The sequence below is a fragment of the Parambassis ranga genome, chromosome 1, assembly GCF_900634625.1.
Source record: "Parambassis ranga chromosome 1, fParRan2.1, whole genome shotgun sequence".
Lineage (NCBI taxonomy): Eukaryota > Metazoa > Chordata > Actinopteri > Ambassidae > Parambassis > Parambassis ranga.
Window position 1 is genome coordinate 11,596,346 of NC_041022.1, and position 288,358 is coordinate 11,884,703.

Consider the following 288,358-nt stretch of genomic DNA (forward strand, 5'->3'; position numbering starts at 1 on the left):
CATTAAATGGTCACTTTCAAGCTGGGCTGTCACTGACGCAACAACACATCAAGTAAAAGATGGCCAAGGGACATTTATTGTCGGGCTTTTTTACTTTTATTAATATTTAGCCTACTATGCGTGTATTTTTTGATATTGTTGTTATTCTTCGTTACTGCTCTCTGTGAGGATGCAGGCAAAGGGGCGGGACTGAGCGCACAGCCGGGGGTAGGTGCGGTAGTGCGGCGTCTGATGCGTGCAGAAAGACAACAGCCTTGGACGGATACGTACCGGAGACACAGAAATGTACACAAAATGCTGCGTCCGCGTGCTGTGACAAGCCGCTGGATGTGAAGTAAATCAAGGAACTGCAAAGGAAAACGCCGGAAGCTCTCGCGTCCTGATCGAGCCACTCGCGCAGGCTGTGTGTGTGTGTGTGTGTTTTTTTTTTGCCGCAGAAATCATTCCACCAGAGCTCTCGCCGATGCGCTTTAGCTGTGCATGAATCCCTTCGTTTGGTTTGCAGGTTCAGGACAAACCCGGGCGGCGTTGACGACCGTGTGTGGGGGATTGTGAGTGCACCTTTTCCACGTCTCCGCGCACCCCATTGGCACCTCCTTCAGGATGGCGTTGACGATCTGCACGAGATTTACCGACGAATATCAGCTGTTCGAGGAGCTGGGGAAGTAAGGAAGCATGTTTTAATAATCTGGCACCATCCCTCAGTGATATGTCAGCCTGTTATGTAATAGGCTGCTTTAGGTTTTAGGGACGAACGTATGGCTGTGTGTGTGTCGCGCGCGCATTTGGTAGGTGTGCGCGCTGCTGATAGTGTAACCATGAAGCCTGAGATGCAGAGGGCTACATTTGCATGCTTTGGCATTGTGTTTGTCTTAATCCCATATGACTGAAGCCCTGCTTACGTTTTGTGCTTACGAAAGAAGATGTCGTGGCGAGCGTGTCGTCATGTGTGCCTCCATCCTGTGCAGCCAGGGATGCTGGATTTCAACCCTTTTTGGAGATACCACAGCAGGGCGAGAAGCTCCTGTGTTGAAAGGCTTATGCATCGTTGTGTGTGTGTGTGACATTTGGTAACCCACATCTCCTCTGCCTCCTCCCTCCCTCTACCACCCACCTCTCCAAAATGACCCTCCCGCGTGACAGAAATACACACTCACAGTAATGCGACAGCAGACCATGTAGTTGGAGATGACACATAGCCAAACCAAGTACCGAGCTGCGGTCAATTATCGGACCCAGGCAGGGAATTCCTCACTGCTCAGAGGGGGGCGGAGAGAGATGATCCACTAATACCTGCATGTATGCACCCATGCATCTGTTTTAAAAGTGAAGAAATAGGCAAATGTGTGTGTGTGACCTGCAGTCTGTCCAGCACCCTGTGGTCAGTGTGCACAGCCCCTTATGTCTGCAGGCTGTGTTGACATTCAGTCAAAGCAGAGGGATATATAGGAGCTCAATCCCAGCTACTCACAGTGTTTCCATTGTAGCATGTGATCTGGATGAACTGATCTCCTTTCACCCGTCTGATGGGAGCCCTCGTTTCTGTTGAGGAAGAGGAAATCTTCTGTGAAGCCTCAGCTCCTTGCCTTTATGATCCTATGCAGCGTTACATCGTACACCACTTGTCATTAATAATTCATCCATGTTGCTTTTATGGTACCTTTTAACTCACCTGATCCCTTTAGAAATGCATGCAGCACCATTTCTCCCACACAGACCACCATAGACCAGCACATCAGAACATAAGGAGATATTTCTCACATTAAGCCCCGAAGGCATCCAGCTTTTGGCCTTTCTTTATTTTGGCTTGTTTAAGCCATCCTGCTTTCATTTCTGTCATTTTTTTAGAGTGATTGGGATCAAATTGATTTGAAAAGGCTGCACTCTGTTATGCAATAGCTTTACTGGGCGTGCCAAAAGGTTAAGTACACATAAGTGGACAAGATATTCTACAGAAAATGAAATTGATTTTAGGTGATATTCAGTTAAATAAAAGAATAAGAAGATGGCGACATAGTTTGCACAAATGACATCTTATGAAATATGAATATGGTCAATGGCCAGTGAATTTTCGACTGTTTAGCAACATTAAACAAGTTGTCACAACATTTTCTGCCTTTTTTACCATGGCAATAATTTTTTGATTGGTGAATATCACATATAATCATAATTCTATTAAATTGCCTTAAAATTCGACCCTTCCTTTTAAAAAAAATTATTTTGCGAAGCATATTTACGTAATCATTCAATCAGATGCACGCTAGGCTTAAATTATTATATAATATATAGTATACATATAGTATTCTTCTTACTTTTGGAACCATAAATAGTACATTAGAGCTTTCTCAATACAGTTGGATTGCTTTTACCTTTGTTTTCCTGCAGTTTAAGAGCACTGGAAATTTATGTTCCATATGGTACGACTGCAGACACAGCTAATATATGCATTTGAGTGTTATGCTACCCAACTAAATTTCTTACATAACATGTTATGCTATGATCATTTCCTTTACACAAATCCCCTTTAAATTAGAGGTAAGCTTTAGTGGCAAGCTGCTCACTCAGAAGGACGTTAGATAACATGTTCACGTCCACCATACACTAAGCAGCTATCATTATATAGACAGAAAGTGTGTTTTTCATACGAATGTGGAGTATAGTAACCACTGATATCAATGAACAGCAAGGAGAGACCAGGGTTCATTTGAGGTAATAAGCTCTCTCAGCTTTGTCTTCTTTGAGCCTCTAACTCATCCTGATTCCTCATATGAAGCCAGACAGCTGTGAAGGAGAACAGATTTTATTAGAAAAAAAATTGTGCACAGACGAAGAAAGAATTAAGGCTGCAGAGCAGTGCATAGTGGAGCAGAGGCAGGTGGACCATCCATGGCTGCATTTAGAGATGAGAGATGCAGCACTCTGTTCTTCTCCCCCCTCAGATATAGCTGACCTAGTTTTTTTGATCTTCATACGTGTGCCTGAAACACCAGAGCAGCACATGGCTAGAACAATAGGGCTTCTTGGCACGTTTGCAGGTGTTAATAGTTGGTTGTAGTGATTTGGACACAGTGTACTGTACATTTGGTGGTGTGTGAGTGGCGTTTGTGTGAGTAACTGCACAGTTCACTGTAAGTAATGAATGTAACTACAACAGCGGAGAGGTGTTTGTTTAACACCAGCCAGGTTTATTTCTGTAAATCAGAAAATCCTGTTTCAGAAGGAGGCATAATTAAGTTACCATGGAAACATGTCCCTCTAGACTAGCTTGGCCCGTATATTGAAGGTTAGCTCCACAATGTAAATAAAGCTGGATGACATAAAATAAAGATGAATGTGATTGCAGCCATAGAGCGGTTTTTAAGCCCAATGTGCTGTTGGCAGCATCTGGCTAATCCTTATATAGGTAAAGTGGTGCGGCACCAGTGGAGCTGATGTAGGCAGCTAGCAGCCTGAGATGTCACACACCTGTCACTCAAAGTGGTTACACCCTGAATTATGTATAACTGAATGAATTTCACATGTAAGTGGAGTGATTTATAGATATCCGAACCAGTTGGACTGATTGTTGACTGCACCAGGCGGTAAACATGGCTGTCTCTGTTGTGAAGTTAGACATTTATGTCTCAAATGCCAGTCTCAAATGGCCATTTGAGGATGTGCAGTGCAGTATTTGGAACATCCTGGGTTGGCATGCATTCTCAGTCCCTTCATTCTAAAGTTCACACCTGAGTGATGAAGCACATCTCTGACGTGCATGTCTCTGTGTGTATGTTCATTTCAGGGGCGCATTTTCTGTGGTCAGGAGGTGTGTGAAGATCTCCTCTGGACAGGAATATGCTGCCAAAATCATCAACACCAAGAAGCTTTCTGCCAGAGGTAGGAACACACACACACACAGAAAAACGTTTCCTGAGTGTCACTATGAGCTGTGAACACTGCTGCCCCCTGAAACAGGCTTTGGGGCAGAACAAGTGTGTGTGGTTAACATCAGTGAGTGAAAGGCACACAGGCTCACATGGGGGAAGAGACTCATCTGGATTTTGCATGATTACATTTGTGTGTGTGTGTGTGCAGAATACAACATCAGGTAATATGTCATGCTACATTTGCTCACTTGCACTTTTTGCTCTGTGCGGTCCTCCTCTCTTTTTGCGTTATTCATAATTTGTCCTTTGGTTTCTATGTAAATGTTGGCCACATGCAACCATCCATGGGTGTGTTTGTTTGTGCAATGCGTGCACTTGTTCCGTATTGATTCAGGGCTCTGGCTGGTCTTGTTGTCCCAGGGACAGATCTCTTGCGAAGCCGACCCAGTTCTTTCATATCCGTCACTGTAATTGTAGCCGCTGGCCTGGTTGCCTCAGGGTTGACACACACACACACACACACACACACACACTTCCTCATAAACACACACTCACAAACATGTACGCGCCCAAGCACACACATGACCCAGGAAACTGCCAACAGGCTGTTTGTGATTACGAGCCAATAGCACGCTATGCCTTTATGGTTACTCCTTTTTTTCAGCTAATGGTGCATTTTGTTGCCTCACGCATGGTTGTGATAACCAGGAGCAGCACATGTTATGTCATTACCCATAGTTTCATTGTGATGATGCAAATTTGTAGGATGCTGTGTGTCGTAGTGTGTAACCAACCCATCCCCCATGCATTCTAGCAGCCTTCTCCTCAGCCTCCTCCACCTGCACCCCATTTTATGCCATTTTTGGTGATTTACTAGTAATTTTTTTACCATGTTTATTTTCCCTGCACAATTTGTCTCTACGAATACCTCACCATCTATCCCTGCATCCTGTGTTTCTTATCTGTTTTCCCTTCATGCTTTCCCTTTTTCCTCCCTTTCTCTCTCTCTCTGTCTATCTGTCTCTCTCTCTCTCCTGCCCGTATTGACCCTCCCACTTGCTGAGTGCAGTGTTGGTAATAGACACCTCGGCAGACGGATCAGTGTCTCACCACTTGCATGGACAGATTTTCCAAAAATACTGCAAACATTATCTCACCACTTAGGCATGCAGGGCTGGATGTACAATCACACACACATGCCCTCTCTCTCTTTTTTCGTCTTTGTGTGTGTGTGTATAGAGGTTTACATACCGTGCATGCTTGCGTGTCAGATATGGTCTTACCCTCTTTCCGCGATAAGCCCTAGAATTGCAACTCTGATTCCCTTCTCTCTGGCAGGATCATGACCTCCCCCCAACCCCACTCCACCAGTGCGTGTGTGTGCATGTTTGTGCTTTCGTTTGCAAGTGCATGTGTGGGTATATATAATTGAAAGGATTTTAGGGGCAGGCTTGGAAGCTGGAATGCAGGCCGATCAAGGCACTGTATGTGTGTGTGTGTGTGTGTGTGTATGCTTGTGCTTGAGGATTCTGGTTATGCGGGCATACATGTGTGATGGGCCTATAGGACCAGTCATAGTCCTGCAATCTGCAATCCTGATTATGCAGCATTTCATTAAGAGCAGCAGATGAGTCAGTGAATAAGAGGAAGCAGTGGAGAGACAGAGGGGAAGAAAAGGATAGGAAGCAGAGGGAGAGAGGCAGATAATCAGAGAGAGAAAGAGAGAAGTGTGCGCCTTTGTGCATGCCGTGTTTCTCACAGCAGTTGTGTATTCGTCTGCTTCGTTCATGCATGCCTCAGTGTCCTGTCACCATGACTCTGTCTGCTACCTTTTGTCACTTCGTATTTGTTTGTGATGTGCTGTGTGTGCAGCTGTGCAGGTGTTTGTGTATGTGTCTGTAATAATCTCTCATCTGTTTGAGTGTGTGTGTGTGTGTGTTTTTAACATAATTCCTCTCTGGTAGCCTGTTTTCAGTTGGTTTACTCAGGTTGAAACCTTAACATTCCTCCAATGTTTTTATAAAAAGATGATCTGACTAACCACTGAAACGCCATCTTTGTGGTTGCCAAGGTAACAGCCAGAAAAATAGCTCAAAACGAATGTTGGGATCTCATGTTTTCTAAACCACTACATTGTTATAATATTATTAATATGGGTTTCATCAGTTGTGATTTCATGCTAGAAAAGTACAGAGCATAATGGTTAATGATTAAAGACAAACAAGTATTTAGACCCAGAGGATAGGTTTGAATCACAGTCATTGTTGATTAAGCTTAGGGACAGAAATCATTGCTTGGATCAAAGTATGGGGAAAAATGTGAATGAACTAGGAAGACACTGTGTTTTACAGTCTGAAATGTTATATTGTGAAAAAGGACAGATTTGGAATATCTTGTTCACATGACCAATTATTCCTAACATGGTGGGCTATAATCTTAGAAATAATTGTGGATTATTAGTAGTGAGTGAGATGCAAATTATGTAAAGAAGCTGACCCTGTTACAGTGTGAACACTTTAATTATTTGGGGTATGCCATTGTTATTTTTGTGATGTGGAGATACCATGGTAACACAAATGATAGCAGTTGCTGCATTAAAGCCAGCCTCCTGCTGAGGTTTATAAATATATATTTGAGGGTAAGCTGTCTTTTTGCATATGTTTTTTTTGCTCATTAGGTAAGACAAAGATTTGTCCTCCCTCCTGCTTCCCTCTCTTTTCTTTACCATCTCTATTCCTGAGTCTCTCAGTCACTGTGATTCTGTTTCACCTCACACTGAAGTGATGGGAATGAGGAAGAGGAGAGACAGAGAGAGAGAGACAGAATGGGGGTATGATTGTGGGAGGGAGAGAGAAAGATGTAGAGATAGACAGAGAAACAGGAGGGGAGGAAAGGAAGGAGGGATCAGTGAGAAGGGGGATCACATGACTCACTGGGTACTTGAAGGCTAAAAATAAATGTTGGTCGTGCTCTCTCTCTCTCCGTGTGTCTCACACATAGGCGTGCACACACACAGTACTGAAAGTATTCCATCTTCTGTGAGAAGCCAGATTTTTTTTCATTTTATTTTATTTTATTTTATTGGTTTCAGTCGACGCTCACCTGGAGTGTCTACTGCAAACATGTATCAAAAATTCCACTGCTAGTTTTCTCACCTAACTCATTTATAGTTAACTGTAATTTATTTCTTTGCAATTAATCTCCAGGCTTTAAGTAATGAATCTACCCCAATATGAATTGCAATTACTTTACTGAAGGAATTTTCTTTTACTTTACTGGTTTCTTTACAAAAAATGAAATTCTAGAGCTGCTTTTTTTGGCTGTTTACCCAACCAGTGAATTAGAGAGATATATATAAAGGGGTTTTTTTTTTTTTACAGCAAAACAACATAAAATAGCTGAAATTTTACATTCTTGTGTAAATGAACATTTCACATTTTGTGTAAATTCTCCTCTTTATGTATTTCTCATGCACCATCCACTGATTAAATGACTTTAGTCATTAAATGACTAATTACTAGTCATTTAAGCTACTCTCATATCTGAGTGTTACATTTGCAAGTGTCGACGAGGGTCTGTGCAACGTAAATATCTTCATGAGAGGGTTAATGCAAAGGTCTGCATGTCTAACAATTTGTTTTACTGTCTCCTGGCTGCAAGGGTCCACCTAATGTGGCGGAAAATGAAAATTAAAGAGGTCTGTCCCTTCACGCAGCTGTAGAATTATGCGCAGTGACAGTGAATACTTAAAAAATAAAGTGTCTTTTCATGCAGTGTAGAAGAACCATAGTGTCTTCCAGCTGTGCCCCTCCACAAGTTAGCATCAGAGCTACAGTACTGACCAATAGGCAAAGCTTAACAGCTGCCTTCATTGCACACATTGCAAAATGCTTTTTCAAAGAATACTTTTTTTAACACTAAAATAGTGTGTGATGTACTTTTTTCACTAATAAAGGCAGTATATACTAATCCATTCTGCAGACATGCAAAGAGCACCAGTTCCATTTGTAGTTCCAGCTGTAAACATCTCTGCTGCCAGTCTCAGCTAGCAAAACCAGCAGTCATCAGATAAAAATGTCATCTCCTAATAATGAGCTGTAATCAAAATTGCAGGTCTTGTGTTTTTAAAATGTCAGGATTTCAATAAAAACGATTGATCGCTCAGCCTGGAAAAGAACCTACAGTATGACTAACAAGCCTAATGGACTGTGCAACAAGCAAGGGCATTCTTAATTACAGAGCAGTCCATCTGCCTCCCCCTGTCTCTATTTTCTCTCTTTCTATTGTATGTCAGCCTCTGGTTTTCCTTCCCCCTTCTGGCTCCCTGGCATTGTATTGTTGTCACTGAAAAACGACAGTGTTAAAAATCCAAGTCTGGTCTCCTCCTTGTGTTTACAGTCATTTCTGCAGGACTGAAACATGTTGATAGGTACCCAGTCAGAGGCAACACATTGTATCCAATGGCAGGTTATTTATACTCTCAGTGGTATTTTTGTAGTTTGCATTTCTCTGGAAGAATAGAAAACTGTTGATGACTCATCCTGCACTGAGGCACTTCTTTTGGTAATGTTCTGTTGCACTCAAATGACTGAATAAATTGTTATTGTTACACAGGACTAGATAATATTTGTCACTACTGGCTGCTCTATATTATAAAAACAGACAGCAGAGATGATGCACAGTGGTGCATGATGTCTTTTAATGACAGTTTTTGACCAATCAGAGCAGAATATACTAAAAAACGTGTTGTTTTACCACATATAAAAAAAAGCAGGTGCAATGCAAATGGAGCTGATGTGAGACGACTACTTAAGCAAGCCGACCACAATCAGAGAAGGCCCCTCAAAAGAATCATGCTCTTAGTTATGCAAGTTATGAGTAAAGATACTTATCATAATCAATATTGGAGCCAGTCTCTGGTGACCACTTGAAGATCTGTGGTTTCTAACACCTAGCTAGCTGTTTCATAAAATATTATTTTTTTTAATTCTTGTGCTGTGTGTTTGTTTTTCAGCAAAATCACACCATTACTCGAGTGTAAGCATCTTGAAGTCATTACAGTGAGATCCACATGAGAACACTTTAATAACAGTGCACCGTGCATTTTAAAAAGATGGAGGCTAATGGTGGATCAGCTCTGCTGTCACAAAGGACACATTTTCACTTTTTTTTTTAAAACATAAACATCAGATCCTGCTTTTTGTTCCGATAAAGAAGCTGCGATAAGTTTAGAAAGCTCCATAAATTAGCCCCTAATTAAACCAGTGCTCCCTTCACTTGTATGTAAAAGAAATAGCAGTGTGTAAAGTTCAGACATGGGTCTTATTATTGGGAAGGATTGCAAATAAATCCAACAAAAAATGACTATTCTGGGTGATGTAGATTTTTGTGAGTGTTCATGTGTTCCATTCCTTAATGGTTTGCACACTCTTTCACTTCGTGAATGCTCTGCACCACATCTTGTGGTTACTGGAAACCTACTCTTGCTTGTTAAAATGTTTTTTATTAAAGCTATTAATATGGCAGAAAACACATTTCCAAGATGAAATGTGTTGAAACCCACCTGGTGTATTGCGTTACCATGGTGCTATACAGCGAATGATAATAAATGTGAATTTGTCTGCTTGATGTGGACCCACCCTCCTCTTTGGATTTTACATATTAGTCTAATGTGTGTGTGTCTGCATTACAGCGGATGAGATAAAGGTAGACATTAGCGTAGGTTATGAGTCTCCCAGCTGTACTCTTGGGGCTGCTTTATCTCTGACACCAGCCACCCTTTGTTTCTCCTCAGAAGAGAAAGCAAAGGGGGTGTTATCAGTTACATAATTCTTCCTCTATTGGGAACCAGCGGAGGGTGACGGTGTCTCAGCGTCCTGGATGGTTTCATTAGATGGTTGGGGTTGTGTGCAGGATGTAGAATGGAACTGTATGGAGGAGGCCGCTGGTCACAGAGGATGTTACATTCACTTCACTACATCTTTTTAATTAAAACTCTTAATTAAATTGGAGCTGAGCAATTCCAGCAGTGTGTGTGTGTGTGTGTGTGTGTGTATGAAGGTTGAGACTTGAGATTAGGGTTATATTCATAATTGATTGAAATATTGATTGTTTAAAGGGGTATTATGCCTATCAGGAGGTCCCAGAGGATGTCCAAAACATCCAAACACAACTGGCTGATATGTATTCATATAATATCTGAAATATAAGTGTGAACAGCAGTGAAACATAACCTTCATACCGTGTGTGTATATAGAAACCGTGTCACCCATCATGCCGGCTGACCTTACACATATTAATGCTGTTATACAAAATAAGACAGTAATGTAACATAAACATCCAGCACATAGATAGTGACAGCTCTCATTCGAGGAATGTAGCTTAGGAGCCACTTTCTAGTCAACCCACTTCCTAACATATTCTGGTATTAGCTCCCCTGATGACTGGCAAAATATATGCACTGGAAAAGAGCAGGTCAGCCAATGTTCTGCTTTTTATACAGTGGGAGGGTCAGAAATTAAGCTCCTAGTTCTAATTCCTAATTTCTCTTTCTTTAGTACACTTCCTTGTTATATTAATACAGCAAAGTAAGATATGTGCCTGCTCTAAGTAATGTCATACTGTATCATATACTCTAAGCTATGGCAGGACATATATGTGTCACTGTCCTAGATAATATGAAGCTCATGGTAAGGGATTACTGCAGGCCTTGTCCTGAATATCAGTACAATAAGTGATTGTGATATTTTTTTTAATAAAATAGAGAAAGTAGACATCAGCTGGAACCCTCAAACCCATGTTATTCTTTTCAGATCTGTGTCTGAGTGAATTTTAGCTTACACTGAGTCCTGGATATCATGTGTATCCGATTGATGAAAGAGGACAGACATCAGATGGCCAGGGTAACTTAATCAGAAGGACGATTCAAACCAGTGAAAAGATGTTTTGAGATCATGCAGGGACAGACTGGGACATAAAGCATCCCTGGAGGTCAGCTTACAGGGCTGCTAACCAACAAGCATAAAAAAAAACAATGCAGTTCCTGGCAGGGTCGTCTCAACACACTCATTTCACAAGCAGTACACCACAAGCCTGTGTGGTAGAACAACATAAACGAATGATGTGAATTTGATTTCGTGTTCTGTGTGGGCTTTAATACTCCCTGGTCCACTCTGCTGGTGACTCTTGCTTCTGTATTTAATTTCTGTTTTCTTACTTTTTTGGACTCTAGATAATGATCTTTGAAATTGGAGCTAATAAAGGTTTAACTGTGTTTCTTGTTTGAACTCAGATAAGATGGTATGACTATTAAACTGAGAGCCAGATGGAGGCTGAGTGTTGTGTTTGTCTGTCCACAGACAAAGACAAAGAAATATATTGCAAATATTTAGATAATGATTATAATTAATACATTATACATTCTTATTGGTTCAGCAGTCAGGAGGAAATACCTTTCGATCGTAGTTCGGCATCACAGTGTTGTGTAGTTGACAGCCTGTCAGTGTATGAACTGAAACTCTTCTTGTGGTTCAGTGAGTTGCATGCAGTGGTCAGTTGGTCATCTACATTTAGATACCATACTCAAGTGTAACAGTGACTCCTTTTTAAAGTTAAAACAAACCTGATAGCATTCAGTGAGAAGGGAGTCAGACCACAGATAAGACAGCTGCAGCAACAAAAGCTGGGATCTTAAGTTTCAGTTTCCTCTTTGGGATGTAGTATTATGATTTTACTCTAACACAATATACCATTAAATACTTTTTTTAAATGGTTGCTTTGTATTCATTTTGCATAGGAAGACCTCTTAGCAACCTAGTTCATGGGAAACCTGCTGCAACAGCAGTCTTGCATTACTCAACCCCATACAAAATGAAGTGCTGTCAGTGGGATGTAAATAACTACAAACTACTCAACTGTTGGCAGCAAGTGAATCGTGTTCTTTGGAAACCTAATATTTTATGAGCTAATAAACATTACCATGAAAGACACGGTGCCTGGCAAACATGTGAGCAACTTCTACAGAAATTCGTACACATGTATGTTGAGTGTTTAATCTTTGGAGAAACAGGACCACATTTAGGACACACTGATTACAACTAGCATAGAAGTAAATGACATCTGAGCTGTCCTAAATACGAGACAAAGTGTAAACTCTAAGGCTACATACCTGGAATGCTGATGCCAAGAAATAAATAGTTTAAGATGGTTTATGATGTAACAAATGCAAGAGGTCAGTGTCCTGCAGCAGAGCAGCTGATGGCTTACTACAGTCTGTCTGTTCTACTTGTGGGGAGGCTCAAAAAATTGAAAGGGAACTATTACGTACATATTCTGTTTAAAACACACAGAATATGAGCGATCCCTCCATCAACAGGGTATTTGCCATTACAGTTGAACTTTTTGTTTTCAATGTCAGCCATTTTCTTGCCTTGTTTTTGTCAGAGTTTCCATCAAACTGTGCAGATCAACACAGAAACTTCTGACTAAAGAGCTTTACTGCTGTATTGTGGTATGGTGTTATAGTACATCTGGCATTACAGTGGAAGGGATGGATTGTGTTTCTCCACAACAGCAGATTAGATAGATACTTTATTAATCCCCGAGGGGAAATTAAGGCAGATTAGATGACCAACCAACAGAGTTGGTACTCCTACTAGACAGAGAAACATGGCTACTTACAGGCAGTTAGATCAGGACAAAAAGGTCTCTGTAGTCCTGAATGATAACAGCTGACTGGAGTAGCTTCACACTTGTCTGCACAGCTACATTTTGCTTCACATTATGTGGAAATGCTGCTGTCAGTTTAAACCAGATAAGCAAAAACTGCATGCCCTGAGCCTCATTTAGGTTTTGTAAAGCATTTCTGTCACATCTCATTGTTGTCAGTCTGAGACTATTTGAGAGTCAGGCAGTTTTTATAGAGTGTGTTGCAGCAGGAGGGAAGGTGTAAAATGTGATTTACTTATCTAATAAAAAACAAAAATGCTAATGTTAGGCTAATGCTAACACTCACATGTTTTTGCACTTTTGAGCTCCAGTCCAGTTTGAAGTTTGTAAAACATACAAACACCAAACAGGAAGTACAGACAGTCCCAGTTCCTACATTACTTATTAGGAGTTATTATGAGATGCACAAAAAGCCAAAATACTGCAGCTGGATGTTCAGCATGGTCAAATTTTTGTGTGTGTTGTCCATCCTTCACTATCAAGTGTGTGTCAGGCGTGTGTTAAAAGTGAAGTCAGAGGAACGTATCCTCCTGCAGAATCTGTTACTTGTGCTTCTTGTCTTTAGTTGTGTTGAGTTTAAGAGTTATGTGTGAACTCTCGATGTCTCCCATTTGCATGCAAGGCTGGTTCCACTGCAGAGAGGAGAGGAGAGGAGAGGAGAGGAGAGGAGAGGAGAGGAGAGGAGAGGCCTGACGCTCTGATTGGTGCAGGAGTTGCTAGACAACAGATGTCCAGCCGGCTAGGAGGTGGACTACCTGTGGAGGAGGGAGAGAGAGAGAGAGAGAGAGAGAGTGAAAGAAAAGTGGAGGTGGAAAATGATGGAGTGAGGCTGTCATATAACAGACATATACAGTGGGCAGCAAGTGACTACAGCAAACCAACAAACATCAGCACATTTACAGAATGTGTTCAGTTGAATAGTGATGCAAATGATTTACCTGCTTTCTATTGAAGCATCATATTCGCTTGGGAAATTATTGCCTGAGTTTGTATTTTCTACAACACTAAGTGCTGTGTGTTACTCTTCTCTCAGTATTTAAGCCTCAGGCTGGGGTTGATGCACCATACAGGGAACAAATGTTTCCATTTGAATATTACTACAAACGACAAATGTGTCCTAAGGTTTGAGAATTTTCACCTAATGCAAATGCAACTAATTCCTTGTGATAATGACATTTAAAGGAATGGTCTGCAAAAATCAAGAAACAGACAGTAGCAACTTGTTGCAGATTGGAGATGTTTGCCTTGTGTAACCCAAATGTTGAGCTTTTCAAAAACCTAACTATGTAGTTTGATGCATAGACCTAACCAAACAGTGACTGGAAACAAAACTAACAACAAAATCTGCAGAAGGGTTCATCTTTCCAAACTTTATAGAGGACAGACAAATGCTTTGTCCAGTCACCCGCGTGTGTTTTTGAAAGATTTCCTAGACAAACCATCAGGTCAACAAACTCCGTCCCCCCTCAGGTAAAGCTCTTGAGGGCCTTGGATCTGCCTGATTTCTATTGTGGTTTTAATACTACTTCAAACAGTGAAGCGTTGGCAGTCAACCCCACAAAAACATTGGCTGCTATAAAATAGTGTCACAATAATTTGTCCATTGTTTATCTGCCAGGGAGAACATTCTAAAAGGACATTGTATCCTTTTGGTTTTAGGCTAGATACCCACATACAGAGATGTTTGTTATAAAAGACAATACATATAATACGTGGACTGTAATTCGAATAAAACTCTGTTGAACACAGAGATACATACTTTTTGGATGAAGACAGGGACAATGCAATGATTTTTTTTTTTAAATTAAGTAAAAATAGTAGTTGTGTGTTTGACTGAGGGAGGCGCTGAAGGTTATGCCATTTAGAGACATGGTAGGGCTGAGACAGAGATGGAGAGATTGGTGACCTTGCTCAGAGGGTCCTGCTAATCATGCAGCAGTGGCTGAGCTGCCCTTGTTTCTGGCTCTGCCTGTCAGGATGCCTGTGTGCCTCCGTGCTGCTGTGCCTGTCTCTAAAGCTGGCAGTGTATTTGAACAAAATTGAGATTGGCAGTTCTCACAGGCAACATGGCAGAGATGCAACCACATTGCATTGTGTTTAGGTGTGCTGCGTGTGTGCCGTCCTTATATTATTTGACATTTGAACAGAAGGATGAGAATCATCTCTTTCACTTAAACTGATTTTACTGTTGAATAAACATATTGCGCTGTCCTTTTTTGCAGTGTGATAGCATGCCAGGTTTTTATTTCATCTGCCGCACGCTGAGCTCTAAGTTTTTGTGAGCCTGTTGCTTCCTATAGATGCACTACACTACACTGGCTCAGAAATAAGCAGGTAGTTGGAGCTATAATGAGAACAAGCTGCCTGGCATTCGTACTTCTTTGCTGCACTGAGCCTGCAGTTTCCATAGCATCAAGATGAGCAGAGGAAGGAGACACAGATGAGAGTGAAAAATAGGCGTCCTATTTTATTTGGAAAAAAAATAACGGAACCCACTGCTCCTCTCTCTCTCTCTCTCTCTCTCTCTCCATGCCTAGAGGCAATGTTGAAATGGGTCGCCTGAACAGCGTACTGCGTTACTCATTGTAACGACGGCTGTTCTGACTCAGTTGTCGCTGGACGTTGGTTTCTTCTGACAGGGAGATTTGAGCATCACTTCATGTTCCAGAGTCAGATAAAATCAGGAGAGATATGAGATGCTGTCTGGGCTGTCTGGGTGTACTGTTGCAGTGCTGTATAGGGACACAGTAGCTCTGATACCTGCTGTTGGTTCTGTCTCTCCCTGGAGACAGAGTTGTCTTCAGATCAGAAAAAGTTGGTGTATTAGTGCAGGCAGATCATCCTACCGCTCTGGAGCCACCTCCTCGAGAGCTCAAACACCACAGTATATTTAGCATAAATGACCTGTGAGTGTACTGGCTGAGTGCAGGTGGAGGAGGGCGGCACTGTATACAGCAGCCCTGCCATGCAATGCTCTGTATGTAATCTGGATCCTGACACTACAGGAAGCCAGTGAATTAACATTAGCAGAGGCAGAGATTAGCATCATATAAGACCATTTAAGTAGTGTAGCGGCAGCATTCTGAAGTGCCCACAAGGAAATGAGATCTGAATAATAGGTGATGAAAAAGTATGTAACAATAAAATGAATCAAATGCACATAGAAGCTGCTCTAGCTCCTGAATTTGATGTTGGGTACCAAGCTACTAAAAATGTTTTTTGAACAACAAGGGCAATGCAAGTAAAGTGACCCAATGCAACATCTGATCTGGAGCAGCAAGGGCCAGTCACAACTCACATCCTGTTGGCATTGTGCTATAAGAAATTGCCAGTAAGTCCCTTAAATGCCAAAGACAGTTTTCAGTTATAAAACTAAGTAGAATTTCATCATCCAAAAAGGAGATACGAGTGGTCTTTTATGATATTTTACAAGGGCAGGAAATAGAGTGAAAATAGTAGGGTCCCAGAAATGGAACCTTGCGGGACGCCACAAAAAGAGCCTCAGATAATCAGCAATGGAGACAGAAAAGATAAACAGTAATGTATTGCAAGGCTGATTGATTCATTTGGGGGATGTTATATTTAATTCCTTCTTTATATAAGTGAAGAAATAAATGTTTACACCAGAAAATGCATCCTTATATTTATTTTAGTTTGAAGTTTTGTTGAATATGTTAGAAGTTACTTAGTCTCTGGGGCGTGTGCAGCAGCCAAACACCAGAGGTCATGTGCATGTTCATTCTGTTGTTCACTGTTTGTGGCACAAAGCCAGGCACGTATCAGGTCACATTATTTTTGTCAAGCATTTCATTTCCGATAAGGTAAAGAGCAGGCTGATGCAAAGCCAACACACACACAGACAGGCACAACGCAAACACACACTGACAATTTTGCTTAACAAAAGTGTGTCCTCCACTGAGTCAAAGCTGACTTGCATTCTGTTTTATGTGAGATGATTTAGAAAGTCAATCACAACGGGGAATAATAATGAGTATTAAAATAACCTGTCTCTCTATTTGTGTCTTTTTCCTTTAAGATCATCAAAAGCTGGAGAGAGAGGCGAGGATTTGTCGTTTACTGAAGCACCCCAACATCGGTGAGCTGTGTGTCCTCGATTTCAACACACATTCTGTTCTGGTCTCCTATGATTTCTGCTATGGCTATTCATCATCTAGACACAGTTATAAGAGAAAGCGGGATGAGAAACTGTGTGTGTGTGTACGTACAAGTATCTAATGATGATGTACCTGTGTGTTCTCCCTGCTGAGTCATCAAAAAGACACAGGAGCCCTGTGCTCTAAACCACTGACCCTTTACACTCTTTTCCTTCTCATTATGCCTCTGATAGAAGCCGTCTCCTGTCTTTTGTTTCACACTCATTCACACACACTCGTCGTTTGTTTCGATGTCATTGTTTCAGACTTCTCACTTATAATAATTTGGGTGTATGGCTGAATGTTAGACTATTTGTTCTAAAGATCTATGAGGGGAAAAAAGGGGTCAGTGCTCAATGCACATATGATATAATTTGATGCAAACATTTGAACTTGAGATTCTATCCAGTTAGTGAGAGCTTATATTAGGACACATTTTTAAAATCAGCATTTACTGACAAATAATAATAACAACAGTTAAATATATTACATTACAAACTCCTTTAATGCTTCACATTACAGCAGCAGACCTAAGGCATAACATAACAAAATCAGATGTAGAAAATGTGGAATATCAGCTGATATGGCTTTTATCGTTTCTTTTTTCCTCTTTTCTCTCTTTCTCTCTGTCCGTTTTGTTTTTATAACTCTCTCTCCTCTACAGTAAGACTCCATGACAGCATATCAGAAGAGGGTTTCCACTATCTGGTGTTTGATCTGTGAGTAAAAGACTCTCTGTCAACACAAAAAATAATCAACAGTATATGGACCACACAAATTTCACATATGTTTAAATAACACAAACATGATTGTTCCTTATTCACTGTACTGTATAAGGTGTCTGTGGAAACATTAGTATATGTGTATGTTTAAGTATATTTGAATAATATTAATGAATAAATTGGTGCCAAATGAAAAGTGTCTCTGTCTCCTTGCAGGGTGACAGGAGGAGAGCTGTTTGAAGACATAGTAGCCAGGGAGTACTACAGTGAGGCTGATGCTAGGTAACACATATGCATGTACACACACACACACACACACTGCTGATCAAAGCAGGTACTATGCATCTCTGTCTGTTACTGGATAGAACAAATGTATGTTCCCACTGTATATATAGAGTATGTGTGTGTGCTGCACATATGGTCGTCTCAGGGGTGTGATACAGCTGCCTCGTCCATGAGGCTTCTCATAGAGTTATTTATAAAAGTGATTAATGACATGTAGTCTGTAGTATTAATCATACGCAGCCTACCTTATACTGCCATCTTTATGCTGTAATACTGCCTCCCCAGAGAGAGAGCGGGAGGAAGAAACAGAGTGTACCTCTGTGTGCTTGTCTTGGCATACGGTGTGCCTGTATAGTTTAGTCAGTGTGTTAAACCTTGTGAAAAATGGATTGTTGTCACATGACTCGGTGTCATCTGACAAAAAAGCTAAAAAGCCTAATGAGGAGAATGTATTATGCATTGTTATGATAGTTGTTTCTTCTTCTTCTCTCCTTCTGATTTCTTTCTCTCCCATCACCATCCACCATCCATCGTCCATCGTCCATCGTCCATCGTCCACTGTCATTCCCTCAGCCACTGCATACAGCAGATCCTGGAGAGTGTCCATCACTGCCATGTTAATGGGATCGTTCATAGGGACCTCAAGGTTTGTATGATCATTAAAAAAAAATCCAAGTTAGTAAATCTGACCTTGACCTTAGCTTCTCGTCTTCATATATTTACAGTACATTTAACCCCTGTCAAAGTAGTCCTGGTTCAGTACCCTTCTTTTCAGTGTCAATAATAAGGATCCTCTTGCAGTGCTGATGTGAACATGCTGTGTGTGTGTGTTGCTGTGAATGTGTAGTGCAGTGGTGATAGAAGTGGGAGCAATCACAAATCAGAAGCTCAGGAATGATCAGCATTTGCATAATTATGTAAAAATGATGTTGCGATTTTAAAGATTTTCTAAGGTCATGAATATTCTAATGGTGGTCTGTATCCTCACAGCTTCTCCATGAGCATTTTTGAGGTGGAGGAAAGAGGCAAAGACAATGCAGGGAAAGCTCTGTTAAATGTGGTCAAGCCATGATGGTTCTTGAGACTTCCAGTCTGCCGGTTTTATAAAAGGGGGAGGGGGGGGGGCTTTGCTGAAGTGTTCAAGTTATGATATGCTTTAAATGTGGAGGATTTATTCAGTATTATGTAAATCATCATGTGGATGTGTCCAGCTGTCAGTTAGTGTCTGTGCCCTGTTGAGTCATACGTCTGCCATAAACTGACTGCTTACAGGCTGTCTGTGTTTAGAACTCTCTAAATGTTAGGAAATGTATTATTCATTAGATAAAACATTGTCTAACTGGCCTTAGGTTAGCAAAGGCATTTCTGCACCTGTGTCCACGAGTGTATTTCAGGCTGTGTATGTGTGTGCATGATGGGACCTTGCATACACAGCATTTATGTAAACTGTGTCAGTGCGTGTATGTTTGTCGTTACACATATGTGGCTGAATCACTTGTTTCTACGTCTCCTGTTACAACCACACCTTCCCCCTGTATCCTTCTCCCTGCAGTGTGCACTTTGTTCCCACTCATGGATTTTTAACAGTGGATTGGTGTTATTGTGGACGAGCACGTCTGCTGCCAAGTCACTCTCTCTGAATCCATGAGACTTGAGGGAGCAAGTCCACAGCTCCAGCGTCACATGGAGATTTGGTCCCGTGCACATCTTTGTTTCTCTGTCATTTGTGTGGCAGAAAGGGAGTTGCCTCAGACACTGATTTAAGAGCAGTTTAGTGTCATTGACCCCTAATGTTTTGAATTAGGATTCAGTTTGGCTAATCTGATCTTAGATCTGTGTCTGTGGGCAGCTTGTTCCCAGAGCGTGTGACCTCTCACCTCTAACCTGTTTGACTCCGCCCCCCCCAGCCTGAGAACCTTCTATTGGCCAGTAAGCTGAAGGGGGCGGCGGTCAAGTTGGCTGACTTTGGGCTGGCTATCGAGGTACAGGGGGACCAGCAGGCATGGTTTGGTGAGTATTCATCCATCCATTTATTTTCAATCTGAAACAGTCGGTCAATCAATCAACCATTCAGTCAATCAGTCACTTTTCGGATTAGCCACTGAATTACCCATTCCCGCCTACCATTCCACACTTCCTCCCTTCCTCCCTTTCATATCACTCCTCCAGGTTTTGCCGGCACCCCGGGCTATTTGTCTCCGGAAGTTCTGAGGAAAGACCCATATGGCAAACCAGTGGACATGTGGGCCTGTGGTAAATAGCATTATAATTCCATCAGCTGTTTTCTCACGAATGTTTCATACTCGGTGTAAAGGCTGGCTGTGTATATACAAATTACAATGTTAAAGTAAGCTTATTCTTACTTGTGTTTCTGAATGTATCTCGACGCAGTTCTTCAGCACACCTCTGGTTAAAACTGCCATTGTAAGAAATACATTAGCTGAATAAGCCTCACTGGTGAAATTCCCACTCTGAAATTATTGACTCAATTTCTGTTGGTATCAGAGAGAAATTCAAGCAAAGGCACTACTGCTCTTAGCAGCTCATGTTTTAGATGGTCTCAATGGAGTCTTTGCCTCCACCTCTCTCTTCGAGACTCCTTCACGAGTATCTTCTGTGCTCATATGAAAAGTCACCATTTTGCCTGTAGATGTGTATTTAGTTGCAACAACGTGCAGTCCTCTGGAGAACCAGTAACTTTACTGGTACCCAAGAGAAGATTTAAAAAAAAACATAATGTTCATACTGCTTAAATATAAAGCAATACTATGCGATATCATTTGCTTTGTGCGTAGTTTGACTTCACGTGTCACTTCCAGGTGTGATCTTGTACATCCTGCTGGTGGGCTACCCTCCCTTCTGGGATGAAGATCAACATCGCCTCTATCAACAAATCAAGGCTGGGGCCTATGATGTAAGCCAGTCCACACACACACACAAACAGTACACCTGAAGTTAAAAGAGACAGAAATTATAATGGGATTTCGTTGAATGTATTCACTCAAACTTAACATTATGTCTTCATTCAGTGACTGCATAGAATACTTGAAGAGTTTAGGTCACAGTCATTTGTACACATACACTGAATATTACAGATTTTTCCACCCACTGACATGAAATTGGACAATCGTGTACACTTTAAGTTAAGCCCACTTAGATAAATTAGAAAAACATTTGGGGAAATAGATTTACAATGTGGAAAAATAAAAAATATGTTAGTAAACTATAAATTACTTGGCTTGTTGCACTGGGTTTATCGGTTTGGTGTTCTGATACATGATAGTGATGATATTTTTTTTTGGCAGTTCCCATCCCCAGAGTGGGACACTGTAACTCCTGAGGCCAAAGATCTGATCAACAAGATGCTAACAATCAACCCCAGCAAACGCATCACTGCCGCAGAGGCCCTCAAACACCCCTGGATCTGCGTATGTGGCACACACACACCTTCACACACTAGATGCACAACCACAGACATAAAATGACTCACACTTTGATAGTAAAACACCATTACCTGATTCCTATAGACACATATAAAACCCCATACATCCCTCCCACCCATTGTTTTCATCTCTTGCTAATCCTCAAATCCTCTCATCTTCTTCCTGCAGCAACGGTCCACTGTAGCTTCCATGATGCACAGGCAGGAGACTGTGGAGTGCCTGAAGAAATTCAACGCCAGGAGGAAACTCAAGGTGAGACTGGCAATCCTTCATGTGTCTATTTATATAGAACAATCCATCCAACCACCTTTGTTCCTCCCCCCTCCCCTCTCTCTCTCTCTCTCTGTCTGCTTCACTCAAGACTTCTTTGTGTAACTTAATGATGACTTGTTCTCTGAAACCTTCAAGTTGCCCTTTGCTGCTCTTCTCTTATAATCAGTCTTCCTTTTCTGTTTCTTCCCTCCTTGTCATCCTTCTTTTCATTCCTCTTCTGTCACCGCAGGGAGCCATATTGACCACTTTACTGGTCACAAGAAACTTCTCAGGTATGTCTCCCTCGGTCTGGTGTTCAGAGTTTTCCTGGTGTCCCAAACGTATCTTAAAAAAAAAAAAACCCATGAAACATTCATCTCCAGCTGGTGGCTGGAAATGTTTCTTACCCTTTAATACTTGATGCGACATCGTGTACTTTTTAGTTTTGAGCATTGCAAAGTAGGTAAGACAGAAGTAACTACTGATTTGCTATAACCAACCAGCACACAAAGATACCAGTGGTAAACAATCACCTTCCTTTATCTCTCTTACTGTTGTTCTGCCACTCTATCCTTCTCTCTCTCCTTTTTATTGTTTTTGCATTTGCATGTATTTCCTTTGACCTAATTTTTCTTACTAGCCCACTTACTCTCCTCATTCTACAATGAAATGCATCAGTGCATTTGTATCTCTTTATTCATCATTTTCTTCAATTTTCTTTCCTGTTTTTGTTTGGATTGTGGTATCCATTTGAGGTGAGTTTTCTGGTGTGACAGGGTAAAATGTGGGACTGGGCCCATTAATAAGTTGTGATGTTTAGGCTTTCCTACTTTTTTAATAGCTAATCACATATGCATGAATATGAGGCAACATTAAAAAAAACTTGTGCTTGCAAAACGTGCCAACATAAGATGAGAGTGAAATTTAGACAGCATGCATATGAAGCTTTTGAATTCTTGGAGAGGAGGAGGAAGAGTTGAATTGTACGTGCGGATGCTAGTGGTGAAGTGCATGTGTATAATTTACGAAAGTTGTGTGTGTGTGTGTGTGTGTGAAATGGTAGATCAACCTTTTTACATATACACTCACCCTCCCTTCAGCCAGTGACATGTGGATGAATTTGTAGTATGATGACAACCTCACATAAATGATGATGATGCATCTGTTGCATTGCATTATGGATCTTGAAGTTGGATTTTGCACCTGGAGTTTTGAAGATAAGCACAGCTGATTGATATGCTTGCTGCATGTTAGATGTAGCCTCAGGCTCAGGACCAGTCTTGGTGAACTGTGATGCTGAGGTGCTGTCTGTCTCTTTGCCTCTACAGCAGCCAAGACTTTGCTCAACAAGAAGCCAGACGGCGTTAAGGTGAGTCCCTTCTGCACAATGACGAAGTATTTCTTGCATTATTTTCTTGGAATGTTCAGTCTGAAGAGCCTCATTGATTGATTATTATATGCATTGTGCACTTAACATCATCATTCAGGGACAGTCACTCCAAGTGGTGGGAAATAGTTGTTATTTTCTTAGCTTGTCGTTTTGTGGTACAGTAAGCCACATTGATTATCTGTGAGTTATATATTTACAGTTTCATCATCCTTTATTCTTTAGTTTCTCTTCCTGTTTGTATTCCTTTAATTTACCATGACTCATATTTCCCATGACCATTTGATCTGTACTGCAGAGCCTTTGTTGTGCACTATCCTAGTTTCTCTGTGTGTTTGAGGCCCGATCTGAAATCCAACACCTGTTTCAGAGGTGCATGAAGTCACATAATTTAAATTAGTGATTCATTCTGTGTGGCTGGTTTTTAAGTGCAGATGAGTGTTGACTTGAGATCGGACCTCTGCAGACAGTGTTTGAATCAGTGTCACTGTGTTTGGAGCTCTACAGAATATCACACTATCAGTTTCATTTCAGGGAATTTATTCCTCACCATGTGACCCCACATGATGGAAATTAAAATGTTTCCTTATAATGGTGATAATGTGACAAGTCATGAATGTTTTGGGAAGGAAAACATCAAATATTCCCACTAATATCCTTTCTTGAGAATATGTTGATGAATGAAGTTACGATAAATGAACTTGGAGCAGGAGAAGGACATGTTTTGCACTTGATTGGCTATTAAACAAAAGTTTTTAATCACCGCAGGATGAGAAATGATCTTTTTACAATTTCAATTTAAACACACAAAATCTGAAGAAATGTGGTAACAGATGGATCAAAACATCACCAAAAATATCTAAACATGCTTAAACAGTAGGAGTTTAATACCGTCAGGCGTGGGGATACATGGTTGGGATGGTCACTTTGAAATGGGTGCTAGCAGAAGAGAAAGAAAGTGTGTGTGTGTTTGTGTGTCTGGGTGTCTGAAAAGTGTGTGTCATGTCCCCTTTACACTGCCCCCCCTGCAGGTCAACAACAAAGCCAACACAGTGACCAGTCCTAAAGACACTGGCCCTGCCCCTGCACTGGTATACACACACAGTCTCATCTACACCCGCACCTTTCATTCACAAAACATCTGTACCTCCCTACCTCACATCACTCCGTGGAGGAGGTACAGGTTCACCCTTTCCACAGGCTCAGATCATTTTCTGTTTGATCTCAAGCCTACTTGATAAGATTTAAATTCTTCTAACGGATGTGTAAGGATGTTTGAAAAAAAAGGAAATAGAGGGCAGCAACATGGGGTGAAACAGACGTCAAGCTCGTTATTAGGCTATCCCTGAATGAAATAGTGTGTAAAAGCTTTTTGTGCCTGTGCAGCATGTCCCAGCTCCTGAATTTTAGACACAATTTAAGATAATTCAGATGCACTTGTCTGAATTAGCACAGCATGCAGAGCTTGGACAGTTTGGATTTGCTCGACACACACATACACACGCACACACATGTTTGGATTAGGATTTGACTAGTGTGGTCGTAAATCTGTGGCCAGGGAAACCTCTACCTTATCCCCCCACCACCCCCCAACCTACGTTCCCTATCATCTTCTTCCTCTCTCCTTCCTCTTTACACACTGTGCATGAATTCCTTCCATGATAATAAAATGTACTTTAGTTCAACATGTGAAAGCATCCATGCGTGAGATGTGCAGCATTTGTTGCTGATGTAGTTTGTCTGTGCATGGCTGCGAGAAGCGTGAGGAGTGTGCTGGCTCATTCGTCATCACTCATTGGCTTGAGCATGGTGTCTGCTGACTGGCTGTCTACGTCAGGCCACATGACTGCTGCTCTGCATGATGTCAAGGAATTTCTGTGCTCCCATTTGCTCTCAAGTTGATTACGCATGAACACAGACACATAGCATCTGTCTCTTTCTTTCTCTATCCTCCTTTCTCTCTTCATCATGTGGCACACACACACATGCGCACACATACACAAATACACACAAGGCTGCTGATGTTATAATCTAGTATAATCTGGGTGAGTGATTAGTAGGACTGAGATGGTCATCAGGATCGATTCCACAACAGCTCAGACATCTGATTACAAAGACAGGACACTGACGAATAGATAGACAGACAGACAAACAGACAGACAGATGGATAGATAGAACAATAGATGGATAGTTAGATGGATGAATGGATGGACAGATGAATAGATAGATTGATTAGACAGACACACCAACAGAGCCATCATACCTTTTCTGCCGTTTGATCTGTACCAACAGGTTCTATCATATGTTCTCTTTAGGAACCACAGACAACTGTGATCCACAACCCCGTAGATGGAAACAAGGTATAACAACAAAACACTCATCCTGTCAGTAATACTACCAGCTGTGGTTGTCCCTTTAGCGTACTGTATCACATTCATCGGGGTGTAAGACTCTGACCTTATAGTGGTTACAAAATCCCTGGTTAAGCCCAGGCAAGGACCTCATTGCAAGCATTACATTGAGGGCAAAGATCAGGGTTAGACACTGTTCACATCTGAATGGATGCTTGAAACAGTAGAGATAACACAGTGGTGCTGTTTTTGTAACTTTATTCCCTCTGTGTTTCTTCAATCTGCTGTTGTTTGTTATCAGGGTTGTCACTACATTTGATACTACAATATTTCATGTACTATTAGTTTTACAAACTAAAGAGCCCAGTAGCATTTTGGCAGTGATTCCTGGACATGACTTAATATGTTTGCAGCAGTGTTTGTAATGTCAGCACTTGCTTTAGGGATTCACATTTTGATTTTTAAAGTATAAACAAAGTAGGAACCACTTACATGTGATATTAATCACATTAACATTATTTGTATGCTTACCTGTTTTTTTATACATATGCCCTTACAAAACACTCCTTTTTACAAATGCTAATGACTGTTGAACAAGATATTTCAGCAGCCATTGGTGAAAATGATAGAGTGCACTCTTTGGTTGAATCTGTGTTTGTCATGTTTCTTCAGGAGTCTATTGAGAGTGCCAACACCACCATTGAGGACGAGGATGTTAAAGGTAGGGTATACAAATGTTATCCTGCCTGGTTTTACCATATAGCTCCTCACTTACACACTATGGTTAAAACACCGGACCATTTCCAACCACACTGACCACTCCTTTTCACTCCTTTTTTATGATTTTCTTTATTGCTAAAATCAAACTGTTCTTCGGCTGTTGAGAGAAATGCTTTTTTTCTGTCTTACTGCATCATTTTTTTCCCTTTTACACTGTTACAATGAACAATATTTTATTTGCATATTTTTATGTTCTCAGCCTTATTAAATATTTTTTTCTTCTTTTTTTTCTCCTCCTCCTTGTGTTTTGCTGAGAAAATTTCCCCCATAATTGCTGTCTTTCCATAAATGCTTACCCTTGTTGCATCCCTCATTCAAAAAACACAACAACACATTTGACATCTAATCACACACCAAACCATACAACCCTTGTCAGCCCTACGTCTGGGCAGCTTAGTGAGCGGTTTATTGAGTTCTAAGAGCCGTTCCTCACAGATGTCTGACTCAAGACAGACTCCCACCTCCTCAGTTCAGAGTAAGTCTGTCCACAAAGGTGCCATGTTTGGTTTACCTGACGTCACGCAATCATCACAGAGGGTTCAGTTACATGTAGAGTGACTCAAATCCATTACCTTGGCTTTACCAAGTGTTGTTTTTTTAGAGTGTTATTTTTATTCTACCTCTTTTTCGTGATATTTCCTCCCCCTGTATTAAAACACTATGCTGTGTGTCTTACAAACATTCTTCACACTCTTGCTTTTGACTTTCATTGTGAATACACACATTAAATAGCTGATTCACATAGACACTCTGGTTTATTAGTTAATGTCTGTGTAAGAGCTGTAGGTTAAGCTTTATACACAGTATTTTTTTTCATTATTCGACATGTATTTTGTGGAACGAATTAAGTTTTTTTTTTTTTTTTAATATTCCCCAGCCTGCACCAATAACAATAAAGGTAACTGTCAGTATTAATTAGTTAAAACTGCTTTCGTATTAAATACTTGCATTTGAGCATTGGTTTGTCTTTGTTGGGCAAAAGAAAATCATGTCATCCTGCATTTTCCTGCCTGTTATCATTATTAGTCATGGGAGGCCTTCTTCTTTCTTCTTATATAAATATATAAAAACAAACAAACAAATGAATAAATAAACATATGTGCGACATTGTTTTAAGTGCCTTCCATTTCTAATAACTTTGAAATCCTGCCAGTCTGTAGACTAGAATTCATTTGGAGCTGATTGGATGTCAGATTTTCTTTGACTGCACTCGTGCCTGAAATAAAACAAAATAAAAACTCACTCGTGCGTCAGTGTAGATGATAATGTTCTGTGATCTTATGTTGTAGCTCGCAAACAGGAAATTATTAAAGTGACTGAGCAGTTGATCGAGTCTATCAACAATGGAGACTTTGAGGCCTATGCGTAAGTTTGCTTCTATCTACTCGTGTATGACAACATGTAACTGGATATATGCACATTTGCTGATCCTGTATTTGTTGTTTTTTGTTGTTTTGTTTTTTTGGCATTACAGGAAAATTTGTGATCCTGGTCTGACTTCCTTTGAGCCCGAGGCTCTGGGCAATCTGGTAGAAGGACATGACTTCCATCGCTTTTATTTTGAAAACGGTGAGACTACTTTATGACTTCCAAGACTGGATAAGGTGAAGTTGGATGGTATTAGTAATGGCATTACTTAAGTGTGATATTCTGTCAAAATAAACATATACATTCTTAGATTAAGCTTCAGTGACCTTTGACCTCCATTCTAATCCCTACATATTTAATTCCCAGTGAACAAAAAAATCCATCATGGCATTCTTAAGATGTACAACAGAAAAACAATTTAAAATTTCCATTCAGAGCAGAGCATATATAGCAACATATTAAAGGTATCTTAATTTGAAAATCTTTGTCATGTCACTGCTATCCAGAGAAGGTATAATGAGCCAGCTGGTTCTGATTGTTGGTTCTGGGTTGTTGACATCAGTTTGTTAACATTTTTTCAGCTGCTCTAAACAGAAGGATTTATTATAAACATGCTTGCTTACATTGGAAGCGTGTGAGTTATTTGTTGCCAAATCAGATTCGTGGGAACCAAACATGATGGAGACAAAAAGTCATTAAAAAAGGCAAATGGATGTAGCAAGACTACAGCATGTCTGTGATAAATTTGTCCTGTGGTGTCAGGCAGTGTGTACACATAATGAGAGTAATAGACCACAAACACACACATATACATATCTATGTGATGATTAGCAGCAGCTGCAACAGGTGTGGAAGAACATGTGTGTGAGTCTTTAATAGTTCGCTTTAAAGCACATTTTATAGAAAACAAGGAAGAGAATGTTGTTGAGAATGAGTCTAAATGGGGATTTTGTGGACATGTTTGTTCTGTGTCAATATTTGGTCTTATCAGTTTACAGTTTGTGTTTGTGTGCTGCCACGCTGCAAGGACATGGGTTAACCTTGAAGCACAAAATCACTCATGAATAATGGCTGCTATAAATGGCAGAATGTTCTGAGTCTGGGCAAAAATAGTTCAGATAAACCAGATATGTCCCAGAAACCTCAATCACTTGGCAAGCCCATGCTTGTCCACTGTCCAGCATCAACATATAGAGACTCGAGTTAAACCTAAGGAACAATCGGTGTATTGTTCTGGAACAGCTCTGCAGCTATATCGCTGATCAAGTTGAAGAAACAATTTTTACACAACCCATGGTGTGACATAACAAACTAAATGATGTGCTATCTGTAATCTTTCACTTGCAGCACTGTCCAAAGGGAATAAACCGGTGCACACCATCCTCTTGAACCCACATGTGCACCTTATCGGTGAAAATGCAGCTTGTATTGCCTACATCCGGCTGACCCAGTATATGGACGGCAGCGGCATGCCTCGCACCATGCAGTCCGAGGAGACCCGCGTGTGGCACCGTCGTGATGGAAAGTGGCAGAACATTCACTTCCATCGCTCCGGCTCACCCAGCATCCCCCCACACTAAGAGACAGTAAGAAATACACACAGACATATTTATTAAAGGAAAACTGGTCAGGGATTGGAGTCAATAGAGGCATGCCCACTGGACCCAAATGTATTAGAAGTATGGTTTAAGGCTCTGAGAGGGATGCAAGTTCAGGCAATGAAAGGAGAGCAATAAAAAATAATAGGAGTCATGTGTCTGACGTCATGAGCACAATTTAGAAGTTACCAGAATGCAATTAGACTCCAGAAGTTAACAGAAAACTCCAAAATAAGGGCTGAACATGTGCGGGCTCAAGGTAAGCATCTGTCCTGATAGCAGTTTAAAGTTGTGTGTGCTGATTCATTTTTGTTTCTCTCTTTTCACAGTGGATGGAATATCAACATGATCATTCAAAACAAAAAACAAAAAAACTACAAAAAAAAAAACCCATCAGCAAATCTAGTGGGGCAGTTGACTAGCCAACCCATGACTGCTCTTTTGACCTTTGACCCTCCTATAAGGATATGACATTGCACAGGACACAAGTATTATTACATTTTACTGTTATGGCATTTTTGTTAATGGACATCATTTGAAAAAACCACCGCCGGGTGGCAGCACACCATATTTGGACATTATGAAAACAGCATTATTGAGAGCATTTTCTTTTGTTTGTTTGTTTTTTAAGATGTTTTGGTATGCATTTTAAATATAAAAATAGAGATGTTTAAAAATCTACTTACTGTAACCTCTCCCAAAAAATTAGTTCTGTATTTTTATGTGTATTTATGTGTGTGCAAATTCAAAAAAACAAAAAAACAAAAAAAAATACATTTGGAAGATCAGAATGTTAAAATTGAGCTTGCTTTAGTTCTGGTGATGTATATACATTGTGATTGTTGATAAAGACATATAAAAAACAAAAACACAACATTGAAATTGCTATTCTTGCTATCAGAAGACTTAAGAGTTTACGTAAAAAAAATCCAGTTTATGAGCTACATTTATGTTTGCTATGAGCTAAGTCATAATGTTTAAATTGTCAGATTTCAACCTATAGTACTAATTTAAATGTAAAGAAAAAGCAGAGCAGCTTACACTTTGCATTGAGATATGTTTGCCTTTATATCAGTGAAATAAGAAATAAGAGAATGTAGCATACATGTAATATATGAAAATCCAAGACTATTGTTGTAGTGCATGGTGGGGGGAGGGGAGGGGGGTGTTATTGTGAGTAAGATCATAATGAAACTATATAATATCTTCTGTTTGATTTGTCAGTTGCTGACCTCGTTTGTTCGCATTTGTTAATGTTGTGCATCGGTCCTGTCCCAGATGTTTTTTCTGACGTCCTCCAGTCATCATGGAACGGTTGTAAAGACAATAACACACGCAGCGCAAATATCTCAAAAGCTCTCATATCTCATAGGAGGAAAGATAGACCTCCTGCTTTCCGGAACCTCCCCTCCTCCCCCCCTCCCTACATTTTGTATAAAAATGAGAAGAAATCAAGCTCATTTTTTTCATAATGTTTGTACTTGTATTGTATGACTGTATGTAGGGTTTCTGTTGTCATTTTATTCTTGTCATACCAGTGTGTTACTTTGCCAATTGCATAGAGAAGGTGTAGATGATGATGATGATGATGATGGAGCAAAGACCCTAGCGTTCTCTACATGCAGTCAGGTCAGTCGTGGTAAGCTGATGTTTGGACTAACAGGTCTGAGAAGAGGAGGGAAAGTGAAGGAGTGATGGAGTTAAGTCAGAATTGTTTGGACGTCTTCCGTGATGATCGGTGCTTCTGCTACTCAGTGGTATCACCGCTGCAGGACAATGACAGAGTCTTCGTCATCCCTACTGTTTACTCTTTTCAATTGGTCTGTCTCTTCTTTTTCTAAGGGGGAAAATATGGTTAACTCTTTCTTTTGATGAAACGTATGATGTCAATGCAATGCACCACTCCTTATATGGTGTGTACCTGTTGCCAGCATGGCAATGGATGGCTTAAACATGTTTAAGAAATAAATAAAATCAGCTACAAGGTGTGATAACGAATGCGGGTTTTTAATTGAGTTGTGTTGCCAGCAGTACTATAAGGTAAATTCACCTGGTGTCCTGTTGTTTCAGCCCACAGCTGTACTTGCTGTAAAGCAGATTAAAAATTAAAATACCATGACATAGTGAATCTAATGGAATACAAATGTAATATAGTAAACAAATCCACTTAGTAGTATATAAAAGCAGCTGCAATAGAAATGTGCCATCATGTTAATGCTATCTTAATAATATTCTGCTCTTTGGGGTGTGTAATGAATGAGAGCAGACACCTTTTTCTGGCAGGAGGTGGGGGGGGAGGTTCCCTATAGGTCTTTTTCACACACAAAAACAGGTCACACTACATTAGCTGGTCATTGCACTATATATCTCCTGGCAGAAATATTAGAGTAGATCAGGATGAAATGATGAATTTGCTTCTCCTCCAAGCAGCTCCATCAGTTCTAACTTTTTGGTGGGGAAACATGGTTTATATGTGGTGGAGGACCTCAGTGGATGGGTTAGGTGTGTGTGTCAGGTGTGTCTATTGAATGGCTAATGACTATTAAACTACCAGGGAGCTGTGTTGGAGGGACTGGTTGACAGCCTGCTCTTGCTGTGAACATGTGACTTGGAGTGAAACTTCGTGGGAATGGATGGAAGCACTGCATTGTATGTGGTGCAAAGATGATGTCTAAGTCCACCACTTGTGTTAAGGGAAGGTTTTTCCAACTTAACATAGATGGCTTCCTTGACTCCTCTTTCAAACCATCTTTCCTCTCTGTCTAGGATGTGGATATTGTTGTCCTCAAAGGAGTGTCCTTTCTCTTTGAGGTAGAGGTCAACAGCTGAGTCTTGTCCTGTGGAGGTGGCTCTCCTGTGCTGAGCCATTCTTCTGTGGAGTGATTGTTTAGTTTCAACCAACAACCACTCCACAGAAGAATGTTGTTAGCCAGTCATTAGACACACCTGACACAGACAGTCAGACCATCACAGGTAAGTATGCAGACATTTGGACATACATATTCCCCACTAAACAGAACTGATGAAGCTGCTTGGAGGTCTTCAATAAGCTTCTACAATTCCAGATGTTTCACTTCAACCCTTCTGAATGAAAATGACCTGGATGACTGAGAATCTTTATCGACGAACTGCATTTTGTGTGTGTGTATTTTTCATACTGGAATCTACTGCTGTAGTTCTTCTACATGCCCAGCAGGGGGCGAACAGTGTCAGCTGAGCATACAGAATAGTCCTCATTCTTCCAGTCAGAGAAGTAAGAGATAAAATAAGATAATCCTTCATTAGTCCCCCGCAGGGGAAATTCACAAGTATTCACTGTGTGTGTGTTTATGATTTCACAAGCACATAAAAGACTGGACATTTGAAGACCTTTATTCTCTGCCATATCAGCCATAGATACACTGCAGCCATTTTATTTTTGTCTTTTTGAATTTTGATACAGTAACACATGCCCTCATAGATATTCATATATGCATTTTATATGTATATAGCTGTCATCATCACAGAAAAGGGATGCTGATTCTTCAAATTAAAAGCATACCTGTCACAGTGAACTTTCACTAATTTGCATTTTACATATATATTTTTTTCTTAATCACAAAGTAAACAGTGAAATAGTGAAATAAATACATATTGTAGATACATACAGTAGCGATGCTAAGAGCTGTGGACAATCGCATGTTGAAGCTCTCGACCATGTGTCTGGTGTGTATCGTTCGTCGACCCGTCCCTCGAGAAATGAGACCATTCCTGCGGATAAACTGTACCTCAAATCCTGTGCACAAAAAGCATGGAGGCGTTTCCTCCTGACATTCAGGAGTGCAAGTTTGTGTAAAATAAACTTTTCTTCGTCACACACACACACACTCATTCACTCACAAACTGATAAAGCTTTACAGTAAATAAAACTGTTAATATTTTTCCACAGGTGTTTGGAAACAGCTGTAATGATTTTGTTCCCCAGTGGCAAAGTATGGAGTGGTGTCCTAATAACCTTAAGATTAAACGTCTCTTTCTACTAAACACAACAAAATGAAACGAACGACAAAAGATAAAACCCGACAACTTTTCAAACCAATGGTCAATCCAGTGTACGAATAAAACAGGTGCATGGCCTCACTCACACATAAGAAAGAAAAACAGAGGTAATAACAAATAAACACACACACACACAGACAATCCATACGATGACAAAAGCAGTCAAAGCTAGGATCAAAACTGACAGATGTTGATTAGTCATGCCTGTTCTACGTCACATGGGTGATTATTAATTCCCTAGGCTACAGATGTCAGTAATGTTTAGATTATAGATAATATATTATAATTCCCAAAAGACAGAGTACACATCAGTCTACACGAAAACACAACGGCAGCAGCATTTTAAATTCAGTGTCGATACAGTCTGACTTTCAGTTTGTGTGACATCTTGAATCCAAAATAAATAAATACATAAAAGCAGTGACAGTTTTTTTTCTGAGAGTTGTGAGAGGCAGTGCAATGTGAAATATCAGTTTCAAGCACCTACTCTGAGAGCAGTACCGGTATTTTGTAGGTAAAAAATGTGTTTTTACCATCAGGAGGTTTGTGAGTTGGTTGATGTGAGCATTGTTTCTCATTTGCCGTTGTTGTTGTTGTTGTCATCGTTGCTCTGCCACAGAATCAAGACAAAAAATATTGGACAATACTGACATGGAAAGTAAAATAAAATGAGGAAAACAACAGAAGGCTTTCTTTGGTCACTAAAAAAGGCAAATCAACGTGAGAAGATGAAAAGAAAATCATGAACGTCAGCAGGGAAGCCTAACTGAACACAAGGTCATCTTCCATGACTTCAATGAGGAAGACTGTGGTAGCGTTCGAGGTGCTGTGGTGCACGCTTGGGATTGCATGTGGCTAATGCATAGGAATAGCAGAGACTTTATAGTCTAGGCAGAACCAGGGACCAGGAGTTCTGGGTGGGGCAGAGTGTTTTTTTTTCATTCTTCTACTCTTCCTCCTCATCATCCATGTCGCTGTCCTCCTTTTCTTTTTCATTATAGCGGTGAAAGAGCTGGTGGAGATGCTGCTGGAGATCACAGGGTTTTGACCCTTTCCTGGGGTTGTCCACTTGCTTTAGAAGGACCTGTTTGTGCTGCCCAGCTCCCTTCACCGCTGTTCGTCGGAAGGTGCGACCTTTACGCATGTGGGCCCTGGAGACGGAACATAGAACACAGAAGGAAAAACAGTTCAGTGCTTTAAGGAAGAGATCCAGCAACAGTAGGCATGTAGGAAGAGAAAAACACACAAATTATATCATGCTTTGTAAATCCACTAGAAGTCCAGAGAAAGACCTAGTGGTAGTCAGTCAGTGCATAATTAGATACATATTTAATAAACAAAATGTACACATTTTCAATCCACCATCCACATTAGGTCATATTAGTAAATTAGTTAAACTTAAATTATGATCGTCATTTCAAACAATCACCCCAACACACACAGTCAGCATTCACACACCTCCTGACCACAGTTCCATCCTCTCTGACAGTTTCTCTCTCTACCACATGGGGGAGCTCTGTCCTGCTAAACCCACTTAAATAACCCAGTGCCTTTTGGTAGGAAAAGAAGAAAAAAATTAAATTTACATGGCATGATGTAAATCTGAAAATAGACATTAGATTCTTGAAAATCTTCATAAAAATCCTATATGTAACAAATATTGATGCATACAATGGTGACAAACCTGCTTGAAGTCATCCTGGGCTGAGGGAAGGTCAGATGCCAAAGAAGGATCACCCTTGTGTGTCATCGTTCTCTCACCCTCCACCACTGTTGTCCGTTCTATGTGACTGACTTTAGAACTACCGGCCTGCCTTGATGATGAGAAACCCTCACATCCAGTAAATGTTACCTACACCAGAAAACACATTTAATTTATTCTGAGAAAATTCAAACATTATGATATTAAAGCGCACACACACACCTCTGTGTGGTCTCCCTCACTCTTCACTACAGTCCGCTTCACCACCTTGGAGTATCCATCTCCTCCCTCTGCCATAGTGATGGACCCCTGAGGAGCTCCTTCGACGGATGACTCCTGGTGCTCCCCAGCATCCGCGGAAACACACTTGCGAATGATTTTACGGGTAACCTGGGCAGGGTTATGTGTTTAAGGACAATTAGACAATGAAGAGTTTATTTTCATTTCAACAAGCTACGGTGTAGGCTGTTCACACTGCCATGCCTGTAGAAACTCTGGCTTTAAGTTGGCTGTTTCAGTGTCTGTAGCTTTGCAGCAAATGAGCTGCTGTTGGCAATGAGTCTTTCTAGAACAAAAAAGAACCACTGTGGCTAGTAATAAAAAACAAAAATAAGAGTTCAACTGTCCAAGGGACTTATATAATAATATCACAGGGCTGTGTGATCTAATCAATGTAGAAACACAGACAGATAAATATCACCCCACCCTCTGTTCTGAAACTACTGTGCATCTTTTTAAGTGTTAGTATTTACATGAGTGTGTGGTGATGTGCCAAAGTTGCCAGTAGATGGCGATCTAAGCTTCATGCTTAGACGGGACATCAGTAGCTGACACTAATACAGCAGAAGAAGAAGAAGTCGGTAAAATCCGAGCGTAAGCGCTACAGAGCACCGTGAGGCTAATTGTTTTCTGTTCTTCTCTACAGGTGAGCAGCTTGTAAACAACAATGCAGATCGCAGGAGACTATTTGGTAGAGCTGTGAGCTGCTAACCGAGGCACTGAATGTGAGTAATTAAGAGTGTGAATGTTTGTTTGCTGGCGGGAGACGTATTAAAGAACTCCGGTTAAAGTGCAACCATTGTTATAGTAGTTGCTGATATGGAAATGCTAATGCTACAGGTATGTTAATGCCACTCGTTTGCTAATGCTGAGTGTGCTAAGCCACTTGTATGCTAATGCTTCTAGTGTTATTCTCTCAGCTATTACAATGTGAAAGTGCATTTCATGGTACATCTATCCAATAGTTTGTTCTGGATTCTATGTTAGTCTTTGCCAATATGGTCAAATACCACAACTGAGATTGGAGTTAGATACAATCATCTAATTAGCATAATTCATATTCATTACACTACTGGTGTAATGTGGATGTAATGAGCTGTTAACTTACTTGCCATACTTAGCTCTGATGTTATGTATTAAAGGGAAAAAAGCATTGTGTGTGGTCAGGAATTCTGTGACTGAATATTGCAGTGTAAATGAGCTGATGCTTGCACGGTGTTTGTAGCTTTGGTTTATCAGTAGCTGACGCTAATAGAGCAGAAGAAGAAGTCAGTATGTGATGGCTAAAATCAGAGTGTACATGATACAGAGAGAGGGCTTGTAATTTTAACTCTATTCTGTTTTTCTCTACAGATGTAAATGAGTTGCACCGAAAGTGGACATCACACCTGTTATTTATTTTATAACATTTAAAAACAATAAAAAAGACTCTCATAATGTGTACCGTACTCATTAATAATCACAACTTTGTGTTCTGCATTATACATGCTTTACCTTTTTGACAACTAGGTGTCCATTTTCATCCTCGTATTTCTCTTCTGTCACCGACTGAGCAGGGAGGTCGGGCATTTCATCACCCTAGGACAGGGACAAATATAATCAGTAACGGCAACTTGGGCCAGTGTGTTGTTTTCGCATGTTAGAAAGCGAGAATAGGGTTTTAGATGAGACACTGGGGAGTTTGGGAAACAGCAAAGCTGCATTTTCAGGGGTTACGCTGTCAGATAATCCAACAAAGAATTTCACACAGCAGCATAAAACATCTTTACCAGGTTCAGCCAGCAATGCAACTTAAACTGCAGTTTGTCCACTTCATCTCTCAAACACACCTTCAAACATTCTGATAAAAGTTGATAACAGTTGAAATCCAGCCTGTTAAAACTTCGTCTTCATGCTATTTTAAAACACCCATCAACCATGCCAAATCGGGTACCTGGATGACAACCCTCCTTCGTACTATTCTGGTGGTGAAAAATTCATCATCTGAACTTTCTGACATTGATCCAAGCTCTGCAGAGATCTCCTGACCAAGTGACAAAAATTAATTGTGATTTAATGACTGACAGCATATGAATGTTTGCAGCAAAGCAAGCAACAAGGCAGACTGATATGGTGCACTTTCCAATGTGTTACAGTTTTCACATTAAAAGGTACAACATTGCAGTCTGTGAGGACAGCATGCACTTATACTTATGTACTGCTTATAAAAATAAACATGTAGCATGTATATATAGTGAGAGACACTGCTAGTAACAGGCAACAAAATTACATGCTATGTTAGGACTGGGTAAATCTGAAAAATAAAATACAGGTTTTAGATCCTATATATCAGAGCCAGATGTTAGCAGTCATTCCTCTTTGAAGCAAATATTTGGTGAAGCCCAGCCTTGGGAAAACAACTTAGAGCCGTTTACCAAATCTTGTCTTACCCTTGCCAGAGATTTATCAATATCATCACTTGCTCCAGTTTCACAAACTGGAGGTGGTTGTGAAGCCTCACACAAGGAGTATTCTTCATCTGACGCTTCTGAATAATGTACTTCGCTCTCTTCATGTACGTGATGAAGAGGCTTGTGTACAAAAGGAGCATCCTCATAGTCTTCACTTCCAGATGACAAAAGCATTTTCCGAGTAACCTTTTCTGGCACTCTTGGATGGTTGAGGTGATCTTTAGGCTGACGTCTACTTGACCTTGCTCCTGTCTGTGGTTCATCTAGCTCAGTTTCTGAGAAATCAGATGCAGCTTGTCTGCAGTCAAAGAAAGGCTCTGGGTCAGAATATTCAAAGGTTGGGCTGTCTGCAACTCTGTGTACTACCCCAGCATATGTTGGAGGTGTGTTGCTATGAACAGCTGAAACAGAGGAGGTGATCTCTGTATACCCAGGTGGGATGCTGTATTCCTCATCAGATGTTGATGATGTCATTTCAGCTTTGACAGGCTGTGAGATAAAACATTCATCATCTACTGGAGTCAGAGATTCTTCTGAATGCTGTTCACTAGCCCTTGGCAAAACTTCATCAGAATATATGTCCAGATACCCTGAGGAAGGGGTTGGCGTCTCTTCCTCAAAGCAGAAGGATCTTGCTGTTGTAACGGTCTCTGGAGTCAAATCAGAAAGTGACTGAGACGAAAGAACTTCATCATGAAGGGTTTCAACAGGGCTGGTTTCCAATACAGGGAGAGGTTGATCTTGGATGCTCTGTGATGATGCCTCTTCTTTCACACCCCCTGAGTCATTAGATGGTGTAGTTGATCCCTTTCCTTGGTCACCCCAAAGAAAATCAGTTGGACAATGTTCTGTCAGATGTTTCTCAGGTATGTCCGGCTGACTCGAGTTAGCTACTGTATGTGATGTTTCAGCAGCATCTTTGGTATTTTCACTGGAATGAAACTGGTCCACATGAAAAGTTGGGTTCAGTGATGGGTCTGTTTCTTCACAAAGTCTGTGGGGAGATTGTGGGATTGAAAGGGATTCAGGACAGTCTTTATCACTTCCAAGGCTTGATGGTGCACATGTCTCAGAGGTTTTTGTTATATCCGGGACCACTTCAGGCTCAACCTGAGTAAATGTCTGAAACTCTGTAAGTGTTTTATGTGTGGGATTATCTTTTGACACTTTAAACTCAAGGTTAGGGGGTTCTGCAAGTGAAAGGCCTTTAAACTCAGAAATCTTATCAGCTTCAGGGCTGCCATCAGTAGATTTTGACAAAGATTGTTCAGGTGTCTCCAGATCCATTTCCTCCAGATCTGATAGAAGCTTATCAAGCTGCAGAGACTGGAATGGTGGTGGTATTGGTGTAGACTGTGAAGACATGATGGTGAGAACATCTGGACTGTCCTGATTTGGTTGACAAAGGTTGTCTGGGATTCCTGAGCTTGAATTAGCTAAACCAGATTCTTCACTTTGATTGGGGACTGACAAGGTTTCATATTTTTTCTGCGATGAGCTATTTTGAGTAGTTAATATGATGTCATATGGTGTTTCACCTAGATCACCTGGAACAGGCGATTCTAGTTTTACAGGGGAAAGCATGTTTGAATCATGCGCCAAGATTGGTGTCTCTGTTGGAAAGAACTGACTTTGTCCTAAACCAACATTTTTCTGTTCAGATGATTGTGAAAGATTTGCCTTCGAAGATACTGTTGATACCTGAAAGAAATGATACAATGGAGTAGGTGATCAAATTACAAATAAAAACATTTTATAATCAGTTTTTTATGATGGATGGAGAGCTGAAAAATAACATGCATTTTTTTAGACCGGTTGCCATTCTAAACATAGGAGCAGGGTCTCAAATGAGGAAATTCATTTGTAGCCCACATGCACATGTTGGATAATTATTATTATATACACCAATCAGCCATAACATTCTGATCCAGTTCTATAATGTACCTAGGGAAATAGGACTTTTCAGTTAACTGAGCAAATGTAGCCCTTCTGTGTGATCAGGCCACATGGGCCAGTCTTCACATGCAGAGCCTTGGGTTCATGACCTTGTCACTGGTTCACTGGTTGTCCTTCCATGAGCCACAGTTTCCTTATACTAACCATGGCAAACTAGAAAACCCCACAAGATCTGCACTGAACTAGTCATCCTTGTTTGGTCCTTTGTTAAAGTTGTTCATCTCTTTGTATACAACTTAAACAAATGACACTGGCTGAATAATATATTCCTTCTATTAACCTGTGACAATGGTATAATCAATGTAATTTACTTGTCAGTGGCTTAAATGTTCTGATTGATTGGTGTATGTTAATAACAATTTTTTAACAAATAATGTAGAATTTAATAAAAGCATGATCAATAACTAAAGAACAAATGACCAAAAATAATCTCTGAAATATTCTTTTATACAGATGTCATTATTGACAAAATATCCTTTTACAAAAAACAGTAATAGCAGGGCACAAATGAACTTCAAAAAGTTTAGGGTTGGGTGTTTGATTGAGATGAGCATGAGTTATATTGTGGTTGCTGCCATGTCATCATGTAAAGTCAAGAAGCAATGCACTGCCACTGCAGAGAAGATGCAAGACCCACCACTTAGTGCTATTTGTCAGCAAGTCTGCTCTGTCTCCAAAAGATAAAAAAAAATCCCCACTACCATCAATCCCTTCTCTAACATAATAAAAACTACCGTACTCCAGGTTGAAGTAACAAAAACACTTGTGCTGTGACCTCACAGAGGGCAGAAAATGCAAGGAGTGCAGCAGTGGGGGGAAATATATGACTACAGTAAAGACATGCTGTTAGGTTACCACACTTATGTTGCACAACTGCATTGATTTCTGAAGTGAACTCATTTCTGTCACTCAACATAAGGCCAATTACACATATGAGCCTGTGGGAGCATGTGCCTTACAAACAACACTACATTCCTCTAGCTGTGGCAACTGTATCACTCGATTAGACTCTTATGTCTGTTAAGCAGAGATCTAAATAGTACTATGCAACATATTCCAACAAGATACAAGGTCACAGCATTTGTTTTGCTTCATTATCGTTTCGTCTGCTCTGACGCAAACATGCCACAACAAGAGCACAAAGCATTTGTCTGTCATTAGTGGAAGCTTGAGGAATAGTTCTACATTTGCGCTTTTTAAATTGCCATATTGAAACCAACACTGCAGTCACTTGCAAGACAAGAGCTTGTGCTGGCTTACCGACACCAGGGAACCTTTTCTGCTGTTCTTGTTCATGGGTTTTCTTTTTATGTTCTTCAGAAATCTTGGGAGAGTTTCATCTTTAATTTTGTTTTTAGGGCGTGTCCATGTATGTCCATACAAAGGTGAGCTTCATTGCTTGTTCACAGAAAGCCACATCTTGCCAGACATCATGATGACATTTTGGTGATACTTTAATTTGATGTTCCATCTGTCTGAACTCTACAATCTTTCAGCAGATATTCAGTCTTATGAATTTCAACTGTTGACATACATCTATGTGTATTTACCAATAATGCACCTTTAGTCTTATGGAAGTTAGTTTACTGCATGTTTCACCATTGGCATGCAACTGAATATTTACTGATAGCTTATAGGATCAACAGATTTTTCATTCAGTGTATGGCCTGTGACTCAACTGAGTGCTACATTGACAGAAGAATGTGCTTAATTCTAATTAATGAATCCTCAGTTTTTGGTGTCAATGCAGGTGGTGATGAGGGCTGACAAAAAAGGAGCAGCTGTGACTACACAGCTAGTGGAACATTTGTTTATATGCAACTTGTGTAATTCTAAAATACAGCTATGTGTCCTGTTGTAGCTGTTCCGGTTCCTCTGTGTGTTTGTGTGTGTGTGTGTGTGTGTGTGATTGAACAACAGAAGACAAACTAACAGCCTTGTCTAGTTTCAAACTTTTAAATATAACCATTCTTTAAAAAACTTACATATTTGCACAAAAACATATATGAATCTAGTAGAAATCAAAACTGAACAACCTCCAGAAACACAGCATCAAAACATTAATCATTAAATGACACTGAACTCAAATGATGTAGCTGGACAAGGTGGTGAATTAATAATATGAATCAATAAACATCATATGTCACAACATTATAACAGTGAAAGTGAAAAATCACTAAAATAAAGCAAATAAGTGTAACTCAAATATTACAAACTGTGATGTGCTGGCATTATATTAAAAGGCAGTAGAAAGAGATCCAGTACATTTAAGCTGGGAGGAGGTACTATCTTGTAAACTGAAATTGAAAATGGTATGATAGTTATGTTGCAATATTGTGACGTAATGTGATGTTTACCTAGTTGTCTGGAGTGTGTTCAGATAATCTTGTTTCACAACAGTAACATTTTCCTGTATACATTGGATCATACAATTGTGACACTAAGTTGTTCAGAAATGGCTTCTGTGTGACAATGTATTCCTTGGAACAAGTTATTGCATGTGAGGATGCCAATACAGAATCAGACAGAACATTGTTTATATGTTTTTTCTCTGAAAAGTTCACAGGAGATAATTCTTTAAAATCATGGCTTTCGGACATTACTTTTTCTGTGTAAGAGTAATTTTCTTGATTGTCAAGTGCACGGTTACACAACTCGCGTTCACAGATAACTGATCTGACCTCACAAACTACTGGAGATGCTATAAAAAATAAATCAGCACATTTAGGATCAGAACATAAAAATGAATCTGGGGAATCTGGTCTGTTGTCCTCTAATATGTCCTCAGGACAAAACTCAAAATATTCACCATCTGACATTGTTGAAAGTGGAGACACTGGTGGAGTTTCACAATATTGTAAGTAATAGTTACAATGCTGACTCTTTAATTGACCAAATGTCATAGAGGGAGAAAAAGAAGGTGACTCAATTGATGTTACAGAATCTGGAGATGATGGTCTAAACTCTGCTAGCCAGTTGAACAAGTGTGAATCAAAATCAGAAGACACAAATTCCGGGGAAAGTGCCCTGCTGCTACATACATTGTCAGAATATACTGACTCATGAAAGTGTGTTCTATACCCAACCACCGAGTCATCTATGTGTTGGATGGTGGATTCCGTTTCAGGTGACAAAGACTGATTACTGGAAATTCTCAAAGGGTGTTTTTCATATCCCTGCACATTTCCTTCTCGATCGCCATAGCTAACACCCCGCAAAACGTCTGCATAAGAAAGTGATCTGGCAACAGTTACCACAGGGGCTGTAGTGAGCGTAACACTGGACTGCTTTGATTCAACACATGAAGGAAGAGAGTCTGGAGAATCTGCTCTGTTGTCTTCAAATATCTGCTCAAAACCAAAGTCTTCACCATCTGATAATGTAGGCAGAGGTGACACTGGCCTGCCTTCAGAATATTGTAAATAATAGTTGCAATGTTGATTCACTGTTTGACCAAATGCCTTGCAAGAAGTCCAATTCTGCTGCTCAACGGATTCCACAGAATCTGGAGAGGAAGATCTGAACTCTACTAGCCAGTCATGCAACAGTGAAAAGTCTAAATCAGACAACACAGGTTCAGGGGACAGTGCCCTACTACTAAATAACTTATCCACTTCAAAGTCTGATAAAACTGACTGTGGGGATGCTGGTCTCAACTCATTGAAGCGAATCTCCAGACCAAAATCGTTCCCTTCCCAGTCAGATAATATTGATTCTGGAGTAAATGACCTGTGCCCTGAGAAATCCACACAGTAATCAGTATGGGCATAGGTGAACTGTGGAACAGGAGAATCAGGAGAAAGGGGCCGAAGTTCAGTTTGAGACTCCACTGACTCAGGAGACTGAGGTCTACATTCTGCCGCCCAATCATCTCTGTGCTGGATGGTGGAGTCCTCTTCTGATGGCAAGGACTCATTCCAGAAAGTTCTTAATGGGTACTTGTTAAACCATAGTGAACCGCCTTCTCGATCGCCATGAGTAATACCCCTCACAACATCTGCATAAGAAAGTGGTCTGGCAGCAGATACTACAGGGGCTGTAGTCAGAGTTACACTTGACTGTTTTGATTCAACACACGAAGGAAGAGAGTCTGGAGAATCTGCTCTGTTGTCTTCAAATATCTTTTCAAGGCCAAAGTCTTCACCATCTGATAATGTAGACAGAGGTGACATTGGCCTGCCTTCAGAATATTGTAAATAATAGTTGCAATGTTGATTCCCTGTTTGACCAAATGCCATGCAAGAAGTCCAATTCCACTGCTCAACGGATGCCACAGAATCTGGAGAGGAAGATCTGAACTCTACTAGCCAGTCATGCAACAGTGAAAAGTCAAAATCAGAAGACACAGATTCAGGGGACAGTGCCCTACTACTAAATAACTTATCCAGTTCAAAGTCTGATAAAACTGACTGTGGGGATGCTGGTCTCAACTCATTGAAGAGAATCTCCAGACCAAAATCATTCCCTTCCCAGTCAGATAATATTGATTCTGGAGTAAATGACCTGTGCCCTGAGAAATCCACGCAGTAATCAGTATGGGCACAGGTAAACTGTGGAACAGGAGAATCAGGAGAAAGGGGCCGAAGTTCAGTTTGAGACTCCACTGACTCAGGAGACTGAGGTCTACATTCTGCTGCCCAATCATCTATGTGCTGGATGGTGGAGTCCTCTTCTGATGGCAAGGACTCATTCCAGAAAGTTCTTAATGGGTACTTGTTAAACCATAGTAAACCGCCTTCTCGATCGCCATGAGTAATACCCCTCACAACATCTGCATAAGAAAGTGGTCTGGCAGCAGATACTGCAGGGGCTGTAGTCAGAGTTACACTTGACTGTTTTGATTCAACACACGAAGGAAGAGAGTCTGGAGAATCTGCTCTGTTGTCTTCAAATATCTGCTCAAAACCAAAGTCTTCACCATCTGATAATGTAGACAGAGGTGACATTGGCCTGCCTTCAGAATATTGTAAATAATAGTTGCAATGTTGATTCACTGTTTGACCAAATGCCTTGCAAGAAGTCCAATTCTGCTGCTCAACGGATGCCACAGAATCTGGAGAGGAAGATCTGAACTCTACTAGCCAGTCATGTAATAGTGAAAAGTCAAAATCAGAAGACACAGATTCAGGGGACAGTGCCCTACTACTAAATAACTTATCCAGTTCAAAGTCTGATAAAACTGACTGTGGGGATGCTGGTCTCAACTCATTGAAGAGAATCTCCAGACCAAAATCGTTCCCTTCCCAGTCAGATAATATTGATTCTGGAGTAAATGACCTGTGCCCTGAGAAATCCACACAGTAATCAGTATGGGCACAGGTGAACTGTGGAACAGGAGAATCAGGAGAAAGGGGCCGAAGTTCAGTTTGAGACTCCACTGACTCAGGAGACTGAGGTCTACATTCTGCCGCCCAATCATCTATGTGCTGGATGGTGGAGTCCTCTTCTGATGGCAAGGACTCATTCCAGAAAGTTCTTAATGGGTACTTGTTAAACCATAGTAAACCGCCTTCTCGATCGCCATGAGTAATACCCCTCACAACATCTGCATAAGAAAGTGGTCTGGCAGCAGATACTGCAGGGGCTGTAGTGAGAGTTACACTTGACTGTTTTGATTCAACACACGAAGGAAGAGAGTCTGGAGAATCTGCTCTGTTGTCTTCAAATATCTGCTCAAAACCAAAGTCTTCACCATCTAATAATGTAGACAGAGATGACATTGGCCTGCCTTCAGAATATTGTAAATAATAGTTGCAATGTTGATTCACTGTTTGACCAAATGCCTTGCAAGAAGTCCAATTCTGCTGCTCAACGGATGCCACAGAATCTGGAGAGGAAGATCTGAACTCTACTAGCCAGTCATGTAATAGTGAAAAGTCAAAATCAGAAGACACAGATTCAGGGGACAGTGCCCTACTACTAAATAACTTATCCAGTTCAAAGTCTGATAAAACTGACTGTGGGGATGCTGGTCTCAACTCATTGAAGAGAATCTCCAGACCAAAATCGTTCCCTTCCCAGTCAGATAATATTGATTCTGGAGTAAATGACCTGTGCCCTGAGAAATCCACACAGTAATCAGTATGGGCACAGGTGAACTGTGGAACAGGAGAATCAGGAGAAAGGGGCCGAAGTTCAGTTTGAGACTCCACTGACTCAGGAGACTGAGGTCTACATTCTGCCGCCCAATCATCTATGTGCTGGATGGTGGAGTCCTCTTCTGATGGCAAGGACTCATTCCAGAAAGTTCTTAATGGGTACTTGTTAAACCATAGTAAACCGCCTTCTCGATCGCCATGAGTAATACCCCTCACAACATCTGCATAAGAAAGTGGTCTGGCAGCAGATACTGCAGGGGCTGTAGTCAGAGTTACACTTGACTGTTTTGATTCAACACACGAAGGAAGAGAGTCTGGAGAATCTGCTCTGTTGTCTTCAAATATCTGCTCAAAACCAAAGTCTTCACCATCTGATAATGTAGACAGAGATGACATTGGCCTGCCTTCAGAATATTGTAAATAATAGTTGCAATGTTGATTCACTGTTTGACCAAATGCCTTGCAAGAAGTCCAATTCTGCTGCTCAACGGATGCCACAGAATCTGGAGAGGAAGATCTGAACTCTATTAGCCAGTCATGTAATAGTGAAAAGTCAAAATCAGAAGACACAGATTCAGGGGACAGTGCCCTACTACTAAATAACTTATCCAGTTCAAAGTCTGATAAAACTGACTGTGGGGATGCTGGTCTCAACTCATTGAAGAGAATCTCCAGACCAAAATCATTCCCTTCCCAGTCAGATAATATTGATTCTGGAGTAAATGACCTGTGCCCTGAGAAATCCACACAGTAATCAGTATGGGCACAGGTGAACTGTGGAACAGGAGAATCAGGAGAAAGGGGCCGAAGTTCAGTTTGAGACTCCACTGACTCAGGAGACTGAGGTCTACATTCTGCCGCCCAATCATCTATGTGCTGGATGGTGGAGTCCTCTTCTGATGGCAAGGACTCATTCCTGAAAGTTCTCAATGGATACTTGTTAAACCATAGTGAACCGCCTTCTTGATCGCCATGAGTAACACCCCTCACAACATCTGCATAAGAAAGTGGTCTGGCAGCAGATACTGCAGGGTCTGTAGTCAGAGTTACACTTGACTGTTTTGATTCAACACACGAAGGAAGAGAGTCTGGAGAATCTGCTCTGTTGTCTTCAAATATCTTTTCAAGGCCAAAGTCTTCACCATCTGATAATGTAGACAGAGGTGACATTGGCCTGCCTTCAGAATATTGTAAATAATAGTTGCAATGTTGATTCCCTGTTTGACCAAATGCCTTGCAAGAAGTCCAATTCTGCTGCTCAACGGATGCCACAGAATCTGGAGAGGAAGATCTGAACTCTACTAGCCAGTCATGTAATAGTGAAAAGTCAAAATCAGAAGACACAGATTCAGGGGACAGTGCCCTACTACTAAATAACTTATCCAGTTCAAAGTCTGATAAAACTGACTGTGGGGATGCTGGTCTCAACTCATTGAAGAGAATCTCCAGACCAAAATCGTTCCCTTCCCAGTCAGATAATATTGATTCTGGAGTAAATGACCTGTGCCCTGAGAAATCCACACAGTAATCAGTATGGGCACAGGTGAACTGTGGAACAGGAGAATCAGGAGAAAGGGGCCGAAGTTCAGTTTGAGACTCCACTGACTCAGGAGACTGAGGTCTACATTCTGCCGCCCAATCATCTATGTGCTGGATGGTGGAGTCCTCTTCTGATGGCAAGGACTCATTCCAGAAAGTTCTTAATGGGTACTTGTTAAACCATAGTAAACCGCCTTCTCGATCGCCATGAGTAATACCCCTCACAACATCTGCATAAGAAAGTGGTCTGGCAGCAGATACTGCAGGGGCTGTAGTCAGAGTTACACTTGACTGTTTTGATTCAACACACGAAGGAAGAGAGTCTGGAGAATCTGCTCTGTTGTCTTCAAATATCTGCTCAAAACCAAAGTCTTCACCATCTGATAATGTAGACAGAGGTGACATTGGCCTGCCTTCAGAATATTGTAAATAATAGTTGCAATGTTGATTCACTGTTTGACCAAATGCCTTGCAAGAAGTCCAATTCTGCTGCTCAACGGATGCCACAGAATCTGGAGAGGAAGATCTGAACTCTACTAGCCAGTCATGTAATAGTGAAAAGTCAAAATCAGAAGACACAGATTCAGGGGACAGTGCCCTACTACTAAATAACTTATCCAGTTCAAAGTCTGATAAAACTGACTGTGGGGATGCTGGTCTCAACTCATTGAAGAGAATCTCCAGACCAAAATCGTTCCCTTCCCAGTCAGATAATATTGATTCTGGAGTAAATGACCTGTGCCCTGAGAAATCCACACAGTAATCAGTATGGGCACAGGTGAACTGTGGAACAGGAGAATCAGGAGAAAGGGGCCGAAGTTCAGTTTGAGACTCCACTGACTCAGGAGACTGAGGTCTACATTCTGCCGCCCAATCATCTATGTGCTGGATGGTGGAGTCCTCTTCTGATGGCAAGGACTCATTCCAGAAAGTTCTTAATGGGTACTTGTTAAACCATAGTAAACCGCCTTCTCGATCGCCATGAGTAATACCCCTCACAACATCTGCATAAGAAAGTGGTCTGGCAGCAGATACTGCAGGGGCTGTAGTCAGAGTTACACTTGACTGTTTTGATTCAACACACGAAGGAAGAGAGTCTGGAGAATCTGCTCTGTTGTCTTCAAATATCTGCTCAAAACCAAAGTCTTCACCATCTGATAATGTAGACAGAGGTGACATTGGCCTGCCTTCAGAATATTGTAAATAATAGTTGCAATGTTGATTCACTGTTTGACCAAATGCCTTGCAAGAAGTCCAATTCTGCTGCTCAACGGATGCCACAGAATCTGGAGAGGAAGATCTGAACTCTACTAGCCAGTCATGTAATAGTGAAAAGTCAAAATCAGAAGACACAGATTCAGGGGACAGTGCCCTACTACTAAATAACTTATCCAGTTCAAAGTCTGATAAAACTGACTGTGGGGATGCTGGTCTCAACTCATTGAAGAGAATCTCCAGACCAAAATCGTTCCCTTCCCAGTCAGATAATATTGATTCTGGAGTAAATGACCTGTGCCCTGAGAAATCCACACAGTAATCAGTATGGGCACAGGTGAACTGTGGAACAGGAGAATCAGGAGAAAGGGGCCGAAGTTCAGTTTGAGACTCCACTGACTCAGGAGACTGAGGTCTACATTCTGCCGCCCAATCATCTATGTGCTGGATGGTGGAGTCCTCTTCTGATGGCAAGGACTCATTCCAGAAAGTTCTTAATGGGTACTTGTTAAACCATAGTAAACCGCCTTCTCGATCGCCATGAGTAATACCCCTCACAACATCTGCATAAGAAAGTGGTCTGGCAGCAGATACTGCAGGGGCTGTAGTCAGAGTTACACTTGACTGTTTTGATTCAACACACGAAGGAAGAGAGTCTGGAGAATCTGCTCTGTTGTCTTCAAATATCTGCTCAAAACCAAAGTCTTCACCATCTGATAATGTAGACAGAGATGACATTGGCCTGCCTTCAGAATATTGTAAATAATAGTTGCAATGTTGATTCACTGTTTGACCAAATGCCTTGCAAGAAGTCCAATTCTGCTGCTCAACGGATGCCACAGAATCTGGAGAGGAAGATCTGAACTCTATTAGCCAGTCATGTAATAGTGAAAAGTCAAAATCAGAAGACACAGATTCAGGGGACAGTGCCCTACTACTAAATAACTTATCCAGTTCAAAGTCTGATAAAACTGACTGTGGGGATGCTGGTCTCAACTCATTGAAGAGAATCTCCAGACCAAAATCGTTCCCTTCCCAGTCAGATAATATTGATTCTGGAGTAAATGACCTGTGCCCTGAGAAATCCACACAGTAATCAGTATGGGCACAGGTGAACTGTGGAACAGGAGAATCAGGAGAAAGGGGCCGAAGTTCAGTTTGAGACTCCACTGACTCAGGAGACTGAGGTCTACATTCTGCCGCCCAATCATCTATGTGCTGGATGGTGGAGTCCTCTTCTGATGGCAAGGACTCATTCCTGAAAGTTCTCAATGGATACTTGTTAAACCATAGTGAACCGCCTTCTTGATCGCCATGAGTAACACCCCTCACAACATCTGCATAAGAAAGTGGTCTGGCAGCAGATACTGCAGGGTCTGTAGTCAGAGTTACACTTGACTGTTTTGATTCAACACACGAAGGAAGAGAGTCTGGAGAATCTGCTCTGTTGTCTTCAAATATCTTTTCAAGGCCAAAGTCTTCACCATCTGATAATGTAGACAGAGGTGACATTGGCCTGCCTTCAGAATATTGTAAATAATAGTTGCAATGTTGATTCCCTGTTTGACCAAATGCCTTGCAAGAAGTCCAATTCTGCTGCTCAACGGATGCCACAGAATCTGGAGAGGAAGATCTGAACTCTACTAGCCAGTCATGTAATAGTGAAAAGTCAAAATCAGAAGACACAGATTCAGGGGACAGTGCCCTACTACTAAATAACTTATCCAGTTCAAAGTCTGATAAAACTGACTGTGGGGATGCTGGTCTCAACTCATTGAAGAGAATCTCCAGACCAAAATCGTTCCCTTCCCAGTCAGATAATATTGATTCTGGAGTAAATGACCTGTGCCCTGAGAAATCCACACAGTAATCAGTATGGGCACAGGTGAACTGTGGAACAGGAGAATCAGGAGAAAGGGGCCGAAGTTCAGTTTGAGACTCCACTGACTCAGGAGACTGAGGTCTACATTCTGCCGCCCAATCATCTATGTGCTGGATGGTGGAGTCCTCTTCTGATGGCAAGGACTCATTCCAGAAAGTTCTTAATGGGTACTTGTTAAACCATAGTAAACCGCCTTCTCGATCGCCATGAGTAATACCCCTCACAACATCTGCATAAGAAAGTGGTCTGGCAGCAGATACTGCAGGGGCTGTAGTCAGAGTTACACTTGACTGTTTTGATTCAACACACGAAGGAAGAGAGTCTGGAGAATCTGCTCTGTTGTCTTTAAATATCTGCTCAAAACCAAAGTCTTCACCATCTGATAATGTAGACAGAGATGACATTGGCCTGCCTTCAGAATATTGTAAATAATAGTTGCAATGTTGATTCACTGTTTGACCAAATGCCTTGCAAGAAGTCCAATTCTGCTGCTCAACGGATGCCACAGAATCTGGAGAGGAAGATCTGAACTCTACTAGCCAGTCATGTAATAGTGAAAAGTCAAAATCAGAAGACACAGATTCAGGGGACAGTGCCCTACTACTAAATAACTTATCCAGTTCAAAGTCTGATAAAACTGACTGTGGGGATGCTGGTCTCAACTCATTGAAGAGAATCTCCAGACCAAAATCGTTCCCTTCCCAGTCAGATAATATTGATTCTGGAGTAAATGACCTGTGCCCTGAGAAATCCACACAGTAATCAGTATGGGCACAGGTGAACTGTGGAACAGGAGAATCAGGAGAAAGGGGCCGAAGTTCAGTTTGAGACTCCACTGACTCAGGAGACTGAGGTCTACATTCTGCCGCCCAATCATCTATGTGCTGGATGGTGGAGTCCTCTTCTGATGGCAAGGACTCATTCCAGAAAGTTCTTAATGGGTACTTGTTAAACCATAGTGAACCGCCTTCTTGATCGCCATGAGTAACACCCCTCACAACATCTGCATAAGAAAGTGGTCTGGCAGCAGATACTGCAGGGTCTGTAGTCAGAGTTACACTTGACTGTTTTGATTCAACACACGAAGGAAGAGAGTCTGGAGAATCTGCTCTGTTGTCTTCAAATATCTTTTCAAGGCCAAAGTCTTCACCATCTGATAATGTAGACAGAGGTGACATTGGCCTGCCTTCAGAATATTGTAAATAATAGTTGCAATGTTGATTCACTGTTTGACCAAATGCCTTGCAAGAAGTCCAATTCTGCTGCTCAACGGATGCCACAGAATCTGGAGAGGAAGATCTGAACTCTACTAGCCAGTCATGTAATAGTGAAAAGTCAAAATCAGAAGACACAGATTCAGGGGACAGTGCCCTACTACTAAATAACTTATCCAGTTCAAAGTCTGATAAAACTGACTGTGGGGATGCTGGTCTCAACTCATTGAAGAGAATCTCCAGACCAAAATCGTTCCCTTCCCAGTCAGATAATATTGATTCTGGAGTAAATGACCTGTGCCCTGAGAAATCCACACAGTAATCAGTATGGGCACAGGTGAACTGTGGAACAGGAGAATCAGGAGAAAGGGGCCGAAGTTCAGTTTGAGACTCCACTGACTCAGGAGACTGAGGTCTACATTCTGCCGCCCAATCATCTATGTGCTGGATGGTGGAGTCCTCTTCTGATGGCAAGGACTCATTCCAGAAAGTTCTTAATGGGTACTTGTTAAACCATAGTAAACCGCCTTCTCGATCGCCATGAGTAATACCCCTCACAACATCTGCATAAGAAAGTGGTCTGGCAGCAGATACTGCAGGGGCTGTAGTCAGAGTTACACTTGACTGTTTTGATTCAACACACGAAGGAAGAGAGTCTGGAGAATCTGCTCTGTTGTCTTCAAATATCTTTTCAAGGCCAAAGTCTTCACCATCTGATAATGTAGACAGAGGTGACATTGGCCTGCCTTCAGAATATTGTAAATAATAGTTGCAATGTTGATTCACTGTTTGACCAAATGCCTTGCAAGAAGTCCAATTCTGCTGCTCAACGGATGCCACAGAATCTGGAGAGGAAGATCTGAACTCTACTAGCCAGTCATGTAATAGTGAAAAGTCAAAATCAGAAGACACAGATTCAGGGGACAGTGCCCTACTACTAAATAACTTATCCAGTTCAAAGTCTGATAAAACTGACTGTGGGGATGCTGGTCTCAACTCATTGAAGAGAATCTCCAGACCAAAATCGTTCCCTTCCCAGTCAGATAATATTGATTCTGGAGTAAATGACCTGTGCCCTGAGAAATCCACACAGTAATCAGTATGGGCACAGGTGAACTGTGGAACAGGAGAATCAGGAGAAAGGGGCCGAAGTTCAGTTTGAGACTCCACTGACTCAGGAGACTGAGGTCTACATTCTGCCGCCCAATCATCTATGTGCTGGATGGTGGAGTCCTCCTCTGATGGCAAGGACTCATTCCAGAAAGTTCTTAATGGGTACTTGTTAAACCATAGTAAACCGCCTTCTCGATCGCCATGAGTAATACCCCTCACAACATCTGCATAAGAAAGTGGTCTGGCAGCAGATACTGCAGGGGCTGTAGTCAGAGTTACACTTGACTGTTTTGATTCAACACACGAAGGAAGAGAGTCTGGAGAATCTGCTCTGTTGTCTTCAAATATCTGCTCAAAACCAAAGTCTTCACCATCTGATAATGTAGACAGAGGTGACATTGGCCTGCCTTCAGAATATTGTAAATAATAGTTGCAATGTTGATTCACTGTTTGACCAAATGCCTTGCAAGAAGTCCAATTCTGCTGCTCAACGGATGCCACAGAATCTGGAGAGGAAGATCTGAACTCTACTAGCCAGTCATGCAATAGTGAAAAGTCGAAATCAGAAGACACAGATTCAGGGGACAGTGCCCTACTACTAAATAACTTATCCAGTTCAAAGTCTGATAGAACTGACTGTGGGGATGCTGGTCTCAACTCATTGAAGAGAATCTCCAGACCAAAATCGTTCCCTTCCCAGTCAGATAATATTGATTCTGGTGTAAATGACCTGTGCCCTGAGAAATCCACACAGTAATCAGTATGGGCACAGGTGAACTGTGGAACAGGAGAATCTGGAGAAAGGGGTCGAAGTTCAGTTTGAGTCTCCACTGACTCAGGAGACTGAGGTCTACATTCTATCGCCCAATCATTTATGTGCTGGATGGTAGAGTCCTTTTCTGATGGCAATGTGCATGGACAGACATTTCTTAAAGGGCATGATTTGTACCGTGACCAGTCATCTGCCCTTGTGTCATGTGTAACACCTTGAACAACCTCGGCATACGTACGATATCCTGCATCAGGTAGCCTTTGTTCTGTTCTTACATTTATAGAAACATGTTTTGTTTTTTTCACATCTAAGTGTTTGAGATTTGGTTTGTTCTCTCCTCCATCAAGCAAGATAGTACTGTGTTCAGTGTCTATATTTGCAAAGAACGATTTTCTTTTGTCTGATTCTGGAAGTTTCTCATTTGGAAACTTTATAATGTACCTTGGTTTTTTTACAAAGTTAAAGATTGTTGGTTTGGGTAATTGTTGTAATGTTTGAAAAGTTTCAGTAGAGTTTGTGTTTTGTTTTAGTTGTGTTTTGTCTGTGTGATCTGAGGATGGTTTTGTTTGAGATGATTCCGTCATCCAACCCATATTTATTATTTTGCCCACAGATTCTTTTTGTGAATGCATTGTTAAATCAGTTTGATATGCTTTATGTTCAGAAGTTTGTGCCTCTAATTTTGAAAACCAGTATCTAACATAAGACTGACTCGTCTTCTCTTCTGGCCAAAACTCTGAATCTAAGTCTGATGATGCTAGTAATTCTTGAGTTAAAGGGCTACTTGGACAGATTTCTTGACCAGAGACTGTATTGTAAGCGGCTGACATCAGCAATGGAGAAGGTGGATTATCTCCCGAATACCGTAAATAATAATCACAATGTTGACTCCTAAGTTGGGCACGGATTGGTTCTGAAAGCACAAGGTCAAGAAATGAAAAACTGCACTCGGATTCTGGGGAGGTTGGTCTAAAATCCTTGTCTGAGGTTAAGACAGGTGAAAAAGCTCTTCTATCAGGAGAAACATATTCACTGCACTCTCTCCTCACCTGTACACCTTCAGATACAAGTTGACTATGTGTAGATATTTGAGAGTGAGGGGACAGTGTCAAAGGGGTATATCCCATGAAAGTCAAAGGTAATATCACTTCTTGTTTAGGTGAATGTGATGTCAAATGGATGGTTGGGAAGATATAACTCGGAGTGACAGTCTGTGGCTCAGAGATGTATAAAGTCTTTGCTTTGACTATGACATGGTCGCTATCTGGATTAAGGAAATATGAATCATAGTATCTATAAGTTGAGTCACAAGCCATTTGTTCAGCACTGTGTGGAAAAATGATTTTTGGTGTCTCCATTTTAAGTGGTTTCACCACGCTGTATGTTGCAATAACAGGTTCATCTGACTGGGTATCATCATCATCAATGAAGGGAATGTTTCCCAGATACCCAACAGTATCTTTATTGGCGTTTCTGTTTTGTTCCTTGCTTGACTTCAAGGGTTTTAATCTCATGCCCGTCATAGCCATACTCAGTTGGCAGTCCTGTGGTGCCAAGGCCAACAGATTAGGGTCATGGCTTCTGCTGGCAATCATTTTAGGTGCATCTGTTGTGCCAAGTTGAGGTGTAAAGCTTAATTCATCAGAAAGCTCATTGAAGTCAGTCTCAGCTTTGTCTGACTCTGATAGGCTCCAACTAAAGTCTCTGATGGATACAGATGACTGCGAATTCAGAGTTTTTGATGGCTGTCCTTGTTCATCTTCACAACCACACTGCTTCAATGGTAAGGTTTTTCCACCATCAGGTTTGACCCGAGTGCCAGCTTGGAAACACCTGACTAGATCAACCTCAACACTGCAACAAACGTTCTTGTCTTTCACTTCAGGGTCATAAAACTGATTTGGTTGGATCCTCAGTGCAGCTTCTTTCAAAGTGCGTAGTGTACTTACTTGCTCATCTGAGTCATGACTTGTTGGCTCCTTTGTAATTACATCCTCAGAAGTCCACAGGTTTGGGTTCAACTCACTGGTATACAAAAGAAAGACAAGACACTATAAATACAAATGCTGGCGCCCAGGGGTGCATGACACCAGAATTTGGCATCATACAATTTTTACTGTGAATGTTGGAACCACAGACTAACAGAAAGGTAGCAGTTTAGAGCACTACTTTGTCAATATAGCTTACATGGTATGTGGTCTACATGTAAATTGAAATAGAACAACTAATGACAAATAAAAAACTAGTGACAAATGTGTGGTAAATAAATAATTTACTGTGGGATTTCAAGCTCCTCCAACAGGTCCCCATGCATGCTCTCTGAGTGGGTTTGTCCAACGGGCTCTGCCCATGAGGGAATATCCAGCAGGGAGGCAACAGAAAGGTCTTCTTCAGAAACAGCTGGGGGTGGTCTGCGGTCTGACTCCACCCTTCTGACAATTCTGGGGCTGTCTGCATCTTCTTGCACTGATGATAACGCTACTGATACTAAAACACACAGACATATGTGGCAAATAAAACTCCAATATAAAGCCTGATATTCCAGAGTGTTTAGTCTATTACCTTCACTGTGATCCAGTGTTTTCTCTATCTCTGCATAAGTCCTAGAGGTTTGCTCTTGAACTGACTTGTTCATCTGGGTTTCAATAAGATGGACAATGTCCATACGGTTGATCTTGGTTAGTCTCTTTATCAGGCAGTCCTCTGTGGAAAAAGTTACCAATCATTAATAGGAAGAGGAAACAGCTATTTAACATAAATGTAAAATTGAAATAATTATATTAGCCTTTGGTCTGTAGTATGATTATATAATATAAATACAATAAAATATGCATGTTTATATAAAAGCATATTCTGAATTCACTATCTTCAAATATATTAATGAATTTTAAGTCCTTGACTTAAAATTTGACATATCATGTACCTGTGGCGTGTTTGCCTTCCCGTTCAACCCAGCGCTGCAGCAAAGCATGGCTCTGCTCTTGGAGGGAATTGGGATTCTCCGTTCTGACTATCTGAATATCATCCTCACTGAACTCCAGTTCTCTTGCCAGTTCTGAGGTGAATGATTACAAAGCAAGTGATTTAAAAAAACATACTTAACCTAGGCAGCATGTTGTGTTTTTCAACTAGAGCAGCAAATATACATGATTTCAAATGTTTGAAAACATGCCATACATATTTGCTATTAACTGAATTACAAAAATGATTGTATTATTTGAAAACTTACCAGTCCAGCTGAAGCCAAGAAGATCTGCAATGATAGCTAATGTTTCCTCTTTCCTGTCGGCATCATCCTGCCAGTCAACTAAAACCCAAATATTACATTTTACTACATGGTCAAATGTGCAAAGTGTAAAATACCATCATGTAGTAAAATGTTTTATATGACATGTACCTATCATGTAAAATAGCAGAAATGTTATTTTCTGAGGGCTCTATGCTATTGGCTGAAAACTGAAAGTGGATCTGTTTGATATGGATGATAACATGGATTTCAGAGGCTCATGGAAAATGAGTGTTTGGTCACAATTGGCACATCATGATTATTAATCATGTGTAGGGTAATCAATAGCATGGATGTGCTGATTGGCCAATGTGAAAGTTAGTAAAGCCGTAATATTAGTGGCACTGAGAGCTGAAGTCTGGATCTGCAGATTTTTCCAATTTACAGAGATCTTTAACCAACGTGGCCATTCAATCTTGAGACTGCATATAGGCAAACACAGATGAAAGACTAACAAACATGCAAAACGTGACACACACACACACCCTCAAATTTAGACAGGAAAACAGTGCAAGATGAGACAAAACAAACAACATATAAAAACAAAATGGACAATAGGAATATTGTTCTACAGAAGAAGAAAGTTTCTTGCTGCTTAGGAGAAGAGCTAAGAATGGAAAAGCCCATTGTAGGTCTGGCCATACCTGCTGTACATTCTGGAGTCTGGTCATCTGTGATTCTCTGCATCTGAGTTTCCACCGTGTCATCCCAGGCTGGCCTGGATTCAAATACATCCTCTGACCCACGAGATGGATGCACAACTGGCATCAGATTGCTATCAGAATCTGAACTGTGTGAGGCTAGATTTTCATATCTAAATATGACAGAATCTGGACTCCTGTTACTAGAGCTGCTTATATCATCAGCATCCAAAGAAGACCTAACAGAAGTTTCAGTAGTTTTGAAGAGATGGGGGTCGTTCCTTGAGGGAGAGCCTGAGAGTGTTAAAACCATCTGGGACAGGTTGGATTTATTAGCAGGTTGGCCACTGTCAGAATAACTCCGACTGTCTTTTTGAGAGGCTTTAGTTGTTAGAGTTGTTTCAGATCTGGTTCTACGATCTGATGTTGAGCTTTTTTCAGTTTGTCTTTGAACCTGATCAGACATCTGGCTAGCCTCTTTATTTGTGGGGGCTGGTTTGGTTGCGAAAGTTGGTGCTGCTGGGATGCCAGACTGTGCTGCTGAAATTTTCATCTCTATTACTGAGCATTGGTCTTCTTCATCTTCCTCTGCCTCATCATCCTCATCATCATCAGGGGATGAATCTGAGAAACCATAACTTTGCTCTAAATACATTGACTGATCCACAGTAGATTTGTCTATTTGAAGATCAGCTATGGTAGAGTCTAGATAATCTAGACCAAGACTTTTAAGGCCTCCATCATCAGTTTGGATCTTTGTTAGTTGTTCCAAAACAGTGGGGGAACCTAGGTGAACCTCTGTGGAGCTGTCACGGTCCGCTTCAGTAAATGGTTGAAGAGTTCTGGGTGTGGGGCTAGAACCTTTACTACTAAAATCTTTCGGATATGAATCCGGGATTTCCTGAGTGGTGGTATGTGAGGTGTAATCATGGCTCTCTGAAATTAAAGATTTTGTTTGAGCTTCCTGAGTCTCTTCTGGTACTACTTCATCAACTGGATGTTCCCCAATATGAAAAAATCCATATGCATCCCCTTCTTCATCAAAGCTTCTTCTTGTCATGTCAATAGCTCCACCTCTGGTCATTTCAAATAGCTTCCCCTCTTGAAAATGGAATGGATCAGGAGACCTCTCATCACAGAGTGTTTGGACAGTTCTTTTAGCAGATGTTTGTCTGTCCTCTGCAAGACGAAGACTCATATGTTCCTCTGCCTCATCCTGGTCCTCAGAGAACTGTTCATCCATGAGTGAAAATGGCTCACCTTCTGCAGTGCCTTTATCTTCATATATTTGTGCTTCTCTGTCTGTTGGCAATGGTGCAGAGTCCTCACCTTCTTGATCAGGTTCCACTCTGTGAGTTGCAACTGTTTTAAGTTCTGCCTTCTCCTTAATGTTTAAATCAGTATCAGCTACCTCACTGACTGTTTCTGCCACACAATCCTCAGATTGTCTCTGTTTTGTGTCTTGTGAGGAAGACTGTATAACTGGGCCATATTTTGAATCTTTGTGATCACTTGTCTCTGACAGTTCAGTCGCCTCAAAAGATTTGTCTGTCTTCATTTTAGACTCCTGTTCCATCTCCTCAAATGTTTTGATCTTTGCAGCCATTTTAAACATCTCTTCTTCTGGAGTCAATTGTTTATTGGTGGTATCATCCTCACTGTTGTCTACATCAAGAGAATCTTGCCTCATGAGCATGTGAAGATTTTCACAACTTTTAATGTTAGAGGACCCATCATCAGTTTCTTTCTCTGCAGAGTCCTGCTCAATCTTTATTTCACTGTCATTTTGGATGATCTCAACATAGTTTTCTTGCTCTTCATGCTCATATTCATCCGTGTAAATATTTTTGTCATCAACTATACATGCTTTGAGCTGGGAAACATAGTCCTCATACACAGCTGGTTTAACTGGCATCTTAAGATCTGTGTCCTTAGTAGGACTATCCTCAAGAGAGTCTGGACAGGGAGATTCTTTGTTAGGGCTTGGATCAATTGAATCAGGAGATTTTCTTGAAGATTGATCCTCTAAAAGAGGACTCGCCTCTAACGAATCCCGATGACATGGTTCTGTAGCTGGATCATCATACACCACAGTGTTTAGGTTCTCTAACTCAGCTGGCCGTTGTGGTGTGTTATGACAACCTGGTAGTTGCAAAAAATCTTTTGATTTGAGAACTGAATCAGAGGAATCTGTACTGACATTTTGATGATCAATTGTACAGTCATCCATAATGGCATTTGACTTCTCTATGCCTGCTGTCTTTTGAGTAGTGTTAATTAAAGGAGCTGAACTTGTTGAGGTTTTGGCCTCACCCTCAGGCAAGAATGCTTCACTTTTAGAGCCTTTTCTCAATATAACCTGTTTGTAGCTCTCATTGACTACCTCCTCTTCTTGGTGCCATTCTAAAGCTACAGGCTTTTCCTTCGTACACTGATCTAAGGCACTACTGAGAAGTGACAACATGCCTGACATATCTTTTTCAGTTGTGGTCTGTTCATGGTGTCCCTTTCTCTCTATGTGAGCTTCTTGGAAGGGAGTCTCCAGTACCAAACTCTCTTTTACTTCAGCTATATCAGTTTGCAGGTCGTTATTTGCCTTTTCTCCAGTCTTGTCCTCTAAATCGTCCCTTGTCAGTATGATTTGTTCACAGCTCTCATATACAACATCTACCTCCTTATGGTCTTGTTCTGTTACAGGCTTTTCTTTGAGATGTTGTTCTAATTCACTGCTTAGAAGTGACAACATGCCTGACATGTCTTTCTCAGCCATAGACTGTTGATCGTTCACCTTTCTCTCGATGTGAACTTCTTGGAAGGGAGTCTCCAGTACCAAACTTGGAGATGGTTCTTTGATTTCATGTACATCAATCTGCAGGTCAGAGTTTTCTCCCTCCCCTGTCTTATCTTCCAAATCATCCCTTGTTAGTATGATTTGTTCACAGCTCTCGTGGACAATATCGACCTCCTTATGGTCTTGTTCTGTTACAGGCTTTTCTTTGAGATGTTGTTCTAAGTCACTACTGAGAAGTGACAACATGCCTGACATGACTTTCCCAGCTGTAGACAGTTGATGGTGCACTTTTCTCTCAATGTGAACTTCTTGGAAGGGAGTCTCCAGTACCATACTTGGTGATGGTTCTTTGACTTCATGTACATCAGTCTGCAGCCTATCATTTGCTTCCTCCTCAGTCTTATCCACTAAATCATCCCTTGCCAGTATGATTTGCTCACAGCTCTCATGGACAATATCATTGTGTAAATGGTCTTGTTTTGTTACAGGCTTTTTTTTGAGATATTGTTCTAAATCACTACTGAGAAGTGACAACATGCCTGACATATCCTTCTCAGTTGTAGGCTGTTCACACTGTGCATTTCTTTCAATGCAAACTTCTTGGAAGGGAGTCTCCAGTACCAAACTTGGTGATGGTTCCTTTACTTCAGCTACATCAATTTGCATGTCGTTATTTGCTTCCTGCTCAGTCTTATCCTCCAAATCATCCCTTGTCAGTATGATTTGTTCACAGCTCTCATGGACAACATTGACCTCCTGTTGTTCTTGTTTTGCCACAGGCCTTTCTTTGAGATGTTGTTCTAAGTCACTACTGAGAAGTGACAACATGCCTGACATGTCTTTCTCAGGTGTAGACTGTGGATAGTGCCCCGTTCTCTCAATGTGAACTTCTTGGAAGGGAGTTTCCAGTACCAAACTTGGTGAGGGTTCTTTGACTTCATGAGCATCAATCTGCAGGTCAGAGTTTGCTTCTTCCTCAGTCTTATCCTCCAAATCATCCCTTGTTAGAGTGATTTGTTCACAGCTCTCATGGACCACATGGATCTTGTCATGGTCTTGTTTTGTTACAGGCTTTTCTTTGAGATGTCGTTCTAAGTCACTACTGAGAAGTGACAACATGCCTGACATGTCTTTCTCAGCTGCAGACAGTTGATGGCGCGCTTTTCTCACAATGTGAACTTCTTGGAAGGGAGTCTCCAGTACCAAACTTGGTGATGGTTCTTTGACTTCAGTTACATCAGTCTGCTGGTCGTCATTTGCCTCCTCCCCAGTCCTCTCTTCTAAAGTATCCCTTTTCAGCATGACTTGTTTGCAGCTCTCATAAACAATATCGACCTCCTTGTGTTCTTGTTTTGCCACAGGCTTTTCTTTGAGATGTTGTTCTAAGTCACTACTGAGAAGTGACAACATGCCTGACATGTCTTTCTCAGCTGTAGACTGTTGATAATGTACCGTTCTCTCAATGTGAACTTCTTGGAAGGGAGTTTCTGTGGCTTTCGCTGTTACTCTCTCTACCTTTTTATCTCCCCTTATGAGAGCATGTGCATCTATAGTTGTGTAACCAATTTCTTGTGATGTTCTTTCCATTATTGTGCCTTTATTGTCATCTGTGAGAACTCCATCTGTGTCTTTGGTTAAAATAATCTGTTCAAACCTCTCTTGAATAATGTCCTGCTCTGAAGGCTGCCTTATTACAGGCCTAGCCTGTAGAGACTGATCCAAATCTCTGCTCATGTAGAACAACATCCCTGACATGTCTTTTTCCATAGGGGATGCTGCGCTAGATGTTTTCTTAATATGAATTTGTTGGAAAGGTGGCTCCTCCACAGTGATTTTTACCTGGGTCACTGTAAGTCCTTCATCAATCTCTCTCTCCTCTGAACTGGAATGAGTTGTCCTAATATGAACACTAGACTCTAAAGATTCAGCCATACCTTCATGCTTAGGACTCTCAGGGCTGCTGTCTTCACCAGCATAGGTTTTGAAATAGGGACTGCAGATATATGCTGGATTTGAATCAGAGTCATCAGTCAGGGTCACCTCCTCAGGTGCTTCATACTGGACACTTCTAGCTGTTGCTGTTTGCTTAAACAGCTGGTACTCAGGGCTTTCTTCCAGCTCTGCCTTTATATCAGCACTGAAGTCTTCAGAAGGTCTGCGGTCAGGACTGATCTGTGCATCTTCAAACAAGCTACCAGTAGTGGTTATTACAGGTTGTTCTAAGTGTATCTTGCCTAAGCTCTTCTCTGATGGTTCCTCTCTCCGAGGACTAACCCTTGCATTAGTAATTATTTCTCCAAAATAAACATTGTCTGAAATGTCTTCTTCCTTTAGACTCAGACCCTGACCTTCTACATTCAATGTTCCATCTAAGTTGGTATCTTTTGGTTCGGAAAATAAGATTTGTTGTACTTCAGTTTGGTATTTTGAATCCTGTGGTGTACTGTGTTCAGTCCTCTGAATCTCTTTAGAAGATTCTGATTCAAATGGTCCAGCTGTGTCCAACTGTCCAGTCTGGAAAGTTTTCATCAGCTCCTTCACAGATATGGTCCCCTTTTCTTTTCCTTCATCATGCTGAAGTGTATCAGCAAACCTTTCCGTCCTTCCATCAGCACTATCTGACACTGAGTCAATTCTGATAAAGCACACCGACTCATCACTCTCCTGATTTGAACTTGTGGGGCTTTGAGCATGGATTTGTGTTTTCATTCCCTGACTACGACTTTGATCTGTTTTCTGTATGTCTTCAAAAGAATCACATTCAGATATCAATGTTGAAAAACTAGAAGCCATTGCTTTATGGTCAGCAGATTTAGTTTCTGGGTAATCCTGTCCAGTTTGGAATGTTTTCATCAATTCCTTCACAGACAGAACCTCCTTCCCAGATACCTCTCTTTCTGGGCTAACACTCCCAACATCACATTCAACTGTATCAGCAAATCTTACTGTCTTTCCCAAATGGAGCTCATCTAAGAATAACTGTGATTCTTCAGAGTTATCTTCGATTCCACTTGCTGTTTGTTTCTGTGTGGGAGTTTGTTCTGTTGTTTGCATCTCTTTGGAATCATCAGGTGCCAGTGATGAACTACTGGCTTTGTGCTCAGGATGTCCTGCTTTATTTCTGGGGTCATCCTGTCCAGTTTGGAATGCTTTCATCAGCTCCCTTACAGACACCGCCTCATTCTCTGCCAACTCTTTCTGCGGACTAACACTTCCAGTGTCATACTGAACTGTATCAGCAAATGTAACTGTCTTTCCAGTGTAAGCACTACCTGATAATAACAGTGATTCTTCATAGTTATCATTACTTGAAGTTATTGGTTCATTCTTTATATCCAGTTGTTCCCCTTCCTCCACACCACTTTGTTGCAGGAAAATCGTTTGGATTGATGATTTTGGCTCCTCTGTTGAACTTTTTTCCATGTTTTGTATTTCTACATCTGCTGATTCAGATATCAGCATTGAACCAAAAGAAGTCACTGCTTTATGTTCAAAAAGTCCAGATTTAGTTTTTGAAGGATCCTTGCCAGTCTGGAATGCTTTCATCATTTCCTTCACAGACATGGTCTCCTCTAATCTTTCTGTTTGAGATCTGGGAGATTTGGGTACTGTGGGAAGTTCAGGCATGACCGTCTCTGTTTTCCTTGTAGTGACAGAAGATTTTGCTTCCAATGTAGACCACTGAATGTTTCTTTGCATCTCCTCCTCCTCAGTTTTGTTCTGTAAAGCCTTGACTCTGTCCTTTATAGATCCTATTGGTGTTTCAACCACTAGAGGAGAAGCTGGAGGATTTGTAGCTGAAGTAGGTGCAAGGGAATCCTCCTTAAGAACAACATCACCATCTAAAGACTCCTCAGAGCTCATCCTTTCCAGCTCTCCTTCAGAGCTGCTGCATCCAGAACGCTGTCTGTCTCTGAGTTTCTTCCTAATCGGTTTCTTGATATCTGGGGGACGCCGTTTGCCATCATGCTTTACAGCAGCCTGTTCAACACTTTCTTGGGCAAGATCTTCCTGAGAACTAAATGTCACAACAGGTCTCTGTTCCAGATAACTGTCCACGTCCATGCAGAGATATGAGACCATGCCTGTCATGTCTCTGACCTCTTTGTCAATTCTGTTTAAATTACCTGACTCAATGCAAATCTCATGTAGGATCTGTTCTTCCACAGGCTTCACCTCATAGGCACATTTCTCTTTTTTTGAATTTTTTTGAATTTCTCCAACCCCTTCTAGCTCATCTTTAAATTGTTCCACAGTGGCCAATGATTCTTTTTCATCCCAGTGCCTAACTCCGGCTCTCTCCTCATACATCTCTAGAGTACATACTGCAGACACTTTGATATCTGACATGTCTGACAGAAGGTCCGGGCTCGCAAGGGTTGCAGGGTCAAGAGGTTGGTTAGCTCTCAGAGAGAATGTCTCAGTTGATTCTGATTCATCATCTTCAGTGAAAAAGGTTTTATAACCAAAAAGGTAAAGGACATAAGGGACAAATGAAGTGGGAAAGAGAGACACCAGAAAACTGTCATCAAGACAATGCCATGAAAAATCCGTCTTCATTTCAGTAAGAGTCAGAAGAAGAAGCGTGACAGGGCAGAGAAAAAGGGAGTCTCAAAACAAGATGGCAAAGAGGTCCAGAAAAGTTTGAAGGGTAGTAGAGCAGCATAAGCAAAGCCAGGAGTAACAAAATGGGCATAATGGGGACAAGAATAATCTTGTCTTCAATAATCAAGAATAATACATAAAACAAAAAAAACTGAATTAAACAGAGATACTTACATAATGGAACAAAGGGACACAAAGACAAACAAAACTTCTCAAGATTGTTGCTGTTATAGAGTCATGTCTACCTAAAAAATTAAAGTTTTAAAGCATAAACTTAAAAGAAGTTAATTGTAATAATGAAAATAATAGCATCACAGTTTTGGAGTTTTATAATAATTAAAATATGTTTAAATGTAAAGTACTTCCTTACCTGTGATATTGTAAAATTGAAAATTAATATTTTTGCAGGTCAGTGGGTTATATAGTATACTAATATTTAAATTTGTAAACTAATTTCTGTCATGTAAAATAATGTAAAATTATAGTGATGTGAATCACTGAATGAATGAATTAAAAATAACATAGGCAAGTGATTATGTAAAAAGGAAAGGATGTAATCGAACCAAGGTCTATTAAAGTGATAGCAGTGTAAAAAAAATCATATAAAAGAATGATAACAGAAAGTTTTTTTTAAACATGCCAGAAGTGATTCTGTTATAGGAATGCCACATAAGAACTCGTCAAAATAAACACTTTTTTTCATATTCCTGTAACAAAACATATTTATTTAATTTAGGATGACCTTCAAGTATTAATTAATTGTAAATTAAAATGATTCAAAAGTTTAAAAAATGATTATTTTGACCATTATTTGTGAGAAATTAAAGAAGCAAAAGGATATAGCAACTACAAAAAATGAAAATGCTAATGCAAGGGAGGCGTTTAGAGTGAAGAATACATCAGCCATAGCATAGCTGCCAAAACAGGTACAGAACTAATACACAGTGTTAGTACAGCAGCAAGTAGCAAAATCAGAGAGCAGGATTGATCTAAATGGAACGTAACATGAATCAGTGCACCTTTTAGCACATAATGGATGTCATATTTCTGTTATAAATTTTGACAACCTTTATGACCACTGTGGTGATTCATCTGCTTAGACTCTGCTACACTATGATAAAGATATAAATATTACAAAACTCACACTTCTTGTCACTCTTCTCACTCTGCAAAGAGATTAACAAATCATAGTTAGGTAGAATCTTATTTTAAAATCATTCTTTCTTGTCATAAGTACATGTCATTTACCTCATCATCTGCATCTTGTTCTGAGTCTGACTCCTAAAAGAGAACAATATAACAAAATAACAGCACTGCAGTCACTGTAATAACAAAAACTCCTACACTAGTCAAAAGACAAAATATTAAAACTGACCTTTGAGTATGTTGGGAGCGTGATGTTAAGGTTGCAGATCGCGTTGTGGTTAAGACTGCGGTACGTCCGTGGTTCCTTAGTGAAGGACAAGCGACCACACGGCTCCTGTGCCGTGTCTCTGATCTGTTCATTCAACAAACACAAAATGTGTGACAGAGTTTTAGATTTCTGTATGAAAGGTGAAAATGTCTATTTGTCATGAAGCCTTACTTTAACAAAGAGGGCCAGTCTGTTCTCTTTGAAGGCAAAGAAACTGAACACATGGTGCTGTCCACTCTTGGTAAGAGGCACCAGGTTTCCAAAGCAATCTGCAAATATGGGTTTTCCCTCCAGCACCTGTGTGTGGATTTGACAGTTTTAATGGCTGAAACTATTTTCAGATTTTCAAGGATATGCCTCTTTACAACCTTTAGCTTGAATTTTAAAATAATTTTCCATTCCACGTTCCTCATACTTTGTGTCTATTATTGTGGCTATGTGCAGATTACTTGCATCACTTCTTATTAATTCTCCCTCATCGCGTTACAAACCTCAACATCTCGGCTGCGTGCGACTTCAGTGAAGTTTTCCTGCTGCTCTAAGGTTTTGTCCATCTTGTCATCTGTCATACAGAAACATCGCAGGCGAGCCTCAATAGGGTCTAGCGTCTTAGCAAAAATGACAAACTTAGCCATGTATGGGACACAGATGATTTCTCTGTACAGTTGCGAGCCAAAACTGACGGACTCCTGGATCTGTCTGCAGTCTATCAGCCAAAAACTGTAAATATAATTGACAGAGTAGTGAGACAGGCCATGACCACATGTGTGAACATTTTTGAGACACCTGATCCCATATTGACAGACAAATGGAACATTTACCGTGCTGACACATTGGTGGTGAAGGAAACACATTGGTTAACAAAGGTGAGAGGTGTGGAGCCTGTGATGTCCTCCCATTGGGCAGGAGTGGTTCCACCTGCAACATAGATCCATGATGTGTCACACCCATTAGACCGTGTAACCTTTTTTGAAGGAAAGTTCAAACCTGTAATACTGCAGAGCAAACGTAGAGTGGGCGTCTCCCCACTGAACACTGCATTTGGCCCGTTACTGTTGGAGCTCTTGGGAATAGGGATTGTCATAGTGATCGGTTTGTGGAACTTCCTCCTTCTTGGTTCCAATGTGACGATTGAGCTGAATGTGGCCTTGTTGCCAAGAATCTTTCTGACCAGCTCGGCATCAATGGGTTGAGCCTAGTATAAAGCATAATATGCCATCATATCAGTCATTTTTATTGGCTATAATTTATATTTTATAAATAAAATGATCTACTCCACAAGGTATGCACTCCCAAGTACCTGCAGGCCAACTCGAATTTTCTTAGTCAGGGCTCCTTCAGGGAAGACTGCCTGGACCTGGGGTACAAGAGTGCTGCTGAGCACACCACCTTCTGGACCAATCAAATGACTGTCCTGCTTTATTCTTGACACCACAGCAAAATACTGCGGGAAGTCTCTGGTGATGATGCGGCATATTCTTTTCTTCTCAAGCTCCTCGGGGGAATCAAGTTCTGTAACGTTTTGAGAGGGAAAAATTAAGAGTCCTGCTACATTCTTAAAACAAATACATTGCATAAACCTGTCTGCACTTTGATACATAAGTCATTGTTTGGCATCGCATCCAGTTGAGATCTCCTACTTTCATCCATGCCGTTTAGTATCTGGTTCAGTTCCTCTTCAGTGAAGTCACAATGGTGTTCCTTCCAGTTCTCCCCTGTTTCACTCCTCAGGATCACCAGCTCCCTTTCTGTGCCGCGCAGAGCAGCAAAATGCGGAATCTCTACAATCACAGGCCTAAAATGGGGGACAAGGACAAGTCATTGACAAAATTTGTGGTACAACTTAAAAATAAAATCACGTTTGTGTTAATATGACCTCACAAGCAAACACAAGAAATCAGGACAGGATTCAAATTTGAGCATTCCATGCAAAATAAAATGAGAATTAACATAATAAGAACATGGAAATGTGGGGTTTAGGAAATAGAGGGAAACAGCAATAACTCAACAAAGTTCAGTAACAGGTCAGATGGCTTCAAATATGGCTTTCAAATCACCATGAGGGGAAGAAAACTGATGAACAGATTATCACTAAAAACTCAAAAAGTATATTCAAAGCTGAACACAGTGGGTAGGTATAGGTAGGCATGTGACCAGGATTTCAGGGTAGCAGGGTGTCTCCCTTCCAATGGCCCTACCCGAGGAACTTGGTTCCTGGAGGACCCAGCTGCAGGATGCGACTGACCAGGCTCTCCCCCTCATTCAGAGGGGGCGGAGCTGTAGGAAGGTGGAGCTTACTGATCCATACGCAGCACAGAGGAGGAGTGAAGAAGAAAGTATGAACACACCACACAAGCCAGTACACACACAATCTCTCTACACACACACACACATACACACACACTTACCCCAAGAACTGGGCTCCTGTGGGTCCCACTTCTATTAGGCGACCAGCCAGCCCTTCTCCCTCCACCATTGGGGGCATCGAGGCCAAACGGTGTCTTTTCACAAGCCTGCATGTCACCCGCGTAGGTGCAGAACATTTTCTTGGAGGCACAATGATTCGTAGGCCATTGTGGCGGCAACCACGCATGGCTCCACCTCTAGCATCTACCATAAAGCTGACCAGGAAGCTAAAGAAATGGCACCAGTAATGAATACCAAGGTTATTAAAGATAACAACAGAAATACATGTGATTCGTATGCCTATTGATCTCCATGCAGGCAAGTTAACTAAAGCAAACAAGCAGAGGGTTAACTTTTATGACATAAGTAGAGCTGTTAACATAGAGGTTTGTTTTAATGGCATTTTCATTCCACTTCCAAGCAAATAGATGAAAACAGTGGTTGAGGATTTTGGGCAAATACGATAACACCCATATATTCTGTACATGAAACATGTTGCGTTAAACATCACAGGAGGTGACTGATACATGGAATGGTGTTGCACTCCAATGGTATCTGTCTGCTTCCAGGAGCAGAGGGAACAATAGGACACAGAGAGGCAGGAACGGGCCATGCAGATATAAATGTGGTTGGAGATGCAGGAGGCTCAGAACAACTTTCAGTATTGTATGTCTGGTAAATGTCACACTCCTAAATGAAGTCGCTGAGAAAAAAAAACGTACTAATGAAAAGTCATGCTTTATGAAATCATGCAGAGGAACAAAATGGAAAAATACACTCAAAGGTGAACGAGAGAGTAGCTAAAATAAAAAGTATCACCTGCTGTTGTCATGGTCTAGGCATGGAGAGGAACGACTAGAAGCAGAATGCGACGACAATACACCCACATACATACACACACACACAACAGAGACAAACAGACAAGTTAAGAGAATGGACAAAGAAGCAACAAGAGAGTAAACACAAAGAGAGACAGCATATAGAATGAGTAAAAGTGTGAAAATCTGAGCAGACACAAGAATAAACAGATGGAGAGAGAGTAGAAAGCAGAGACATGAAGGAGCAAAAATAAAATGACAGGAGAAATAATATGTGATTTTGGAGGTGACTATAAAGTGGAGGAAAGATGGAAGCCAATTTTATGATATCGTGATTATCCTGGGAGTGCCTGTTCCTGTACTGGTACAATGACCATTACAAGACTGATTCAGTGCCTGATCCTGACATTTTATTTTCCCAGCTCTGCCAGATGGGAAACAGGCAGGAAGTTCACTGAAATGAGGCAGTGCAAAGCAAGAAGAATGTGTCTTCAACTTGGCTTAGACACGCCTGTGACGACTTTCTAAACACTGTGCACAGAGAGATTGATATATTAATCAACCATATATTGATATTAACCATTACACCTTTCGGGTAGCATTTTGACCTGCTGCAAATATAGTAAAATATCAGACTAATGTAGCATAATATACACACGCAAAATATACAGCTCTGCACATAAAAACAGGGCCCAAATGTTCACCCTACTACCTTTCAGGTTGATGAACTACTGAACAGGACCTCATGTGTCTCCGTGAAGGTGAGACACCATCACTAATTGAATGAAAACGTGCTTGTTAAATCTACAAGTGTGTGAACTTTGTACTTTGAATTGTGTTCATTTTTTCACACAAGGAAACAATAAGCGTGAGTGTGTACGCATGTGTGTGTATATATACCCAGAGTGTAGAAGGGTGGAGGAAAGCACCACATTATCAAGGTGTTCAGCTCCCCAGCTCAGACGGTACGAGTCCTTGTCATGCTCTCTAGACAGTGCCGACACCTACAAACCAACAAACATGCAAGTTTAAAGATACCTTCGGTAATGTTGCATGTTCCCTTTTAGTATGTTTTGTCCTCACCTGGTGGCTTGTAAGCATGTCTTCAATAAGGACTCCCTCTCTCTGATGGAAACTTTGGTGAATGGGAGTCAGCTGGGGCCTGTTGGACAGTCAAGGTCATTTTGAATGCAGTTTGTATGTTTGCATTTAGATGATGGTGGTCACCATCAGTAGATGAACACTATCAACATGTATTGCCATTTTTAAAGCTAAATTAGAAGTAAAAAAAAGTTTTTTTTGACCTGTCCAAGTTGTGGCTCATGTAGCTGAAGCCGTCCAGATAGTGTCCGGGCAGAGAGTCATCTCCCAGCTCTCGGAGGTCCTCTGCTCTCAGATACTCTCCTCCATCGCCTGTCATGGTGTCCTCTCCTGGGAAACAGATATAACATTGAGGTTATTATAGTAAAATGAAACATTTGAAACACATTTAGACTTCATTTCTGTTTTACGTCTTGGGATCCAGTGATTTGTTTGAGAAGAGGCACATTTATTTTTGTAAGCCAGGAAATTAAAATAAATTAAAGTAAATACAAGTAATTTGTTTTAAACGAAACAACTATCATTGTAACATGAAGATATCCACAGTACTTCATCCTCCAAAACCTTCGTGCAGTTAGTTTTGCACCTGTTAGTGTCATTAATGCACATTCCACTGATGTCTGATTACATCCTGTAAACTACACAACACAACACCACACAGCCATATTAATCCTGTTGAGCCTAAGAGCAGTTAATACTTAGGTTTTACAAAACTAACAGTAAAAAAAAAGCTGAGAGTAAATATCTGGAGACAAAACTCTATTGATTGTATTTTCTTTTTCTTGTTGCACACCAAGCTGGAAGGGCTGAGCGGGCGATTAGCAGTACCTTCCACCTCCACAGACATCTCAGATAATGGCTCTTCTTCCAGCCTCAGCGCTATGAAACATACAGGTTTAAGAGCTACTGCTAAAAAACTACATCTCCTATTATACACATTGGCAACTGCACAAAAGAAACAAGAAGTCGTACTTTTTTCAAAATCTATACAGGCTGGAGTAACGTGTCCTGCTTCTTACACAAAGAGAACAAGTTTTACCTTCTTCGTCAGACACGTCAAGGATCTCCGTCATGGTCTCTGGAACATTGAGCTTGTGTTTCTCTGTAACCATCTAGTATATGACATGCACAGTCATGAAAAGAGTAGTCAGTTCAGTGATTTTCCTGGGAAATTCATCAAAAAATAAACAGGTTCCAGTACAAACTTATTACCGTTGTGGTAGTGATGACCTCCTCTGTGACGACTTTCAATGTGTCCACCACAGAGATGTAGCCCAGACGTTTGGCAATCGACAGAGCAGTGTTTCCATTCTGACAAACAGAGAGGAATAACATTTGGCTTATTCACAAAATATTTGATATTATAAAGAAGAGACAGAGGGCACTCTTTTGTCTCACCATTGTGGTAGTGTTGGGCTTGGCCCCATGCTGAAGCAAAACATTGATTATGTGTGTGTTGCCTTGTTGCGCTGCCTGGTGAAGCGGGGTGTAACCGTTCTGTAAAAATAAAAATAAAATAAAGGGTGACATATTATCTCTGTGTTTGCAATTTACATAGAATGTAGTTTGTGTTATGCTTCAAGTTTTAACTGTACCTTGGTTTTGGCATTGACGCTGGCACCCTGCTGCAACAGGAAGTTTACCATCTTTAGATTTCCATAGTGACAGGCCACAATCAGAGGCGTGTATCCAAGCTATCCGGTGGTAAAAAGGAAAGGAAAGAAAAAAACATTTATTTAAAAATGTGATTTATCTAACTTGCTTGGTGTGGGAAATGTGCTATGTATTGACAACAAATGTATGATGCAGTGATTGTTATTCTTGCAAAAAGCCAGTAGGTGGCAGATATGCTGAATTTGCTAAATTATTAGAGTCAAAAACCAGCTGGTAAACTATAGCAGTGAACAAAGTAAGGTAGAGTAATATAGTATATATTGGTTTGTTTTGTGTGTACAGGTCTGAGTGCACGTGTTTATACTTTAGTTTGTTGGTCCAGGTTGGCATCATGTTTGGCCAGTACTTCTGCTGCATTGACCCTGTCTTCTTGGGCTGCGAGATGCAGAGGAGTGAGTCCACTCTGTAAGACAACAAAGCACAGAGTCAGGCGGCACGTGGTTGCAGTTAAAATTGAATGGCTAATCTGTAGAGTGTCAGTGCAGCTGGTTTGAAGTTAACATGAATAACAGCATTAAAGCTGTGTTTCTGTGTGACCTTGGTGGCAGTGTTGACATGAGCTCCTTTGCCCAGCAGCAGGCTGGCCATCTCAGCATGTCCTTCCTGGGCTGCCAGGTGTAGAGGGCTCACTCCCTGCTTGGTCAGGACATTGGTCTCCGCTCCGTACTGCAGCAAAGCTAAAGCGATGTTTGTCTGGTTCTTTTTGGCAGCGATGTGGAGAGGAGTGTAGCCATTCTGGACACAAAAGAAAGTTAGCAGTTAAATATTGTGATAAAAAAAAATCTATAATTGAAAAAAGGTTGCAGAGCATTTGTCTCCCTCTTCAGGCAGTGACAGTAATTACACAAATGCTGCCAACATGTTAGTATAATGGAGATGACAGGTTACAGAGCCTTGATGTGTCACATGTAAACAACAGTGTGAGAGTGTGTGAAATATTTTTGTCTTTTGTCTAACCTTTGCAGTAGCATGAGGCGATGCTCCTTTATCCAGCAGCAGCAGAGCCACCTCTTGGTTGTCATAATGAGCTGCTACATGAAGTGGAGTAAGGCCATTCTGCAAGAGGAAGCCTCTGGTTTAATGATATTTCTGTTATGGCAGAACCTATATTTCAAAATGAATATTATCACCCTGAAATAAACTCAGTAACCCAGCCTGGTTTTAGATTTGCCTTTATGTATATTTTGGGTTCACCTTGCCAGCATCATCAAGAAGAGCTTTTCGTTGAAGGAGAAGTTTTGCTACGTCAAGACTTCCATATTTTGCTGCTACATGTAACGGAGTGAATCCTTTCTGTAGAGGTTAAAGGGAGAAGCATTAACATTATCATACATTTTAAAATTGAAAATCTGTCTGTGTGCATCAGAATCTATCCTCCACGCACCTTGGTGGCCATCGAGTGTGAGGCTCCAGCCTCCAGTAGCACTGCAGCTGTCTCTACCTGGCCCTCTCTGGCTGAAATGTGCAGAGGAGTGTAGCCGTTGGTCGTGGAAGCGTCTGGGTGGGCCATGTGCTGTAGCAGTAGCTGGACAATGTCTGTTTTCCCCAGACGGGATGCAATGTGGAGCGGCGTCTGATCCTCCTGTTTGGGGCAGGTGTGAAAGTGTGTAAGCAGGATATAGAGTACCTGAAACTAGAGCGAGAGCTGAGCCGTTCAACATGAGCCATGAGTATGTGTATATCACGGTGAATGAACTGCACTTATTTAATGTAAACATAACAGACAGTCATTATGTCATGACTGACTGCTGACTCACCCGGGCCATTGCATCCACCAATGCTCCGTTTCTCAGCAAACAGCGAACCACTTCCATCTGACCTGCTCGCGCCGCCATGTGGAGAGCTGTCTCACCCCGCTGATTATGCAGAGACAGAACATTTACAAGCATTAACACACTGTGGTGGGTAAAAACAATATGTAGTAAGAATAGCTGCATCTAACAAGCTGAATAAATTAGTACTCACAATGTTACGGACATCAGGAGAGGCTCCGTTCTGCAGCAGGAGTAGAACAATGTTGAGGTGACCCATGAAAGCAGCTACGTGGATGGGTGTCAGACCAGACTAGGATAAGAAAGAGAGTTATTAATGTAAGTTTACAGCAGTGAGAAAGACAGAAGTGTCTACTTCCACATGCTTTCCTGAGCCATTAAAAAAAATATCTCACCTCAGTAATCGCCTGGATGGAGGCGCCATATTTGATCAGCAGTTCCATCACCTTCACTCTGTTCTTCTTACAAGCAATATGGAGAGGAGTAAACCCATTCTGGTGAAGAGAATAAATCACAGTTTATTACTGACCAATTACCCTCAATGTAATTTGATATTTCTCAGGAACATTTCTTACCAGTGCTCTGGCATTAGGATTGGCTTTCTTGTCTAGGAGTAGTTTGGTGACTCTGTAGTGGCCGCAGTGAGCTGCAACATGCAGCGCTGTGAGGTAATCAAGTGTGACATCATCAACAGGCGCCTTGTGTTGTAGCAGAAGTTTCACACACTCGATGTGGTCTCCCTGAGCTGACATGTGCAGCGGAGACAGTCCGTTCTGAGCAGATGAGAAGCAAAGGAATGAGAAAAAGAAGGGAATATAGTTTATTGTTATCATTTGATTTCAATTCAATTCTGCATAAAGAACAAAGAAAACCATGTACCACCTTGGTTCTGGCTAAAATGGGGGCGCCTCTCTCCAGCAGAATTTCCAGTGCTGGGTCATGTCCACTCCGGGCTGCACAGTGTAAGGGGGTCAGACCATCCTGTGAGACAATATACAGCTAGTTCACTCATTCACAAAAACGTTATTGCACAAGATCCCGAGAGAAGTGATGCTAAGAAAGATTTAAATGTTACTTCGATTAATAAAAAACAGTCTCACCCTGGTTTTAGCATCTATCTGACCCCCTCGGTCCAACAACAGGGCTACCATGTTGGTGTTGCCTCTCTTGGAGGCCACATGAAGAGGCGTTATCCCATTCTGACAAAGAAAACCAAAAAAAGGAAGGTTAACTTGATAACAAATACTGATCACATTTTATTCAGACAAGAATATTGTGCATTATGAATGAGTGTTGATGTAACAGATATTGCTAGATTATGGTTTATTTATATTTTGGAATTTCTTTAACTTGTTGGCTGAGGTACATGTCATTACTATAGGTTTAGATTAAAAGTAATGATGGAAAACATGCTTTTCTGCAGAAGCAAAGTGGAAAAACAGCCACATATTTCAAAGTTTGAATAGAGTCAAATAGAGACAGAAGAAAACTTTGCTAAGAACAAGAATTGTGGCTGTACCCTGGCTGTGAAGTCAACAGCAGCTCCTCTGTTCAGCAACAGGGTGGAGACATTCACGTTACCATAGTGAGCCGCAATGTGCAGAGGGGTGAACCCACTCTGTTTAAGACAGACAAGGAGAGAACAGGGAGGAGAGTGAGACAAAGAAAGAAAGAAAGAAAGAAAGAAAGAAAGAAAGAAAGAAAGAAAGAAAGAAAGAAAGAAAGAAAGAAAGAAAGAAAGAAAGAAAGAGAAAGAAAGAAAGAAAGAAAAAGAAATCTGACTCTACTGAAGCAGTATTATGATGAGGTAGCATGCTGAAAAAAAGTCATGTTGATGTTAGAAGAAGCATGAAAAATTAGTGTATCCCAAAATAGCAAGTGCAATACATAATGCATGCAAATCCCTGTAATCCAGCCATGCTTACTAAAAAAAATGGATTTTTTTTATCCTGGATACAGAAAAAGGTCAAAATAAAAGAAATTCCCAAATACATATAAAACTACTGTACAAGTGGGCTTGAACGAATGTGAGTCTGCTTGGATGGACAGATGGACAAAAGCTATTTATCTACAGTAAAGTCGTAGGTTGGTTCACTCCTTACCTTCCCATTCTGATAGACATGGTGCAATTTAATTAAAAGACAGAGTTAACTTAAAGATCGTGTTTCAGAGAAGAAAAGTGTCAACATGCTCAAAAGTATACATGCTGTTATGCAGAGAAAAAAACACAATAAACAGAAACATCTGATCGCAATGAGTGTCTTTCTAAAAGCAAAATCCTGTTACACATTTTAAGAAGATTATTCATTGTCACTTAAACAGGAAGTATTAATACAACACGGTGAGTTTTAGTGTCAGCCATGCAGTGTGTACAACAGCATAGTGAGCACCATGCATTTATATTAATGGTACACACTACTGACATGCAGGATTTCCCTTTGTCCTTTAAGTAAGAGGAGGATCAGGACAAAAGAGCTGAAAGAGATGGTCAGAAGTGACAAAAACAGAATCAAGTGAAGAGGTAATAAGTCTGTATACCTCTGTGGTTCTATTGACCATCATCTGGTTAGGATGCATAGAGAGAGAGAAGGGTGCAGGGTTGTTAGGGAAAGACTTATCACAACATTCATATAAAACACAGGGTGAGATTATAAGGTCAGAGTATTAGAAAATAAAACGGCAACAACAAGGGAGCACTCACAACTAGTCATTAAAATAAAAGACACAATTATAACCACAGTTTCCTCCATCCAGCCATCCTTTTACCACCTTCATCACTTTCTCCTTGTTCCTCTCCCTCACCTTGGACTGGACATCAGCATTGTGGTCATTCTGGAGCAGCAGGGCAGCAGACTTGGTGTCGTCCTTGCGGGCTGCAATGTGCAGGGCTGGCAGGCGGACCTTACCCTTGGTGTCATGCTCCAGCAGTAGAGACACCACTGAGTTGTGTCCCTGCTGCAGAGCGATGGCAAGCGGAGTGAAGCCATCCTGAAAGAAAGAGGTTGAATCCATTTTACAATATTTATCAGATTTACATAAAAATGGAACACAAATGTATTTTATACACCGACTTACTTCTGTTGCGATGCTTTGGTTCCCGTCATTTTCCAGCAGGTATCGCACCACCTCTAAGTGATTCTCCTGGGCTGCCATGTAGAGTGGAGTGAAGCCGTTCTGTAGAGGAGTGCACACACAACACACAGGATCAGATACTGTTTTTTTTTTTTGCTCTGTTAGTTTGTTGTTAGTTAGTTTGAATGTCTCATCCAATGCATTCTCACCTGTGACTGAGCATTGACATCTGCTCCTCTGTTCACCAACAGTCTGACTACCTCTTTTTGTCCAGCCAGGGAGGCAATATGGAGGGCAGTATTTCCTTTCTGTGGAGGCAAACAAAACAGGAAGATGATCACTTATTAGGTGTAAACTTGAGCCTGGTTGTCCTTCCTGGAAGACGGTTGAACATTATAAATCCTGAATACCAGCTGTTTGACCTGCTGTGCGCTGACAGGACCAGCAGAGCTTCAAGGCATTGACCACTACACAAGATACATTACAGTCTCCTTTTCAGGGCCATTTGGACGTCATATGTTTTGCACTGGTGTATTTGCTTATACCTGCGTTGACTTTAAGGTGTTATGGTAATGATTAATACCAAGAAAGATACTCATATCAATCCAAGGGCACAAGTATCAGGGTGACAGAATATTTTGACTGTTGCTGGGTGTTAAAGCAGATGCATAAGACATTCACAGAGTCATATAGCAAGCAGCTTGCCAAGCAGCTTGCCAAGCAGTGCACTACACACTCATTCCTCTCTCTCTCTCTCTCTTTTCCACTAAATGTAGAACACCTGCAGCATGTGCAATCCAATTAGGAATCCACTGTGACAACTTTATAAGCTGAAAAGCCTGGTTTCAAATGTGTCACTATATCAATACATTTTAAATGTCGCCACTCAAAAGAGAAACTTTTTCCTTTTTTAAATCACCCCCACGTCCAATATCGCTCCATGAATCAAGTTACAAGAGAGGAGTGATTTACATCTGACACCAATGCATTATGATGAAGTGAACACTGCTCGTCCTTTCTCTCTCTGTCACTCACTCTCCTCCCTGCTTCCTTCCAGCCTTCTTTTTGCCCTATATACAGTAGCTTCTTCCATGTGTCACCAAAGATGGAGAATGTTCATCCAAACTATTTTAAAAAAAACAAATGTGTGTGTGTGTGTACCTTGGTAGAAGAGTCAACAGGTGCTCCTCTCTGCAGTAGTTCCTCCACTAAATCCTTGTGGCCCTCCTTAGCAGCCAGGTGTAACGCATTGAGACCATTCTGGAGAGAATGGAGAGAAGACAGATGTGATGATGTGATACAGCAATTACTACAACACTGCAAGGTGCCTTAAACATACATACCTATTTAAATTTAATATTCCATATAAACGCATCCTAATGGTGTGAATTGTTTAAATCCCATCAGAAAAGCAAGGGTTAAAGTTTGTGAGGAAGTAAGTGATGGGATGGGAGATATGTTTTCATCCAGTACCTAATTCCCTTCAAGCATGTTCTGTGCAAACAAAAATCTCAGATATATCACACAGAGTTTAGGGTAAGCAGCAGCACAAGAGTAGAGAAGACTATATGTGTATACACACACACAACACTACTAATGTGTTCATATAACACACATCCTCTGAGACAGACATACATATATATATATATATATATATATATATATAAACACAGAAACGAAGAATTCACCTCATCTTTTTCTTCTTCCATCCTGCGTGCTGTGTACTCAGACTGAGGTAGTATTGGCAAACCTGCCATGTTTTTATGCTTCAAAATATCTCCAGTTAAAAAAACAAATAAAAAATCACCTCTTTACATGGTGTCTCTTTCTGTTTGTTCTGCTCCTTCAAATATCTCCTTCTAAAAATCCTTTTTTTTGGTTATCTGTACTTTGCCTTCCTGGATGGTTCTCCAACTTAGGTTTTCTTTCACCTCCTGCTTCAGAACAAAACTTTCTAGGTCTGTTTGCTGTCTTCTCTTCTGTCCCCTGTAGACTCAGTCAGGTGGATTACAGAGAGAGGAACTCTGCCTTTTAGCTTCAGAGGCTCTCCTGGCACTGATATAAAAGAGGGCCTTCCAGAGTGCACGTATGACATGACACACACACACACACAGAGGGTCTCTCTCTTGGTCTCTGAGTCGCCAAATGTCAAACAGCCAAAGGAGTGTCAGGTTTCTGCACAGTCATAGAGGGTATTTAGGACACAAACACAAACATAGAAGCTACTGAAAATGTCAACCTTTCAAGAAGAAGAAAAAGTGCATCCTCAAAGGCCACAGTAAGCAAGTGAATGTCAGTTGAGTGATATACATGATGTGACTTTAAAAAGGTAAAAATAATACTAGAGTAAAATAAATTATGTACAAAAATAATATTTTTCTGTATCCAACAGTTTTCCTAATTAACAAAAAAAAAAGACATCTAAAGAGATATCACACATGAGTGATTATTTTACATATAATACTGTTGTGATGTATCACCACCATAGGTTTAATGGTATGTTTGTTAATATAAAAATTATTACAGATAACACAGTCAGGCAGTCAGTCAGTGACATTTTCACGGTATCGCCGGCAGATGAGGTGCGACGGCGTCCGAATGGGAGATGCTCTTTAATGACATTTGAACAAGAACACACATGAGTGTCAGCATGAAACACCTCGAACGAAAGGGTGGACTCACTGACATAGCAAAAAATAAATAATAAAATTATGCAATCTTATTAAAGTGATTGAATCGCATTTCACTTATTATGTATTCCAGGAGACACAAGCAAAAAACCAACAACACACACACATACATGTGTATACACACAAACTGAGATAAATCTCCTTTTCCTCTGAGCCGAGCTGTAAGTGAAAGCTTCAATTAGCTAATGGACGTCCAGCCCAACACAGCGATCCCTGACAGTTTGTAACTCCCTGCTGGCAGTGGAGGAGCTGCCTAACTCCATCCACTCCACAATCATATTCATGCTTGTTTGACCGCTGTTATGGTCACACACACTGTAGGCTGTCACAATATCGTGTGTGTGTTTGTGTGTTTTATTGGGTCCAAGTGTCAGCGGGGGATGACTGCTGCGTGGCTAAAAAAGAGAAAATAATGTAAATGCATGCAGATTAAAGAGTAATATCACTCACCAAGGATTAGCATTAAGGTAGATTAGAGGGGAAGTCTGTCCTTTAATTGTGAGTACCGGTACATGGAACCAAACAGATCACACACACACGCACACTTCTAACACACACATAAACAAAAAGTATCCCTGATTCCCACCTCAACTCCAAAATGAACAAAGGATTCGGGATGCACATGTTTCTGTAAAAAACATGTAAATGAGGTTATCTTTGGGTATTTGTCTCATTCATAAAATCTATGCGACAGAGAGTCCAGTCTGACTGTTGGCAGGCTAGTACCTCACTCCCTCTCTCTTTACTATCTTGGACAGCCTTCTGCCTTAGGTGTCTGACTCTGGCCCTTACTGCTGTTACTGCTTTCTAGGACTTGACTTCAGTTATTAATGAACACACAGCTGAGAGCAACATCCAAAATTGTGGTTTGACTTTCCAGCTTCTCCCAGTGACTCTGCAAAGTCTTAACCGCAATACCGTTGGCCCTTTATATGTTAACTAGATTACACTGTTCATCTTTGTTATTGCTCTTATCATCAGACTCCACTGACTGTAGTATTACCATAGATAATTCTGTAATTGTATGCAGAGTGATTTTCCACTGATGTTGTCATTTCCTTGATCGGATGTTCTGCTCATCACGGCTAACACTGCACCGTTATATTTCAGCGACATATGGCATCATATCTGGGTTGATGCCAAATGTCACATATACTAAGTCAATGCTACTAAATGTGATTAGACTCTAACAACATAACCATTAGTCAGGATTTACTTTATGATAGTTATGGTGGTAGCCATGATAATATGACAATAACATGAAGACATATTCATACACTTTAAAGCTCTGAATTCAAACAGTGAAAAGAATTACACAAACAGGAGGATTAGAACTTTTTTTTTATGCGTTTTAAGTTTTTCCTGCAGAGGCTCCACCATCATAGTCTTAGTTGTTGCAGTCTTGGCTACAACAACTCCTGTTCTTGCCACAGACACCGCATTTAAAACACAGATACACCTGCTAATGAAGGCAAAGGGCTAATAAAGGCTAAGGGCTAATTATACGTGTGTACACTTTTGTGTGTGTAAAAATCTCACCTCCTCACATACAAACACACGCCTGCACAAATGTACACACACTACGTGAGGGGATCACTGGGATATATATGAAAATGTCACTCGACATTTTTGGTCACCTGACAAGGTCTCAGATTTAATCATCTGACTAGAAAAACTATGAAGGGCAGGGCTCTCCTGTTGCAGGACAAGGAGTGTGTTTGTGTGTGTTCATATATGTATATGTGCACAGAACAAAAACAATGGTGCCCATGACAACAAACAGCAGTGTTGGAGTTGCCACTCCCCGACCACTGACCAACTACAGCCCAGAGTATAAATAGATACTGTTAATTTGATGAACAATTAAAAAAGGCCAACAGCAATGACACAGAAGAAAACATGATATATGCAATCCTCCTCGTGACTGCTGTAAGTCAAACTGACATAGTTAGGGCAGAGAGGGTGGGCAGAGCTCTAAGTATTCCCCTCCTTCTCCTCCTCAGTGGAATGTGAGGGTGTGTGTTTGTGTGTGGTGGGAGGGGGGTTGAGAACAGCTGTCAGACAGACACATCAAATGCTGGTAAGATTGGAGGGAAGAGTGGGTGTGGTGGAGGAAAGGGGGGCGGGCAGTAACAGCAGATGAGAGGGATGGTTATATGAATGTATATAAAGGAAGGGGTTAACAGGTTAAGGTATGCGCTGACCTAGCTCAGCTCGGTGATGCCACCATGACACAGCAGGGAGACAGCCAGCTTCAGCAGGTTGGACAGGCAGATGTAGCTAACAGCTTTGACCTATACTGAACTGACAGCACCAAGACCTGTATTAACTGTATATTAACGGGAATGTGCTCAATTTAAACTGATGTTTAATGGACAGAAGAAAAGCCGAAAGGTACAGAACCTGTTCATCTGCTGATGAGATCATGAGAAGGTTTGCAAGACTTAATGCTAAATCCTTCATGACTTTGTGACCCTGCAGTATCCTCTAATACTGTATGTTTAGTATCTGAGCGTGGTGATAAACATAAGAAAAAAGAAATTCAACAAAAATACACATCAGACACGACAACAGTAATAGGAGTGTTGATTAGCTTGTGCTAAGGCTGGTTCTAAAGCTTCTTACCTGGTTACAGGTGCTGATGTCCACTCCATTTTTCAGGAATTCAAGGACTTTGTCAATGTTTCCCGCTCTAGCAGCCCGGAGGAAGCTCGTGTTACTGTCAGACTGGAGAGGTGAAGACAGAAATAGGATAATGTTCAGAAACAGAGAAACAAGAATGTTTTCTATCTGCAGAATTATTAAATGGCAGGTGCAATGTATGATTAAATAAATAATAATTTAATTATTTACACTGAAAGACTGCATCTATGATATATAAAGTTTTTTTTCACTTTTAAATTCAGTATCAATTCTTTAATATTGTTTTTGAATGCATATTTGTTTGTTGGACTACACACGTTTGCAATAAAAACAGCACTAACACTGACAATTTAGAAAGTGTTCAATGTTTTCATAGACGTCTTCTTTTAACGTCGATGTAAGCAATTCTAAATTTAACCAAGACATCAAGGCTGCACAAAGCAGCTGCAATGCACACACACACAGTCATGTTTTCATTTCTTCTTCTTCTTACATGCAACAACTTGATAAAATAAAAACTAATATTCGTACACAAAGTTATGGCACAGACGCACAACAGTTCATAGTTTTTCAGCAATTTTGAATTTAAAGCTTGCAGTAAAATTCATAAAATTGTTAACCTACTTCTGTTTCTCTTTAAAGGATGTAACTGTAGAACAACTTTATCCTTATGGCCTTTTCCGCTGAGTGGGATTCAATATCGTCTGTAGCCACTCCTTTAGACAACCTTTCACTGTAGCATAACTCATAAGAGCCATAAATATCACTCAAAGCAGCATGGGAGTTTAAACCCTGTAGTACTTTAGGAATTTTAAAAGCTGCAAAGAACAATTGATTTGTTTTTACTTCCCTAATTATTTTTCGTTTTATCAATTAATTAATTATTGACTCGTTTCATAGTTGACCAGAAAATGTTAAATACCAAACACATTCCAAAAAATTTTCCAGAGATTAAACTCTGTGTATGAACTTAATGTCAACATTTTTGCAGGTTTCTGTTGGCTGTGTGAAACAGAGAGATGGTTGACAAGATTTAACTTCTTTTTAATGGGGTTAAGGCATTAACACATCAGTCACACACCACTGGGTGTTAACTTGTGAGGCCAACATTACTCAACCGCCCTCTGCATGTCAGTGATGAGAGCACACCCCTGATTGTAGGATCAAGGGTCAAACCTTCTTGCACAAGATGTTATCACACAAACTACAGAGATGAACACACACACACACGAAATCACACTCCATCACTGCAGCTGAAAACACACGCTTTTCCAACTCTTACCAGAGGATCATCAACAGATCCAGCAGCTCTGTAGTAGTCAGTGTGTTGGCTTAAGTCATTGTCGCTCCCACTGGTCTTTAAAGCTTTATCTGATCCACAGGTTTTACATGATGCTGCATTACCCATGGCTGCTTCCGGAAAAGGTGTCAGAGCTGTACCTGAACACTGAAGCTTGCCTTTACTCACTGGTAATGTTAGGCTCCATCAGGCTCCAATCCTTGTTATCTCTCATTTCACGTCCATCATACTTTCCTGATTACTGACCATGTCAATCCATCTTGCACGCATGCAATCAGATGCATCAAATCTGTACCCACATTTCATCAAAACAATCATCTGTTCAGTCACTGTTCTATGCTGGCCCCTCTCTGGTCCCTCTGAGCCTTTGACCAACTCCTCAGCCTCAAACACCTTTGACACTGTCTCCCTCTGTGCAGCCAAGAAACCAGTCTGCTTCCTCCACCTCTCTTCTCTCTCTGTAGGATAACAACTGCGGCCATAAACATTTAACCCTTGCCGTCTCTTCTATTTTTACCATTACAGACCTACAGTTCTGCCACCAGCCCCTTGCTGTGTGTGACCAGGGTGGGGAACGTGACAGCTGGGTTTGAGTCTGAATGTAGACTGCAAGGCCTGCGGTGCTCTCCAGGAACGCCAAAGGGTCATGATAGATGGACAGGCGAACACTCAGATCAACCCCAGTAATTTAACTTTCCCTCACAACCCCCCAAAAATATTGCACTAAGCATACTAAACACTCTTTTGCATGACGTGTTTAAACATTTAGGCCAAAACTGTACCCCACCCATTCTAAAACATTACGCTTTCTTCCTGCTCTTGCAGGCTAAAATAATTGATTGAATAATAGCAGATAATGCACAAGGATGGAAGAGAGTGTGTATGGTGAGATCATTATGCTGCATTGTGGTCTACAGTTACCTTACTCATCAAAAAATAAAGCACAGACCATCCTGTCTGAACTCACACTTTGATGTAAGCAGGTGTGTGTTTGTGTATTTCAGTGGGCTCTCACTCGTGTGCACGTCTCGATCATCTGTTTGCTGAGCAAGCTACACTAGCAGAGATTGGATTGATTGAGAATCAGCTGTAATCTCTGTGTCTGTACAGGATTTGTGTAGATTGACCTGCAGGAAGTCATGTAATGAAGGATACTGGATTATACACTGTAGTCTGTCCAATGATGTCTGCACTTAATGCACTGGATGCACTGAAATCAACTCAGCATCATGTACATCTCCTTAACAGCTTCAACTTCGTTACTAAGTTCCCTCTATAATGTGTGTAAATGTGGTGTGTACTGCTCTAAAAGTGCATAATACACATAGTGTCCACACTAGTAGTTAGAAAACCTCACATTTCTGTTAGAAATTACACTACACACAATTTCATATCCACATTTCTTCTTTCTTTCACACACACAAACTGTACTAATATTAGTTGCAATATATATTATGTATGTTTATATATGTATACCTGGCGCTTCCGCTCTGCCCTTTCCCGCTGCCGTCTCCTCCTCTCTCTGGCTTTCTGCAGAGCTCTGTACTCTGGATGCTGTTCAAGCTCACGAGCTTTCTTCAGATGTGCTGCAGCATGAGCCATGACTTTACCTTTTTACTCTTTCAGTCTTAGAAAAGTTTAACTTTGATAACTTTCATTTGTCCTTGTCTAACACATGGACACTTAGCACTTAGCTTAGTTAACCTTCAAATTCTAAACTTAGAGACTTAATCTACAAGTAGTTTAGGCTCTTGCTGCATTAGCATGGTGCAAAAATCTGAAAATCTAAATTTTCCTAAACTAAAAAAAAATAAATGCAACAATCAAAAAGATGAAAAAGTTTTTTCTTTCTCATTGCAGGTTCCGCAGTTTTCCTGTCTCGTAACCAGAAATCCGCCTATGTTCCTCCAAAAGCAGCAGCTGTATCACATTCACTCATAAAAAAATGACCCACACACATTCATTTGCACGAACATGACTAAGGCAGATTGAAAGGGCTAACCCATCCACTCACAGAGCTCATACTCCTGCACACACAGGGAATGACCCAGTCCAGATGTACAGGCAAAACCCTACTGCATGTGAACAGATGTGGCTGCACAATGTGTGTGTGTGTGTGTGTGTGTGTGTGCTCATGTGCACGTGCATGCATGTGTGTGAATGTGGTGTACAGTGACAGGAAAGTGTTTATTGTGTAAGGGGTTTAAGGAGGCCAGCTGACTGCTGCAACCCCAGCTACACTGTCTGAAAAAAGGCTCTCCATTCAGGGAAAGAGGGACACATGAGGCGAATGAAAGGTTAATGGGTGATGAGGTGGGGGAGGAGGTGGATTAGAAGAGCAGAGCTTAAGGGAATGGGGGAAATTTAGTTCTGTTCTTATACGATCCACTGTTAAGAATGACATAACAGAATGGGGTAAAAGGATTTCATGGTACATGGTGCATTTAAAAAGGTAGGAAAACAGGTTTTTTGTGAATCAAGTAGAAGTTAATTGATTTCTATGTGAACATGTGGGATGATGAACAGGGGTACATGCTGTCCTTTGGTGAGAAAAAGGGAGACACCACTCATTCCAGGAGGGGGGCAGTGAGCAGCACAGCAGCTCCCAGTCACCTACACGGTTCAGCGTGCCCACCCCCTGCAAAAGTGGGTCGGTCTGGATCTTAACTGCACTGCACCCTGCACTGGCACCAATGGCTGATGGGATATAATTTGACAGCTCGGGCATGTGAGTGCTCGTGTCCACCACCAGCAGATGGGTGTCAAGGTCTCTCTCTGTCAATGCAGCTAATGTTAGGAGTTTGAAATTTCAGCACCAGGGACAGGGGCAGAATCTCACACCTCTATTTCTGTTCACACATTCTGCCCGATATGTTTTCACAGCCTCAGTCAACAATAACAGCATCAGCCACATTGCTTTCTGCGTGTAATCATGAATGGGACAGATATGCTGAATCACTCCACACTGTAATACGCTCTAAAATGTTCCGCCGCACTGTGCCTGAGTGCTTCATTTAGTCCCCCCCCAACCCCCTCGACAAGCCTGCTGTTGGAAAGAATGCAGTTTTCCTGCGGATGTACTCTGCACCTCTAGCTCTCTCTGCTGGTCAATCAGAGAATAAGGCTTCTTATTCTGACACAGTACTGATGTAATAAAAATACTGACATTTCCTGTTTCCTGATTGGATGGATCGAAACAGTGATGTCTTCAGTAGGAGAGAAAAGAGGTTTATAATAAAATTAGATATTTATACAGCTAGCAACTACACTTTACCTTGTATGTGGATGAAGATTAGATGACTGACGGTGATGTGATGTTTTTCTCCTGATTTGTTTGTCTGGAAATTGCAATTTTACAGTGTTGAGTGAAACACAGATCAAATATTTGTTTGTTGACTACTGGTGGAAAATTTAATCTGTGCTCATGAATAATGAATAAGTCAGACAGTGGCAAACACAGACAAACACAGATATGGACATTATACCTGGTACTATACAGTATATGACACAAAGATCATTTACCAGAAACAGTGTACACAGTGTACTACAACCTGACTTCTTTGGTTTTATAACAGATGAACAGATGAAATCTATAATCATTGATTTACATGTTAGCCGATCCACAGAATGTGTACTGTCTGTAATCATATTTGCTTGTGTGCATATACAGTCTGTGTCTTTATTAATAGTAAGAACTTTTCAGTGTCTGATCATCAGTAAAGGGTGATCTGTTGCCTCTATTGATCCATTATACAGGATAATGGGGATTAGGAGAATACATTATAAACTGTGTGTGTGTGTGTCCATTTAAGAGTCAGATTACACTGACAGGAGACCCCCAAAGATAGCTAATGTGAACTCGCGTTTCTATTGGTTTAGTGGGATCTCGTACGTATAGGAGGGTTAATGGTCTGCTTTCAATTTTATAGATCCAGAGGCTTTTATTTGGCCCATTAGGATTCTATGATAGACAGATATTGGAGACGCAGAGACCGGAGCACACTATCTGTTCAAGTGCTTCAAAATGTAGATGATGTCACACACACATCATCTACATTTTGTCAGACACACACATACTCAAAGACTTTTTTTACATATTAAATTGACAGTGCATGTACTCATTAGTTTACATTTTTAACCAACACTGTTTATTCCTGTGTACCAGAACAAGCCAACTAGCAAAAACAGAGATGGCGTTGGAAGATGATGTCTACAAGGGGGCAGTTCACACACCGTTAACACTCTAAAATCAATGTAGTCACTTGGTTAAATGAATTTTCTTGATGAATGTAACATTAGATTGCTCTTCGACACGTTAACCAGATCATTTAGCTACATGCCAGCAAAAACAGTTCCTGTATGATCTGTCAATATGACTGGTACCAATATCAAAATAGATTGCCTATGCCAGGAATACATTACAGGACAATAATTTCTGTAATGCAGCAGATGAGGTAAAATAAACATTGTTTCTTTAACATATCCCTGCTCCTGTAAGCTCTTATTTGTTGTGCAGGTTGTTTTGTTTGTAGCTGTGTTGTTGTTCTTTATGAGAGGCCTGCCTGCTAATGGAGCTGCAGCACTGTAAGTTCTGTCAGTGATGACTGTCTGGCAGCACATAATGCATTTAATGGAGGAAGGATCTCTCTGTTTAAAACAAGTCATCTGAAGCTTATACATTTTTAATGACAATTTCCAATCCGCCTCCTTCCCTCCAAACTGCTCCTCGCCGAGAAAAGCCAGTTTTTAATTTATGCTTACATTTGTTTGTTTGATTTAAGTGATGCAATATAATCATGAGTATGTATCCTGGGGAGTGAGTGACTTCCTGACAGTAACACAGAACATGGTCTACTTCTCTTTACCTGGAAAGCCAAATTGTGCTTTATTAATTTTCCACTACTTTTACAGTCACTGAAAGATTTATTTATTTTTTTGCCCATGTCCATTAAAACTCAGAACGAAGCTGGCACAACATCAGTCATCTGGAAGAGGATTTGAATATATTAGAAATAATGGGGTGAACAGGAAGAGTTACAATCTATATATATATAAGAAGAGCTCTTCCGAGGTTTCAGTCATTATAGAGCTGCATTATCAAATTATACATTGTAAAAAAATGTCTGCATTAATCAATATGGCTCCAGGTCTCACTTAAAGTACAGACATGTGGGTGGTAAAGAAATTAAAATATGTATTTCTCAAATTGAGTAAAGTTAATTTAAAACAGATATGTTTTACTTTACCTTAGCCCATAGTAACAGTCAAAAATGTGGAGGATATTATTATTTCACAAATCTGTGCAATAATAGGCCTGTACCACATTTAAGCTCACACACACAGACAACCTGCTCACTATTTCCCTTCAGGGAACTGACGTTATAGACCCGGCGCCACATGACTGTAACATGAGACAATCAACAGTGCAGTTTCACTACCTGCTTGATTACATGTTTATTACTGGTGAACATATGATACGAATGGTATGTTCCCTGCTGAGGAGCTGTGCTGTGTGAGTCTGCTCAGTAACTGAGAGTTACTTCATGTAATTTTCTACAGGTAGGCTCTTGGTGAGTTGCTAATCTGTAAATTATGTCTATTCTGTTTGTGTTCTCATACAAATCACAGAGCAGAGGCAGTAATAGATTGACTCTGATATTATTTAAATGTCAAGTCATTTTCAGGCCTCGTTTTACTGCTTAAGAAAGGTCAGAGCCATAAAATACACGGCACACGCACTCTCCCTGCCTCTGTGTTTGTCAGAAAACCAAATCACACAGAGTCAAATTTAATAGTAACCCAGGCAGTTAGGAGTCCAGATCAGACCACACCCCAACACTGAGACCCTGCCTGGGAGGGGCTGAAATGAGAGGCGATAGACAGATGCAATGTGGATGGGACATCTAACCTTGATGCAGTTATATGATATGCCCAGAGAGAAAGTGGACTGGAGGAAGAGAAAGTCAAGAAGACCACACCCTGCAGCAGCACCAACAGAAGCAAACATACACAAATGGAAACATCTGATTTTAGTCTTAGCTGATTTACCAGTTACATGACTGACTGCACCCCATTTGTCCTTCAGTGCTGCAGCCATATTAAGACCGCTTCCCGCTTCTACAGACAGACAAACAGCGGCCCTGCAGGCAGACAGCAGTGCCACATTAACTGATTGCCAGCAGCTTTTGTGCTACATTAGGCGTCAGCCGCTGTAGAAAAACCTCCAGAAATGCAGCGTAAGCATCTGTTCAAGTCCATAAATTCATAAAGTATCCACTTCCTGTAACTGACACCATGTTTATGAGGTGGTAAAAATGCAGCCATTGTTAAAAACAAAACAAAAAAAACACCTTGATACAAGAGAATCTGTTATTTCCAAGGTAGTGCATATATATATATATATATATATATATATATATATATATGCACTACCTTGGAAATGGCCATCATGCTAATTTATGGCGTTTCCTTTTTTACTCTTTGAAGTGCTGTCTAAGTCCCAGGGGAACACATGATGTCAGCCTGCCGGTCCTGTTAATTAGATGAGAGAGCGAGGCCTTGAGCTTACTGCAAAATAAATACTAGTGAGACTGAGACTACTACTGCAGATGCTATCGGTGTCAGGGAATATCAATATTCCATTTCTCAGGCTGAGAGGAGTCCTGAAGAAACCCAAAGTACATTTTCAATTCACAAGGAATTAATAGGATTGTAAAAACGTATCTTCAAACACAACAACTCTCTACAGACAAACCGTTCTGACCACTCTTCATGTGTTAGCAACGCTAAAATGTTGGCAGAATGCATTACCATCTGATGGCTGATCTCATCCAGCAGCAGATGACAAAGGGTATTGAGGCAGAAACTGATTTCACCTCCAAGTATGAATAATGAAGCGTGTGACCTAAAATTCTCTGCAGCGCACAGTCATACCAGGAATGCTGAGTGATGCTGTCAGACTGAGAACATAACCAGGCAGATAATTAGAGACCAAATAAAACAGACGGGAGTAGGACATACAGCTAATTAACAGTCACTTTTTGTACTATAAACAAATAAAATGTGCTTGAATCAGACCTAGTCACATAGTCACATAGTGAAAGCAGCACAAATATAATCAATATATTCGCAGTGTCAACATAAACAGAGATAAAGGTGAATTTAAAGTTGCTTCGCTGCATCTTCCTCCGCAGCATGCGAGAAAAGCAGTCTGTTGTTTTGATGCTGCTATGTGTATGTCTCTGTCTACCTTTGACGGCATGAACCATGCTATTCTCAACAACAGAGCAAAAAGCTTTGATGTGTTTTCCTGTGAGAAAACCTTCACTAACTCAACTTAAATATGACAGAGAGAGCAGCAAGATGGAGACAGGACATTTAAGAAGGAGCTTCTGAGAAGTCCATTGATCACCAACCACACCCTGTGCACTCTCACCCCCCTTTCTTTTTCTTTCTAACGGGAAACAGCCTTTAGAAGGCCATAATGAATAATTAACATCTAAATGTCTCCCCCCTTGCCCCAGTCCAAAAACACCTGTCCTCCGTGAGTCAAAGGACACACCTCAAATTAATAGAATAGCTTAAAGTATACAGCTTTCTCACATTCTGCAGCTGAGGGCCGCTGGTGCAGTCAGTGTCAAAGTTTTTAATTTCTTTTTTTTTTTGGATGAACAACCTTTTACCTAAACAGAAAAAGCAATGATGGACTATGACTCATAAAGAAATGTTATCTCTGCCCCTATCAGTTAAAGGAAGATATGTCAGTGAGAGATGGTGTCAGATATAAGTAGGGCAGCCCAGCTGGTTATGAGGTACTGTGACGACCAAGAAAGAGACTCCAGGACACAGAGTGTCAGGATGTTGTTTGTACCCTAATATAGACATGCTGATGCTCTATGTATTTTGTATCTGATTTTGGATACAGGACAGGAATACCAATGCTTTTCTCAACACACTATCATTATTACACAGTACGGAAGCTCATACCATCCTCAGATAACATGGTATGACTGTTGCTTGTGTGTTGCATCAGAACTCCTTAACAAAGTCGACATTTGCAGGGCTCCGTGTCATGCCTAAGATGGGCACCGCTTTGAAGTAAATGTATTTAGTATGTGAAACATGAGTATGTTGGTGTCAGATCTTCAGGCTAACTTTGTATATAGCATTGCTAAGCAAGGATCCTTTGTTCGCTCAAATTGCACAAAAGTTGTAGATCTGACATGTGGAAGATTTAGCAGGCAGCAAAGAGGTTTTGCAAGACAACCTGTGCGCCCCTTTTTAAACTTCATCCATCTAATATACAAGGCATACATGAAGTGATGGACAGACATAGTTTGATGAATCATTTCTGTCCAGAAATTTCGCTGCAACAACAAAGCCAGCACCACACAAGAAACTTGCTCACTTGGTAGCCACCAGTCCCAGAGCGGTTGACTTGTGGTCATTCATGTTTCCATGTAAGCGGTCATAACCAGGCAAGGGTTCTAACAGCTTTAGTAAATACAGTTACATGTGAGTGCGTCTGAATGAGTATAGACCTACACCCTGTAGGTAATAACTGCACACACCGATACCCCAACTGGCTGAAGCTTTTCCATTAGTCATCGTGCACTGGAAAACAGCTGTGGCCATATAATGTGGGTGTGTGTTGATGTAGATGCTCTCAAGTAATGTAATGAAGGCCGTGGCTCCATTAGGACTCCCTTCCTGCAGTGTCCCATCACACCACTCCCAATGGAGACAGAGAGACAGAAAGACAAGCAGGAAGATACAGAAAGGAAAAAGAGATGCAAGACAGAGATCCAGAAAAGAGAGGGAGAGATGAAAATGTCAAAGGCTGCAGTGTAACCTGACCTGCTGGCACATCAGGACAGTAGTGGGGCAGCAAGGGAGGGAGGGGTGGGGTGTATTTTGTAGCAAACATGAGAGATGGGGAGGAAAGGCAGCCAAGAAGGTGAAAAGGAGAAAACTAGGCTAAAGAGTCAACCCCCCCCCTGTTAGGGTGGTGAGAGGAAGTGAGGAGGCAAAGATGAATGGCAAGATGAAAAGAAAAGAAAGTGTGCGGGGAAAACATACAGCTGCCAAAAGATGGGGTTGAAGGTGGGGAAGAAACAACCATGTAGCTGAGGTACATGCATCTAAGAATGTGTCAAGATAGGATATTACCATTACTGGCATCAGACTGCATTGGACATTAAATCTAATCCTAAATTGATCTCTGCAAACTGAGATATGCACTATTCACACCACAGGAGATACATCACAGGCACAGAAAGAGTTGACATAATATGACGCAGTCCATGTATTGTTCAGATGGTGGAGAGAACAGACTGCGGAAAAGCAATCATTCAACACCAGCTCAGAGCAGTGTGCTAATGCTCAGTGACACAAGTCTGGTGCAGGGTGCACAGAGACATGGACACACAGCCACTTCACAGAGGAGACACATTTTCTTTCCCTCTATGGGACAACCACATGAGAGGAAGGCAGTATTTTTAGACCTGCAAGTAAGATCCTCACATCAGTGTCCCGTTTGTCTTTTTCTCTTTTTGTCTCATGTGTAGTGTTACTCTGTTTCTGCTGTACTTTGAACTTTTAGCTTTTAGCTGTACCCCAAAACTGCAGACAAGGACGTAGGTAGCTGGTGGAGAAAGTCTGACAGTAAGACTGGATAGGATGAAAACAGGAGTAAATAAAGTGAAAGTTACATGTAAAGTAGCTAAAAATTCTACTTCATGTAAACACTAATGTCGGTGATGACAAAACACCTTGTGTGTGAATATGTGATGACCAAATAACAGAAAAAAGCTATTACACAGTAACCTTATAGAGGGGACATCTCCTCTATCATTCTGACATCCATTGAATAATTTTGCTTTTTGTGGCCCACATCATTTCCTGTACACAGTTTACCAGATTCAACTAGGTAGATAGATAGATACTTTATTGTTTCTTTATTAATTCTTTAAAGAATAAGGAAATCAAAGTCCTTCCTATGTCCATGTTTAGCTTTTTGTATACGTTACTGCAGTTAAGTCCCCTTCTTGCCCTTATAGCATAGAGAAAACCCACAAAAAGGACCAACCGGTGCCATGACAAGGACACAATCATTTATCAGCACTGCCGCTGCCAACTTAGAGGCACTGTGGCTGGGGACTAAAAATGGATCTCTGCAGGGATAAATAATTATTCCCCTGCATCACACAGGCGCTTCACATAGTCTGCTACCTTAATAACATTGTACCTCACAGCTATTTTGTGACTTTACTGTGGATAAAAAGAAACACACTGATGCTCAGGTGCCTCTGTGAGATTTGTACTTATAGGGAAAATAAGCAGGACTCATCCTATTTTAAATACAAAGCTTGACTTTGAGTAAAACTGTGATGCCATGTAAAATAAACTGCTGTAGATTAGATCTTAAGATCATGACTGAACTGTTTCAAGTTTATCTGCTGTTACGCTGCTAAATATAAGATGCTGTACAGATATAAATCTCTGTGCAGAGTAAAGATTAGCTTTATAAGTGCGTTTCCGACTACTGGTTCGGCCTTCGCACTTGAACGCATCAAGATGAACACAGGAATAAGTAGAATTACAGTTCAGACTAATCTGCTTTCATGTGAAATCATAACAATGATCACAAACACCTCAATGAGGTGCAACGTTTGATTTTGCAGTGCTGCAAACAAACAAAAAACTCCTGATTGTGTTCAAGTATTAAAGCTCAAAGGCCCCACCCTAAAAAGAACAGCCTAAAGTGTGTGTGTGTATTCATAGCACTACAGTCCATTACTGAAATCACATTAGCCTCAGAGTGCACTGAGACAGGAAACAACCCTCTACCATCTCCTGACTCCCTTTCATTGAATACACAATAACACACACACAACACACATACACATTACATGATGAAATGTAGATGGTAACACTTAACATCCATTTTCTTGTTTATGCTCCACTTTTATGAAAACAGATTACAAAATAATGATCTGCATGGAATCGTTTTTAGCTACTGCATTTAACAATAAGTATATGTGGTGTTTGTATAAGCTGTGTAATATCAGAATTTTAGTTTACAAGACAATTGAAAGACAAACCAGCCCAGCCCATGAGAGCACTGGAGGGCATTCAAACAGACAGACAGACAGACTGACAGACAGACAGTCCACAGCAAGGCATTAAAAAAAGAATATCAAACAGACAGACATGCATCACTGTTCAGAAACAACCAATTCTACTGAATCCAGGAAATAAAGCACTTGCAAATATGCAGTATGGTATGTTATGTGCAGCAAAGCCGTAGCAGTCAGGGATGCTCATCATCCTCATATAGTAACCATCCAGCGGTGCATGTGAAGTTGTAAACATTCCTCACTGCAGCCTGTTATAGTAACTGGAGGTGTCAGTGCAGACCTGATGGTGTTTATTTTGACGGCCATAGCTGCCCTCCTCTGGGTTTTATCACACTCCGCTCTGTCGCTAATCTTTAAACAGATGGTATTTTCACTGCAGAGCAGCGTCACCTCTTATTAGCTGCTAATTAAAACACAATGTGAGTAGCAATCTGAGAGAAACATGTCAAACGAGCTGCGCCGCTGTGATGAAGCACGGCAACGCCTTTGACTGCTCTGCCCCAGCGCGCAGCATCAGCAGCGGTCTGTGCTGCTCGTTACACGGCTGACTGAGCCACTAAGTGCAGGGCTGCGGACAGACACCCACCTGCCGGATACGGTTCTGGTGCAGCGGTGGTGGTGGTGGTCCACCCTCGAGGGACGTGTTGCTCGAGGAGGCCGATTTTAAGTCACGGTCGGAGCCGCCGCCCCTGGGCTGCCTTTCTTCGGGGCTACTTGACATCCCGCCTCCGGCTGGCTGCTGCTTCTGCTGCTGGAAGCGATGCGGTCAGTGGGGGTCCTTCTGCCGGTGCAAGGTGGATGTCTGTGCGGGCCTCAGAGTCCACGGAACTCCTCGGGACCCGGAATCATTCTGCGTCGTCAAAGACAATCTGTGGTCAAACGTGACAAAACCTAAAATAGCGATTGTTACAGTGTCAAACCAAACGGAGCGTTCACTCTGTGCGGGGATGCACCCGGTGTGCTGCTGTGGCCTGTGTGTGTGTATGTGTATGGACACATGAACGCGCATCAAATGCGCTTCCCCGAAACTCCGCAGGATCACTGCTGCTTTCAAGGACAATCAGAATTCTCACAATCATCCAGTATTGGCCAATGCACTGGCTGCTGAAATTCAATACTGCAGACGTTGCACTTTTGCTACTGCAGACTACAACAGAGAAATAGTGCTGTCATAAAAAAAGTACCCTAACGATGCAAACATTCATGCATCTTCTTACGTTGCAGTGTGTTGAAGTTTGCTACCTAACGTTTGAGCTGACTTGTTCGTAATGGTACTTGAACGCACCATTTGAATGCACTCGGCGCTTCTGCTGCAGTAGCAGCTTCAGATGTGAAAGTTATTAACTTGTAATCTCGCAGGTTTGCTGTGTGAAATCACACTAGCCCAGACATACACTGAGCTGGGATTACATAATCTAATCTACCTCTTAGCACTCACACTGACCTGAGTTTCTTCACCATTCTATAAATGTGATGGAGGTTGACAAGGCAAAAATCAATAGCAGTGTCTCAGAGAGGTTTGACCATCGGTCAGGACTCTGGTCGAAAAGGGGTGGAGTGCTATAGGTAAGAAATCATCTTAAAGTGACAAAATGTCACTTTTGGTACACACTGGACAGTGGAGTCATATCCTGTGTCAGAAAGCAGAGCTTTACAATAAGCAATCAAAATATCAATGTATATTTTTGCTCACAAAAATGTTTAGTAGACGTTCTAAACCAATGCTCCAAATTTGTAAAGCTTTTACTGAAATAATGTAAATGACCATTTTTAAGAAAAAAGTCGACTCAACTGAGGTGGTGATGTCACTTTTTAACACTTCTTATGATGCTGGTGTACACACACAACACTGCCCTCTGTTTCCGCTGCAGGGCATTGCTCCAAAAACCTAATTCTTTATCAGCTTATCAGGCAGCGACCAGAGCAGCCTAGAGCCATAATGATCTGCATCTAAAAGTGAAACCAAAGTACAATCTAGATGTAATATTAGTTTAACTGACTTATATCTAATACAAAAATCAAACAGGTAAAAATATAAAAAACGCTTTATTAGACATCTACCTTTGACAAACAATTTATCACTGAACTGGTTCCAATCAGCGACAGCAGCACCAAAACCACCAAACAAACATCAACAATGACAAACAATAGAAGACAAAGACACGTGGTGGGAAAGCTTATAAGATCTAGAACTGAAATGCTTTTTCTGAGTCTTTTGTTTTTTAGTGTCCAGAGAGTTGGTCTAGGTTGTCATGGCTACGACTGGAGAGGTGGGCCTCCAAAATCTCCCCAAACAAATTCCTTTTCAGCAAGCTGTAGGCCATGGGCAGGAGTTGCTTGATGACTTTGTGGAAATACTGAAGGGGACAGAAAACCAAAAATTAGTTATATGTTTTATTGAACTACAATCTAGCTTCAGACATTTGCATGGCTATACATAAAGATAGTTATCCAAGCTTTTTAGCTGGTTACCATTGGACATAAACATCATGTAACATCTTAACACAGGTTTAACAAGTAAGTGAGCTTTAGCATTTCCACAAAATAATCATTTATTGGTTCTTATCCCATTAATTAATCGCCCCAAATGCAGTGTTTTGTTACCCAGTCATGAGACTCACATGTGATCCATAACAGAAGAGGTCTATTCCTAGTTCATAACCCATGCCATAGTCGCACTCATCATTTGCAAACTGAACAAATGTGATCATCTCCTGAATCGGTCCAAAGGCTTTGACACGCTCTTCATCATTCCGTGCTTCAGCAATGGCTTTGCAGATCTTCTTTAGACCAGCTAGGAGAAGGCAGGAAAGAACAAAAAAGTTAGAAAAAAAAGAACTGGTTGCTTCAAATCAGGAGTAAAAAGAGAGGAGTGATTAAGAATGCTGACAAATGTTTAGTCTCACCATCTGTTTCAGGTAGTTCTCGGTATCCTACATCATTCTTGTCTACAGGCACAACGATGCCAGCACCGTGGAATGTTTTTGTGACCACCTATGATGAAAGAAACAGATTTGTTTTATTTTGTGGCTTGTAGCGAGGACCACTTTCAAAAGAATTACACCACTGCTGTTAAATGCTGCAGTCTTTTAGTATGCCTCATTGCCAGAGGGTGGTAGTTATTATCATGGACAGTTTGCTTCATGATTATGCAACATGAACACAGCACAGACATGAGTGGAACACAGGAGGGATACAGGGCAAGGTGATGAATGTTATTTACTGCAGTCACAAATGCATGAAGCCAAACAATACATTTGTTCACATCCTAATCACTGTGGTAGTATACAGAGATAAAATGATGGACCTTTCTGTACTGTACACATTACCTTCTTGTCCCTCTGCTTCATGCCTTTGGTCTTCTGCTCTAGAGACAAACCCAGTGACTCTGCCTTGTCTCGCAGCTTTGCCTCCAAGCTTTGCAGAGCATCTCCCTCTGCTTTCTTACTGCCCCTCTCTTTTCTCTTCCTCAGCAGATACAAGCTGATAAAGAAAAGAGCGCAGGGATTAACAGCAGACAAGAAGAGCACAGATACTAGAGTGGGTTATCACAAAAGGTGAGGAAGTGACCAGTCATCTTAGATGAACTCTAACAATTCCGACCAAGGTCTGTGTGGCTTACATTTTTAAGGAAGCAACCTATTATCTGAGTGATTTGCAACCATTCCTGCATCTAGAGGTCAAAGCTTTGTTGTACCATGAGTTTTTTTTTAAAGGAGTGTAGTGTGTACTAAGTAGTGTATGGTGAATGTGTGAATGGATACTCACTGGACAGCAGCAAACAGGTTGTCTCCCATCTGTGTTATGGTGCAGCCTTTCCTGGCTTCATTTTCCCCAACAAACGAAGGAAGGGAGTCTGGAGTATCTCTAGCAGAACAATAAAGTAAAAAACAAGTCAGAGCCTCTCATGGTCATGAGCTTTTACCAGTGTTTCCATAATGTGATGGGCATAGTAGCAGCAGTTGCGTACCTGTAATAGCCCATGTGATGCTGACTGTCCTCACTCCCCAGAAGTATGGTCTGAAATTCTGGTGGGTCATAAAAATACCTCCAGTGAAGGTGGAAGTTAGGCTGAGGATTTCTAGAATTTGTGTGAGCTCCAGCCAGAATGTCAAAAGGACCAACCAGCTGCAGGCCAAGCGTGTCCTTCAGTGCACCTACACAGAAAAACATGAATCACCCGCAAATCCAGGAACAGTCAAAAATGAATGACTTTTGGCTGGGATAGTCTCACAAAACAAAACTTCTAGTTGGATGAAGGTTTAATACTATAATGTTTAGTGTTTAATATAATAATGTTTAGAACAATAGCTTCTAAACACTGAATGTGTAAAAACGTTCTCAGGATGTTTGCATCCTCAGAAATTGAATAAATGTCAGATGCACCTTTTTCCTAAAAGTGTCACATTAACTAGATATGCTGTTTGTGTTAAGATCATACCATGGGGGTCCTCAGGACATAGCTCTTTGCAGAAGTCCCAGAAATGGTACAGATCTTCTGGCATTTGAAAACTGTAATGTTGCACAATTTCATCACGTTGCTGTGCATCCACTCCTGATGATGGCGCAGGGTTGGATTCATCTTTTCTGGCTTTCTTGAGCTCTCCATTGCCCATACCCGACTCCTAAAGACATAAAATATGTGAAAGAGATCTATGTTAAACATTAAGTTGTGAGTTTATTTGATAGACAAGCTACCATAACAAAATATCATGTCTTATGTATTTTAAATGATGAGAAATTATCGTCCTTCCAATATATTTATGAACATTAGAGACACCTTTTGGCACAAGACACAATTGACAGTGACAAACTAAGGCACTGAACATTGCACTATACTTTAGCACATTGTAAGTAGGCGACATGAAAACCGTTTAGACAGAATAAACAAAAAAATGTGCATCACTACACCCACTTAGATAAGCCAAGGTTCACTACAGAAGTGTTGTATCGGTGAAAATAAACACCTAATAACAGCTACATTCAGTAAGTCCAGCTGTGTTTAATGGTGTGTTCCCAGAACAGTAGTGTAAAGGAACCCTTGCATAAAGATTACATTTTTCTAAACAGTTGCGTGAAACCTAAGCTGAACAGTGCTCGTTGTTATGAATCAGATTTTATCCAAATCAAATCCAGACACCTCGTCGTTTCCCTGCAGCAGCATTGAGAAGTAACTAGCTAGCTGGAATCCACACTGTACAGGCGACTTGAGGCTTGTGTCTTGTCAGAGGCTTTACGGTACCAGTCTCTCAGTGTGCTGCCATGTTGTCCTCTGCGGCTCAGTCAGCGTGCTAAACAGTTCTGCCCTCAGCGTTTGACACAAGACAATTTGCTACCACGACGAGCACACACAGAGCAGCTCCTGGTCTGCCTAAACCTTCTTTTAAGCAGACATTTCTGCAACCAGACAAAGGTGGTAGAAGGAGAGTAAAACATTACCTGAATGGATTTGGGTTTTCTTTTTGCGCGCCCTGTCATATTCTTCCTCTTGTCTCTCCGCCGGCGTCTTCTTCTGCTGGTCGGCCACGGCAACAACAGCGGCGCGTTAAAATGCGTTAGTGCCCCCCAGAGGCTGGGGAGGGTAAACACAGCTTCCAAGGCATCCATGTAAAATAAAATCCAAATATTACTATTAAATACGTATCTATTTTTAAATTCGATTTAAATGATTCACATTACACACTATTCACATTATACTCAAATCAAATCAAATCAAATCAAGAACTTTATTGTCCCCTGGGGGCCATTCAAGGCACATGAGCAGGTTACACAGTTAACACAATAATAGCAGCTGCTATAATGGGGAAAAATAGATATAGATATTATATAGATATTTGCATAAATACGCAAATAATAAGAATAGCATGAAATAAACACAGTAGGTGCAATGACAGCATGTTGCAGTAGGCTATATACAACTATTTCAGAGGACTTGTACCTCATCTACCACTTGAGCTACAGCCATCTTTAGTGTAGCATTCACACAAATACATAATATAAACATGCACCCAATGCACCAATTCAATGGCCTGCAATGGCTGACAAAACACTTCTTGTAAGTCTTGTCTACACTTTGATGGGTACAAAATGCATAAAGTCATCTAGTGGCAAATTGACCACATTAATTCACCATTATTTGAAAAAAAGTGCTTTTCTTTAAATTTGCTTGGGAACAAATCTACAGGGTGAAACAAACCAGGATCACATGCTTTCATAAACACATGGAATCCCGTTAAATTATGTCAGTATGCAGGTCAAAAAGTTCTCTCTATAAAGTTTCAAACAATATTTGGGAATTTCCGATAGTAGTAGTAGTTTTCAGAATAAGAAAGCAAGTATCATGCACTGTTCTGTCAATAATAATTATAATTTGTATTATAAAAATAGTACATTTGTTGATTGCAGTAGACATCTAGTCCATCAAAAGTTGATAAATGTGTACATTTAGCATTATTGCATACACATTTATAAAGTATTTGGATACAGACTGATCAAATCTAGTGTATACATACAAACTGTCCATTCAATCCAAGTAGTCACTTGAACAGCAGGTTTAATTAAGATGCATGTATTAAGTGTAAGGTTCCACGTTCCTTCTCTCCTCCCCAGTCCTCTTTTCATCTGTCTGTGCCTTCTTGTTGCTTTTATTTGTTTCTGGGGTTGCACAGCTGCTGTCTTCTGCTGCCTCCTCAGCAAGATGCATCCAGTTTTGTCTGTTCTTCTTACACCCATTCAGCAACGGAGAGCAAGTGTCAAACAGCCTCGATACAGCCTAAGGAGGGCAGAGAGTGCATGATTAAAGAATGATTATTTCTGGAAACGCACATGCATGCCTGCACAAACATCCACGAAACAGCAGTAACACACCTTGTAGAGTGGATAGCAGATCTCATCAATGTATTCAACTTGCATGTACGGCAGTCGAGTGCTGTTTTCTCTGTTCATTATGTCCTGAGAAGAGAGTTCAGTTACAGTCTTTTAACCACTATGTTCACCGAGCCCACCAAAACAGACAGAACCAAATACAGTTCCAGCAATGCACTGTGGGTTTGCAATATAGAAGAGGATGTGTAGATTAAGGTTATTCAGTTGGTTGCAATATGCTTCACCACTAGATGTAGCTAAATCCTACACACACTGGTCCATTAAGCCACAGAGATGGAGCTGTCTAAACAGTGAATAGCTTTGCGTATTTCAAAGAACTGTCTCAGTGTGGCATTGAACTGTTGGCAAGGTTGATCATAGAGCAACAAAAACAAGATGATGCATCAAGAAATCAATTTTCAGAAGTACTGAAATCCCTATTACTGAAAAAACATAAATATGGTAAATAACAGTGGATAAACTGGCTAACCCTTGCTTTTTTGAAAACCCTTGCAGAAATAAAATATAATCATGCTAGAACAACTTACAATGGGTTTGATTTTGAACTCTTCCCTCTCTTTGTCCCCTTGTGCAAAGAACTCCATGGCAACCAGGCTGGCAAGCTGTAAGAAGGGGTTGGGGGAAGTTAAGGTTGTGATGATTGAGAGAATTTTATTCATAAGTTTTTTAATTTTTATTATTATTTTTGTGAGACCTACTCTTTTTTGTTCAGGCCAGGGCTTTGTGATAGCTGAGAGGTCACTCGCTGTCATCAGCATTGATCTGTGGGGTAAATTAATAATTTAAAGATAAAGTATATTCCATCATTTAAATGTGTTCCTGGTTTTGAATTTTACTGGATTCCCACCTCAGCAAATCTCTTTGTTTCTCGCTCTTCCAGCTCACTCTGCTTTTCTTAGCAAGGGAAAAGAACTCTATCCTCCTCCTAAGAAAATGTCACAAGATACAGAGATATTAAGGTTAAAATTGTGTAATGGTTGACATTTAATTCTTAACATACTCCATGTAGACGGTGAGGTCGGTAGCAAGGATTGCCCTTTTGATCATCTGTAGTACAGTTTTGTAGTCCTCTGCAGAGAGGCCACTGAGAATCTGACTCCCCTGGCAGAGACACACAGAGATCACAATTTAGTAAACTGTTAAGGAGAAGGTTTTATGCAGTACTTCAACTACACTGTAAGTGCTAACATGCTAATCACTTACAGTGTTGTTTAGGATGAAGAGGCACAGATTGTAGTGGTGGTTCTCAAGAGAGGAGTGTCCATACAGCTGAGCTAAAGGCTGCTGAGTCCTAATGGACAGAAATGAAAAGTAATCTGTTGGTTTTTTTAAAGGGTGTAATAATCAATAATAAATCAAACATGTGATGAGGAATAGTTATTTTTTACCTTTCTATGTAGGAATTACTGACTCCTCTGTGATCAAGATCGTGATTCAGAGTGGCAATCATCAGCGCTAATATCTCCAGACGAGAGAAAATGGTCTGAGGTACCATAAGAAAGCAAAAAAAATGTTATTTCATTGCTTCTAATTTTTTTTGTTTTCAGATATTGGCATATAATCACAACAATCAGCAGATCCATCCATCCATTATCTATTAACCCGCTTTGTCCTGCAGTGCAGGGTCACGGGGGGCTGAGCCTATCCCAGCTAACTATGGGTGAGAGGCGGGGTAACACCCTGGACAGGTCACAATCAGCAGATGAATTCATAATCAAAATCATATTTTGTGACTATACTTTACACAGATAACTGTGACAATATATTTTACACATATTTTTATTTACATATATTTTTAATGTGCCTGATGGTTGAAGAGCTAGGTTCCTCCACAAACTTTACAGATGAGACTCAGTGGACTTTACACAACAACACCGATAAGTAAGCGTCACATATGGATTATTAGATAGATCGTTCTCCTTTCACATTTGAATGTAGATGCAAATGTTTTGTGCTTGCATTTGTTGGGAATGAGAAACTTTGGGGCCATATCAGCTCATTGACTGCTTTTTAGGCGTGTCTAAACTATAAATAAGCTCTCCATGTCCACCACAGTATGCCAGAAAGTTGCTTTTTGTTTATTAGGTGCACACACGCAGACATGTACTAACCTGGAGTTGATCTGTGGCCTTGAGCATAGCAAACATGCTCTGAGCAGTGCTGAGTGCATGGTTCCAGTTGTGATAAGGCACGTTGTTCCTGTATCCACGTCTCACGGTCAGGACCCACTGGCAGAGACTCTGCAGTAAAGAGACATAAAGTGATTAAAAGATAAATCAGTTAGTGGATGAAATTATTATGCTTTTCCTGCTTTTAAGTTTGCAGTGCCCTTAGACTGTCAGCTGTTGCACTTAAACTATTGATTATTGTGTAAATGAGTCACCTTGTAATCAATGTTGAAATCTTGCACCAAATTAAGGTCTAAGAACATGCGAACGGTGGCCTGGGAGGTCAGATCTTCTGGCAGGCCGAAGTCAGAGAAATGGAAGTGGAGAATGTTCAGCGATTCAGCAGAAGGAATAGTCACCTCCTGAAAAATAAACACACAATGTATTCATACACACACAAAAACCCTCTAACACAGGGAACGTGAAGGCTTAAACTTTGCCCGTCATGGGCAGTGACAGCAGCTGATCAAGAGCTTTATGTTGTTAGAGCATTAGCTGAACATCAGTAATAAAGCCTGTTGAACAGCATGAGCACAGAGGCTGATTCCAGGACTGTCTTCTTCTCAATGACAGGAGAGAAGGAAGGTAAATAAATTTGTGCAACAATAAAGAGATAAAGGTGCCTCAGTGCGTGCTCCTTTGGGGGTCTCAACCAAAGAAAATCACCTGCAGTGCTTGAACTTCCTGCTCTGCTGCGGTGATATGGTAGGCAAGAACCTGCAGGATCAAACACACAAAACACATACTTTAAGTCTGACTGACGTTCAGCTGCAGATGTGAGCAGTATACCAATAGGGTATGGCGGATTGTACTACCTCCTGTGTGACCTGTATACTGGCCCTCCTCTCCTCTGTGATCTGGACAGCCTGGACATACTGCAAAGCCAGGCCGCAGTACACCGCCAGATCTTCCAAGAGGCGCTCGTCGTATCGGTTAAAGGGCTCCACCTCGTCTGAGTCTCTGCTCCTCTTGTTCATTAGCTGACACACAGCTAGATGGCAGACAGGAGAAGGATCAACCAGGAGCAGTATGAACTTTGACAGAAAGTGCAGACCAGGTTCAGATACTATATTAGACATAAAAAATTAAGATTTGTGCAAAATGGACCTACCGATAACGTTTTCAGACCTCTCGTTTCTGACAGGGCAGCAGATCAGACTCCTTACTGATCCCTCAGGGCTGCCTGACATGTTCAGTGTTACCATATCCTTCAGAGTTCTTGAAGCATACGATGGATCTAAGTCGCGGATGTCACGCTCTCTGTAAAATTAAGCACACTTCTGGTATTAGATTAAGAAATCCCAAATACAGTAGGTGAAATTAATATTGGCTGATGCAGGGTGCGGATGACATATACCTTCTGTACACCTGGCAGGTTGATCCTAGCTCCTCACACTCCATGTGTATCACACTGGAGAATGCAATCTGCAATAAAATGAGCAGAAACAACATGTATTTAAAAAAAGGACATGGTATATGGTTTATAATTTGAATACATTTAAATAAAACAGGATGATGCACCTCCTCTTCTGTGACTGAAGTTTTCTTCTCAGGGACGAAGATGGTGCAGTACTGAGCATATGTGAAGGGCATGATGGTGGCAGCCATCTTGCTCAGCAGGACTTCAAGGGAATGGTGCTCCTTTGATAAAACCTTTGCCATCTCTATCAAAGCCTGACACATACACACACACACACAGATTCGCACATACATTCAAAGACCTCAGCAGGTTCCTATTGCTCTCTGGTAGTGTTACCTGGCTGCGTTTGGCTTCCTGTCTTGAGCTCTCATACAGCTGGACATTATCCAGAACCATCCCCAACCCATCCATATGATTGGACAGCACCTGGCCAGTAATGTGAAATAAGAAATAACATTTCTACATGACCTGTGCAGTACAGCATAAATGGTTAGATTAGATATTTGGCCAAATGTGAAGCAAGGATATGATATACCAGTATTGATGATGTTTGTAGTATTGTGCTAAAATGCACTTACAACAACTTACAACATAGCAGGTGGCACAACTAGTCCTTTAATCCATTTATATCACATTACATCACACTGCTGGTAATTAAAGATGAAAAAAGCTTCCAGCTCTAACCTTTTCATCCATGCTTGTAAAAGCACAAAGTGATCCATCACAAGGATTCCTTTTGTTGATCATTACAACTACACCAACCACCTGGTCACAAAATAAAAAGATTGTTGTAATTTAACCCTTTGTTACAGCAAAGATTAAATTGCAACTGAACATAATCATTTTGATGTTACCTCATTTCTGTGATTCTTGATGGGAGCACTCAAAACAGCCCTGATCTTTGCTGACTGCTCGTTATCAAAGTTAAATCTGGGGTCCTGTGAAGAGAGAAAAAACAAGTACGGTAAGCACTTATTTATGCAGACACGTTAATACCAGAGCGTGATATTAAGTCTGGCAGTCTTGAAAAAAAACTTCTCCAAACATTTCACTTTTTTTAATGTGTACTTAAGCTACCTGGTCACATGCAGCTAGGGATGCTTAGCATGCATCAACCCCTTAGCATCTGATGGGCTATTTAAAGAAATAATTACCCATTCAGACCTGGAATTAACTGCTGTCTAACTGTGCAAGGTTTTGGCACCCATTCTTAATCACATTGGTGGTGAGGATAAGGAGCGCTGGTTTGGGCACCACCTTTAAGCCCTTTAATGAGCTATGCCGTCTTCCCTCACTGTGTGGGTGTGTAGGTGAGTCAGGACATAGACAGGAACATCACCGCCTCGGTAATCAGAGATTTAGTATCAGGGGAAGAAGTTCCTAAAAGGATTACAGGCAAGTGCGTCATGTGGGGTTCCCTTAAACACCCACACAGTAAATGATCACTATAAACAGAAAATGGATGACTTAATTACTGCTCACTCATGCAGGTTAATGACATCTCATTACCTCGGCTACATCTCTCAAGTTCATTGGTGAGCCTGTAGACAACACACATCCCATGATCCCCTTCACCAGCTCCAGATTTGCATGGTGGTAGAGGTTGCCCTCACTCAAGCATGCCAGAGGTGTCAGGGCTATCACCTCCTCCAAGCTGTTTCGTCCACTGTCTTTTTTGACGAGAGACAGGGAGCCACCCTCAGCCATCAGTATCTCCCCAGCATGCATGACAGCCCCCTGGCAGAGCTCTGTGATAGACTCCATCCAACTCAGGCCCCCTCCTAGTAGCCCCATCATCCACGAACAGCCTCCACCGTTACCACAGGCAGCAGTCTGTGGCTGTGGAGAATGGGGCACCTCATGGGTAATGGGAGATAGTGGACGGCAGGGAGAAAAACAGAAGTGGGAAGCAGGAGAGCAGGGAGAACAAGGGGAGTGACCTCCCAGCACATCTGGACAGAGGCGATCCATACATCCAGGGGTACTGAGACTGGAGGGAAAGGGTTTGAGCCTGTCTGCTGAAGGTGAGACGTTCAGGTGTAAGTGGTTCTGCAGAGAGGGAGCTGAAATTTTGCGATGAGGGGCCCTCATAAGCAGATCACAGTGGTCTGAGCTGCTCTTGGGAAGCCTGGGAGACAGGCTGCTGTGGACATCTGCTTGTGCATCTGCTTGTGGACAACTGGCACTAAAATCACAGACAGATTACAAAGATAAAGTGCACATCTTTGTTGTACAAGTTTTACTGTAAAATATAAGTTCTTAGTCAGCTCTTACTTTGAAGCTCTGCGTAAAAAGTAGGCCCTGGTGAAATCAGAATGGTCATCCAGCCATGCCTCCACCTGGTCTCTTTTCAAACCCTCTCCAAACGTGCTGCTGCGCGGCTTAGAGCGCGGGCTCCACAGCGGGGAGAAGAACCAACCCATGCCGCGCACCATCGACGACTCACTCACCGTTTCCCTGCGGATGGACATCTGTGTTTGAGGGTCAGGAGCAGGAGATGCCCCGCTCAGCGCGCTGCCAGGCTCCATGGACTCCAGTACTTCAGAGTGGAGGCAGGGCATCCCCTCACTCAAGTAAACCGAAAAAATATCGATTAAACTCAGCTTGTTTTTGAGCCCGACGAGCTGTTATGTGGGAGAAACGCACGCCATGCCAGAGAGCAGACTATAGATGCGCTAAACAGGAGATTGATGCAGGAGCCCGTAGAAACGATTGCGTCAAGGTAATCCTCTGACCTTTAAGCTGTTTAGCCGATCTACCAGGTTTATTCATTAAACGGAACAGAATTAATGGACTGTGTCCTAACTTTGGCTTCGATCCATTAACAACTGCCTCATGCATCCATTTCACAATAAATTTTACCAAGTGCATCAAGTTTGTAAAGTAGATATACTATAAGCAGTAGATTTTATGGGCCTGTTTCAACACTACACTGCCAGGTGCTTTATAGAATAAGCTAATGTGCTTTTAGACTTTTAAATAGCACATACAACCCAGCAATCCAATGTGTAGGGTTGAGGCTTTATATATATATATATATATATATATATATATATATATATATATATATATATGTATGTATATATATGTATATATATATATATATATATATATATATATGTATACACACACACACACAAACTAGTCTATAACATACAACCTTGTAACGCATGAAATAAATTTGAATGTTAGATAATAAAACTAAAAACAGAGCACTGTAAGGATTGCTGTAAAAGGTCAATTACTGAGCTTTTAACATTTTCTCATGTTTATCCCACGGGGAGTCAGCCCACAGGCCCGCCGCCTGCATCACAGAGTCACCTGAAACTTCACAAAAAACTTTGGTTACTGATACTGAGAAGATCAGTGAGTCTTCACTCTGTCAGCTTCCGCAGTGATTTGCAGCATCCCCTTGGTGTTACATGGCTGATCCCATGTGCTTTTGCAACTGATCCGACTGACTTGCCCTTCTTTGTGACCTCTTTAGATGCTTTTTATAAACTGTTGGTAGGCCTCAGAGACTGCAATTTATTTAATTTATTTTTCCTTTACAGTAGCTGCATGTTTTCAGCCATGACAGCCACTGAAATGATTACATACTTATCTCTGATTTGTGGAATTGGTGATGTTCCAACCACAGAAGCATTGTGTAATTCAAATTTTCAATCTCTTGAAAAAATGAACACTATTACTAAAAGATTATTCTTGACATCCCTGACAAAATAGTCCATGTCAAGCTTAACTCAGTATTAAAGGGCTCCCTCTGCTGGACTTATGTTCTCCTCATCACCTGCAATGGGTGGATCTACCATTGACAGCTGTGCTGTGATTGGCTGCACCAGGAGGAGGCTGCCATGACACAGTGGATGCTGCACAGAATCAGATCCACAGCATCAGCAGGCAGCAGACCTCCATCCTCCTCGTTATTCCTCTCTCTTTCTCTTTTTTTCTCTTCTCCTTTGCCTCTCCTCCTCCTCCTCCTCCTCCTCTCACACCACCCTCACTCTCTCTTTTCTGTCCCTTCTCCTTTCCCTTCGACAGACACGCAGGCCTGGTGGAGCACACTGCAGCAGAGGACCGTGTACACACCAGCAGCAGGAATATCGGCAGCGGCAGGCGGACTGGTAGGTGTGCTGAGGCCTTTTCCCCTCCCTCCTGCAGAACAGGCAAGACATCGCGTTCTCCTCTGATGTCCATCAAGGACTATCTGTTTGAGAAGTGTGTATGTCTGTGTGTGTAGATGTGGAAAGTGGGCAGAGAGGACTACCACACCCCGGGAACATTTGTTGCCAGAGTTACATGGGTTGAATGTTGCAGTGAATATTTTCACACTCATTTTCCTCCTGCTTTATTTATGTATGCATACGCAGGGCTTCATATTCTCTGCTGCAGTTGTTTTTTCTTCACACTGGCTCCAGCACTGACTAGGCCTTGTGCTACACATGGGCATCTTTGCTAATGAGTAGTGTTGTCTAACTAAGGTCACACCATTTGCCATGCTGTGTGCACATATTGCCAGCCTACCTAATGGCAGCACTCCTCTCTTCTTTCCAAAGCTACCTCCATCACCAGCCTCTCCATCCCCTTCTCTCTCTTCTCCTTCATCCTTCTGCAGCTTATTCCCCTCTCAGTCCCTTTCCCTTCCTTTTCCTTCTCCTTTCCATTCCCATTTCTCCCACCTCTTATTCCACCTTCTCCTTCACGCCTCTTCTCCTCTTCCGGCCTGGCTGGTGTTTCCCAGGATGCCTTGTTCAAGGCCGCTCCGTTAGGCCCCAGCAGCATGGGCGGAGCCTGGGTGGGGAGAGAGATTACGGATTGGACCCTTCCCCTCAGGACGGGCGTGCTGGCGGGTCACCCTTCCTCGGCTTCAGATGGGCGAGGACGCTGAGAGCCCCAAGATCAACCACACCTTCCTGCGAGACTACGTCACTGAAGGTAATAGAGACCATGTGGTGTTGTCTCTGTGGTGTCAGATAACATACTGATATGATTGAACAGCCTCATGGGTGCATTATTTCTGCACTGCTGAATAGAGGCAATGGATGAAGACACTGATTACTCCACGAGTGACACATGAGAGTTTTAGATTTTAACATTTATTACGTTCATTCATGCTGCTGTCCACATTTCCACTGACTCATTTTCTCATTTGCTTCACCTCTATATACTTACTATATTCCTACCATAATCCTACTTAATGGTTTTCCTGTCTCCCACCCAGCTGATGTCATCTCTACGGTGGAGTTTAACCAGACGGGGGACCTGCTGGCCACAGGGGATAAAGGTGGCCGAGTGGTCATCTTTCAAAGAGAGATTGAGGTCTGTTTATCATTATCACCACTTAATATATTCAGTACAAGTGTCCACTAAAAGCAGTTTGTTTTTCCTTACCGTCAGTCTAAAGGGGAGTTAGAGGAGGTGGGGGAGACAGGGGACTCCGGTGAGTATAATGTCTACAGCACGTTTCAGAGCCATGAACCAGACTTTGACTACCTGAAGAGTCTGGAGATAGAGGAGAAAATCAACAAGATCAGATGGCTGCCACAACAGAATGCAGCACATTTCCTGCTCTCCACCAATGGTGAGAACTCATTGACATCTTAACTTCTAACAGAAGATCATTTAAATTTGCTTTTGTACATTTGTAATAGTTTTTGCCATATGACAGAGACACTTTAATACCCTGCGTTGGTTTCCTAAACATTCTGGCAGCCTTGCTTCATCTTCTGTTACCTAGAGGGGATAACATATCATCAAGTATATCTCTTGTGGGCACAACAGTAGCTCCAGCCGGCCACTGTGATTTGAACTTAGAATAAATTTGTTTTTTTTTTATTTAAAATAAACTACACCCATGATTTCCTCAAATCTCTTTTGTCTGTGTAACTAGGTTATGATTTTTGGATTCCTGTTGAGTCGTCCTTTTGTTACAATCCACAGTCTAGATGGATACATATTCCCACCATTGGAAAATATGAATATTAGATTTTCTGGTAAAACTGCCCCTTTATTCATTTTTTTCTGATGTGAAAATCCCTTCACAGATAAGACCATTAAACTGTGGAAGGTGAGTGAGCGAGACAAGAGGCCAGAAGGATACAACCTGAAAGATGAGGAGGGACGGATCAAGGACATCTCCACCATCACGTCTCTGCAGGTAAACAGTCACACACCTTGCACATGCACATTTATATTTTGTCCAGTTAAATGCACGTCAGGTTGACATTCGATCTCCAGACTAAGTGCTGTGTATTCATGACTCCTCACTCTCATGTCCTTTAGTTTTGTCCTTTCTCTTTACTGACATCTATTTCTAACCTCTGCTCTTTTCCCTTCCTTCCCTCCCCTCTTCATCTTGTCCATCTCAGGTTCCGGTGCTGAAACCTACTGAACTGATGGTAGAGGTTCGTCCCAGGCGCGTGTTTGCTAATGGACATACCTACCATGTCAACTCCATCTCGGTCAACAGTGACGGGGAGACCTACCTTTCAGCTGATGATCTCCGCATCAATATGTGGCACCTGGACATCACAGACCGTAGTTTTAGTATCCTTTTCTTTGTCCCATGCTGTTTTTAGCTTTAATGTCATGGTGCTCTTTGCTTTCTATAGCTGTGCTCTGATGTCTCCTCTGATTTCTGAATGTAATTTGATCTGTCACTGCAGGAGACTCCTCAGATTTCTCAGAGTATGACATTCCCCAAACTGCACAAAAAATAGAAAAGGAAAGCAGATCATATTTAATATTGTCAGTATTGAACTATTACTGCATCTCATCAGATTATACTAAGAAAGAAAAAGAAGTAGAAGGAAGCCAATGAGCTTTTTCTTTGTTCTCATTTTGGTGCTCATTTACATTAATTCCAATAATTTCCCAAGCTAAAACTAATACCTCTGATAACTGCTGGCACATTATATGTATATGCAAGCATGCCAACAATGTACAATATATTATGTATGTTTCCTGATGAAAGCTCATTTACAGTAAAAGGTTAGTTACAGTAAATGCTATAAATATCCCTCAGTACATTCCCAATCATCTGAATTCAATCTATATTTAATGTGAGCAGCCCTGGACTATGCTTAGATGTATGTTTCGATTAAGGTGCTGTGTACTGCCTCAGAGTGTGCGTTCATTGCAGCATGTCATACCAACTGAATCTGGTGTTTTCCCATTCAAATGGAAGCTGACCTAGAAAATCACAGAGGCATCTATGGAAGAAGAGTTTAAATAATTCAGTCAGCAGTACACTTTCTACTGAACCACACAGGACTCTCCACAAATAGAACAGAGAGGGGAACACAGTGTGCATGATGCATATCGGGGAAGGGGGGGTTTGGTTGGGGTGCATTTTTTTTGAGTTGTGAATCTAAAGAAAGCGTCATGTCCGCTGCCTCACCGTGCCCTCTTGTGCGTGTAGCACAACATGTATATTTTTGCTTTTGTGCTGTTTGGTCCTTTACTGACCCTCCTCTCAGATATCGTAGACATCAAACCAGCTAACATGGAGGATCTGACGGAGGTGATAACAGCGGCAGAGTTCCACCCTCAGCACTGCCACTTGTTTGTGTACAGCAGCAGCAAGGGAACGCTGCGCCTCTGTGACATGAGATCCTCCGCACTATGTGACAGACACACCAAACGTGAGTGTGGTGTAGAAATGAGTGTAAAGAATGCCAGAAATGCCAGAATTTATTTGTGAATAATCCATGAGATTACATGCTTCCACTCAGTTTTTGAGGAGCCTGAGGATCCAGGGAGCCGGTCATTCTTCTCAGAGATCATTTCCTCTGTGTCGGATGTCAAGTTCAGCCACAGCGGACGCTACCTGCTGACCAGAGACTACCTCACCGCCAAGGTGTGGGACCTTCACATGGACAAAGGCCCAGTGGAGACATACCAGGTGAGATTGCTCTGTTTTGATTGCACATTTTGAGACAGTAGTATTATAGTTGGGGAAAGAATTTTGTACAGTACACAGTGTACAGAGTCAAAACCTGACTCTCTTCATCATCTCCAGGTCCACGAATACCTAAGGAGCAAGCTGTGTTCCCTCTATGAAAATGACTGCATCTTTGACAAGTTTGAGTGTGTTTGGAACAGCTCAGACAGGTAAGTGACAGTGGAAAGGATAGACAGAGTACAGTCTATTTGAAAGCAAAGAAGGTGGCTGTGTCTGCTTAATGCTCTGACTCTGCCCTTCTCTGACATTTAAATCAATCCCAGAGACAAGCCTTGCAGACATCAAATCAATCCTCTTGTGTTCAGTTTTGTTTTCCTCTTCCCCTCCTCCTCCTCCTCCTCGACCTCTCCTCTTTCCTCCAGCGTCATCATGACAGGAGCGTACAACAGCTTTTTCCGGATGTTCGACAGGGAGACAGGCCGAGGCGTGACCTTGGAAGCTTGGCGGGAAAGCAGCAAGCCTCGGGCCGTGCTGCGAACCCGCCGTGTGTACACAGGTGGTAAGCGTCGCCGTGGAGACGTGGGCGTTGACAGCCTGGACTTCACTAAGAAGATCCTACACATGGCTTGGCACCCATCTGAGAATATAATTGCAATTGCGGCCACCAACAACCTGTACATTTTCCAGGACCGTGTGAACCCTGACACGCAGGCACAGTGACAGGAATGGGAACATGTGACTTTAGAGGAGGCATGTGGAGTGTAGGGCCTTTGTGAGAAGTCAGGCTCTTCCACAAACACATTGAGATACAGCATCTGTGGAAGACAGAATTAATGATAAAATGACAATAACGTGTCCCAGAAGAAGGTGTGTATGTATTTTTTTTTCAACACTGAGATGTACTTAAAATCTCTGCTGCCCATCTGGACAAATCTTTTATTTAATTTTTTTTTTTTTGCTGCACTCTACTCCCACTTTTGGAAGATGTTTTGTGTAACTGCCCCACTGTAGGTGCAGTCAAAGAGGTGCAGGGACACCTCTCCATCTGCAATGACTCAGTGCTGTTGATGACACAATGTTGCACTCCTCACTTAACATACTCTTTTCACACAAACGTGCTAAGAAGGAAAACATAAGGGGGGCTGACCAAACAGTGCATCTACATTTTAGCATTGTGAGACATTAGGAAAGGTGTAACTGGCTCTTCATGTCAGATTTTCTTTTTCTCTCTATGGATAGAGTGACAACAGCAACTGAACATCTCCGTCAGAGCAGTGCTCTTGGAGATTGCACGTGTAATCTTTGCTCTATTCACATTGCAATAACAGCACTAAAAAAAACACAGTGCAGCAGTATTCTTGCTTTACAAACATGAGCTGTTCTTCTACAGGAAACATAACACTCTTTTTACTGTTAACTGTAAATAGTCTGTGTTCTTTTTTTAAGGCCAGTTCTGGTTCCAGAGAGCTAAATGATTCATTTTGTCAAGTACACGGTTTAGAGAAAGGTCGTGAAAGTCACACTATTTCAGATTTTCTGGCAGTACATAAATAGTTATTGATGGCTGTGGAGAGAGAGCAGGGTGCACTTAATGTTTTGTTGTGTAAATTTAAGCCTGTGCCAGGTGCTGTTTTAAGGTCATTTGTTGTCTAAAATCTACATGTTAGATCATTGTGGTGGAGAGAGGCAGTGTGGTAATGTTGAGTTCTCTCTCATTTGCTCAAATTGGGGCTACAGACAGAAGTGTAATGGCTGTCAAGTGTGCTGATTCCAAACAAGCATTTTATAATGCATAAGCACATGTTGATGAGGGACCCTACAATCAAGAAAAACAAATTGAAATTGAAGCACATAAAAGAGAGGCCCCTAATTCAACTAATCAGAGTTGTAATAAAGTTTGTGTGTTTGAAGGTCAGAGGTTATTATCAGTGCAATATTATCAGTCAGTTATGTACATTGCTGAACAGTTGTGACTTCATTGTATCACTGGTTCTTTAAGGTCATTACTCCATATACCTCACAGTGCCACATATGTGCCCCTCCAGGGTGCGACACTGAAAGTTGTACCACATTATATGTTGGACTGAAGTATAAGATGAGATTTGACAGTTTACAGTGAAGTACTTTGTTTTTAAGTGACCTTGGTCCTGATGGGATTTTTTTGTAAGTGGTGTGGGTGTACAGGGGAAATAACAGAATCAGTGCAGAGGTGAAGCACATCAGGTGCACTTTTGCAGAATCTGATGGATCAATGGTTCACAATCTTAAAGGTACAATTTGTTAAACCATTTAAAGCTGTCTAAAATGCAAAGAAATGAGATTTGGTAAGGTTAGCAATTATTGGAGAGGAAGACCATAAAAGAAATGAAAAAAATCACTAGACTGGATCCTTTTTACAAATTCTAAGTTTAAACCTTAAGAAAAGATGACATTGTTATCATATCTGTCTGCTTTCACCTCACTTCTCACCTCATTTTGTTTCAGAATTGCTGTTCACAGACATCTATGTCAACAGCCTGCGGCCAAGGAGGATTTCTTATAGCCATATATGTTTTGCTCCTCATTCACTGGTGGATTTAACATGTCTAACACAGCAAAAATCCACCATGATGACAAGCCACAAAACTGTTTACTTAGTGACAGAATGGCATCATACAAGCCCCAGGGCTCAGTCTCTCCAGTGGTGAACTGTAGTTTTAGAAGTCAGCTGTAATCGCATCATAACCCTGCACCACGTCCACCCAGGGAGAGGATTTCTGTTCAGGAGCACAGCAGCAGCAGCAGCAGCCGCAGCAGCATGTTGCCATTACTCAATGCTACTAGCGTGTATATCTATCATACTTTAAAAAATACGATTCTAACAGAACAAAAAACATAATGAGGTGAATGAAAGGAATGTGCATTAATAAAATAATCTGAAATTGGAACTTAGTGTGTTTTATTTGATGTGTAATCTCTTTTTTAATAAAATAAAACACTTTCTCAAGGGATTTGGTTACAAAGTCAAACACTTTAATAGCAACTGACTTCAGTAACTCATCACCAAAAAACACACTCACATTCACAGTATGCAGGCTCAGTGAGAGGCATTTTTTTTTACATTATTATTAATGATTTATGAATGTCTCTAAACAAGCACTGTATCATGGCAATCAACATTTCTATACTAATGTTCATTTTTTAATGAACACAATAATTATGCATATTTAAGGAATTCCATAATAGTGAAGGGAGGACTAGAATTTAATAAAAACATTTCAGTTTATCATTGGTTGTTACATCTCTTAAGTGGTCTTTTGGGGTCTAATTTTGTAACACACTAAATAATGTCTTGTGTGTAGTGCAGTTGACTACAAAACAGACAAGCATATTTTTATTAGGATTAATTAAGACCATAAAGTTTCAGGACCACAAAGCAAGAAAAAAATCTCTAAAAAAATTGCATATAAAATGTACTAATGTAAAAACACACATACTTTACTTGTTCAACATACACATATGAAATACAAAAGCATCAGCAACAACATTGGTTTATCACTGATACATTTCATTCATCTTCAATACTTATTGTTACAGTATATACGGCTGGTCAGCACTTTCTTACCTGCTTATATTGGCACCATCACATCACAGGCTTCCATCCAGTGGTGGAAACCGAGCAGTATAAATAAAAGGGAAGTTAAAATCTAAGAAGATGTTGCTATCTGACCACGCTGTACATAAACAGTAAACTCATGCACTAACAGAAAGTAATAGTAATAATAATATTCACTCATGTCAAATAAGGTGTCATCTGCCTGCTTATGTCAGTACATAAGCAGGATCTGGAGATCTATTGTAAACAATACTATAAGTCAGACAAATGCTGATGAGACTTAATTCATTGTTTTTCTCAGTGAGTGATTTTTGCCGACAAGAATGGTGAAAAGAAAAAATCAAATGCAAACTTCAGTGCTCTCATTGTGGTGCGTCTCCAGTCCCTCTCTATCTTCACCTGCCTGCCTCCTGTCAGCAGTGAAGAAACACAGTCCAGACAGTGGATGGCCTTCAGCTCAAAGGCTGGAGCTCTGGCTCCTAGACGACCCTCCAGCTTGGTGCAAAACTCCACCAAATTTCCAGGGTGCAGGTTTAGAAGAACTTGCCTGAACTCGTGGGTTGCCATCAGGATTATATCCCTGGCTGGGTCCTCTGAACTCCCATCATGGATCATCCCAAGCGTCACCTCGAATCGGTAGCTGTCAAAGCGCTTCACGTGGCAGGTGTGTTTGGCCAGAGCTTTGATCTGACACAGCTCTTCCTCTTCCTGCATTCGGAGCAGCAAGGGCACTGAGAGAGTTGCTGACGCAGAGCCAGCTGCCATGTTTGCAGCTGTTAAGTTTACAACTGTAGTATCCTTTGGCTCACATTTGGGATACGACTCACCATACAAACATCGCAGCCAGTCACCCATGAACACGGGCAACAAGTTGATGACAGACTGTGCTCCGTTCTCCGTCTCAGCGACACGGACCTGCTTGAAACGCCCAGTCCAAGTGACTCTGTGTCCATGCAGGTGGCTGCAGAAGATCTGTGTCTGGGCCATGCCTTTGGTTTCCCAGGCAGGGGGGCCACAAGCCTGGCTGTACTGTTTCCAAGTGAGGGTGGAGTTATACAGCTTCTGTCCTTCCGCGTGGTACACATAGACTGAGAAGAGCAGGATCACCATAGAGATGCAAAATAAGATGAGCTTGACCGGGCCGCGATGTGTCAACGAGTAGAAGACATTCAGAATAGACATGCTGAACCTTGTCCAGAGCCGCAGGGTGACAGGGATTGCACAAATCACCAGGGTCACAATCATCTTCGTCAGTTCCAGCTCAAGGAACCATTTGAAGAGCTGGATAAGGAGCATGGCAGCAAGACCAAATGCCAGAACAGGAAGTGCAAACAGAAAGAGAAAGTACGCCACACAGGTGCGGATTAGGCCCACAGCAGAAGAATGCTGGAGAAGCACCACTGAGAACTCACACCACATGAAGCAAACGAGGTATGGAATCAGGAAGCAGTAAGTGCCCCGAAAACCACGCATCCTTGCCATGCTAAGATAGGAGAGAAAAAAGTAGGATTTAAATGACAGTAAGCTAAATCAGCAAGACACACTGTCCAAATTCTACTCACTTGAAGAACATGTAGAACAAGCAGACATACAACAGGCAGGGGAGACTGAGCTTCAACACCACAGACTCCCCGAGAGGCAGCGTGGTGTAGGTGCGTCCCAGTAAACGAAGCACTGTCATGTTCTCTGGCAGGAAACGGGTCAGACAACAAAGAGAGGATGCTACCTGCATTGAAAGATGGACACAAAAAAGTTAGAAAAACAACAGATGGCAATAAGTTAAAATGCACTCAACACATGTGTCAGCTTTAAACAGCAGGTTAATCAGTCTGACCTCTATGACCATTGCCTTGCGTGCATATGTTGCAGCAGTTGGGCTGAGGCTCTGGTAGCTGACTGCAGTAAAGAAGACAGCCACTGTAGAGAGCTCAGAACAGGGAATCCAGTTCTTGTCAGCCACAGGGAAGGAGAAAATAACAAAGAAGACAGAGAGGATAAAGTAGAGGTATGGCTCAAGGTTGTTCCAGCCAAAGTTGGTCTCTGCCTGCTCCACATCGAGGCCAGGTTCAAAACGGGTCAGCAGGGATGTCAGGGCTCTGAAGTTCTCCCAAGTCTGGAGAAAAGAGAAAGGTATGTAAGCCAGAATAGCCATAGAGCATGAATCAATGATTCACAAAGCCTTTATTAAGGAAATTCCAAATAAAAGGAGAAAAAAACAGACTTGCCTTGCTGCTCTGGAAAACACGCAGAGTGCAGATGATCATGGAGATGAAGGACAGGTAGAAGACCAGCAGAGGGATGACGAAAGCAAACAAGTCTACTGTCAAATTGCTGATGATGAAGAAGAAAATGAGCGCGTTGACATGTTGCGTGGGGATGATTGTGCTCAGCCACTGGACACCGGCCCGCGACGCCCAGTCCACGAGGTGCTCCTTCATCTCGATTAATGCATGCAGTGGGTACTGCAACATCTAAAGTGAAGGGAGACAGAGGAACAGTCAACTTACAATAGAAATAAGTTATCAGAAAAAGAGAAAATACACTAAAGTAATACCCTCAATCGTGACTTCATGTCCATGGCCATGGCATCAGTGTGCTTAGAGTCCAGCATCATCCCACTTCGACCAAAACCCCAAGACATTCTGTGCGATTTTTTGCATACAGATGGGACGAGCTCAGTCTTGTGCTTTAAAGTGACACACACAAACATACTGTATGAACTGATATTATCAATAAGATAATAATACTATATATAATATTTTCACTTTTTACCTCTGTGACAAGGGCGTGACACTTTGTGCTTTCAGTTTTGGTGACCTGGCTGTCATTTTGGGGGACAGAGGGGACGATACCTTGTGCATACTTTTTTGTCATCTCAACAAAATCGTCCAGGTCCACCAAGTGATCAGCTATAAGAACAAAGCAGGGAATTATACAACAACAGACACTGTATGTTCCTTTTTTTGTCTCTCTCACTCTACCTACATTCTTTGCTGACCATGCTCTCCAGCACTTTCTGGGTCTGACCTGAAGTGGGGACAGGAATCCTGCTTGCAGTGCCACCTGTTGGTGAGAAATGACCACTGCACTGTTGAGTAACAAACATTCCCTTTACATGTAATGCGATACTGTTCACTGTGACAGCTGAAATTTCTAAAATCACAAAGGGGAATACATGATATATTTAAAAGCAATGGCAGCTATCACATAACAGCATGCTGCAATGCTGTGGGTAGAATACCAGGTAGGATTGTTGTCACAATGCAATAAATACTTGATGTGGTAGTGATGGTGTCTTTATCCACATGTCTGTGACCGTGTGTGTGTGTGTGAGTGCTTCCTACCGTGCACTGCATTGACCTGGCTGACATTTTCCAGCATCTCAGACACAGCCACCTTCTTCTTCCTGTCTGGATTGAGCTTCCAGTACATCATCATGGCTGCTTTGCGTACTGCCAACTCAAACTTGCTCTCTGATGACAACTTCCGCACATCAGCCTCATTCTCTAATGTAATTCCTGACAGAAGATGTCAAATAGTTACAGAACATGTGAAACACAAACATGCAAGCATGTCATAAACTCTGTGGTTAACCTTTTCTCTGGATCCAACAGCGCTGTAGTATTCTTGCTGCACCCTTTTTTCCCTGCTTAGCTGCTTTAATCAGCCAATTAACAGCCAGGCGTTGATTTAATTCTGTGTCCTTCTCTTCAGCAAGAAGCAGGTAGTGCTGACCCAACTGCAACAAAGTGGAGAGGCATAGGAGGGTACATTCAGGCAGCTTGTGAGGCTTTGGTCTAATCACTATGGACTTCAGAACTGGTGCATGCATGTGTTTAGAATCAAATGGTTTCTGGAACAGGTTGGCGTCAGGCAGTGTCTCATGAGTAATGCAGTTCAATACTGACAGATATGCATGTTGTTTTGTTGTATCTAAGAGAAAAAAATAGCTACACTAATTTGTAAATAGGAACAGTGACAGATATGACCTCGGGGGTCAAAGTTCAAGATGCAATATTATGACACTGTTGTGTCCCAATGGTTGTATTCTGCATGCATCAAAAGTACATACTTTGTGTATGTACATGTGTACTAAATCTATAAAGCAGACGTTTGTAATTCGGAATGAAGGAACAGACAACAGCTGACTACAGAACCCATAATCCTCTGTACCTCTGGCTGGCAGTATGTCTTGCCTCTCTAATGTGGGGCAGCAGATGATCCAGTGGCATATCAAGTTACTGTTTTCTAATATTAACTGTCATTTCATAACTTCCCTCTTCTCACTTGGTTATTATCACACTTGTCTATTTGTAGGTGATGATTTGTATCTTCATTAAAATTGGTATTACATCAATACATTCCTCTATATTACCAAATACATATTATGATTGATCATGCTTTCCTTGTGGGATGATTAAGTGCCAGATATTGTGAGGAAAATTACCTCCACTGATGTATAGCATGTCTAATAGAGAGTATAGCTTCTCTATTGTAATACATTAGACACGACTGGAATAGCTCACTCACTGTACTGATATGTGTTTTGACATGTTCACTCACACCCACACCCTGTACTTTTGGCACAGCATACACATGGTACAGGTTGCCTAGGAGCTGGTAGGCCCTCTCTTGTATTTGTACATGATATAGCAATGCAGAGTATATATAATCAGTATAAATTCAGCACAATGCACTTTAATAACTCTTTCTAATGATTTGTGTATGTGTGTGAGTGAATGCTATATTGCTGTATTACATTGCAATTCTGGGATCATCTTCCAAGAGGACAGAAATAGACACAACCAGACTGAGTCAAACCAGCAGGACACACAACAATGCCAAGAGCCAGTTTATGCATCTGCTTTCACTCACCCGGGTCTGAGCTCTGGCATCACCTGCTGTGGCCTTCTCCTCCATCTGCTCCACCGTCAAATCTTCTTCAGGTTCTTCATCTGGAAGAGACAGATGAAGAACCTACTTTAATATACTTAGCCATTAAAAAGTGTCTAAATCACAATAACATTGATATATCATAGAAGCTATGGGATCAATTTGTGTTCACAGCTAGCTGTGATTGAATCCCACCACATATATCTTGTGACTCGAGCACAACGGGGAGTCACAGGCAAAGGAGACGTGAGACACTGTGCATTTTAAACACATCTGCCTCTCTCTCTGTGTGAAAAGCTTTTCTGTGACAAGACCCTGGAGCTCCAGTAATGCCATGCCCACCTCCAATGTCATGCCAATGAGTCATGCTGATTGCATCAATTTTCATGACTTGTTACTGTCCACTAAGCAAAAGGATTCCATCTCTTCACATGTAACCAAATGTCACACTCTATGGAAAACAGAGAAATCTTTAAATGGTCAGCATGATTGTTCCACTTTAAGCAGTTCTGAAATGTTACAATATTGAATTGAAACTTTATGTAGATGCTAACATGCACACTTGCTGTTTAGTTGCTGTTTAGCCTTTGTACAGTTCAGCACAAATAATTGGTGACTAAAGCAGACATTTAGTGTGGCAAGAAAATCATGATATTGACATTGATAGAAATTTAGGTCAGTGTCAGCAAGTCTAGAGACTGCAGACCATTGTGCATCATGATCATGGTGCAAAATGGTAAAAACTTGCAAGAATGTGATGTTCAGATGTCTCCAACTTTATAGGAGTCAGGATCTGTGATCACATTCACTGGCTTTTGTGACTGCTAGCTGGATATTGATGATGATTGTTAATACTACCAATATGAGGTTACACCCCTATGTTAGCATTAGAACAATCAGGAAGTTATAAGAATCAAACACCTGCCACCATAGATATCTGTACCAAACCTCCTGGGTGTAGTTGGTGAGACAGACAGCCTAAATCAAGCTGGTAGTAGCTGAAGTGTTCACGCATTCGTATGCGTGTTTCATGCAAGAGAAGGCTGTGTGTCTGCATATTTACTACTCTTCACATGCCACTCACACAGTAATGATGTGGCAGAGTGTTTCTTTCTCTGTGAGAAAGACATCTGAAATTGTTTTGAGATTTAAGGTAGCCAATTTAGTTGGTACTGGCTTCCAAAACACAGCACAAGGCTTATCACCACCACAAAGCAGTCTGATATCAGTGTCACTAAAAAAATCACAATGTGTCATTTAATCCTATAATGAAGAAGTTCTTACCATCGTCATCATCATTGGCCTCCTGCTCTGCTTTTCGGAGTCTTTCCTGCATTATGACCCGCTTCGCCATGGAAGCAAAGGTGCGTTTTGTGTGAGAAGCAGTAGAAGCAGTACTGGAGGAAGCAGAGGAATCTTTCTGAGCGCTACAGGCTGCATTTGGCGATTCAGAGGAGGCCACTTTGAGCTTGGAAAAGGGCAAAGTTTGGGATATTTGAGGTGCAGACGGAGAAGGAGAGGAAGTGAGTGATGCTTTGTTTGCAGCAGACTTTGACTCATCTGGAGATGGTGGAGAATCCACTGATTTCGAGACAGCTGGAGGGGATGATGAAGACTGTGAATTGTCCTGCTGAGAAGGAGCAGCAGAGACGTTACTGGAGACGGGCGGTGAAGGAATCTGTGTGGGGGTGGGACAGGAGGGTCCATCCAGGACAGGGCATGACCCCTGGGGGTTGACAGCTGCTGGTGTTGATGAGGAATCCTTCTCCATCTTTCCTGAAGTAAGAAAGCAGGGACAGTGATGTAACATGTAAACTCATTACAACCTGCAACAAAATCCTTTCAGATAATGAGTGAATCACAAGTGCAGGCACATTTAGGCAGAGGAACGGATTCTAAAAGCAGTTCACACAGAGAAACAAATGTTAGTGACACCCTAAAAGAAAGTGTGCAGAATTGCTAAATGTGAAGTAGGCTAAATAATATAAACCAAGTATATATTTGTAAGTATAGTGTCGTTCTGCTATGTGTTATAAAGCATCAATTTATAACTGCGAGAACACACGGGAACTTTATGTCAAGTAACTTCCCAACCTGCTTACCTGCTGACTACAAATAAGCAAACTTCTTCAGGATAAAAAACACATGTCCTCCTGTACTTAAAACGTGTCTGTCGCCTGTTTCATGCTGGAGTTTAGTCCGTACACCCACCAGCTCCACGAAATCAGAGACGCACACTTGCTGCCGTCAAACTGGTCTATAAACAACACCACAACTTTACGGCCCACCCTCTTCGAAGAGGCTCGTCGTTATAGGGTATGTTAAATGTCAATCAAAAGAACCGACCGATCTGATTGGTTATTTACACGCATTTGCATCGTGAACGTATGAAAATATTTCACAAGTTATATCACGTCTGACAGCATTTTCAGTTTTCATAGTAGATTTAAATAAACAATATATAAAGACTGATCGCTTGTTTGCGTTCCACTGAGGCTGTATGTGCTGCTGTTTCAGCCACAGAATGGTCGCTTTATTTAAGTAGATTATGCGGGTTCCAGGTCAAAAGCTACTGTATATAGGTCTGCACTTAATCGAATGTGTCTCCCTCCCATATGGCACCAGCCGGCAACAAGACAGACCACTGATATGTTGGAAAAGGCTGTGATCTAATAATAAAGTGGGCCTAACACTTTATTAAGGGGAGCCTTAAAGTAATAGAGTGTGTGTTCATGTGTTGCTCCTGTTTTGTGAGGTCCAAGAGTTTAAATAGAAGCCACTGGACTGTTTTTCCGTGGGAGCTGTCCACCTGCGCGAGTACTGAAACTCGCCCACTCATGTCAGAGTAAATCATGCCATGAATGTGGCCTACAGGACATTTACTATAGTTTCAGCCCGTGTGGACATAAAGGCACTTTCAGAGGCCTGGGCTGAGAAGCAGTGTCTTTAATGCAGAGCCTCTCTTTGTGTGCCAACAACCCCTGAAAGCACTTTTACATATCCAACCCCCCAGATGTGGGTTAAAAGATGACACATGCTGGTTTAATCCGCTGATGCTGTGACCTTCTCATGCATACACCCCCACATTACAAGCCAAGAGAGTGGGAAACAAAGAGGCCAGGCGTGCTCTGTTGCACGAGTGTGCTTAGGTGTGCTCACTCTGTCTTCTTTTAAAATTAGCACACTCCACCAGACTCATCCAAACTGGAGCACTGCCTCATATGTGTACCCAAAGAAGAACGCTTCTAGGTTGCCCGAAGAGAGCTGCGCTTCGGAGCTTTGGATGAGTGCGCCTGCCTGGAGAGGCGGGACTGTGACCCGGTTAGACGTAAAGCAAGCAAAGCTGTCTCCATCGTTTCAGAGTGGGGGAAGTCTGCGCCTCCCGTGAAAGGCACAATGTCTGACTGCAGGAGACAGTGGAACCGGGAGGATGAGCTGCCGGTCTACCTGGCTGGACCGATCACTACCGGACCGAACCAGCGAAAAAGCTTCGGGATGTTCAGCTCCGTGGAGGGAGCGTTTGAGAGCAAGACCATTGACTTCGATAGCTACGCGGTAGGGAGAAAAGGGAGCCGCACCCCGAGAAGCGGGAGCCGGGAGAGAGTGTTGGACGCGGGTGACCCCATCGATAAGACGCCCAGTGAGGGCCGGGAGGGCTCCCAGTCCAGCTCTCCTGGGGAAAGAGACAACGCACACACAGAAGGCCAAGTCAGATTTACATTCGAGAAGGAAAGTCCAAATGAAAGGGTAAGCCCCCCCCCCCCAAATTACCTCCTGATTTCTCTGATATTCTGATCCCACAGTAAATAAAATGTAGCCTATTTAGTCGGTAAATGACCTGATCCACTTTGAGAAAAACAGACACCACAGGTGAATGCAACATAAATATAGGAATTTATTTTTAGTGCGCAATAAATGTTGGATTGGTTTTGGAAGGCCATATTTGCCCCAGAAGTCGTTATTCTGAGATTAGTAGTTCAGTCTGCATAGATTATGAAGTTTATGCTGCATTGCAGTTTGGTTATTGGCATCTGCTTACGCTCAAACTAAATAGTCCTTAAAGATGCAAATGAAGCACATCGCTGTGACACCCTGTCTCCTCGTGGTGCTGAATTGGACAGCGACAGGCGGCATCTCCTCGCTGTATTGTTTTGTTACTCTCACGTGAGCCGTTTGTGTGTGTGTTTGTATGGGGGGTGTGTGTGAGGGTGCTCGAATCTGCGCTTCACACCGTCTATTCGCGGCGTGAACGCAACTCGACAGGCTCTCCCTTTCCACAGCTTTCCGCACGCGCGCACGCACAGTATCGTCACCTGTCCTTCACTGTGCGCGTGCCCCACGCAGCCTGACGCAGCCGTACGGCGGCGGATTCATCGCTCAGCCGTCCTCACACTCGTCTGAAACAATAGCTAACTAATTTCGGGGGGAACAAAGGGGCGCAGAGCTCAGCGCAGGGCGCCGGAGTCATCGAGGTCCGCTTCTGATTTAGGTATAGGGAAGCTGAGCGTCCGAGAGAGCATGTCTGAGACCGGTAACGAGGAGAACAGCATCCCCCTTCTAACGGTAAGAGACTCGGCCTGGTCAGCTACGACCAACAACACTATTCTTTTGTGCAAATCCCTGATGCCAGTGCCAGTGGACAGGGTTACAGTCTTAGTGGAACACAAAGAGCAGAAGGTTCTCTCATGTTGCTGCTTTGTGAAACTGCAACCCCAAAGATAAGTGACAGTTCCCTGAGTGTCAAATCGAGCGCCCGTTCTCGCTCCGGGTTGGACAGTGTTGTGTAATCTCTCCGCCTGTCAGAGGGATTAGCTCGGTTGACGTGACGCTTGAATCAGGAGTGGTGCTGTAGAAACACTTGGTTGGATAAAACAACACCGAGGTGTGAGACTGATTGTGCATTGTGAAAAAAATATTTTTTTTTCCAATATGTCAAAGCATGCATTTTGCACCATTTTACACTACAGGTTGTATCATTTGAATCCAAAGTTAATAACACAACTAAGCAGTAATGTCAATACAATGCTTTCACATGTGCATAATGGCATCCTTATTTTATCAAGATGAAGCCAGCATTCAGCCTGTCAGCTGTTGCCACCACCGCTGGTTGCCATGGAGACCTAACATCTTCCTATTGCTGGTGTCAGGCACCCTGGGTGTGGACACAGTCAGACTAAAACGTGCTTGTAATAACTGGGAATTTATTGTTTTGGGTTTGATTGTTTATTTTTACTAATGCCACATATCGGGTGATAAAGTAACCAGAAGAATTTAAATATTTTTCGCTAAGATCCCACCCATACTGCACTGCCAATGTATTTCTCTCCACCCTCCACTGTGCTGTGTCAATATCGCTATAAGGTTAGGTATTACATAACTGATCATGCAGTATATATTAAAATGTCAGGGCTACATTCACCCCTCCTCTCTCTCCTCTCTCTGTACTCCTCCCCCTGCAGAATGAAAGGCTGCTGATCAAAGGTGGGAGAGTGGTCAATGACGACCAATCTTTCTATGCAGATGTCTACATTGAGGATGGGCTCATTAAGTGCGTATACAGAGTCTTTGTGAAAGCAAGAACTGCAGTCATTAAAAAAAAAACAGTCTCTCTCAACCTCATAATTCTTCTGATCCTTGGCAGGCAGGTGGGGGATAATCTGGTTGTCCCAGAAGGAGTCAAAGTGATTGAAGCCAATGGCCGCATGGTTATACCAGGGGGGATTGACGTCAACACCTGTCTGATGAAGCCCTTTCTGGGCATGCAGCCTGTTGATGATTTCCTCCAGGGCACCAGGGCTGCACTTGCAGGGGGCACCACCATGATCAGTATGCCTTGACCATTCACATATAAATGCTACAAAACAGTGCTCACTTTTCCCCCATTCTAATCTTTGACCCTCTCAACTCTCAGTCGACCATGTGACCCCTCAGCCTGGGGAGAGTCTACTGGAGGCGTTTGAACACTGGCAGGAGGCAGCAGACAAAAAGGCCTGCTGCGATTACTCTCTGCACGTAGACATCCCCCAATGGAATGAAAACATTAAAGATGAGCTGGAGCTACTGGTGCAAGACAAAGGTACATCCGTTTCTAGGTACAGTGGTTCAGAGATTTGGTCATCGCTGCTGTTTCAATCACTAGTTTGGACACATTTCACAAGAACAATAGGGACAGATTTAGTAACAATTTGGTCGAGTGCTGAATCCTCTTACAGTGAAGGCACAGAGGAGATTCTTTGTTCCCTGTTATAGTGCTGTCATGGTGGCAGTGTCCAAATGTTGCTTGTAATCTGTTTTAAGTAGAAGAAAATGCATTTCTTTGGGGGCAGCTACAGAATAAAGCACCATCTAATCCAAGGCAGCAGCTGAGTGGTGCTACTTGGCTCATGTGTTAGGCATAAACATAAGGTGGGGTTGTTGATGAGTTATTTTCTCACTCGATGTGCCATCTTCACATTAAAGAGCTTTTCATCGTTTCTTGTTGTCAGGTATCAACTCCTTCCAAGTGTACATGGCTTATAAGGATGTGTACCAGATGACAGACTCTCAGGTGTGATTTAAGTGCACTAACAAGTGTTGACTGTTTTCTAAGGTCCTTTCAGGTTTTAATCTCTTGTGTTTTGTTCCTGCAGCTGTATGAGGCTTTCACCTTTCTGAAGCAGCTGGGTGCTGTGGTGTTAGTTCATGCTGAGAATGGAGACCTGATTGCTCAGGTAGGTGCTACATCATTTTACCTCTCTAGTTCCCACCAACCCTCTGGTGCAGCTGAGAGTGCAGATATTATTCTTACATAACTCTCTAGCTCTCACAAAGATAGAAAGAGAGAGAGAGAGGATTAATACTGCTGCAGCCGCTGAGGATGACAGATTTATCTTTGGCCAACTTTATTGTTGACCGTTATTATACTAATGATGATGATGTAATAGTGATTAAGATGGTTTGGGTGAAAGTGCTGATAATGCCGCTGAGAGATGACACGTATTAGTCGTGGTCATGGAGATGGTGGTCCAGATGAAAAAGGACAATTACAGCCATGATGTATGTGAAGATAAATCAGGGTAATGAATGATAATGAGAGTGCTGATGAATGATAATGACATACTTGTTAACCTAACTGTAATGCAAATGGGAATGGGTGATAAAAAAAAATGAGGGCCTTAGAGAAAAAATGATACAAATCAATGAAGCCGGTGGGGGTCTTTTTTATACTTATTCAAGAATTACAAAGCACATAAAAAGTTACATTTGTCACATTTGGAGCCATTTAAAGTGGCCATTTGGAGAACTCTGAGTTCATTTTCTAGCCTTCGAGGTTGCAGACTATCTAAAAGGTATTTTAATACTTTTGATTTCAGGAACAAAGAAAAATCCTCGGAATGGGAATAACGGGTCCTGAAGGTCATCCTCTGAGTCGTCCTGAGGAGGTGATTTTCAGACGTTTATTTCACAACTGTCTCTCACTGCATAGTTTCAAATTTTTCTTTATATTCTTTCTTTGCAGGTGGAGGCTGAGGCGGTGTTTCGTGCCATCACCCTTGGTAACCGTGTGAACTGTCCAGTCTATATCACAAAGGTGATGAGCAAGAGTGCAGCTGACACCATCACTCAGGCTCGGAGGAAAGGTCAGCTCCTTCTTCTGCTCTCTTTTCTTGTCTTATTATTTAGTTTTTGTTTTAGTCTGAAACTGACGGTTCTATCATCATCCCATCTAGGTTCAGTAGTTTTTGGAGAGCCGATTACAGCCAGCCTGGCCAGTGATGGCTCTCACTACTGGAGCAAAAACTGGGCCAAGGCAGCTGCTTATGTGACTTCTCCACCACTGAGTCCAGACCCCACAACTCCAGATCACCTCCACACATTGCTGGCCTGGTATGTATACATTTATGAAGTCTGACAAAGTATGTAGTCCGCAGTATCTCATTAATATCGGAACATGTAAAAAGTTTCCTAATTAATGCACAGTGTGGGCAAATGAAGAGCTTAATTTAGCTACAGTTTAACCTCTGCACAATGTGAAATGCAAATCAGCTGGATGACACAAAAGGAGACAGCGGCAGTGCCAGGAACTGTCCTGTTTACCCTTAAATATTTGTTTGGTAGTGCAGTGCAACTGTCAAAGAGAAAGTGCACATGTGAAGAGAAGCAAAGAAGGTCAGGACTTAATTATAGATTGCAAGCTACAATCTACTAAATAGAAGTACAGATTAGTGGGTAAGTTATCATCCATTCTGCTTTAGAGAGTGAAAAAACATTCACACACACCTCACACATGCAACGCACACAACTTCAAGTTGTAGATTTTTGACTGTCCCCGATTCCATAAATAGCACAGGAACTGGAATCCTTCATCATCTGTTGCCTTGACTACCACTCCCCCCTCCTCCTCCTCCTTCTCTGTTCTTCCACCCTTCGTCTGCAACTCCAGCTTCTCAGGGCGTGTCCGTGCTGTCATGCCAGTGGTGTGATGCTGCCGTTGTGTTACAGCTTCTCCTAAAAATGACAGGGTGTATTTTTAGGTATCGTTTTCACAGAGACATGAACAAAAGAGCAACTTAGTAGTTTACTTAGTTTTTCAGTGAAGCCTATTATTTTCATAATGAGCACACTCTTGACATCTGATGATCCCAGAGTAATCACTGTAATTAACAAATAAATACAAGCCCTTATGTCAGAAATTACAATAATCATAGCTCAGATTCACACTTCTGTTTATTAAGAGGTAAAGTGATCATATGTGCTTCTGGCCCTTTGATAATGCAGTGCATCTTAATGCAGTTTAGTTAATGCTTTAGGGACTGGTACTGCAGCGGTGTTGCACCATTCTGACTAGTTTCAGTAGGCTGTTTTCAGCCCCAGGCCTCTACATGACTTGTACTTTAATTATCTGCTCACCGGGGACACCTGGTGGCTGTCTAGAGAAACTTGCAGGTAGCATCCTGACATTTGTTCGGGGAGTGACTACAGTGTTAAGTGTACAGTGATGATTTCATATCCTTTCATTACCTTCATACAGCGGGGACCTGCAGGTGGTGGGCAGCTCACATTGCGCCTACAGCACCTCCCAGAAAGCAATCGGTAAGGATGACTTCACCTTGATCCCGGAGGGAATCAATGGAGTGGAGGAGAGAATGGGTTTTGTCTGGGACAAAGCTGTGGTAAGAAATGAGTGTGTGTAGCTGTGAATTTGTCTTTGTGTGTGAGTGTATCATTCTGAACATTACCTTCTTTGTCTCTTAGGCCATGGGGAAGATGGATGAGAACCAGTTTGTGGCAGTAACATCTACCAATGCTGCAAAAATCTTCAATCTTTACCCACGTAAGGGCCGGATAGCTGTCGACTCTGATGCTGATATTGTCATCTGGGACCCAGACAGCGTCAAAACCATCACTGCCAAACTACAGCAGTCGGTGAGGACAAAAAGATAAAAAAGGAGGAGGGAAAGAGAGGATGATGAGACAAAAAGGGAGGGTTGCAGGGGAGAGACTGCATGAAAGAAGGCGTCATGGGAGAGTGCAGAGTGTGAAATAGGATAAAAAAAACAAGTGAACGAATGCAGGAGGTGAGGGGAACTGTATAGGTTTGACTGATCTCAAGCCAAGCCTGGTATTACTGTGCATGAGACCATAGTGCATGGGTTCAAAATAACACAATGCAGTAAATACAATAAAAAAAACCTAAATTAAGGTGAAACTAGCAGAGTTATATTTATTTTGCGTACTAATGTGTTTTACAGCTAGAATTTATGATATTGCAAAAACTTGATTAGATAAATCAATTGAATGATACGTAAAACTTGGCTTAGAGTACCTACCTATTTTACATTTATAGACATGGTGCATTTACATTTATGAGAATGACATCAGAGGACATTGCCTTTAGCAATGTGCCACAATGCAGTAAAAAATATTAGACAGTAGTTAACATATTCAGTGTGCTCTGCCACTCTCAGAGGGCCTAATCCAGACTGGTGTCGGCTTTAGGTTATAATCCCCCTTCACCCCCTCACCCATTCTGTGCTACCATCTTTCAACCCATCCCCCTGTGTTTGTAAAGTCTCTCCCTCTATGCCCTGAGCCTTCAATTTAACCCCCCCCCCATCTTCTCAACTGCTGCATTTTAGTGCATTTATTAAAGTGTCTGATAAAATGCCTATTCAAAAAACATATTGAGAATAGAAAGCATTTGTGTTTTAAAGGGAGAAAGTGCTGCTTATTTAAAATGAAAGAATTCTCTTTTCTCTGCCTAATCTCTGTCTTCCATCTTTGTCTTGTATTATCTCTCTCTCTCTCTCTCTCTCTCTCTCTCTCTCTCTATATATATATATATATATATATATATATATATATATATATATATATATATATATATACAGGGAGCAGAATACAACATCTTTGAGGGTGTGGAGTGTCGTGGAGGTCCAGCGCTGGTGCTGAGCCAAGGTCAAGTCGTTTATGCAGAAGGCAAGCTGCATGCTCAGCAGGGAACTGGTCGTTTTATTCAGCGGAAGCCCTTCCCTGACTATGCTTACCAGCGTGTCAAGTTCAGGAATCAGGTCTGCTTGGTCGTAACTATCTTCAGAAACAATTGTGCTTAAAAACACTGACTACACTACTTTGATGCTTCCACTTTCCAATGCAAGAGTTTTATGTATAAAACAGTACTGCAACAGTGTTGAGTAAAGACATGTGGTATACAGTATAGGTTAACAAAACAATGTATTAAAACTGTCAAATATTTTACTCAGACATTACTGAAACATGAGGATTTGCTGCTTTCCTCTTTCTTTTGGACTGTTGCTGATTACTGTTACATCGTTATTGATGTTTTTAAAATGTCCTGGCATTTAATGAACAAAACAAATCAATCCCACTGTGAGCGATTTAGCCAACCTACTGAAGAGCTCGTTAGTCCTGCATTATGATGACTAATCAGTTTCTGAAAAAAACTGATTAGTCATCATGACTCATAGGTTTGATTGTGTGTTTGTGTTTATTTAGGTAAAGAACAAGCAGGGTGTTACTCGTGGGGTATATGATGGTCCCGTGTACGATGTTGCTCCTACACCCAAATACATAACTCCTGCTCCATCAGCCAAAACTTCACCCACCTCTCACCAACCCCCACCCATACGCAATCTTCACCAGTCCAACTTCAGCCTTTCAGGTAATAAGAAGCAGTACACACAAGTTACACAGATGACATATGTAAGTATATTAAAAGGATCTTATGTATGAGTTTTGTGTTTTTAGGTGCTCAGATCGACGACAATGTTCCACGTCGTTCTGGCCATCGCATTGTAGCTCCCCCTGGCGGTCGCTCCAACATCACCAGCCTGGGCTGAACACTTGACTGCAATAGTGTGTTTGGTGTGGGCCTTCACCTCTTGAGTGTGTGTGAGCATATGTGAACAACAAGAGAGTGTGAGCACACAGGAGTGAATGAATACCTTTGTATTTTTTTCGTTTGGTACAACAGTGACACGCTCTTTTTAGACTGTTAATAATTTATCAGTCTGCCATCAGATTAAGCACATTTACACTTCCACTACAACAAGAGTGTGATTTACAATCAGTTAAGTTAGGACACACACACAGATCTGGTGTTGGACCCCCTCCAAGCATCCAAATGTGACCCCAGTGTTATGTCGTAATGTTACCTTCTTTCCCCTGAGCATGACTTTACCTACTTTTTCTTCTCCACCTTCCACATCTCACTATATGTGGGCCTGCTCAGACATGGTGCTCCTCTCCACCCACCAGGTGGACAGCTGAAGATATAACTGTTTTTCTTTTTCTGCGTCTGATTGAAACATCTTGGCAATATTCTTTACAATATGGCTCAAGTGGATGGGTTATACATACTGCATGGACACGTCTTTAGATGTTGCACTACTTGTAGTTTATTGTCAGAGGAACACTTAACATGTACTTAAAGCAAACTTGTATACAAAAGCACAGTGTTCTGTTGTGGTATGTATATGCTTTGAAGACCTGATGGCATTTACTGTGGATAGAGACAGTCGTTACTTGGTTCAGAACGTATGTGTGCATTTTAACATTACTGTGAACGTCAATAAAAAGCAATGCAAATTCCTCTCCACCCACAGATATGCAAATGTGTCAATACTCTCCTGCAAAGTGTGAAAGTAGATAAACAGTAGATGCTAATAAAAAAAACCTACTGCTAACTGAAGTTTTAGATTGATGTACCGACACAACAGAGCTTTCTCGTCGTTTCCTGCCAATCACTCTTGCCAGAAATACACCTTTGCTGTAATGACATGCTGAACTCATTGCTGTAGAGCTTCAGCTCCCACCACCTCCACCACCACTACCACCACTGCTCTTTAAAACTTTTTAATATCTCTTTTTTTCATTTGACTATGGGTGTTTTCTTGATTATGGTACATTCAGTGTTTCTATGCTGCTCTGTTTTTGTTGCTGTTGTCTGGTGTCTCCAATGGAACCACTAATGATGAATAAAATGGCAAAAATGATGGTTAAAGCTGGGCTCAGGATTTCATTTCTTAATAATACACCTGTCAAGTCAAATGGCAGGTGACAATAAATCATCTTAGTGTCTGTCAAAGGTTTTTGCTTGATTTTCGAATGAATGCAGTCGTTTAAACAGGAGCCTATAGGCCAACATGTGTAGCAGCCCGAGGGTTCCCAACAAACTACCTGTCAGACTGCATTTACACCTGATAAGGATTTTTGGTTCAATTTTATTCATACTGTGAGAGGATGATGCAAAAGTCTCAAGAAGTTTCAAGAACAGTTAATAGTTTTATTTTTTTCACTGCATTGCACTGCTAGTGACAGCTTTGCAGCATTAGCATGCAAAATACTAACATGTCAGCAGAGGGCGCTACAGGGGTACTAGTGGCCAGTCCAGCTCGCCGTGGGATTCAAGCTTATCCTATTTGTGACAGCAGAGTGTGACTGTGTGGTGGAGAGCTGTGCTGCCTCAGGGTCATTTTTAATGTGTGAATGTATGAATAAATTATATTTTTTAAGGATGATTGAGATATCACTGTGATGACTGTTGACAAAGACACCTGCTCACTGATGAAACACAGTAGATTGCTTATTAAGTTCTATTAAAGGGTAGATGAGTAGAAGTTCCTTTAACCTTTTTATTTTTTCTTTGTTTTACTTTTTTTCAATAATAATTTTGCACTTGGAGACTACTTTGCTTCCCACCTGAAGAGGTGTTGACACAGTGCTAAATTGTCCCCATTTATGACAATTACCTTTACTTGTGTGTTGATGACATACTTGTGAGTGTGAGCAGAGCTCATCTGCAGAAAGCCTGTCCACTTAATGCCATTGTTGCTAAATTGGCTGTAATTCACCCAGGAGGCGGCTGTGGTGCATGACTCAATGAGAGGAAGTGAATGGAGCTAAAATAATTATTTACACCTGCTTTTAGATTTTTTTAGAGAAAGCTGTGAAATAGCTTGTTTTGTGTGACCAGCACAGCATCAATAACATGTAATCATGCCACGGTGTATAAATAACACACAGCCTTTAATGACATTTTGCAGTAACCGTGCATTTTTAAGGTGCCTGCATGTTCATTTCATGCAATTTCTGGCAAAAAATGGATCACTGGCTGACATCAACACAACACATCACCCGATCAGGGAATAACATAGCAACAAAGACCAAGCATAAAGAGGTAGGCTGGGGAAGGTGGTGAGGGTATAACACCACAGATTTGTCTCATAACCCCATTGCTTTAAGCTTTTTTTTTGTTTTTGCAAGTCAATGTTAGGCATTAAAAACAAATGGTTAATGGTTAGGCTAGGTAAAGATTATGGCTTTCAGGAGGTGAAGGTTTGCAGGTCATGGTTAGATTTCGCACATAGTTCAGTGGTTTGAGTCAATGTGTCCAAGATGTATCAACCCCAATGTGTTGTTCTGGGCCGAGGTTTTGACTACAGGGCCTCCTGTGAAGCAAGTTAGGGGTTAATTCAAGAGACAGAATAGAAGTTCGTCCTCTGGTAAGTTATTGTTAGGGCACGTAGTTCTAACCCAACACCTCCAGACTTGTTTCATTGATTAGGCTTCAACTTTTTCCATCTTTTGACTCTTAGCTTCTGTTTTAGTCATTACTTGAGGGCTTTACATACTTTTTCAATCAAAAACTGCTAATGCTATAATGGCATATACAATATGTATAAAGACAATGTAAGAATAGGTTCTTACGGTTAAAATTAGATTGAATCCATCAGTGTAAATATATGCAGCTACATCCAAAGACTTCACATACTTCTGTCTTTATACTAAAACTTTCACTCTGTCACTGTTAGATGATCGGCTCGAAAACAGTTTTAAAAGATGGTATGTAATTAAATATGCCACAGCTGTAGTATATCTTCACCCATCTGCGCTCTCAGAGGAAGGATTCCTTTGTTTTCAGTCCTTGACAGTAGCAGCTAATTTACTTCACTTAATTTTCACGTTTCATCTGGCAGAGATTGGCATCACTCGCTCTAAAGTGTTTTCTCAAAGGAGAATTCTTTGGTGGATGTTGGAAATTGGTATTTTGTTTGTTTACACTCTTCATGCAACAGTTGCAAACAGGCGATAAGAATCACATCAACAGTAATAAACCGAGTTTCTACAAAGTTTCTCTACATACTGATGCATGTTAGTGACACTGGGCAGGAAAATAAACTTGAAACCTGCATCCTTTTTCTGTGTTTGAGGTATATGTGGAACAGGCTTGTCTTCTAATGGAGGTTAGAAGGATTTTCAGTGACTCATTTCTGAATCATAAATGAAGCAGCAGCTTGGTCTGTTCTGTGGATCAGGTGAATGTAAAGCACATATAATTTTTTATTTACAACATATAGGACACAAAAAGGAAGATTTTTTTTCTGGCTTAGCGTGCAGATGAACTGAATCCAGACAACATCACCTTCACAGAGACCAACAGAGACCTGCATGCTGCTGCTGCCATCTGCTCTGGGAGCAAACCAAAGGGATGTAATATTGAGCTTCTGAGGCTGAAATTATGCATGTTTTCCTATTTCTGCAGCAGGTCATGAAATCACAGAAATGGAAAACAGTGAGAAACAGTTTGTATATGTATGTAGCATCGTAGGGGAAGTACTGGAGAGGTGTCATAATGATGCGGTGGCTTCTCGTTCTTTGAAAAGGTGGTAAAGGCTGCTTTTTGGAACTAGCATCGACTGCATCCAGGCAAATTACTGAGCCAGCTGTGCTGCTCTCCTTCCACTGATGGTCCCACAGGCCCCCGCTGTGCATATCTGAGCTGCATCCAGCCACTACACAGTGAACTGAAAATGTTGTCCTCCTCTGAATGTAGTCAGATTGTGGGTGAGGTACAACCAAAAACAGCAGTAAGGAGGCGATTAGGCAGTCTGTCTGTTGTGATCTACAGTAGTTAACAGATTTCATAACATGGTGATGGAATATATCGTGCAGAATAATGACATTTATCAAGGAAACAATGTTGACAGTGACATCTGTTTTTTTTTTTCTTTTAAAAAAAAAAACCTGTTCTGTTTGACTGGCAGTAATCATCAAGCTTGCCTGGCCTCTCATTCCTCATTCCGGCTGTTTCAACTTGATTGAGATGCCATCATACTGTCCGTGTCATATTGTAACTGTTTTATCTGAAATGAGGTGGGCTTTATGCAATATAATATTTGCAGAATTGCTTTGATGATTGTTTTTATAGAAAATATATTTGTACCAACTTCACTGCATGACGTTTCTGAAGTTTGTTGTTGATACTAGTACATACTAGGCCAGGCTACACTAAATTCACATTCTCACTAGTAAAATGCATGGCAATGTGTACAGACAGGACTGTTGTCATCCTTTTATAGTCTGCTAGCCGCAACCTCATGATGTCTTGGGTAGTCAGTAAAAACTTGAGGACTGTTTGTTGCTGTCATTTTAGCCAAAATTTTACCCATGTATCTTCAAAACAAGAAAAGAAAAAAGATTTTGGTAAATTGTCACATAATTTCCAAAATAAATGAGCACATGTGAGGCCATCACACCACTGAATAAGTACTGATCCATGTCCTCTGCACTACAGACGTAAATTTAAGTTGTAAAATACCAACATTGAGCTTGCCAATAGCGTGCTGACAAATCACTGCTGTCACAACTATGCTTCAGCTGTCAATCATCTGCACACAAGCAAAAAAAAATTTTTATCAGCTGACGAGCTCGGGGGGGAAAAACAGCAGCTATAGACTGATTTGTGTCTGGTCAATTTGGAAAATGGGACCTGCAAACTATTGGTCAATCAGCTGAGGTGACACACCTCTGCAATCACTTCAAACATCAAATCACAGGTCACCACCTGCTGTCATCAGCTGCACATGTCTATCAGGGTTTTTTTTTATTACCTCAGAGGACCACAGTCTCAGAGCTATCTGTGAAGACAGAGAAGACAGAGAAGACAAAGTGATGAAACAACTGAGTGGTGACAAAAACATACATAAATACCAGTGGTACTTAATTGAAAATGTGAAAAGCATCCCTGCTATCTTTACAGCAAAAAGTAGAGCGGGATCTGGCAAATCTAATATTGTGTTTGAGTAAAGAGAGTTCTAGTGAGCATCAAAGTTTGATGTCCCAAAGTCCCAGGACCATTACATAAAAACGGAGCCTGCAGATACTCAGCAGCAATGCGGACTGCGTGGGGTGTTGTAGAGATTTGCAGATGTTGTATAGTTTAAGTTTGTACGGTTTCATACAGAGACATCGATGACAGCTGCAGGGTTTGGAAACATGAGGCGGTGGTGACTGTTCTCACACAGCTGCATTTACATCAGAAACAGTAAATATATACCAGCTGTACATGAATGTCTATGTAAGCCTGGCACACAACTAATGAACCACTAGTTGGACTAGTGAGTCCAGGTCGCCTTGGCACTGCCACCAATCCAACAAGGGAGGAAGAAATAGTCCCGGGTGCACACGGAGTTCATGCGTTAGTGGAGAAGTTATCCGGCGTGTCACCTGTGGTTAAACCCTCCGTGAATCTCAACTGAATCCTGGCATACTGTGGGCCCCGGACCATTAATCCTGCGCGTACGTGGACGAGGAAGCTGCGTGCCCGGAAGCGCATGCTCAGCAGGAGGCCTGGGATCCATGTGCAGCCAAACAAACAAACAAACAAACAAACCAACCTTTGCCGGTGTAGACTCCCCCAAATTCATCCTTACCTCCAGTGGTTTCTCCGCGGGAGCTCTGGGATGTCACCATGTCACAAACTTTATAAGGTTGGTGTATGATTTACATCTGCGTCACTGACAGTGTGTTTGCTTTTAATTACTTGTAATCACAGGATGTAGGAGTGGAGTGACAGTCCCTGCTTATGAAGGACAATATGAGATTGCTAAGAAACAATCACACATGCATCAGTCTGTAAACTTAAATGTATTACAAAAAACAAGACACAAGAAAATGGTGTCACCCTCAAAATAGCCCCTCAGGACTGTAAAGTCTTCTATACATTGAGTGATAGGCTTAAAGCTGTTTAAACTGGATACTATACGTGCTGTGATTGGTGGTGATTTTGACATTTATTAATCATAGTTAATAAAATGTGCATTTTCATGGATTAAAGATCAGGCCATCAGCTTTTTTTTTTTAAATAATCCAGAATCTGAGCTAACTTTTATTTGTAATACGGAGTAAAAATGAACAGTGATGCTCGTCTTTCTTCTGCTTGCATCGACTTTGCTCTGCTAGAAGACAGACACTGACTGTGCACCGTGGGAGAGGAGAAATAAAACTTCTTTCCATGTAATCGTTTTAAATGATTTTTTTTTATTCTAAAATCACTGAACAGCTTCTTTCTCAGGTTTATGAGGTTTTCTTCAGATAACATTACTGTTTAGATTGGCTGATAAGTGCCTGCTGGTTGACATGTTTCAACAGGCTGCAGTCAGCTTTGTCATACTGTTGCCTGACAACCAGTGGTGGAGGAAGTACTGAAGCTTGGTACTTAAGTAAAAGTACAAATAACCAGCTAAATATATACTTAAGTAGAAATAGAAGTGCTACATTAACAAACCTACTTAAGTAAAAGTAAAAGTACTTTTAAATGTACTTAAAGTATTAAAAGTAAAAGTAAAAGTAGATTTCCTTTGCAAAAGATATATGAACAGGTTAAAATAATCAAAATCATCTTAAAATTAAAATGCACAATGTGTAGTAAATTTACATTTTCAGTACAGAAATCTTTGAAATGTACTCAGAAGCAGCTATGGACAGGTCTGTGTGTCATGAGGCAGGCTGTGGGCATCAAGCGAACAGGGAGGCTGGTAATAAAAAACAGGCATTCATCATTTTTACTGTGTAAGTGTTCCTGCTGTAGACTCATGTTATAATTCATGTTAATCAGACATTAATGGATGGACTTGTGTTAGCAGACAGTAGCTAACTAGTTAGCTAACTGAGCCAGAGCACCGGCATCATGATTAAAGCTCATTACAGAAACACAGCTGGCAGCGTGACACCACCTCCATGCAGAGTCTGACCTCACATCAGTCGAGCACAGCTGTATGAACACAACTGTATTTAAATGTACTTGTAACTGAAGATATTGTAAAATTTGTAGTGGAGTAGAAAGTACAGATAATAGCTGCAAAAGTATAAAGTATAAAGCACTATTATTTTTACTTAAGTAAAGTATAAATGCATAAAAATTTACTTAAGTATAGTAACGAAGTACAAATACTTAGTTACATTCCACCACTGCTGACAACCGAATAGTATGTAAACAGGAACAGATTTCTTGGGAATACATCTGTGTTATAATCTATGTAAGCACAAAGAGTAAAAGAGAAAACAGATGTAAACACTCAACAACTTAACAAAAAAACCCTCAAACAACCCAATGGGACAACTCAGTCTCCTGGAGACTACTGCCATCTAAATATGTTTTATACATTTTGTGAATTAATGGTGTAAACAGCAAGCTGAAAGAGAATTTCTGAGACAGATTTCTTCTTCTGTCCCACCTCATAAACATTTAAGAATAGATGGATAACCCACTTTTAATTGGAAAGTTTCCGTTTTTGGCTGAAGGATATGCTTTCATATGTTTTATTTCTTGCCGTTCTACAAAAGGCCGCTGATGGCACAGCTTTGATAAGTTCAGGCTGATGTGACCATGAAAAGATGAAGAGACATAAATGACAGCCTATATGGAGGAACATGGGGAGCATCAAATCTGGCTTCATCTGTCGGGCGTATCGGTGAGAAAAGAGTGTTTACAGCTCTGCCTGAACAGAGAAACAGCGCTGACAGCGTTTATCACATCTGTGCTGCTTTGTGCTCAGCTGTGGCGAGCATTTCTTTGGTGTTGAAAAGCGTTGCAGCGCTAGGCTGTAAGATGTTAACTGACTGGACATCATAAAATATATTTCCTTCTGATCGGATAGTACAAATGAGGAAGACAGGGGGACGTTTCAACATGTTACATGAATGTGACTTCTCACTTTGAAGCTTCAGCGTGCAACTCAAAGGCACTGAATTCACTTAAGACCCCTGAAACCATCTGACAACCCCAAAAGGCCCTTTGATGCCACTGGACAGTGTGTCAGGAGGTCAACAAAGTGGGATTTACTTCAGCAGGCGCATCATTTTCCTCCATCTTTTATAAAATCAATAAAACGCACACTGGGTCTATCCAATGAATTTAATTAAGAGTTGAAAGAAAGCAACGTCGTCCATCTGCACGGAAGACAATTGCTCGTCTATTTACCTGTGAAAAACAGTGATTTATTTACAAAGCCTTTTATGGTGACTGCTCACAGGAGATGATTTAAGTGGAAGTTGATTGATATGATACCTGACGCTTTTGATGTTTCAAGGAAGGTAGCTAATATCTTTTAGTGTGCGGTTCAGTGATTTTCCCTTTTATGTTTGTTTTTTATGCTTTTTACTGCAGCCTGCAAAACAATTGATCCTGTGGGGATGGTGAGGGTCTGCTCTGCTCTTTACCAAAGACTTGGTGGTCAGTAAGTCGTCATTCTTTTTTTTCTTTTTTCTTTTCTTTTTTTTGAAGACCGACTTTTTATTGGTTGTGACACATGCTGGCATTTTAATACGAGTGATTATATTAATTGAAGATAATGAGGACACTTTTTGCTTCAGAATCCATGAATTGACATTTTAACTAAAACCTAAATCAAAATGTGAGGTTGTTATCGTAGCCATCAGCCTCAGAAAGGAACAATTTGCCAGAAGAATTTCTGTCAGTCCTCCTCCCAAATGGCATCATTATTCCAACATGTGATGTGAATTTTAAGTAATTGTTTAAAAAAAATGAAAGTGCGTTTGGCATTAAGTGATGTTCCAATGTATCTGTGAAGATGGAGGACAGAACACAATGGACTGTTTGCTTTTTGTTTTTTTGGATGTTTGTTGGTGTTATCTGTGTTTTCCAGCATGTGAAAATAATGTTAGAAAGCTTTATTTTGTCTGTGACGGCTGAGAGCCTGACACACTGCTACTAAAGGAAATCCGAGCAAACTAAAGAAGGAACATCTTCATCGGTCTGATAATGTGTGCGCTGATCCTGCAAACACTAGCGAATACAGACACGCCATCAGCAGCAGACACAACAGAGGATGTCAAAATGTGTTTGCGGTCCCCTGGAAACATTTCTAACATTGTTTGTGTTGCTATCATGTATTTGTAGTGTCTGTGCTGTCAGGTTCATGAAGATGTTTCTTTGTTTTTTTGTTGTTATAATTATGTTCAGCTCTCCAGCCAGCGTATTGCTAGAGACATATATTAACACATGCATTGACAAAGTTATATACCATTTAATGTCCAATATGAAAGAGCTTTTGCTCATCAGGTCTCATAATCTAAGTTACGCCACGTTGAATATTTTTGTTTTCAACAGTAAAATAACTGTTAGTATCCTTCTCTATTTAAATAAACTCTGTTTTATTAATTCTTCTCTTTCATATGTTAAAATGTATCTAGGAGGCTTTTAACTGAATTAAAAAATCATGTAATACTGATATGTGACCACATGGTGGCAGTGTTGCATATTGTACAAATCACAGATTGCAGCTTCCTTGCAGAGTCCTTCACACTAATCTTTGCAGCAACACCTGTGAAGCATTTCCAGATAAACCCAAATTGCTTCTACATTTGAAAAGTTTTCTTGTCCACAGATCTAGTTCACAAAATTCACCGTTTAAAGATAAAGCCGGTGGATTGTGCCGCATTTCAGTGATATACTATAAATGTATTCAGACGTCAATCATCTCAAATGGCTATCATACATTAGAATAAGAGTATCCAGGCATCCTTCTGATAAAATGACAGACTTAGACTGACTTAGATTCTAAAAATTGGTTTAAAAAAAATGAAAGTTTCCAGATCATTGACTTTAGAACACATAGATGACTTTTGCAGAATAAGCTTTTCTCTACATGGCATTTACAGTCAAAAGTAAATGGATGGTTGAAGATGCTTTTGTCACAGTTAGTCAGTTTGGTACAAATAAGACAGTTCTATCGAAGTACTTTATTAATGCTTTGTTTGGATTAGTTGTAGCTGTTCACACACACACACACACACACACACACACACTCTCTCTCTCTCTCACACACACACACACACTCTCTCTCACTCACACACACACACACACACACACACACACACACACACACACACACTCTCACTCACACACACACTCCAATGAAATACTGTCTATATGGTGAGAATGTAAACAACCACTTAAGAGTGTTTGAAGTTTTTAATGTCAAAGTCAAACTTACATGATTCGTCTTCATACCAAACTGTTCGCTGACAGCTCCTCTTCTTCCTCATCATAGCAAATGCAATTAGTTCATTATGTAATTACAGGAAGGGAGCAGGGGAAAGAAAACAGAGCCAGTCCCTTTAAAAAACAAATAAGAGGAAAACAAAATAACATTTTTTTTCTCTCTTTTTTTCTGATGTGCAGATTTGAACCTTTAAGCATGCCATTGTCTGTTATGGTTTCCAGTTGTTCTACAGTGTAGTTTTATCTGTACATGGCTAAGGGTAACAGCACGAGGGGGGATGACAGGTACAATGACGTCCACTGTCTCTCAGTAAAATTGTCTCAATTAGTGGGTGATGATCTTGTCTGCCTGTCTCCCCTCCGTGTTTTGCAGTAGTCTGAAACATCTATTCATGTTTAAACGTGCAGTATATAAAAAAAGGACACACCCACACAGATTCATGTACAACGAGTTCCCTTAAATCCAGATTTCAGGGTTCGAAAGGTGCCATTGTGGAACTGCCATAAAACAGCAGTTTGAAGAAATATCTGCCACGATAAAGAGGCAGGGCTGCATCAAGAGTCTCTTTCCCAGAACTTACACACTGGTTTCCTCTGTGGGTTCTTTAAGGCGTACTGAGGCAAGTTCATGTCGACTCTTTCTCCCAGAGAATGAGCATGTGTCCTGTTGTCCTGTTGTCTCTCAGTATGTATGTACCATGCAGGATATTGTGATTGTTTTCATCAGTCGCCTTTTTTTTTTATAAAGTCTCCATGATCAGAGTAATTCCAAACGTTAGGCTTTGAATTTTCTTACATCCTCAGCGCAGTCCTTCAATAACAGAGCTCAGTAAACAGCCATGTTGGAGGATTTGGGGTTAATGAAGGCTTAGGGAGTGAATACATCAGTGGGCTCAAAGCTGAAGGGTGTTTTTCAGAGTTGTTAAGTATGTACAGGTATACAAAGTGTGATTACAGAGGCTTCCTGATCCGAATAACCATTGTAAAACTTAAGTAGGTATTCTACTACTACTTTGTTTCAATCAAGCAGCGACTGTGTGAGACGTTAAACACTGTTGCACACCTGAGTTGGGTGTTCTTTATAAAAAAAAGAATGTCTGCTTTGCCTTGTCTGATTCAAAACAACCAGAAAAATTAAGGAGGAACACTTACTGGCAATTTCCAGCAGCGTTACATTCGCCTATCCAGACATTAATGAGATCAGAGCCGATCAGGGGAGGAGAAGAGAGGAGAAAGGAAACTCATTAAGACCACAGGGACGACCTAACCCTATTATCCCTATCACACCACTGAGCCACACACTGATGATGGGAATTAAGATGTGTTGGCCTCGATCCACACCCACTCTTCAGCCCGATGCAGCAGAGTGTGTCGGAAGTCGTGCAGTAGCTGATGGGAAGGACGAATGTGAAGGAGTCTGTTATCTGCGTGCTTCAGCACAGCAGTATGGGCGTGTTTGGGTCAGCGCTGTGCGCTGAGACAGGTCGCGGCAAAACTCTGTGTTCCCACTTACATTGTGTTCTTTTATTGTTGCAGCCCTCTGGCACACATAGTGCCAACTGTAGGGCTATGGAAAGTGGAAAGAGAGGCCCAAGGTTACCCCAACCTTACTCTATAAAAAAAAAAAAAGAGACGAAACATGTTCATCCACTGAAGCTATAACTCCCTTGTTGCCATCATTATCTCCATTTCCCCATAAGCACACACATATATACTACAGACGTATCCAAAAAGGCGTGGCGTCTAAAAAAGCATGAGGTTTTAAAAAAGAGCGAAAAACTTTTTATCTTTCTTTCATGCAGTCTCTTTTTCCTTTTCTTTTTCGTTTACTTACAGAAATTACAGAAATTTGGTTTTTCTATGAATCCTACAGTAGATGTGGTTGAAATTCCCTTTAATGTAAGCTCACACATCAGTCAGAGAGATGAGTAATTATTTAAATACATTTCATGTTTAAATACTGGCAGGAGGGGAGCAGGCAAAATGCTACAGCTAGTTCAATGAGGCAATATGTTAAAAAATCATGATTAGAAGCACATACACACATAGTGCATATGAAGCGCACGTCTTAATATGTGTTTCTACTTTTATGTGTGTGTGTGTGTGTAAGAGTTAATGCAAGTTATTATATACTTTGTTACACAGCCACTGGATCATGTCATAAACTGTGGCCCCTTTGTGTGGTCACATTCTGTAAAAGTTATGAGATGTGTTTACATGCTGAGCTGTGTGTGTGTATATGTGTGTGTGTGTATGAAAGAACATTTATCATACATGAACACTGTTAGGATACAGTAGATGTGTAATGAAGTCAGCACCTCAGTCTACTCTGAAACAGTCTCCAGCAGCACACTGAGTTTTGAGTTTTATCAAATACACACATACAATATATACAGACTGGGTGTAAAGGCAAAAATAATGAACACACACGCCAGGAATACTGTGGCACTACTGTTACTCTATGAGAACCTCAGAATAGTTACATTTAGTTGATGTAAAAAAAGTCTTCGATTTCACACTGTTGCTAAATTTTTGAGATCAGATTTTTTTTGTAACTGTACAGCAGCCACACCTGTTTATAACATAAGATTTTCACAGGGATTGATTGGTTAAATATCCCCTTCTTGTGTTAGGCATTAGAACGTTTGATTGGTTTGAATTTGATTCAAAAAAATCAAAGACCCGTTTAATCTTTTTTTTTGACTGGATGACACATCAGGGTTTGATGGTTCACCAGTGGAGTCCGAATCTGCCTCAGTTTTTAGTACGTGCCCAGCCATTTATAGAATTCAGGATTTACACCGTCTCCATCTCTCTCTTCTTCACACAGATCCCTCTGTGGCAAAAGGGTCAGACATGCACTGGATTCAGGTAAAAAGAAGAGAAGATGGAAGTTGTCCTCCTCCACATAATGTCTTTGCCTGCAGGTAACTTTCACTAGTAGTTTAAAAATAGTTTTATAAAGTCTGTCCTGGTCAGAACTTTCCAAAGAGTCGATCCATCATATGCTTAAGTGCTTATAAATATTAGGCAGAATCCAAACGTTCCAATTTGATTCTTTCGGACATTTTCACATCTTCAAAGGTTTAAAGGTCCTCCTAACTCATTTCTTGCCACTAAAGTTTCTACCCTCCCTCTTTTCCAGCCAAAGGGAGTCATGTGGTGAAGGCTGCGCCGCTGCCAGGCTGTCACAGGTAGACCTCCCGGCGCGACAACGTGAGGCAAGATGTCGTCTTGTAGTCCCCTCCTGTCCGCGTCAGCGGTATGACCTCAGGTGGGTTCTGGCCTTCTCCTCCTTCCTCTTCTTGCGGGCGCCTCCCAAAGCCAGCGCTGCTAAATGTGTCATAGGATGCTGAAGTCATCTTGCGGTTTAGAAGGTTACGGTTGTGATCGCCCATGTTCCTGTTGCGGTCTCCGCTACCCAGGGTGCCGAGAGGGTCCCCGTTGGCTAGAGGTAATCTCTGACCTTCTCCGCCGACGACCATTCCGGGTTCTGAGCTGCCTGCGCTGCCGGCGCTCTCGCTGTCACTCTCATGTTCGTTACCACGGAGATTGTTGTTGTCATCTCCTGGAGCAAATGTTGAGAGCCGTGGGGGGTCGCTGCCATGGCGTTGGCGTTGTCGTGGCGAGGGGCGGACCGGCATCCAACAAGTATCAGAGTGGCCAAACTCATCACATTCCCTGGTACACTTTCCTGTCAGGGCTACATCTGGCAGCTGTCTGGCATCTGTACAGGGATGCAAAGAAGAGATAAAATGTTTATGTGGGCATTTCTGCATTCATCTAACAGTTGAAAGTAGAGACTAAGACAGGAAATGTAGGGAGAAATAGAGAGGGGTATGTAGCAAAGGTCCCCAACTAAAACTGGGGTGGCTGCAATTGTATAGTACTCACAATAGGCTTAAATAAAAAGTACAGCAGAAGAGATGAGTTGAACATTGGGTGAGGAAGAAAAATAGAAGAAGAAATAGGGGAAAAAAAAGGAAGGGGTTAGACAAAGGAAAGGAGGAGGAGGTTGAATTTGAATAAAAAAAATGCTGTTGGAGCAAAATAAAAGTTGCTGACTTCTGAAGAATGTTCTAAAATAAAAGCCAGCAGCGCTCAGCATTACAGGAAAGGTGAAAGGTGAGGTCAAACCAGACAAGCTTTAATCCCAGAGGGTCGATCATTATTAAGAATTTGAATGACAGATCTAAATTACTTTATATGGGAGGGGTTGAGGTGAAGTTACATATTTGCTACATCCCATGAGTAGTAGGTTCAAAAGGTTAGTGAGATTGAACAATGATGTCCACCTGCCAGGTCAAAGGTCGTGGTTATTATCTATGTTAACCAATCGTTTATGAATCAATACTGACAGCCTGTTACATGTGGACAGGACGTGTAATGATGATAGATGACATGAATGTGACTTTCCTTCCAACTATACAATGGTCATATTACCCAACACATTATTCTGCATTACTTGAATTTAAGACAAGAAATTAAATACTTCCATTGTATTCTGAAAAGTAATTCTTGTCAGAATATGTACAGCAGCAGCAGCAGCAGCAGTGGCAGTGAGAGTAAATTCATGTGTAACCAAACAAGCACATAATTATGCATTATAATTACAGCCATCACAATGAATTCTCTGTTCAGTTTCTCTCTCCGTCTGACCGTGACGAAAAGTTATTAAAATCCACAAAATCCTCCAGATTTCACACATTGGTGAAAAAGTTGCGGTTAACTGGAGAAACCCCAGAAAAGTAGGCAAGGTCACTTCGACCTTGGTGCATTGCTACCGTCGTTTTAGCTCTGGCAGGAACATATACACACGAAAAGAGGAGCAAAAGGATTTCAAATAAAAGCTTCCTGTGCCTCTTGCCATCCTTGACAAAACACTGAGTAGAAAAAAAAAGTAAAAACGCAATTTCATTGGTGAAAGGGAAGCTTAGGGCAAGGCCATGGATGAGACTCAGGAACAACAACACACAGTAGCTTTTCTAAAAAAAAATCCTCACATAATACACAGAAGGTGCAGTACATGCTTACACACACACACAGGGCACCCACTTAATTGTATAAAAAGTGTTCAACCCATCAGCCATCACATGAAGACAGAAAAGACTGCTGAGCCCTTGACAGCGAGTCAAGGTTTCAATGAAAGAGCCTGAGTGTGTCTGTGTGTACCTACAATCAAAGCATGTCCAAGCCTTTCACAGCACACAGTGCACAGTGGCCTTGAGAGGGAAGCTCTCTTTAAGTGTATAATTAAATGTGGGAAGCCATTTAGGTTCAGTGATTTCTGTTGGCTGTTTACAGCGTGGTTTATAGTGCGATTGGTGTGTTTGTGCTCATGTACCGTTCTCCACATGCTCCTCTTCCCCCACGCTGCCCTCTGGTGTTGTTCGCTCATAGCCTTCTTCGGGAAGTGGCAGGGCACCTAGCCGTGGCCCCGATGAACTCTTGCTGCTCGGCGTCTCCGAGTCCTCCAGGCCGCTGTCATAGCAACCGCCATCCTGGGGCTGGTTCACAACAGAGAAGGTCACCCGACGAAGGGTCCCCTGCAGGGAACGTACACACACACACACAATATGGGATTAATCATCCAGGACTTCTAATCTGAGATTCTAAATCTGAGGATTAGGCTGTTGGGCAGGGGTCTGCAAAGACATATTGGGATTATGTGATCGTGTTCGCCTTGATTATGGGCTTAGCAGCCACAATGCAGGGTAATAGTCGTCAACCAATCAGGGCAGTCTTTCAAAGTTTTCAGTTGGCTTTTAATCCCAGTTTAGATTAACATTGCTGATGTTTACAAACCTCTGGTTTGCCCAGAGACACTTGTGTTTCATCTGGAGTGGTGCCTAATGGTAGCATCTGGCCAATATAGAGTCTACTCTCAAAAGCACTCGGTGCTCTATTGACATAGGTTAACCAGTGTTAAGTGTTACATTTGGTGCAACAGATTTTCATGTAAAAATGACGACTTTGACTGCATGAATGACATAAAATTGCTTGCACAAAGTAAAGTCCACAAAAGGAGAATGATGTCACAACTTTTTCAACTTACTCATTTCTTTTGCATTTAGGCCAACTGTAAAAAGTATTATGATGTTTCGTAAATCTTAATTTAGAATGCAAGGTCCGAATTCTGACTTTAATCTCTTGCTACATAAACACTGACTATTTTATTGGCCTCGGGCACTACTATCATTTTTCAGGTGCGGTTAGACTGGTGTTGAGATTTCCTACATTTTCCCTCTTCTAGCAATGCACTGATCTCTCATCTTTGTTTCCACATGGATCTAAATGTTGCACCTCTGTGGGAAACACCCCCACAGTAGCTGACAAATTCCTTTAACATGAATTACACAGGCACTATTCAAGTCAAGTCAACTCTGATGAGATCATCTGCCAAGCATGTAAGATGGTTATATATGTAAACAAAGCCAGTGCTGAAATCAAAACTACCTGCATATTCAGGCAGGCACTCTGATTCATACATCATCTTTTTATAGTCTTTGTTATGGTTTCTTATCATTTTGTTATGCATCAAAAATACATTTTTGGTCCTAGCAAGGTTTATCCTTACTGTGGAAGTTCATTAGTATCTGCATTAATAATGACGTACGCCTTCTATCTCTAAAACCTTTTAACTGCAACTATGAGGCTTTAAAGGCGGCAGCCGTCACTGAACACAAACCATTGAAATGTCTGCCACCAGTGACAAGCGCTACTGTTGCGCAGAAGAAATAGTTTCAGTAATGAATTACGTCAATCATGCAAACTGAGCATCACACCTGCTGCGATTCTGACACACAAATCACCCCCGTCTAGTTAGCAGAGCAGTTTTTACTTCGGAGAAGGAAAAAAAAACAGCCTGTAATAAATCCATGCTGAGAGAATATCAGAGAGAGTTAAATGACTCCGTCTGGCCTGGAGGGATCACTCTGCACCAGGAAGCCCATTTCTATACAACACCCCTCCTATCTCCTCTCATACTCATTTATCTGCTCACAAAATTACCACCCTTTCAATCTAGATCTGCTTTGAAACATGCAGGCGTATGGCGAGAAAGTGAGTGAACAGAGGGAAGAAGCAGATTAGGGCGGAAAAAACTTCAGCTCAGAATGTCACCTTAGGATAATCTGGAGGAAAACTGATGGACGGCTGGGATAAAAGCCCCAGCCCTGCCAATTCTCCTTTTTCTTCCAAAGAAAGGGAAACATTTGAACAGTTCACCTACTGAACGAGCAAGACAAGAGGAGAGCCGAACACAGAAAAGTTAATTAGGCAGAATTAACGGAGCACTTGTTTCTTCTGTCACTTCTTAACAACGTTCAGATGAAAAGGAGGAGGGGGGGAATGAGAAAAGTGAGTCAGACAGCAGGGATGGAGAGTAGAAGCAAGGCAAAGGACGAGGGAGTCTAATGGAAAACCAGCAGTTTTTGGAATCTTCATCTTAACTCTCTACAGACGGACCAATGTATTTTTAGAGCATTAGCTTAGAAGAAGCAGCCCAACCTCTTTTCCACTTGTTCAGACAAGGGGCAATGGCACAGAGAGGGAAAAGTGGGTGAGTGAGGCTGACTACAAAGAGTCAGAACGAGGCATGAAAAAAAAAGTAAAATGTGTGATGTGTTTTCTGAGATCAGACACGGTCGGCATCACAAATACTTCAGCTCTATCTCTTGACTTAACAGGCTGTCAAAAGTGTTTTCTCAGGATCATAGAGTAATCGTAACTCAACACTGTGGCAGAGCTCGTTTTCATGATCACACAGTAATTATTTAATGCTAATAATGATATAAAAGTATCAGCGTTTCTGATCACAACAAGACAGCAATTGAAATAATGTCTAAACACGCTTTCTCTTCAGCTTTCAGGGGACACAGTTTTTACAGTATTGCCACATTTTGTGTTACCATGACATCACTGACACTGAGCTAAGAGAACAACCTTCCTCAGAAAGTAGTCAACAAGCTTTGATATACCTCGAAGGTCATTCAACAACATTTTGCACTATTGTGAGGATGCTTCCAAAATCCCTTTTCTAACCACTTGGAGGACAAAAAAACCCAGCAGAAGAGTTTTTTTTAAACACAATTTGTCCTTGTACAGACAGAAAAATGTAAACCAAAACTTTTGTGGATATTTGTCATTTTAACTTGTCCAAAATAGAAAATTACAAACTTTTGACAAGACACGTTTTTTTCCTTCTGAAATATGTTATGCTAATTTAACACAATAGGTTTTAAGCCTTGACTTGATTATGTGGGCTATACTATAACTGAAGTAGGTATAATGTGTCAGCTGTCAGAACGTCAGGAGGAAGTTGAGCAATCTTCCCGGGTCGGTGGGTTCTGTCCCGTGAGGACCATGAATGTCTGTTCAAAACTGAATCCATCCAGTTGCTGTTGAGAGATTTCAGTCAGAACCACCACAGCTTTTGCAGCTGACATGGCTAAAAAAACCTTGTGGGTATTTCAAAGATCAGTATCTAGTTGTGAAAATTGGACGCTTGGTTGTGTGACTTGAATGTAATACATGAGAGGCACAGACTGAGAGGCTGGGATTATAACATGAATACAGAAATCCAGCCTTGTGCCACAGGGTGGGTCTTGATTGACAAAGAGTGAGTTACTAGTATTGGGAGGCTGGGTCCTGGTTGCGCTCTCTCTCTCTGTGTGTGTGTGTGTTCTATTACAGAATTCATCTGTTCAGCCGTGATTCCATCTAATTCAATTTCCCTCTAACCCTCTCTCTGGCCAGAGCTGCCCCCTTTCATTCCTTCATCCTGATAATTTTATTTTGTATTTTTCTCCCTCTATCCCTTCTTTCCTTTGGCCAACCCTGCAGTTGACTCTGCTTTTCACACTCCCCGCCTCCTCCTCCTCCCCCATCCCTTCCCTTCTTCTCCTTGCCAGTCAGCTTTATGATATGGCGATCGATGATGTGTCCTTGACCTCGTTATGAGTCCCTCTCCGCATCCCCACAGCGGGCTTTATTGACCCATAACTCCTCTACACTTCCTAACCCCCTTTCCCCTCGTTTTTTCCTCTCATCCTCTGTCTTCTCTTTCTCAAAATCTTTCGCTCATTGACAAAACTCTCTTCTATTCTTCTGCCAAATCCCACATTTTGGCTCTCTCTAGTCAATACGCTCTACAAATTCCACCCCAGTCTGTCTTACTTCTTATCGCACTTCTCTTACTTTTTCCTAAATTAGTTTCTTTCACTCACACTTCTTCTTCTACTCTGCAACCATTTGAACAGTTTCTGTGAACATGGATTTTTTTAAAAAAAAGCCTTCAAATCTCTGTCTGCTTTGCTTGTACCTTAATTCTATATCGTCTGCTTTACCAGCCTCCTTTGTAGGAATAAACTTCTCTGTAAACACTCATTGATGTTTTCCAACCTCACTATGTTTGTGTACTCTTATAATTATGTCTCGGCTAGGCAATTGCAATAAAGTCTGATTGGTAAAAATCCTAAATATGTATTAAATGTTGTGTGTGTGTGTGTGTGTGTGTGTGTGTGTGTGCGCGTGCGCACACAAACACACATATGGATGAATTGGCTGAAGTCCAGTGTGGCCTATGAATTCATGCCTGATAGAATATTAATTGACTTTGACGGAGGACATAAAAAAACCTTCGCCTTAATCTGACACGGGCCATTACTGTTCAATACTGACATGGGAGCTTCACTCAGTTGCACGGCAGAGTGCGTGTGTGTGTATATGTGATTACACTTTTGTATGTGTGTGCATGTAATGCTAAGTATACTTTACAGGTATATGAGTATCCTGTATGGGAGTTATTGTGAAGTTATTTCAGGCAGATCAGAGTGAATCAAACAGAAGGATGATGGGTCTGAACTAAGAATAAACTTAGCCATCTGAATCTTGCAGCTCTGAAGCAAAAAAAAAAAAAGTGTTCCTAATATAGCTTTCATTTCGGGGCAAGAGCGTGCTGTAGTGCATGTGTGTGTGTGTATGTGTGTGCATATGCTCACGCATATGAGTGCGACTTCACACCTTTATGTTTGTGTTTTATGGCTGTGTATGAGTGTGAGACTCAAAGCCTGCAAGATGTGTTATGTCAGCCTGTGAGAGTACACGTGTGTGTGTGTGTGTGTGTGTGTTTGTAGTCTAAAGACAGGCGTGTGTGTGTGCGTACGTGTACAGGTTGGCTCAGTCATCAAGGTAATTAGTGTGTAAACCTCCTCGCTGTCGGTTCAAAGAGAATTAACGAGCTCTAGTTAATTAACAGTCTCCCTCTCTTCTCGTTACATGTGTCTGCATATTCAACACATGTGTGTATCTGCACCTCTGACAGGTTTGTGTGTGTGTGTGAGAAGGAGCGAGCACATTTTGGACTTGAGTGTCTGTTTGTGTTTGTCTATGCCCTGCTACACTCTGGTCTGCATAATGAATTGACAGGCTGCGGCTTATGCATAAACCAAAACTACAAATATGGTCGTAGGACTAGAGCCACATTTCCCTTTGGCTCTCTGCTCATTCTCATTTATGTTTGACATTATCTAGGTGTGGTGGGAAAGCCACCGTGTAATGGCTGATTTTATTATTTATTAGTTTGTTATACATTACACTGTCTTCCTCTTCTTAACATAACAAGTATGTTAGCTGTAACAATGCGGACTCCCTTAGGCACAACTTCATTCTGCTACTAACTTTGAGGTGTTTGCGTGCACACACACGTGGACACCCTTGCATCCTCAGCCGCAGTACACACTAGTTACTGTATGGGCTCGAAGCACCAAGCAGCAACCTGCAGGGCTCAAACTAAAGCTGAAAAGTGCAGTTCTCCAAGTGGCCACTTGAGGCTGGCTCCAAAAACAAGTCAATCCTCACCGATCTCTGTTAAACTTTGTTATTTTACTTACACTAGCACTCCAGGCTCTGCAAACAGAGTAAATAAAAGCATTCATTCACTTACTGCATTGGATATAATTGGATTTTGATTAATGAGGCTTATTTAGGACTGATATCGAGATGTTTTTAAATCATTATTCACACACAGCTTGATAGCTTTATGTTCTTGATTGAATATTTGATAAGGGGATGGGGGTGGGGGGTATAATCAAGTAATCGAGAGTCAAAAATCAAATCATTACAGCTAAACGAATTAAATTGCATAAAAGATGTGCTTTATTCTTGCTTTTTGTCACAGAGAAGAAGTGGATTTTGTGAGCAATGTGTCAAAGGACACCTGCCATCTTGTTTGCAATCGCTTCTTTCAGACACCATTTTTTTTTTTTTTTTCAATATGATTTTTTTTTCTAGAAATTGGATTGTGTGACCCTCATGGGATTCTGAAAGTCTCAATTAAAAGCCACATTTATGGAATTCTTTAAGAGGCTTAACAGCTCTAGTGGACAAAATGACCTTTTGAGTGGATGGAATAGCCTTAACACTTCTACATAATTGTTATAACTGAATAATTCGTTTATATATATATATATAAAACACAATTAAATTACTGGAGTAATGTTGACACCATTTTTGAACAGATATGGACAAGCAGATATCTGATATTCAATCCCAGATCAATATTACAGTTCATCAGCTCATGTCAGCTCATCCTGTTCCTCATAATGTGATAGCTTATTTACTACCTAAAAATAACCAAGCTGATAAAATGTCAGTCTTATGCATATTACAGCTATAAATGTGCAAAATGTAAGGCGATACTGCACTCTGCTGCTACGACACCCAGTGAAAACAAATATGCTTCTGTTGACACCACATGCGTACGGTACCAGACTTCATAACTGGAATGCTGATCAGTCAAAATGACCTTTGCTTTCACTCTCTTGTTTTGCCTCCGTTGTGCTAATGCAGCCAGTAAATGTGAATGTGGGACTAGTTTGAAAGAGGAGAGGAGGAGAAGTTCTTTGGATTGAATATGTGAACTCAATATGAGTATTAAAATGATTAAAGAGATGGCCTTTGTGTTGATTGTTTTTTAAAGCATGAATGCTCTCTCTTTGTGTGCGTAACCCTTCAGGACCTGCAGATAACCTGCCTAGTCCTCTTTAATATATAAAGATTTTGATAAGCAGGTGTGGAAATGATTTATTTAAACAGTTATTTTGACACAAATGACCCCAAAGAAAAACTAAAATAACCCAAACTTTGCAGGTTATTCTGCTGAAAAACTAAACTAAAACTAATCCGGGGTGGCTCAAAAGGAAAGTTTCCTGTAACACCCAACCGTGGGAGGACAAGCATATTGCCTGCCATTAAGTGTGAATTTGTAACTGGTTAAATGACAAATCTTGTAAAGCACTTTCAATACCATTAAGGTTGAAAATAGTCATATAGCTGCTTTTACATATTCTAGCTTTAAACTGCAGATCTGTCCATCCTATATAATGTAAAAGAGGACACAACCTGCAGTACTCTTCAGCTGTAAAAACTCCAGTAAACTTTGTCATGACTTTTACTTTTGTCTGTTTTGTCAATTTTAAATCTTTAATGATACACAGTGTAGGAAGTAAAAAAAAGGGTTAGCACATCCACATACAGAAGTATGTTCTCGGTTTTCAGGCATTTTAGCATTTAGATTTTATTTTTACACACCCCAGATGTCTAACACTTAGGTGTGAAAAATAGCTTGATAACATATCTGGGGTGTTTTTATCTCACTTATAATATGCATGTGTATTTTTTAAGCATTGTGTTTCAACATTTTTCTCTCACTCTAGCTGTTCCTCCACCACCAAATAAAATGAATAGGCGACTGGTCGGATTCCTCAGCTCTTACTATACATTAGAATCTGTTAACGAAAGTGTTTCTCAAATCTTTTGAAATCTTTTGCTTCCTTCTGAAGTTATTCATCAAAGGTAGCTGTGGAAGAGAAACCAGTAGAGTACGCTGACAGAACGCTTCTTGTGGTTGCTTTGTGAACAGGATGGTACAGGTTAACAATTCATTTGATGATAATACATTCAAACCGGTTAACTCATCTACAGCTGTATTTAAGCCCTCAGTGTTGCAATAGAGTGGTGTGTGTGTGTGTGCTGTGTTGGAATGCAGTTTCCTGAGGCTATGCTGAAGTGTTGCCATTAGGTCAAGCAAACAAGTGAAGACGTGTCCAGGAGAGACTTTAGTGGGAGAGAACAACGGATAACAATTGGTTGAGAACACGTCAAAGAGTCTGGTAAACAAGGGAAAATGTATAAGAATGACAGAAACAGAGGAAACCTCTGCGTGACCACAGGCTGTCTGAAGGATAAATGAAGATATAGAATGCTGTCATGGGATGAGGGGACAGACGGTGGACCCTTGTGGTATTTGCAGAATGCAGAACATTGGTCTGGAGCAGGTTGAAACTCGGCTCAGGCGGGAGTGAAGCAATGTGAGCGCTGTCTGACTTGCAGATGTTGATGAGGCAAGGCGCCTTATTACCACAACACACACGGCGTCTATGCAGATGCCTTAAATCCACACATTAGGCACACCTGCTTGCTTCTGCTCACTGTCGCAGGTGTGCACGTACACACTGGCACATTCATAACTATGCAGCATGTATGTTGCAGTGGGACCACCTCTGCAGTAAGAGCAATCCTCCCTTCTCCATGCTTCTTCCCCCCCCCCCATTTTTTCTCCCCTCCTGCTACATTTCTCTGCTCCCCCTCACCCTATCGTTCACTCTCTTCTTTCATTTCGCCTCCTCTTCTACTTTTCATTCCTCCTGTACTGCAGTTCATCAGTTTACTCCCCCATTCCCTCCCCCTTCCTTCCTTTCTCTCTCTCTCTCTCTCTCCTCTGTCTCCATTGCTCCCTGTAGAAGCAGGTGATGTAGAAGGGTGCTCAGCAGTATCTGACTATCAGGCCTGACTCTGTGAGAGGAATGATAATCACTGTGCTGCACTGCAGAGAGAGAAAGAAGAGAGGGAGGGACGGGGAGACGGAAGAGGGAGAAAAAGAGGGGGCATGAGGTAGAGGAAAGGGGGGTGGTGCAAGTGCGGCAGTAAAAATGAGGGGTAAAATAAAGTGAAGTGGTGGTGGTAGTGGGGGGGGTTGAGATGAGTGGGACAAAGAAAAAAGAGGAAGAAGAAGATAAAGAGGAAAAAAGAGTAAGAAAGAAAGACAGGATTACAGAAATGGAGCACTGCTATAGTAAAGTACACCTTTGTGGTGTCATGCTCCCTCTTTCCCCCTCACAAGAACACCTCTTCCACTGCACTAATCTGTTTCCTCACATACACACACACACACACACACACACACACCCCTAACAACACCACCCTTACTACCACAATAGCTTGTAGTACAGCAGCCCCGCGGTATGAGGGAGAGCCTTAGCCTTGTGTCTGAGCACCAGAGAACATTAACTGCAGCAGCGAGGTCATCTGATCGGCACTATGCGGACCCTCTCTCTCTCTCTCTCTCCTCCACTCTTCAGACTGCAGCAGTCTGCTGCAAGCCCCCTTGTGGCAAACACAGGAACTAATGGCACGCCTGTCCCAATGAACAGTTTATGCATCCTCCCAAGCATGCATGTATGTATTTTGTTGAAGCCTAAATCTCGTATGGAAAGCACTTAAAGCCAAACTCTTTTGTAACAAGTCGTTGTAGGAGTGTGTGGGTGTGTGTGTTTTTATGTGTAGTGCAGAGGCAGGCAGACACCGTTTCACTGCATGTGGATCTACTGCATCACCATCCACCACAGCTTTGTTACCATCAAGCTGTCCACTCTGGCATTGTGCTTCCTCCCTTCTCCCTGTCTCCATCTGGGCTCTCCAGCCTGCAGATACACATTGAAAATCACTGACTCTATTCACAGCATCAGGCCTTTGAAATGTTTATCCTTTTGTGCAGACTTGGCCGTCTATAGGGGGAAAAACAAACCAGAAACAAAAGCTCATAGAGTGAGATGTAAAGCGAGGCTTATACTGGACAAATGCCCCTGATTCAGATTAGCTCCTTTGTTGGCGTGTTTGTGTGTGTGTGCTGGTCATGTTCATCACTTTCCACTGCTGATCCTTAAAACAGTCATCTCTTATAATATCCATGACAGCAGTCATTGTTAAGAAAGATGCAAACAGGATGGTGGCGTACAACTGGCCTTCTGTGTGCATGCGTGAGTAAGGGAGACCATACATATGTATGCATGCTATTTATTATTTATTGTGTGTCTGCGTACGTGCATGTGAGTGCGCGCGCTTGAACCATTAGACTAATAGTATGCGTGTTAGGAACAGGCTTTTCCCACCCACTGCTATTGTCCATTACGGTTGACCAGATGAACAGCGAACAATGGCTTCTCTGTGGGGGCTAGTGTATGAAAGAGTAAAAGTGAGGATGAGGCTAAATATATGTAGTCTTACACACTCACACACAAGCCTGGCGAAAAGTCACACACACACAAACACAACCTCCCTGTTGAGAGTGATTAGGAGTGCTGCTGTGAACAATAGACAGAGTCAATAAAGGACCTCAGAGACATCCGGATACAAGAGCAAGGTCTCTATTCACTCCCCCCACATCTCCCCTCCATCCACCACCTCCACCTTCATTCACTCACATTTTTTTCTCTTTCCCGGAACCCTTTGCACTTTCTCGTCTTCCCGCATCCTGTTATGTTTTTTCTTCACTATGTCTTTCTCTGTCACTCTTTCAGACTGTTTTATTTTCTCATATCTGACCAAACTCTCTTTTTTTTCTTCTTGCTTATAGTCCCATCTCTCTCTTTTCTCTGTCTCTCTCTCTCCATCTCACACATATACTCTGTCTCCTTTGTGATGCTCCTGTCTTTTGTAAAATGGGCGGACGGGCTGAGCTGACAGAGGCTGACACGACGGAGCGCCATGGCAAACTGAAATCCATCCTGTCAGTTTAGAATCAGTGTCACTCATTTTACAAGGTTAAAGATAGCTTTGCCTAATGTGCTGTCGGATAGAAACAAACACATACGCCACACAGGCCTTGTCACACGAACACAAGCACACATATACGAACACTAACACTCTGACACACGCACACACTGCAGGAGAGCACCCCATTAACTTACCCCTCTACATATAAGATGGCTTAAAATGATAAGACAGCATATTTGTGTATGTGTATTGGATATTTATAAGTATGTGTATTACTCATGTTGTGGGGACCAGACTTCCCTTTGTGGAGGGTTAGGTTGAGGTTACTCTTACATTCAAAGTCTCAGTGATATGAAGATGAGTCAATGTAACGTCCTTTGAAGTGATGGAAACACAACTGTGTGTGTGCGTGTTTATGTGTGTGTGTGTGAACCCCATCTCAGCCCCTATCACCCCCGTGACAGACACAGTGCCACAGAAATGTCTTGGGGCGCCTCGCCCAATGTCTTGACAATAGTCTCAGTGTGTGTGAGTGACAGAGAGTGGCTCGGGGACACAGAGGGGACGTTATACTGGGTAGACGGCACGCACGCGGACACACACACACATAGAGACACACACATGAAAGAGGGAGGACAGTGCACCTCTTTCTCTCCTTCTGCGCTATTTCTCATTCCCTCTCTCCCTGAAGCAGAGAGACTCAATCATTCTCACACTCTGTCTTCTTTGACGCAGAGGAAAAACATAAAATAACTGCTCCCTCTCTCTCTCTCTCTCTCTCTCTTTTTCTGTGGTTGTGTGTGTGTGTGCATGCGCAAAGGCAGACTGTATAATTAATACAGCTTTCATTTTCTTTGAGCTATGAAGTATGCTTTTGGTATGCAAACAGACTTCTTGCATGCAGGCGTGTGTGTGTGTATGTGAGATTGAGCGTGTGTGTTCGATACACCAGAGACTGAGTGCAAAGTTGGGCCATTGAGTGGAAGGAGAAGGAAGGAGGGGAGCTAATGAGAAAGCAGGGGAGAATCCATGCCGTTCTCATCGATAACCTCACAGCAGACTTCAAGCTTATATCTGTACATTGGCTACCATATTGCAGCCCCTCCTTTGAACATTACAGTACAGCATTAGAGTAAAGAAATTACTTCAGTGCTCTCATATTCAGCCTCTGTTTCAGAGAGCTGATCTTCTTGCTCAGGAGTCTGCCTGATTATTATGCAGCTTCTGGCATTAAAAATGTTTAAAAATGCAAATTATTCCATAGTTACTTCAGTAAAATAGTGGAGCGGCAGCTGAAAACAAAGTGTTTGTTGCACACTAAAAGTATATATATATCTTGTGTCAAGGTTTAATTTATGTGTATTCTGCTGAGAGCAGAAGTTTAAAGCGCCTCATTTCAGGGCTCGATTTATTGCCTGGCACACGACATCATGTTACATTTATGCTAACTGGACATGATCATATTGCCCGATGTTATCAGATTATGGGACAGCAGAGTGGATTTTTTTCCCCCAGAGTCCAGGGTTTGGGTCTCCCTGACACCACGAGCTGTTTTGCTTTCACCCATGGTTAAGTTTTGTTTTGAATCAGGGTAAGGTGAATATCATTCTAAACAGATGAATTCATAACTTTAAACACATTTTACACAACTGTTGCCATTTTTCGGCTGCCATGCGACAAGTCCCCACCCCCATGAACAACCTCGTGTTACATTTTCCTGTGAGGAGAGGCTGCAACAGTCCTAAACCCGTAGTACATTAGATGACATGCAAATGTTGCATGCAGTGGTTCATTAATAATCAAAACTATGACCGCTACTCCAACTTAAAAAGAAGATGAAAAAATCTCCAGTGTGGATTTTTCATGAATAAGCTCTGAGACAACAATGTAATTACTTTTAAAAGATTATTAATTAAGCAGATTTTTTTTAAAAGTGTAATTTATAAAGCAAATTTTAAACACACTGAAAAGCTCAGACTTTGTAACTGCAGAGCTCGCTAATGTCTACACATGTTAAGGCATGCTGTGTGTAAATTGGCTTCCATACAGTCCAGATCTCAGGCTCACTTTCTACATAAATCCCCATATGGGAGTAGGGAATGAATTATTAAACCATTCATAATGATCATGCCATGTGAGAGTAACATTGCTTTGTAAATGTGACACGGTGCCATTTTTTTTCTGCAGCAGCAACCCCACACTCACATGAAAATAACATTTTCTTTCTTTGATATTCAATTAAGAGTTTAGTCAACAATTTGATCACCCTTGAAACTTGCACAGCTGCTGTGCTACATCTACTCAAAATGGAGCAAAGCATAGTGAGTATGCTTGACTTCTGTCTTTTAAGAAAAAAATGAGAAAAAAAGTGTAGGAGGGAGGAAAAAAAAATGCAGAGAGCACGTTGAGGTGAAACTGTTGATTCAACATATTTTTGACGGAAGGCTCCCTGCAACGGCTCTGCTGGATTTAAAAGGGCCGTTGTCAGCAAAGGCCGGCATTAAGAAACACTCTCACACATCAAATTCTAATCAAAGCCTGCTCTTTTTAACAGCCGTGAAAGCTTTCATGTTAACACGACACCACGACCAAAGCTTTATTCACGCTTTTAAAAGAGACTGACCGGTCAACGGGCGTGCGCGCGTTTGTGTGCCTGCGTCTGACAATACACCATATCTGTGTCAACACACTATCCTTGCTTCTCATCTTACGGTGATACTGTGTGTGACTCCCCTAACCATGCATAAATTGTCTGTGATCCCCACTTACACTGTGTATACACCTGTGTGTGTGTGTGTATATGTGCGTGCACTCACAAAAAGATGTGTATATATTTCCAAGCCATCTCAGGTTGTCAGCTCAGATGTGAGGATTCTTTTATCCAGCCAATTAGAGGTTGCCATTTCATCCCCATGGAAACCTGTTTGGGGCCTTAATTGGCATACAGATTTGCATTACTTTGATTATGATTTTTTTGTGTGTGTTTCTGTTCGGGTTTGTCTAGGGTTCTCAGTAATAAAAAAAACAAGTTGTTTGTTTCCCCTTTATCCTCAAGTGATGTTAGTTGCCGTCTTTATAATGTGGCAGTATTTCTGAATGGACAGAAGAAAGCCTCTTAAATAATATATGTCTTATTTGTACCTGTGCCGCGCCGAACCATTAAGAACCAACTTTGCGGTAATGCTGTGCAATTACTGAGCTGTATTATGAGCAACCTATTGATTTAAATTGTAGTTCGATTCATCAAAGTTCCAGTTTGTTTGTGTTTGGGAGCAGTTGTATGTGAGTGTATTCATCTGTAATTTCCATGTGCATGAAGTAAAAGTAATGTGTTGTGAGAGTGTGTCACACAGGTCAAACTATTATAACGCCTCGGTTTGAAGGCGCTGTCGGGTTCAGGTACGTCTGTCAGGTCTCTGAGTGTGTGTGAATATGTGAGTGTGTGAGCTTGGTTAGGTGGGCAGCTCTTAACTGGTCTATTTCTGACATGAACATGCAAGTGGGACAGAACAAAGTTCACATATACACTCACACATACATTGGGAGAAGCTTGGGTCAGTGGTATAATATGGAGCATCGCTGCAGGCAGAGGCCTGCCCACTCAGATTTATGTAACTTCTTCAATAGGGCAGGTAGAAAAGCTTTCATTTTTTTCCTCCCTCTCTCTCTTTTGCTCACACACACACACACACACAGACACACACACACACCAAAATAGCCTGAAGAGTTTGAGCTGGCTTTACTCTCAAAGTGAAGCTCCTTCCCCTCCTCTCCTGTCTTCTTCTAACCCTAGACCCACATACCTCATTTCTATCTTTTTCATTCCATCTCCTCCTTCTCTTTGACCCCCCCCCTTCACTTGCCAACCCCCAGGCAGTACCTAAGATTGCATTCTCAATTTGTAGCTTTAAATCTCCCCCTCCACCACTCACTGAAGCACTGCCTGTTCGCCCAGTCACCTTATTTCTCTTCATCTACCTACCCAAATCTCTCAGTCCCTCCATTCTCAATCCTCCACCGGCCCCATTCTTTTCTTAGCCATGGGTACTGACCAGGAATTTCTTTTCTCTTCCTCCACTCATTTACTGTCTCTCCCTCTTCTCCCTTTTCTCTTTCCTCTATCTTCATCTTGATCTTCCGATTTATCTGCCTTCCACCAACAATTCTAAAACAGATGGCTACATTTAGCCTGGAGCAAAAACATTGGCTTTGGACTACAGCGCTACCAGGGCCAGTCTTTTGCAGTCATGCAAGATCTAATAAGCTGATATCCAGCAAGAAATGTGCTCTGATTTGCCAGTAGCAAAAATGCATAAACCATATTGCTCAGTACAGCTATTCACACCTTAGGCTTATTCCTTGGTAGCATGCTTAATTTTATCCAATGAAAAAGGAAAAAGAAGAAGAAACAAAGATTAAAGCTGACTTGAACTACAGTCTAAAAACAGAAGGAAGGGGGTGGGGAAAATGGAGAGCGATGTTAAAGCCATTTATAAAATTTAAAGAAACTATTAAGTGTTATAAAAAAAAAAGTTTGGAACCATTAAAAACACGTTTTGAAAAGATGGATCCAGATGGAGAGTGATGAAAAGAGATGAAACCACTTAGGAAGAACAGAGAGATCAATCAGGAGGAAGACAGACGGAGGAGGAGGATGTGATTGTGTGTGTGTGTGCGGGTGTGAACGTGTGTGTTAGTAATGAAGGGGGCAGTCAGACAGTTGGGATGGAGGTTTGGGAAGAGATGCTTTTTTATTGGACGAGTTACAAAGCAGTGATTTTTAAAAGCAGACAGCACAGATGAACATTTGTAATTATAGATGTTTTTAATGGTTTTCGGGAAAATTGATTTCTTTACTCTGTTGTGTAAAGTTAAATCTGTCAATTCTCGTTTAATTTATTTTTTTTCAATATACCTCTTATTGTTGTTTTTTTCATTCCATCCATCACAGTTTAAGTAGAATCCAAACTGCATTTATTCAGCACTGAGTATGAAGAGACTGCAGTTAAGGATAATAAAATGTTACCGCCTTGCAGCTTTCTACGGTTATTTACTCAAGTATTTAGCAAAAGGCAATTGTAAAAATTGCCTTATTAGAGAGCTTAAATTTGCTTAAAAATCTGCATATTAGGGTGCACACTGTCAACATAAGGTCTGCTTTCTCTGATACTTTACATCCCCTTTCGTACTGGACGCAAAAAACCCACTAATATTTGTGTTTAGTCTGTAGTGTGAGAGTGGTGAATGCATGAGGATACAGAGGTGGACATGTTAATGGACTGTTGCCATGCATAACTTCTCTGACTCAGAACAACAGATACTGTTCAGTGCAGAGCTTGAAAAAAAAATGGGTTCATGTATGGGATAATGATCCACGAGTCTGTATGGGGAATTTTTAACTCCCTCTTCTTCATCCTGAAACGGCTAAATTGATTGTAATGCCCAGAACATGGCTGTTTATTAAAGATATTAATGATCTTACACAAATAATGAAATCAGCAGCATGTTGTTAGCACATTGGACATGATCCTCCTGGGGGATTTAGACAGCATCTATGACAAGTCTGTTCTGCATATTGGTGCCTTGTTCTTCATAAGGGCTTATCCTCAGAGGGACATGATTGGAAGGAGATAGCAGTCACACTTCAGAACAGAGTTTATAACTGAGAACATTATTACCTGTTATATTTAGAGTACAGACCTAATCAACAACATCCACTTGCAAGGTGAGCAAATGTAAATCATTTTGATTCACTATGAGTTGATTCAATCCAACTTACAGTTTGAATTATTCAATTTAGTTGAGTTGGACTCCAATTCAGTTCAATTCAAAAAATCCATTCAAGTCAATTTAATTCAGCCCAACGCGATACCACTTAATGCCCTGAAGATTCTTTTGTGTAGGTGGATAAAACCAGTCACAGGGCTACTAAGCTGTCTACAATCCCTGTCTTGTGTGTGAAAGAGGGCTTTTGTTTAGCAATATTGGCTAAAATTGCTCCACTCACAGACAGCCATTAAGGTAACGCTGGAGGGCAGATGAGCTGAATGCAGAGCTGTACAATTCAGAGCAGAGTTTTAAAGATGCAAATAAAAGGAAGCATCTCAGAGAGGGGCTTGCTATGTAGGTCTTTTTGTGTGTGTGTGTGTGTGTGCTCGAGTGTGTGTGTGTGTTTGTGTCAAAGAGCCTCTACGGATGTATGTGATTCTAGGAGACAGTGTGTGTGCCCGGGCTTGTGCATGTGATTCGATCCAGGGGGAATGGAGGAAGAAACTGATGTAAGAGATGGAAAACTTTCAGATCCACTTGTGTGTCATCATATTCTTATCAGGCTGGCACTGGAAAGTATATATGCATAAGGATAAGGGAGGGTGTGTAATTATGTGCTATTATGTACACACAAGAGTGTGTTTCAGTTGGTCTGTGTGTGTGTTAAAATCACACAGTCTGCTATGTGTGTGTGTGCATGTCCATGCCTCAGCTTGCCTGTGCGTTTGTGTGTATGTGTGGGTATGACAATCCCACATTCCTGCCATTTCACAGAGCAGTTGAAACAAAAGCTGAAAGGAGGAGTTGTTAACACGGTAACATTATCAGCTGAACAGCCTGTCTGTATTATCTTGTGTGGTAAACAGCCAAGACAGACAGGGGACTTCCAATCACATTCCAGCTCTCTATGACCTTGATGTGAAGGGAAACAGACAATTTCGCTCCTTTTGCCTCCCACAAATCTCCCTCCCTGCCTCTGATTCTCCTCTTGCCTGGTCTGTCTGTCGTTGTGTTAGAGTCCCAGGCCTCCCGCTCAGGGAAACACAACTTTGATTTGATACATTTGTGAGTATTTTCCACAGTGTAGACTTTCGTTCCATGATTCTGAACCTCACTTCTCACTCCTTTCACCTTTACTTCTTACCTGCTCACACATTCTGATCTTGTGCCAGATTCTTATCTCATCTTCACCCCACTGAGGACATTTGGACATACACCTTTGCCTGCATTTGCCACATTGTGAAAGCAGCATGACAGCCCAGCAGCAGTAGCTGCAGTCCTCCATCATTTTGTGTTCAGCCGCAGCAACTGCTGCGCAATTTGGAAAGTTTCCGCTGGCTGCCGCAGCAATCAAATGAAGGAACGACAATCTCCCCCTACATGTGTGACCACTGAGCTCCATACGTGGCTCAAATGAAGACAAGCGACTTCCCTTACAGCTAAAACAGTCAATCCTCAAAGTCAATGTAATTAAAAAAAGCTATTTAAGGGACCCTCAGTTTGTTTCATTTAAGCAAGTTGACTAAATCAGCTATAAAATCGATATGAAACGGTGAAACATGAGACACGATTCAGTCACAATCGCTCCATATATGTCTACTATAATCATTTCCATAACAGCAGGGGAGAAAAGACCCCCATTCCTCCATATCACCAGAAGCTTCCTTCAGCTCCTCCCCAGCTACAGTCACTGAGATATACATGTTAGCAGGTGCCAAAACCACCTGAAGTGAGTCCTCTCAGATGAGTTGGAGCAGATCTACTCCGACCACATTTGTGCCATAATCCTCACAAATTATCAGCCTCCTACTTCGAATGTGAAACCTATGTTTCAATTGAACTTATGATTTTATGAGCTGTGAAGGCAAGAAGTTTTACTTAACAATGCTCCTAACCAGCTATTACTTTGATAAGCTCTTTATGACCACAAAAGAGGTTAATAAATACACCAAACGCTGCGCAGACCTTTCAGGTAGACTTGTGATCTGAAATTTTTCTGCTTCAATTCATCTGACATTCATCTGAAATTTTTTTTTTTACCAATTTTGATTTGTGGTTAAGACACAAAACTAATGTATAAATGTTTTTCTTTTGTCTGAGCCAGTAAAAATGCAGGTCAGAAAAACACATTTGATCCTGGTCAATCAGAAAACTCAGTGTTTACAGGTAAACATGTGTTCTACCTCCACAACCGTGCATCAACAGAAACATCTGCCTTTTCCCTGTATTGTTTGAGCCCTTCTTCAGCTCCCCTCATCGTTTCTGCCTCCCTTACTCTGTCTCACTTCACTCTGTCTGGCTCATGTTCCCTCTCTGATGTCCACTGACTCTCACCCCGGCCTCCCCCCTCCCTCCCCTCGCTCTTTGTCGCCGGGTCAGTAGATCAGTTTTCAGTCTGGCTCATTGGGTGATCCCCGCTTTGGTTACCTCGTCCTTCTCACCTCTCGCTTACCCCCTACCTCCTCACCTCCCCACCCACACACCCCTTGAGCATATGGCTGGCTGCGTGGCCTGAACTCTTTAATAAATACATCAGTGAGCTGGTATCATCATGACAGGGGTCATGGGTCGGTTACAATGTGCGTGTGCAACGAAGAAGAAAGAGGGGAGGGGGAGAGCCTGTGTTTGTTTCTGGTTGACAGTACCTTCACCTCCATGACCCAAATGCACGCCGTGTGTTGTCACAGGAGGTGTGTGCGTGTGGCATGCATAGGAAGGCTGAATGCGAGTCTATGACAGACGCTCATCATATTTAATCCTGAAGGGATTTTGTTGAAATGAAAAGCTGCTTTTCAATTTTATAATCCAGTAGACTTAATCTCTCCACCCGCGCTCGTCCATACAGTCCAATTAGATGAACAAGACTGGCCGGATGAGTCCCATTCACTGAGAAAAAAAAAACGGAAAAAAGATCTCTGTTGCCTGTCCTTGTTGTGTCAAAACACTGAGATGCCCCTTGTCGTGAGAGAGAGAACAGCAATGACCTTCATCGAATGTGCATTGCAGCACAGTGCAATGCACAAAAACCGCGCTGTCAACCCACCTGTTTCCACTGCAGTCTTGGCCTTGTTAACAAGGCATTGATTAGACTTGGGACTGGATATGTGTGTGTGTGTGTGTGAATGTGTTGAAGTGGGTGTGTGTCTGGTTCGATTCAGCCTTTGTGGCACCTCGCTCACACCCGCCCCCACACACCCGCTGGGTCCAGAGCGAGAAAGTGCACACTACAGTAAAAGAAGTTGCACTAGTGAAAATGCTGAGTCGATTCATTCTCAGAGGTCAGTGTGGCGCAATGGAAGACACAAAGGTAGCAGCGGTGTTTAGATTTATGGCCAGGCATATGGTAAAGAAGGTGAGAGAGTGACACAAAAGAAAAAAAGGGTGAGAGTCAAAAGGACACAGGATGGTGTAAAGTCCCTAATAAAAATGAATAGTAAACAGTGAGAATGAGAACATAAATGTTAAGTTCTGTGACCTTTGCTGTGGCTGATTGAGGACAGCAGACAGGGGGAGGACAAAAAACATTTTTGTGGAAGAGTATGAAGAGAATCATCTGTGTGGTCGTAGTTAGAGGGTAGAACGAGGCCACTTTGCCCATATTGACTGCAGTGCCATGTGACTGCTGTGATCATTAATGTGTCCTGATGCCAACGGGTATCCTGATGACCCACATCTCAGCAGTCCACTCTCACTTTCTGGCTGCCTCCCAAACCAGACCTCTCTCTCCCTCTCTCTCTATCTCACTTGTTTTCCCTGCTTCTCCCTACTTCTTCCTTACACTTTCTCCATTAGCCTGGTATTGAACCTCTCTACTTTTCAGATACTGCCTGAAATGTCAGCAAGACAAGAGTGCTCAACTGCACTACATTGTAAAGACACGCATTTAAATAGAAAAAACTGTGGCACATTTACAAAACGTATTTCAACATTTGTGAACACATACGCTGCAAACACAGGAAAACATGGTGCAAGTGGAGCGAACATAACTGTGTTGTTTCCATGGGACCCCATAAGCTTGTTTTTGTTTTAATGCTTTGTGACTTTTAAAGTTATTAAAGTCTGCTTCTCATCAGTGACTTTTCAAAATTAGTTTTTTGTTTATTTTCACTGTAAATGCACAACATAATTTACATTTAAAGGCTAATAGGCAAAAGGCTATAGAACTGTGTGATCAGGTGGAAAAATAAAAAAAAAAACACACATTTCAGCTCATTCCCATCACACAACACTGATTATTTTTGTGGATCCCTTAGAAACAGTTTAGGTTCGTCACCTTTTTGTTGTGTTTTAGTTACATCGCATGTGTTATCAAATTGAAGAAAACACCCTCTCTTTTCCTTTTTTTCCCCATTCATTCATTGTCCTTAATATAGTCATCCTTCCCTCCTTTCCTCTGTGCACAATTTTCAACACCACCGCCTGAGCTGGCTTTAATGAAATCTCAAACTTCATCCATGACGACCACTTGTTATCGCCCTTTTTTCCCACTTATTTATTTCTCCTTCATATGTGGAGCACCATAGTTGGTCTGATGATGTGCTGACTTCAGACGAACAGTTTTAATGTTTTTCACTGACCCAGTAAAGTAGCTTTGAAATTCAGACGTCCGCCCTCCCATCCCCTGCCCGCCCCAACCAGTTAGTTACTCCATCTTTTTCCCCTCCTAACCTTCTATAATTCTCACCCACTCCTGATCTAATGCTATTCCAATTTCTGTTGGCGTCCCAAATTCCAACACTTGGCGTATGCACACCATCTATTACTCCCCAAGTCTATCTCTCACTTGCACTCACGTATAAAATACATATGCCTTCACGAAATAAGAAGTCCCTCAAGCGCAGTGACAGACACCCACAAACACAAACCTGCTCATGTTGCCAAACTGTTAACTAATTCTGACATGTACACGAGCAGTCACGCATGAGTAACCAAAGTCTTAGACTCTAGACACACACATACTTAGATGTGTGTAAAAACCAGTGGCTGCTGGATATTTTTTTTGGGGGGGGTGGGCTTGAATGGGAGATGGGGGCCCACTCCACTGCAGCAGAGGAGTTAATTACCCTACGCGATCAATAATTCATTACGCTGTCAGTTTGTGTATCTGCATGAGTCTCTATGTGTGCTGGCATGTTTTGAGTGCACGTAAGCATGAACACCAAACTCCCCCAGTAAGCATTTTCTTTCCCTGGGAATGGCAGATTAAGAGGATTGACTCCGTAATGGATTAACCTCTTGAGTTTGTGTGTCTGTGTGTGTGCGTGTGTGTGTGTGTGTGTGCAGGATCAGAGAGCCCATGTATGAATTGATTAGCCTAAGAAGCTCCTCTCCTTCCCTTTTAATGACCACATCAGCACTTTTTTTCACCACAAGCAGGATAAATGTAGCACTGTCTGTCAAGGAAATGAGACACCGCCCCTTTAAGTAGGGTTCGCTGTCACTCAAATATCTCTCTTGGGAGAGATCACCATGGACTGCGGAAACCCTGCTGTGTCAGTGTGTCTACAATGATAGATGGTGTCTGCGTATTAGTCTGTGTGTGTGGGAAGAGGGGCGAGTGACCGTCTCTATGCAGTGTTTATATTTCAGCAGGACTTTGACTTTTAACTGCAATGAACACCAAAGGCACTGCATCCATTAAGCAGCTGATAACATAACACAGACATATACAGTAAATAAAAGAAAAAGAACAGCTTGACAAGTAGAACAAAAACACAAAATGACCAATTACCCTGTTGGAAGCAACTATTCGCTCACTCTCCCTCATGTCTTTTTTTTCCTACTGAACTCCTTAGGGGTTCACGCACATGGTTCCACACAAACACACACACAGTGATATACTGCAAGCACACACAAATGCACATTCAAATATTGTTCATACAGTATGGACTTGACTCATGTGCCCTGCAGTAGATCTTACTAAACAGAGGGCTGATGTTTGACACATACGCTGACAGCAGGGTACCGTCACCCTGCTCATAGGCTTAGCTCTCTGACACTGACACACAACTGTGTGTGCATGCGTGCACACACACTGACAGCTATTTTGTGGAGATAAAATGGTGTTTAGACATTAGCGGCAGGGTGTGCAGTACAGTATGTCAGCAAGATATGTGAATAAGAAGAGATGAAGTCGAGGAGGAGGAGGAGGAGGAGACAGGGATCAGGAGCCACAGAGCGGTCAGAGAGTGAGAGAAAGAGCTGACAGTCGGAACAGTATTCAGAACCCATGGCGATTATTTCTGGAGCTCCTACCTGTTTGCTGTACTTGTTCCCAGTTTGGCAGCCATACTCTGAGCACTGGTCAGATCCCAGGGACATGGCATCAGCGTTGCCACTGCCCCCACTGCTGCTGCTGCTGGAGCCGGCACTCCCCACACACCCACCGCTGCCCACAAAGGTGTTGGAAGGAGGCAGCTCCTGGACCGCCTGGTGCTTCTTCCCCTCTGCAGGGGGAGAGTGGGGCTGTAGATTCACTGCAGGGAGAGGTGAGCTGGATTTGTAGTGCCGGGCCAGATCTGGGCTTGACTGGTGCCTTCTGCCGCCGCCCATCCGTGGGCTGCTGGGGTCACCGTCCACAGCACAGTAACGGGCCGCCAGGCGATCACTAGCACTACTCAAATCCTCCTCATCATCGTCATTGACATGACGACGCAGCCCATTGACTGTGACGATACCGCTGTAGAGTGATCTGTCCGACTTCCCCCCTCCTCCAGCCGCGCTGCCACCTCCGCTGCGTTTGTCCCGTCTAGGTTTGCGCCCACGGTCAGATCCGCCACCACGGCCAGCCTGTGGTTGAGCCCCTGAAGGACTGAAGAAGTCTTCCTCTGGCTCCTTCTTTCCAGCCTCATAGCCATTCTTGCCCTGAGCGCCACACTGGCGAGCTGTGACTACAAGAAGTATAACCAGGATCACCGCTGCAGCTCCTGCCAGGACACCAATGGCTACACTGAGGCGCTGTTTGCCTAATGCACGCTCGCTGTCTGGGTCCCCTGCAATGTCCAGTGATAGTGGAGCCATAAGGCTTCGAGCCACCTGGTGTGGGAGGGAGAGAGAGAGAGAAGATACAGATAGTTAAAGCAAAAAAAAAAACCAGACAAACCATCAACAAGAAAAAAGTACAGAACAGAGACTGTAAAGGATGACAGTGGGTGTGAGCCATGGAGGAACATCAAACAGCATCTTCATCTTAATTAAACTCATCACTGTTTTAGAAGGGGGAGTTTCTCCATGATTCCCAGGCACATAGAGTGTCACTAAATATATAATTGCTCTTGCTTCCCAGTTGCAGCATTTCAAGTTGTGCCTGTACTGCTCGCATCATCTGTAGTGATACAGGAAGCGCCTCGGATTATGCAGTTTAAAGCTGATTAAAGAATGAAAGGGAAACTTTAGACATTGAGGTCAGGGACAACTAGAAGTAGGAAACAGTCAATAAATTTAAAAATAAAGGCATGAGACATGGTGTGACCACACTGCCAGAACACAGACACATCTACTGTCTCATCAATAAACAATGTCCCTGTTGTGTATGATAGCGTAGGCGTGGATTTGTTAAGGATTTGCTATCACAATTTTTGCACTGAGAATTGGATGGATAGACAAAAGAAGGCTACTGTAAATATGTGTGCTTTATGGAAATCAGTATTAGAGCCACGAGTTTGCTCTGCTAAGTATTATAGTTTTGTGTTGCATATCAAATCCATGTTAATCTGTTTAGATATATTAAATTTGTGATACTTAAAATGTGTTGCATTTGGGTGGAAACAGAAGTAAGAATGATCCTCCCTTATGATCCACATACACAGGACTGAGAGCACTCACACACGGGCATGCTCAGAGCTTGTACACTAATAAAAGGATCATTATAAGAAAGTGGGTTATGCTGAAACACAAACATGGCCATTACTGGCTATGGAGCCTTTCTAGACGAAGAAGACAATGAGGCTGTGTGGAGTTCTGGTTTGCAGAGCCTTGCTGGTAATATGGGGTAGGGTCATGAATATAAATATATAGCTAATCAATACGTAGCAACTTTGTTGGGAGAATCATTATGCATTTGCAGCACATATTTAGACAAACACCAATATGCATGCGTCCGCATGAGCCCACACCGGCTGTAAGCCGTCTGATAGTGAGACGACTCATTCTGCAGCCTGACACCTTGTCTCAGAGCTCATATGACAATTTCTTTGGCCTGTCAAGGCTGGAAATTACAGACTCGTGTAATCCCTGCAGCTTTAAGAGTTGTAGGTAATAAGGCTTGCAGGAATCACCCGGAGAGAGACAGAGAAGTTAGAATATGAGCCCACATGGTTTGAAAGTAGCCAAATAAAATGACTACAGTGTAACCTGCAGTATTGGTAATACTGGAGAGAATTGCTCATGCAGCTGCACTGTGTGACTTGCTTATTACATTATCCAAGGCATATTAGGCTTATAGAGCCACATTATACTCTCTCTCTCTCTCTTTCTTTGTTACCCCCAAGCTAAAAAGAAGACTGTGTTATATTTCACAGTTTCATCACCATCTATCTCTGGGTTAAGTTTCATTGTTTTTCAGTGAGTTGAGTTGGTTCTATTCCATTATTCTGCTTCCACTGCAGAGGGGCCTCTCTGCCAGGCTCCGCTCTCCCATCATCTCCCTACTGTTTTTTCTCTCGCCTGCAGTATTCCTTTCCATTCTCATTCTGCTGGGCATCTCTGGCATAGCGCATCTCTGCATTGTCTGCTGCATTGTGTGTGCAAAACCATGAGAAAATAGCGATGCAGTGTCATGTACACACGCTGTACAGCAGCCAAGTTTGTGTGTGTGTGTAGGCAGGCGGGCATATATGTGACAGACAGGGGCATTACAAGGTGCGTGGTGTATGGTTATGAGTCAACTCCCATGTGAGAGGAAAGAGATACCCCACTGATTGCAGCCCCTGTGCAGTCATCCAAGTGAAGGCACGCAGAGGACGGCCTAAGTGTTCAGCAGTATAAACAGCCACCTCTACCGCTGCATTTGAGTGTATCCCTCTGCATCCCATTCCCAGTGGACACTTCCATTGTGCTGCATGAGCTTTGTTCTGTTCTGGCTGGACTGAACACCACCATCTGTCTGTTCCACTCTCCAAGGATTTAGCTACCAGCACGCTACTGCAGATACAGATGATGCGACCAAGACAAGGAGTTTTCCCCTGACCACACTTAGTGACCCAAGCTTACCCGATCTAAGCTGAATCTGGGTGCATTCACAACTTTTCATAACAACAGAGAGATATTATATTAATAGAAAGCTGACTGTACATGTACAATAAGGTAAAATATTATAACTGTTGATGTTGAAAGGTCCACACCAAAAATGTCACACAACTACACTCTTCTTCCTCAAACTCAAACTCTTAACATAATATAACAGATAATTATCCAACATGTGGTCCACACTGTACTGTTGGATAGAAAAGACTGAAGTAATTTTCTACCGTGGCGCTGCAGCGGTAGCAGCCGTTTTCGTTCCCTAATTGCATCTGGCATCCATCCACCACTCAGTTTGACTTCATTATGAGATGGAGGTATTCTCCCTTCAATGACTTCTACTCAATTACTCGCCAAGTTCCTCCCTGCAATCAAACTAAACTATGCATATTGTAATCAAAGACGGCTTTTTATACTGGCTTGGACATATTACACCCTATTGTTTGACTCAATGGGGCCTGGTCATTTAGGCATGATGGCAAATCATGTCCACCTGTCAACACCACTGTTTCACCATGTAGAAAGTGTTTAGTTCTAATCCTCACCTTCTTGATTTTCTGTGTCAAATTGTCTCATACGGTGTTATACTTGCTGCCTACTGGTTAGATTCTAGACCATTTGGGTGTAGCCATTTGTTTGTCTTTGTACAAAAACAGCGCCATTATAAACAACATTTTTGGACGCCAAGTTGTCTCTTGCTGAGGTGAGTCAATACTCGTCAGCTATCATTACACCTGATGTTTTTTCCTGTTGAAAAGCAACATTTAACTTTAAAGTCACAATTTGCTCTTTGCTGCTTATTTACTAGTTGCTGGATAATTTCTAAGCTCTAGCAGTAAGACATAAAAAAATTTTCTTTTGCCACTGAATTTTAAAAATAAGTTGGTCCAGTGGAAGTGGAGGACAGGATCTGGACAGAAACAGCAGCTGCACTCCCTTAAACGGTACCTTTAACATTCAAAGTAAGGTACCGATTACTCAGAGGGTGAACAGAGTTTAATGTTACAGTAGTTGCCACGAAACTGTAGCTGTGTACTGAAACTGATAACTGAAAATGAGGAATTAGCTCAACTCTACCTTTCTCACTTTGAAATGAAATACATTACTTAGGTTACTAACTCCAAATGATATCATCTTCTCTCTGCATTGTAAGTTCTATTCTCAGAGATAAGCTTTGTTTTTTTTTTTTGCACAGGTGAAACAAAGTGCAATAAATCATTTTTCCCCTGTGAGTTTTGTGACCCTATCAAGAATAACATCAGTGCTTCACTGCTTTATTTGTCTGACTGTTCTTTTCCTCTTAAATGTCTCAGAGCTATTTTGGGGTTAAACTATGCGTCATGTTACATGCGCAGACCTGACAGTTGAAGACCTTTTCCTCAGAGAAAAATGTGTTGCAAAACGAAGTTCCAAGCAGGGGCTTAAACCGCAGGTCTCAGAACAAACATTGTGACCACAAAGCCACTGAGCCGATTTAATTATTTATTTAATTATTAGTCAATACAAATTACGTTGTTCAGACCAGAGATGAAGTTTTAGTAATTATCTGCCAGCATTTATGGCTTAATTGAACATTTTTAAAGCATAATGGGAAGTCCGTTTGATTAATACACGGACAAAGATGAAAGAAAGATTGCTACCAGCCTGGCATAAGCTATATTTGAACTCATACTGTGGTAGTTATTTCTGGTATCTCAGTAATGTCTTTGAGTTGAGTCAATTACCTCTGCACAGTGCGGATCTTTCAAGCCAACCCTAATCCTGCTGTTCCAAGTCCTTCCAGAAGACCACACAGATTTATTCAATAATAGCAGATGCATTAGCACGCATATATTTTACATTCTCTGTATTGCTATTGTAAACATTATTCATTTAGAGTTTAGAGTGGTTTTAAGTTACTTTCCCCCAAAGTCAGACCTCTTCTGTTCTGCTCAGAAAGTGCTGCATAACAAAAAGCAAACTCAATATTCATGCTCATAGTGAGGAGACACTGCTGAAGTACAACTTCTATTCAAACGCTCAAATATACCTCAACCAGCTCTGTGTTACAGGGCCTAATCTGGGGCAAGCCCATCTCTCTCTCTCTCTCTGGCTCTCTAACATACTTACCTCTAATGCTCTCTCTCCATCTCTCTCTCTCTCTAACACACACACACCTATCTCCTATCTCTCTCATACACCTAATGCTCTCAGCACTGAGTTCAATGTACCATACAAGAAGAACCACTTCAATAATAACAGTTATTTTAAACACAGTCATTATAACAGTGCACACCGGACAAAGAACACACTCCAGTCGGATCCAAAGCTACAAAGAAGCCCGAATTGCCAATAGCCTTCAAATGAGAAATGGGGTTCTTTATCTGGGACAAATATAGACACAATTAGTTCCCCCAGAAACGGTCAGAAAATTGCAATACCATGCAGGCTGCAGAAATTGCACATTTATCTCATTCTGTGTAGAAAATAATCTTTTCACCAGTTTAGTTTTTAAACAGATGCAACCCATCATTACAGCCATCATCTACTGTTATGTGTTATTGTTATGGCCAGATTTTTAATAGATCACAGAACAGTCACCTCACTATTATTGGCTATCTGTGCCAGCTGCATGGGGCAGTGGAGGTCTGGTTTCATTACACCTTCTGAAAGATAATAATATATTGCTTTAGTGGCTGAAAGCAGTCAGAAAAGACACATAAAAATTACCTGTGCATCCACAAGTGTGGCGTTGGCCAAGCTCTCATTAATGAAGACGTGAACCAGAGCAGTGGCACACAGAGAGGGGATGCCACTGTCATTGACTCGGACCACCAGGCGATGTAGACCTCTGTGGCGCCTCTCCAGAGGCTCCGCCAGGGTGATCACTCCATTGGTGTGGCCAATCTCAAACAGTCTGAAGGGATTTCCTCCCACTAGAGCATAGCGGAGGTCTGCATTTGGGCCTGTGTCTGAGTCTATGGCTGTCACGGTCCTGACAATGGTGCGGGCACTGCTGGCGGGTGGTAGTAGGGTGTAGGACTCATTGGCTGGAGAGGTGATTGCAGGGGCGTTGTCATTTTCATCCGTCACAAACAGTGAGACTGTAGCTGTGGCTGTTTTGCGCGGCTCCCCTCCATCAACAGCCCGCACACGGAAGGTGTAGGTAGAAAGCTTTTCACGGTCAAATGATGCAGAAGAAAAGATAGTTCCAGTGTTGTTCTCAATGGAGAACACTTCTTCTTGCTCTTTCTCACCATCTTCTCCCTCAGTCTTCTCTCCAACTCCATCCATCTCCACAAACAAACTAAGTTCGGCATTTTCCCCCTCATCGGCATCAGTCACGGTGACCATGCCAACTGGGCTGTTGGCGAGCAGGTTCTCTTTGACATAGAAAGTGAAGATTTCCTGGACAAACTTGGGAGCGTTGTCATTGCGGTCAGTCACCTGAACAACAACAGTCGCAGAGCCTTGCAGAGGAGGGGTGCCCTTGTCCTTTGCAACAACTCGTAGTTCATATCTTTCTCGCAGCTCGCGGTCCAGAACCCCAGTGGCCCGGATATCTCCATTGTCTGCATCTATGTAGAATGGCCCGTTACCAGCAGGGTCCAGGGAGTATGCGATTTCTGCATTCTTACCGCTGTCTGCGTCTGAAGCTACGACGGTGACCACCCTTTCCCCTGGCGAGTTGTTCTCAGCGAAGTGAACCTCAACTACACTCTGGGCAAAGGTTGGGGCATGGTCATTGATGTCTACAACCCGCACCATCAGTGAACTGTTACTGGACAAACTCGGGCTGCCAGAGTCTACTGCCACAATTGTTACACTGTACTCTTTTGTGGCCTCATAGTCCAGCAAGGCAGACGTATGCAGGAAGAATTTTTTCTTGTTCCTGTGAAAAAAAAAAATCATGAATACAAATCTGTCTTACATAGAAACATTACACCGTGGGTCTAATTCCCAATGTATCAATCAAACCAAATAATAGTGAGCCCCTTGCTAAATTAGCTGACTGTCAGTTATCAGGTGTTGCCTGACAAAAAGTTTACATGTAAATAGTGTCATTGTGTCATTCTCTTTTTATCTGGAAGTTTAGTCTTATTTAAAAAAAGTTAGAAAATGCTCACAAAGCTTCACAGTAGCCTACATGACATCATTGAATGTATTGTTACAGCTTTTTGAATTTTAAATGCATGGCACACTGTTCTAAAGCTTGGATCAGGCCCTGGTCTGTTTTTCCTTGACATACCAACTGTGAAAAAGTGTAGACAGAAACTTTTCAAATCAAGTATTAGATTGATTAACTAATCATTTCAGCTCAATTATGCTTGGCTGTAATAACCATTAGCTGCGGTGATGTGTAAAGAGACAGTAATACTGGAAAATCTGTGACATTTTATTTGTATCAACTTATCGATTTGTTGAAGACCTCTCATGATTATTCTTCTGACAACTTTCTCCAGTCGGTGGCGGCCTCACATTCAATTAGATGAGCAGCCACAGTGGACTGATGTCACAAGTTGTTGCTGTATTACCTCAAAAAGGCTTTGTGTAAATCCCCTCCATTCAGGATATATTCCTACAATGGGAGTGAAGGGCACTAACATGTGCAGTCCGCACTGCTAGTTTAATATAATTAGAAAATACAAAATCCTTGACTTTGATGAATATTTATACTCAAACTTTACAGATTGCAAGACAGTTTAGCCTCTGAGTGAATGAGAGATCTGCTTGAACCGAGCTTAGATGAAATCTGAGTCTCACATATACTTTTTTTTAACATTTTACATTATTATATACAGCTACCTTTGTAAGTACCAAGGGACTGTCTTTAAACGCCAGTATAGTTTACAGGAGTCTAAGTAAATAGCTTTACACTAGTAGACAAATGTGTTATCTGAAGAGAGATAGCTCAGTGGAATGTTAATGAACCACTGTTCAATAGTGTAATTACAGACATTTTCCTAATGAATAATGTTAAGTTGTAACTTTTAATAAAGTGATTAATGGCATACGTCCAAGTATTATTGGCTTAATATCTGTTTCAGTAAATGTTTTATCCTCCTCAGGTAAAGTTTAGCCCCTAATTGAAATGCATCATTAGTTTATCATCACTCATTTTATGACAAAGAGCTGATGATCAGACTCTGAGCTGTTGTGTGATGACTTGTTGTCAAATCCTGCTGAGAATCTGGTCTATGTTCCTGCAGATTGTTTTGTCTTACCTGTCAAATGCTTCATCTGCAGGCAGAGGTGGAAGAGCTGTTTCACCAGCTGGCTTCAGGGTGAATGGGACATCTCCTACAACTGTGCAGGTCACAGCCCCATTCTCTCCCTGATCCCTGTCCGACACCTGAACCAGAGCTACTGGTGTGTCCACCAGAACGTTCTCTGGCACCAGAGCTGCTCCATCTCGAACAGGGATTCTTCCAATCTTTCGGATCTCTACGACAGGGACGTTGTCATTTTCATCCCGGACAGCCAAAACTACAGTGGTTCGGTCAGTGCGAGGAGGCTGACCCCGGTCCCTAGCGGTCACTGTGAACCTCAGTTGTGCAACTTCTTCTCTATCAATCCTGTGAAGAACGCTCAGCCATCCTGTGGCCTCGTCCAGCCTCAGGAGCCGCCTGACAGACTCAGTGGCAGCTCCAAAGACGTACTCCACCTGCCCATTGACTCCGATGTCTCTGTCTGAAGCTCTGACCTGGAGGACAGGTGTACCAGGGGGAGCATTTTCAGCCATTTCTGCTTCGTACGTCGACCTCTCGAACTGTGGGCTGTTGTCATTGACGTCAGTGATGGAAATACGCAGCAGAGCTTGGGAGGAACGTGGGGGGTTCCCTCCATCTCGGACCCTGAGGACGAGCTCGTATGAGTCTTTTTGCTCACGATCCAATGTGCCTTTCACAATGAGCTGTGGTTGCTTTTCACCATCTGGTATGTCTGCCACCTGAAGTTCAAACACCGTGCTTCTGGGTCCTCCTCCATTGTCTCCATTTCTACCCCTCCGGTCCCCAAGTCCATCTACTCTAGTAACGGGGTTTCCACCTGCTGCGCGTCTTGTCGAAGTTGATCCAGCTCCACCGTCTTGGATGAGCTCATAGCGATCAATGCCATTGCGCCCAAAATCCCTGTCTGTGGCAGTGGGGAGCAGGTAAAGAGTTCCTATTGGGCGATTCTCCTCGACTGACAGCTGGAGAACAGGTGAGGGGAAAGAAGGTGTGTTGTCGTTGATGTCTGTTATGACAACACGGCCTTCAAACAGGTCTACCCAGCTCTGCAGTGGCCCTATTACTGACACTTCAAAGTCCAAGAAACACTCATTCTCATCAAATATCATCTGGCACTGTGGCAGCTTCTCCCGGTCTATGCGCCGTGGGCCGGTCGTCAGCTCACCTGTCACATTGTCAATCTTGAAGAATTCAGAGCCGCTCTCCAGGGCGAAGGTGACATCCCCGCTGCCCGTACCTGCTGTGAGGCCCAGGTCGGCAGCCACGTTGCCAATCTTGACGTCAGGTGGGCCCTCCTCCGCTACTCGGTACCGGAGAGCTGAGTTGGCACCCGGTAGCTGAGTCAGCAGCTGCAGCAGCACTAAGACCACGAGGCTGAGAGCCTGCGCCGCGGAGGAGTGCACTGCACCAAGCCTCTGCATCGCTCCTGCTTCCTCTCGCCTCTCTCCTTCCCGCTTTTTCTGCTTGCCTCCCGGCTGCGGCTTGTTTCTTCTTTATTGGTGTTTTGTGGTCTGGTGTACCTCACAGCGTGGGTGTTTGATTTATCCTTTCTTTTTCACCTTCTCCCTATCGCTCTCTGCGGACTGCCGCCTGAGGTCCGGAGAAAAGCTTCTGCACTAGTAGTTCACTTCAGCCCTCTAATTCTTTCCCCTTCAACTTCTATAATAATTCTGCAGCTTTTCTGGGGCTATTGAAGCCAGAAAGATGTAAAAAAAATCCATCCTGCTGCGGAAAGAAAAAAACTAATTCATCAGCCTTTGATTAATCCACTTCACTCTTCCTCACTCCTTTCTTCTCCATAAACCAGGGAGCTATCCCGTTGTCACAAGAGGACACTTATCAGTTTATAATGCCATTTGTAAGTTCTTTTTATTCCAGTCACATTTGGGACAGAAGCTTTTCTCGCGTTTTTCACAGTTAGTAGAAACTGCAATGCAGCACCGCTACACAAAGAAAAGAAGAAACACTGCTTAGCTCTCCGGACGCTCAGGAAAATTAACTCACATCTCCAAGGAGGAACAAAAAGAAAAAAAAATCAGTTTAAAAGAAGTCTTTTGGAGATGCTGCTACTGGATCTTTTTTCTTACCTTCAGATCCAGCTGCGTTTTCCTCTTGTTTTTTTCCCGCAGTGGAGCAACGTGCCAAGCAGTCGGATTCCTTTAGGCTACGCAAGTTGTGAGGAGACAAGAGTGCTTCTAGAGAGTGATATTTTCTTCTCATAAAACAGAATATTAGAGGCTCTCTTGGTGGGCTTAATGGGGAGATCCCGGCATGAGCATCAATTCAGCGTAATCCTGCGCAGACCGTGTTCGGGATGGATGTCTCGGTGATGGACCGAGTGTAGATGCGTCTTTTTTCCAAGAGTCCCGCATTCTCCCTCTCTCTCTCTCTTTCTCTTTCTCACTCCTCCACATGCGCCTCCTCCTCCTCTGGCTTTTTTTCCTCTCACCTGCACTGCTCGGGACTGCTGCTGCTGCCTGTCTCCAACGATGCTGCAGTCTCTCTCTCTCTCTCTCTCTCTCTCTCTCTCGCTACTGCAACATTTTCCCCGGCCGCGTAACTCGATCGCTGAGCTGTAACGGGAGAGGCAGCAGAGGCGGTGTTGGGTCGTTGTGCTTGTGTGTATGTGTGTATGAGTGTGTCTGTGTGTGTGTGTCGCTTACCGGGGACAGACCTCACCCCCTCTCCTGTCATACAGGAAGATTAAATGGCCTGGTGTCCTGGCTGCTGACAGCTCCTGGTGGGAAAATATCTTTATTCACATATTCATACAAAAGGACAAAGGCAGAGACGGACAGAAAAGAGAGTGATCTGGCTCTAATACAAGTCAGCCCAGTGCTCTGTCATATTTCTGCTGTTGCAGCTCTTTTGGCGGAGCAAGTGTAGAGGGCTTCATTCACTCTTTTCTCAAAGAGGCAGGGATTGTCACATAGGCTGCTCTCTCTCTCTCTCTCTCTCTCTCTCTCGTGATTGTATTTATGGGTCATAGTAAACTGTAGTAGCTGTGGTAGATTTTTTTTTTAACCATAACTGCCTCCAGTGGTCTTATAGTCTAAACAACCAGGCTGACACAAAAGTTGTAAAAACATCCACTGATGATTTATTCTTTTTTTTTGTAAAAATTTCTCCTGTTTCTTTGTTGCCAGAACCGTTTTACGCACACGAACACGCGCGCACACTGCTGTGAGGATGTCTCTCTCGGTGGACCGACCTGCTCGGTGAGGAGCGCAATGCAGCATCGCTCTGCTGCTATTGAACACTACCGGGGTTTCCACGCTGCCGCTCTGTTAAACCGCCTCTGCATTTCTAATTTTCTAAGTCAGTCAGGCCGTTGTAGGACTCAGCCAACCAGACTGCCCAGTAAGAAGGGAGTTCCCCCCTCCTAAACATGAAAATATTGACGCAGAGCGCACCAGCCATTAGTGACCATGTTTATGGCTGGCAGACAGTAAACAAAGACTGACAAACTGCAGAGAGAGGTCACCTCTCTCTCTCGCTCTCTCTCCCTTCTTCTTTCTTTCTTTCTTTCAGCTGCACCACGTGTGTGTGTGTGTGTGTAAGTGTCTGTGAGCCCGTGTGCTTAACATTTCAGAGGCATAGACACGCGCCCTCTCCAAGCGCACTCACGCCCCCTATCGCTGGCACGGACGTGCGCTTTCACATCCCTCGAAATCAATGGAAGAATTCACCCTAGTTGTAGTTTGCGCGTGCATGTAAACGAAGTTTACATAAGGGGGGGGGGGGCAGGGAGATGTCTTCTCATGCTCGGGTCAGGTCAGTTCAATTTTTATTTCAACTGATTTAGAAAATTCAAGTGAGATTTGACCTCATAAAAAAATCATCTGTTGGCCTCAGCATGCTGTTATAGCAACCCATTAAGATATAATTGAGCGCGAATCCTCTTTCATCAGCAAATGAACTGCAGTTCAATTTGCATATTGAATGAAAAGTGAACGGTTTGTGTGTGTGTGTCTGCGTGCACACTGTGCTGCTGTGTGTTCCTGTTAAAGACAGGATGTTCTTTGGAGAAACACGGCCTGTGTTGACATTGCATGTAGCCCGAAGGATTAATCTTGTTTGTGCCACCCTAAACGCAGACCACAGCTTTATGTGTGCTCTAAGTGCAGAGGAAGCTCTCGACAAAACCATTTTGCAATAACAATTGATACTCAAGTGAAGTATATTGGGTCCTGTAGACAAACAGATAAACAGACTGGTGTTAGATAAGAGAACACCTACAGTGTTCTCTCAGAATACAGTATAATTATTGTATCAACGTCATCCAGAATTCACTGCAGAGACTCTGATTAACCAGCCTTTACAAAGTTGACTACATCTGCTGCAGTGCTATTATCTACCAGTTCTTTTAAATAGTTATTTCCCTCATTTTTTCTTAACAAACTGCTGCCAAAATAGGCATTGCTAATTGTTTATTGATTGCAGGAAGCACAGAGAAGAGTAGCTGGCTTTAGATTTGAGGGGATGTCTGGTAACACAACACTAATTGCAGCATACCATACATTTGGCTGTTTGAGCAACTACTTTAGTCTTACTGTTTAGAAAACTCTGCGATGAAGGCTGCAGTGACTGGCTGCAAGCCTGTCAACGTGACCTTAGTGGTCATAAAGCACCTCTTAACAGCCTTAGGTTGACTCACCTGTATCATACAACCAACCACACACTTGACACTCTGCAGTCTGACTGCCTACACAGAAAAGTAGCTGCAAGCTCAGAAATATATGGATTGATTCGGCCTTGTGCTGGACTCCAGGTCAGCATTTACTGATTTGATCCATGGACGGCTTCACACCATGAGCTTTGCACAATCTCTGCCTGCCGTCAACATCAGCAGCTTTCTAATTGTTAGGAGAGAGCAAATTGGGTTGTCCATCACCCACACATACGCTCTATGAATGTGCGATCGGCCCTGACACCATCTGAATGCACATGTATGCATATCATCCACCTGGTGGTGATGATACGGAAATGTAATATACATGCACGCTGGACATTTTGCACTTTTTGAACCATTTTGTACAACTAGAAAATAATAGTAGAAATGAACAATGTCTCCCTTCTCTGCAGACCCAGCAAAGGTCCACCTGATGATGTAAAGCTTATCATCTAGCAGACATCTGAGGTGCTGATCAAATTGGAAACTTTAAACTTTGTAAGCCTATTATCAGAGTTTAACATCATAGGCATTTGTAACATCAAAGAAAAGATTCAGGCCACACATGGGTACAAAGTTCATGATCCCCAAAAAGAAAAAAAAATGAGAAGAGAGGTTAGTGGTTGAAATGGACACAACGAGGAAAAACAGACAGTGACAACACACACTGAGCATTTCATATTATGCCCATTAACTAATACAGTGCTTCAGTTTATCTGCAGGCATCATTGGCATTTAGATGTACAAGTTGTAACATTGTGTTTCAAATTAATTTATTTTAAGAATACAAGGTAACACAGAACCCTTGTCCTCACATTAGGTTAATATTTTGCTGAAGGTTCTCAGTCATCCAGGTCATTTTTATTCAGAAGCCTGAAGCGAGTCATCTGGACATCTGGAGGTTGTAGAGGTTCTAGAAGTCCGCCTCCCTTCAAGCTCTAAGAACATTAGGTTAATACTACCACCCACCCAGTTTTTATTTTTTTGTGAATTCTTTAGGCCTTTGTACTGTCTATATAAAGCAGCATGCATTATTTTGGCTGTCATTTACAATTGATATATTCTACTCATCTGCAATGTTATGAGAAGTTTGCAAACTGGTAGGCTGACCAGCTCTCTGGAATGAAACATTCCGAGGATCGACTTATGAAGGATCTCTGCAGCTCTGCTTGGCTACCAGACTTGGAAATATGATGGCAGTATTGACCTTTGAATTTCTTTCAACCACAGTGCAAACTAAAATAGAAAAGTCAGTGAATATGTTGTTGCACAAAAGGCCAGTCGCAGAATGTGCAAGTGAGAGGTACACATACAAGAGACTCCTGTAAAGAGGACATCATATAGGGATCATGCTGGAGTATGAGTGTCATGGGGTCAGACAGTGATAAAGCTCAGACAGATGTAATTAAGAATGGAGGTGAGATGATTAGAACAGGATGGAGAACTATAAAGACAGTGGTTGTGGTTAGGTGGAACAAGTGAAACAAACAATAATTGGATGGAAGATCTCTTGAACTGTGACCACATATCTGAATATCAGGTGTTTCACGTAAAAGAGCACTGATGCAATGAGACATATGAATGATTATACATTTCATAAATGGTTTTATAAGAGCTAATTGGTACTAATAACTTTATTGTGATATAGTTACATGGACTATCCATTTATAATGCTCATTCCTACAGTCTCAAAAGCCAACCCAAGACCCTCCATTAAGAGGAATTAGTCTGATCAGAACAGTGCATGAATTATATCCTTGAACATAGATGTAATTATGGAGATGCATGAGATATTGATAGAAATGCAGAACGGCTTTATGAGAAACAGGGCATACATCAACCATATTTTTGATATCATCCATGAGAATACCAGGACCGATGCTGGCTGATGTAAAGTTGAATTTTCTAACATCTTTGAGAGCTGATTCATTTTTGTAAACACCAATAATTTATTGCAGTTTTTGCCACCTCTATATCAGCTTTAGTCTTGGAGGTTGCTGCTATATAAAACCAAATGGTTTAGGTGTATATAGGTTTGCCATGCAGGGCTTCCTTGCAACCATAAACTTTTGTTTACCAACAAAAGGCAATAATTTCACAGCAGGTTCACTTTTATTTTGTACTGCAGGAGAGGTTCGGTTTTGACGATACCACTACCAGTAATGCTATTCAGAACAGAGCCTTGTTTCCTAATTTGATCTTAACATGCAGTGTAATATAAAATACAGAGTGCTAGGGCTGCTAGAGCTGGAGTCAGTTTAAACTGCTTTATATACAGTTTTATATACAGCGACAGCAGATAAATCTGAGGGTTCATCAGATGATTAATGGTGGAGAAGAAGAAGAAAAAAAAACAAGTTCTGATACACAGATCTGTTTTCAGTTTTTTGACTTTTCTTATCTTTTGTGAAGCCGTTGGAACATTTAAACAATGAAATGAAACCAGATGAGAAGTTTAGAGGGTAAAAGTACTTTTTGGTGGAGGTTAAAAACCTTATAGACAGATGAAAAGTAACCAGGACTACACAAAGCTGTATATAAGACTTCAGAAGACAAAGGAGGGAGAAATTACTTGTTCGGACTTTAACAATGTGTGGTTTAATGCCAGATAAATGTCGTGAAGTAGAGGCGTAAAGTAGCATGAAAATGAAAATAAAGTACAAATGCCTTTAAAAATATCCTTAAATACAGTACTGTGCAATTTGCACCAATTTATACTCCTCTCTAACATTTAAAGAATGTAGATGGAGCAGTACAGAGCAGGCAGGAGGTTCGTGTTCTTCACTCTGCACATTTTGTTAACACAGACGCTCATGCACTCTTCTTTATGATGTGCTGGAGGGGCAGCGTTTAACATTGGCAATGCTAAATGGTTCAATAAGCCAGTCAAGAAGGCAAGCTCTGTAGTACTCAGCCCATATTGTCTGGAGGTAGTCGACGGGAGAGGGATGAAAACATGGACTGAATCAATCCTTTGTGACCTTCATCCTCTTTGTCATAGTGATGGAACCAATAAAACCAACACCTTCAGCCCTAATGTAGGACTACAATCTCTGCTGCTACTACTAATGCACTTGAGAAACAAAGCCATACAGGAAGAAACCCAAGTCATTAGTATTTTATATGAGAGCCTGTTATTACATATTGCTGTGCAGTGCATACATGATTTCACAGTTAGGATACCTACAAATAAATATTTCAGTTTATGTTGTTTGTTGCCATAGTTATGAAAGTCTGGATGCCAAAATAATGGTGGTCTGTTTAAAAGGAATTTGCCAATTAGTAGCTTTTGTCAGCTATAGCATGAAAAGTGATAATCAATGGTTTAGTGTGTTTTTAAAGCAGCCTGAATGACTTCAAACATGTCAAAGTTGTTAAAATGTAACTGTAAATTGGGAGACAGTCTATTGTTATTTATGGAAGAGTTTTGATGACGCTATAGATCACAACATTTCAGAGTACATGCAGCTAACGTTTAGGCAGCTGTAATATTATTGGTTAGCTGTGTGCTGCTCGGGCATTGAGTCAGTTATTTCCTTATTGAACTCTTTGTCACTCTGTAGTCATTTGAAGAAGAATTTGAAGCCATATGTATAGGTCACATGGTCATCAACTGCCCATTTCCATGGGTAAAATACTTCGACAAACTGCCCGAAACGCATTGGCACAGACTATAAATACTTCATCCATCCCAAACTGGAAAATTTCGCAAAGGGAAATGGCTCATCCGAGTCTTGAACCCAGGACCTCTCACACCTAAAGTGACTATCATACCCCTACACTACAAGCCAGAGAGCCTTTGACAGCCCTAGTAAATATATATCCTGATCAGAAGGTAACGTCTGATTCCGATCGAATCTGAAACTACGTAATCGGATCTTGACATCCCTAGTCATTGGTTCAGTCAGGAATGTTTTGGGCTGCAAGCTTAGACATATAGTGTTAAAACCCACACGTATATTTATAATAATAGTAGATAATCCAGTACTAATTGATTTTGCACTATAAGGTGCTTTTGCACTCTATCACTGGCTGTAAAACAAACATATTTTTGTCCAGTGATAGATGTTGGATGTGGAGCATGTTTGGTTGGGCTGATCAACTGTAATTGTTAATGTGAGTGGTTGTTCGTGTCTGTTTGTCAGCCCTGCGATAGACTGGTGACCAGTCAGGGATGAACCCTACCTCTAACCCATTGACAACAGGAATAGGTTCCAGCCCTCTCATCACCCTGTAGTAAAGGATATAGTAGGTTAAGAGGATAGATGGATGGATGAAAACCCCTTCTAATCGGAAAGTTGCTTCGAACTGTAAAACTGAAGCTATGTAGCACCTCTCAGTCATGAATGTGGTTAATGTGAAAATATCAATTAACTCTTCTTTTCTGATACGGGGGGCACCCTGGTGTGCCAGATAGGAATGTGTCAATTGTAAAAGGCAACGTGTGTTGCTCTGAGGAATGAGTCATTATCGTTCACTCCCCCCTGTTATCTCTGTTTGGTACAATACAATAATAGATATTAGCATAATATAGTAAAGAATAAAAAAATAGATGTGTTGCTTCTAGTTAACATATATAACGTGTAATGTGCATTCAGTTGTTCTAACACACTGTAAAACACATGATCAGATCTGGATACATTACAGTTGGAATGTATAAATAATTAAGTATTAGAAAAATAGTTTAAAAAGAAAAATAATCACACAGACAGTAATTTCATCATATTTATTGGTTTCTAAAGGGCTAGATCATTTATTTCTTGCCTCTGTGTTTACCGACATAATTTTCCACTTTTTCATCCCTTAATACTTTAGTATAAGAATCATTAAGCAGAATCCAGCTTCATAAGTTTGACTCTCCTAACTCTTGCTTATGGGTTTTGAGAAGCCAATTCCATAAGGCATATTCATTATTTCACTGCAATATATAGAGCGTCTCTAAATTTACCGCATCACAGGTGTTGTGGGATTCTGATGGTGCTTAATGGACCTGTGAAAACAGACTCACATTGCTCACATTAATCTCAGAAATTAGCCTAAACTGAGAGAGACTTTTTTCTTCTTCTTCTTCTTAAAGCCATTCTCACCTCTGCATGCACACACGCACACACAAGCACACATCCCCCCACTCACCCACACAGACACATGCAAAGACACATTAAATCACGATGCAGGAAGTGGAAAATCTACTCATCATCATGCAGCAACAAACTTGCTGGCAAACATGGATCCCACGAAAATGCATTATTGCTCACATGCTGTTCTTGTTTTCTTTTACTAGCTCTCTCAGTCGCTCTCTTACATAAGTCACACATGCACATGCACATTAACATGCATTTACTACTTCTAACTTCGCCACCTGTCAGGCCTAGATGAAAAGGTATATGAGCGAATAAATCTTGACAGAGTATACACAATGGACGTGCATTCGCACACACAGGAAACTGAAGTCAGTTCCTGCTTTGTTTTCTACTGATCCTTCATCTCTCTCTCTGAATCCCTCTCCAAGGCTTCCCTCTACCCTCTCTGTCTATGAAGATGTCTTGAATCCCTCTTTTCATGCTATCTCTGACAAGACATTGAAAAAGCTCTCACATATCCCTTTTCACTCTATACTCTTAGACATCGTATACATTATAACCCATAACCCTTCAATCTCTTTGGCAAAAAAAATAAAATAAACAAAAAGTACCTCTTGATCCCCTGCAGTGGCTATTTGCTTTGTAATGTGCCGCAGTTCAGCCGGCTTGTGCTGCAGTGGGAAAGCTGAAAAAGGCAAACATAATGCTGGAAAAAAAGTGTCAGCATTATTGTAAAAAATACAGACTGTGCCAGCATTTTATATATATATCTGCACTTCCACACTACCTGAATTAAAACTTTTGTGCACTTTTATACAAGTGTGCCAAGAACTTATCTGTGCAGCTTTATGTGAATTCTGTCTGCGTGACCACTTGCTTCAAAGGCTCCGACTACACACATACTTTAACTAAAATCCCGCCGACTTTGAAGAGTGTTAATGTGACAAAGTATTGTTATTGCCCGCATCTGTGTAAAATGTTAGGGTATAGGGAAATCACCTGGTTCATGAAAGGACAGTTCATTCTAAAATCTAATATTCATATTTTTTTTCCTTCTTCATGCTTTTTTTTATCTGTCTAGATTGTTTTTATGTAAGTTTCAGAGATGTTGATCCTAGAGATTTCAGCGCATAAATAAATATTAAATTTGTTTGTTTTTTTAACGCAGATACTCAAACATCCAAAAGTTGTTTTGTTTAATTCTGTAAGAATCATCGTCAAAGTTTACAGTAAACAAGCCCCAACATGTAATTTAAAAAAAAAAATCAGTATATCTTAATAATTTACAGCACAGAATGAACGAAGAATTACCCAGATGTTGTTTGTTAATTCTACACATCTTCTTGTTTGTGTTTTTTTATTTATTAAAACACAAAGTGACTTTACAGTAATGAAGAAATGACTGTTATTAAAAATCTTTTATTATCATCATTATTATTAACAATCAATTCAATCAATTACAAAGCACTTTTGAATACTGACTGTCTCCCCACATGAAATACACAGGCGTATGATCAGGTCAGAATCAGACCTGTGTTTATTGCCATGTGAGTGAAGAGGTTTCACATACATAAAACATGTAACATGATAGTAAGAAGCATGCATGGGGTAAAAAAGATAAAATATATGTGTTTCTCATTAGCCAGTAACAGATTAATTCAGCCTTAGTCTTAAACTCTGAAGCTCTTCCAACAGTAGCAGCAGCTCCTGGAACGTCATCAGCTTTGGAAATGCTGACAGACTGAAAAAGCAGCTGAGTCATTCTTAATGAAGATCAGGAAGCTTTTCCTCCTTTCCCCTCCATCGTCAGAATAACAAGCATGCTGGCACAGACAGCATAGGCTTACCCCACTGGAAATTTACTGCTACAGCACTAGCTGTCAAAAAGTTACAGACTGTCTGCAAATAAAAGGCAGAACCAGAACAAATTTTTTACTCTCCACTTTTCACCTTTATTTGTCATACACAGGCTTTTTCCTCCTTTGTAGATGTCAGAACATGATTTGCATTGTTCGGAATCTCACAGGAATGTTGTTGAGTCGAAACATTCAGAGTGACCGCTCGAGTAAACCAGAGGAGAGAATCCATTAAAGGATCAGTGGGTTGTAAATCTCTTGTAGCAGAAATCACTGTTTATGTCAGTCCTTTGAGGAAAGAGGGAGGCTGTGTACACTTCAGGCGTGACATCTTCTTTTATCCAAATTCTCACAGAGCATCTACAACTATATGCTACAAAGAAGCCGTGCGAGAAGCTTAAGTGTGATTGTTAGTAGCCTACATAAATCATGGACGCGATTCCGAGGAAAGAAGCTGATGGAGTTTCACAGTCGTCTCAGGATGTAGATTATGATGGAATTTGGTGCGCTCTTTTATACCAGCACTCGACACACTTGGCCTTGAGATGATTGAAAATGCTTTTGATTTGATTTCCCTTTGACAAATACTTGAAAAAAGTAACTCCACACTTGTCAACCAGTGAGATGATACTCAGTGAGGCGTTTGAGTATAAGTAGGCTTTGGTGTCAGATTCTATAAGTCAGCATGAGTGACTTCTTTTTGCACTTGAACATCAGCTGTGCTTCCAGGTCACGTTTGTCTTGAAAAGAAAGAGAGCTGTAGGATGTAACACCGCAGTGAGTGATGCAATAGTCAACGTTATAGGCTTCAGGACTGAAGACTGTGTTAACGCATATATTTACCTGTATAAAGCAGGTGGAACAGGAGCAATTGGGACGTGTCTTTGTTGCATTCGCCTCCAGATTGCATCTGATAAGGGGCTGGAAGACATGCCCCGTACCGGCTCTTCCTGAGGCAACCCATACAACCAAACAAATGGTTAAACTCACACAATACACCATCAAATTAAAATCATTAAGCACATCACTCGTGATAGAAATGTGGTCATACCATCTCACACACACACAAAGACAGTATATAACTACAGATGAATCTTCTGTCGTGTCACCTGATTGAGCCATAAAAACATTCTGGTCCACCCCCTAAAGGCTGCAGTATGAACTGCAATTCCTAAAACTTGTGGATGGACTCATGTCTCAGCCCCACAAGTTGTCGCTTGCATAAACAGTAAAGTAAACTTTACAGTGCATAAAGTTAAAGACTCAATTTAGAAAAAGGAGGTTCAGTTTCCTCTTCTTCATTTATGTAGGTTCTGTCTGGGTTGTTGTTTTGTATCATAGCCCTTCCTTTTATTTCAATTCTGCTACACCATAAAAATCCTCCCACCCACCCCATAAAAGTCTTGTGGATAAGTTAAGCAGTGCCGGCTTACTCAGGATCAGACCTCCAGCCCCTCGGCATTGTCTGATGGCAGCAGCCAGCAGGAGGGACATTTAGGCAAACATGAGAGGAAGTCAAAACAGCCAGAGGTGCTAAACTAAGAAATAAAACATAGACAGTCAGCTCTCCTATAATCCTGCTCATTGATAATCTATTGATCTTCAGCTGCTGCTCTATGTAATGCAGTCCACAAATATTAGGACAGATAAAAAAAAAAACTGAAGTTCCTTGTGTGGCCACTTGAGGCTCTTTCCAAAGAACACCAGACTTTACTGCAGACATAAACACTTTTTACAGCTCAGTGACTGTTTTGGTGTCTTTAAACTATTTATCCTTTCCTTTCATGACATCTTGCTCAGAGGTAAGTTTTTATATAACCCATGACCTCTTTAAATTGCATTAAAGCTTAAAGTAATGCATAATTAAGGAGTTGACTGCTTGCTTTAGTGGCAGCCTGTCCACTTTAACTCAGTAAGTGTTCCAGGTTTTGCTTCTTCTTCCTCCTAAAGTGGACTGAGAGCAGATTAGACACTACACTGACTCACTGTTCCACTTGTGGTACAAAGTTAATTTCCCAATTATATACTTCGGCTATCTGGTTAGCATCAATAGATATTAATGCGACATGATACGCTTAAATCTTTTTTTTTTGCAAGCTGCACCTTTAAAGATGGAAGACGCAAAAGAAAGTGACGTTACAACAAAGATGATCTTGTTTGATAAGGAGGAGAGAATAAGCGTCAGCGGTTGAAGGGAACAGATTAAACACTGTAATGAATGTGCTGTAATCTTGGCAGTGTTGATCTCATTATTTGTTTATTTCTCCTCACACCTGCCCAGACACGCCGTTCCACAATGTTTCCCCTCTTCATTAGTAAGGAGCTACTGCTGTGCACTAATGCATGTACTCGGCTGATGTTCATGTCCTGGATGTTAGTGTCTGTTTGTGTGTGTAGATCAGTGTCTGCGTATGTCTGTGCACATGCTGGCATATTTTTTCCTTCTGATTAAACTCCTGCGGTGAAGCGATACACCTCCCGTGTCTCCGCAAACTCCTCCTGTTTTTGACCTTTCTGTCGAAAAAAAACGACGTGCACGCCTTGCGCATCACACGTGCACTTGTTCACATGAGCTGGTGATAGATGGTGTTATTACCTGAAGCTTTTAAGGGGCAGAAAAGGTGCTTAAAAGAACAAACACACCTGGCTGTTTGTGCTTTATCATCACAAATGAACACGTACACACACTCTAGTGCAGGCACATACACACACACATGCGGTGATACATACAATATCTTTTGGCAACATTAGCATTTAGCAAGAGGAGACAGTATGTTCTCACTGGAATTTGTTTTTGGCTTTTTGTCGTCCACACTCTCTCACCTGTGAAAATTATTCATTAATGATTTATTGAGACTCACACAAGCCACCCATGCTTGAGAAGGTGAATTAAGCTTTGCATTTCTAACACAGCATTAAATACAGATAAACACACACACACACACACACACACTGAGACACACACGTGTACATTTTTTTATATATTTATTGTTGGATCTGCATTAGTGTATTCGAGCACTCAGGATGACCTTGCTTTGTTTCTCAATGGAATAAATACAACAACACCACCGTGGAGCAAAATAAGTCATTTCTGTGGGTTGAATATGCTCCTGGTAAAAGTGATGATTCAAAATGCATATCATTTTAGCTTATAGTCCAAATGTCACACACAAGGACTGGAAATGAAGATATATTCCTTTCATCTGTGTCCCTTTCTTACCCCCCACTTCTCTTCTACCCCCCCCCCCCAGTCTGTCTCCCCATCTCCATTTTTGCCGATTGCACCATTAATATTTCATGTGTAATGTGGCTCTTTTGGATAGCGTGAGCATGTGTATGTGCCCCCGTGAGCCCTTGTTGTGTGCGTGCGCACACCCACACACACACGTGTGTCTAGCATAACACGCGCGCGTGCATGCGTGTTTGTGTGTTTTTGCTGCAGGATCAAATTCTGCTCTCACAGCTGTCGGCTAGTCTCAGCTTGGTTGTGATCTGTCTGACTACCTCTCAACCTTCAACCTCTCCTTCTGTTTCACTCCCTTTATTCTTTTCTTCTGAGTTTTTCATCTGCATCCCTCTGTTCTTCTCGCTGTATCGTTTCTTCTCCTCTGCTTGTCTGATTGTTTTTTATTTCTTCTGCTGCATCTCGTTTGCCTCTTTCCCTCCCTCTGAGCTATTACAACCCTGCTTTTCTATATCTTGCATTACTTTCAATCTCACTGGCTCAGCTTGTTTCACCTCTCAGCTGTTTTTTTCCTAAAGTACTTCCTTGATCCCCCATCTTGGCTGAGATACAGTGTTTATGTGAGAAACTTATATTCTTTTTGTTCTTCATACTGATTTTATGCTATAGAAAATGTTTAGTCAGTGCTGAGTTGTACAGCAATGATGGACGAAGTGAGAAAGGCGTTTGAGTTAATGTCAGGGTCGTTACGCGACAACACTCCCTGTCCATCTCTTGATGGGAGTTCTATTGCGAGGCAGCAGTTTGCAGTCGTGACAGCCTCTTATTGAACAAGAGTGATATGTAGAATAGAGGTTGACCTCTTCAGCAAATGAGAGGGGACAGCAAGAGAGAGTTGATCAATTTTATATGTAAAGTTCTCTCTGGAAAATGCTTTGACTTCACTATGACTTGAACATTTTCAGAGGTTGGAACAGCTTTATATAGACTGTCATAAAGCATCCTTAAATGTCTCTTTAGGTAGCACTTCTAGGTTATGTGTGTGAGAGTGAGGGTGTGTGAGCTCCAAAAGCCTCCTGCTGATTATAGGCACACACTGTTCTCTGCACCTTAATGAAGAGAATTACCACTGACACACACACTTTCATTTATAAATTCTTCTCTCTCATTATGGAATTTTTGTGCGTTGCTGCTAGTGTACTTCACGTATACTTGTGTGTCTGTCTGTGTGTGTGTGTGTGTGTGTGTGTGTGCATTAATTCTGCTCCAACGTGGGCCCAGGCGTGTGATTGGCTGCGGATGAGAGCTAAGGTTGGCACTGCAACATTTCCGCAGAAGGCCGTAAAGCAGTAGGCCTGGAGCGCAGGCAGCATCTGCCCCTCCACTGCTGCCAAGACACACACACACACACACACACACACACACACACACACACACACACACACACGTTTACATGCATGGATTTGCATCAACACTCACACAGATTGACATACATGTATTGACACACAGTGGATAATTCACAAGCTCTCATTTAGCCCCAGCCCCCTTGTCCCCTGTGCCGGTCTATCCTCTCTCTCCTGGCACTCGTCTGGCATTCTCTTACTGTGCTGACCTCTCCCTGTCGCTCCTCTTCCATCTCTGCCACTGCTTTGTCCCTCATAAGCCTGTCTCTCACTGTCATATATTAAATTCTCCAGCCCACCACTCTATTTGTCTTTCTGTTAAGCTGTCCTTTTGTATCATGCGCACAGAGGTAAACTGATTCTGCAGACCGACTTCTCCAGCGTGGCGCTTATTTTCATCCTTCTCCACCTTTCCTGCCCTGTGACAGCACCACACACTCATTACAGGTCTGCTCCAGTTCTCTCTCTCTCTATTTTGTTTTTTTTACACACTCGGACATTTACTCAACACACACACACACACACACACACACACACACACACACACACACACACACACACACACACACACACACACACACACACAAAATAACACACAGACACTGTGCTATAGGGCTATTCATCTGTCTGGAGCAGTGGCTTATGAAAGGTCAGCCTTTGAGTTATGACAGAATCTCCTGGCCACAACAACCTAAGCGTGGGTGGCAGAACATTGACAGAACATTGAATCCGTGTGTAGGTGTGTGCACGCGCATGTGTGAGGTTAGGTTAGATAGTCGTTGGTGAGCAAGGGCATGCTATTATTTGTGGACGAGTGTGTGTGTGGATGGTGTGTCTTTGTGTCTGCATGCATACATGTGTGCTTCTGTGTTGTGAATAAGAACTTTAGAAATGAAACAGAACGCTTACATTATAGCTTATCGTGTTTTTGTTTATTTGAGAATTGATATTATAAATAAATGATTGAATTAATAATTAAAATCCGTTTTTCTTCTTCTTTACTGCATGGGCTTGTTTATCATAGCGTGTACAGAGAAACTTTACTGAGACTTTTTATGTTCTTCAAGCCCTCTGGACATGTGGGCATACTATTGATAATCAATAGCTTCTGTCCTACTATTTATACATTAAAGGAGTTTGAGTCTCTATCTTCTCTCTCTCTCTGTTTCTGTTCATGATGTACAGCGCACAGATATTTACACACATGTACAGGTGAATGTGAATGTAACCACACACACGCACAGAAGTGTGTTGCTAAATATATATATATATATATATATATATATATTCTGTATTCTTCACATACGCTCTAAGTACAGGAAAGCTGTATTGATAATGATAGAAAAGCTGAGTGTGTATTGTGGACACTTCTCAACCTTATTTCCATACCATACCATTTCAGCTACAGGCTTGTAAAATATGATGTCTGCGGAGGCTTCAGGCACTACTTTTGGCATAATTACATTCACAGATGTGTATTTTCTCACTAAGTACCTTTATACAGGTGTTAGATAGAAGCAATCAGTATGCCAGTTGGGTTAAATACTGTGTAAAAATCTCTACCAGACGGTTAAATGTCTGTGCTATCATCATTTTCTCTGAGTATATACCTTTAGCATTTGATTTAAAACAATAAATCTGTGCCAATAAAAGTGATGGCTGCAATGCAAATACATATTAAAGCCACATTTCAATTCAGGAACAGCATCAGAGGCCACCACTGTAATGAATGGACATATCTACAATGAAGCATATATGGAACAAATATGCAGAACAGGCCTCCAATAAAGTTAGAGTCTTCTCTTATTATGTGTATTTTTCTTTGCCTGGAGAATTTTTAAATTGGTGTCAAGAGTTCTCTGTCACTACTTGCCCAGGAATATTATTATCTGTGGCAGAGACTTCTACCTGCATTCTTTTTGTTCTTGAAAGAATTATAAGGCTGCATGTTTTTTTCACCTGCCTGTTGTGTTTGTAATTCATATAGCTTTGCAAGAGCAAACACACCTACACTCCTATTGTGAGAAAGGTGATCCTAGGGACAGTCGTCTGAGCACTAAACAATAACTCGTCACAATTCTCAGGTCGTCCAAGCACTGTTCTAGTAGAATATTTCACACATCAACATTTTTCACTTCAGGTCTTTTTCTTCTGTTTTTTCTATCTACAAAAGCCATGGTAACAACGTTGCCATGACCACCTTAAAACCACTGGCAACGGACTGCATGTTGGAAAGTAAAATAAGAAGGGTGGGGGGATTTTTGTCGAGGACACTAACTGATGAGTTAAAATGTCACTTTTTTTTAAAAAAGTTTGAGGTGAAAATGTATAAAAATCTGTGTATTTACATAAGATGCACACATATGCAAAAACATATGCACAAATACAAAACACATCCTGACAGATCGCCTGCTCATAAGTAGAGATAAATTATGGAGCATGTTCCCACTCTGTGCTTTTGCCTGTGCCAGACAGTGAGTTTTGGACTAAAATGCTGAGACAGTGTTTCAGCATCTTATCTCAGAGTCTGGAAAAAAAAGTTGTCATAGATGGCACATAGACTGACCTTTACCCTGAGACTAAAGCATTAAATATGCTTTTCAAAACCAAGTTACCGACCAAGTATTGTCAGAATTGCTTCTTGTCTTGGGTTGATTGGATATTTCTAAAAATATAAGCACACATCTACTTTGCTATAACCTAATTACCCATATCATGTGTCTCATGTACAGCATACAGTGCTGTAGACTCTTCTCTGATGCATACCACACACTGAGTGGAAGTGTCTTTTTTTTTCTTTTCTGAGATGAAAATAGCCACCCGGTTTGTTTTTCAGCCCACAGGTTTTCTTCATCTTGTGAGCTTTCAGGTACTGAAATATACATTAGTGAGGAGTTCAGCACTTCAGCGCTAGAAGCAGAGATTTTGTTTTACACATTTATCCTAACAAAAGAAATTCCTTAAAAGTAGTAGATGCATTTTTTTTCATGTTTCTTTGGGCTCTGTGAATTTTAAGCAGATGCCTCATATGATATTATATCATAGTGAGTTGGAAGGCTGGCTTAACACCAGTGTGCATTTTATAATTTATCACTTATAGATGAGTGATATGTGCAAGGTGCACACTGTTTATTGTAAGTGTCAATGTAGGATCAGAGTCAGACATTTATGTTTTTTTCTTTTACAACATGGGCAACTGAGGTGAAATTTAAATGTCTTCTTCACTCATCTTCAAACCTTTAGTGGCCATTTGAGGACAACAGTGTACACAGTAACAATAATGGAGATGCTGATTGGTTGTTTTCTGATTGGTTGGCTGTCACATGGCCCTTTCCTTGACTTGATCAGTGATTAAATATAAATGAATACTAATTTGCAGTCAGATTTGTCCTTGATGAGTTAAAATGCTCTATTGTCAGACTCACAGGTGCATTTTACATCTTTAGGAGTACAGTTTGTAGGGATGCTGTTGTAATTGCTTTGCTGATTACCTTGAGTGTTACTAATAGAAGTGTGCAGTGACAGCTGTTAAAATGAAAAAAAAAAAAATTACCGCAATCTTCTATCTTTATAATGTATGATGTACGTACATATTTCTGTGGTATATAGAGAGGAATCTACATGAGTTTTATAAATGCTACAAGATGCACAGGATGGAGTGTAAGAACAGCAAGAACTTTATGTTACTGTAATGATCAATGGCTAGTCAGAGCTGTCTATCAAATTAGTCAAGAAATAAACTGTATAATGTAAAACGTATGGAGGTCGAGGATAGCTGCTGAATATAAACTTACTTTTGAACTGCCATTTTACTGGTATCCAACAAATAGCTTCATCTGCAGATAGAAAATATCCATCATTAAGCTATGGTGACACTGAGGCTATGTTTCCTACCCCCTGCGGCATGTAAATCTTTGTACATCTGTAAACGGGGGACCTGTTTGTGTTTCTTCTCTGTAGGGGATCAAGACAAATTGCAGATGAATCAGGAAAGATCACAGATATAAGAAAGAATTGGCCAACAGCACAAATATAAAGGTACATCACTCATCTTAAAATGTGTATGTATAAATGTATACAGTCCATTTAGTATTTATTTTATACATAAAACTGATGTCAAGCTGCATTATACAGCATTTTGCAAACATCCATATTTTTACTTTTACCTTTATCCAAACTGCTTTTACTGACCTGCAGGTCATTCGTAACTTCAAAGACACCTAAAGATGTGAATGTAGTGAATAAACAGACTCCCTCTTTGCTTCATGTAGTAAAGGAGGAGTGACTGAAAGAAACCTGAGAGGTCACATGATAGCAGCTTTATATGATCAATTTGTCTGTAGCTCATAGTAGCAGAGGGGAAATAACTAACAGAGAAACAGAATGGAAGTCCCATGTTGGTAACTTGATACTGGACCCCCCATTGCCTGACTCTGTACCACTGCTGCCTATATGTGTACTGTGCATGTGTGTGTTTAAGCTGCTGACTTTGCAGGGCATTGACCAATGTTCTAAATATAGATCACATGTGACTGCAGTGTGATTGTGCGCATACCATCTTACATACGTTTTTCTAGGAGTTAAAAATAAAGTGCATTTGATGTGCAGGACATCCCTGAACACATATAGGGTTTCTTGTGTATCCAGTTTGTTTTCCTATTGTATGCTTTTGTGTCTTTATCCAGCTACTCCTGTGTGTGTGGTGTGTGTCTGTAGGTACTTGTGAGGCACTTTGGGCCAAACTATTTTTATTTATTTATTTATTGCTAATCCCCATTTCTGGATGAAAATACAGACTAAATCGTCTTTATCCGTGGAACTTTTGGGAGGAAAGGAAAAAAAAGGAAGAGGGATGAGAAAAAAGCATACAAGGGGAATGAGGAGAGATACGAGTGGACTTTAAAAGTATAGTTTAAAAGAGGAAGTGGGACACTTGGGGATCATTTAGGTGAAGGCAAAGAAAGAAGTCAGAAAAAGGTGAAATAGAGGGAGTGACACACAGTGGGGGAGGGGGTGGCAGTGGGAGGAAGAAGAGAAGGAAGAAGCAGGGACATAGGGAGAATGTTTTCTGACAATTTAAAAAAAAACTGTTAGTGTGGCTCCTCTGAATGGCTTCACTCTAAGGCAGGGTGAAAAAAGGAAAAAAAACCTCTGTCACAGAGAGGCCAGATGTGATAACCATTCAAAGAGGGCACATTTTTCTGCAACAGTCCTTGAAGTATTCTTTGTGTGGCAGCATACACACAGAGAGGCAAGGAGGCAAAGCTAAGGTATCGAGAGGTCGTGTGTCCTCCAACTTTTTTTGAGTTGATGGTTTAAATTCTCTTTTTACAATGTTTTATTGTAGTTCTATATCTTTTCCTATCTTTTCATGTAATTTTACAAAGATAGATGTTGGTATTCACTGTGAGCTTCAGGCTTCAGAGTGCTTTTTTAAATAGAGTCAACTGTGTTAGGCACAGCACAGCTGTTCTTCCTGGTTAATGTAGGCTACAGGTGATTTTTTTGTCCTTTTGTCCGCTTGGATCAGATCTGGGTTCAGACCTATTTGTGTCTTTCTGATTAAGAAGATTAGATCACTTAGTGCATTATCGGTTTGCTTTTAAATCACAACAGCAAGAGGCTGAAGTGATGCTCGAGTCTGCCAATCACAATAAAATGGGGCTGCTGACAGAAGACAGGTTGTTCATCACCAGCTGAGGTTACATTGAAATATTTGTTACTACAAATCATGCACAGCATCCCTCCAAACCTCCTTTCATGGTTTGTTGCGGTTTCTGATTTACTTAGATGACAGACAGATAGAGCAGGAGGCAGCAAAGAGGGAGAAGGAAAGAAAGAAAGAAGGAAAGAAAGAAGGGTCATGGTGTGAAGAATAACTGTGATGGGTGACGTGTCTGGATGGCAAAGAGTATAAGTGAACCTCCTCTCACTATGGAAACAGAGCTGGAGCACACTAAGTGCAGACCATTGTTGGAAAAAAACTTTCAAATAGTTGAGAGGAGAAATGGAAGAATGGTGAGATGAAGGAGTGAAAGAGAGAAGGAGGGGAGAAACAACAGGTGAAAGGAACAGCCAAAAGGGGGGGGGGGGCTGAAGGGGGGGAGAGAGAGAGAGAGAGAGAGAGAGAGAGAGATACAAAGAAGACACAATGTTAGGATTTGGAAAGAGAGGAGGGGTGAGAAAGTTTGAAAGAGTGAGAGAGAGAGGGAGAGGAGGAGAGAGGGCTGGAAAGTCATAGAAAAAAAGGGAGGAGGAGGAGAGAGAATCAGGCCATTCATCCATGCCTCTGGAGACGTACGCAGTCTGAATTCAGGATAACTCATTCAAAACGCCAACTCCACTTTGTCCCACAACACCTCTGTCAGTCTCTGCTATAGTTACCAAGTGGCTGGGACACATCCAGAATACCTTAACCACCATGACTGACAGCAATTTGCCGTATGTGACACCCACACGCTTGTGTACACACACAAACACACACTGTGGGTTCCTCACGTGATGTTTTCGGGGCAGTAACCATGATCAGAGCAACACTTTGGAAACTCATATTTGTTACTAACGGGGATTCTGGTGATAAATAATACACACGCGCACAACATGACTGCATACATACGACACACACACACAGTCATAATCAGGATGCCTGAGGAAACATGCTGGAGTGTTGTCAGAAAACGCACATCTCCCTTCTCTGGCACAAGAGAGTTTCCTTAACCCTGTCAGATAATTGGTCTCCAGGGAAACAATGCTGCTTAAAGCTAAAAGTTAAACCATAATAAGGCTGTAAATACACACAAACGTAAAAATAAATGCTACAGATGTATGCAAAATACAAGCATGCTTTGACACAAATGGGAACACACATCATTTATGTCTGTGTTCTGACAATAAATGAAAGGTGATAAATGCCAGTGTAATAAAGAAACAAGTCAATCACTTTTGCTGCCTTTGCTGTTTAACCTCACAGGCAGCGAGCACAGTGCAAACACAGGAACATTCTTCTGGTTGTGCTCTGGTGTTGTCACCCAGGCGTGATGTCGTTTTCTTCTTTTTCTCCACTTTTTTTTTTTGCTTTGCAGTTTGTGTGTGTGTTGTAGAAACAGCTGCTCCTCCGTAACAGTGTTTTGGCCAAGCTTGCTGCATGTGTGTCTTATGTGTCTATACGTGTAAGTCTGTGTGACCTTGTCAGGAACGTTCCTATTTAATCATCTTGGGGAAATCTCAAACTTGCCTTTAAAATTGAACATGAAAGGTAACCTTCTCTATTTTTACTTGCTGTCTCTCTGCAGAGAACCAGGGAATTATCTGTTTCACTCGCTTCGGATCCGTGGAAGGCACATGAATAGGATGGAGAGAGAGAGAGGGAGGAAGAGGAGAGAATCACACACACACACACACACACACACACACACACACACACACACATACAGAGAGAGAGAGAGAGAGAAAGATGGGGACAGAGAGAAGTGAGAGTGAGTGGGTAGACAGTGGGGGGAAGACTGACTGAAAGAGAAAGAGTGACAGCCAGACAGGAAGTAAGTTAGGGAAAGAAAGTAAGGTGCAGGGAAGCAGGGCTGCTGGTGAGGCACTGAAGCAAGACAAATATTTAGTATAATGCAGGATGATGCAGTCCTGAAGTAGAGCACATGATGCCCATTTAACACAAGTAGTTTACTCCATACAATGAAAATAGTGTAAAGGATCAGGGTTGTTTAAAGATGCCAATATGGATGCGATATTTTAAAATGAAACATTGCTGTCATGCTAAACCAACCACTCACATACAGCAATTTAGAGTCCTCACTTAGCCTAACATGCATGTCTTTGGTATGTGGGAGGAAGCCAGAGTATCTGGAGAGAACCCCACAGGCACGGGGAGAGCCTCCACACTGCACACATAAAGGCCTCAGCCTAATATGAACCAGAAACCTTGTTGCTGTTGAGGTGACTGTGCTAACCACCGCACCGCCACGCCGTCCCATCAACGTTTAAATGAATAAATAAATCAACATAGTGTGGTCATTTTGCTAATAAGATGCAGTAGCTGGCTGTAGCTACTAACACACCATGTTGCAAAATCATGTTTTAATTAACAGCTGATGAGGTTTGACTGTGTGGGAGCTTTTTGTGTTTTTTAAAAATAAATTTTGTAACATTGAAGGGATGCAATTTTTTTCCAGTGTTAATGAAGCTCTGCTGTCAGTTGCATTCTTAAAAAAAAAAAAAAAAAAACCTCCACACTGCAGACAAGTCTTACCAAAGTTATAATGTCTATTTTAATGCGCACACTGGAGACACAGTAAGTATTGGACAGTGCTTTCTCTTTAAGGCTGATACTATAACGATAATTTTCATACACTGTGGAGAAAAAAATATATATAATAGCGCTGTATGCTGAGTGACATGCTAACAATATAGGTAGCTAATGAATCACATCAAACTTCATGGTGTGACAGGATTATTTTAGTATGCTATATCTAACAGCTATAGGTGTTGGTATATTATTATTTTTAGCTAACACACCTTTCTCTTGATGCTTGTCTTTCTCCACATTCCTTTGTAACATAAGTTTCACTCGAGACATAACTCACACAAGCAGACAGAAAATATAAAGCTGTGCATTCAGGTCATTTGTTTGACAGAAGAAGTAAAAAACACATCCACACACACAATCAAGTTAGTTGGATTTTTTTCCCCCCTCATATTTTTCTATTGTGGTATCGACGCTTTGTGTAGTGGAAGTCAGCCATAGTGGAGATGCAGTCCAGTTGTAGCTGCCGAGTGATTTAATGACATTTTGTTACCATGATATACTGGTTCCTGCAGACGTATCTTACCAACGCTTTAATAGTTGTCCTCACACACACTTCTCTGTAAGCCCCTACACACACTTATTAACTTGGCCAGCCCTCATAAGACACATTCCTTATATCTAGCCTAGTGTTTCTTACAGTCTATAAGTGCAGGACAGCCAGCTAAGTGGTGATGTTGGCTCAGCCTGAGGCAAGAGCGGGGAGACCTCACGTTTGGCTGGGCTAAAATATTTAAGGAAGCCATGCAAAGCCTGTTTCACTCAGTCAGTACCCAGTGGGTCAGTCCCATCGGAGACCAATTACAACTACTGCCGAGCCACGGATGAAAGGCTTGATCAAAGCAAACAATGCACAGCAATACAGAGGGTGCACGTCTACTCATATAACATCATGTATGTATGCTTGCATGAACACACATGTACAGTACAGTCACACCTATACACAGTCACAAAAAAGTTTTCATGGTCATCTCTTTCTCTACAAATCTCTTGATCCTTATTTCTCTGTTTCTTAACAAACACAATAATCCTTCTGTCTTTTACAGCTCCACTGAATCCCAAAGGCTTCACAGTTACAGTCACTGAGACCCACATACCAAATGCTCCAAAAGGATACTTACCAAACAAATAAATAAATAAATAAAAACGTGTCTTCCATGAATGCAGAATTAGCCAAGGACAGTGAGAGGTGAGCGGGTGCACAGTCCAAAGCACGCACACATGCACAGTCTGTCCATCGGTGACTCACTCCATCTCCGGCACACACTCATACGCACATTTCATCTTCTCATTGTGACATGCACACAAATACACATACACATGACAGGGCAGCATAAATCATTCATAATGATCATTAAAAGGAGAAGAGGGGGGGGGGGGGGTTAGAGGTGGATGGAGGGGTAGGGGGTACGTAGGTGGAATAAATCGCTCCATTGGCGCCCCCCTCTCCCTTAGTCATCGTGATGTGAACTGATAAGGAGCAATTACCCAGAGTCATCTGGGCCAGGTAGCAGAAGGCACAGAGACACACTTCTACGGACACACTCACACACAAATGCAATGTCTTGACATTATTGTGATACTGATATCACACAACATACAATAACATGCAGATAACTACTAAACACACTTTGTCCCAGATGATCTCTCTCCCACTCATAGATCTAGTACACTTTACCTTGATTTATTCCACCTTTTTATCCCTGGCTAGAGGGGGAAAAGGTTCTGTCTCTCTGTTTTCCTTTTTGTAAGCCCCAGGGAGAAAAGGCACTTAAGATAACATAGACACGACACGTGTTGAACTGTGGCTGCTTCTGAGACACACGGAAACAGAGGCGAGGGAAACAAGAGAGCGCTATTCAAACACAGATAAAATACTTCTTGACTGGTAAATGACAAGCCTAGAGGCTGGAGGACTGGATTGGGACAGTTGAGAGTTTGGTGTATTTACTTTGTTACTCCTCCCTGTTTAGCAAGTTTAATTTCATGGGAAACCCCCCCTCTATTGTATCAAGTAAAGCAATGCTGACTCTGTAAATGACTGTAACAAATGAAAATAAAAAAAAGCTTTTAAAATGAATCATTTATATGCTTTGCACAATGGAATATAAAAGCATAATTATATATCTCTTTTTAGAGTCTACTGCATTATCAATGTAGACTTTAGAGGCTAAGAGAGAATGATTTAACTGCAAACCATATGGAGTGAGTGGAGTGAATTGCAATGCTGCACATGTTCAAAGATTAAACAAGCCTCCAACTCTCCAAGGCAGGGATTACTCTCCCTTGTGGACATGCGCACAGACAGCTGTGGACACCACGGACGAGTAGTTGTTACACTTTCAAGTCTATATACATGCACAGTAGTTTGGTCTTATAGTTTGGTGTTATAGGACTGTGTGATGTGCAGTGTCTCTGCACATTTGGTTGTGTTTATGTTCATGAAATGAAATGAATGGGTCAGCAGTTCCACACCCGCACCTGTGCCTGCATTGTACCAGTGCAGGTAGTGACTGACTTCATCAAAGCATCTATTTTGATTTGACACAACAAATTAGCGTGCACATCCGATGTGCACTCGTTGCCTTACGTACACTGTTTGAGTCACAAAGAACCTGCGACAAAGAGCTCCACCCACCCCCAACGGGTTATATAATTCTGTCAGGAATGTGCTCTGGAAAGATTGTGCTTTAAATTAAAAAAATTAAGGGAGCACTGATGTCATTAAAGGGATCACCGGCATGGCTGTCCTAGACCTTGTGCACTGAAGACGCCAGAGCCGAGCTCACACAGTGTGATTAATTGCATCTAAATTATTTCCCTAAATTCAGAGTAAGGCTCATTAAATGAAGCCTTGGAGCCTTGGAACATCTGCAGTAACTGTGAAAGAGTTGCTCACTGACAGAGAAGTACTTCACCAATAAGTTTATATTTTTAAATCTATCAGGCTCATGTGCTCAGTGAACTACATTTAAAATCTAATGAGGATCAAAAGTTTGCGAAGAAAGTCCACCAGCATGAAAAGGCTAGTAATGTATTAAATAGTTGCTGGTATTTGTGGATAACAGTCACATGCTTGTTAACTGTATTTGGGGATTTGTGCTCTCCTAATCTTTAAAAAATATGTCACACAATATGCTGCTGTCAGCGCTGGATAAACTGGCCTATTTGTTCTAAATTAGCAGATATCTTCACCATGTGTCCTGACAGTTCTTCTTTGTTATAGTCACTAAATCCTTCTCCTTGGGAAAATGCAAATCTAACACTAATATCTACCTCTCTTTAGTAGGATCTCTTTTAGTAATAATTTAACCAATGGCTAATCAGCATGGGATTAACCTCACATTCATCATCTTTACCACTGTATAGTCTGCTAACCATAAGGGGTGACAATGGACATGAATTTCATCCTTTTGTACATAGTCTGTCTCATAGACACAGATTGCTTTGACCCCGTAGCACCCACAGAGATTACCGAGCACCCACGTGTGCCAGCCTACACTGTGGTCATTGATTTGCTAATGACCACTCCCTGCTACCTATCAATACATTGCATTGTGATAAACTGCCAAAAAAGCTGGACAGCAACTTGCTGATAAAACTAGCATAATGGATGTTTTAGCCAATAAATTTTTGATAAAAATACCAAAAATATCCACTGACACCGACAGCGTGTAAACTGTGTGTGAAAGTTTGTGAAAGAGAGAGTGTGTATGTATATGTGTGTATGTGCAAGCACAGCGAGCACCAACCAGCAGAAACATAGATCGGCGCCCCTGGCTTGTCTACCTGTGGGTTTGTGAAGTCCAAACTCTTTAAGGATGGTTGTGTAACCCTTCCCACTGCGATGGGCAGCAACAACTGTTTTTATGAGTTCCTCAGAAATATCTATTGATTATGCCATTAAACACTTCCACAAACACATGTTGTGAAGATCAGACTTTGATACATCACTGTCATTATACAGGGATCTCCCTGAGGTCTTCCATTGATTGAAATCTGAACAGATGGATTCTCACTCGGCCTTCAAATAAACGGCTCACCCTTTAGTGCAATTACTTTCACCACTTACACATAATATTGGATCATTTCCTTGAATAAATAAAAGGCATAGTGAAACATATCTGTTCAAATATATATTTCATTTGTTTGGTTGGGTTCTGGTTTGCATTAAATTAAATTTAAGCAGCACTGTATATGACATCTCAGAGGGCATAGTGGGGTGAAGTGGTCCCAAAATGGCTATTAAGATTACTGGTTACATCCCAACTAACTAATTTCACATCTTCAAAAATCTACTTTTGTTTTGCTGGGGAACACAGCTTATCCCAGAAATAATAACCCATCATATAATATCCAAGTACATTTCTAACTTAACTCCTACTAGTTTTGTTTTACTGTCATTTATAAGTGTGCAATAATTATTACAGCTGGGGATGAAAACAACAAAAACACTTGAACGTGTAAAAAGGCTTCACTCTTATTATATCTGCAAACAATGCAGCACAGTTGTGTCACATTAGCTTGAGTGACAATTAGGTGCAATTTTTTTTCAGATGGAACAGACTCAATTTATGAGCTTAGATTTTTTGCATAAATTAAATAAAAGAAAACTGTGACAGCATGTGCCAAAGAAAATACTCTATATGCTTCGATACTGCAAAGTGGTGCCATAACCATATAGGCTTTATTTGTTTTATTTTTAACCATTCAAGCCCTAAACTACTGGGGCCACTAGAAGATTTATAAATAAAAGTATATAACAAAGGAAGTAAATATTGTCTTGACAGATTTCTCATTCTGCACACAGCAGGCAGAGTATGTGTATATTAGTGTAATTTCCTTCCTTTCTCTTGCCTCAGATACCCTCCCTTTGTTTCATTTTAAAGCAGGAACTGAACAAGTTCAGAACATGTACCGGACCATGTGTCTGCCCAGCGCACACTGACACGATGCAGCGCCGCTGCCGAAGCGATGCTGTGAAGATGATGTAGCCCTCGGGCCACACGTAGACGTCAGGCTGAGGTTGAGAACAGTAAATAGCAAAGCTATTATTTAACAGACTGCAGAGTCAAACGCTGCTGCAATGTGTGACCTTTACATTGCTGGTGGGCTAATACCGAAATGAAAAGAGAGCAAGAGCAGGCGGAGGGAGGGAATGGAGAGAGCAGACACACCCAGATGAACACACACACAGTTGTATTAATGCATACGTTCACATTTAAAATTAAGTACTCATGCATGAGGCTCTAATGTTGTTATTAGTGATGCAGAAGATAATCATGAACTGCCACGTACGCTTACTGTTGTAGTTACTAGTTACACTGTATTAACAGCATGTGTGTGTGTGCGTGTGTGTGCATGTGTGGTAAATCAGCCAATTCTGCAGTGAAAGTGACTGTCAGACCCGAGTATTGCAGGGATGTGCTGATAGAGAGGTTTTAGAGCAGCAGACTACTGCCTAAGGCCTAGAAGAACTCAGAAAATGGGGGGAGGGAGGTGGGGGGTGAGGGGGTGAGGGGGTGGGGGCAAACAGTGGAAAGGAGGAGAAGCAACAGAGATAAAGAAAACAGGAATGCGGCAGAAAATAAACAAGGTTATAGAAATAGGGGAGGGAGGCAACGAGCAAGGGATTTGAGTGAGGTGGGAACCAAGGTCAAGCCAGTGAAGCAGAGAGAGGAAGGTGAGAAAGAAAAGAAGGAAGAGATGGAAAGAATGAGTGACAATGAAAGAGAGAAGGGAAGGAGAGAAGGGAGGGCTGGGGGGAGAGAGAGAGAAGTGGTGAGTGCTGAGACCTTTGCATGATAATTCGTTCATTAGGAAAGACCTTGACCGAGAATTTTCTCTCCATATCCTGATCTCCTGACTCCACTCCTCCTCCTCCTCGTCCCTTCTTTTCCACCAATATCTCACCCCCCAACACACACACCACTCTGCTTAGTTTTCTCTTTTTCTCCCTGTCAACGTCACCATCTTCTCATTATAGAATCCCTACTCAGCAACTCTAAGACATAGAGGCATGGTGAGAGAGAGATGCAGAGAGAAGGGGAGAATATGACAGCCTACTGTCATGTGACTTCTCTGCCTTTCACCTTCTCCATTTTGCACAAAAGTACTTCTCAGCGTGGGGTTTTTAAGTGCCTTAACCTTAAATGAGATAAATGAATCATTTCAAAGAAGACTGGCAAAGAGCAGGAAGTGATTTTTTTTTTTTACAGGCATAAACTGTAAAATCAATAAGGAGGGGCCTCAGACCTGTACAAAAAAAAAAAAAAAAAAAATGCTTTGAATAATAATTAATTCAAAACATTTTTTTAATGGAAGAGGAGCCACAGAGAGCACATAAGAGAAAAAGCTGGGTATCCCCATTCCATTAAAAAAAGAAACCCAGCAGTCATTTAGAAAATGAAACTCAATTTGATGCTAATGGCATGAGTGAAAAAGTCATACTTTCTAAAAGTGCTCTTTTTTATTTATGTTTGATAAAGCATCTTAAACAAGACAAAACTCTTCCATTTAAATAATACTACCCTATAAATCTTTACAAGCAAATACAACATCCAGTCATTTTAGTAGTCATGGGGAAGAACAAGGCTTTGTAAGGCTCCAGCTTTTTTAAAAACTATTTTATATTGTCATCAGTGAAGACAATGTAACCATCCCCAGATGTTTTAAAAGCTGTGCTTTGTGTGGGGAATGGGGAGGAGACTGAACGTTGCTTTGCTGTAGAAGTTATTTACAGATATGTGCTGTGTGCAGTAAAAGAATGCGCCAGTGAAATATTCTCCATTGTTCAGTATGGAATTTGTTTATATGATTTCTTTCTGCGCCAATAGCAGAGGAGAGGTGGTGGGGGGGGGGGGGGGGGGGGGGATTGTATGGCAAATACCAAAAAAAAGGCAAACCCCAGGATGATGCCTTAAATATAAAATTACAGGTGGTGAGCAATGTATCCAGGTGGCACTTCATACCAGAACCAGAAGACAAAGTCAAACTAATGGTCACAAAGGAGTTCTTTCAATGTGAAATCTCACACCATAAACACAAAACATCCAAAAAGCTAAAAGCATGTTTTTAATGGATGAGTCACACTGGTGTTTACATAGTCTACAAGGACCAGCAAGGATCTGTGTGATGGAAAATTAGCAATGGAGGTTTTGACACTGAACACAGCACACACTATCACATTAACTAACACATTTTCAAATTGCTTGCGTTTTGTACTTATATTTTATATCCATCCATCCATTTTCAACAGCTTATCCGGGCCGGGTTGCAGGGGCAGCAGTCTAAGCAGGGACGCCCAGACTTCCCTCTCACCACACTTCTTCCAGTTCTTCCGGGGGAATCCCGAGGCGAGAGACGTAGTGTCTCCACCGCGTCCTGGGTCTCCCCCGGGGTCTCCTCCCAGTGTGTATTTCCCACTACCCACAGGGCAGTATAATATACAATATTTTACATCATATTTTCATTTCTGTTTGCTGTAAATCATTCCTATACTGTTTATTTCTACATGTTTAGTATGCTGAGTGCCTGTAATTTGCTACTGCAATAGTAAAATTTCCCAGCTTGGGATGAACAAATCACTTCTATCTATGTTGTGGAATACCCAGAATGCCACACATATCCTGTTGATCAGAATCTGTGTCCATAGCGGCGCCCTGTATGTAGCAAGGTTCCTCAGAAAGACAAGTTGAAAAATCAAGGATTCAGCACTAGAATAAAATGTTTAAAACAGTGAAAGGATCCAGACCCTGACCTATCAGGCTCTATTCAGGCTGTGGATCTATTTGTCAGGATTTATTGCAGATGAGATTGAACTCTTGTGTGACTTCTGGTTTATAGATAGAATATTTGTCCTTTTTTATTTATTTGCCAATTACATGCACTTGAATCTTTTTTAGTTTCCCTCCCTTAAATGTCAGGTCATAATGTAAATAGGTGATCTTCACACATCATATTGGAAGCTTTCCATTCCCATCCTTTGCCGTGGTGAAAAACCAAGGCTGCACCGGGTCTGAATGGCTGATCTGTTCTAAAGCATTTGGATTAAGCAAATAGCTGTTATTCCCTCTGAGTAAAGTCCTTACCAAAAAACCTTGAGAGAGCTCAATGTGTTGTGGATGATGTGGTACGCTTAATGGCTACTAGTGCAGGAGTGTGTTTGTTTTGTGGTTGCTCTCAGGTGCAACTATTTGTGTACTAACTGCCTTTTACTGCTACCACTCCTACATCCCTTTGCTGTGATAAATACCATGACCTTGGTTAACTTCTTTCATTAAATGGACACGGCGGAAAATGAGACGTAACAAGGGAATCACTGTTTATCTTTACTCTACATCACACAGCAGGAGTGCTTTTGTCATCAGTGCCAACCACACACTAGTGAAAACACTTTTTGTTGCTTTCTTAACTACTTTTAGCTTCTCGAGGGAAATTCCATTTTTAAGACTGCAATGCTGAAACACAGCATACTGCTCCGAGGTGTCCATCTATGCGTATGGATCAATATGGCTTATAATAGATCTGTTTGGGGGATGTTTCACACTGCAGTCTGTTCTCATCTTGATTTTCTGCTCAGATAACACAAGCTCAGACGGGAGAAAACAATGCTCAGATTTTTTTTTTCCAACTTGCCTTCCAGTGGTTAATGATTTTACTATTTCGGAAATGTGCTTTGCAAATCTAGCAGCAGATTGAAGTTAAAAGTGTACATTATATCATTAGAGATGTTGAAATCTTTGTTAACTGAAGTCTGTGAAACAAAGCCCCCCCCCAAAAAAAACATCAAATTGTCCTGAAGAGAGGCTGTGTTTTTTTCTGTGAATGAATGTAGAAGTCATGGTGGTGCTTCATTAGTAGGCTGCAGAAAACTCTACCTACACACCAACTTTTACATTTTTACCACTGCAACAAGACGGTTTGGTCTGAGAGGTGCCTCATTTCTGACAGGATGGAGAGAAAGGGATTTTTGTCCATTTTTGTTTAAGTCAATCTTTTGTTTAATCTGAGTCTTATTTGATTTAAATAGATAATAAAAATAAATACTTTTAAATTCAAAAAGCTAACCAGCTCACAGGCTACCTAAGAGTGTTAGCAGTCATTGTTGCTGACGATCAGCTGTCAGCTCATGATCACCAACAACAGAAGGTTGTAGTTTGTCAGCAGTGCTGTGAAGTGAGTTATTGACTAGGTACCAGAGCTCAATACTACCTTGAAAGTATTTTTTTTTTTGTGGTATTGCTCTTCTCATCACCGACTCAGGCGAAACGTCCTTGTTATAGACAGAGCAAAATATTTGCTGAATGAACACCAATCCTGGACGTGATTTTACTTTAAACCTCAGGTTAGAATGTAAAGCAAATTAGTCCACCTTAAATTGACATATCAAAAGATTTTCTTTTTATTAAAAATGTGACTTCGAAGTAGAAATGTATGTTTTTGTGAGCACAAGGTCTGCGGTAGAATAAGAATGCGGCTCTCTCCATCCACAACTTGTCACAACCAGCCAGTAAGAGTGTGAGGTTGAACTCTGATTGCACTGCTGGGCTAGAGTTGAGGAGTCTTTGGATGCAATACATGTTTTCACACTATATTTACTAGTTGGTAACAAAACACTGTTACTATTGCTTATTACGTTATGCTCACACATTACATTTTGCCATGGCAGCTTAACAAGTCCTCTCCTCTCTGGCTGGTGCTGCATGATGCTCAGCTGGGTGCTTCTCCCTTCTCAATGTCATTCCTCTGCTCCATCTTTGCTCATATTTGTAGTCCCAAATGTCTGAATTGGTGTGCTTTGATGACCAAAAATGGTTTGTTTGTTTTTCACGCATGCGATAAAATCTGTAATCATTCAGAGCATACAAACTTTTTTTGGAATTAAATACTCATTTCTAACCTGGGCTTATTTAAACAGAGCTGCATAATTATGTGACTACTCTGCTTGTTCTGCAGCATGGGGATAAGGCAGAATCAGGGAGAAAACCGGTTTACATAGCTAGCCACAACCAAGATCTTCAGAGGAAACATAAGTAAAAAAAAAGGTGACATCGAGAAGAAAGGTAGAAGGGAAGAAATGTGTAATCAAAATTCACTGAATACATACAATATAGCAAATACCCCCAGGAAGCTGTCGAAACCCTTCCATGCTTTTGTAATCATGTCACACACTATGTATACACATGCACACATATAGGACTCTTATTGATGTAATGCATTCCCCAGCCACTATATCCGAGCCCTAATGACATGCTGTAACCTCGAGTCTTTAATAAAGACATAAAGGCAATTTTAACCTGTAAACTTACAGAAAATCTCAAGGTCTACCGCTCAAAGTGCTCCTCTCAAAGATAGACATACACACACACACACAGATACATAAGCAGCTTCTCATGAGCCATTATTTGCAGAGCAGGTTGACCTTGATCTGTGTGTTTTTGTGCATGCATTTAGTGCTCATACAGGTTTCTGGGCAGGCTTAGACTTCCAACATGCAGGTCTCTAAAAATTCTCATTTAGCTGCGTAAGCATCCTTTTATTCCTACCATATTAAAATTATATGTGATGATGGATGGACCTTTTAATACAATGAGCCCCTGGGCTCGTATAGCTCGTGTGTATGTGGGGTGGGGGGGTCTGCTATGAGAGCTTTGGTGTGTGTATGCACCTCATTTTGCATGTGTGAGTGAGTGTGTGTGAAAGAGAGAGACAGAGAGAAGGGGGGGGGGTATCAAAACAGGACTAAGCGAGGGGTCAAAGCAAAAAGTAGGCCTCCTGTCATTTATAGTGAGGAGCATAATGCATGATTGATGGTGAGGGTGGTGGGGGGGTACAGAGAGGGGAAAATAGTAGGACTTTAACAGGTCTTTGTGTACTGTTTACTTTCAGGGCAGTATATGTGGAAGAACACACAGACACAAAGGGATTTGCACATCGCCACAACAAGCACCTACTCACTCACACACTGGTTTCCAAAACCCACACGCCTTTGGATGTAGAGTGCTGAGAGGAGAATTGCCAGCGGCTAGAGTTGTCCTATCTAATAACACCCTAAAATGGAGAGAACAGGGAGTGAAGCACAAAAGAGAAGAAGAAGCACAAAGTGCTGAATATGTATTTTGATCACAATGTGGCTGGTCAGCCAAGCAGGCGTGACGGCACAACATGCATGGACATCCACGCACAAGCGCTGCCCACACACACAGACATGCTCATACATCCCAAAATGATACAAGCAAAGATACGCATGCACAGACATACAAAGTCAGGCTGAAGGAAGTAATGCTTGTTTTGATCTGGGCTTGGGCTATAGCAGTCTTTGTTCAAAGCTCAGGGGATGTACAAAGACAAGAAGTTTAGGGCTGATCTCTCAGCCATAGCAAATACTATACACTTACAAAATCACACACAATTCAACTGCCACATATCCTTCACATTCGAAAACACAGCCAAAATAATGGTCATTCATAATATCCATCCATAATATGCCTCTGTTTAATGTGTTTACAAACTTGACAAAAAGTGAAAAATATTCAGTGAACAATTCCCTTATAGCAAAAAACAAGTCACGTCGAAGCGTTTCACTAGATGACTAACATGCATGGAGGCTATTTTTCTGTAGAGAAGATGCTGATGAATATTCTAACAATCATAACAAGAAACACCACGGACTGCTTGGCTCTGTGTTCTGTGTCAACACAGTTCGCAATCTGTGTTATCCTGCGTCTATTTCTCATCTCGCATCCAAGCAACTAATTAGCAAGCACTGGTGCTGATTCTTCTCAGTTATTATGCACAAAGTTATGACTTACACAAAATACATACTTTCCCTCTGTTTGAGGACTGCTCCCACATCAGCTGGCCCCACTGAACCACAGTATTTGGGGCTATGTCTGTGAATCAATACTCTCGCTGTGGTGATGCTGTGTCCTCATTATCAGGTCAGTTGTTGGAAATAATAATAGAGCATTTATTTATTGTTTGTTTGTCTCACACATGATAAAATGTTGGTAACAGCAATAAATCAAACTCTGATGCAACCCACAATATTGACAAATACTAAATTATGTGTTTTTCCATCAAAATGTGAAATAGTTTTCTAAATAATACAATCATATATTATAGTAATGGGGGTTGCAATAAAAACAAATACAAAAAAATACTTCACAGTCCTTGCTGGTTACATGTTTTGTTCCTGATCACATCTGGATCACTATTTGGCATTAAATGTCCCTAATTCCAGTGGCTTGAGGGATAGAAATATTTCCTGTCTGTCAATGCACCACTTTGATCCAACTATTAGATAGATTGCTATGAAATCTGTCACATCCATTTTCCTGACAGGATGAATTCTAACGACTTTAGTACACCTACAAATTTCGCTTTATAACAAGGTACCTGAAAAACTGATGGCCAAGTCCCTATCAGCCCCTTTGGTTTTACAGCTATAAGGCACTATGGAATCCATCCATCCATCCAGAAACAACATCCTAAATTATTCCTTTAGTTGTATGAATAACAGCATGTTTAATGTTTGTGATGGGCCTTCATGGCAACACTGGTAGCCAAGAAAGTGGCAGAGAAGATTGTTTTAGAGGGGAGAGGTTTGTCTCATGTTCAATGGTGTGAACGGATGAATTACGACAAAGTAAAGCAATGACTTCTTCACAGTGCTTAAGCATTATTTGATGACATGTAGGTAAAAATCACATGCTAACTATTGGGTCGGGTGGCGGTAGATGATAGAAACACTAAGCAGGATAATGTAAAACACTGTAACTCTGACATTAATTGGTTTTGTTCTATTTTATACCTATAAAATCCTCAAACCTTATAAAATATCAATATTTGAGAGATTTATAAATACACAATCCACTATTCACACCCACTACACACTGTGATTGACTAGCCTTGTGGAAGTAAAAGAGGATATAGGCATTCTGTTGTCTTCCTAGCTCTCTCCTTTATTTGTTAGTGAGCTGTTTGTGTAATATCAAAGCAATATCCCGTCTCCCCTTCGCTCTAGGAAGCCTTGGTGTTTTACCTTCATGTGTGGCTTTTTATTACAAAATCCAGCTTAACAGGAAATGTACTGAAATCAAAATATTGTTATGAAACTGTCCTGACGGTCTCTCTGTGACTGTCCTGCATACATATGCACCAGGGACAGCCATATCTTTTTCATCCATCCACTTAGTTTCCTTTAAGGAAACCTTTAGGCGCTTTTTTTCCTGGTGTTGCTGCTCATGCTTTCAGTGAGATGTTGAGGCTAAATGATGTCATGTGGGAAAATGATGTCAGCTCACACCTCCTATAAAGAGCAGTTGACAGCCACCCCAGTGAGGCTTCAATCCTCATCCCAGCTTCCAAGCAGTGTCACTAGCTCTTCTGTGTTGTGAACCAGTTTGACAGAAAATATTGTGAGTTGGTAAATCACAGCTTGATGCTGGAGTTGTGAGATCTGTGGTTTGTGTGTAGGTATCATGTGGCCCGAGGCTGTAATCTTGACATTTGTAGATATTTGTAAATAGAAAACTTGAAAATACAACACTTTGTTGTGTAGCAGCATATGGGTTCTCTAGAGGTAAGGAGTCAGTTTACTTTCTTTCTTCATTTTCATCTGTTTTTTTTCTTGTATATTTTTTAAATCTGTAGTTTATATTCTTGAGTATTGATCAGAGAAGGTTTGTTTGAGGTGTGTGCCTTTTTATTTGATGCTTAATCAATGCTTAGCTAGAAAAAAATAAACCATGTATAAGTTGCAGTTCTGACCATGGTTTGAGAAAGAGAGGGGACAAGCAGACAGAAATTGATAAAAGCTGAGACAACCATAACAAAGAAAAGCTGAGCCTCACAACTTCTTTCTATTGCCACCAACTCTAGTGTCTCCGACACTGCTATAATTAGTAATTAGAGACCTAAGCCTTAATGTTATAGCTGTGGGTTCTTCACATCATATCGGACACTCATCTTCAACAAGCTAGTCTTCAATTTGCTTAGCTACCAATCAGGCCCGGAGTGGCCACTCGGAAGATTCGGGAGGATTCCCGATGGGCCATTGTTGTGCCAAAAAGTGATCCATTTTTGCCGATGATCATTTTTTAGCACAACACTGGCTTGTGTAAATCTCGAGTTTGGGCCGGTTGGATGGGAAAAATAACTTTGACACTGATCTGTCACTTATCTAATCTTCTTCTTGCATTCGTTCTCCATTCATCTGACATTGCAGTAGATTAGATGGGTTCTACCATCTGAGGGAATTCCTCCCTCCCAAATGTTTAAGTTGGTTGTTCCCATGAGTTGTCTTTTCTGACTAAACCGGTGAAATTAAATATAACAACAGGTTAGTGCAAGGTGTCAGTCGGTGGTGGAAGAGGCCAGGTGGGGCCAATAAGGTCAGGTTGAAGAAAAGAAAGGTGTTGGTGGAAGATGTTGCCAAAAGTGCAAAGTTAACAGACTGGGCTATGGAAATAATTTTGTATTGTCAGTGTAGACTATTGTGCAACGTTTACAATGCGAACTTAGCGTACTTTATTGTGTAGAGCCCAATACACACCATTAATCACAAATATCCAGTTTCAAGCTGAAAATACTGAACATAATTTAGAAGTGTAATATATAAAATCTTGTGCTAGCTGCAGTTTCATTTTTTTAAATTTCTCCTCTGAAAACGCGGGCCGTTTGGGCATAAAACGCACTCTGGCCCACTCCGGCCCTGGCTTACTAGGTTATGAGTGCTCTTGTGTGAAGATGAACTGAGACAGGTATCTTACAGACAGCTTTTCAAGGAGTGCACTTGTGATTTAGAAGTTATGCTCCCACAGATCTCCTCATTCCCTATTAAAGGCCTTTGCCATGCGAAGCATCACTCGCAGCAAAAAGACTCCTGCTTTGTATGCAGTATCAACACCCCATTATTTACCAGTCATTGTCTTTTCTCTTCTTCTTGCTTTGCTGCCCTTATTAAACGTTTCCACATAATTTGCCTTAAATGAGCAACTGTGAGAACAATAATCTACATCTTGGCCAGTGGCTATAAGTTAAAAATAGTCACTGGTGGAAATTTTGCACATTCACTCAGTTGTGATACATCAGCATATACCCTGCAGTCACAGATGCAGAATGCCAGCCTAAGCTAATAGTTTTCATGCACCACTATGTGGGACTGTGTGACCAGGTGATCTGTAGCTTGACCCCACACCAGACAAAAGAGGTTTAATACAATGTTATATGTATATAGTAGAAAACACTCATGAATCCATTATGTGGCACGCCAACCTCAAACATACCACTAGTAGTGACAAAAAGAAGATATGGCTTCTGATCTTCATTTTAGTTTTAGTGCCTAAAACTCTTGTACAGCTGTGTATATATAAAGATTTTGATTGCTGGCTTTGCTTCAGCTTAAAAAGCCGTCTGTGTCTGAACTTATGACTAAACTGTGAGCAATGATGTTTAAGAAGATGATATGAGGATAGAATTAGTGTTTTTTAAAAAACAAAAAACAAAAAACAGAGAATACCATTCAGGATATAATGTGCATCATTGACTGTGCACAAAATATTGGGCATGTTCCTTCAGTACATCATCTGGTAACAGCACTTTACACTTTGCCTATAGGAGTACTTGAAATGTGTTTGTATTTGACTTTATAAGGAGCAAGGGTAGAAGGCTGATGTGAGTAAAAGTGTGAATGCACAAGTATGCATGAGGAAAGTGTGTTTGTGTGTCTGTGGCATGAAAGAGAAAATGAGAGGCAGGCGTGATGCATGATTTCCTTTTGGTTGAGGAGCTCTGCCTTTAGGGGAATTCCTTCAGCAATACCCCTTGTTGAAGAAGCCCTGAAGCCATATTACACACAGACATGCACGAGCACATTATATTCATATAACTAATGCATACATACACATAGGTATATAAATCTGAACATTCAGATGCTGTAACCCAGACTGATAAATATATAAAACAAATCATCTGTTTAATGCTTACATCTGCATATAAAAGTAACAAAAAAAAAGATAAAATGGCAAAGAAGAAACTGTATTTTGATTCCTTATTATCCTGCTGATCCAAGTGAGCATCAAAGACATGGCAGACAGGTGTCAAGCTTGGCATTCTTTGACAGCTGACCTTATGACAACACATACATATGAAAACCTTCCAAATGCTAATCTTATCTGGAACACTTTGGCAGTCAAACCTTCATCACATTTTGAGATACAAACAAACAAAAATAACTTAATAATGATGTATAATATGTTTAGTATCGCTGTCTCACATGTTTTTTGGCGCTGCCAACCAATGTAGCTACACACGTGACCAATCACCATGGCCATATGTGCTATGGTAGGTACCAGAGCCCTTGATATAACCCAATCAGAATCAGAATATCAAGGGCGTTGGGTAGGATCAATGATAGGAGGATATCTATTGATAGGATGCCAGAAAAGAATATAATTTAACCCTTCCTGCACTCAATCTGTTTTTTTTTGTTTTGGATGGGAATCAACTTATTGTTACATGTCACCTCTGTCCGTGATAAAGCTACACCCTTTTATATAGGTATTCCTATATAGATCAGTCCTATCTGAATTTAGAACATTGTTTGTTTTCATGTAGGAAGGGATGGCTAACACTCTGGAAACTGGGGGTTTGGGATGTTACATCTTGTGTAAGTGTTGAGCTTGTTGGACTAAAGTATATGATATAATTAAGTAACTGCCAAAGGCACTGGCCTGGATGCTACTTTCTGTTAACCCTGCTTTCAGGCTGTATGCATTTGGCAGACAGAAAGGGAGACTTGCATTCTAGCAAAAGGTGTGAGTATTACAAGGAGACTACATTGTTGTTGGATTTTCTGTGTGAAAAAAACATATACTGTTGTCCTCTGTAGCCGGCTCCTCACCTCTGCATTATGCACAAGGCATAACAAACACAAAACTACAACTGTCATATATTGAGGTGGAAATGTTGGTATAGATGCGAGGTTATGACAAGGCAGGAGGATGCACAGAGTATAAATAAACTAGGGTTTGTTCTTCCTTTGAACTCTGTTGTTTTTCAATACTGTGGCATTGTTATAAGCGTGAAGCTTTTTCTATTTCTTTGTGTTTTGTTTTTGTTTTTACAAAGAAATATACAAAGTTGATGCACAGTCCAAAAGGTTTTCCTGTGGATGCTTTAGAAGAGAATCAAATTATATCATCACAACAACCTCAAAAAGAGAGGGACGATTCACCATTTTTACCTGTTTAGGGTCTCTAAACTTTTATAAACAAAACATCACCTTCAGCAAGCGAGCCATTCATTTGCTTGGTTACCATGGTGATGAGGAAAAAGAAAGAAATAAAGTTTCCCCTCAAAACCCTTATTCAATATTTAACCAAGACCATAATTTGTGTTTCACCTGAGGTTAACCATTAGATTTGTTTCATCATTTATTTTTTTCATTATTTATATTTTTCCTATTGATTTAAGAGGATTTAGCGGGCCTAGAACAGACACAAAAGAAAGGAAACAAGCATTTTCACTTTATTCAGACGATTACAGTATTTTTTTGTTTTAAAAAATGAGACGTGGCTATGATGGATGATAAGTCAAATCTAAAGGAACAGGAGAACAGACACACAATGAGACAGAATGAGATGTTTGATTATTTCGAATCTATCTGTTGGAGGCATAGGCCCCGTTCACACTGGAGAAAGTCATTCCAGCTAGAGTAGGATTGAGCCCAGACAGCCTTTAAGCTGGATGCGTTCAGACCTATTTTCAAATCTGGCTAGCACACAGTTGTGTCCGCACTCAATCCGGCTTCATCCAGCGTGTTTGCTGTTCTCCAAACCACTAGGTGGTGCCTCGTAATATGGCTAATAATGTGGCTAGCCGGATTCGCTAGCGTTCACACCTGAGCCACATTTGAGCCAATCCTGCTAGATCCACCTCTCAAGGGTGGATCTAGCCGGCTTGAAATCAAACTGGATTCACACTCGGAAAAAAACACATCTGGATTGATCTGGATGCGGCCAAATCCTGCTTAAGCCACATTTTTTTCCCCAGTGTGAACGGGGCCATAGAGGTGTGTGTGTGTGTGCGTGCATGTGTGTGTATGTCAGGAGATGAGTGGGTTACTGGACAGATAAATGACATGATATGTGACACCAAAATTTACTATTCTGACCTATAACTCCCTCTGCTCATCTCCTCCTCCTCTTCACAAGATGGCACATACACACAGACACACTCCTACACACACACACAAGGCACGCATGCATTGTAAATCAGGTTTGATTTGTCAGAGAAGCGTGTCTTAGCTGTCAGTCGGCAGCGTTTGAGTGTCAGATGAGTGTTTTGATTGTCAGGAGATGTGTCTGTGTGCGTGCTGGTTGTGTGTGCATGTTTTACTCTGATTGGTTAACTGGCGTCTGTCACTACCAAGTCTTCACTGCTCCATCAGGGGGATCTTTACTCATTCATTTTAACAGTTTTGTTCTCCCCACATTTAAACCCCTCTTACTTAATACACAATTGCTCCATATATGTTTTCTGAAACCTAAATAGAGAAAGCCAAATGAATAATTCAACATTTTGAGAGAAAAAAAATCATGATGTGTCATATCATGTCACATACTGTAGGGGGGAGTTGACTGTCACAGTACACTGTGTACTAGTAGGAGGTAATGACTCTGATGAGCTGTCATTTAGTGAGTTAGGCCATAGCTTTTTTGCCAGGCACATCACGATTTTTTGTTACTCGTGGTGAAATATTGTTCCAGCTTGTCAGGACATATAGTCCCTCTATCCATCTAATCCATCCATCCAGCCAGAGATGCGACCACCTTCCTCTAGCCCTCCCTGGTGGATCCCAGGCCACTCCCAGGCCAGCTGGGAGAGCTAATCCATCCATCGAGTCCTGGGCCAACCAACTGATCTCTGTCCAGATGGCTGTTTCCAGTACACCTCTAAAGTTAAGCGCCCAAGGGCATCCTAACCAGATGTGTAAACCACCTCAACTGGAGGAGCAGCGACTCTGCTTCATGCATTACCAAAGTTCTTGTAGGATCTTGTAAAATATGCCCAGAAAACCCCATGTGTGTATGATCTCATTGCTCACATTTCATGGCCATAGGTGAGGGTAAGGGTGTAGACCATAAATTGAGAGATTCACCTTGGCTCAGCTCGCTCTTTATAACTACAGCACATCACTGCAGCAGCTGCACCCTGCCTACATTCGATCCCTTTTTCCATCATCTCTGAGCAAGACCCTGTGATGCTTAAGCTTCTCCACCTGACTCTTCTTCTTCACCTGGAGGCAGCGTGGCATCTTTTTCCTGGAAGAGGACCATGGCCTTAGATTTGCAGGTGCCGATCCTCATTCCAGCTGCATCATATTTTGCTGCAAACTGCTGTGAGTGAGTGCTATAGGCACTCACTTGATAGGTTTGCTGTGGCTGTGGCAGCCTCTTCCTTCTACATATACCCATTTCCTCTTCGCTGTCTTCTGTTACAGCCCAGCATCAAATTCTAAAGGTCTGTGACAAGCATGTATAATGCTGAAAAAAGATTTATAGTTAGAGCAGCACCTTTGGAGTCAACCAGTGGACTGAAAAATGAAGTACAGATGCAGGTTGCATATTTTAATGACACAGACTCCTTCAGAAATGGTAAAGTTTTCTTGTGATAGAAATTAAAGTTTCCATTTTTCATTAAAACGGTTCGTGCCACATCTGAGCGTAGAACATTAAAGCATTCTGAAAAACATACTCATGTGCAACTCTAATTATAGACAGAAAGATTATGATCTCTGAGACTGATATTGGATTCTAAGCCAGGACCATCTGGGACTGATGCTAGCCAGTGCAATGGTCACAGATCAGTATGAAATTTAGCTTAGACGAAAACATAATCAGTGCACGGTAGAACATTAAAAAAAATAATATTTATCTTCTATCTCATATAGCTGTGTCTCACATCTCTCATTTTGTATTTCTGTAGTGTTCTAAAACACTGGGATTGGATCCTTGCACATTAGTTTCATGTAAATATAAAAAGGCCAATAACAGTTTGCTTATATGTGATAGGAAGCTGATGTTACTATAAACAATTAGTTACTATAAACAACAGTTTTTTTATTGATGTGGGTATAACATTCCATTAAAAAACTACCCTGCCCACTTCCTGAAGAAGGTCCGACAGTATCTGAACTTCCTGCACGTGCTGGGAAAGCACGTGCAGGATCCCTGAAGATCTGCTCATCCAGTCGTACACAGCGAACACTGAGTTTGTCCTCTGCACATATATTTCACTCTGTGCCTTGGATCTTCCACTTCAAAGAAGAGGAACAGACTCCAAAGGATGAGTCAGAATGGCTGAGAAGATCACCGGTGCCCCCCTTGCCATCGCTACAGGACATTGACTACCGCAGGGTGAGCAGGCACGGAGGGAAAAATCCTTTCCAACCCTTACCAGCCTACCTGCTGCTTTCTCTTAGCTCCTCCCTCCCCCTCCTCTGGTGAGTACAACAGGTCAGTCAGGGAATGCCCACCCCCCACCCCCTCAGGTTCTCACCCTCATGAGCAGTTATATAGAATCATACTCCAGTAGTGTGCACATATCTGTAAAGAGCAATAGCACATCTGTTGGGACAAATCCTTCTGTAACTTTGACTGTTAGGACTCAAGTCACCTATAAGGGTCAGTGTGTTTGTTTTTAGTTTCTATATCCACACACAGTCACTGTTGTATATGTCCTGCTAAATGAAAAAACAAATACTAAACAAAAAAAGTCCTGTTTGCATTTGGCAAGAAATATTCTGCTTTATTCTGAAAAAACAATACATTTTTCACTAAAGTTCATTTGTTTTAGTGTTGCTTTTCGGATATCAGTGGTCACTTTAGCCTTTACTGGCTTATCAAATATTAACATCTCACCAATTACCCAGCTTTGCTTGACTTAACAAAGCTTCTTGGTTGGGATTATTTTCTGTTGTGGCTACTACTGCCTCCCTCTCTGCCCTTTTTTTGGGCAAATTACTCAGAAACAGCATTACCTCCTCTGTGGGGGTGGTCATTGCTTTTTGTGCTGCGTATAGACACTAAAATTATGTGTGTTGCTATTCATGCAAACTACTTATTTCTTCCTATGTTGTTTTATCTGAATATAAACACTCAGACATATATGAATAGTTAAAATGCCAAAGGGTCAGCTCTATCAAGTTTCTGTAATTCGGCTGCTGCCTCTTTAAACTCCAGCATTACTAATTTTTTTCTCACCCCTATTCTATTTTTTCCTCTCTGTTAGCTCCACCTCTTCATTTTTGTCCTCAAAGCACCCATTTCCTTGTCTCTTCTCTTTTTAATATGAAGTCCTATCACTCAGAATATGTCACTCTTCTCTCTTTGCATTTAACATGAACCCGCCCTTTCTCACTTGTGTCTTTTCTTCCGTCATTCCTTCATGTCTGTGTCAGACAATGGGAGCAAAGGCACAAGTTTTGCAGTCATTAAGTGAAGGCTGATGAAGAAGAACAGGTTATAATTGAGCACAGACACACACACAGAGTCATACCATCAATTATATCAATCACGTGTTAAACAGCAAGTGTTATCTTAGTGCTTAATTACCAATTAACAATGAATGATTAACTGACAACCTAAAGCACACAGCTCGCACAGTAGATTGTAAACGCAGAGGCAGTGAACATAACACATGGAAATTAGAAACGATCTATGCTTGTTGATCTGTGTGTGTGTGTTTCATTCATGTGGATCTCGTTTGTGTGCCTGATTTGAGTTAATCAGCTGCATTGCTGGTGTGTAGCATCAGAGTGACTCCCCACCTTCTCAGAGATTTATCATTCGGGCATTGTAAATGCTGTCACGTTTTATCTAAGCACGCCTGCTCCATTAATGGAGATGGGAGGGAGGACAGCTTTTCGTGTCATTAGGAAAACATGATACGACAATGATTTAAGACTTCATTGGAACTGTGTTTAATGCATTCAAAAGCCAACACATGCACAGCTACTACATAATAAGGAGATGGCATTACATTGTCTCTTGAACTTGAGAGGGGGGGGCACTGACAGCACACTGATTGACCAGGCCAAGAGTGGCAGATTGAACAGGCAAGTGTGGTTTGGCTTAATTAACATGCTCTGTTGTGAAGCCCTTTTCTTTCCTTTTTACAGAAACATCTTTATATTCTTTCTTGTTTATGTGTTTAGACATGCAACTAACAAAAAAAAGCAGCATATGGTGGCCGTTGTAAAGGTTATTCCACCTCTGAATCTTCAGGATTTGTCTCCGGCATGATCCGCTTGAGTGGTGATGTTCACAGCGCAGCGGTTGTGCTGTAAACAAGTGCAAAAAAGGGCTTAGGTGGCCCAGTGTTTTGGCTGAATTTGTAAGTACAACCTGTGCCGTATAGGAAACTTAACATTACTACAGTGGCGGTAGATTATATGAATCACATGCTAATTGGGTTGCTGTGTAAAAAAAAAAAAAAAGCACTTTGATGCTGAGTGTGAGTGTGTTTTGCAACTGGATGCAGCCGTGTAGCATTGTCATATTTCTGTGTGGCGCATATATTTACATATTCCTTCATGGATTTAAGATTGAGTTGAAATTGAGCCCAGGAGTTTCTGCCTCTGGTGAATTTAATTTGTTATGACACTTTTCCTGCTGTAGAAGACTGAATTATCTTGTGTGTGTGCGTCTGCCCACTTGCACATTCACCCTTGGAGACATTCCTCAAAGCAACGACTCATTTTCAATCTTTAAATGCACAGCAAGTCAGATGCATGCGCACCTAACACGCACACACACACACCTCTGTCTATCTGCAAACACGGCAGGTATTTAAGAATGGGTGTAGGAGCAACTCCCCCCCTTTCACTCTGCAGGGGATAACACACTCTCCTTCAGACGGGCTCAAGGACTCTAAAAAAGTAGTTGCTCTGCTAAAACTGCGGCTGTTGTAAATCTCTTGTGATCGCACGGTTTAGTTTGCAGTTACTTTTGGTCAATTTTTAAAAACGCATTCGGATACACAGAAGGGTTTAGATAAGGTTCAAAGCAGCTGTGGTAACGACACATATTTGTTGTGTCATGCAGAGGCTTAAGACTTAACTTTAAATTCCAAGCAATCGCCCAGCTTGTGCAACACTGCTTCAGCGGCAGCGTCATACCCCTAATAAGGAACACCATGTTAATATAATGCACCCACACTGAGTTTTCTCCAAGGGGACGCATTTTAATGACCTGCTTTCCTTTCAGTAAGCGGTGTCCTTACCTGCAAAACAGCATATGCTACTTATTGTGAGTGGTTGGAAACTGCACAGCGGGGAAAAACAAGTGAGGATATTGGACGCCGGCCAGCAGAGTCCAATGTGCGGTTGCAGAGGCTGAGGATTTAACCACTTGACTATCTTGGCACAACCACCACAGGTCATGGTTTCTATAGAAGGGATTGACCTCTCTTCTTTCTTCCTCTCTCTCTTAGTCTGCTCCAGTGCTGTTCTCTCTCCCTCACGTATCCTTCATCGTCATCATTGTCTCCAAGGTACTCTGCACACACTGCTAAACTGTCAGATCACGCACACATTTCTGAACTGCACAAAGACAAAACATCCATTTGAAGTAGCAGACAATGTTACTGTGAGAACATTTTAATGCTCACTGCGGAACCATTCAATGCATCCAGGATGCACAAATACAAAGATGTTCTATGTGAAAAATCTGTGTTATAATGTTACTCACACACATACAGCTTCTTTAATTAATCACCTTTATACAAACTTGTACATTTGAAAATGTTAAAGGTGTCAGTGATAAATCAATGGACAGCTATTACCTCTCAAAGCACTTTAGAGGTATTTTGACTTCATGCCAAGCAGTAAAGATAGTAGTGTTCTAAATGCACTTCCTCAAATGGCCACTTGAGACTGGTTTTAAAAGTGAGTCAATCCCCATAGACTTCAATGTTAAAAGAAACATATTCACACACGGGTACAAAAAAGCCTCTGTAGATAATTCCCCTCTTTATAACAGGCTGCTGAATGAACCCATTTAAATTCTTTTAGTTTTAAGTTAATGTAATAGTTGGTTTTATATGACAGGTCAGCACACTGAGCTTCAAACAACACAACCTCATGAGAAAAAGGCTACATTTGGTTGGTAATACTTATGTTAACAAAAGTTATGGAGGTCATGCCATTATAGGACAGATATATCTGTGGATGCTCTCATTCATCCAGGTCATAGTCATTTCCAAGAGTTTAAACTGAGGCAACTGGACTCAAAGATGTTTTTTTAAAGATGTTTTGCCACTCCCTGAGTCGCAGAACTGAAGAAGCGAGTGGGGGAGTGGCGAAACGTCTTAAAAAAAATCCTTGAGATTGGAAGTTGAAGTAAGGAGGTAGGTTCAGGGATGGTGGAGTTGGAGGTATGCAACGCAGTACTCAGGAGTACAAGGTCCTAGTTCTCCTGACGGTCACAGAGACCCATAGAGATACACCTGTAGAAATACGCATGTAGACATGTTTTTCCAAGGACTGAAATACTGCCTTCAAAACTGCTTAGTAAACCTATGGTGACAGATACATCCAGGTGTATTTAATGCATTATGCTCACTGTTTTGTTTTTAAGGCCCACAGTAGGCTACTCACTGCAAGTGAATGATGTGTTTACCTTTAAGCAAAATTGTTCTAAAAGAGCAACTTTATGCTAACTGCCCAGCATCAAATGTTTAAATTTAGTGACAGACTAGTAAACATCTTTTTAGCATTAGCAGTGGAAAACCCAGACATTTCCCTCTGGAACTGGTTGAGCCCAGAAACAAAGCTTAAAGTGAGTGAATAAAGCATTTATATGTGCCAAGTGGACAGAAACATGACTCCAAATGAATACTAATGTCACTCAGTGTATCTGCTGGATGCATAAACAGCTTAATGTCAATTTTAAAAAAAGTGATTTGTATTTTGTGCTCACAGCCTGTTTTTATACAACTGCAGGTACTTTAATGCAATTTACTCTAACAATTTACATTTCAGCCACAAAAAAATAGGTTCAAAATGATCCTGCAATAGTACACAATGTAATAAAGTGAGAATCCGACAATACTAACACTAACATCAGCTGGAATCATGTCAAGCCACATAATTGTAGAGAGAGTCTGGCATAAATGGGTCCAAACAGCTGCCTTTGTTTAAGAACAGGTTGATTTAATTGATTTTTGCTCCTCTTATAGGTAGTTTTGATTCTGTTTTTTGGATTATAAAAATCAATTTTCAAATTTTTTATTTAGAATCTTACAAGGTAGGACAATAGTTTAGAGGTACCCTCCCCCCCTCCCATGCTACATATCAGCATAAACACTCATGCATGCATTTACTGAAATGAAAATGAGCCAATGGCACACATAAATGTTTAAAGAAAAAATACGCACACACACACGTGCGTGCACCTCCCTGCATGGATTTAATTGCCTCTGTGTTTGTAATTACGACTCTGCAGGAAGTAGAATGGAGCACCTGGGTGCCCTGCAGAGGAATACACTCTGAATGAACCCTTTGTGTTAAAACCTTTCTAATCTTGGAAATAAAGGTTGAACTGCTCTTGTGCCTGGACAGTTAAAAATCTGATTCAAATAGCAGGACGGATTGTATTTTAGATATTCATGCTTAACAAAGTGACCTATTTTCTTTTTTACTGTATAGATTTAGCCTATTTAAGGATTACACTTAATTATTACAGTGCATTTCCTCTTATGTGTTTTTGCCTATCTAGCAATATAAAATATATTCAGTGCTCAAGCAAAGAAAGCAATTTATACATAAAGGCTTATTTCTTTCTGTCCAAAGGTAATGCAATAATTTTCCAATTAGTTATCTGTTATGTGGCCTTCACACATTGTCACACACCCACTGCAACATGTTTTAAGCAGGCGCATATTCACCCTTTTATTTATTTATTTATTTTTTTGTAATTATTTTTCTTTTACCCATTTGCTTTTACACTCACACTTGAAGTGCATTTAATCAATATGGCCCTTGGCTTTCACTCAGAATTACTCGCTAGTCAGTTTCATGGAGCAGAGAAAGTAGGTATTTCTATTGTTTTGTATTTTTACTCAGTTACCATTTTACTCTGTAAGCAATGTGTGTTTCTTCAGCCTTTGTTTCTGTAAAAGCAATTTTCAACCATTTACAAGCTCAGTGGAAAAAAAGAGTCAAGACTAAGTGAAATAATTAGTCCAGAATATTTATTATAGGACCAGAAAGAAAAGAGAAAAAGGATGAAAAAGAGCTTTTTCAGTAAGACCTTAATAAAGACAGAGTGTATTTCAGCCAGATAGGTTAATTCTTAAAATATGTGCTAGCATTCACTAAGGCTTTCTAGAGTACCTTCAGCAGAAAAGAGTGCACTTTGACCCCGTACACACTGGGGAAATCAATCCGGTTAGGTTATGAAACAATCTACAAGCACTAAAGTTTGTATTTAAGTGTCATTTATATTATGACCAGATGTAAATCTTACCTTTTGTTTTCACTTGTGCATAGGTAATGAAAACATTTAAAACTAGTCAGCCTTTAATATTAATGCATACATGTGGGATCCTCTCCACCTATGTGTGTAACTGAAGGAGGATTTCTGTGAGGAAATCATGCATAATGCTGTTTTGCAGAAGTTTTGTCTGGGTTACTAAGCAAAAAGAAAAAAGTCAGGATGAGCCTCAGGATGACAGCTAACACACACACACATAGCGTTACTTACCAGTCAAAGCATGCATGTGTAATATCCAGCAGAAATATTGAAGGAGCTACAGGTTGAAGACTGTTGTGAACTGACTGTGAACGCCCCCCGATGTGACAGTGTGACAGCAAAATCACAATATGAGGACCACTCATCCAAACCACTTCACACCGCACTTTCTTGGGTTCACAGCAATACACCTGCCAAGTGTGTGAAGTAGATTGGATAAATGGTTGTCAAGAAAATTGGCACACATGCGAAATATGTTCCTTTATGGTTAGGAATCCATGACCACAGTGGCATCACCATCATCATTGTATTGGCTTTTTGTCTTGTCGATGAAGACAAACACAATGGCGAACACATTTGTTTTTATTTTTTTCAAACAAATTAAGGAAAAACAGATGTGGAGAGGATCTCACACTCAGGCGCTTGTCCATAGCTCTTCACACACACCATTGAAAGTCCTCAGAGTGAAGACCCAGTACTCGAAAGGCCACTTGGACTCTTGCTAAACTGAAAACAGTCAAGAGGACGCAGGCTGCCTCGTTTGTAGATTTCACAGTGTGGTTTCACAGGTGTGTGTGTGTTTGATATTTATCAAGATACAATTCCCAAGAGAGGAAGGGACACAGGTGAGGGAGGGGGGAGGCAGACTGAAGAAGTGAAACAGCACAGCCCACAGTTGGAACTAATAAGTTCCACTTCTTGGTGGTACCTGTCTGTATGTATTTTTCAGCTGAGCAGCACTCCGCTCAACCATGTCAGCCTGAACACGGCTGAAATTTGTTTCCAGTCAAACGTTCTTTTCCATGCACACTATTTGACTGCATTGCATTACTAATTCATTGGCATCATCTCTTACAGCAGTAAACATGCAACAGAATTAAATATTTGTGTACAGAATTATAGACAAAATATATGGCACTTTACTCACATTTTATGAAAATTGTGCACACACAGCAGTGAGAAAATACTGTAATAAGATGCTCCATTAGTTTGCCAGTGCTGGTAGCAAATATGCAGCAGAGGAGCACGAGGTATAAACTGGTGGTAATTGAATACCCACATCCCAGTGGGAAGATGAAGGGTGGCCACGCTATTAGACAGAATTAGCCACCTTCTCCCACAGGAGCACACGTTTAGACACTGAGCACACAAGTGCTTGTGAGCGAGTGTGTGTGTCAAAATGTGTGCAGAGGGCCTGCATGTGTGTATATTTGCACTTCACGCTGATTGTTGGCAGAATAAAACCCCATCATCACGTCAGGAAAGTTAAATTTCATCCCTTCAACTTTAAATTCATGAATAAGCTATTAATGATTAATACACTTTAATAAATTAGAAGATTAGGTTTCCATGAAAGAGTTATTGGACCCTAAATAAGTCTGTGTGTGTGTGTGTGTAAATAGGGAGGTTGGCAGGAGGCCATTTAAAGAGCAGTGAAAACATGAAGGACTTTATGCACCAAAAAAAAGGAGAATGTTAAATGTCAAAGATAAATATAGCCATTTTAGATGAGAGGAGTGAAGAATCATTGTGTAAGGCGCAAAGCCAAGGGTAGTTTGGCGGGAGTTAAATTGTTGCATTATTCAAATCCAGTCAGGTGATTTCCTTTTGACACTGCGTCACAGAGTGCCAGAAAGTTAATGGAGGTGTGTGAGAGTGTGTTTGTGTAGCATGTGTCTCCACTGACACTTTCCAAAGAAGCTAAAATAGATTGTCGTTTTACTTCCAGAATTAAAAGCCTATAATTAGCTTTAACAGAAGGACATTACAAGCTGTTATGGATGGATGGATGAAAAAATGGATGGGTGTTTGGATGGAACGCATTGAGTGGAGGATTTTGATGGACATAATGGATGAATGGGTATTCTAACACAATGATAGTGTGAATAAATGAATGAATGTGGAGAGCAGGTTTATTTATATATATATATATATATATATACACACATAAGTGGTTGCCTTATGTTACCCCTTTATATCCCTTTATATCAGAGAAGCAGTTGGTCTAACATGTTACTTCTTTAATTCTTTAATTTCTTTATTACGACTCCAAACCATATCAAAACCAATCTTCTCAGATATCATTGTAGTGTAACATGCAACATTTCAGTAAAATGTTTTGCTTAATAAAGCATAAAAACTCCTATCATTTTTGGAATCAAAATCGGAGTAAACTAGAGACAAGTGAAGAGAGGATTTGCATGAAAATCAACCCCCTGTCTCCGGCAGACGTACTGTATTTATAACTGTAGCAGACAGGATACGCGGGGTAATATGGTAATAGAGCGCTGGGACTTTGTCGGTTGATAGCAGCGTAGGTTATGTTTCACTGCCCTGCTTGCTTTCACTTTTTGAAAATATGTGCTGAGCAAAAAGTCTGTCTCGGCTATAAAGATCGTTAACTGTCGGAGATGCTAAACTGGAATGTGAAGAATCAATTAGAGCTTGAAACTACAGGTTTTTTTGCACCTGACCCCACATTTAATTTTGACGTGTCTAATTTTTCACCTCATTGACTACGTGTATAATCAGTGACTGTTTAAGTCTCTCTATAACCCAGTTTTTTAAAAGAGCTTTCAAAACTACTTCACTGAAAGAAATGTCTTCACTTCCAGTCACAACTAATACATTCACACATTCATAGTATTATAATTGCAAACAAAGGTGGACACAGAATTAACAAGAGTTTTTTCCTTCATTATTCCAAACTTTTTTGTTAGTTTAATTAAGTGATTCCTGTTGTTTCTGTGCACTTCTCAGAAACACAATATGCTAATCATCTGTGATAAACGTCCAGAGCACCCTGTGCACCTCGACAGTCAGGTTCCTGTATGGCAAAATGGGTCAAGGACCCCATTACTGCAAAAATTGACCCATGTAAGACCTAAGCCTGGTTGAGTTGTCCTGTCCTCACCAGGAAAACGACAAGGGTTTGGACACCGCTGACCTCAGGCGTAGGTACAACAATGGTTTTGAGAGAAGCTTGTTATTGATGGGAGAAGTGAAAAAGTGATGCTATGCCAAGCGTGAACTGTGGGTCCAACACGGGACACAAAGTCGAGTGCCCTTGGCTGAAGAGAGTTCATGCCACAGTGCACCTTACTGTGTCCATCGATGGAAGTGTGAGTGTTAAAGTCAATTACCCAGATACAACAGGGTTGCATGGAATTGTCAGCTAACAAGGGTTGATCTACACAGATACAGGCTCAGTTGTTGTTGGTATGATTTGACTATTGACAGAGAGACATTTTAATTTCAATCAGCCCAATCCCTTCTTTTTTTCTTTTTTTTCAGAGAGAGATTGGCACCTTGGACCTTCAGAAATCCGTCCTCATCATTGATGGCTTCATCATCACTTTCAAAGTGGTGAGTGCTCCACTTATCCTTCTTCTTGGAAAAGAGGCAGTAATCTAATGGTGCAAAATGAGGTGAACAGGCTGGCCGCAGTTCGGAGATGGGTGCATGTATTAATAGCTTAAAAGCTGTGCAAATCCCCCACTGTAGACAATGGACTTATCAATCACACATTGTGTACTTTATGAATGGAGCTTTCCTCTGAAATAAATGATCAAAAAGTTTTGTTGCAAGAAACAAGGCGATATCTTTTTAACTGACAGCATGCTGAGCTGTGTTTTGAAGCATTAAAAACAGTCAATAGTGTGTCAAAAATGATGCCACTGTCCTTTTCATCCAACGGTAATAAACAGCAGAATGGCTTTTATAAGGAGCCATTATTTTTTATGTAATGATTGGATTCTGACACAGTTTGTTTTTTTGTTTAGAAAGCAAGCCACTAGAGACCAATTTTATGTATATATTTTCATCCGAACCAGGAAAGAGTTGGATGATTATGCAGTGGCTTTCTCAAACGGGAAGTGAAGCAGATGACACAGCTATAATTTGGTCTCTCAGATGCTCCATCGACAGTCTCAGCACACACTCTGCCTCTCTGTCACTGATGGAGAGTCACGACTTCTCAAGTTGAAGAAAAATATGCAAGAACACACTAATGCGCACGCGGCTGCAGAAACGCTCGCACACATGCATGTAAAAAAAAACTTTTGCGTCTGTTTAAGCCTTCAGAATTAAAGAGCGTTCACACACACATACCACGCATTTACACACATAAACACAAACGCTCACATAAATTCAAGAGTCAGAGTCATGAAACCACATAATGAATAGTAATCACAGGCATTTCCATAACGCAAAACATAATCCCTGATGAAAATTCAAACGAAGAAAAATGAATTATAGAGAGGAAAAACAGCCAAGCAGCAAAACAAGTGCAATAATGTAATGAATGATAATGTGACTGGAGGTTGGCAGTTAGAGGGGCGGTAGTGCTCATAGGGTGAGGGGAGGTTCGGCATGCAAGTGCACATATGTGCATTCAGCTGGCATTTACGCCTTTATGTATCACAAAAATATAAGCATAATTTCCTGACAGTATGCCTTTAAATGTTCATCTGCATGCGTAGGTGTATGTGTGTGTGTGTGTGAATGTAATCTAATGGTTTATGCAGTGAAGTTAGAGCTTATTAAAGGGAGTGTAAAGCAGAGAGAGTGTAATTACCAAACATAAATGAGAAGCTCTCACCCAATGCATTAAATTACCCTGAGAGAGGAATGCTAGCTGATAATTGGACTTTCTCATCTCAGTATGTGTGTGTGTGTGTGTGTGAGGGGGAAAAAAATTGAGTGTGCACGGGCAGTCATATCTATATGGACACAAGAAAGAACACCATCTTACATTTTTTTTTTCGTTCTTGCATCTGAGAGTGTGTCTTACAGTGTGTGTGTGTTTGTATCTGATGTCCTTCCTCTGTCAGGGAAACTGTTGTTGCTACAGTCTTCTTTGTGCACTTCCACGGTGATAAATCCATTGACGCTCCAGTTGTGACAAACCATGGTTCACTCTAGGCTTCACCTCCCTTGAGTGTGTGTATGTTTTTTGTGTACACCCCCCCCCCTCTCAAAAAAAAAAACGGTGTATCCTTGTTTGTGCTTTAACCAGAATGTTCTTTGCACCTTGTATTTTTTAGTGTGTGTGTGTGAGAGAGATTAATTGTGTATTGGTGTTAGTGTGTCAGCGGAAACGAGGGCTTGTGTGTCCTGGGAATGTTTGTGATAAAGACTGATTGTCTATCGATATACGTGAGACCCAGCATAAATTCAGCCATGTGGGCGGTTATGTGTGACCGGAGATATGTACACTGAATTTGTGTGTGTGTGATTGCGTATGTGTGTGTTTCTTCCTGTTGTGTGTCCCTGAGTGCATTTCCCTCCTCCTACTCCCCTCTCTTTTCCTCTGCACTGTCCTTGCAGTGTCCTTCTCTCTGCCTCTCTATCCTACTCTCTCGCCATCTCCATCTCCTGGCCTCGCTCTTTCTATCTCTCCATGTCTTCTCAACCACCCCCCACCCCAACAACACACACATGCACACCCTCATTTCTCTTTCCTCTTTGCTTTCCCTCCTCTCCTCCCTCCCTCTTTCTCTCTAACTTTGTGCACTGTGGGAATAACATGCTTCAGAGCTTTCAGATGGAGACAGAATGTGTAGCTCCAATCAGAACTGCACCAGACATTTCAAGTAAACACAACAGCCATGTTCACACATGCACACGCATGGTCAAATGTGCACACATACACGAAGGGGGAGGGATAACGCAGCTACATATGAACCTAGAGGGGGAAAAAAAAAACAACAACAAAAAAAACTTTAAAAAGCTGGAGCAGAGGGCAGATGCCAGTACAGAGGGAGAAAGATGAAACAAGCTGTCAGAGGAGAAAACTTGTAGCAGATTAGAAGAGAAAGGGGAGAAAACGGGAGTGTTGAGCAAAGCGGAGAAAAGGGCTTGCTGGGGAGGAGGAAAGAAAGAGAAATAAAACAAGGTAAACACACTCTTAGACAGACTGACCAACGTAAGTAGACAGAAACACACGCAGAAGCAGTGAAATGGGGATAATGGGGGATAGAAAGACGGCCATTAAAGTAGACAGCACACAGAGCGGAGTGACAGACCGACAGAGGGATAAACCGACAGAGATACAGCGAAGGGGTTAGTTTGCTAAATGGGTCTGCTTGATAATTGTGTTCTGTGACAGCTGACAGTAGCGCCACTTAATTAAAGCCAAGCAGGAAATGACTATTTATAGAGGCTCCATCCCATCAGCACTAAATGACATGGTGTTTTATTTCCCTGCAACCGACTGGCTGCAAAACGCTGACTTTATTTAATTCGATAAGTGTGTGTTTGGAGGGGAGGGTGTGTGTGTATGTGTGTGTGTGTGTGTGTGTAGTGGTGGGGTTCAGTAGGAGGAGTTTGCATGTATGTGTCTTTTTCTGCATTTAAGCCGTAGGAAGTGTGTGTGTGTGTGAGTGTGAATAATATAGATATATATTAAAAATAAATCAACTTTATTATAGAAATGTGTCCCTGGCAATCAAAAAAAAAACCAAGCACTACACACCCACTTAACACATTCCCACAAAACACAGAAGCAAGCTTACACACACACACACAGAAGCACAACCACATGCAGGCATGTCCCATGACAATGCTCAGTTTGACAGCATTCTCCCTGACAGTTTGAAATGTCAGCCCCAAGTGTCTGTCCGAGTGTGCAGACGAATGTGTGTGAGCGTGAGACAGAAGATGTGTGAGATTGTGGAGCCACCATTTCCTGCATGTCAGCTATAAAAACCCATTCACAGAGGTAGCCTGCTATGTTTAACTGCTATGCACTTGCTTGGCCTTGGAGCGTGTAGGGGGTGGAATTTAAAGGAACACCGGATGGATGGAGTTAACCATAACAAACAACCAAAACAGAATATGCTCCTGTGCCCAAGGATGCACTTGAAGCTAAATTTCTGGGAGTTGGATTTGTTTGTTGAGTAACTTTAGGTGACATGCATTATTAAATTATAACTCCTAGCAGCTCTGAGGCTGGCTGGTAAGTCAAAATTTATTGTTTTGCCATGTGGCTGTGTTTGTTCAGAAGACTGGTGTAACAAAACCACTGCATCTGGAATGGATGAAATTTCTTTTTCAGCAAGTGTTGAGGCTGTCAGTAACTTTAATAGTGAGCAAAGTAAAAAAAAACACACACACACACACACGACATTTACTTTGTGTGAACCCGTCATTCCTATTACGTGTTGTACTTGGAAATAATAGTACTAATCATGCAATCATAGATTCCTTTTACACCTATATCACTGTATATGTGCAGTTTTTAACTATATACACATTCTCTGAAAATGGGAGGGGTTTCCTATGTCCAACACATTGACAGTAAAAGCTATGGACATTACAGTGATGTCACACGTTTGTTTCTGAAGAGCCGACGCTCTGACCGCCGCCATGTTGGCAGCGTCACAGTCCGCCAAAACTCTAAATACAGACAAAGAGGGGGAGAATGAGCGGAGTTTGGGGGGTAGGGCGATCGTGGGAGCAGGAAACTTGCTCTGTGCCTCCGAATATCCAAATATCATTAAAACAAGGGAGTTATAAAAAATCCACCCCCCCCATACAATTGACACTAGAAGAGAACTAATCATTTGAGACCAGAATGGTTTTTTGCAACAGGCTGTAAACATGTTCATTTCTGCTGTGAAGTCGGCCATTTTAACATGGCAGTCTATAGGAAATGACTCGCTTTTGGAGCCAGTGGTTGCGGCATGAACTACATGTTTTGATACTTCCGCACGGGCTTCAAGTCTAAGAACTGAAGGCTGCCACTTGGTCCAACATCATAATTGCACATCCGCTTACCATTACTAATAGGAATCAGAATCAGAAATACTTTATTGATCCCAGAGGGAAATTGCTTTCATTCCAGGTGCTCCATGTATACTCAAAAGAACAGGTTAGAAATATAAAATAAGGTAAAGTAGTAAAAGTAAAATAAAAATAAAACCTAATAAATTCTAAACATTAATAAACATTCAAGTAAATGAAACAGTTGTAATTTGTGGATGAGGTGGTGCCCATTGGAGCTGTGTATTTTTTTTGGTATTTTTATGTATTTATTTGTGTAAAAGAGGGTCAGAGACAACATAACATATTACAGGTAGGGGTGTGTTGGCAGGATTAACTGTGGACAATCACAGTGAAGCACATTCTCTATTTTTATCCCACTTTAAACAGATTCTTCACTCTCACTGTGGTTTATTGTTGTCTGTGACCTACAGAGCTTTTAAATATGCTTAGCTCAAATATCCTGCCAAGAGTAGATAATAACTGTGCCTTCTATTAAAACACCTTACTGCTTTGTATTTGATTGGGAATTGTATTATTTTATATTTATAGATTATTATAAGATTATAATATTAGATTATTACAGTTACATCATATTATATTTAAGTTATATATAAAAGGCAGGCAGTTAAATTATCACAATAAACATGCTGTTGGATTGCTCTGCAAGGCAACTAGGATTTAGCCAGACGTGTGAGATCACCAGCTCACATGATAATCCATCCTGTGAGGCCTCAAGTTGCTTGTACTTGTGCCCAAACAACAACAACAACAGCTTGGACCTGTTTAGTATCCACAATGAGGAGCGACTGCAGTAGGGGAGTGTTTTTGGTGTGATTAGTATAATCATTCAGTGTATAATTGTGTGCCCACTGACACAGATTATTTGTAAAATTGTCAATTTCTTATGTACACAAAGCCCTGTCAAGGCATAAAATTGCAGAAATTGGCATTAGGAGAGAGGGGGGTGGTGGTGGATGGCTCAAACCCGTGGCAGACCTTCACTTCCCGGATTCGCATTCCCTTCATGGTGCCCTTAAGTGCTTCGTGACTGTGGTGAATGTCTCATCCATCTCTCCTTCCACTTGCATCAGGATAGGAGTGATTAGTTGATCGATGATGATGATGAATAATTATTAAGTAATAATTAGTAGGCTTCTTTTCATGGAAGTATAAAATATAACATTGATATATTTTGATGCTCAGTGTTCTAACTGTAACAGCCCCTTTCACAAATCTTAAAACAGATCACTCTCTTTGCTCTAAATTGACAAGATGGCTACCACTGAATATAAGATAACACTTCCTCTTGAAATATAAAACACAATATATGGATGTATTTCCCAACATATGTCACATTATGTCAGGTTTGCCTTAACAGAACCTGTCGTTAACTTTTTCTCTGGATTAGGTATAAAAAAAAAAGATTGTGTAAAACACCCTTGCTCATACATGTTACGTTTCCTGGTAAGGATGGCCAGGAGAAGTAAAGGCCTTTACATTATCAAGGTGGCAAGAACAAGAACAAAGTTCGTTCTGGACAGGACATTACGTACATTATGAGTAGGTCAAATTCAGAGCCCCTGGGAGATGCTTATAGGTTCCTTTCACTGCAGCGCATGTCACAAGATACAGCAATGGATTGGTGACAATGGCAGAGATGGCAGGCTTTGAGTTGATGAAGGAGGAGATCTATATGTCTGCAGCAGAGAGAGAGAGGAAGATTGATACTATTGGCAATTATCTACGTAATGGAAAAAAAGACTGAACATAGGTGGCATGTTTGAGCACTCAATAGAGTTGCGAGTACCGTGTCTTGATTCATCAGATGCAGGAGCCAAAGGACAAGAGGCCCTTTTCTTATTTCAGGATCTGACCAATCACACAATTTCATTTCCTGGTTTGGGAGCGTAAACAAATGTCTTGCAGAGTATGTATTAGTATGTACACATTTATTCTACATAGTTGTTATACAGATATATACTGTATATACATGTTTAATATTTGATTCAATTAGATTCCCAATAAACTATTTAACAACATAAATGTTTGTTAAAAATGTCTGATAGAAAGATTTGGCTGCTTCATTTTCACAGTTTGATCCTGCAAATGATCCAGAAAAACCATAGGGTGACTAAAAATGTTGTTTGTTTAAATTACATAGGGCATAAAAATTACCCGAAAGTCTCTTTTTCAGCACAGACACATCTGTGTTATAATTAAATGCATGGAGCTCTGGGTGGCACTTCGGTTAGACTCATTAAAGGAAGATGATGCATACACAATGTTGTCTCAGTCACATAATGCTTTGGTGGAGACAGCAGGGAAGGTGTGGAAGTCCAGAGGGGGAGTTATTAAGCAGAGATAAAAAGTTTTAATCGGTCCGGAAATGTTCGTGGGATATGTTGTGAAATGTGTCATTCTTCAGCACACCTGCTGGTTTGCAGGAGAAGCACAAAATGACAAATTCAATGTACAGGATTTCTAACGTAGTGCTCATCGTGCATAATTTCATCAGTTGTGGTTTGACAGTGTGTAATATTCCTCTGCTTGGATACAGGTGATCATACACCTACTGCCTTCAGCTGACTGTAAGGAGAACATTCAAACGAAAGGCTTTCTTCATCACTGTGACAGATTACAGAGCTGATAAAACTAATCTTTTCTCTATAACCTTTGTTATCAGTGCTCCTTCTGCTTAATCACGTCATCTATTTGAAAAATGTACAAGAACAAAACTTAAGAAAAAAGTGCTGTCTAAAAGGCAATAAATTGGTGAATATGAGATCATAAAATCACAAAGAATCCAACGTGAACACAGCTCAGTGCACTACAGGGATTCACTGCAGAGATGTTCCAAAAGCCATTCTTCAATTCTGATAGCTTTGCATTAAATTTGCATCCTGATACCAGACGTAAACCAGTGATGCAAATTTACACAGCTGGGAATTAACAACAATCCCTCAGAAAACTGGTAAAAGTTCAGCTACAATATATAACATACATTTTGCATCACATGTTCCCTTTTTTCCTTCTTTACCTTGGAGGACTGTGTGTTGCTTTCAAAAATCACTTGTGTTGAAACTAGCTACACTGGTGCCACACCTAAAATCACAGCCGTACATACTGCAGGATCACTGGTGGGAGTTTTTTTGTTTAGTTTGTTTTTTCTTTTAATGTGGAATGTGAAATATTTCCAGTAGCCTGTAATTGAATAGATTTTTGTTTATGATCTTTCACTCTTCTCCATGAAGACATTTACTGATAACTCAGATGCTTACCTGGATGAGTGAAAAAGTTTGACCTGTTGGCATAATAAGTAAGATTTACTCTTGGTTGGATTGACTGAAAATGATTTTTGTTTAGTTCAGTTTCATTGCTAAGCTGCACTTTAATGAACTGGGCGGCTGCATTACTGTTCAAAGACACTTCAGTGCAACAGTCAAGAAGTGAATGAGAGCTGAGTGCTCATTCTGTCTTTGTATGTTCAGTCTGTTAGTTCAAGCTGTCCTGTTCAGTTCAGTGTAAAATTAGCTTATGCAAGCACTGTGCAAAAGGTTAATTGCTCTGCAACTTAAAATCTACAATAGTGTTAGGCAATTTACATTGTTTTTTTTTTCTTTTTAATAGTTCTTTTAATGTGTATAGTAACACATGACTACAGTTAATTACAGCTGCCACAAGACGAGACGAGCTGGATCGCACAAAGACACCGAATCGCTCGGTGATGATGGTGATTCAGCATCGTCCATTCAACACTTAAAATTAGTTTTTAAAGATATGACTAAAATATACAGTGTGATCAAAATGATTAATCAAATGAACATTTCTTATATGCAGCTGCTCTGAGGTTTAAACAAAATAATGATTAAAAAAATCTTTCTCAGAATTTCCTCTTTACGTCACTACATGGTGGATGAGAATGAAATACTGACTCTGAGCGATGGCAGTCATGGTAAAATACAAGTCATTTAAAAATATGAAAGATCTGTGTATGTCTTACCCATGTGCCGTGCTCTGCTGAGCAATTCATTCCAAGAGATAATGGGTGAATATGAAGGCACAGAACAGAGTATCAAGGATAAATTCCGAGGTTGTCTTCACCCTACTTGGAGCATTATTTGTCAATATTTTTTTCTCAGACAGACAGAGCGCAGCTCCTTTAACTATTGCCAGCACTGTTGGCACTCAAACAGCGCAATACAAAACCAGAACAAAAAACATAAATGCCTGCTGGTTTCATCCATACTAAAGAATGAAGCCTCTTTAGCTTAATTTATTGCAGTTTATTAGCTTAGTTTATTGCAGAGCTTCTTTCTATAAACCTCCCTTTTTATTCATCACATATTATTTAATACAAAACACTTAATTTAAGAAATAATAGCAACAAAAAACATTGGTTTTTAAATTATGATTTATTCATCATAACTACAATGATTAATGTTCATGCAGCCAGAAACATAGATGGAATAACATGTGCATCCTATTTTTATAATAATAATCATGTTTAGTAGCATTAGTAGCAGCAAGTCACATCACACATAAAGTCCATAACTCTCAAGTACAAATTTAAAGGTGGATGCTGAGATTGCCTGCATGAAATCTCCAGGAAGAAAGTTCCAATGCCGGGAGGGGACCTGAACTTCAAAGGCCAGGTCACCTTCAGTCATAAGTCCAGATTCTGTAACCATCAGCAGGACCGCAGACTCGGCTGGTAAAACAAGCAAATCATTACTGAAACTCTGAGGTAACTCACATAATGTGCTTAAAAAAAGGAGTTTCAGTAAGCCTGTTATATTTCAGTACATCACTTTTACGTTATGTTTGTGGAATAAAACCTCATGATCAGTAAAGAAGCACAGTGCCAGGCACCATCACATATGACATGCAGCAGGGTGCACTGCTTCTTCTTCTTCTTCTTCTTCTTCTTCTACTCTCTCTGCATCTGGCACATTGTTTGTGCCCAGTTTTATTCAAAAATAACTCTATTAAAAAAAACTAATTACAAGTACTCTTGTGAATTCATGATACAATAATATGCAATAATTAAACCTTGAAGGTCACTTCAACAGCTTTCTAATGAATCAACCCAAACTTTGTTGGAAGGAAAATTTGAGAAGATAAAATGTGCCCGAACATCCAAACTAAAGATTCTTTAATTCTATTCTTTAATTTGCTTATACTGCATGATATGCTGTTTATGTATTGTTTCAGTTATTGTTTACTTTTGTAATGCACATATTCTCATAATGTAGAATAGAGTTTTAGAGATAATATCATGTCATTATTTGTCATCTCCAAAAGGACCATGTAGTGTCTGTGGATATGTTGTTTGTGTCGTCCATGTTTTTGTGTTATCTGATCCTCTCCTGACACACACATGTAATTGTTCATTAACAGTATATTGAACAGCTGCATGCAATATAATGTTCAAATGAGGCTTCATTGTATTACATGACATGATATTGCATTATATTTCAAATTCTATCATCAGATATAAGTCAGATTTCGCTCACCTTGCAGGTGTAAGCGAGCAGGCCTAACAAGAGCATGTTACAGAATCACAGAGAGCAGGTATGAAAGGATGATGCATGCTGTGATTCCAGCTTGAAATGCTGTAACAGCTTTACGTAATAAACTTCACTTTTTTCAACCCCCCTCTCTTTTTTTGTCTCTTCCGCCTTTCACATGTCCTCATTTGTACCCTCTTTTTCACTTGAATCCAGCATCTGAGGTGTCCGTATTTTCCCTTGCTGTAGCCTTTCTCCTTTATGATTCTTCTTCTTCTTCTTTTAAAATAATGCTGCTGCTGATGACACCACCTTGTCGAAGTGGCAATGACTCACAGTTATCAACACTTGTTTACTCGAGTCTTCTTCCCACTTTTGATGTCATATATCACTCCTCCCATGCCTTTCTCTTTGTTTTTCTCACACGTTTGCCTCATTTTCTTTGTTCTCTGTTTTTTAACTTTCACTTATATTCTGTTTTTTTTTGCAGCCACCCCTAGTTCACACCAACACATCGCCTGCTCTTTCCCCTCCTCCCTCCTAACTTCTCTCCAGCTTCGGTGTGACGCCACAAAGTACAACTTTATGTTTTCTCTCATTTGCTCTTTCTCTTCCTGAATATGGCTGTGTCCCACGGCAGCATTGGCAAAGCAAAGAGCAGATGAGACAGTGTTAAACAGTGTCATCTGCCAACACATCCAGCCAAGAGAGAGCTGCATTGTAGTATGGGTGTTGTTTGTCTGCATCCATGGGAGCCTGTATCTCTGACTACGTGTGTGTGTTCCCGCTGCGTGTGTGTGTGTGGAGGTGTGTGGTCAGGTTTGTGTGTTAGTGTGTGTACAGATGTATACAATCCAACAGCTCCTTGATGTGCCATCTTTTGAAATGGTGGGGTAGCAGCACAGTGAGTCTGTTAAACTGAGAGGACCCTTGGCTTTGAACAGTGACAGCCCTCTGGCTGGCTGTCTCTGCCATACAGTGGCGGTCGTTCAAAAGTCACCATCTTGATTGGCAAATCAAAGACATCTACCGCCAAGTGCTGTACTGCAGATATGTTTCATATGGAAGTTCTCTCTGCCATTAAGCGAAACCCCACTAGGCATAGGCGTGACGGAAACATTTTTATGAAGCGACGAGGGGTGTGACTGACTGTTCTCTTCTGACGACTCAAAGAACGCATTCATTTTCCATTCATGTTTAATGTCTGATGTCTTGGCAACTGCTAGGTTTCCAACACATTTCAAACACTCGGCTGAAGCGGTTATGTCTTTAGTCAGCCTGTTGGGAGAATTGTGATAGGGGGGGACTATTAGTTCCTCGTGGGCTTTTGAGGAAAATGTGTCAAATGATTTTACATGAAAAAATATGGTTTGTCATGATAACTCGTGCGCCTCAGACAGATGTCACAGAACCAGCATGTGCTCTTATGTAAACAGCACGATAGCCAATGACTCCTCTCTCTCCAGCTCTACCCTCTTGCCCTAATATGGGCATCTACTATGCTATGGCCAAAATGACAAGGCTGGCACGGTGACATCACAGTTACCACACTCATCCATGGCAATGACCTCAAATATGACTCTCCACGAAGTCAAAAAAACGATCTTCTTCTTTCATCGAGTGTATTACTAAATTGTCATGCATCAGTGGCAGTGGCACCATTTCCTTTATGGCACACTGCTCCATATCTCAGCAGTTGATTAAAACCGTGCCCCAATTTTCTCCCAGAAGATGACTCGAGCGTTGCCAGTGCTGTTGTGATGCTGGAGGTCATGACCTTGGCGACTGCACTGCTGTAGAAGTACGTGCAGGTTTGTTGTGTGCACGTGTGAGGTTGTGTGTTTCTTTATACACGCATGAAAAGCACCTGCACTGGCTCCAGTGGCTTATCTTTTGATATGCTGTACAATTCATAACCCATTCTTTCTCCATTCTGCAAATTATCTATTTACTGTAGGGTGGTGGTGGAGGTGGTGGAGTCAGGATCTGAGAGCATGATAGTGATTTGCTTTTAGAATAAAAGAAAGGGAATGGAGGCAGAGATGGTAAGTGGGAGACAAGAATAAAACACAGAGCAAGAGAAAGAGTCAGAGAAGAGAAGTGCAATAAGGATCGAGAGATGAGTGCACAGAAAGTGGAGGGACTCGGGAGAGGGAGGAAGGGAGGGAGGGAGAGAGAGGGGGGAGACAAGGGAAAATCGAGGGGGATTGAAATCCTCCCGAGATGCACACAGAGAGGAAACACTTAAGATGACTCAATTCATCACAATCACTGCTACAAAAGAGAGAGAGAAGAAGAAAAATGAAGGGGAGAGATGCAAAAGAGAGCGAGTGGATGTACTGTAATACATTAGCAAGACTCGAGTAAGTGTATAAAAAGCCTGAACAAATATTAAAGGATGGGGGGCGGGTGGGTGGGTGGGTTGATGGGGGCTCAAAGTGAAGCTCCTGTGTCATTTTGCCTTAAGGAATGAAATAGTGAGTTTATTAAGAGAACAAGGTGCATAACAGTGACTCAGACATGCAGTTGTTTTCCTCTGTAGTCACCTTTGTCATGGTACATTAGTTCACATAATGCAACCGGCTAATACACCCACGTGTTGCACATAGTATAAATTAAGTAATGTATGCATGTGCTTTTTAATGAATACCTAAACTAAAATAATAGCACAAATAATATGTTCTCTCTATTTTGTCCCACAAGCTTCAGAATAATTTCCTTTTTTAACTTTTTCTTTGTAGAAATAAAATACATTAAGGTTACAGTTTTTTCAGGTGATTAACCCTTTGAAGAGCTCTAAATGTCAGTTATTTGTCTAATTTTATGCCGCAATTCATGATTAAAATATCTTTTTAATAGTACTATTGCATCATGTATGTATTGTACAGTCATCCTGTCTGAGGGTAGTGATGGAGCGAAGCAATGTTCTAAAGAGGCAATGAGCCTGACAGAGAGTGCCAGTGAAACTGCAAAGAGTTGATTCTCCCTTTGATCAGCACTATCAGCAGCCCAATCACTTTGCTGAGTCTAATATGGATATCAAAGTTCAATGGGGCTTTATATATCCACATCACACTTGGTCACATAAAACTTTACACATATAAGTACAGCCATAAATGATATAGGAATAACCATTTACTTATAAAAAATTATACATTATGTTTATAAGTTCTTCCAGCTGGCACAACGTTGACATTAGGATCATAAAGAAGCACACAGTGGATGGAGCAGCATTAAAAAGTTGTTCTTTTGGCTTCAGTTTGGTTGAGAGAGGACATATTGCTGAAGAAGAGCTGGGAGATTACTTGTCAGTTTGTGACAGTGCTGTAGATGGCTACTGATTGACACTGGCCCACGTTGTGGGTTTCTTTATACAACAGAAAGAAGAAGGCCTACGTCAAAGGGATAAAAAAAAAGCTGTAGCTCCATCGCCTAGCATGTGACAGCTGATCTGCTGTACCACTGTTGTGTTGTTTCACCTGTTATGTTTCCATTTTGTTGAACAATTATTTAGGTGAGTGATTACTAGGACCTGATAACCTGATAGTTAACATCGCAAATCATTTTAATTGTGTTCATACAGCATATTAATCAGAGTACATACAGTCACATGAACATCATAGCACATCCCTCATATTTTCAACCTACTACCTTACAATATGTTTTGTTGCCATGGTAAGGATGACTGAAAGACAGGAGAAAAATTCAAATGTCAAATCCATCCCTAGCAATACTGATTATATTAATACTAACAAATGACTTACTGTGTGATGCTGTGTTCTGCTGCATCATGCAGGTAGGCAAGGTTACAAATCTGTGAATATTCATTTGAGTGTTCACATGTCTGTGACACAGACAGCTGAGTTCATATCTAAAAACCTTTACCGATTCATTTTCCCTCCTGAGAGGCTGAACCTCCTCTTCCCCGCCTCGCCCACAAACTGTACAGAGGATGAAAAGTGTAATAGTGACAGGCAGGTGACGAGGTTCATCCACCAACCTCAGATTAGCTTTATTAAAAATGTACCAAGGACAAATGGAGGATGGACCTTGGATCTCTCGGGAGACCCGATGAACTGTGCAAGACAGGAGCCTGTCGTTCAGGTTCGGACAGAATAAGTTTTCAGGATGGGCGTGCACACATACACAAAAAGACACAAGAGGGGAAACTGTCTCAGCACACATTCTTTGAGAGGAAAAATGTGCCAAAGAGAGTTAGAGATGAAAAAGAGGTGAGGGATGCAAAGGCAGAGAGTCCCAGAGAGAGATCGAGAGTGAGGAGGAAAGACAGAGTGAAAGGAAAGAGGGGCAGAAAGTGAGGAGGGGGAGGGAGGGAGAGGGGTTGGAGATGTGTGTGTGTAAAGGGGGGGGCATGATAGCATTCTGGAGAGGTTAATTGGAGGTTGTGGCGTGATGATATGATTCAGAGAGATCATTAGCATTCCAGAGCTAAATATTAATGACGACAGTGCTTAACTTCAGCCACAGGAACACGGTGCTACTTCAGGTTGGCACCCAAAGACAGAGTCAGAGGAATAGAAATGCAAAATATTCAGGACTAAGAAGTATAAGCCATAAATGTTTTACACCTTCATTAACATAATTTGATGGAGGCTTTTTTGTCTGAGCATGTGTGTGGTACTGAAAGTCAAGTCGTGCCACCGTGAATTAGAGAAGGAACCTTGCTTAATCATTGCAGATTTTCACAATAAAGTCATAAATTGCTTGCATTTTTATCCTCTCTCTCTTTTTTTCACAGGGAGGCAGACCCCAGACAATAGGTTCTGGTATAAGCTTTGAACATGCTGATGTTGAACATGGTGGATATTGAGCTGAATGGCCCGGGAGCCTCAGTGGCACTGACAGATACGGTACTGAGGTAATTAATCATAAGCACCAAGATCAAAGTTCCTCTCTAGAAACTCCTGCAGATGGGACTATTTAGTCTTTCACTTGCATGATCGTGCATTTACAAGCATGCAAGCAAGCGCACACATTACGCACACCTGCACGCATGAGCATATGCACACACTTTCACAAATATCCCCTCCGGATTCAGCAACCTGCTCTCTATTGTGGGTTATTTATGGCAGTAGATTGAAGGCCCAGGCCTTTGAGTGTGTTCAGAGACATGTGAACTACAGTTAAGTGGCTTTGAAATCCATAGTGGCGCAGTATTAAAGAATTTCTCCTATTAGTGAGCTGGCAAATGCTCACTGGAATGGAGACAGCTTACATGAATCACAGCAGATATTCATTGTGTGTGCATCTGTGTACATGTGTCTCACACACATATGCATGCATGTGTGTGTGTAATTGCGTCTGTGTCTATTACAGAAAGCACTTTTAAAAGGGAATCTAGGAGGATGGAAGAAAGGATTGGAGAAAAAAGGCATTACTCTTGAGGTAGCAACACAGGAGCAGATCTACAAAACTATTAATCTCTTCCTCTGCCTCTGCCCTACTCGGCTGCCTCTTTCTATCTCTACCCTCTTTCTCCTCCTGCCTCTCTTCTTCTCCTATCTCCTCTTTTTTTTCTCCAGAGCCCTCCTCTGCATTTATTTCATTAATCCAGCTCTCCTCTCCCTTTCCCTCTCTCACAGCTACTCCATCTATTTCTTTCACTTTACATCTCCTAACCCAGCAATGCCCCCCCCCTTCTCCCTATGCACCCCCACACACCCACCCTTTATCACTCTTTGTCTCCATCATGACTTGCCTCCCTCCCTCTCTGCCTTCCTTCATGTCCATATTTCACAGTATCCCTCCTCCTTTTTGACCTCATCTCCTCTGTTTAATCTTTGTTTTTCTCAATCTTTTAGTCTCTTACTCTCTGTCTCTCTCTGGCACTTTCGATCCTTTGCTCTTTCACCCTCTCTCGTTCCCTGTCCGTCTGTATTTCTCTTCCCTCTCAGGTCTCTCTCACCCCCCCCCTTCTCTCTAACCCACTTCTGCACCAACTCTCTGCAGTGTGTTGCAGAGATTCAGACCTCAGTCTTACATGTGGTCAGGTTTTCAAAGCCGCTGTAAGTAAACACACATGAACACACAGTTTAACTTGATCTCAAACTCACACACTAACTTTCAGCATTCACAGCTGCAGTGGTTCTGGCTTGGTAGCTCAGTCTGCATGGGGTTCTTTTTAGGGTGAGGAGCTCTACTGCGGCGACTCGTCTTTTTTTCTCGCTCCCTTCCTCCCTGTCTGTCTGATACACACCCACCCCTCCTCTGCCTGGTGTTTCCTCGCATGCCCCCGCTTCCATCCATCCCTCCTCCCTTTCCTTATCATCCTCCCACACTTTTCTCCTGCCTCTTTATTATCCTCCTCCACAATCAGCATGGTTTGTATTTTCTTTTTTTATTCCTGTACATGCAGCTGTACTCTCTCCCACACCTAACAAAACCTTTTGCAACCCCCACCACCCCCTCCACTTCTATGGCTTCTTGAGTGTCACCCACAGACCATACACCCATCCACCTTCGGCCCCTTTGTCTGCAAAAAAATAAAAACACACCTTCTTATTATTCTCACTCTGCACCACCGCACGTTGTCATGCATTCACACACACACATTCATCCTCATCGCTTCTCTTTCGCGCCTCGATACACACACCTCTCCTTGTATATTGACTTTATATGCGTGCACGCACACACACACATATTCTCTCCACCTCTTCCTGTTTGGACCCACACCATAGTTTTTCTCAGGCCACCAGTTACACCGCATCTCCAGTGATGCAGCCATGTGCTGATGTATCCCTTCACTGCTCCATTCTTATCTCCCCAAAGACGTTTTCTACCTTCATGCTTCTTACCTTCCTTTAACCCTGACCACTCTTATGTTATACTCTTCTTCCTTCCATCAGATTCTCCCCCTTTGTCCCCCACCCTGCAGTGTAAAATCTTGTTTTTTTGACATACAGGGTATAGCATATTAACCTGCCCACCAACATTATCTTCTCAACCTCCCAAGGCTGACATTGCAGATTGCTTATTTAGTAAGTTTTTTTCTTCACCTTGTCCCTGTCCTTGCAAAAAAAAATGTTTCCAATCTTTCCTTCTTTTCTTTGCAGAGACCTCTCTTACAAAAGGCTGAATTAAAGCATGTTTCTATGTAGAAGTGAAAAAATACCCATGTGAGGTAAACACAATGTATGAACACTTATTAGGTCTATTATAGTTATAGACACACTGGGTGAGGAAGGGTAACAAATTATATTCTACTGAACAGCCCTCCTGCGTGACACTGGACTTCCTGCTCAATTATTGTTAGTTGCCATGAGACGGAGTTGGATTTTTAGAAACTTTTAAAATAAATAACTTACAAGTTGTCTTAGGTTACATTTAATTGAGAACAATGAGGGAAAAAACGTATTCTTGTCTGTTTCCTGCCTGTCTGTCTGTCCCTGCGCTGTGCCTGTATTTCACCTCCTCTTTTCCACATGCCCATCTTTCCATTCTCTTTGTGTGCCACTGTGTCTTTTCCTTCTCCTTCTTCTTCTTCCTCCTTTAACATTTCCACTGGACACACAGGCCTCCTTTACCTCTGCAGGTGTTACATTATTAATTGACCTGCATTGGCCATACAGTAGAGGAAGCCCTCACAGTTTGATACACAGCCAGTCATACAAAAAAAATCATTACACACACACACACACACACATGTTCTACACAACAACATTTTTTTCAGACATGTTGTTATTGTTGTGAGTTTTCTTCATGCAGCATGCATATATTCTGTCTGATCTCATCATACATGTTAAGGTAAGCCTGGGGCAACTCCCCTCTGAGGTTTCACTATTAGCCCGGTCGTGATCACAGATTGGTTCCCATGTGTCTTTGCCTTTGTCTGTATCTTTGTTTGAAGTCTTCCCTCGCTGTGTATGTGTGTGCGTGTGCTTGTTTGTTTACTTATCTGTTTCCTTGTGAGGGTGTGGATGTGTTGGCCTGTGGTGACTGATACGCATGACTTGTAATGTTCTCGATGCAGACACTATTTAGTGTCATAAAATGGTTCATAAAAGCAACATGACAGGATCAAATCATCTTCTAATTTATTTCAGACAAACCAGCACAACAGAATGCTGAACTACAAGCTTCTCTTTGCTCATAAAAAACTGCCAATGCCAGTTACTGTGTTCTAATTACTTTTGTTGCTGAGGCGTTATTTTGTTTGTTATCTAGTGAAAGGAATATTTCTTTACTGTTATTTAAAATCCTACAGTTATGAATACAAATGAATTATGGATTTAAACATTATATAATCTGTGAGTCAGTTTGTGTCTGAGCAAATTACTTAAATTGTATTTACCTGAATGCTTTGCCATTGGTTACGGAGATTTGTGATTTTCACGCCCTGTTAGCCAAACATGAGTGTTTGAATATGTGACAGATACACAGAATTAAAGCGTTTTATCCTCATTGGTCACAGCCGTAATCTTAAGTCTTATGATTGGATATGGAGATATTGCTGAAGTGCTTTAATGGCTTGGAGGGGTTTAATGCATGTGTCTTGGCCACAAGGGAGTTTCTCTCTCTCTCTCTCTCTCTGTGTGTGTGTCTTTGTCTGTGCGTGTGCGTGTGTGTGTGCGTTCTGATTCTGTACAATTCTGGCTGCCTTTGAAAAGTTCACCGCTTGAGTCAGTTCTTTTTTTATCCTGTTTGTCTTCGCACACAAAAACCTGCTCATCCACATCTTGCACACACACACACATAAGCCCACACACACACACATGCACAGCGGTTAAAAAATAAAAGGAAAGTAAACAGTGATTATTTACGGTGATTTATTTACTGTCATTCAGATGAAGAAGCACATCACACATACTAACACAAGAGACACATCAGCCCACACACAACTGCACACACACTCACACACCTCACTGATAGGCAGCATGAGAAAGAAAAAAAAACATTTAACCCAACCACACACACAAAAACAGATGCAGCCGTGGGAGCCTGCTTACTGAGGAACAACCCGTCTGATTGACAGATAGGTTTGCCAGGGTGATCTAATGTCCTCACTTTCACCTCATTCCTCCCTCTCGTCTTTCCTTCACCCCTCTGAGAGCGTTAGAGCACTCCCTTTAATATAAATCAATGGAATCACACCACGTCAGAAGTCTAGCTCTCCCCTGTAGCCTCATCAATCACCACCATCCCCTGCCCACCACTCTGTCTCCATCTGTCTGTCTGCTTGTTTTCTGCCTCCTCCTTCTTCCACAGCCACCTCCTACCTAACAGTATTTTTTATTGCCTTCTTTTTTCCCAATAATAGATCATTGGTATGAGCTATGCTGAGCAATGCAGTAACAAAATGCAAAAAAGGGCAGTTGCATCATTGCTCTGAGCTCTGGGAATAACCATGCAGTTCTACTGGACTGCTGATATTTTGCCATGCTGCTGTCTTGTTGCCAGCAATGATTTAGGATTTGATAATTTAGAATGATTTAAAGGGAAAATACATCACAGATGAATGTAGCATATTAAAGTAGCTAGTTCATCTTCAGTCAGTCTATAGCATGACAATAACTGTCACTCCTACAAAGACAGGTGTTGGTTGTCATTGTATTTATGTGCTTTGTTTTCATTGTGATTTACTTTGTTCCAGTGTTGCTTTTAATAATCTTAATTGCATTTAACCTCTTATTGGTTAGACTTGGTATACCATGTATACAACCACTCCCAACTGATGTTTGTGGTCTCTCAAGTGTCATTTTAATGTCTGTGGGAATGTAAAAAAAGAAGGCGACATATTTGATGGAAAAAATATGCAAGAGATAACAAGAAGATATCTTAAGGCTATGTATTATGCAAGTACGTGGCATACATGCCTGTCCTGATGGCAACCACAAAAAGAAAAACAGAAAGTAAACTCAAAATCTTATCCATCCATTGACTTAGACTGCTTTATCTTGTGTTGGGTGCTGGAAGCCAATTCCAGCTGTCAATGGCAGGGTACACCCTGGTGATATCCCAGCGATGCATTCGCCGGGATGTTGTATGGTTAACATGGTGACACATAGTGTCAACCAAGCTTGCATGCACCTATGACCAGTTTGAGAGCTGTTCCCTGATGTTGGTTTACTTGTGTCAATCTGTCTGATTGTTATGAGGACACAAAGTTTTAGCTCTTGAAAATCATAAACAAATAAACATCCACATCATTCCATGATTACAAACCATGCACCACATGGCCTGGTTTAAACTATGGATCACTGTGCTTCTTATCTTATAACATCCCATTTACAAGCACAACAGAAATGTTTACTGCATGATTCTCTATCTTTATCCACTGTTCACCTTTTGAATATGGTTTACCCTCTCCGTGCCCCGTCTGTCTCCTCTCCTTCTCACCTTCTCTCTCCCTTCTTGTTCTGTTCTTGTGATGGACTACAAGCTGTTGCTGATTCATGTGCTGTAGATCCTTCACACATACACACAAGCACACATATACACACGTGCACACATGTGTATTTATGTTACAGACAATGTTGCAGACAAGGACAGAAAACAGCAGGAGAGAGGTGATTGCTCCAGGCTGTAGATTGTTAGCTACACATTACCTTGCCTAGGAGTCTTACTGTGACAATATTTACATCTGTTTCATGATATAACTCTACAAACTTCTACAAGAAATCTAACAAATCAAAAGTTACACAGTTAAACTTTATATTTAGCACAATATCTATCTGGGTTTAAAGGTTTCAGTGCGCAGGACTCTAACACCAAGGGATAATCTGAAAGATCACAGGTATGGCATGCTACCAACTTTATCCTTTAATTTATGCTGCACAGTAGGCAGAGGAAACATTGGTTGCAGGGGTAATGTGTAATGTTAGACAGCAAGGAACAATGATAAAGCACCAGTAAATATATAGGGTGAGATATCTACAGTTGCTATAGCATCACCACCTGCGGTTTTGCCATGCAAGCAGTAAAGAATAATGTATTATTCTTTACTGCTCTCCCCTGTATGTATATTGTGTCCATTCTCTCTGATGAGAACAACTTATTTGAGCAGCCTTTGTTATGTCATACAGCCATATGTGTTTGGACAGAGACACTTTTTTAATCATTCAATGGGAAGTGTTAACCATATTAATACTTATGGTAATGTCATTTACATGATTTAAAACTACAGATTGTTGTTTAGTACTTGCTTCAGTGAGAGTTCTGTCACAATGACCTGAACCACATGGAAGGATTGTGGGTAAGGTTTTGATCAGTTATTGACCTTAATGCTACTAATGTTCCAGAGAAAGTTGCTCATCCAGGAGTGAAAACTTCTCTGGCTGAACATACTGAAAGAAAAAATAAAATGGTGTCCGTCTAAAACACAGTATGATGGTCACAATTGTTAAACAGCATATAAAGAACGCCCTCAGGAAATTCTCTTCTTAGTCGGTGGATTGAGTGGATGTGTGTGTCAGAAAGTCTCTTTGAGTCCTGCATTTCCTCATCTTTAGCCATTCCATCATCTGGACAGCCCACAGCTACTAAGTCTTGTAGCTGAGTTTTGTTTGCCCAGAAGAACAATGGTGGACGTACAAAGTTCTCAACTCTAACACCAGAAACCAGAGTTCATATCCACACTTGCTTCTAGGGTCAGACTTGTGCAAAAAAATACACAAAAACCAAATAAAAAACAAACAAAAACATAAAAACACTTTGGTTAAGTTTTGGTAGAATGCAAATTAAAATGATTCACCACATGAAATGGTGGATTTTTCTTAATTTAAGCAGAGAGTAACTTTTCTTAACTTTAACCAAAGGGTTTTTACTACCCAAAGATCGACCCTCCCCCCAATATAAATATATATACAACCAGACACTGCGCTACAAGATGTTGAATATTTACTTACCGGTATATGTGCAGAATCAATGCACTTGGAAGCTCCATACATGAATCTCTTTAACTATTCACTTTGGTCACTGTTTTGTTGACCCATTCATGCACTCTAACGTCACCCTACTACTTTCTCTGCTCCTAGTTTCTTGCTTAAGCCTGATGGTTTTATGGATCTTGAGAGGACCGTCTCCCAACACCTCCAGGAGGCTTGTTTATAATCCACAAAGTAACTTGAGAGGACACAATATGAGGCATTCTAGCTGCATATCTGTGCTGTGTGCATTGGCACATAACAACAAGCATTTAAAAAAATCTTGACCTCTGGGCAGACACTCATTTGTCCAATTAGGAAATGCAAAGCTGCACACGCTTGATTTAAAATTTGGTGCACTTGAGTCATGTGAAACCAACCAAACTAATTGAACAAAGGAGTTAATTGCTTTGAATTGCAAATAGTGCTCTATCAAACAAACCCAGTGAGTCACTGAATTGCCAATTTAGTACAACAAATCTAATAAAAATCATAGTCATAATTCTGAGGTAAAAATATATCTTTAAAACTGGAATGTTTACCTTTCAGTACAGTCAGATAAATATTTAAATGTAGAATCATTTTGATGCCATTTGGCTTTCAAGAATAAATAATATGGTGGTATCTGCATGTTTTCCCACTTACATTCTTTAAGATTCTATTCTATTCTATTCTGTTCTATTCTATTCTATTCTATTCCCAGAGGGAGTTCCGAAAGATGGCATCAATTAGAATGGAATGAATAGAATAGAATAGAATAGAATAGAATCTTAGCAAATTAATTTTTTGTATCAACAACAGAATCCTCGTCTTCAGTTCATTCACACACACACACACTCATACACACACACATGCACACTATCCTTGCATATTATAGACTTAAATTCCTCTCATGGACACTTATCCTAACCATAACCTTAACTAAAGACCTAAAACTCATCCTCTTCCCACCTGGGGACATGTCTTTTGTCCCCAGTTGTACCAGCCACCCCCAATTAACTGGACTGGGACTCTCTAGCTTGTCCCCCAGCCAGACTGCCTCGGACAAGGCAATTCTTCACATGCTGTACATGCACACACAGACACACACTCTGTCCCTTTAGTCATCCAGCATGCATTTTTAAGTGCTCCTTATAGAATTGTGGCAATGGCCCTCATCACACACTATCAGTTATTAGGCTGCTAAATCTATCAGTGGACCTAAATTTACACTGTAAAGAATTTCACATACACTCACATGCACATACACACTTCCAATTAACCGTTATATTGATTGTAGCTTTTTTTTCGCAGACGTGTGTCAGTGGGTATCGGATGCTTGTAAGCATTCCGCTGGACAGGATTGCATTGCGAAGCAGGTGGTGCTAAGAGTGAGTTAGAAATTAGTGCTGACTTACATATCCCATCCTCTGATCAATACCCGTGTATTACCGGTGCTAAGGTGTTTCAGTTAAACGCATATCTCTGATGCTAAGAGAATTAGTAAACTTATATCACCACTTAACGACAGCATCTTTCACTGTGGATCAATCCTTTCGATTATAGGGAAAATTAGTGATGGGAATCTGCGCCTCTGTCATCAATTAACCAATTGGCATATTGATTTGTCCAGCCATATTATTCTCCATATTCCACTGAGACTGAAACCAATACATTGCTTTTCCTTGCATCATTTGTTATTTACAACGTGTTTGTAGAAATGACATTGAGTGAACGAACACAGAAACATCAAATAAATGCAAATAGCCCCTAACAATATCTACAAAGTAAGAGTTATACACTTTTCCCTTCTCGGGATGTGTTAGCATCAGTCTCTACACTGATGAGGCTGTGGGAGCACTGAAGCTGAACTTCATCACTCAACATTTTGACCATATAGGCACTTAATTTCACTACAGCCTTTTTTTTGTTTAAATGTGCACACCTCTGACACCTAATGGTGTGTAACAGATTATGTACACATTGGTACGCATGCATTTTAAACACCTTATGCTAGATGCAAGCAAACATATTTGAACACAGATGGCATTGCATTCCCATCCCCCAGTAACCTCACACAACTATTCACACTTATCACACTCGACTGAATTAAAGAGACATTCAGGAGGAGTGATGACTTTCAAAATGGTTTCTGAGGGTAAAAAAAAAGATGTTTTATTAAATAAATGCACTGCCAATTAATGTGCTTGTTTTTAATGTCTACTAAACCAAGCACATTATGTTATTAGAGCTAATCTCACATTAAATATGGAAGAGTACAATACCACTGCGAATGAATTAGCATTCGAATTTTTAAGAAAATGGGGTTATAGAAACAGCAAATGGGGAGTGTTGAACATTTACTGCATATTCTCACTGAAGCTTCATCAATGCTGAAAGAAGTCATGGAAAAAATCATGCATATGAAAAGATAGAATTAATCGTGTCTTCTTTGATGCAGCTTAACAGATCTTCATATTAACCTATTATTAAACAACTCTAAGACTTTAACATAACATTTCATGTTTCAGATCTTGCAAACTTTCTCTCTCAGCTGTGGTGAAGTTGGCAGGTTGGTGGAGGTGAAAGTTGGTTGGTGAGATTTGTTTGACTGGGACTGTTATCAGCTCAGTGTGATTGTGCCTTCTTTCTTTCTGCAGTATGTCAAAGTGAGAATGGTAATTCTGCAGTATATCCTATTATACTGTATTATTTGTGTTTAAATATAAGTATACCTGTGTAGTGTGACTGAATATTAAAAAAACAACAGCTTAATCAAAAAGACAAATCTTAATTGGCTGCTTGTGTGCACTGAATATTAAAAATCACATGAGCAGCCAGAGTCGACCTCTGCAGAGGCTGATGTGATCTGAGGTTCCTCCCAGATATTCTGACGTCTGTACAGCTGTGTGTCCTGTCTTTCTGGGTCATTTCTGTTTCTCTCAAAATCCCAGTGGACTTTACAGAGATGAGGCCTTGCACGATAGACAGTGGCTAAGCCAATGACTTCTTCTGCTTCATCTCACACACACACACAGGGAGAGAGACACACTTAGAGACCAGCTGACACACAGGGGTGTTATTCATAAGTTTCTGGGACAATGTCAACCTCGGTAGAGTTATGAACATAGTGCCTATGCGGCTCCCATTCCCACCGATGCGGCTTCCTTTCTTCATCTCAGCGTCAGCTCAGCTCTCCTCAGGTCCTTTTCTCTCACCTCTTTCTGTGCCTGTCTTGCTTTACAGTAGACTAACATTTCAAATAGGAAATACTCAGCTACCAAATGCATTTCTGAGATACCAAATAAAATGGATTACACTGCACTCAGAGGCACGCTTTTCAGAATTTCAGAGCTATATAAGGAGTGCTTAGAAATTCCCTGAATTCAGCATCCAAATAAATATAGGCCTGTTTAGTGATGCTCCTCTTGCTGGTGGCATTCTGCCCCCTCTTGCCTCCTCCTGCTGCTCTTCCTCCTCCCCCTGCTCCTCATGGGCATTTTTGGCCTGTAGGAGCAGAAGGTGACAGATGTACACTCTACCTGCTGCTCTCCCCTCTGACCTCTTCTCTCCTGCATCCTTATTCCCTCCTTATCTCTTCATTTCTTGTGAACCAACTCTGATGCTGACTGCACCTCCTGCCTCTCGCTACCCTTCCTGTCTACCTCTCTGCCATGCCAGCTATCTGCTCCTCCCTCCTTCTCCTCATACATCCCTCTGCTGTCCTCAATCTTCCTTTTCTGTGTTCTTTGCCTGGCACGTAATATTAGACATATTGACTCTGTACTTCCATGCTATACACTTCCTTCCTTACAAACACCCACACATGCATCGGAACAGACAGATGCACTTCTTGTACTCACCACCTGTCCTTCTGTTTTCTTCCTACGTTGCCTTGTTGATACTTCTTTTCTATACTGTATCTCGGATACCTGATTAAAGGCCTAATGACATACATAAATGTTTATGCACACACACAAGAGCACTTTAACATGACAGACACACACAGATGCACACATCCAAACACACCTCACTCTGCAGGGGTACAAGATGACAGATGTACTTCCTCCTTACCCCTGCTTCACTCTCTGTTTCTCTCTCTCCCTCTCTCTCAACTCCCCCCCTCACCATACACACTCACACACATCCTCCCCCTGTTAAGGGGCTCAGCAGGTACAGCGGCATCTGTACGCCCAACCTGACTCATGGATATTTGATGTTGCGCAGCAGAGCTGGACCACACCACACGGTTGTGGGTAGGCAGACCAAAGCTGCTCAGTTGGAGTCACACCCATGCTGTGTTGTTTCAATGTGTAATATTATTTTTATATATTTTATATATATGTCTGTGTGTGTGTTGCCTGTACCACCACCGGAAGTGAGTCATCTGTTCTGCCCTGCCCTGCAGTGTACCGGTGCACTATATACACCCATACACCTTGACTATATAGCCGTGGGGTGAAACGCTGGTGAGAGGAAGAAGGAGTCGGGCTTAGAAACGGTTATGCAGTAATAGGACAGGAATAAAAGCTGAAAGTGGTGGGGAGATAAGCACAGAGCTAGATGCTTTAAAACACTCCTGGTTATCCGACATTTTTAAATGCTAAAAACACAGCAGGAGATGAAAAAAAGAAAGAACTGAAACAGAAAAATTCAACTAATTTATAATGTTTCATGGAGAAACTGATCACACAGCATCATTAATAGAGTGCAGCTAAAGTCAGTCCTAAAACCAGGAAATGCATTAGTATTTTAACACTTTTAGTCCCCTCATCTTGAAATCAATGGGTTTTTGCTTCAACGTGTGAAATAATGTTGGTGGTTAATACAAGTTCAAGAGATTTTGTTCATAATTTATTATACAACCCAAAATACATTAAGATTTGCCCCCCAGAAGTCCTTTTTAGCTTTTTTTACTTGTTTTAAAAAGATACAGTGGCAAAATGGTACTACCGTGCCAAACAACACTTCAGCTTGTATTTTGTTTGAAAATAATCCTGCTGAACAAATTGTGTAAGCATTAAAAAGTCTTCGTTCTCCGAAAGTTTTTTTGTGGGAGTAATCCAAAAGCTAAGAATAACAACCCTCCCTCCCCTCAAACCACAGACATCTCACACTTCCAACGTTCCTTAAAGATATTTTTTTGTAAGAAAAGGACCTGTAGGCTAATTAGATATTATCGTGAAACCCTGGGAGGAAAAGAGACATTTTGGGGGAAGAAGCTACACCCTTTTTTGCATTTATTCTGCAGGAACTGCAATAAGGGTGTTTTTTCATAGTGGCTTCTTCATGGTTAATACTTTCAGAGCACAAGAAATTTATGGTGACTAAACCTTTTTAAACTTTGAAAAGTCATTTAACAGCATCTGGCGTTAGCCTTTAAACAGAAATGAAAAGTGAGGTAGACTAAATTGAATGTGTGGGATTAACTGAACTCTTAACAGGGTTGTAGTATGTTGTAGTAGTAATTACTAGAGTGTACTACTCATCACTTCATTGTTGCAAATGCTGTTAGAAAAACAAAAAGCCTTGAAGATCTGTAGTTCTTGGGAGAGCCCCCCACTAAGCTGTCACCCTCAGGGAATCCTCATGTCTGTTTGGTCCAAACGCGACTGTGAAGATGAAAGGAGAATGGGTGATGCAAAAAAAGGGAGGTGTAGGGAAAAATCTCCATAAACAGGTCAAAATACCATTGAAATATATCATTTAAATTTGTCCTAATCACCCCATCTTCTCTTGCTCTTCCTTTTTTTTCCCTCAATCCATGTCCCAGGGAGAGAGAATGGGAAAGAGAATGACACGTCTTCTGTCTGCCACTTCACATTAAATGGGAGCAGACATGGCCAGTCAAACCCAGATAGCCCCAGGGATTGGTGCAGTGTTCGCAAGACTTTTTATTAAATATAGCCACACTGCCATATAGCTATCTGACTGCACTTAAAATAGACCCTCCACTCGCTACCGCAGTGCTCTCAGTGGAAATGGGATATTATGAAAGCACGCAGACTACAAAGTCCCAGCAATACTTAAATGCTTGTGCTCTGTCATAAGCTCAGAAATACAGTTTATAGTCAAGTTAAATGACAATATGGAAAATAGTATGGTAATATAGTGATGGTAATTGATGAATGCAGGAAATGTAGAGAAAGAAATGTCACACATGAGGATGCTTATCACACATATGACTGCAGGCGATGACGTTTCTCTTTCTCTCTAATATTCCTTCAGACCCTAACTGGTAGGGTTGAAAAGTTAAGAGGTTATACTCAATAGATTTGGGTCAAATAACTACTTAGATGGAAGATGGAAGATCATTATAAGAAATTTATTACAAATAGACAGTAACAGGATCTGGCAGTAATACAGTATGATTGTGGTAATTGGTGGTAATTTCATAATGTTTAAAAAGAGATTTGTTGTGTGTTTTGGGCACACTGAACTATCAGTGATGTGCTCTGTGCTGCATTGCAGTGCTACAGAAGGGATTAGGACCAGTGCAAAAAAAAAGTAGTTTCTTTATTAAACATGTTTTCAAGGACATGCATTCCTGACAAGTCCCACTTTAATTTCTTACTAAGTGTGTGCACGAACTGTATGTCAACTCATTTTAATGTCAGGAAAACATGAACCAACAACACTGTAAGAGACTCTCTGACTCCTGTAGCAAAAGAAAACAAATGCCTGAACATCCAAATGTACTATTCTGTTCACATGTTGGCCTGTCCTGACTTCCTGAGGGAGATAAAACATATATAAAACATTATTTAGAAAAAATGATATTTGCAGTGCTTCTTTCTCCTGCGAAAGCTCCCTGCTATGTCCTCTCTCTCTCTTTCCATCTTGACATATAGAGTTCAGAGGTGCATCACTATCCATATCCGGAGACAGCTCACACAGGGAACATTTGACAACTACTCCAGCCGCTAGTAAAAAAAAAAAATAAGCCAAGGACAAGGAAAATAAGTCAAGCTACTTAGCAACTTGTGAAAGCACAATCACGCTTACCCTCATGTCACAGAAGCACTACTTCAGCCTGAAATAAGTTAATATTTACGCTGAAGGTGGGGAGCTGAGAGATACAAAAGAGTTTTCTCGTGAATAAATATGCCATGTGCATACATCTGCCCTGTGTGAACTTCATGACAGGAACACCACTCCATTGTGTGTGTGTGTGGGCTGGAAATGAGTGTCTCATTTCCAAGCTAGCTGACAAGCTAGCTGACAGTGATACTGTGCACATACACCGAAGGCAGGTATATAGCTATATGTCATGTTAAAGTGCTATATATATATACTATATATATATATATAGTACAGTGTGCACACTAAAGGCATTTTGATACGGATGGGTATAGTAAGGCGTCTGTATGGGTGGGCCATACATCAGCAGAGAGATTGAGCTCCTTTCTCCGTCCTAAAGAAAAGCTGACAATAGCAAGCTTGATAGAAGTCGCTGCTTTACTCGAGGGATGGATGACAATAACATCTCTGTGTGCGTGTGTGTGTGCGTAGGTGGGGAATGTGTGTCTATGGGAAGGGGGGGTTACACAGTGCCATTTGTCATAGCTGTGATCGCACAGTCATAGTGGCATGAAAAATCTTGCACATCACCTGTGACCTTTGATAGAACTGCCAAATCACACATCACACATGTACAAACATGAGCACACTGACACGTTCAGACGGTGGAATCATGAAGTCTAGTTTTGTACTACCAAAAAAAAAGAAGGAGAAAAAAATGCACTTTGTAAAGGTTGTGAAGTTATCTCTGATGTGTTTTTTTCCATAAAATGGATAACCCTGGAGCCGATTATTGATGCAAAACCGACTCACTAGATATGATGGCATCCTGTCCTCTTTTTCTGGGCACATTTTCTGATTCAGAGCTATTAGTGGCATTATGAAACAAGGCTCAGCTGTGCTGAAAAAAAGGGCTCGAATAGACATTTTATGAAAAAGTTGGCTGTGTTGTTGTTAATGGAGTGCCTCCAGAATGAATCTCAACATTGGCATCAATGTGGCTCTGTTGGGTCCAGCGTTGAGAGACGGTAGATTTTTACAAATATTGGCTGAACTGTTCAATGTCAAAGGAGAAACATATGTTATTTAGTGGTGCAATTTGTGTAGCCAAAGTTCAGTACTTCAGCTCTCCGTAATGGAGGCATTAGAATACCTGACTGTCTGCAATGACAGCATACACTGAAATGGTTTGACAGCCATTTCAGCAAATGCTTTGGGGTAATGTAAAACAGGCCACACACAAAGTAGATTGGTATTACACAACCTACGGATACAATCACCCAGATTAACCGGCTGCCCTGTGACGAGGCCCATTCATATCACCAAAGGTAAATAATACCACGTGTGATGTCATGTATAGGGTATTAAAGCATTGTTTTTGAAATTCAGTGTGGAAACTCTGTCGCCATCTTGCCAGTGCCCTGAAAATCTAAAAGTCAGGGGGCATCAACTACCGTACATTTGTCCAAAGGCCAGAATTGTTTCTCGGCAGACACTATGAGGGCCAGTGTTGATAGACTCATTACCTATACAGCTGCAAGCCACTAGGGGGAATTTAGGCTTATAACTATAAGAGTATTCCTTTCGATCAGACCAGTATTTTGTCTTTTTACCTTTACATGTTTTGACTGCTTCCTGCAGTCTCCTTCAGAAGTCACGTGATGTTACTGGTGACGTGTCTCCCAGCTGATTTTATGCAGGTTGTGGCGCCATTCTCCCACTACTCCAGGTAGTAGGGGAACAGAAAGTAGGGAAAGGAATACTCTTATAGTTAAAAAGGTGAAGACCAAATTAATCTTGTTGGAATTTAGGCTTCATATTTGCAAGGCTGTCAAGCTGTTATGGGGAAGGCTGCTATATTTTAGCACACCTTATGCCCGGTTTACACTGTGCGATTTTGGGCTGTCCCAGACGAAAGACGAGCATCGTAAGAGAATCGTGGAGATATCTTTGGTCGTGGCTCTAATGTCAGCGTCTTGCTACCAAAGACAAGCTAAGATAAAATTCTAGCGGTGTCAGAAATTTAGGATGACTGACTCACAGTGTGATAGCTGCTATGACCTGTCCCTCCGCATCCACGTCTTCCTCCTCCTCGCATGTTGACGTCATAACCTGCGATCGCCTGCTATTCAGTGAATGGTCATCGTACAATCTGCACGCATCGAACTTGATGTCGTACCAAAGTTTATTAGATTCACGTCGTGTAGCGTGTCATGCAATGCCGCCAGTTGACGATCGCTGCCCTAAGTCATGATTAATACAAATATGAACCCAAGCAGAGCTGTGGTTGTCTAAACAACAGCTTGTGATGGAAGTTGGTTACCTCACTCAAAGAAGGTCAGACTGAAGGGGACACAAGCAAACAGAGACCAAAACCATTTTAGTTTTTTTTTGTTTTTGGCTGTAAACATGTTTATGTCTGCAGTGATAATGGACATTTAAACATGACCCACTTAAAGGAGTAGCCCCTGTTGGCCACTTGAGGAATTGCAGTTATTCACACTTTATTGCTCAGTGGTTCTCAGTTTGCAGTTCACGAAGTAAAAGCAGCCTGGACACGAACACTTTCAGTGCTAAGTGGCGATTGAAGCGCCCCCTGTTGGCGACACCCTGGAATTTAAAAAAGAGGCATATTTACAGTGGTAGCAGAATGTCTAGTTATTTTCAGGCATCAGAACTACTTAGTTTGGTCTAGGAAAAGGTTCTGCTCAGGTTAATCCCACCCCAAGTGGTCTTGGAGGGAGACCTGTCTCATTGGGTGGGAGCTTTCCGAACTAGTGAATGCCAAGTTACACATACATACACATACAAGGTCATGGTTATAAAATACACACAAACGATGGTTCCATCATAGCAGAGTCTCCTGCTCCATACTCTGTAGAGATGACTTTCAATTACTCTCACTCTCACCCCACTCGCTCTATCTGTCCTCCTTCTCTCTTAAACACCCATTCACTCTGTTCCTTCCTCTTTACGTCCTGACCTCTTGTCTTCTCCCTTCATACAAAATCCTCCTTCATCGCCTCATCTCCCTTTCCCCATCTTTCAACTGCCTCCTCCTTTTTAAGTCCCTCTTTCCCTCTCTGTCACCTCAACCTGTCTCTGCCCTTCCTTGCTCTGCCAATCCTCTCTTCCCTGTCCCCGTCATTGCGGTGCTGTGAATTTGCATTTAAACACTGTGCCTATTCACTTGGTTACAATAACAGCACCGCTCCCCTGATCTAGTCTGAGCACAACAGCAAACAACCCACCCCAAAAAAAGAAAAAAAAAAAAAAAAACCCACCAAAGAGGCGGCTGCATGCACACGCACGCTTGCAAACACAAAAGTGGGGGAACACACACACACTGCTTGGCTTTGATTAAATGTGTAAACAGTGATGTAAAAGTGAAACGAGGGAAGTGTGTAATGATGACAGACAACGGAAGCTTTGAGGACACACGCGTACAAAGACTCATAGACATTGTAACGTTTTGCTCAGAGTAGTTGGTAAACAGTGACGTGCTTCTGAAAGGGATTGAGTGTCAGCGAGATGTCAGCATAGCAAGACCGGCGCGTCAGTCAAAGCAAACAATGGCCCTGAGCACTTTGGTGTGTGTATGTGTGTTTGGTGTGTGAGGGAGAGTGCATAAGTATGTGTGTGTATGTCCCTGAGCTGTCCCCTTAGGAGGGGGGATGCCAGTCAGCATCTAAGCAAAGGAGGAGAGCAAATGAAATATTGATCTCTGATAAGACATGAAGTACCGTGTCGGCGGCGCTTCTCTGTTTGGGTGCCTGTGTTTATGATCTTATTCAACACACAAATGTGGAATGTGTTATATAAATGTGGTCACTGATAAACAAATGTGACAGGAGGCTGAATGTCCCGTGTCTTGGTCATTGTAACACCTGCAGGGAGACCCGGGCCAAGTGCCTCATTAGACTATTGTGTGACAGCAGAGCAGATGTACATTTGCAAGTTAATATGATGAGCTTCTTGAAGAATCATAAATGAGACCGCTCAGCTGTTTATTTCTGCTTTTATTTACGCAGACAGGAAGTGCCTTTTTTTAAAGCTGCACCAACATTTATAACTAACAGACTACAAGAGACAGATATAGTAATCCTGATATAACTTATACATAATATTGTGAAGTATGAAGAATCTAGATGCTTGCCATTATGAAAAATCAGTACTTATTGATAAGATAAGATAAGATAAGATAACCTACCCAGCTAGAATTGACATTCTAATGTATCCAATTTTCCAATTTTCTCCTTAAAGCACATGACTTGAGTGTCAAACTCAAATCCGGCTCACTGCAGCATTCTATCCGGCTCCCACCACGATGTCCAAAACATCTACGATCTGGCCCAGATCTTCTTTCTTTTTTTTAAAATTCAGATTCAGATTTAGAAAACTTTATTTGTCCCCGAGGGGCAATTTAAGGCACAAGTGAGCAGCTTGACATAAAATACAATAAATGTAAGATTTTCATTTTGCATATAAATGTAATACTACCCACAACATTCCACTGAATAAAACCACAGTCATACTGACAAATATGATTTATTTTGTGAAGCAAAAATAACCCCAAAGATCAAACTCTCTCAGATCGCTGGTGAGAGAGTGCAGCTCAGAGCTTTGTGTTGTATGTCTGTGAACAATAAAGGTGTTTCAAGCCGAAAAGGAAAGTGGACGGTGACCACATGAACACAGCAGTATACTTTAGGAAGATCATAGGAAACAAACCCTTATGTGCAAAGAAAAAGTCGCCATAACAGTGAGTGATAAGAACAACTTAAAGGTCCGGAGTGGCCCCCTAGTAGTGCATCATACAACACAGAAGCTTTTAGAGCTTTTTTACAAACAAGTGTAAAAAAAAAAGACTTAGTCTGTGAGAACAATGTGCATTTGTCTCTGTGTGGGTGGGAATTGAGATTTGTCGCTATGACAGACAGACATCTACAAGGATCAATTGATGTGGTTGTCAAGCAATACATAAACTTGCTAGCTTGTCACTATTATCACATATTAAAGATGTCTCTTCCAGTTCTCATGTAAGAATAGATAATCTGTGACAGCTGCGACCCACCTTAAACATCTCATCACACAGAAACTTGATGTTTGCAACCCAGTTTGCAGCCAGCACCATAAATTCCACCGTCAGTCCAGATACATTATTGATTCACAAAGTGGTCATGGTATGACTAAAAAAAATACTTAAAAGCATGTTAGTATAGGCAGAGTAAAAATGCTAACATTTGCAATCGATACATAATAGTTGAGTGAACCAAAGTGGCCCACAGAGCTACTTTAGGAGTTAAGCTTATAAATAGCAGTACATGTGACACAAATTGACCTTGACTGTATGCCCTATACCTCCAAATGGAATCAGGAATTAATTCTTTGTCCTTAAATGTATGCTTATACAAACACATTACCACATAAACCCCAGTGAAGCCTACCAGAGAAAATCTATATTTCAGCCTCAGCTACTGCAAAGCAATCAAAGCCTTGACCTTTAAAGCTCTAAGCCTCTTCATGTGCTGCCAACAGCCTCACTTGACCTGGTAATTATCAATGTAAATAAAAGATAAATTAATTATACTGTATGTGTGTGTGCGCTATTCAAAGATAAAACAAACAAAAATCCATATTGCTGCGTTGGCACACACGTCCGTGGACCGCACATCTGCCCTTGTGCAGCTGTGTGCTCAACGGGATGCACGAGTTTAAGGAATAAAGTAGCAGTTTAAAAATAGTTTGCAAAATCAGCACAGAGTGTTACAGAGCTCTCTGCACTCTGTCTTCTCATCATCACTTCCAGAGGTTAAAGATAGTGAGCGTCACTTTGTGTGTGTGTGTGAACTTGTGTGTACAGGACTCTCACTCAGCAAGCTCATCATCACTTTCAGAGGTTGTAGAGACGTTTTGTGTTTGTGTGTCTCTGCCTGTGTACGTATGTGTGTGTGTGTATGCGCAAGACACAGCTCTGCTCTGCATTCATGTCTCGTGCTGATTGCTCTAAATGAATCTTGCTCCAGCCTGCTGAGAGAGAGAGAGAGAGCGAGAAAGAGAGAGAGAGAGAGAGAGAGAGAGAGAGAGAGAGAGAGAGAGAGGAGTTAACGGGATGATGAATAGATGAAAGCAGAGGGGAAGGGCGGATTAGAGGGGGTGCAGGAGGATTGGAAAAGTGCATGTGGTGGGGATTTTTCTCCCCCCTCAATCAGGTGCAATGCGGAGACAGTGTTAAGATCTGCTGAATTTGCTTACCCATAAGCCCTCGCGGGTCGCTGTGAATAGGTCACTGCTACCAGCAGGAAGTGTAGTTATTGAGAAAGATGCCAGATGAAGAGAAAAAAAGTTTTTAATTCTCTTAAACCTTTTCATCAGATAAAATTCTATAGGGTGTTTGGAGCAATAGCAATTAAATGCTTATTAGGCTGCTAATTCTAAGGACAGTACAAACTTCTCTGTTTCTTACAAATTGAATCACACTGGCAGTCATTGTAAAATGTCCCCCTGGAAGCTATTTAAATCCTTTCCATTTTCAAAACTGGATAGTTAGAAAGTGTGTTTCAGTAGCTTTCAACAGCAGCTAGCTGGAGGTCTAAAGAATTGTTACTTGTTAGTACAAGTGTCCTTTGTAGGAGTCTGCCCACAAACCTTGTTGTGTTTGTGACACAATGGTGGAGGCTTATAGTCGGTTCCATCCTTACAGACTAAAACAGTGGTTAGCACTCAAAAGTTATCTAGGAACTTTGATGTACTAATAGCAGCAAACTACTGACAAAGAAATTGTAATAATAACAATAATAATAATAATAACAATAATAATAATAATAATACTAATTATATTATTATTATTATTATTATTATTATTATTATTATTATTATTATTATTATTATTATTATTATTATTATTATTATTATTATTATATTGCAATAGTGTATGCACCACCTACAACCTTGACTTTGTGGAAGTGACTCCTTTTTCAGCAATATTACTGTCTTATGTCCTGAACACTTCAGTGTAAAAAGAAAAATATATGACTATTCTCACATCATTCCTAGTGGAATGGAATTCACAGTTTCAAGGTTTGCTGTCACTGATAATACTCTGTGATAATCCAGCAGCAGCGTCTACAGTCAGAGGTTGTGCTCAATGTTTTGGATCTGCATACACATACAGGCAAACCTCAGAGTTGTGTCCAACATATCTGTCAATATCTGCTGTAGTTGACCCGAGAACAGTTCAGCCTGAAGGGTTCTTATGACTGTTCAAAGTGCAGCCAGAGTAACGTCTCCCTGCTCCAAACATTGACAAGTAAAGCTCCTATACAATCAGATCACACTTGGCAGGTTTGGCTCAGTTGAAACAAACTGAGGTGTGATGTTCTGTTATGCACTTCATTCAGGTGTGACAGCTGCCAACTGAACCTTAGTGTGCAACATTGGCTGTCTGAACGGGAGGGAAGATTGTCAGCATTGCACACAAGAAAAATAAGGAAGTAAACAAGTATATGGCCATACTGGCAATATTTTAAATGCCAATATTGTCATACAGTATATAAACTCTTGTACACAGCATTGTTTTTGCTACTTGGTTTGTAAAAACAAAGGCCAGTACATGACCAAAAACTCTTTTAGTAGTTCATATCTTATATTGCATTTTTTTGTACATTGCCTCCATTCCTTTGTCTTACAGTGGCTTTAATCAAACGGCCTGATCATGGTTGTGTTCTTCCAAAGCTGACCAATCAGAGCTGTCTGTTTTGTTTGTTTGTTATAGCATTTTGTTTACAGAAAACAGAAAGAAAATAGCACTCCACCAGCTACTTTGTGAGAACATTATTCAAAGAGAAGAACTTGAGGCTGTGTGTGTGACTAAAATATACCAGTGCACTTACACTAGAGTATGGAGACATTAGAACTCTTTGATCTGCAACTGTTATTGTATCTTTAGACTGTCACGCTACAGTTTATAAAAAAAACACCTGTACACAAATAAACCCATGCCTACACTTGCATGCTCCACAATAAAACCTCAAAGTGAAAATGAAAAACTCTCCAGCACCTTACAGAAGGAGGGAATCCAGACACAGTGTGCCACACATTATTTTGTCCGTTCTGAATTAACTGTTCCCTAACAAGAATCACCAATGTATCAGTCAGCTAAACAGCCAGATTCACACAGACGGTGGACTCCAATTCATTTCTCGAGCAGCTGTATCTCATTGGTTCATTCATCAAAGCCCGCTTCCTGTCCTCCATTTCCCACCGGAACCAATTTGTTCATAACCCCATGAATTCAGTCACCCTCGCCCCCAATGTGGAGACAAGGACCGCTTCCTACATAATTAGTCTGTACCAGGCATTGCCGTCACAGTGACAAAAACACGACCTTATCCAGAATGGTCTGTAATTCTGGCCTGCACTGAAGGAGGCACAGAGGGAGTTGGAAGGCACACAAAAGGGAGGCGAAAGGAAATGATAAGGTATGGTGCAAAAAGTGAGCGAAAGATTAAAAATTTGTTATAATTAGGTTGTGCTGTTGAGGGACCAAGGACCAAGAATGAGTGAGATGAAGGAAAAATGAAGAGAAAGATCAGGACAGGGCAGAATTAAAAAGAGAAAAGGACAAAAAACAATGAAATGTCATGTGGAACGGAGAATGGCGCCGTATGTGAAAGGTAGATGCAAAACAAATGTGCTCAGGAAAACAACAGGAGTAGTAGGAGCAAAAATATTGAGATGGATGAGCCTGATCTCCTGAAAGTTTGTGAAACAAAGCACACAGTGCAGAAAATGTGAGGAAAAATATACTTCCACTTTGACGCTGCTATGACAAGAAAGAGGTGAAACACGAGGTAACAAATGGACAGAAATGTTTCAGTAAATTGTGAGGGCCTTTAACGTTGTTAGGGAGATGGATTTACTGTGAAATCTGACAACTTAAGTCAATTCCCTACTCAACATGTCCACTTCAGAGAAACACTTAGTTATAAACTTTTAGATGCTGCTACATAGACTCAATGACATGATTGTCAGGTTATTTTAATCACTGCAGCCAATCATTGTAACTAAGTACTGAGCGCTCGTGTTAATCCAAACTAAGCTAACTTGTTGTCCCTAAATCTTATCATACCAGAACCACAGCAATTTTAGATTAGAAAAATGGTTTTATTCATGAAACTGTAATTGTAATTTTATCTCCGACTGCTATCATCCCATTAAATGGTGGTTATCAGCTGTGTTCACTCTAATACATATGGCCAGTAGGTACTTCCCATGCCTATTAGTTCAGCAGGGGCCATAATGTTACTTATTACTAAAGCATTATGTGAGACGCTGCACTTCAGGTTATTCTTTTTCTGCCTCTGTATCAGATCTGTTTGGTCCTTTCAAAACTACTTGGTTAGGTTTTAGGAAAAATATCATAATTTGTACTAAATTCCAACCTTTCTCCAGCAACTACCGACTTTACCATAAAGTAAATAGTTTATTCACACAAGAGGCTGCTGACAAAATCCAAGAAACTGTCTGCCCCTCAGAATAGATGATAATACACAATCTTGTCTAGTGGCAGTGTGGTTGTCTAGTCGTACTGTGACAGTGAGTTTTGTTAAAGGACCACACACACACACACACACACACTGCTTCCTTTCACGTATGCACAGCAGGATAACATGGTGACCACTGAAACGCTGCTAAATGCAATAAAAATGTGGAAGGGCACTGCAGAGGAGGTATGTCACATGATATACACACATCAGAACGGCATTATGATTTATACATATTCCATCTGTTAAGTAATCCTCCTTAATCATGTACATGTATAAAGAACTACTCTCTTGTTCCTGATGTATTATGTGCATGAGATAACAGTGTACAAAGTGAAAGTAAATGCAACAAAAACAATGTGAGGAGTCTTAGTGGTATAAATATAAACTAGTGCATTTTAGACAGAACACAATACAGAGAAATGGGAGGGAAATCAAAACAGATTACAGACAAGTAGCTCATCAAAAAAAAAAAAAAAGCATGTGCTATGCAGCACCTTTAAGGACACGATCTGGTGTTAAAATAAGCCACGTGCTGTGCCGGTGGGGTGTGTATCTCCGAGGTAAGATCTTGTCCTCTTTGATTGCCAGCTGTGCACAAAGAAGCGTGGTTTCTGTCCACAATGACAGTAATGACAGGGTGGCGCTCAGCTACACCTACCCTCTTATTAAAACCTGCACATTTTCTTTGTCCTGACCTTAAGGTGACGCACAGCCAGAAATACATGCTCACAGCTCAAGTACACAAACACAATGTGAGCACGCGTTCTGTACGTGTGGGCGAAATGCATCTTGCAGACTCATTATGCTTCTCTAAACATCAGTGAAATAAAACTCTAATAAGGAACAAGGCTGGAAAAGGTTAATAAGCACCCTTATTAATTTTGGATTAAATACAATGTAATGAAATCACAGAGCTGTGTTCAATAAACTGTTAAATGTTGCACTTCAGAAGGAGTGTGCCATCACTTTCTGATCTCTCCCTGCAGCTGTTGTCTAATTTGCTGGTGAAGGGCTTTTTATTTTGTTTATTTTCTTTATTTATATATTTTCTTAGAAAATGGAGGCTAATTGGAGAAGCTGACGTCATGTGAACCAAATGCTGTTAAGCGGTTGGTTGATGAAGTTGCTTGATTCCTGTGCAGTGAACTTATTGTCATGGTGACTCATGGCATGCAGGAGATAATATATTAAAGAAAAACACTGCAAACATCAGTTCAGAAAAGCAGTGGAGGACAAACTGTTTCTGCGTGTTGGTGTTTAAGTGTGTGTCTGTGCTCTCTGTTGTTTTTTCACTTGGGATAACTGAGTTTGGTTGCAAAATGTATTTTATTATGAGTCACATTTTGTTAAAAATGGCAAGCACACTGTTTGAAGAACCATGTTGTCCAATCAATATTTACACAATCTTATTAGTAACTTGCGTTGTTGAATAACAACAAACTGAATCAGACTCAGATGCTAATGAGTTGTGATTGGACACAACTTGTCCTTGAAAATATAGTTGAAGGAGGACAGACAAAATGAAATTATTACCACACTGCTATGGATATTTAGGCCTTGAGTAGTAGTAGTGTATTCATTATACTTGAAAATGATAGAAATATGCACTGGATGGTTTAAAATTAATTATAATCTTGCATATAATCAATTCATATTAGTATAGAAATTAGACTGTAGACTGATGGGGGTGGGTGGGGCGATAGGACAAATGTGGACACAAGCACAGTTATGTAGCTCTCAGCGTAAGTTCAATCAGGAAGACTCTATTTCCCATCATTCACCATTTATCCCTATCCGCTTCCTAATCTTTCTCCCTCTATCCCTCACTCCTCTGCTCCCCCTCTCTTCTGCTCTCTTAGTCACGTGCTTAATAGAAAGCACCTCCCTCACCAATCGGCTGTCGCTTTCCATCCCTCTCCTGACCAATCACAGCTTAGCACGAAACTTTGTACTTAATAAATCTTTCTCATTGAGTTCGCTGAGTCTCTCATGATTGAAATAGGTTTATCAAATCTTTCCTAATTTCAGGTTTGATCAATCAGTTAGCACTATTCATATAAAGTGACAATGTGATCAAACCCCCTCACCCTTACATTAATTCACCATTAATGTGCTTTGTTATTCTCTTACACTCCAAACACTGATCTGCTAATAAAGACCATGCAGATTGTGTTTGATTCAAGATTGTTTTCTGAGATAAAGGACAGGCGTATCCAATGCATTCACCTCAGAATTCCTGACATATTATTTTCTCCATTAGTGGGTTTTTATCAAAGTAACATAGTGATGGTGGAGCTGAAATGAAATAAGTGTTCCTGGCCTTTTAATGCTGGATCAAAACAGTGACTGCTATTAGAAGTGTCTTGTACCAGAGTTAATAAAAAAAAAGTGTGAGCTTCTGTGACCTTGCTAAAGAGCAAGTCTATGGGGTAGGGATTAAAACTTCATTATAGTTTGCATTATTAACTTTAATTTAATATATATTAAAGACACACATTAAGTTTCCAATATGTCTGTTCTTTTCAAACTCCAAAAACGAAGACAAAAAAAGAAGCACACAGACACACACAGCTTAATATGACTGTGCAGTATGGCTATAATTTATCTCCTTCAGGGTGGAAATCACACAATCTGACCTGCGTCACCTGGGACATTATGCTAACACCCACAGGTGAGAACACACTCTTTTAACTTCTCTGTTGTGAATATGTGCTGGCACAGTGCTGCGTCACACAGCTTAATATGTTCTATGAAGGCTTCAGGTGTATACAGATATTACAGTGTGCACTCATGTTCGGAGGTGAACGAGATGCTCCGAAAACAATATTTTTGTTCAAACTGAAGAGTTTAATTTCCTGAGAAACAAGTTACACAATATGTTAAAAACATTTGTATGTGAAGTGAGAACTGACATTAAAGCAAAAAGCAAGTTTGAATCTAATTTCTTCTAACATAGTGAATTAATTTCAAATCCCTGTTGTCTCACTATAAGACAAAATCCACTAACATGACTCCAGTCAAGAACTCTTATTTACCTGAGGGTACCTCGGAGGAATAATCTTTTTTCTTTTAGTCTGTATTAATAAACAAAGAGCTTTTAAAACCTGCCTGATCTCTGTTATCTGATGCAGTTCTCTTGCACTGTTTCAGAGGATGATAGCAATTATTATCTTCTTCACAATTTGATCTTAAATTGAGGATGATGTCTTTCCTCAGGTGTTGAAGAATGTATATATGATATGAACCAGACTTATAGGTTCCATCGTTTGAATGAATGAATGTATCAATTAATCAAACTGACTATCAACAGCTAAAGGTTTGTTTAATGTGTATTTTAATCTATGTAACATCTCTATTTCCTGTTGCACTGTGCAGGGATTAAAATGGCTGCTGATTAAATGCAGAGGAGATGAGTGATCGTCTTATGCTGAATTCATTGTCTTCTGCACCCCACAGTGCAAGCTTTAGCCATGCATCAAATGTTTAAATTTATTGAAGATGCTTGTGCTATACATCATGATAAGCTATGTGGCATATCATCATATATAACCGCTGCCCCACCAATGCTGTCTGGAGCTGCGATTCTCCTTCTTTCTCAAGTTAAACTCAAGAAAATTGCTTTGTTCACATCTTGGTTATAAAAGATGCACAGTGAAACCGTGTCAGAATAATAGCATGTGTAAGTCTGAGTGTTGAAACAGGGTTTACTAAGTTTGCAAAGACCTTTTTTCACAACATTAATTTGCACACTTTTAACCTTAGTGTGTGTGTTTTTTGTGTGTGAGCTTCTGTCAATTATTCTGCAACTTCTTTTTCCCCTGTGTTTTTTCTTTTTTTCGGTGTGTAGTTAAGATATAAGAGCTTGTTTGGCTTCAAAGAAAGGTAAGGAAGGAAGTAATGCATTTCTGTGCTTTTCCACAGATGTGAAAATTGCTTCTGGTTGGTAATTCATCACAATAACTAGAAAGTCTTAATTTGATTTTGTTTTAGCTGCACTGTTATTGGGAGTTTTTTGGTTGTTTTTTTTTATTTCACACCTACAATGTGCTTACTGTCAATCACCTGACATCCACAGGAATAACTGGTAGTCTCCAACAGGAAAATAATCCCTCAAAAATGTCACCTTTTGCTGTCAAAGCTCTGTCTTTTTTTTTTTTATTCGGGGTATTTGGCTTAAGAAGGACAGGCAGCATGGTTTGACACTTCATAAAAAGAAGTGTAAACGAACCAGAAAACTTGACAGTTTAAAAGATGCATTTTATATTGATTTAAAAAAAAACTGACATAAGCCTGTCAGACAAATGCTCAAATGGGAATTAGTCTGGAATCTCTCAGTTCATTTTCGATTTCCAAGAAGCATTATCAACATGTAACCTGACAGACCAGATGGCTTGTTACCATCTGAGAAGTCGTCCTTGAAAAATGTTTGGAAGGAGCAGGTACTTACCTAAAAATGTACCTGAAGGAACTGTCTATCACCATAACTAACTTCAGCCAATCAGATCAACAAACCATAAGGCCGAGGAGGAAACCAAAAACGCTGAAACACACAGGGAAGAATGTTATGTGGACAGATGAAGTTTGATTGCATAATAATGTCTTTACCAATAACAGCCAAATTTAGCAAAAGATAGTTTAACATAATACTGTTGAGTTCAGTGATAATCTGTGGTATTTTCTGCACAATAAACAACTTTCTGTCCTTGAAAACAGAACATGTGAGTGTATTTCTCTGGCTGCATCTCTATGTGTTCCAGTGGGGCTCAAACACATGGGCTGCCAAAAATGCTGACTGTGCAACAGGAGTAGTTTTCCTGATCTTTATCTAATCCCTTACCATGTTTTTAATGCCTAACATTAACCAGCCATATTTTTATGCCAAATCCAACCACAATAGAAAATGAAAGTGAGTGAAAACAGCACATGGTGTCAGGGGCTTGAACCTCAAACTCCTGAGTAACAATCCTTTCCCTGCTTTCAGCCCCATGTTTGGATGATGTTGGTCAATACAATCATAAACGTAAACATAAATATAACTTAACGTCTTATGTCACCCCTAGTCACAGCCGTAACTAGGGGTGTGAATCAAGACCCGGTTCCATCTCGGAACCGGTTCCAACTGACCGTTTCCATCAGAATTGTGCACCTCCAACGTTATTGATTCTTCTTTACGATTCTATCATTTCCCTGTTTTACAGTTTTCCTGAAAGGTTCATTTGCATCGCACTCTCTGCAACAACTTAAGCTGTGTCCCAATTCAGAATGTCATATGTTCAACTGCCTGCTCTCCACTCCGATCTTCACATAATATCCTGCATTAGCATACTGTCACCTTGCAACTGCAAGTAGCATACGCAGTTTTTTTTATTAATAAAACCAAGGTACATATAAACATCCCGGTTTTCCCTGCATTTTAGATGAAAGTGACGATGACACACACACACAGGCTGATGTTGACACAGGGAACTGGCTCTTCTTCTTCTTGTGCGGGTGGATCGCGCATCATTTAGAAAATATTTTAATGTTAGTCTGCAATCTGTCCTCATGGTGTTTTAAAGATCTTTTATAACACAGATGTCTCACTCTGTCCTGATCGCCTGCGTCATTGAGTGTTTGTGTAGTAGCGTGAAGGATCGAAGGAGTGAGAGCTCCTAGCGTTAATACAAGATCTTTGGGACAAGTTTTTGGGTGGTGTTAACAAACCGTCAGACGGCAAAATGCTGTGGGCAGAGAGACAGAGGTCTGTAGCCTGATTCCAGGTCAGACTGGATGCTGCACGCTGTGTTTTTATAATGTCCAACAATCATGATGCCGGTGCTCTGGCTCGTTAGTTAGCTAACTTGTTAGCTAGCGTCTGCTAACATAAGTCCGTCTATCAATGACAAGCTGATTAATATTGAACTAAAGTAGGAGCACTTTGCTTGCTATCTGCTAGTTTTATCAGTTAAAACAGTGAAAACAGGGATTGTTTTTTATTGCCTTTTATTATCATCCATTTAACAGTGTCTTCACTTAATGCCCACAGCCAGCCCCATGACACACAGACAACTGGGTACCTTTATAATTTGTTTGTACATATTGTTATTTTTTATTTTAAGGTGTGTAATTTTAAGATTTCTTTCTTGATTATTTTAACTTGTTTATATATCCTGTTCACAAGGAATTGGATTGATAAGCAGAACTGACAATGCCGTTGATAAAAACGTATCAATTCCCACCCCTAGACGTAACCATGTGTTGTATCTGGCGGCCATATTACAACCAGATGTGACATTTTTTTTGTGAGGACGTGTTGGAACAAACACAAAATCTGCATGTGGGCAAAGGTTAAACAGAATCTTTTGTATACAGTGTTGGGGTGAATGATTATCACACACACACGCACACACAATTTTCCACCTCCCACTGCAATTTCCCTAAACATACCAAATTTCTATTCCTGACAATACCTTCCCTCCGTCGACACAAAAGGTTGATGACACCTCGGCTGACTCAGCCAGACAGCAGAAATCTTCATTGTGCTAATTAGATCCTCCACTGTCTGTTAAAGACTTTTATCTTCCACATCTCCATGCCCATCTCATCTGGCATTATCTGCAGGCTCCATCTCAAGGTGATTGCTGAGATAGTCTGCCATGGAGGTAAAAGGAACACTATTGTCTGACTGAGCAGAAATAGTGTCTCATTTCCCCTCAGTCGAACTTCGAAAGTCAGGCCTCACATTTGTGATTGTGTGTTAAAGTGTGTGTGTGTGTGTGTGTGTTTTCTGTTGTGCATATACAGGTCTTTTTGAATGTGTATGTGTGTGTGGTATTGTTGCTATCACCCAGGGGAGAATTCTCTGTATTGGTACAAAATGTCATTTTGTCACTGCAGGCCATCATGCAGCAAACAGAAGCAGACACACACACACGCAGGCACACACACTAAAGTTAAATAAAAACACAGCTGGGCTTGTTCAAACTCCAGACAATTGGTTTTGTTGCAGGATAAACATTTTTTATTCAGTGCCACTACCAGCTGTGTTCAGGTCGTTTTCATGGTGTTTATACACTTTTCTGCTCACATTTGGTTTGTTACATTTGGAGCACCTCAGGGACTCAAACGCCTACTTTCGGCTCAAGCAAACATTTTCTGTGAAAATGGGTCCAGATGACTTGGATGAGGCGATTTGACTGTGTGTTGACACTGCAATGAGCATCCATTTCAGACAGCTGAACACATGAGACAAGCTCAAAAGTGGTGGCCGCCGATCCACAGTTTGAACGAAAAGGGAACGATGCCTGCAGCTTTATTGTTGGCCTGAAGTCTGGCAAAAACAACACAAAATCTGCCTGCTGCTGCTGCTGCACCACCACTCATTGAACCCGTAACTAGCTTTGCTTCCTGCAGATTGGTGTAAAATAAGACTAACAACTGTGTTTATGCTCTCTTTGACACTCTTACTCACTACAGAAGATTACCATGCTCACCTGTGAGAAGGCTTTCTGTCTTATATTGTAAATAAAGATGGACAAACAGGCATTCGTGTCACTTTTTTAATAACTTACTTGTTTAATTATATTCAGACTTAAAATGACGCATAATTATGGGCATTGCCACTTTGAGTGACAGGCGGTTGCTGTATCACAGTGTAAGTTTCCTACTTCTGCGATCGCTCGACCTCCTCAACTCTGCTCATGCTCCCCCTCTTTGTCCATATTTGGAGTTTTGGCGGACTGTACTGCTGCCAACACGGCGGCGATTAAAGCGTCCCAGAGCCTCCCAACGAGCCTCAAATCAGCTCTTCAGAAACAAACGGGTGATGTCACGGAAGTTTTGTCCATAGTTTTTACTGTCAATGGTTGGAACCAGCCTGAAGTGGTCATTCCTGGAACTGCATTCTTTGGGACATGGGTACATGTCCCAAAACCTGCTGTTATAATATCTACTATGTGGATCATACTAAAGTTTCATAATAGTCTCTTAACAATTGATTGGATACAGATTTGAATCTCAGTATTTTATAATGTGTTTAGTTATAAACAAAACAATGTGTGTCCTCATAGATAAAAATATAAAAAATTGACTGGCAGTCCAGTGAGTTGTGATTTCCCAGTATTTAATCTGTTCTGTCATTAATCAATCAATGGTTTGTTGCCATGTCAACTCACGGGTGATAAAATTTGTTATTGTGCAGTGCCGAAAACAAAAAACAAACAAAAATCCAGAACAGACATTAACACATAGTAGAAGAAGATAACTGCATGCACTTTGGAACATAAAATACTAGTTGCTTTGTGCTGTTGCACCCGTCACACTTATTACTTTTGCTGAATGGACTTTATTGCTTAAACTTACTTGTGTCTCTGTGGGAAAAAGGCATCTGTGTGTGTGTGTGTGATGCATCAGTGTCACTGAACGTATGCTATTGCAGCATTACGGTGGCATCTGTCTGTGTATAAATGCATAAAACACCTTGAGAGTGATAAGAAACTTTAATTAATTTCATTAGATTTTAAAACAGCTAGTATGGCATACATTTGCATTTTTGTCAGGTTAATTGATTTTTATTTCAAACTGTGTACATAGGGAGGTTTGGTCTGAAGACGAATACATTATCATATTAATTCATGCTAATTAATGCTATAACCTGCTTGATTAATGGCCTCATCAGCATAACTAGGTATCATTAATACACTATATCAAAGTGATGATTGCCTCAAGTGCCTTTTAGCCTGCTTTATATATTTTTATGCCCCTGGTGGGAAAAGGTGGTCCATGCTTACAGATGTTTAATATATTCCAGATTTTTAATCTTTAAACACCTGCTACGAAGATGCCACTATGATTGTGCATTCCCATAAGCTCTGTGTGTGTGTTGTTGTTGATTCCATCAAACAAATCACAAATCATGGTTACAGAAACTTTACTTTTCTCTTCACAAAACTACCTCTTTTATCTCCCTTCAAGCCTTTCATCCACCACCTTTTAATGGCAAAGCTGGCATCTAAAGATTCCCCATTACAAATCTGTCACAGATATAAAGCATTTCAAATGCAAAGGGACACACTGTGAGAAATAGTGTGCTGTCAAGGACCTGTCGTTGTACACAGGGCTTAATAATAAAGTGTATCGCAGGTTTTATTTATTGACTTAGAAGAGATTGTAAAAAAAAAACTTCAGTAGTAATAAAAGTAATAAAAGCTGCACAGTATATTCTACTGAGAACGAACAAGAACAACCTAAACAAAGATCTAATTAGTTAACTCTTAAACACACACTAACTTATTTAGCAGACACATGATCTGAACCCTTTTATAGGGAAGCTGTAAATACCTCTACGAAGCAGTGTCTGCTGGGAAAGGATTGATATGACATGAGTTCATTACATTGATTTAAACTCTTATATATACATGCTTTAACACACACACACACACACACTTACATGTCAATGCCTCAACATTTCACTTTTTAAAAGCTAACCATTTTCTTGCTCTCTCTTCCTTTTTTTCCTTTTTTATTCCAATATAGCATTCTCCCATGACAATATGCTCGCCGACAGAGAACAAGTCGTGATTCAAAGAGTGCCGTTTGTGTGGGAATGCTCACGAATGCACGCCTGCTTTGCTGTGAGTTGCTGTTTTTCATCATTCTCTCATTTTTTGGATGGCAAATAACAAATCAGAGCAAACTTCAAAACATGTCTTTTGAAACACATTTTTTTTTTACAAACAAGCTTTTAATATCATGTAATTTAAATAGTTTGAATAAGGACTGAGTGCTGTTGCTACAGTAACCGCTGCCTCAAGTGCTGTCACAATCAGGTGCTGTCATGATTTGTTTACTGCCCAAATTAGCAGAAGTTTCAGTGCTGCTCATCACTCCTTCTCTCAACTCCAGAATAGATAATGGCATTCCAAGTTTCAGGAGGCAAGTGCTGTTGACCTTCTTCACTCCTTGTTGGGTTGTGGGTAACGGGGCAGAATACTAACACACAGTGAATTTATCTGTGTATAGTCTGCTCCCACAGACACAAACACCCTTCTTTTATGCTTCCTCACATTTTAGAGATGCTAGCTGTGCTTGTACATGTAGTTTTCTTTGTTGAGGTTTAAGCTGCTGCTTGTGTTATTTACATTACCTTCAGAAGAGTCAAAGTGCCTTTCCTGTGTATCACCACATCAAATGTTAGCACCAACACACAGGTCTCATTCATAATAGCTGCAAGCCAAAATGAATGGCTTTGGACTGATTTGTCATAGGCTCTATCCTCTGTTGAAGGATAACAGCTTTGCTTCACAAGTATTGGTGTTAAAATTCATATTATGAATTGATGTCTTTGCTGTTCAGGAGCTGATTGAGTAGGTAGTAAAGTCTGAAAACTATTATGATGATGTATGCAGGTCTCATTGTTGCACAAACAAATGTTTAATACACAGCACAGTGTATCCCTCTTGATCCTTTTTTCACCCAGTTAACAACCAAGTCCTTTTCACACTGCTTAAAAACCCCAATCATCTGATAATAGCCTTAATAATAATAATAGCATTAATACCTGTGTCAGCAGCTTCCATTTGGCAATGATTTAAACACGACACCGCTGTGGAGAGACTAATTCTTGAATCACCTCCATCAGTCGTTTCTATGATGTCGGCCACATATTTCATTCATCTCCATTCAAAGAGCAAACATCTTTTATTCAATGATGAAGAAACAGATTACAAAAATATAGAAAGTAGCATCATCACCGATTCCTGTTCGCTCAACCCATTTTGAGATGGCATATTTGTGATGTCGAACGCAACTCAGAACCTGAAATTACACAAAAGAAGGAAAGAATTTAAGCAGGTTTACCTGCACATAAAAAAGGCCCACATTCTAACATTTTTAAGTACAGTAACAAAGCTCCCTCTGAAAGGAGACGCAGTGGGTAACAGTACATGATGCATTTATTGCTCACTTCTCATACAGTCAGTGACTGTGAGCACAGCTGCAGCTGCTCCGTCTATGGCAGTTGTTGTTAAAGCTGCAGCTGAGGATGTGGCTCATGCTCAGTCTCTGCTTATATTTGTAGTTGAGTCACTTTTTTACTCTCGAGCCATGCTGAGCCACGTGCACTTCCTGCATACAGTTACACCCATTATAACATGCAATTATTATAACAACTAAAGTGCAGGCACGTCTCGTGCCACAGTCACAGGGATACGCTATCAGTGTCAGCTCATGGTAGCTATTGCATACTAACTAGCTCTAATAGTTATTTTTCCACAATCTGCTTGTAGAGTTGCTGAGCAGCCACATATGAGGCTGCGCTGACTGAGTTCCCCGTTTCATGCCATTGCAACACTTGGCCTCACTTATTGCCATTAAGCTTTCATCCATGTATTAATAGGCATCATCATCTTGTCATGCTACGTAACATTTGATAAGAAGAGACTGTCTTCTCTAAGCAAATGTAATTTTAATATGTATGTCAGTGAATAATTATCTGCTGTGGTGAACTTAATGTATTCTTGCAGGAAGTGATGATGTCAGGGCCTAGATGCCAAATATCAACTCGTATTATGCACATTGTATAATTCATTTAATGCATTCAACATGACTAGGCTGCCCGAAGTAGGTTTATTTCTTTTGGGCTTTGATTCTCCCCTCTCTCCTTTTCTCTGTCATACACACACACACACACACACACAGTCAGCAGGAGGCAAGACATTAAGTTACAACAATTCAAATGCGGCTCAGCATCTTTGCCAAAAACATGTCAGTCGAACAAAACTGTTCCGAAAGGGAAAGAGCTGAGAACCTTATCCCTCTCAAAAAACAAACAAACAAAAAAAAAAACACCCCACATATTGGGAATGCTATTGATTTTGTAACAAAGACAGACTTTTCATGGATCCCTCTCTGTGTTGTAAATGTGGATCTTGGCACCTCTGTCATTCTTAATACATAACTGCAATGAAATGGTGATGGAGAGTGAAATAATTAGGCTCTATGCATTTATTCAACAATGAATATGCTGTAATATAACATCAAAGCTATATATCATTTCATATATCGATTGTAATTCTTACATGGGGACTAATATATGAACAAAATTAGAGCAGTTAAAATCTGATAAAAAATTAATCACCAACAGAATTGTGTACTGTCAGTCTTGTGCAGATATGATCTAGTAAACTGTCTGCTGAAGGTGGGGTATGTTGCACATCCCTTTTTAGAGGAGTTGTTGTTTTATCGTTCTGAGATGCTTAACACAGTTTTATCATGATGTGCTGTGAAATGATGTCACTCTAGTAACTTAAAGGTTAATTAAAATATGTGGTAAATAAATAAATAATAATTGGTGGAAAAATAATTTGGAAAAGTTGATCCACTCCTCCACAACAGTAGGTCTTCTTGGTTCATGTTACAAAATTATTGCACAGAGCTGCACTCTTATTGGTTCAAAGGATGACTGGCAGAATGAATGGTAGACAGCTCGTGGCTTTTTGCCATCCTTCTTCTTCTTTGCACACCGGTGCACATGGCATCCCCGCACTTGGCCCACTGTCATGATGACTGACGACCTGGTCCAGGCAGAGAGCCGCATTGTGTAGCGTATGTGGCAGATCACTGGTTGGTTGTTGGATAATTTCTATGGACCAGATACTATACTAGTATACTACTTCTAAATTAGATATAAAGGCTGATCCAATGTCCATGTTGGTCTCAGGGCAGACCGGACACTGCTGCGGTTCATTAGTCCACCTAGTGGTGGTACACAATAATATTTCAGTGTATAAAGCCACAACAAATAATGTCTCAGGCACAACGTCATAGCTGTTGTATTAGCTACTTGTAGGTAATCTTAGTATTTAAACAATCTTACAATTTGACCCTGTAAAAGAGCATTAAAATATCAAACTAATGATGAATTGTTCTAGTCTGTAACAAGGCAAAATGTATGGAACAAAGGCATAAATGTATTGAGCTTTTTTATTATTTAGAAATGGTTAATAGTTGTTTTGTGCAGTCAGTTGTTTGTAGCTGGTGTTGAATCAGCATTTATCAAGGTCAACGGTAGCCATCCATACAGGATTAACATCAGCATAAATTAATGATTTTACAAATGTTTTGTAGTTGTTTTTTTTTAATGAAGCCGTGTGAACCTGTTCCTGCTTTAGGTCTATAAACTGTTGAAAGTTATTGTCTATTGTTGTATAGGAGATAATGTATTAGAAGGCACCATTAGTCAAACAATATCTATTATCTACTGAGAAGCTTACAAGCAAAAAATACAGTAATTCACATAATTTATAGCCACAGAGGATGAGGCAATAAAGTCTCAGCCATTAAACAGGGTTTTCAGAGATGAAATTAGTTTTCATGCAATTATGAGTCTCCACTGATTCTTGACACACAGGCACTGAGCATGAAGAGGGGGTGGTGCTGTGCATCAACACTGGAACACATTCACCCACATACACACATGCACACACACCCACGTATTCACAGATACCTTTACACACACACTGATACAGACACGCACACGTTCAGACACACTTCCTCTGGCATGATGGAGCGTCGTTGGTCTTGTTAGTACCTTGTCGTCACAGGAGAATGTAGTTAATTAAAAGTGCATGTGATGTTTATTAAGACTGCTAGGGAGACATACGCCTACACTTCCTCAAACCTCTTTCTTAACTTTATTAGCTCCATCTAACACTCACACCTCCGCAAACACGCTGTGGATGATGCTTTCTCACCAGCTATGTGTCTGGGTACTTTTACACAACCTTACAGAGGAGGGGAGAAAAAATGCACGAAATTGAATGTACTCTTGTTATATGGAGCTACTTGAAATTGTATACATGTGCATCATCGTGCTTGTGTGTCACTGAGCAGTATGTATTTGTCTGCATAAGTGTGAAGGTCCTTTGATTGAGGATGTCAAAGGTGGCTGCCCACGCAGCAATTAGAGGTGCTGGGTGAGTGTGAGTGTGTATGGTATGTAATGTGATTGTGGTTTCTCTGAAGGAGTTTTTAATAGAGGTGCAGAGACAGATGGCACGTATTCATTACAGCATGATAGGTTAACACATCTGAAAAGCGCCTCTCCGTTTCTGTCTATCCCTCTTCAACTTTCTCTCTCCTATCATTCTCACAATTCGCCTCAGCGCTCGCAGACACAAAGCGTCAACAATCAGTGATTTCACTTAAGACACGAGACCCTCGGCTGCTTATATGGGACTTGTATCATTTTCTCTTTTACTCCAAGGAAGCACCATAATCAGACGGCGTGGCACATATTCCACACAAAACACTCAAACTCCACTTCAACACAGGAATAGGTTTCAGGTTTTAAATGTATTCTCTGCTCTGAAGAGGGATATCACTCGCACAAGGGAAGCTGCGTTGAAGCTCTAATACAGTCTGGAATCATAATACCTCAATCGAGGAATTGAAATATTAAAACTACTATTCTGGCATGACAAAAAAAAAAAAACTTATGAAAACTCCTGAAATATATGAGGTTTTGTCCATTCCCACCAGCACACCCACCTCTGTGCTCCAATTTCTTTTCAGAAGAGATTGAAAAGTCTCTTAGAGTCTTCCATCTCATTTCTACGCCTGTCACAGATCTCTATGGTTAAAAAAAAAAGAGGAGAAGAAAAAGTGCTAAGAAGGTTGAGTATAGATCAAACACTTTATAATGTAGTCCAATGAAGCTGGGAACTCCAAACGCCATTACTGGCAATGACACGCTGCCAAATCACCATCAGAACCTCCCTGTCAGCTTTTAAGGAAATCGACTTCATTTTTTAGACAAAAGGGGGCTTTTGACAGTGAAGGGGGTGTGGTGGGAGACAGAAGACTGCTGAGAAATAAAGTGATAGAGTATAGGAGTAAAAGAGGCAGAATGGGTGGAGGAGGAGGAGGAGGAGGCTCTAGGATAAGATGAGAAGATGAGAGGTAATTGCCTCTATTATAGAAAAGAGGAGAAAAGGCGAGGTGGATGCAAGAGGGCGACGTACAGGCGAAGGTATTAAAGTATCACCATTCAGCTTTAAAGGGTCACCTGAGATGTGCGGTTGTGATGTGCAGTTGTGCTTGTCTTTTATACACACACAGACGTGTGTGTGTGTGTGTGTGTGTGGCTGTACACACCAGTCTGAAAGTTTTAATAGATGTGCCTTGTATTTCTGCCCTGGTTTTGTCTCATGTGAACTTGATGTTATAGCCCTCTAAATGGAGGGAACAGAAGTGAAATGAGCATTAGGCTTGGCAGAAACAGATGTCTCTGACCTATATGTATCCCTCCTCTCTATCTGTCTTGTATCTCTGATGTCTGAATGCATAAGTGGCTAACCTGTCTTCACCTCTGTTTTGCTTGTTCAGCTGCCTTTCCTCTTCTTTTCCGCTAGTCTTTTCACTCCGAAGACCCAGAGGAGGTTTATCAGCATGTCTTTTTTCTCTGTTTTCTTATCTGCTTTCCCTCTGTTTCCTGTTAAGATCTTACAGTTCTTTTTTTCCCTTTATGTTCAGAGTCATCAGCATTTCTATCACTTTCCTTTAAACCTCCTCCAATTTAGCTTAAAGAGGTGGCATCAGTCTTTTCATCCAGTAACCTTATTCCTCCAGCTCCATCCCTCTCCTTTCCTCAAAACATTGCTCTCTATTTTATTACTTCTCACATCGTTCCTTCTTTCTGTCCTCTTCACCTCATCCCGTCCTCTTAAATCCTGCATTTTCCTTCTTAAATCTCCCCTTCCATTCATCTAAAATCTCACCCTGTTTCAACTCTCCTGCAAGCTTTACTATCCGTTCCAAACTGTGCCCTCCCTTTTCTCTTTTCATACTTGATTCATCCCCCATTTATCTTCAGTTGCTTATATCCCTCCCTCCCCACGTCTCCATTGCCCATTCCCATGCACTCTCGACTCTCCCTTCCTTTCCATTTCTCCCTCTTTTTTACTCTGTCTTTTTCACCTGCTGCAGTGTGGCTGTCTGTGAGATAAGCAGCCCCAATGTAGAGCCATCAGGTTCCTGACAAGATACAGCCCCATGTGTTCAGGCATGACCCACAGCCAGGCAAGCCATTGAACCTGTCACACAGACACTGGCGGCTCAGGGCACAAGATGGCTGCCAGGAGGACA

General features: G+C 41.1%; 8 protein-coding genes across 25 annotated transcripts; 3 read left to right on the top strand and 5 right to left on the bottom strand.

Annotated features, from left to right (window-relative positions):
- The first annotated feature begins 207 nt into the window (after window positions 1-207).
- On the top strand, window positions 208-30,852 carry camk2d2 (calcium/calmodulin-dependent protein kinase (CaM kinase) II delta 2). Of its 10 annotated transcripts, XM_028426006.1 has the most exons (23): window positions 208-413; window positions 506-665; window positions 3,782-3,876; window positions 16,630-16,689; window positions 17,412-17,466; window positions 17,686-17,751; window positions 18,328-18,400; window positions 19,662-19,764; window positions 19,924-20,007; window positions 20,574-20,668; window positions 21,060-21,182; window positions 21,366-21,449; window positions 21,700-21,742; window positions 22,778-22,818; window positions 23,868-23,927; window positions 25,152-25,196; window positions 25,860-25,908; window positions 26,344-26,442; window positions 26,845-26,865; window positions 27,257-27,332; window positions 27,442-27,536; window positions 28,683-28,921; window positions 29,263-30,852. In XM_028426006.1, exons 2-22 carry the CDS (start codon window positions 604-606, stop codon window positions 28,913-28,915), a joined length of 1,662 nt encoding a protein of 553 aa, XP_028281807.1. In that variant the 5' UTR covers window positions 208-413; window positions 506-603; the 3' UTR covers window positions 28,916-28,921; window positions 29,263-30,852. The 10 variants fall into 10 exon arrangements, with proteins under 10 accessions (XP_028281807.1, XP_028274621.1, XP_028276185.1 ...); XM_028418820.1 differs by lacking the exon at window positions 26,344-26,442 and having other exon boundaries at window positions 209-413; XM_028420384.1 differs by lacking the exon at window positions 26,344-26,442 and having other exon boundaries at window positions 209-413; window positions 22,781-22,818.
- Window positions 30,853-32,287: 1,435 nt separating this feature from the next.
- ank2a (ankyrin 2a, neuronal) lies at window positions 32,288-95,503 on the bottom strand. Of its 8 annotated transcripts, XM_028431251.1 has the most exons (51): window positions 95,129-95,503; window positions 82,087-82,188; window positions 77,933-78,031; window positions 76,981-77,079; window positions 76,775-76,873; window positions 76,502-76,687; window positions 76,238-76,261; window positions 75,802-75,810; window positions 75,219-75,317; window positions 74,800-74,898; window positions 74,582-74,680; window positions 74,275-74,472; window positions 74,095-74,193; window positions 73,893-73,991; window positions 73,685-73,783; window positions 73,312-73,509; window positions 73,122-73,220; window positions 72,885-72,983; window positions 72,465-72,662; window positions 72,232-72,330; window positions 71,849-71,947; window positions 71,652-71,750; window positions 71,466-71,564; window positions 71,293-71,365; window positions 71,082-71,132; window positions 70,457-70,583; window positions 70,236-70,314; window positions 70,053-70,156; window positions 69,154-69,189; window positions 68,337-68,561; window positions 67,569-67,723; window positions 67,229-67,440; window positions 66,916-67,123; window positions 66,750-66,846; window positions 66,420-66,648; window positions 66,100-66,225; window positions 65,890-66,012; window positions 65,763-65,795; window positions 65,659-65,680; window positions 56,421-56,498; window positions 56,115-56,246; window positions 55,754-55,894; window positions 55,468-55,678; window positions 55,141-55,216; window positions 37,382-39,103; window positions 36,886-36,975; window positions 36,447-36,530; window positions 34,896-35,063; window positions 34,656-34,823; window positions 34,430-34,521; window positions 32,288-34,122 (listed from the first exon to the last, which is right to left on the bottom strand). In XM_028431251.1, exons 1-51 carry the CDS (start codon window positions 95,261-95,263, stop codon window positions 33,918-33,920), a joined length of 7,602 nt encoding a protein of 2,533 aa, XP_028287052.1. In that variant the 5' UTR covers window positions 95,264-95,503; the 3' UTR covers window positions 32,288-33,917. The 8 variants fall into 8 exon arrangements, with proteins under 8 accessions (XP_028287052.1, XP_028287132.1, XP_028287302.1 ...); XM_028431331.1 differs by lacking the exon at window positions 75,802-75,810; XM_028431501.1 differs by lacking the exon at window positions 71,082-71,132.
- A 1,066-nt stretch (window positions 95,504-96,569) lies between these two features.
- hpf1 (histone PARylation factor 1) lies at window positions 96,570-100,052 on the bottom strand. Its single transcript, XM_028409020.1, has 8 exons — window positions 99,982-100,052; window positions 98,984-99,167; window positions 98,513-98,699; window positions 98,311-98,409; window positions 97,872-98,025; window positions 97,449-97,536; window positions 97,164-97,336; window positions 96,570-96,899 (listed from the first exon to the last, which is right to left on the bottom strand). Exons 1-8 carry the CDS (start codon window positions 100,018-100,020, stop codon window positions 96,765-96,767), a joined length of 1,059 nt encoding a protein of 352 aa, XP_028264821.1. The 5' UTR covers window positions 100,021-100,052; the 3' UTR covers window positions 96,570-96,764.
- A 1,061-nt stretch (window positions 100,053-101,113) lies between these two features.
- LOC114450575 (cGMP-specific 3',5'-cyclic phosphodiesterase) lies at window positions 101,114-106,809 on the bottom strand. The gene is given in 19 exon segments (XM_075353441.1): window positions 101,114-101,314; window positions 101,410-101,493; window positions 101,955-102,029; window positions 102,126-102,189; window positions 102,275-102,352; window positions 102,428-102,528; window positions 102,631-102,718; window positions 102,816-102,910; window positions 103,539-103,667; window positions 103,811-103,957; window positions 104,262-104,312; window positions 104,411-104,586; window positions 104,707-104,936; window positions 104,938-105,020; window positions 105,117-105,269; window positions 105,352-105,441; window positions 105,700-105,780; window positions 105,870-105,953; window positions 106,525-106,809. Coding segments are annotated over 19 exon segments (2,295 nt in total).
- A 2,107-nt stretch (window positions 106,810-108,916) lies between these two features.
- ppp2r2ca (protein phosphatase 2, regulatory subunit B, gamma a) lies at window positions 108,917-113,914 on the top strand. Its single transcript, XM_028403518.1, has 10 exons — window positions 108,917-109,139; window positions 109,572-109,950; window positions 110,237-110,334; window positions 110,413-110,596; window positions 111,060-111,172; window positions 111,384-111,561; window positions 112,494-112,658; window positions 112,749-112,918; window positions 113,036-113,127; window positions 113,341-113,914. The coding sequence occupies exons 2-10, from the start codon at window positions 109,887-109,889 to the stop codon at window positions 113,636-113,638; spliced, it is 1,362 nt and encodes a 453-aa protein (XP_028259319.1). The 5' UTR covers window positions 108,917-109,139; window positions 109,572-109,886; the 3' UTR covers window positions 113,639-113,914.
- Window positions 113,915-115,908: 1,994 nt separating this feature from the next.
- wfs1a (Wolfram syndrome 1a (wolframin)) lies at window positions 115,909-123,646 on the bottom strand. The gene is made up of 12 exons (XM_028403629.1): window positions 123,509-123,646; window positions 122,691-123,182; window positions 121,389-121,468; window positions 120,108-120,252; window positions 119,858-120,031; window positions 119,499-119,576; window positions 119,286-119,422; window positions 119,068-119,199; window positions 118,739-118,984; window positions 118,348-118,626; window positions 118,076-118,239; window positions 115,909-117,996 (listed from the first exon to the last, which is right to left on the bottom strand). Exons 2-12 carry the CDS (start codon window positions 123,175-123,177, stop codon window positions 116,811-116,813), a joined length of 3,108 nt encoding a protein of 1,035 aa, XP_028259430.1. The 5' UTR covers window positions 123,178-123,182; window positions 123,509-123,646; the 3' UTR covers window positions 115,909-116,810.
- A 1,137-nt stretch (window positions 123,647-124,783) lies between these two features.
- crmp1 (collapsin response mediator protein 1) lies at window positions 124,784-133,742 on the top strand. Of its 2 annotated transcripts, none has more exons than XM_028403642.1 (14): window positions 124,784-125,153; window positions 126,866-126,954; window positions 127,048-127,232; window positions 127,318-127,482; window positions 127,892-127,953; window positions 128,036-128,116; window positions 128,759-128,827; window positions 128,905-129,025; window positions 129,116-129,272; window positions 130,417-130,558; window positions 130,641-130,811; window positions 131,777-131,956; window positions 132,402-132,567; window positions 132,654-133,742. In XM_028403642.1, the coding sequence occupies exons 1-14, from the start codon at window positions 124,803-124,805 to the stop codon at window positions 132,743-132,745; spliced, it is 2,031 nt and encodes a 676-aa protein (XP_028259443.1). In that variant the 5' UTR covers window positions 124,784-124,802; the 3' UTR covers window positions 132,746-133,742. The 2 variants fall into 2 exon arrangements, with proteins under 2 accessions (XP_028259443.1, XP_028259453.1); XM_028403652.1 differs by lacking the exon at window positions 124,784-125,153 and adding an exon at window positions 125,769-125,969.
- A 9,736-nt stretch (window positions 133,743-143,478) lies between these two features.
- pcdh7a (protocadherin 7a) lies at window positions 143,479-181,053 on the bottom strand. Its single transcript, XM_028414726.1, has 5 exons — window positions 179,259-181,053; window positions 176,764-177,925; window positions 171,070-171,849; window positions 148,556-148,757; window positions 143,479-146,938 (listed from the first exon to the last, which is right to left on the bottom strand). The coding sequence occupies exons 1-5, from the start codon at window positions 180,683-180,685 to the stop codon at window positions 146,400-146,402; spliced, it is 4,110 nt and encodes a 1,369-aa protein (XP_028270527.1). The 5' UTR covers window positions 180,686-181,053; the 3' UTR covers window positions 143,479-146,399.
- Window positions 181,054-288,358: the final 107,305 nt, after the last annotated feature.

What these genes read in the sequence shown, in the direction of transcription:
- camk2d2 (XM_028426006.1), top strand. Translation starts at nt 604, where the DNA reads ATGGCGTTGACGATCTGCACGAGATTTACCGACGAATATCAGCTGTTC. An exon ending in TCGTTCATAGGGACCTCAAG is followed by an intron (nt 18,401 to 19,661) that starts GTTTGTATGATC and finishes CGCCCCCCCCAG; the next exon opens with CCTGAGAACCTTCTATTGGC. An exon ending in GGACCAGCAGGCATGGTTTG is followed by an intron (nt 19,765 to 19,923) that starts GTGAGTATTCAT and finishes TCACTCCTCCAG; the next exon opens with GTTTTGCCGGCACCCCGGGC.
- ank2a (XM_028431251.1), bottom strand. Translation starts at nt 95,263, where the DNA reads ATGTCAAGTAGCCCCGAAGAAAGGCAGCCCAGGGGCGGCGGCTCCGAC. An exon ending in ACCAGAACCGTATCCGGCAG is followed by an intron (nt 82,189 to 95,128) that starts GTGGGTGTCTGT and finishes TCACCTCTCCAG; the next exon opens with TCTGACAGTAACACGAGCTT. An exon ending in AGATAGATGCTAAAACCAGG is followed by an intron (nt 74,681 to 74,799) that starts GTGAGACTGTTT and finishes ATTGTCTCACAG; the next exon opens with GATGGTCTGACCCCCTTACA.
- hpf1 (XM_028409020.1), bottom strand. Translation starts at nt 100,020, where the DNA reads ATGACAGGGCGCGCAAAAAGAAAACCCAAATCCATTCAG. An exon ending in ATGTCCTGAGGACCCCCATG is followed by an intron (nt 98,700 to 98,983) that starts GTATGATCTTAA and finishes TTTTCTGTGTAG; the next exon opens with GTGCACTGAAGGACACGCTT. An exon ending in TGAAGCAGAGGGACAAGAAG is followed by an intron (nt 97,537 to 97,871) that starts GTAATGTGTACA and finishes CTTTCATCATAG; the next exon opens with GTGGTCACAAAAACATTCCA.
- ppp2r2ca (XM_028403518.1), top strand. Translation starts at nt 109,887, where the DNA reads ATGGGCGAGGACGCTGAGAGCCCCAAGATCAACCACACCTTCCTGCGA. An exon ending in TTTCCTGCTCTCCACCAATG is followed by an intron (nt 110,597 to 111,059) that starts GTGAGAACTCAT and finishes ATCCCTTCACAG; the next exon opens with ATAAGACCATTAAACTGTGG. An exon ending in GCCCAGTGGAGACATACCAG is followed by an intron (nt 112,919 to 113,035) that starts GTGAGATTGCTC and finishes CATCATCTCCAG; the next exon opens with GTCCACGAATACCTAAGGAG.
- wfs1a (XM_028403629.1), bottom strand. Translation starts at nt 123,177, where the DNA reads ATGGAGAAGGATTCCTCATCAACACCAGCAGCTGTCAACCCCCAGGGG. An exon ending in GGCCAATGATGATGACGATG is followed by an intron (nt 121,469 to 122,690) that starts GTAAGAACTTCT and finishes TGTCTCTTCCAG; the next exon opens with ATGAAGAACCTGAAGAAGAT. An exon ending in ATGCCAGAGCTCAGACCCGG is followed by an intron (nt 120,253 to 121,388) that starts GTGAGTGAAAGC and finishes ACTTTGTTGCAG; the next exon opens with TTGGGTCAGCACTACCTGCT.
- crmp1 (XM_028403642.1), top strand. Translation starts at nt 124,803, where the DNA reads ATGTCTGACTGCAGGAGACAGTGGAACCGGGAGGATGAGCTGCCGGTC. An exon ending in AGGAAAGTCCAAATGAAAGG is followed by an intron (nt 125,154 to 126,865) that starts GTAAGCCCCCCC and finishes CTCCCCCTGCAG; the next exon opens with AATGAAAGGCTGCTGATCAA. An exon ending in TTGTCTGGGACAAAGCTGTG is followed by an intron (nt 130,559 to 130,640) that starts GTAAGAAATGAG and finishes TTTGTCTCTTAG; the next exon opens with GCCATGGGGAAGATGGATGA.
- pcdh7a (XM_028414726.1), bottom strand. Translation starts at nt 180,685, where the DNA reads ATGCAGAGGCTTGGTGCAGTGCACTCCTCCGCGGCGCAGGCTCTCAGC. An exon ending in CCACACTTGTGGATGCACAG is followed by an intron (nt 171,850 to 176,763) that starts GTAATTTTTATG and finishes CTCCCACACCAG; the next exon opens with GTGGCTCGAAGCCTTATGGC. An exon ending in AGAGGAGCATGTGGAGAACG is followed by an intron (nt 146,939 to 148,555) that starts GTACATGAGCAC and finishes ATCCCTGTACAG; the next exon opens with ATGCCAGACAGCTGCCAGAT.